Genomic DNA, 220,121 nt, shown 5'->3' with positions numbered 1-220,121 from the left:
TTCTTACATAGAGATCTGCCTGCTCCTGGTTCTGAGTTGACACACCGGCATCACAAGCAGGAGTCCCAATTTGGCCTCACCTCCTCTTCCCTAGTTCTAAAGAACAAACTTCTTTCCAAAGTTTTAGGACCTCCTCTTCCAACTGCTGTTTCTTTTGCAAGGGTCACTCACACTTGAGTATGAATTAGTCTCTTTCCAGAAGGAGTCTTCATTGGAAGGGGTTGGGGTACAGCTGCATTGGGGTGGGGCATTAGTGACCGACACCCAGAGTGGAGGGCAGGAGCTGAGAGCTCCCATTCCTCCTGCTGTCTCCCTCAGACCAGGAGAGAGGAACCGGCTGAGGGGTGCCACGGTCCCGCACCTGCTGAACAAGAGGCCGCGCCCGCAGTGCCTTGGCTGACACTCTCTCCTCTCATTTGTCCAAAGGTTTAGGAACTGTGTAGCAAAGCTGGAAACAGCTCATCCTTAGACGCCGTAAAGCTTTCAGACAAGATGTTGGCCAACTGGATGCCACCTCGTAGCCTCCATGCTCTTCCTAGGCGTCTCTCCCCAGATTTTCCCACGGGTGGCTCTCAGATGTCTCCTCCCCAGAGGGGCCTTCCCTCAGGGGAAAACACCTCTGCTTTATTCTCAGGTCTGTCTTTCTCCTAGAGGGCAAGCCCTCTGTGCCCCCTGGTTCCAGAGTTCCCCCCACCCGCGCGGTCTCACTTCGCAAAGCGCTCCCGCCCCGCGCCTTCTTGGCCCCGCTGCCTTCCGAACCCCTAACCCGGACGCCCCCCGCAGTGCGGCCGCCCTGGCTGCCCCCTGGTGGCGAAAGCGCGTCACTGCTCCACGACTGGCACAAACACCAGACACGGCCTCCACGGCCTCCTTCCGCTTTATTAGAAAGGACCTGACAGAGCACCGCCCACCGAGGGGCGGGGCCAGAAGGTGGGCGGGCCCCCGAGGCCGGCTGAGGGCGGGGCCTAGTGGGAGAGGCCAGTCTGGGGTCTGCAGTTAGGAACCTAAGTGTGGTGCGTATTCCGGGGCCGGGGGCGTGGTCGGACAATCGCATGGGGGCGTGGCCTGGGCGTGGCCGGTCGGGGGCGGGGCTCCGGGACTACGGAACGCCGTTGGTGCCCAGGTCCGTGAGGTTTCCTCGCCGGTTCTGCTCGTCCTCAAAGGCCTTGAACAGTGAGTTGAAGTTGCCGGCGCCGAAACCCTGCAGGGGGAGAGGAGAGGTGAGCTGTGGGCCCCGAAAGCCTCCCGGGCCACCCCTCGGGCCTCGCTGGGGACAGGCCGTGCCTGGTGGTTGTGGCGCTGGATGACTTCCAGAAAGAGCGTGGGCCGGTCCTGGACGGGCTTGGTGAAGATCTGCAGGAGGTAGCCTTTCTCGTCGTAGTCCACCAGGATTTTCAGCTCCTAGAAGGAGGTAGGGGGTTCAGCCTGGGGAGGCTGTGCCCTTCTAGCCTGACATGGGGGGAAGAGGGACCTTGGCATATCCATAGGGGCTCCTGCACCCCAAAGCTAAGAAAAGACTCCTTTCTCCTGCAGCTCCAGACACCTTCGCATATATCCCCCAGTTGTCCAGTTACCACCCACCCGCCACCTTCTGTGTCTGTTATGGTTTGAACATGTCTCCCAAAAGTCACCTTCAGGTGGTAACCCGTGTCCTGCAAATGGGGCCTTATTTGGAGGCAGGGTCTGAAGATGGGATTAGTTAAGACGGGACCAAACAGAATTAGGTTGGGCCCAAATTCAATACGACTGGTGTCCTTATAAGAGGGGAGAATTCGACACAGACAGACAGGCGGGGGGAAGACCTAGTGACCACTGAGGCAGAGTTTGGAATGATGCTGCCACCCGCCAAGGGATGCCAAGGAAGAAGGCAGGAGGAGGCCAGGAGCGGCTCTCCCCTGCAGGTTTTGGGGGAGCCTGACGCTGCCGTCGGGATTTCAGACCTCTGGCCTCGAAGACTGTGAGACCCTGACGTTCTGTGGTGTGAAGCCACCTTGCTGCAGCAGTCCTCGGAGGACATGAAGCACGGTCTAAACCACCACCAGCATCCCTGGGCCTCCCGGGGCTTCCTCCCAGGCCCCCCTGCTCTCCCCCTGCCTCCCCCAATCCATCCTCCCCACAGAAGGCAGAGGGAGCTTTTAAAATCAGATCACTTCTCTCTCCTGTTTAAAACCCTACAAGGAAAATTAGAACCCTTGCGCACTGCTGGCAGGAATGTCAAATGGTGCAGCCTCTTTGGAAAGCAGTCTGGCAATTCCTCAAAATGTTACACATGGAGTTACCGTGGGACCCGGCAATTCCACTCCTGGGTATGCACCCAAGAGAAACGACAACATGTGTCCATGCAAAAACTTGTACGCAGAGTTCGGAGCAGCACTATTCATAATGGCCAAAAAGAGGAAACAACCCTATTGTCCACCACCTGATGAATGGAGAAATAAAATGTGGCATATACAGTGGAATATTATTCAGCCATCAAAAGGAATAAAGTTCTGATACATAAACAACATGGATGAAGCTTGAAAACATGACACTGAGTGAAAGAAGCCAGACAGAAGGGCTACATATTGTATGATTCCATTAGTATGAAATATCCAGCATAGGCAAATTCATAGAGACAGCAAATAATCAGTGGTTGCAGGGACTGGGGTAACTGGAGGGATTGAGGGTGATGCCTAAGGGGTGTGGGATTTCTTTCTGGGATAATAAAGCTGTTCTAAAATCATTGTGTGAAGAATGCATAACTCGAGAAGCATACGAAAAGCCACCAAACTGTACACTTTCAATGGGTGAATTGTATAGTATGTGAATTATATCTCAATGAAGTTGTTAAAAACATTTATCTCAATAAAGAAGCCAGTGGCTTCTGGTCACAGAAGAACAAAATCCAAACTCCTAAATAGTCTACAGGAGGACTCGGCCCCTGCCTACCTCGTTGACCTTGGTGACTCCTCGGACACTGCCCTTCACCCCCTGTGTCTTTCTCTCTGTTCTTCAGACTTTCTAAGCGTGTTCCTGCCTCAGGACTTTGCACCTGCTGTTCCCTCTGCCAGGCACACACTTCCTTCACATGGCCAGCTCCTTGCCACCCACAGTTCACCGGAATAGAGCTCACTACCACCAGCTCACTACCACCAGCGCCGTGTGACGCAGCTCCCGGACACACTCATGCTCCTGGTGCCAACTCTCCCAGGTGGCTTGTGTGTGTTATTTATTGTGGGTCTTCTGTGTGCCCCCCGCCCAGGGCAGCAGGGACCTGGACTAGTTGTCCTGCTGTGTCCCAGTGCCTGAGGCAGGGTAGGGCTTAGACAGTATTTCCCAGGCAAGAGAGAGCTCAGGGCTCTTCTCCCATCTGAGCGCTCCCTGGTACCCTGCACTGGGCCTCACCTCCAGCACGTCAATGTTCTCCTTCACCCGGATCTTGGCCGTCTTGAGCTTCTCGCGCAGTTGTTTGTAGTATGTGGACGGCACAGCCAGGAACTCCAAGCCTCTCTCTCTCAAGTGGCGGATCTGTCCCGGAGCCAGGTTGAGGTCAGTCTCCTCCCCGCTCCCTGCTCGACACCTCTAGCCCTAGTGCTGAGCCAGGAGGAGGCGCAGCAGGGGGCAGGCCTATCCCAGTTCCCCCCACCCACCACAGAGAGGGATGCGTAGGCTCTGGGAGCCCCGTCAGGAGAACAGGAATCACCATCCTCTATAGAACACTCACTACGTGCCTGCTTCAAGCACTTCCTGTGCATTGCCTCATTATGTCCAGGCAGTAATGTTTTGAGGCATCTGGACTAAGATTATCCCCATTTTGTAGCTGGGGAAACCGAGGCACAGAGGGATGCAGGATTCATTCTCAACAGAGCAACCAAATGGTCTTGTTAAAATATAAGTCAAATCATGCCACTCTTCAGGTTACCCCACAGCGGCTTCATGTCTCAGAATAAAATTCAGAGTTTGTACTCTGACCCTCACCATCTTCCCCAGCCCCCACCCCCTGGCCTTTCTCCTTGCTTGTTCTGTTGCAGCCACACTGACCACCTTGCTGTTCCTTGAGCCTTCCGGGCACATTACCATCTCAGAGCTGGGCCCTGCATGTGCCTTCTGCCTGGGACACTCTTTCCCCAGATTTCCGCATGCTTCTCTCCTTCCCCTTCCTCAACCATAAAGACAAGCCTTTGCTTTCTTGAATGTCTCCTTCCCATTAAGACCTTCCCTTGCCACCCTATTTACACTTGTAATGCCCTCCACGTTCATTTATTCTCCTCCAGAGCACCCACCACCGCCTGCTGTATTACACATCTCACTTCTTGGCTTCTCTTCTCCATAAGTGAGAAACAACTGTCTTGTTTGCTGATGTATCCCTAGTGCCTAAAACAGTGTCTGGCACACAGCAGGTGCTCAGAAAGCACATCTCATGAATGAAGTTGCCAAGGTCACACAGTGAATTCTTGGGAAAGCTGAGATTTGAATGGGACGATACGCATCTCGTGTCCACTCATCATACTGTGCATGGGGGCTAACAGGACTCAGCCTCCCCAAAGGGCCATTTATTTAGGCTGAAAGGACCTAATAGATCTTATGATCTAATATCCTCATTTTCTGAAACTGAACTGAAGCCCCCAGAGAGGGGGTGAGTTCCCCGAGATGCACAGCAAGTCACCAGCAGGACCAGGATTAGAATCAGGGCTTCCAGATTCTCTGACACCTGCTACCTATAAAGCTAAGAGTGTTCTGCACAGGGACCGAAGCCTCGAGGGTGGGGAGGGGGTGGGCTCTGCCTGAGTTTCAGGGATCCATAAGGGAGTCCTGTCAACCCTCTAGGCCAGAAGGAGGGGCCCCGGACTGCCCCTGCCCTTGCCCCCCTCCCTCTCCACTTTGCAGAGCCTGAGCTGAACAGGGGAGGCCAGTTAGGAGCAGGCGTGGGCTCTAACCGTGGTGGTGATGTCTTGGGTCTTCAGAGCGATGTGCTGCACCCCGGCGCCCCCGTTGTAGTCCACATATTCCTGGGGCAGGGAAACAAGGAAACCACGGCCGTTTGCCACCATCACCCACAGCCCTGCCCCTGCAAGAAGCCCCCAAGCTGCTTCCCTGCCTTCTGGTTGCCTGGCCAGGCCCCACCTGGATCTGGGACTTCTTCCTGCCCTGCGCGGGCTCGTTGATGGGCATCTTGATGGTCTCCTCGTAGTTGGCCACCACGATGGAACGCAGAGAGCTGTACTCTGTGTGCACCTGCGTGTCGTCCACGGACCAGAATCGGTGGAACTGGAGATTCTTCACGTACCTGTGGAGTGGCCAGAAGGAGGCATCCGCTCCGAGCGCCAGCCTGGGCCCGTCTGCTCACCCCCATTTCCACCCTTCAGAATCCATTGCCGAGCAGGCTCCAGAAAGGAAACACCTCTCACACCCTAGATCTCACAGACTTCTACCTTCAGTGTGACAATTTCCTTCAAGTGGAAGAAAAGCATCTTGTTGTAACAAAACGTGGAGTATGGCAATTCTCCACTAGATGGAAGAAAAATGCCTCTAAAAGGGCCACTGTTTCCAGTTTGCACAAGGGCGTGGTTTGGGTAGTGACGTCTTCCTCCAGGCCCCCATTGTCTGGGCCACGCTGCTGCCCCGTTTGCCCAGGTGCCTCAAGGAGGGGACCAAGGTGTCACTTTGGACCTTAAATCCTCCAGTTTCCGTGGTAACATTTTTGGAGTGAATAAACAGTGACCTCAGGCCAGCCCCTTTACCACCCTGTCCTCTATTTTCCACTTTGGTGTCCGGTGACAAGAACTGGGGAGGGGGCTGGTCCCCGGTGAGGGCCGGGCCCTTTGGGGAGGAGAGGGTGGGCCAGGGGCTGACCAGTCAGAGACGGGCACCATTTCCTGGTCAGGCTGGTTTCCCACGATGTGATCGATGACCTCGAGGCTGCAGCTGGGCCTGGAGGAGGAGAGGGGGTGACGGTGTGAGATGTCTCCCCCCAGGTGCCCCCTTCCTACTGACCCCTCTACACTAACAAAATAGCTCATTTATGTAGCACTTTCTGTGAACTCATTTAACCCTCACCACAGTCCAACAAGGATATACTCTTTTACCCCCATTAAAACAGGGGTGTAGAGAAATTCAGTGACTTCCCCAGGGTTAGTGGCTGTGCAGTGACAGAGCTGGGATTTGACCCCAGGCAGTCTGGTTCCAGAGTGCATGCTCTTAGCTTCTGTGCCACCTCTCCAAGCCTCACTTGGGACTCAGTGGAGCTCCCCAGATGCCACATCAGAAAAACCCAGCCTGCCTCTGGGACAGGGGCTTTGCTTTCCATCCCATCGGGGCCAGCAACCCCACCCCTGTCCTTACGACCACTCACAGCTTGGCAAGGAGGGGGTCCTTGATTGCGGGAGCCTCAAATCCAGGCAAGAAGCGGCCCGTGTAGCCCATCTTCTCCACCAGCGTGTGTGTGGTATCCCCGTACTGTGGTGGAAAACAGAGCCCAGCTAGGCTTCTGGGCTCCCATCCCCTGGGGCCAGGCCCCACGTCACCAGAGCCACCGTGGCCCTGGCTTCCAACCCGGGTGGGGCCCTACCTCAGCGTGCAATCAAGGGTAAGTCCCCTGCCCTTTCTGAATCGATCTGCGATCTGTCATTTGTTGGGGGTTTCTTTGACGGGCTGGCAGCTCGATGAGGACAGAGCTTTTGTGTGCCTGGCCCAGACCAGGTGCTCAATAAAAATGTGTCGACTAAATGAAATTTGAACAAGGGCTTTGGCTCAAATTATACCGAACGGCTCTTTCAACCATTTTAACAAACTGTAATTGTATTTAATCTTCAGGACCTGCGATGGTCTTTGCATGACAATAACACAGGTGCTAAAAAGAATTCATATTTGCGGAGTGTCTACGACAGTGCTCTTGTGACTTTTATCCCATTTAATCCTTACAACAACCTATGAGGGGTTAGAGATGAAGAAACCGAGGCACAGACAGGTTAAGTGGCACGTCACAGGTCACGCAGGCAGGCCAACTTGGGTCCTCGCTCATGTAAACAGAGTCACAGAGAGGTGAAGCCATTTCTCCAAAGTCACACAGCCTGAGGGTTGCAGCTTTCCCAGACGCCATTTGTTTAGGTCTCCTTTTTTTTCAAAGCCCCTGTCGGAAGCTTATGCCCGGTGCTAACACCCCCCACTCACCTGGGGGCAAAGCATTACAAGTGGGTGGATGCTGGGGGGTTCGCATGGAGTGAATTGGGGGCAGGGGCAATCCTGGCAGCTGGGGGTGCACTGACAGCAGGAGGACAGGGGCCCCCCAACGTTAACTCACCGTCTGCAGCACGGCAAACTTCACTTTCCCAAACTTATCTTGCTCCACCCAGGACTCCCGCACGATTTTGGCGCCCCGTTCCCGGGCTTTCTGCAGAGGACATGGGCCCGGGGGAGGTAGTAAGGGCTCCGCTGGTTTCTCCAGTCCCAGCCAACTTCAGCTGTCACCTCCCAACACCCGTGCCTTGTGCCCATTTGGCAATTAGGGAAACCGAGGCCCAGGATCAGGGTTGGGGCTAGGGGAGACAAACCAGGTGGGGGTGGGTGTCTGCCCTCTCCACTAACTTACTCTGTGGCCCTTCCCCCACTCCAGTCCTCAGTTTCCCCATCTGTAAAAAGGGTGCTTGAATACTAGTAACACAAGCTGACATTTACAGAGCACTCACTAGGTGGCAGGCCCTGCACTCAGTGCTTTACATGCATCATTCATGTATTTATTCTGCAAAGCCTGACTTCTTGCTTGAGGGACACTCTTCTAGTGTCACCTTCTTTAATCCTTAGCAATATTACATGGAAGGTGCTTTTATCAATATCATCTTATAGATGAGGTGGTTGAGGCACAGAGAAGTTGAGTCACTTGCCCAAAGTCACACAGCCAAGAAGAGTCAGACCTGGGCACCTGGCTCTGACTCCACGCTCGGAACATCTATTCCCAAGCACAGAGCTGGGTTCTCAGCTGGGCTCAATCAATGTTAATTAGGCTCTCATCTCACCTTTACAACAGCTCAGCGAGGTAGGTGCCATAGCTATCCCCATTTTGCAGATGTAGAAACTGAGGCTCAGAAAGAGGACCCACCGCCGGCATGGGCAGAGCATCACTGGTACCCAGGTACGTGCCCCAGAAGTGCCCCTCTAGCCCTGGCTGCCAGCTCGCCCCTAAATAGAAGTCCCGAGGTGGCCGCTGGGCAGGCTCACCTGCACGATGTAGTCACAATCCTCCACCTCGAAGGCGATGTCCTTCACTCCGTCACCGTGCTTCACCAGGTGGTCGCCCATTTCTGTGCCGGTGAGGGGGTGCGGGGCTGCAGTCGAGGCTCCTCACCCGCACTCCCAGCCCTCTGGGCTCAGGCCCCTCTTAGACTCCGTCCTTGGGGTCCCCGACCCCACCCACAACCCCATGTCTGCATTCCTCGCTCCCCACCCCCCACTCACCTTTGTTCCAGGGGTTAAGGGCTGAAGAGAAGACGAACACAATCTAGGTCACGGGGGAGGGGGAGAAGGTGGGTGTAGCTGGTGGCTTGGGGGAGCGTGGGGGAGCCCCTGGCCCCTCCTCCCCTCCCGCTGCTGAGACACCCCTGGTGGGGGCACAAGGACCAGTTACTCCTGCCCTCCTTGAGGCTGCTTGACCATAGATTCTAAGACCCTGTCCGCCATAGATCCCCCCATTGGTCCTGGGGTGGGGGCTTTCTCCTGCATCCGATGGCCCATGGGTGCTGGGATGAGCTGCCAGGTCAGGCCTCCCAGTGGGGAGAACTCAAGGACACTGCCCAGACTTCCGGTTCTAATGTCTTGGGCCTCTGCCAACCTTTCCTGAGCATCTGGACCGAGCCCTGAGGGAGAGCCCAGACCCGCAGGGAGATGGAGAGAGAGAAGCACCTCCTGGGGGGCTCACCTTCCCTTGCTTGATCACGTGGCTGACCACCTCCCGGGACCCCGTCTCCAGGCCCTTGTAGGCGAATGGCTCGAAGCCCATCTTGTTGCAGTAGAAGGAGGCAGCCTGATTCACAGAGTTGCAGCCGGTTCATGAGGGTCCAGGGACCAGGCTGGGGGTCCCAGCAGAGAGCCCCCAGCCCCCCTCAGCCTGTCTGCCCTGTTATCTCAGGCGCCGAGACCCTCCTGGGACAAAGGGTCCTGGCGCATGCTGACCTCAGCTAAGCTTTCCACTGGGGTCCACGGCCCTGATTGTGCAACGAGGCTCCAAAGCACCCAGCCCTCCTGGGACAGTCCCGGGACTGGCCCTGACCCTCCCCTTCCAGGGGCCAATCACAGACCCTGCCCGAGGCCTGCCCTCTGCCCGCTCGACCCCCCGGCCCCGGCGTCTACCTGCTTGGCATTGCCAACCCAGAAGGTCACCGAGTGGAAGTGGAGGAACTGGCCTCTCTCGGGCTGAGGGAGAGAAGGGGTGAGGCTGCCGTCCTGAGAAGGGGATCTAGAAAAGGGCAGATGGGGAGGGATTCCCCACTCACCTCCCTTGTCCCAGCCCCAAGCCCAGAACTTTGTAGGAACCGGCCCCAGTGCAGCCCTGCTGAGGGCTCAGGAGAGGTTCCTCAGATGGAAATTGAGCTCCTGGGGGTTTGGGATCACGTAGGCCCCCTAGGAGGCCTGCTCAGGTTCCACAGAGGGAAACAGCCTAACACTGCAGCAAAAGGGATTTCAGTTAGACCTCAGGAAGGACTTCCAGGCAGGCTTGAGAGATTGGCAGGTATTTAAGGAGAGGTAAAGGGTTGTTAGGAGGGTGAGTGTGCGAGCACAGACATCGTCTACCCACTGTCAGTTTTGCTGCTGCTGTTCTTTGCCCTAGACCCTGACCCCCTTCCAGACCCAGGCCCCCACGCTTCCCCTTCTACTTACCTTCACTCCTTTGTTGCTGTAAGTCGTCTAAGGAGGAAATAAAAGGATGGTGAGACCTTGCTTCTGGAAGTTTCCCTGCAGATGGGGCCACCCAGGGCTGACTGCCATGGCCTCAGGTAGGGACTTACCATGACAGATCCTAGCTAAGCGTCCTGCTGGGAAGACAGAGACAAGAGGCCTGGGGAGTGTTGCACAAATGTATTTAATACAGAGCAGGCCCCGCCCCAGCCTCCTGGCCCTCCTGGGGGTGGAGAGCTGATCCTACCCCTGGTAGGTCACAGACTGGGAGTCTCTGATCCTGCCTCTGCTTCATTGGATGGAGGGGGTGGGGGTGCTGCCAGGCCAAGGGTGCAGGTGTGTGTGTGTGTGTGTGTGTGTGTGTGTGTGTGTGTGTGTGAATTGCCCAAGGCCACTGAAAAGGGGGGGCAGGGCCAAGACAAGAAGCCAAGAGCGGGTTCATTCCAGACCCCGAAGCCAGGACTGGATCTCGGGCCCGGAATCCAAAGCTCGGAAGCCAAGGCCAGCCTGAGTGCAGGGGTGGCTCCAGAAATTCCTACTTGGGGGGAGCTCAAGCGGGGATTGGGAACTGATGTTGAAGCCCCATTTGCACAGCAAGCATGCGGTTTCTGCTGGGTGAAAGGGCTGTGTCCTATGGTGGTTAGAGGCTTGGGTGTGGGGGTTTGTGTCCTGATCTGCCATGTACTGTGTGACTGGGGAGAGTCATCCACCATCTCTGAGCCTCAGCTTCCTCATCTGTAAAATGGGGGCAGTAGTAGTGTGGGGGGAGGGATAAATGGGATAAATGCAGTCCTTGGAAAAGGACCTAGCTCACAGTCCAGGGAGGAGTCCTCCCCTCTGTCTTCCTTGCCAGACCCTCCCAGGCCTCCTGGTTCCCGCTCAAGTTTCTCCCTCCTCCAGGAAGCCCTCTCAGAACTCTCCAGCCCCTAGGTCTGAGATTCAGCCAACCCCTGCCATGGATCAGCTTCACCCAGCAACCCCAGAACAGGGGCTTGAAGGCATGCACAGGAGAGCTGCAGAAATCTCCAGGCCATGCAGTTAGCAAGTGGCAGAGTAGAACTGGCTTGGGAACCAGGTTATCCTAACTCCAGAGCCCACACTCCTAATTGCTGTGTGACCCTCTATACAAATGGGATATATTGATATTCCCACCAGACAGATGGGGAAGCTGAGGCCCAGAGGAGTGAACACATGTCTCCAAGGCCAAGAGCTGGTGAGAACAGAGATCCTAAGTCCCTCCTCTTCCATTCCCAAGTTAGATCTCATCCCACCAGTCCAGACGCGTTTTCTCTTTTCTCTGTTTTTGGGGCAATTCTGGAGAGAGGCAAGGCATCCTACTTCTTTTTCCTGCCCTTCTTGGGACCACTCTCAGCCCCCTGGGTCTAAATTTCCAACTTTGAAAACTGGATGGAGGTAGTCCAGAGTGGAGCTCACTAGCCCAGAAGTTTCCACTGGGGAGAAGGGCTCAGTGCTGCCCTCCCGTCCCCCCGGGCCAGCAGGGACATCTGTCTCCTTGCATGCCGTGGTCACTCAACCCACCTCTCCCCACCACACACACACACTTCTGAGCCTGGCTTGGCTTGAGTGTCCTGAGTTTAGGGAATCAAGGGTGTAGTGTCATTAGCCCCAAGTACCAAAGGCCAGGTGGGCAGGTGTCCAGACCAACCAGCCAGGGGAGGTGTGTCTTGGTCCCTCCTACCCTCTGGACTTTGTTTCCAGAAGACTATGGGCAGAGCCTGGGGAGAGGAAGCCTGCAGGGCCTGGTCTCTGCCATTCCCACGTCCCTTCCCAGACTCTCTCACTCAGGCCAGACTGGGTCGGGTACCAGATCAGTGCCTGCTGAAGGTGGCTGTCTCTGCATCCCCACTCTTCCTTTCTGAGTTGTCACTTTGTGCCCAACCTGTGCTCGGAGCTGGGGTTTTGAGGCCTTGCTCTGAAGACCCATCCTGCACAGCGCCCTGGTGTGAAAAAAAGCCTTAGTGAGGCAGGCTGAGCTGCCCTCCTTAGGGGCCGGCCTGCAAGGTGGGCCCTGGGCCAGCAGCTGGGAATCGGGATTTCAGGAAGGTTCCCACCATTCCCAGAAATGACAAGAGTGGCTTACTGTCCCTCAAGTGTTTGCACAAAAATGCAGTTTCTGCCGAGCACCTGCTTTCCTTCTGGGACTCTGGAATTTGGGCATGTGCCAGGCAGAAAATCTGTGCCCACATGTCAATGAACAACCTTGGGTTTCGAGGCTAGGCGACATTTCGACACTTGTTGCTGGAGGATCAGTGTGCATTGTCTGTGCCTCCACTGAGAGAGGACCCTGGAAGCTTGCGTCTGGTTTCCCCCTGACTTCGCCCCATGCACCTTTTCCCTTTGCTGATTTTGCTGTGTGTCCTTTCGCTGTGATAAATCAGAGCCGAGGGTACAACTGCATGCCGAGTGCTGTGAGCTCTCCTGGAGAATCACCGAACCTGGCAGTGGTCTTGGGGATCCCTGAGACATGGGGGCCGCTGTGGGATTTACTCAGTCAACCCCGACTCACTGAAATAGGTCAAAAGCCTTGTTTGGGGAGTCTCCTAAGAGTGAAACAGTGGCTGAGCTGCTCTCTGGTATAAAATGATGGCTCTACTCCCAGGAGGATTGGCTCCCTGGGTCGCCTGGCTAACTGGGCTGTGCTGGCCCAAGTCTGGGGGGAAAAGCATAAAGCTGATGATACCTTTGGTTTTTGTTTTCTTTTCCAGGTGGGAGGAGAAAGGGTACAGATATTCCCAAAGATGAGCTTTGGTGGGCCAAAACTGACAAAAGTTTGCATTGCTCTCTCGTCCAAGGGGGAGGGAAAAAGTTAAATCAGTTCCTACGACTGCAACAAAGCTTTAGATAAACCAGAGTGGTGGAGGTGGGAAACACTTCAGCCAGCTGTTGCAGCAGCCCCCACCCCACACTCCACATTCCAACCCCAGAAGTGCCAAATTTATCTCTAGGGGTTTAAGTTCACAATGGAAAAAAAAAAAGAGGGGGCTTTTTAAAGAAATTTCTCTATATTTTATGTCTATTGCATCTGGAATCTGGATGAATGATGAAAATTATCATAAAATGTAATGTAAAATGTTACATGCTAGTAATTTCATAAATGCTAGAGGGATTGTCACAATTAGGGAAAGCTGCAAAACAAACAAACAAAAGCCCAAAGTATTAGTGGGACACAACTTTTTTGCCTTTTGCCATGGTGGGCAGCTTGAAATTGAAATTCTTTGTGTACAGAAAAACAGAGCAAGTCTCCATACGTGATAAACTTTATGATGGTTTATGCCCATTGGAGCCTCTGGGAAAAGAGAGACAACGTGGAAAAGAAAGGCAATCTCTAAATGGAGCTACACTTTTGAAGTTTCGAAAAGCAGCTTTTAGTTGCTAATGCGTGCTTCAGATGTCTGTCCCATAGAGGCCGATGATTTTGTGTTTGATGAGCTTATTTTTGAGTGGGTCTTTTGAAATGCTCAAAAACAACAAGACATAAAGCGCTTCAGAAAGCCTTGCTTGCCATTTGCATGTGGAAACCGTTGCCTGGCCCTGCAACCTCTTAACTTCACTGCTGCCAAAGAAAAGCCACTGGCTCTTTTGGAATCCCAAATTCCCCAGATCCTCATTGCCAGGGCCTGACTCAGCTGAAACCTAAATCTGTGTGCCACGAGCCCTTTCAGCCTCAACACGGGCTGCACCCGACTGAAGTGGTGTGAAATTGCACCTCTCAATCGACAGAACTCAGAGTCTGGGGTGTTGCAATTAGGACACCCCTCTGCGGGGCCATGCACCATGACGTCATCGTGGATGTTGGCAGGTACCGAATGGGTCTAGGTGTCCACGATGAAGAGCCTGTCCCCTGAGTGGACCACCTGCAACCGAGCTGCCGATTGGCAGTGATTCCTGCTAAAGTCACAGAATGGGTGAGGGACCCCTGCACCCCCCACTCCTGACAGGTCAGACTCTCCACTCTGTCTCAGATATGGCTCATGGCTGTTGTCTTGTGTTGAACTTTCCGGATTAATTGCAGTCCATGGGCTGATGGCCTGACTCTATTTCCCTCACCTTTCTCCTGGGATACACCGTAGAAAAGCACTTTGATTGTTAAATGTAGTTGTTCCCCAAAAGAGACTGAGATTTCCTAGGCGGCTCACAAGATCAGCGATGGGGATGAAAGAACCAAGAGTTATGTAAACGCATTTTTAGAGAATTTTAGAAAAATCAGGATTTCATCCTGACCAATTCCTGAACCTGATGCGTCCCTCTGCTTAATTGGTATAAAAATGTTTTTTTCTGAAAATGCTTTTGTCCCTCTTGTCCATAACCCTTCCACACCAAAGTCTGGGGGAGAATAGAGGATGATTGGAAAAAAAGAAAAAAAAAGTAAAGTTTTGATTACTGGATGGGACATGCCGATTTTTGTAACAACAGGGAAAAATTAAAACCCCAGTACCTGGGGAGGTGTGAGGGAGGCGAGGGCAGTGAAGCTCTTACCCTCCTCCCTGAAGGAAAACGCCCCTTGCTGCCTTCTCAGGCTGCTCCGAGAGCTCTGAACTCAGATTGCTGAGCCTGCATCCCAACTGACAGCGCTACGTGACAGCAGGGCATGGCTGTGGCTCTGCAGGACACCAGCCACCTGCGGGTGTAACACCTCCACCTCCACCCGAGGCGGATGGCCGGATGCCACCCACAGGCAAAACTACTGGGACCTGACTGCCTCAGTCAGTCCCTCTGAAGCCAAGGACTCAGCTGCATTTTTCAGAGCAGACTGGGAATCTTGGGGTGGGGGGAGGCCACCCTGGGGACCGTGCTAACCTGTCCCGCCTGGCCAGTGTGTGTCCTGCTTGGGGTGCAGCTGAGAATCTGTGTTTCCAGGGAGGGGGCCTCGTGTGCCCCCTGGGATTGTCCCCTGACCATCATGACAGTGCCGCAGCCCTCGAAGGCTTTCAGGTCAGCTTCACCTTCCAGCCATATCTAGGGGTCCTCCTTGGTGCCTCGGGCCGGGTCAAAAAAGACTCACACAGAAACTTAAGAGGAAGCCACCTCCCTGTCTGCGACAGTCCTTCATGGTTCACTGGACTTGTTTTAACTGGCTAAGACCAGAGCCTCTACAGGGCAAAACTGAGATCCAGATGTCACATTGGTCTTACTTCACCGATAATCACTTTTTTTTTTTCTTATGAGTGAGAAATTATCTTTTATTGTGTAAGCCATTGAGATTTGGCAGTTTACCTTTTAGAGCAGGTAGTGCTGCTAGAAGTAGTCAAATGGCTACAATCAATAAGAGTACCAAAAAAAAAAAAAAAAATGACAACTGCCACAAAGGGGACTCTGTCATTGTGGAATATATAGTACACAAGGAATTGAATATAAAGTATCATGTGTGCTTTGTGTCGGTAGTGGATTAGGTGCCAGTGACACAAAGATGGGTGAGACATGATGTCTGCTTTTGTTGTGGTTATAGGTGAAAAATGAGTGTCCATATGGTTCTCTCCAGATGAGCCCCTGTTCAATCCTTGTGGCTTGTGTATATCTCCAGCACAGAGCTGTGAACAAGGTGGGTGTCCCTAATTCCCATTACTGTCATTAGCAAATTGAATATTCTATTTCCTTTGCTTAGAGTCCAGGAAACTGGAACTTTGCTTTTGCAAATAACTTTTTTATTTTGCTGTAAAGACACCTTTAGTCGAGGGCAAAGGAGGTTGCCCCTGGCAGCTGTCCTGGATTTCAGAAGGGTTTCCCTCATTCTGGAACTGAAAAGAGGGGCCCCCTGTGCCTGAACTGGTTGCTCAAACAATGTGGTATATGTATGCTACACACTTGCTTTCCTTCTGGGAGTCTGGAATTTTAGCTCCAGTGAGGCAGAGCCTACACCTGACTGTCAAAGTGTTCCATGGCAGAAGCACAAAAGGTTAAAAAGTTTTGGCTCAAGATAAATACCCACGCGGATTCCCTTCCCTGTTTATAAGGATGCTCATTGCCAGGTGATTTATGGTGAAAATTGTCGTAAATGATTTAAATGCCCATTGACCAGAAAGATTGGTTAAATATAAGGAAACATTAAGCAACTATTCAAAAGAATGAATATTCTATACAGTGATAGGGAAAGATCTCTAAGAGTCATTTTAAGTTTAAAAAAAAAAAAGCAAGGCACAAAACAGCCCTTCAGACAAGCTACCATTGGCGTAAAAAATCACAGTTTACAGATGGTTTTAATTTTGTCCTTATCTGAGTTTTCAACAGTGCAAAGCATGCCACTGATTTCTCAACTACTTTTGGAGTTAAAAGAGAACCAACTTGTGAGGAACTGGGGAGAAATGCGGAGGTGTTGGACTTCCTCTCCTGGGTTATTGCTGATTTTCCTGCAAACATTGAGGACTGCCAATTCAATGGGTCAAGCCCTCGATCTGGGGGCCTTCCCCTGTGAGGCTAATTCCTGCAATGAAGAGGCGAAGCCCACTTATAATTGTGCCTAGGAGTTCCCCCCAGAGAGCCTCTTTGTTGTTCAGATGTGGCCCCCTCTCTCTCCAAGCCCACTTGGCAGGTGAACTCACAGCCCTCACCCCTATGTGGGACATGACACCCAAGGGTGTAAATCCCCCCGCCAACGCGGGAAACGACTCCTGGGGGTGAGCCTGGACCCAGCACTGTGGGACTGAGAGGATCTTCTTGACCAAAAGGGCGAAGAGAGATGAAGCAAAATAAGATTCCAGTGGCTGAGAGATTTCAAATGGAGTCGAGAGGTCACTCTGGAGGGTGTTCTTATGTGCTATATAGATATCACTTTTTAGTTTTTAGTGTGTTGGAATCGTCTTGAAGATGATTGTATAACTATGTAGCTTGCACAGTGTGACCGTGTGATTGTGAAAACCTTGTGGCTCACACTCCCTTTATCCAGTGTATGGACAGATGAGTGGGAAAATGGGGAGAAAAATTGGATGAAGAATAGGATGGGATGGAGGGGATGGAACGTTTTGGGTGCTCATTTTTTGCTTTTATTTTTATTTTGGAGTAAGGAAAAGGTTCAAAAATTGATTCTGGTGATGAATGCACAAATGTATGATGGTGCTGTGAATAATTGTACACTGTGGATGACTGTAGGGTGTGTGAATGTATCTCAAACCGTATTAAAAAATAGTAAATGAACAATGAGGGGAGGAGGGGAATGGGATGTTTGGGATATTCTTTTTTATTTTAATTTTTATTTTATTTTTTGGAGTAATGAAAATGTTCAAGGTTTGATTGTGGTGATGAATGCACAACTATATGACAATACTGTGAACAACTGATTATACACTTTGAATGATTGTATGTTACGTGAATATATCTCAATAAAATTGCATTAAAAAAAAGCCCAAGAAGCACTGCTAAAAAAAAAAATAAAATGGCATTTAAAAAAAAAGAGAGAACCAGTTTGGCCTTGCCATTTGGAATCTTCTTTTGAAATCGCCCCAGGTTTAGTGACTTAGGAGTTTGCTTCCTTCTCTGCATATCAAACTGTTCTTCCTGGATCATATATATGAATAACATATATATGAGCAAAACTTTGTCAATAGGATTGTAACATATGCTTCACACCAATGCAAAGTGTTAATCATAGGGTGGTGTTCCGGTTTGCTAATGCTGCCATTATGCAAAATACCAAAAATGGATTGGCTTTTATAAAGGGGGTTTGTTTGGTTACAAAGTTACAGTCTTATGGCCATGCGTATGTCCAAACAAGGCATCAACAATAGGGTACATTCACTGAAGGATGGTTGACAGCATCCGGCAAACCTCTGTTAGCTGGGAAGACTCGTCGCTGGCATCTGTTTGCTCCCAGGTTGCATTTCAAAATGGCATTCTCCAAAAATGTCAGTGTCAGCTTTCAACGGCTGTCTTCAAAATGTGTTTCTCAGCTGCAGCTAGCTCCTTCAGTCTGAGCTCTTATATAGGGCTCTAGTAAACTAATCAAGGCCCATGCTGAATGGGTGGGGCCACACCCCATGGAAATTAATCAGAGTCATCACCTACAGTTGGGTGGGGCACATCCCATGGAAACAACCTTATCCAAAGGTTCCAACCTAATCAACACTAATACCTCTGCCCCCACAAGATTGCATCAAGAACATGGCATTTTGGAGGCGATAATACATCCAAACCAGCACAGGTGGTATATGGGAATCTTGTATTTTATACATGATTGTTCTGTAAACCCACAACTTCTCCAATAAAGAAAAAAACTTGTCAATATGGCTTTTTCTGGAGTCATATTTATTGAGGTATAATTTATATAGAGTGAAATTCATTCTTCAGTGTAGAGTTCTGTGAGTTTGAAAATGTTAACAGTCATGTAACCACCAGTACAATCAAGATACGGAATAATTCCATTGTCCAAAAAGATCCCCCACCCTGCTGGGCCCCTTTGTGGTCAGCAGCCCCTCCCCTCCCCCCATCCCAGCCCTGGCGACCACCGATCTGTTTTCTGTTCCAATCATTTTGCCTTTTCCAGAATGTCATAGTCATATCAATGAACATGTACGTAGCCTTGGGTCTAACTTCTTTTGCTCAACACATTGCATTTGAGATTCATCTGTGTAGGTTTGTGCATCCAGACTTCATTATATTTTTCCTGAGCAATGGTTGTACCACAATTTGTTAACACCACTTATAATCAACCAATTCACCAATCAGAGAAGACAAACTCTTGGTTAATAGACAGAATCTAAAAGTAGAGGGTTAGAGAGCAGAAGTTGGGAGGCACATTTCATCTTACGAGGAGGAGGGTTCTATTCTGCTCTCTAAAGACGATGTGCCAAGAAACAGAAGTTTTGGGGTTTTTTTGAAAAGCGATAAAGAAAAGCAATCAAAACGTAACTAAAATATGTGGGATGGAATCAGGGAGTAGAAAGGGACAATGGTGGTGTGAAAAGCTCCGTCCTTCATAGGAGGATGTCCGCGAATTGTTAAATCTGGAAAACAAAACTGGAAAATCTCAAGTGGGCGCCACCTCTAAGAAGAGGAAGGAGGTGAGTGTGAGCGGGAAGGAGACCGTTCCTGATTCTTAAAGTCAAGTTAGAGGATAGCGAGTCACTGGAAGGATTACGATGGGGGCTTCTTGATTTGTGTGCTCCTTACACAAAGTGTGCTCATGTTACAAAAACTCTTTGAGATGCGTGGACATAGGATATGTGTACTTTCAATACTGAAGCTATATTTTGATAAAACAAATTATTCAGTTATTTTTATTGTGGCACAATACACGTAACAAAATTTACTACGCAATTTAGTACATTCTCAGGGTTGTGAAACCATGACCACTATCTAGTTCCAGAACTTCTCATCCCCTCAAAGGGAGACCCGGTACCCATTAAGCAGTCATTCCCCACCCCTCTCTCCCCCCAGCTCCTGACAACCACTAATCTGTGGTCTGTCTCTATAGATTTGCCTATTCTGGAAACTTCATATACATGGAATCATAGGCGACCTTTTGTGACTGCCTGCTTTCACTTAGCATTATGCTTTCAGACCTCATCCATGTTTTAGCATGTGTTTCATTTCTTTTTATGGCCAAATAAAATTCCACTGTATGGATAGACCACATTTTTGTTATCCTTTCTTCAGCTGACGGACATTTGGGTTGTTTCTACTTTTTAGCTATTATGAATAATGCTGCTATGAACATGCATGCACAAGTTTTTGCATGGATATAGATCTTCATTTCTTGTGAGTATATACCTAGGAGTGGAATTGCTGGGTTGTACGGTAATTCTATGTTTAACATTAATTAATGTTAAACTGCCAAAATGTTTTCCAAAGTGGCTGTACCATTTAACATTCCCACCAGCACTGTTTGACGGTTCCAATTTCTCCACATCCTTGCCAAAGCTTGTTGTTTATCTTCTTAATCTAGCCCTGCTAGTGGATGTGAAGTCGTATTTTGTAGTTTTAGCTTGCATTTCTCTTATGGCTGTTGATGTTGAGGAACTGCTAAACTTTTTTTCCACAGTGGCTGCACCATTTTATATATTCATCAACAATGTAAGTGGGTTCCTATTTCTCTACATCCTCTCCAGCATTTGTTATTTTCTGTTTGTGTGTGTGTGTGTGTGTGTGTGTGTGTGTATTTTAATACTAGCTATTCTAGTTGTTGTGAAATGGTACCCCATTGTCGTTTTGATTTGCATTTCCTAATAGCTACTGACGTTGAGCTTCATTCCATGTACTTTTTGGCCATTTGAATATCATCTTTGGCAAAATATCTATTCAGATCCTTTGCCCATTTGTCAATTAATTATTGTTTTGAGAGTTCATTATATATTTGAACACTGGGTCCCTATCAGATGCATGACTTGCCACTGTTTTCTCCCATCCTGTAGGTCGTTGTCTTTTCACTTTCTGATTATGTACTTTGCAGCACAAAACTTTTTACTTTTGGTGAAGCCCAGTGTATCTCTTTTTAATTTTTTTCACTCTTGCTTTTGGTGTGCTATCTAAGAAGTGAGGCTGATTATTTATTAGAGAAAATTCTTCAGCTGAAGGAGAATGATCTGCCTCCAAATGGTCACCTCTGGGGACAGAGCACTTTCTCAAAATTATAATGAGAGCTCCCCTTTCCTGGCCACATTGTTTGGTGCCGGGCACTGTGGCTTGCACTCTCTTGCTCTGCCCTTTACTTGTGAAAGCCTAACAACCCTGTGAGGTAAGTGCTGCCATCACACCCATTCTGCAGATTAGAAAAAGGAGGCTCACAGGCACAAAAAGAGAGATATTGTATGTTACCACTAATCTGAATTCTGTGAAAAATGTACAACGTTTTATACTGTAGAATGTAGGGGACCTAGAGATACCAATTAGTGGAGGGGGAATGATAATCTAATAAGAACAGATAAACTATGGAGGGTAATCTCAATGTTATGGGAATGCTCAGGAATGATTATGGTTTGTAAACTTTCTTGGATATAGGAAGATCATGTTGGAAGCAATAGAGTTATTTTAGGTTTTTTTTTTCTCTTATTCCTTTGTTTTCTTAGGGGTTGTTAATTTTCTTGGGGTATGGTAGGAACATGTTGGAAGCAATGTAGTTATTTTAGATTATTTGTTTTTCTTACTCCTCTGGACATGGTTTATTAATTTTCTTGGGGTATGGTAGGAACATATTGGAAGCAAAGTAGTTATTTTAGGTTATTTGTTTTCCTTAATCCATTGCTTTGTTTGAAATGTTGTGGGGTTTTTTTGGTTGTTGTTTGCCTGTTTGTTTTTAATTTTTTGATAAACAAAAGTTAAAAAATTGAAAAAAAATCAGTAGAAAAATGGGAGTAAAAACTAAATGACAAATAGGGTGGGATGGGGGGATGGTTCGGGTATTCTCTTTTCACTTTTATTTTTTATTCTTATTCTGATTCTTTCTGATGTAAGGAAAATGTTCAGAAATAGATTGTGGTGATGAACGCATAACTATATGATCATACTGTGAACAGTTGATTGTATACCATGGATGACTGTATGGTTTGTGAATATATATCAATAAAACTGAATTTAAAAAAAAAAAAAAAAAGAAAAAGGAGGCTCAGTGAGGTCCCCACAGCTAAGTGACGGCCTGAGACTGGAACCCAGGCCCGACTCTCTCCAAGTCAGGCTTTCACCGCGTTCCAGCCCTGCTGATGTTGCTCAGCTACTTTGGAAAATGCTTTGGGAATTATCTTCCCATCTGGTTTTCAGGCAGCAGGAGAAAATCAATCCCTGGCTTTACGATAAGTAGCTGGTCCCCGCCAGGGCCTCGGCTGGGAGGAAAGGCCAGGCTTGGCAGGGGCATCAGGTAGGGACAGGAGGGAGGCAGGAAAAGAGCAGGTCTCAGGGGGCACTAGAGACATTCTAGAGAGGACGGTAAGTGGGTGATGCTGGCTGCATCCCCTTCTAGCTGAGAGACCCCGGGCAAGACACTCCGCCTCGCTGAGAGCCTCACTCATCTGTAAAATGGGAACCACTTCACGGAGTTAACATCTGAGCTCATGTAGGTAGTGTGCTTTGTTTGAGGCCTGGCACATGGTAAGCGCTCCATTAGTGGTTGCTGATCATGTTTATTATTATAAGTAAGGTAGGTGATCTCAAATGTCAGGTTAGGGGGGGTCGGGCTTTATCTTTGAGGCAATGGGGAGCTATGGAAGGTTTTATAGCCGGGTTGCAACATGATCAGGACTTGAAGGGCCCCTGGCTCCAGGTTGGCATAGGGAAGAGAGCTGAGCAGCCCAGCTAACCACAGCTGCTGTGCTTGCACCCCATGTCCAGTGGCCTGTTTGTGTTTCCTGATTGTGTTTGTAGAATATAAAGAAACCAAGAGGCTTTTATTACATTGTAAAATTGGACCTAAAACCAGCCAAACAGTCCTGCATTCTGCTTCCTAGAATGTACTGCTACAATGAGACAGAGCTCACGAGGAATTGGGGGATTGAGCCCATGAATAGCCTCCCTCATCACCCTCCAGGCCCACAGCACCCCCAAGGGAGTTCCGGGAGAGCAGTGGGGAACCCAGGGAAGTGGGGCTGGAGGATTCCTGGCCGGAGTGCCAAGCTGGCACTGTTATCAGGGCTCGTGCCGTGGGGCGTGACCCTCGGGGTGGGGCTGGACTTTATCTCTTGAGGCACAGAGCCCACATGCCTGTGGGTCCAGAGAGGGGTGGTGTGGGATGCGGGAGCCCAGGTGACTGTGACCTCTTGGGCCATTCCCGGCCTGTCTCTGACCCTCAGAATCCCACACTGTACAATCAGGGGTGTGCTGGATCTGGCACGGTCTGAGGGACATCCTCTGTGCTGGGCACATGGGGGGCATCCAAGAATCCTGGATATATATCGTTTTGCTCCCCAGCCTCCGTTCCTCCTCTCTCTGGCAACAGCATCTCACTTTTCCTCTGGGAACCACCATGTCTCCCTCTTTGTCCATGTGGTTTGGGTGGGGCTCATGAACCAGGCCTCGCTACGGAGAATCCTTGCCTTTAGTTCAGGGACGGGTGTCCGGCCAGAGCTGGGCCAGTGTGGGTCTATGCTGGGACTTTCACTTGAGCTATTGAGAAAGAGGCAGCCTCTGAGCTCTGAGTGCTACTGACTCCACTGGGCGAAAACTGGTCTGAGCATGAAGCCAGCGTGGAAAAAGTTGACGGAAGGAAACAGGCAGATTCCTGATGTCCCAGCTCCTCATTCCAGGCCTGCTGCTGGATGAGCCAAATGTTTCCTTTTTCCACTTAAGCTAGTTTGAGTTGGGTTTCTGGCATTTACAACCACTAGTCCTCCTGACGAACACAAGGAGAATAAAAACAAGAATACCAACATCTCTGAGCACTTATTAGATACCAGACATTGGGAATCGTCTGTTGTTTAGATTTGCTGGCACAAAATGATAATATAAAGTCGATAGGCTTGCAGCCATTTGATTACTGTTTTAATTCTGTGCACCCCTGCTGTAGACTCAAATCTGTGCTGCTCACATTCCCCTTCGAGAAAGGGCTTTCTGCTCAGCTGCGGGGTGAGGGGTCAGCTGTCGGCTCTTATGGGGCCTGCCTTGGCTGCAGAGGCTTTGCCCAAGGTCATGGCCTTTCTAGGAAGCCCACCTTTGGTGACTGAGGGGACAGCTCTGATGGGCAATTCTCTCTCCAGAGCCACCGGTGGGATTGGCTGAGGCTTTCCCTGGCCCTTGCCGGTGTCCGACTTCTTCTCCCCAGTGTGGTGTCCCCCGGTCTCAGTTTCCGGGGCTGCTTTAACACACCCCACAAGTGGGGGGTGGGGGATTGAAACAACAGAAGGGTATGATCTCCCAGATTTGGAGGCCAGAATACAAGACCAAGGTGTCGGAGGGCCCTGTTTCCCCCAAGCCCGTGGGGAGACCCCCTCCTCCCCTCTCCCCATCTTCTGGTGGCTCCAGCAATCCCTGGGTGGCAGCTGCAGTGCTTCACCCTCAGCTGCTATCTTCCCTCCAGGGCCATGACTCTCCTCGTCTTGTAAAGACACCGGTCACATTAGGGCCCCAGTAATCCAGTCTGCCCTCGTTTAACCTGTCACACCCGCAAAGACCCTGTTTCCAGTTAAAGTCGTATACGTGGGTATCAGGGATTAGGACTTCAATATATCCTTTTTTTTTTTTTTTTAATATAACATAGATACATAGAAGTGATAAATTTCCAAGTGCATTTTTTTTTATACATTCACATTTTTTATTTATAAAAAAATTTACAGCACTTGTGGAAAGCCAGCAGGAGACAGCACACTCGCTCATTTCTTCCCAGCTTTGTTCAGCCCAGTGAGTTATCCACGCCCATTGTGCCAAGTGACACACTCACTCCGCGGTCCTGAAGGCACACCTGTCAGACTGGCTTTCCTCTTCTTTGCAAACAAAGCATTCTGATGAGACACTGATTACCCGTTTTTCAAGTCCTCAAACACTGAAAATGTTAAGACATCTGGATCTGCACCTCGGGTATATAATCAGGTTTTAATTTTCCCTTTTCATTTATTGTGAACACTGTAAAACAGGAGGCCACTTATTACTATTAATTAAAACTAAATGGATGATCTCAAAGTTTTAGAAGTCAGCCCAGAACCTATAACTTTTTCATCTAATTTTATTCTCTGTGTTTTAGGAGGTTAGCTATCCTACTGTATTTTTAAATGAAGCAAATAAATACAAATGTAAAAAAAGAATAAAAGTTTGAAAATCACAAGTAAGTCTTTTAGAAGAATGAAAATACAAAAGCCAACCTTTGCACACACACACCCCTACACACTTTTGAGGGAGTGAGAGGCAGGATGGAGGGAAGTCATGGAAAAAAACGATCAAAGAAAAAAAAGAAATAACATGTATCGTTCAGTGCAGTGCTTAAGCTAATTTTTCAACATTTTATAATCTGGTAAGGAATCTGTACTAAATATGGAGGTTAAGATGTTGCATTTTCCACAAAGGTTTCAAAACATTTTGGTGATTCAGGTTTTAGTGGAAGACTGTGCTGGAATATTGCCTCTGTTAATTTCTACTGAGAAGCTAATTCAACTCTCCACTCAGCTTTATTTCTAGGGAAAATCACTGTTGGTTATCTTCAACTCCTAAATGCAAGTGGCACTGCTCTGTGGCAGCTTGAATGCATACTGCCATTCCAGGGCTCTGGGGTGAGCCAGAAAGACACTGTTTCACAGGTGCATATTTACTATAACTTTAAGAGTAGCAATCCCATTTTCTGTACTACACTTAACAGTCACTCTTCAGCTCCATTAAATAAGACTTAACAGTCACTCTTTAGCTCCATTAAGTAAGACACAGCAAGGGGAAAGACATAGCTTGCAAATGGCTTTCAAGTTCAAGTTGAACTATATTATAATTATACCGTGCACAGAGGCAGCTTGTGGGCACTTTGTTAAAACAGCACAATGTTACCGACTTCTAGCAAGACTCTCAGTATAGCCTTGAGCACCAGCCTAAGATTAATGAGCCAAGAACCTCACTCACTTTCCTACAACTACAGTTAAGTCTTTCCAGAATAACAAAGGTACATGAGGTACAACCCATCACAGCTTCTTTATCATATCCACCTTGTGGGTAAAGAGGTTTCTCTTTTTAAAATTACAATTCTCTTAATTTTCAGAAGTTATTTAACATTTTCTATCACATTAAATTAGCAACATAAAACATTATGCTTTAACTCTAAAGTTCTACTCTGGTTCCCTCAGGTTTATATACATGTTTTCACTTCTAATCTGCAAGAAAAAAATTCCTATTTGATATTTGGTAACAAAGCATTAAAGAGATACTATACATGTGTGTCATATACATATATATGTATATACAAAATACACTTCAAAAAGAAGCCAACAACACTTCAGCAAAAGTCTAAGCTTGCATAGTTTAAAAAAAATTATGAATACAATTTTTGTTAAAATAGAAAATGGGGAAAAAAGTTATTGAATGGATGTGAAGAGAGGTCTTTTCCAAACTTTTATTTGTGCACATTCAATTGAAAAAGATAACTTTTACAGGTTCTTTGGTGCCCATATTCAGCATACAAAAATGTAAAAGACTATTCACAAATAAAACACATTAGCTCAAACCAGAAAAAAAAAATTAACAACAACAACAACAAAACAATTTAAGGTAGTGCACACTGTGACAGCTCTACTTAGAGGACATGAGAATTACTGCAGAAATAAATAGAATGTCCTTTTGTAAAAGCAGCAACGTCATGTCTTGTAAACTTCCTTTTTATATTACAGCAAGGTCTGAAATAAAACCCAAAGGGACTGGAGCGTAGCTGCAGCCGTGACTGAGTAAAAGAGTCCACCTCCTCCACTACTGTTGGTCCAGTTTCCTTTTGTTTTGAGTCCAATGTGCAGCACGTTTTAAAAGGTGCTCAGATAGGGATTCTAACCAATGAAGTGATCAATTATAAAATTTCTTTCCTGCTTTCAAACACAAACGGGTAAATCTGCTCCACAGCAGTAGCCACAGCCTTGACGTTGGGCCCTGTTACTGTGATACTTCCTGTTGAAAAAATCTGTAATGTAGCTCTTAGAGATTTTATTCTATAGCACACTGCAGGATGAAGTTCAGGTTCATAACTGGCATTAGGTCTATTATTCTTTGTGAATTCTGGCAAACGGAGTTCAAATGGCATGTTACAAACTGCCAAAACGTTAACAACTTTAAAATCTGTAAATATCACCTGAAAACCTAGTTTCTGTAGACTGCGTGCTAAACGTCTGGCACCAAATTTACCTTCTTCTTCACTTGTTGCTCCAGTGCAAATAATTTTTCCTGAGGACCAAATTGTAGCTGTAATTCTAGGTTTTCTAAGCTTCATTAATACTTTTCCAACATCACGCTTATAAATTACATTTGCTCCCTCCAAAGCAATCTTCCTTAAGTTCAAATGGCATCTTGTCCTAAAAACACAGACTACATTTGTAATCAGAATGTCCAATGCAACATCGCTGTCTGCATCCATTGGGGTAGTTTAAAAACTTAGCGTCCCACCACGAAGATCACATCCGTGGGAGGAGGGGGCGGCGGACGCGAAGGATCAGCTGGAGGACAAGGATGATGATGAGACGGACGCACTCCCCCGTCTCCATGGAACTCCCGCTCCGGCCCGTTGCTAGGAGCCCCCGGGGCTCGAGCTCCGTCTTGGGCGCTTTGTTGTTCCGGGTCCGGGCCCAAGTGCATTTTAACAAGTGGTTATAGAGCAAATTTCAAAGACTATCACGGATCACAGTTCCACAGTGTCAGTTATTTCCTTCTAGCTATTCTAATACCCTAGCAACTAAGAAAAAGAAAATTATATAAAGATTCAGAATACATAATCCTTTGTTAAATCCCATCTTGTCTGTTGCTTCCCCTTCCTCTAGTTTAATCACTTTCATGATCTTCAGGGATGTCTAGGCAGTGACCACCCTAACCTGTTCATATTGAAAAGGGGTGTCAACTTTATGAGCAAAGGGGACACATATAGTTGATGTTCTTGAAGAGGCTATTGCCTCTGGGTTTTGGGACTTAGGTCGCATAGGAGCTCTCTGAAGGATTTAAGTTTCTGATGAGTAAACTTAGTGAGTGAAACTTTTATAGATTCTCAGATAGGGATCCAGGTATTCTTTATGGTTTTCAGGACTACTGTTAACTTGGGCTTATCATATTGTGGTCATTTGGCGTGTCTAGGAGTTACCTTCAGGACAGCCTCTTGACTCTATTGGAAATCTCTTAGCCACTGAAACTTTATTTTGTTGCCTTTCTTTCCCCCCTTTTGGTCAAAAAGGCATTCTCAGTTCCTCGATGCCAGGGTCAGGCTTACTCCTGGAATCTGTGTCCCACATCACCAGGGAGACCCATTCACCTGGGGGGTCCTGTCCCACATCGGGGGGAGGGTGATGAATTTATTTGCAGAGTTCAGCTTAGAGAGAGAAAGTCCACATTTGAGCAACAAGAGGTTCTCTGGAGGTGATTCCTAGGCATAATTATAGGTGGGCTCAGCCTCCCCTTTACAACCATAAGTTTCACCCAAGCAAGCCTCAATATCGAGGGCTTGACTTACGAAGTAGGGGGTTCCTAAGTTACATAGCATATGTTTCGTCCATGATAATCCATCCATATCTCATTTTATCATCACTTGCTTGTACAATCATCATCACTCTCCATTTTAAACAATTCTCATGGCCCCAAAACACCCTATAGCTCTTTTCAGCCCTTAATTATTTGTCCCTAGAATTTGTGTGGTACTAGTATGGTATTCATATTAATTATAGTCCCTAGTATGCAATAGGTAGATTTTTCCCATGTACCCTTCTGCTGTCAACTCTCTGTACTAGTGTCATGCCTTAGAAGTATATCATGCAAGCACCTATCTATATTTGTGTTGCTGATCTATGGGAAAAATGACTTCAAATAACCCCTTTCCTTCCTTTTCTCAATCAGTACTGCTCTGATACTTATAATCCATTAACAAATAATCATCACCCTTATCCATTATCATACCTTTGAATTCATCCTCATTAATATAGCTGAACATATTAGATAATCATTCCCCCTCATCAGCTTCTGTCTATCACTAGGTCCCCAATATTCTACATTATGAGACATTGATGTTACATTGTTCAGGGAGTTCAGATTAGTGGTAGCATATGATCTCTCTCCTTTTGTGTCTGGCTTATTTCACTCAGCATTATGTCTTCCAGGTTCATCCATGTTGCCATATGTTTCAAGATCTTGTTCCTTCTTACTGCTGCATAGTATTCCATCATATGTATATACCACATTTTGTTTATCCACTCATCTGTTGAAAGACACTTGGATTGTTTCCATCTCCTGGCAACTGTGAACAATGCCGCTGTGAACATTGGTGTACAAATGTCTGTTCATGTCACTGCTTTCAGATCTTCTGAGTACATACCGAGAAGTGGAATTGCCAGGTCGTGGGGTAATTTGATATCTATTTTTCTGAGAAACCACCAAACTGTCTTCCACAGCGGCTGTACCATGATACATTCCCACCAGCAATGAATAAGTGTTTCAATTTCTCCACATCCTCTCCAGCATTTACTGTTTCCTGTTTGTTTGATGGCAGCCTTTCTTACCCGTGTAAGATGGTATCTCATTTTGGTTTTGATTTGCATTTCCCTAATAGCTAGAGAAGATTAACATTTATTCATGTATTTTTTATCCATTTGTATTTCCTCTTTGGAAAAATGCTTTTCATATCTTTCACCCATTTTAAAATTGGGTTGTTTGTACTATTGTTGTTGAGTTGTAGGATTTCTTTATATAAGCATGATAGATGGTTTCCAAATATTTTCTCCCATTGAGTTGGCTGCCTCTTCACCTTTTGGCAAATTCTTTTGAGGCACAGAAACTCTTGATTTTGAGGAGTTCCCATTTATCTATTTTTTTTTTTTCCTGTTGCTTGTGCTTTGGATGTAAGGTCTAAGAAGCGACCTCCTAATACTAGGTCTTGAAGATGTTTCCCTACATTATCTTCTAAGAAACTACTTCAATATATCTTTTTAATTAATTTATTTTAATTTCATAGTGATAAAATATATAACAGAATTTGCCATTTTCACCATTTTATGGTACAGAATTCAGTGGCGTTAATTCCATCCAACGTATTGCGCTACCATCACCACCATCCATTCCCAATTTTGTTTTCTCACCCCAAACAGAAACTGTACCTGGTAATCGATAACCCTCCATCCCACCTTCTCACTGACCCCTGGAAACCTGTATTCTGCGTTCTGTCCCTATGAATTTGCCTATTCTAGTTATTTCTGATATGTGCAATCCCACAATATTTGTCCTTTTGTGTCTGGCTTCTTTTACTTGGCATCACATTTTCAAGGTTCATCCGTGGCGTAGCAGGTATGAGCACTTCATTCCTTTTGGTGGCTGATGATTTTCCATGGTGTGGATGGAGCACATTTTGCTTATCTGTTCCTCTGTTGGCTGGGGCTGGGGCAGCTTCCGCCTCTTAGCAGCTCTGAGTAGTGCTGCCATGTTCTTAGGGCCAGTGGTCAGAGGGGCAAGTAGCTGCTTGAATCACCATTTTCTCTTCTTCTGGGTCTACACCTAGAAGTAGGATTCTTCTGAAATTCTGTAAACATCTCTTTCCAATGCAAAATAATGAACACCCAAAAACCACTTGTACCACTTGTATGGAAGTATTGTGTCCCCCAAAACACCATTATCTTTTTTTTTTATTAAATTCAGTTTTATTGAAATACATTCACACACCATACAATCATCCATGATATACAATCCACTGTCCACAGTATGATAACATAGTTATGTGTTCATCACCACAATCTCTCTCTGAACATTTTCCTTACATCAGAAAGAACCAGAACAAGAATAAAAAATGAAAGTGAAAAAAGAACACCCAAATCATCCCCCCATCCCACCCCATTTGTCCTTTAGTTTTTATCCCCATTCCTCCACTCATCCATACACTAGATAAAGGGGGTGTGATCCACAAGGTCTTCACAATCACACTGTCACCCCTTGTAATCTACATTATTATATAATTGTCTTCAGGAGTCCAGACTGCTGGGTTGGAGTTCGGTAGTTTCAGGTATTTACTTCTAGCTATTCCAATACATTAAAGCCTAAGAGGTGTTATCTATATAGTGCATAAGAATGTCCATCAGAGTGACCTCTCGACTCCGTTTGGAATCTCTCAGCCACTGAAACCATTTCATCTCATTTTGCATCCCCCTTTTGGTCAAGAAGATACTCTCAGTCCCATGATGCTGGATCCACATTCATCCCCGGGAGTCATACTCTGCGTTGCCAGGGAGATTTACACCCCTGGGAGTCGGGTCCCACGTAGAGGGGAGGGCAGCAAGTTCACCTATCGAGATGGCTCAGTTAGAGAGAGAGAGGGCCACATCTGAACAACAAAGAGGTACTCAGGGGGAGACTCTTAGGCACCATTACATACAACTTTAGACTCTCCTTTGTGGTAATGAGCTTCATAAGGGCAAGTCCCATGCTCGAGGGCTCAGCACATCAAACCGCCAGTCCCAATGTTTGTGACAACATCAACACCAGTCCAGGTGAGGATGTCCAACACATCCGCACCTTCCCCCAGATCCTCGGGGCTGGGGAGGGGGAGGCTGTAAATATATTTTTTATTATCTGCCCAAATTACTCTAGGATGTGTCACTATTTCACTCCAGCCTATACTAACCTACCGTATCTCACTTCCTATTCAAAGTTCCATGCACTTGTGGTGTTTGAACAAATCGACTGTAGAGTTGTACCGTTTAGAAAATTTAGATCCTGTACCAAATAGATATCTATTCCCTTGGTCTCATATGAAAGTTGAAGTTTTAAAACACAATCAGTTTCAACCTTTATCCTTTGGCCTGGCTTGCCCTGGTCTTAACCAGACATGCGTCATTCATATCACTAATTGAAGTCTGGGCTCTTTTTCAGCTTTTTTTTTTTTTTGACAGTGGCTGTATGCACTAATACTGACGTTCGTATCTGCCGAGCTCTAGCTCTGAGATTCAGGTGTCTCAGAGATATGCATTGTTCCAGAGACCAATCAGGTATACGCTAGGGGATCAGCATCTCAAAGTTTAGAGATAGGCCTTACAATTCAGGGATAGAGTTAACTGCTGTAAGAGCTTACAATCTAGGGACTATTACATTTATTGTGTCCACGTTAGGCTATGTTCTAAGATTCAATTCTGAGTTTACACATTGTAGTTAGTCCATATTGGTGAGGCATCATCCCTCTCACCATGTTTTCTCCAACACTTTTACTCCTATATATATATTTTCCTACAATTTTATAGAGTTATATTCACATACCATACATTTATCCACAGTGTACAATCAGTTGTTCATGGTATCATCATAAAGTTGTACATTTATCACCACAATCAGCACTTGAACATACTGATTACTACAAGAAAAATTGCTTTTTTTTTTTTTTTAGCAATAAGAAAAAATGATAAAAAGAAAAATCACATGTCATACAATACAATATACTACTAAGGTCAGCAAATAACACCGCTACCAAGAATCCCATATTACTCCCCTATATCCCCCTCTCGTATACATTTAGCATTGGCATATTGCCTTTGTTACATTTAATGGAGGTATATTACAACGCTACTGTTGACCATAGACTCCAGTTTGCTTTGATTATGTTTTTTCCTGAATACCATCCCTTTTTCAAATTTCTACATGGTTGACATTCATTCGCTTTCCCACATGCAAAAACATTTTTATATTTGTATATTTAGTAACAGTCATTGGCCACTCCAGTTTTTGCCACGTTATACAGTCCCAGTCTTTATCCTCTATCTTTACCTCTGGTGTCATACATTCTCCTATCCCACCTCTTTCAGCTTTACTCACAGACATCTTTGTTCAGTGTACTTACAATACCGTGCCACCATCACACAGTATTATGCTATCTGTTTCTGGATCTATGCAATCAATCCTAAACATTCTGTAGTCCTTCAGCATCAAATGGCTGATCTCTGCCCTCTTTCTATCTCCTGGTCGCCTGTGTTGTCAGCTTTTAACTCCCAAAGTTTGTTCATTAATGTCTGTTCATATTAGTGAGACCATACAGAATCTGTCCTTTTGTTTCTGGCTAACTTCACTCAACATAATGTCCTCAAGGTTCATCCACATTATTACATGATCCATGTCTTTGTTCTGTCTTACAGCTGCATAATATTCCATCATGTGTATATACCACAGTTAAAACACCATTATCTTTGATGCAATCTTGTGTGGGTAGACGTATTAGTGTTGATTAGATTGTAATTCTTTGAGTGTTTCCATGGAGATGCAACCCACCCAACTGTAGGTGGTAACTCTGATTGGATAGTTTCCATGGAGTTGTGGCCCTGCCCATTCAGCATGGGCCTTGATTGGTTCACTGGAGCCCTATATAAGCTCAGACAGAAGAAGCAAGCTTGCTACAGCCAAGAGGGACACTTCAAAGAATGCACAGGAGCTGAGAGAGGAGTTGCAGATAAGAGAAAGTCTGAAGACGGCCGTTGAAAGCAGACTCTTGCTCCGGAGAAGCTAAGGGAGGACAAAACTCCCCAAGAGTAACTAAGAGCAACATTTTGGAGAAAGCCATTTTGAAACCAGAACTCTGGAGTAGATGCCAGCCACGTGCTTTCCCAGCTAACAAAGGTTTTCCAGATGCCATTGGCCATCCTTCAGTGAAGGTACCAGATTGTTGATGCCTTACCTTGGACACTTTATGGCCTTAAGACTGTAATGGTGTAACCAAATGAACCCCAATTCTATAAAAGCCAATCCATTTCTGGTGTTTTGCACTCCAGCAGCGTTAGCAAACCAGAACACCACTCCTGCAGTAAAATTGTCTCAACTGCTAAGGAACAGCCTTATGGCCTATTTGTTTGTGACCTCAGAAAAAACCAGGGAACTAGAAACCCCCAACTTCGCTTTCCTCTGAAACTCATCCAAGACAACCCTGCCTGCTCCTGCATCTGAGAGCACATTTTCAGTCTTTTAAAAAAAACATCTCTTTATGAAGATGGAGGAATTGTTTTAAGTATTTAAGGTGCTTCCTTTTTAAAAAGACTACCTAAAGTATAAACAGTCAGAACCCAAACGTAATTTACTTTTTTATTATTTACACTTTTATTGCAGGAACATAAATAGAACCCCAAATTCCCGACTTTAACCATTTTCATGTGTTCGATTCAGTATCAACATACCTTTTTGAGGGACACAATTAAACCATGACACCCCCGTCCCTCACGCATGTGGGTCCCTGAAAGCATCTTGTACCCCAAGAGTCTCAGCCTTGGCCTTTGCCTTTGCCTCTGGAGAATCCTGCAGGGACAGTTTTGTTACCTGTAGCTGGGGTGGACAGTGCCCCTCGCCACACACACCCCTTGGGGTGCTGCTGCCAGGCCCTGCGCCTCTTCTGTATGCCCCTAGTTTTACATATGAGGACTCAGGAAGATCAAGACTTACCCAGATACATTGTCCACTGTGGCTAGAAAATGCTGGACCCAGAACTTGGCTTCAGAGTCCTCATTTGTATCACTATGTCTGCCACCATCAAACAGAACCGGCCCCTGCTTTTGAGCGTCTTTGGGGGAACATGTGTGAAGACTGTGACTCGAGCCCTCTGCGTTACTTTCTTACGTCCAGAATGGGGGACAGCAGCCGTTTTCTGTGAAGAGCCAGATGGTGAAGATTTCAGGCTTTGTGGCTCATCGTCCAGCTTCTGCCACAACTACTCACCTCTGCTGCTGCAGCACAAAAAGCAACCACAGACAATATGTAAATGACTTGGCATAGCTGTTTTCCAATAAAACTTTATTTATAAAAACTGGCAGAGAAACCCTTGTACTTTGCCAGTCGTAACGTAAAATGTTGCAACTGCTGTGGAAAATGGTTTGACATTTCCTCAAAATGTTAAACATAGACTGCCGATCCATTACTGGCAATTCCAGTCCTGCGTGTGTACCCAAAAGAATGAAAAACAGAGATCAAGACAGACACACAGGCATGTTCACAGCAGTATTATTCACAAAGGTAAAAGGTGGACAAAACCCAAATGGCCATCAAATTGTGGTCTCTCCAAAAAACAGAATATTATTCGGTCATAAAGAAGGATCATAGAGCTCATGCACGCTGCAACATGGAAGAAACTAGAAAACATTATGCTCAATGAAAGAAGCCAGGCATAAAGGGACAAATGCTGCATGATTTCACTTGTATGAAATATTAGAAATAGCAAGTTCATCGAAACAGAAAGTAGATGAGAAGTTACCAGGGGAGGGGGCAGGGAGAAGAGGGAGTTGTTACTTGGAAGGGTTAGAGCATTTGCAAATTTCGGAAATTTTAAAATAAAATTAATTTGAAAGAAAGAAAAATGGTAAAAAAAAACAAACAAACAAAGGGTGGCCCAGATTTGGTCCGAAGGCTATAGTTTGCCTAACCTTGCCCTAGACAATCAACAAACGAATAAATCCACCTTAGTTTCTACCATATGCTGGTGGCTGTGGTTTCGTTACTCCCACTATGGAAATGTCAATTTCCCGGTGTGAGGTCACTGACCTTGCAGCTGGAAAGAGCATGTGTAGGAACACATCCTACAGATACCATAACCCCAGGAGCACAGAGAATACGACAGCATAGTGAGATGATTAGGGAGCACTAAGATTTGAGCATTTGTTACCTTTGTTTTTAATAAAATTTATTTATTTATAAGTTTATATTATTTGATTTTAAATATAATTTAATTTTAAGTAATGTCGGCGTTTTAAGACTGTTTTGCAAAATTTCTGCAGAGTCAACGTTCAGCTCCACTGAGCCATTGGGAGTGACTCAGCTGGGGTTGCCGCAGGGTGGGGGGGTGGGAGGTGCCCCGGGACTGGTCAACGGCCAGGGAGGCTGAGCCCCTGACATGACACAGGGGCCCTGGGCACTTCAAAGGGTCTTTCTCTTTCCGCTCGGGCCAAGCTGCCATCACGTCAGTGGCTCCATCGCTTGCGTCAGCCAAGGGCAAAGTTGCTCAAGACCCATCATTGATCCCTTTCCGGCAGAATCCCGGTCCTTGCCACTCGGCCTCCACTCCTGGGGACGTGTGACCCCCTTCCATTGGGAATGCTGACCCTCATTCCTGGCAAGGGTGACAGGGGAGTCAGCTTCAGCCTCCGAATTGCTGAATCGATGTCAACACATCCCTTAACCCCTCCGAACCTCCTTCTCCCATTTCTGAATATTAGGGAGCTCCGTTAAAGAAAAAAAGGAAAAAGAAAAGGAAACCCAATGACAATCCATCTATAAGCAACTATCGTGAATATCACGAATGATTTGCATGTGTCTGCCCAGACTATCTTATGAAAATGTATGAACATATATAGATATGATTGTTTTCTATAACTTAATTATTTTTTACTTAATGATATACTTTAAAAACATTATTTTCATGGTAATAAATACCCATATTTACATACATATATTAATATATGTATATGTACGTGTGTGTTTCATTGAAAGGTTGTGCTGTAATTAATTTAACCAAACCCCTAGAACTGAATATTTAAGTCGTTGCAAAAAAATTTTTTATGTGCCCATTTGCCATTAACATATCTCTTTTTTAGCCAAAATCTTGCCTTTAAAAAACAGCAGCTGCAGTGATCTCACTTGGTTGTGCAGTTACATGCTTTTTGACAATGATTTTCTGTATTAAGTTACTCTGAATTCATATTAATCAATATCCTATTTTTCAAATTGCCTTCTCCCCTGCCCCACACTCTCTGCCCAGGTACTAAATGTTACAGAACTCGTGTGTACCCCACCCCTTTCTCCATTCTCATGCAATCGTATGCAAGCATACCATATATACACATACATGGGGAGTTGACTTTGTTGTATAAAAATATGATCATAGACTGTGGTTCTCTGCATGTTAACTTTTCCAAATGTTTAAATATTTACAATGGTGCTGGATATTCTGTTTGCTGCTCCAAATTGCTTCCTTCTCAGCCTTGCCTTGTGCCCCAGGCCTCACTGCCCTCTGCCAATTAGTGGCTCTGGCAGGATAGTTGAGGGGGGTGGTCTATTTCCTTTGGTCAAGCAAGCACTGGCCTGATTGTTACTGTGAGGACATTTCATGGGCTTAAATCATCAGTAAGTTGATTGCATCTATGGCTGATTGCATCTACAATCAACTGAGGAGTTTGCCTTCAACAATGAGAGAAGTCTTATCCAATCAGTTGAAGGCTTTAAAAGAAGTGATGATTTTTGCAGCCAGAAGGGAGACTTTCCATCTCCACTTCAGCCAGCCAGCTTCTCCTGAGGAATTCATGGAAAACCTTCATCAGAATTCCCAGCTTGCAGCCTGCCCTGAGGAATTTGGACATCCCCTCCCCAGTTGCATGAAATGATTCTTGTAAAAATCTCGTATTTACAGATCTCTCCTGTTGCTTCTGTTGCCCTAGGGAACCCTGACTAATACAGACCCTGAACTGATTCAGCCACTAATTTAAAATCTTAAAAATTCTGGGTGAGTCAACCCACACAGTCTGTCACCAGTTAGAACCTCAGAGCTCAGCCCCTGGTCTTTGGGTGCTGGAACAGAAGGCAAGAGAAGGGCAGTGACTCCCCAATTAGTCTGACTCCTAGGCCAGGTCTGAGGCAAAATATGGGAAGTTTGGTGAATCTTTAGGCATGGCAATATTAATTATGACTGGGCCAAATCTTGCTGGGGTAGCTTTAGCTCCTTGGCTCAGTTTTGCACTTCCTGAGTTCTTGGCTTCTCTCTCATTCTGAAATGAAGATGAGCAATGAATGTATATTTGCAAGAGGCAAGCTTAAGTTCTAGATCTTGGCAGGTTCCTTAAATGAGCTTTGTCGGGCTGTCTATGGTCACTGTAGGCAATGAGCCACAGTAACTGAAATAGGGAAGGGGTGAAGATGGTTTTCTCAGGTGTCCTGTTAGATTCCTCTATTAAACCCTCAAACCCTTGAAGACAACAAGGCTCATTCATGTCGGACAGTCCTCAGTGTGGGAGACAGACAGGTAAGCATGCATTTACAATACCAAGTGAAAAGAGCAGAAAACAGCCCTGCCTTGGGGCAAGTGGGAGAACTGTTCCCAGAGGAGGTCATGTTTGAGCTGCATCTTAAAGAGATGCTAGAATGAACGTGGCCTGAAATGGTGTTCTGGAGAACTAAGACCCAGTGCTAAGAGAGACTGAGCAATAAATGTGAAAGTGCTGGAAGTTCAGTGTGGCTGGAACATCAGGTGCGTATGTGTTTGTGTGTGGGTGATGGGGTTGGGGTAAGTCAAAAGGCAAGCATCAGAGGGGTCTTGAAAGCCAAGAAAAGGGAGTGGGAAAGCCATGGAAAGCTTTAAGCAGCAAAGACATAACCTCACTCCTTGGAAAGTTTATTCTGGCTGCGGTATGGGAAGTGGATTAAAGGGGGCAAGTTTAGAAGCCGAGACAGGTTTGGAGGCTGCTGCAATCAGACAAAGATGGGATTGGCTGGGACAAGAGTAGAGGTAGAGGTGATGGGTGGATTTGAGAGCTATGATGGCAGCAGAAGGGACAGGACCTAGGTTTATTATAATAGTGACAACCATATTGACAAGCAGTGATTTAAACAATAGCTCTGGTTTCAGACTGCATGGGTAGGAATCTTCTCCTCTACCCTTTTTATTTTGGAAAATTTAAAACCTCAGCAAATGAACATCCCTATACCCTTGTGATGGTTTGAAGCTGGAGGTACCCCAGAAAAGATCATGTTCTTTTAATCCATTCCAGTGGGTGTAGCTCTATTGTGGGTGGGAACTTTTGATTACGTTATTTCAATTGAGATGTGAACCACCTCATTCAAGGTGGGTCTTAATCCTCTTACTAGAGTCTTTTATAAGAGGATAAAAGATGAAGGACACACAAACGCTCAGAGAGGAAGCCACTGAAGCCAGAAACTGGACGCAACTAAACCTGGGAGAGAAGGGAGAGACCAGCAGGTGTCACCATGTGCCTTTTCATCTGACAGAGGAGTCCCAGATCTCCAGTAGCGTTTCCTCAGGAAGAAGGTGTTGTCCTGATAATGCCTTGATTTGGACATTTTTCACGGCCTCAATTGTAAACTTGTAAGGTAATAAATCCCCATTGTAAAAGCCGAACCATTTCTGGTACATTGCATTTCCTCAGCTTTAGCAAACCAAAACAAACCTTAATCCAGATTTACTAATCATTACATTTTGTCCATATGTATATATATATATGTGTATTTTTCTAAACAACTTGCAAGTTAGTTGCAAGTTGATGCTGCCCTCCCCCAATACTTCAGCATTGATATCTTCGGAATAAAAAGATTCTTTTACATAATCAAAATACTACTATTTTACTGAGGAAATTTAATATAAATAGAATACCATAATCTAATATAAAGTCTATTTTCAAATTTCACCAATTGTCCCAATAATGTCCCTTCAATCTGCTGTTGTTTTTAAATCCAGCATCAAAGATCATGAATTGCATTCAATTGTTGTTTCCCTTTCTTTTCTTTCTTTTTTTTAAGTCAATGTTCGAAATGTTAGTTTGTTCAATAAAGACCAAATGAACAAAATAAAAGAAGCCTAATGTAATTGGTTCTACTTTTTCCTGTTAAAAGATTATTTTTTTAACTTTTTATTTGAAAGTCATTTTAAACTTAGTTACAAAAATAGTATCAAGAATGTACATATATGTTTCACTCAGCATCACCAATTACTTAGATTTTGCCACATTTACTTTATCATTCTCTCTCTACAAATATATTTTCATATATTTCTCCGAACCATTTGAGAATAAGGTACCCCTTTTGCCCCTAAATACTTCAGAGTGTATTTTCTGAGGTCATTCTCTTCCATAAGCAAAGGACAAGGATGAAAATCAAGAAATGTAACATTGATACTATACTATCCATATTCAAATATCCCCAATTTTCCCAAGAGTGTCCTTTATAGCTTGTTTTTTTACTTGAGGGAGTGGTACTAGGATCCAGACAAGGATCATGCATTGCATTTAGTTGTGGCGAATCTAGTCTCAGTTAATCTGGGCAATTTCCAAGCCTCTTTGTGTTTGCATGTGCAGGCACGCACATGTGCATGTGTGTGTGTTTCACAACATTGACCTTTTCAGGGTTCAGGCCAGTTGTTTTGCAGAATGTCTCTCAATTTTGATTTGTCCGTCTCTTTTCCCATGATTAGTTTCAGAGTAAACATGTTTGGCAAGAAAGCTTCATAGGTCATGTTGTGTACTTGTCAGTGCAAAATATTAGGGGGCATGTGACATCAGTTTGTCTCCTTACTAGCGACGTTAAGTTTGCATTGGTTAAGCTGGGTTGAAATTTTGGCTTCACGTTTTACTAGTTCAGTAAGTTGATTAATGAGACATTTTTCTCATCTGTCAAATGGGGTAATATTAGTTTCATGAGGTTGAATTAATCAATATATCTAGAACACTTTCTGTCACACTATGAGTGTTCAATAAAAAATTATTACTATCATCATCAATAATATTTTTACCAACATTTATAGAAGTTTTAATATATGAGAGGTGCCCTGTCCAGTCCTCCACAGTCATTTTCTCATTAATTCTTCATCCCTCCAGCGTCTAGGATAGTGCATGGCAAATAGGAAGCAGAATGACAGCTCTAAGAGATGGATTGCTGTAAACCTCGCACCATTTTACAGATGAGAAAACTGAGGCTCAGAAGAGTGATGTAATTTACCTAAGGTCATGAAGATTTCAGTAAGTGGTAAGAGTCAGGATTTGAACCCAGGTTTGCAGGGTTAACCATAAGGAACCTCAATGTCTTTCGTAAACTATCAAGGCTGTGTACATGTGAATAACCGAATTGGAAAGCCTCGCATTGTTCTCTGGTACATATATACAGTAGGCGCTCAACAAATGTGGGTTGAACGAACAGGAAAGAAAATCAGTAAGCTGGGGACAGATCTTCATGCCGAGGTAGGGTTGAGCGCTGCAGCGAGACCTGGAATCCATTCCTCGGGAATCCCCTCCCCTCCCCGGCTCGCCGGCGGTGCAGAGGCATCCCTGGATCACGTGATCCAGCGGGGTGTGGCTTTCCGTGGCTCCGCCCCACCGCGAGACCCCCGCTGTTTGCCCAGCCTCGCGTTCCAGGACGGCTGATGTATTTTGGCCCACGGGCGGAGCCGTAGCTACAGTCTCCTCGGGCGTCCGTAGCCCCTAAGCGACGTGTTTGGCGCTGGGGCCCAGGTCCGAGATGTCAGAGAAGGAGGGTAAGGGGAGCCGAGACTCCCCGCCGGCCGGCGTGGTGACAGTTAGCGACGTCCAGGAGCTGATGCGGCGCAAGGACGAGATCGAGGCCCAGATCAAAGCTAATTATGACGTGCTGGAGAGTGTGAGTGTGGGCCCGGGGCTCCCTGCCCGACGTGTGTGCCTTCCCAAGACCTTCTGGCTGGGTCCCCCAAACCCGGGGACCTGGGAGGCAGGGGGCCTCCGCTTGGGCTCTCCGGTGTAGCTCTCTCCCTCCTTGGGAGGGCCAAGGCGCCGGAAGTGAGGTTTCTGTCGGCAGCAGGGCGTACAGGCAACGTTACAAATGTTAGCAATTAGTATTACTATTATATAGCCAGTGTCTGTTGAGCCTTTACTACATGCTAGGCGCTGTTTTAAGTGCTTTACGTCTGTGAGCTCATTTAATGCCGGCAGCAACCGTTTGAATTGGGTACTACTATTTTCCCCATTTTACGGTTGAGAACATTAGCTAATGAGGAGCAGAGGCAGGACTGTAATCACCACCACCACCAGTCCTTGTTGAACGTTTACCAGGGATCATGTGCTTTGCTCACAGTTTATGTCAGGGCTTCTTATACATAGGGTGCATACGAATAACTTGGGGAGTCTTATTAAAATGCAGATTCGGATTCAGTAATTCTGGGTTGGATGCCCGCATCTGCATTTCTAGCAACCTCCCAAGTGATGCCCATGCTGCTGGTTTGAGGATTGCACTTTGAGTAGAAAGATTTTATATATCCTGTACTCACTTGATAGGTAAGGCTCATTATCCTTAAAGAGTGGAGGAAACAGGCTCAGAGTGGGGCGAACGCTTGCCCAGGGTCATGCCACTAGGATATGGCAGCAATGGGGCTGGTTCCAGGGAGTGTCTGGCTTCAAAGTGGATACAGTTTTTCCTGTGTTACCTCGTGTAAACCCACAAATCAATTTGTAGAGAGAGATTAAATTAACAGTATCCTATACAGGTATAATGGAATGCGTTTTAGGTGATGGGAGTAGGATAAAATACCATTTGGAGGCTTGAGTATCATTTTATTGGATGCTCACTATATGCCTGGTTGTTGTTTGTGTTATATTTTGAAATCCTGTCAATTACTCTGTGAAATTCATATGTTCCCCTGAAGTTCAGAAAGGGAGAAGCTACTTGTGTAAAGTGACAAAGTGGGATTTGGTCCTGATTAATCTGAAACTTGCGCTTGCAAGCAGTATACCAGTAATTTCTCAAACTTGAATTTTTCTACCATCAACAGGATGGTGTGTTCATATTCCTCCTATGCTGTTATTCCCTTGATTTGTTTCTTTAGTAGACCCACTTTTTAATTTAAATAAATTTATTTTAAAAGGAAACTATATCTGTATAGTGTATGGAAAACCAGAATCTCTTAAATATACAGTAAAAATGCACTCAAGGCAATGCAAAATGTTAGTTGCTTCTAGCTAGCTACCGTAACTTGCTGAAGGCTTTAAGACTTAAGCCCTGTTCTCTGTTTATTTAAAAGGAAATGGAGAGCTAAAGCACTCTTAGAAGAAAATATAGGAGTAAATCTTCCCATTGTTGGGCTAGTCAAAACCTGCTTGGATATACACCAAAAGCACAAGCTACACAAGAAAAAAATAGATAAATTGGACTTAATCAAAATCAAAAACTTCTGTGCATCAGAAGATACTATCAAAGTGAAAAGACAACCTGCACAAAGGGAGAAAATATTTGGAAATCATATATCTGATAGGAGACTTGTATCCAGATTATATATAGAACTCTTACAACTCAACAATAAAAAGACAAAGCAATTTAGAAATTGACAAAAGATCTGAATAGACATTTCTCCAAAGAAGATATACAAATGGCTAATAAGCACATGAAAAGATGTTCAGCATCATTAGCCATTAGGATATGCCAAAAAAAAAACAAAACAAAACAGATTTTTGGGTAGATGATAATAGTTTGGAACTAGATGAAGTAGCTGTATACAAAATTGTGAACGTACCAAATGTCACTGAATTGTACACTTTAAAATGGTTAATTTTATTTTATGTGAATTTTACCTCAATTAAAAAACACACACACTAGATGCCACTATTTCACAGTCATTAAGAAGGCTAAAATTAAAAAGACAGACAGTAACAATTGTTGAAGTTGTGGAGAAATTGAAAACATCATGCATTGCTGGTGGGGTTGTAAAATGGTGCAGCCTCTTTGGAAAACAGCTGCTTTGGCAGTTCCCAAAGTGTAAGTTCTCATATGACCCAGTAATTCCACTCCTAGGGATATATCCAAGAGAAATGAAGACATACATACATCCACATAAAAACTTACATACAAATGTTCATAGCAGCATTATTCAGAATAGCCCCAAAGTGGAAGCAACTCAAATGCCCATCAATTAATGAATGGTTAAACAAAATGTGATCTGTTCATACAATGGAATATTATTCAGCTGTAAAAAGGAATGAAGTACTGATTCATCTGATACGTGGTACAACATGAATGAAGCTTGGAAACACTACACTAAGTGAAAAAAACCAGTCACAGAAGACCACAGATTGTATGATTACATTTATATGAAATGTCCAGTATAGGCAAATCCATAGAGACAGAAAGTAAATTAGTGGTTGCCAGGGGCCGGTGTTGGGCAGTGACTGCTGGTGGTACAGGGTTTCTTTTTGGGGTGATAAGAAAGTTCTGAAATGATGGTGGAGATGGTTGCACATCTCTAAAACCATTGACTTATACATATTAAATGGGTCAGTTGCATAGTTTGTGAATTATATCTCAATAAAGCTGTTTAAAAAAAAGAAGGTAAGAAATGGAGGGGGCGGGAGATAGCAAGTCATCTGGAGGTGTTGTACAGACCACCACCACATTGAGATTTTCTCCTTGACTATCAAAGGGTTAAACAGACTTGGAAAGGGAATAAGCTTTTTAGCTTCAGGAGTATTTAATGCCCTGCGTGTGAGCCACCAGTGGTGTGGGTGCCACAGTTTGGGAAACAGTGTTTTAACTGATCTTAGTCTTTGTGGGAAGGCAGGAGGCAGATACAGATGTATAAGCCATGGCACATTTCTGCAGTATCTGTAGCATCCCGTGTTAAGGGATTACGTGGGACCGCTCTCGCCACAACCGGAAACAGTAGGTGCTACCCAGAGGCTTCCAGAGAGAAAGGGAGAGAAGTGAATGGAATCTCTCCTCCCAGTGCCCGTGCCCGCTGGACAGCTAGTCTCTGCACCACCGACTGATACTAAGAGCAGCTGTTTATTACTTAACTCCCTGCATGCCTGGCACTGTGCTAAGCCCTCGACATAGGCCAGCTCTTTAATTCTCCCAACAAGTAGGGAGAGGTGAGTCCTAACCATTTTACAGTTGAGGAGGCCCAAGCTTAGAGAGGTGAAGATGGCAGCCAAGGACGCAGCTTGTCCATGGCAGAACTGAGGTCCACATCAGAGTCTCACGGACAGCAGGTCCCCTGTGCTACACCACAGGACACAGTTTATTGCTTTTGCACATTATGTTCTGATTTATCTAGGAAAATGATAAAACAAATGAATTGTTCTGGGCAGATCATACATTGGTCAAAATTCAAAATCTGTGAAAGGATATAAAATTAAAGTTCTCCTTCCTTGCCTCCCCTGACCCCAGCTCCCAATTCCTCTCCCTAGAAGCGATCGGCGATATCAGGACCTCCTTCCAGAGATGGAAAGTCCGTCTGAAAGCCCCTATAGATCTCTTTATTGTCAGGAAAACTAGAGCTTGTCACAGCTGCATGCTCCCTGGGGTTTTTACTCCCCTCTGACTTCCGAGGCCACCAGTCAGGTGTCTGTTGCTGTCATGGGCAGGAGGGTTTGGAGGAGTTGAGAAAGAGGCTGGCCTTGGGGGTGATGCTCAAAGGAGCCTTTGGTTTTATCTGCACTGTTCTAACTTCAAAAGGGGAGAATGTATTCATGTATTACTTGCATTATTAAAAATTAATTAGAACACAGCACTCACCTCCGAGGGTAGCTGTGAGGTGACGTGGGTGAATCCGGTCCTTGGAAGTTACCAATTTATAGTAGGAACTGTCACTGTCATCATTATTATCATTGCAAAGGAAAAGGGTCTCTGGAAAGGGATCTTGAGGAGTTTCTGTCTGAGAAATCTTGTTAATCATGTTCCTTCCCTTCAGCAAAAAGGAGTTGGGATGAACGAGCCCCTGGTGGACTGCGAGGGCTACCCCCGGGCAGACGTGGACCTGTACCAAGTCCGCACGGCGAGGCACAACATCGTCTGTGAGTGACCCATGAGGGTGAATCCCTCCTCGTCGGGCTCTGCGCTGCTCCCTTCTGCCTCCTCCAGAGGAGCTCGTCACACCTGCCGGGGGACTGAGACCTCAGGGATGGGTTGGGCTCTAGGGCTCTGTTGTTAAGGTTTCACTTTTCATTTTCATTTTGAAGAATTTTACTTCATTGTGGAAATTTTATTGACATAACAACAGAAACCGGAGTCACATAATGTTTGCAAACCTAATCAGGTCAATTATGTGTTTATTAGGAATTCTGTTCCTCTGTTAATCACAGTGACCTTACTAAGGTGACTTAAGCCTGGGAGTGTTTCGTCTCTCAGTAAAAGACATATGTGGGTGGGCATCGCGGGGCTGGTGGTCAGATACCCAGGCTCCTCCCCCTGCCCTCCTTAGGGCCTCCTTCTCCAGGGTCTCCGTGTCCATGCTGTGGGCGGGAGGGAGGGGAAGAAGGAAGATAGGACGGGCACAGGGTCCTATGCCAGCAAGCCTCCCCCTTTACAGATCTTTCCTGCAAGGCCCCCTGTCCCAGCCCCAACAGTTTCTGCTTCCACTTCAGGCCCTTCTACAAGAAAGACTGGGGCATGTCGTCCATGATGGACATGTTGCTATTCTAAATAAAATTAATTGTTTTTATTAGCTTAGTTTTTTTTTTTTTTAGAGAAGTTGTGTGTTTACGGAAAAATCATGCATAAAATACAGAATTCCCCTATACCACCCTATTAGTAACCCCTCACATTAGTGTTACATTAATTGTTTTTATTTTATTTTTAATCAGGGAAGAAGGGGAGAGTAGAGGTTGGGTGGTGTTTCAGTTTCCTATTGCTGCTGTAACAAGTTACCCCAAACGTAGCGACTTAATTCAGATTTATTGTTGTACAGTTCTGGAAGTCAGAAGTCTTAAATGGGCTTTATGGAGCTAAAATCAAGATGTGGGCAGGGCTAGTTCCTTCTGGAGGCCCTAGGGGAGAATCCCTTCCCTTGCCTCTGACAGCTTCTTTGAGGCTGCCCGCAGGCCTTTGCTCCTGGCCCCTCCCTCCACCCACAGGGCCAGCATTTGTGTAGTCTGGCTCTGGTTCTGGTTCTGGCATCATAACTCTTTCTCTCTCCATCCTGCCTCCCTCTTTCACCTATAAAGACCCTCATGTTCGGGCCCACCCAGATAATCCAGGTTGATCTCCCCATGTCAAGATCCTTAATCATATCTGTGAAGTCTGTTGTGCCACGTAACGCAACACATTCACGGGTTCTGGGGATTAGGACACGGGCATCCTTGGTCGGGGGTGGGGGCATTACTCTGCCAACCACAGGTGGGAGCCAGCAGGCCCCACCACAAAGTCCAGTTAGAAGGAAATTTATTGTCCACATGTTTCACTTAACAGTTTCAGTTTTGTCTGTTTGAACCTTGACACCTTCTGCGGTGTGTTTTGGTGTAAGGCCATGCTTCTCAAACTGGGATGCAAGGAACCCTAGGGATGGAGTTTAAGACCAGAGGCTCCTCAAAACACCATCTGATCAGAGCTTCACTTTTCCTTGAAGATTTGGGGAAAACAAGCCTGTCATTTTTTAATTAAAACAAATTGGAAGGTCGGTATTAGTGCATATAGCAACTGTTTAAAAAAAAGCTGAAAAAGAGCCCAGACTTCAATTAGTGATATGAATGAAGCAGATCTGGTTAAGACTAGGGCAAACCAGGCCAAAGGGTAAAGGTCAAACTGACTGTGTTTTAAAACTTCAGCTTCCACGTGAGACCAAGGGAAGAGATGTGTATTTGGTGCAGGATCTATATTTTCTGAACAGTATTACTCTACAGTTGGTTTGTTCAAACACCACGGTTACATGGAGCTTTGAATAGGACGTAAGATACGGTGGGTTGGTATAGGTTAGAATGAAATAGTGACACATCCCAAAGTAATTTGAGCAGAGAATAAAAAATACATTTACAGCCCCCCCCACCCCCAGGAGCTGGGGGAAGGTGCAGGAGTGTTGGACTTCCTCACCTGGACTGGTGTTGATGTTGTCACAAACATTGGGACTGGCAGTTTGATGTGCCGAGCCCTCTATCGTGGTACTTGTCCTTGTGGGGATCATTACTGCAAAGGAGAGTCTAAACTTGCATATAATTGTGCCTAAGAGTCTCCCCCTGAGTACCTCTTTGTTGCTCAGATGTGGCCCTCTCTCTCTGTAACTGAGCCACCTTGGCAGGTGAACTCACTGCCCTCCCTGCTATGTGGGACCTGATTCCCAGGGGTGTAAATCTCCCTGGCAACACAGGATATGACTCCCAGGGATGAATCTGCACCCGGCATTGTGGGATTGAGAATATCTTCTTGACCAAAAGGGGGATGCAGAATGAGACGAAATACTTTCAGTGGCTGAGAGATTTCAAATGGAGTCGAGAGGTCACTCTGGTGGACATTCTTATGCACTATATAGATAACACCTCTTAGGTTTTAATGTATTGGAATAGCTAGAAGTAAATACTTGAAACTACCAAACTCCAACCCAGTAGTCGGGACTCCTGAAGACGATTGTATAATAATGTAGATTACAAGGGGTGACAGTGTGAGTGTGAAGGCCTTGTGGATCACACTCCCGTTGTCTAGTGTGTGGATGAATGGGTAGAAAAGTGGGGACAAAAACTAAATGACAAATAGGGTGGGATGAGGGGGATGGTTTGGGTGTTCTTTTTTTTACTTTTATTTTTTATTCTTATTCTGATTTCTTTCTGATGTAAGGAAAATGTTCAGAAATAGATTGTGGTGATGAATGCATAACTATATGATCGTACTGTGAGCATTTGGTTGTATACCATGGATAATTGTATGCTATGTGAATATATTTCAATAAAACTGAATTAAAAAAAAAAAAACAAATTGGAAGATACAGAGTATGAAAAAAAACATTTTAAGATGATCAGACTTAAGAGAAATTTGGGGTTTTTGGCTATACCCTGGACTTCCCAGGGATGTAACCACTTGTTTGTGCAATTAGGAGGAGTCTGGGGGGAATTTGAGAAATGCTGGGCTACAGTGGTGGGAGGAGGATACCGACTTGTTTTTCTACAAACAGCTAACCTGATATTCCAGCACCATTTATTAAATAGTCCATTCTTTCCCCATTGATTTGAAATACTGTCAGTACTACATATTAAATTGTTACACTTGCTTAGGTCTGTCTGGGCTTTGTACACTGGGTGCTAATGACTATTACTTGTAAGAATCTGAAAAACTATTCTCATCAGTTTATTTTATTTTTTTTTAAATACACTTTAATTTTTAGACCAGTGAAGTCTTCCGTCCCATTGTGTATTTACTTAGGCCTAGGGGCTTTTCTCACATCTGCTCCTGCTGTGCTCCAGTGCAAGTTCCATAATTCCTGAGAACCTCACCTTAACTCAGAAATGAAGGGGGTGTAGCAGCATAGGGGTGATGCACCTGGAAAGTCTGAAAGCCTGTGGCCCACTGGTACCGGACATGGATTGGCTGCCAGTCGTGTTTTCCCTAGAGCTTTCTTTTGGACCTCCTCAAAGGGAATTGTGTCAGTAGCCCATCAGATGAAGGTGTGGCATTTAGAGGAGTAGAAAAAGTTGTTTTTAGGTTTATAAAAATGTTATTGTTGAGTTACAAAATGCCAGCTGATAGTGGCTCACAGCATTTTGAATTAGTTGTCAATATTGAAAACTAAGAGGGTTTCACCCACAAATACTCCTGATTTCCAGCTTTTCCTGAAAAATCAAAGGTCTTTGCCTTCCCAAACCCCAGTGGTGGCAAGAGCCCAGAAGCAGGTGTCTCCGTTACCTAACTCCCCATTATGTCTCCCAGATGGAATGCCACCAGCCATTTATTATTGGGTTTATGCATCATTTTTTTCTTCTAGAAGAACAGAAAGAAAGTGAAATATTTCTTACACCCAGCCAGCTTTACTCATTTGCGTGACCACCACACTTGCCCCAGTGGGCGCTGGAATTTGTAGCCCTGGGTTCAGCTAGATGGTGCCTTCTGCTCACCTTTCAGGCCTCGGCTGAAGCAGCGCTTCTTTGGGAAGGCTTCCCTAATCTCCTAGGCCAGCAAGGGCTGGTCCCCTTGCTGTGAGGCCCTCACCGCAGTCATTTTACGCTGCTATAACTGCTGGTTCTATATCTCCTTTCCTTGCTAAACTGTAAGCTTCATGAGGATGGGTATTCTGTCTTGATCATACATTGGTTCTCTGCATCTTGTCCAATGTTTGTCTTGGAATAAGTGCTCGGTGACTTTTCAGGGAGTAAATGGGGGAGCCTGTGTTCTCAGAGGACATTTCTTGGCCCCTGATTCGGTGGTTCTTGCCCTAGGCTTGCAGAATGATCACAAGGCTGTGATGAAGCAAGTGGAGGAGGCCTTGCACCAGCTGCACGCTCGGGACAAGGAGAAGCAGGCCCGGGACATGGCCGAGGCCCACAAGGAGGCCCTGAGCCGCGGGCTGGGCCAGGGCCTCAGCCCTCCTCAGGCTTTCGCCAAAGTGAACAGCATCAGCGCTGGCTCCCCTGCCAGCATCGCGGTAAGCCAGGGCCGAGCAGACCCCGTCTCCATCCAGAGGGCTCTGTGGCTCTTGCAGCTTTGGGGCAGGGGACGAACAAAAGGCAGGTCCACTCTCCCCATATGGGTTGGGGAGCAGCTGTCAATTCATTGCCTCATTCAACACAGTCAGGCCTGCTGTGTGCCCAGTTCTGTGCCAGGGGCCTGGGCTTCTTGAGGGGTGAGCCCCTACTGCCCACTAAACTGGTGGATGAGGGACCTGTTCACGGTGACTGCTGGGACACAAGGTAGAAGGTGATAAACGTCCAAAGAGAAGGAAGGAGGATCTCTTGGGGCTCAGCTTAGCTTAGCATGACGAATAGAACTACCAGCAATAATTGCTGTCTGTTATTGAGCCCTCCTTTACACCAGGTGTCCTGCTTAACCTATTACATATTTTACCTGGTGTATTTGATTTTTTAACAGCTTTATTGAAATGTAATTCATGTACCATGCAGTTCACCCATTTAGAGTGTGCAATTCAAATGGCTTTTAGTATATACTCACAGAGTTTTCTCTACATCCATAATCACAGTCAATTTTAGAACATTTTCATTACCCCAAAAAGAAACCCTGCCCCCTCCTTAGCCATTACCCCCCAAGTCCCCCCACCCCCACCCTAAAACACTGATCTGCTTTCTGTCTCTGGATTTGTCTGTTCTGGACATGTCATATAAATGGAATCATACAGTATGTGTTTTAGGACTGGCTGCTTTCTGTGAGCATAGTTTTCAGGGTTTATCCAGGCTGTAGCTTGTGTCAGCACTTCAGTCCTTCATGGCTGAATAACATTCCGTTGTATGGATATGCCACATTTTGTTTCTCCATTAATCAGTTGGGGGACGCTGGGCTGTTCCCACTTTCTGGCCGTCATGGATAATGCTGTTGGGAACTCTCGTGCACAGGTTTTTGTGTTTATGTGTATTTAATATGTAATCCCACAGCCACACTTTGGGATAGGTACTAATCTTTATCCCATGTCACCCGTCAGGAAAAGCTTCAAGGACGTGAGGTAACTTATGTTAGGATACACAGGTCGTAAGTTGTGGCTCTGGGTCTAGGTCCTGCCAGTCCTCTTTAGTCACCATGTGGCCTTAAGTTACACACCAGCTCCGTTATATTCACGATGGACATTTGTGGAAGGGAAGAATGAAGGGTGATCTGCGTTCTTAGGATCTGGGACCAAAAGGGTTTCTCTAGTCCTGGGTCAGCCTTGTGCCTCTGGGTGCCTGTTTGGGGACTTCTGGGGTGAATGTTTGTCTTGTCTAAATTTTGACACTTAGGCAAAATAGGCCCAGATGGGCCTGCGCTTGCTCTGCTGTGGTTGAGGCTGAAATGGGGCCACAGAGCACTGGTGGTTCTTTCTGTGGGATCTTAGCCTAGCCTGGAAGTCACACAACCCAGGAGAGCTTTTCCACTGAGGGGCTGCTGGCCTCAGGGAGAGCCACGTTGGCCTCTGCCCCTGGAGCACAGACCAGCTTGCTGCTGCTTGACCCTGAACCTGGGTCAGGGCCCCAGAGAGCCGCATTTGGCCTCTGCCCATGTTCCTCAAGGACTCGGTGACTGCTAGCTAGCAGACATTTGGCCGGGTCTGGCCACCTGCTACTGCATGTTCCCTAGAAAGAGGAAGTGGCCCAGGTTCCTGCTGCCCCTTCCCACGTGAGGGCTCCAAATCCCTGACCTCTTGGCTCTGTGTCTGCCATTCTTCCCTGAAGAAAGACGCTTATTACCTTGAGGTTACATGGTATATGGAAAGGCAAAGGACACCAGAAGCACATTTGACTTCTAGCCTGATTTTTCATTTTCTCTCCTTTCTTTAGGGTCTGCAAGTGGATGACGAGATTGTGGAGTTTGGCTCTGTAAACACCCAAAACTTCCAGTCGCTGCAAAACATTGGCAGTGTGGTACAGCACAGCGAGGGGGTGAGTTGGGGGTTACATGGCATCTGGTCAATAACCCCGGAGTTGCTGGGGCCAGAAACATTGCCTGGGCCTTTGACTGCTGCCCTGTGCTGCTTCTGCTCAGGCACGGTCCCTGCCCAGGGCCTTTGCACTTCCTGCTCCTTCTGCCTATGATGCTCTCCCTCCCGCACCACCCTCGTCTCAGCTCTCTTCCCTCCCTCATCTTGACACGGAGGACACCTTCCCAGAGACGCCTTTCCCAGCCACCCTATCTGAAATATCCCTCTCCTACTTCCTGCCTTCCTCTTCTGCTTTCTTTAACAGTCATCCTGTGTGTCTTGTCCCACTAGAATCTGACCTTTCTGGTACCAGGAATTCTTGTCTGTTTCATCACTGCTGTGTTCGCAGCCCCATCACGGTCTGTCTTGTAGGTTTTTGGGGAATATTTCAGGGAATTACTACAGCCCCCATGTACTGAGGGCTTCTTGTGCTCCAGGCAGCTCTTTTGGTACATGGTCTCATTGAGATCAGAATTGTTTTTCTTTCCATTTTACAACCAGAAGGGGTAAGTAACTACTTAATGTCACAACTAATAAGTGTCAGAGAGGAGATTTGAACCCAGGCTGTGTGTCTCCAAAATCTACTCTCAGTCAAGAAGTTCCACTACGTTTCTCAGGCAGCCTGCTATTGATTTTACTGAGCTCCTACTATGTGCCAGGTCCTTTGTCAGAAACTGTGGTCGCAGTGCAGAACAAGACAGATGTGGCCCCTGTCTTTGTGGAGCTTGTGTTTTTTCCCCCTTAAAAATTATATAGCTATAGACATATATATTCAATTTAAATATTTTTAGCAAACTCAAAATCATACTAGAGATACTGTTTTCTTTTAACTCTATAAAACTGTAGCAGTGACATGTAAATACTGTCTTAAAAAAATAAGCAATGTAGATAAAAATGCATATGGAATCAGCAGGGGGAATTTCCATTTGCTCTTTAAGTTCACACCTCTTCCTGGTGTGAATCCTGGACATTTTTTGTGCCTTTACCTGTACATGAATATTATATGAAGACTTTGTAAAAAAGGTAAATGGGGCCATCTGTACCTTATATTTTGCAACTTCTTTATTTTATTACTTCATTTCAAAGTTACTTCATTCTTTTTAACAGCTGCATGATATTCAGTAATATGGATGCATCCTTATTTCTTTTTTAATGTTTCTTTTTAAATTATACAAATAATTTCTAATAAATTCATGTAAAAGATGCAATTAATTCAGATAAAGTAAAAATCCCGAGATGAGTTCAATTTAAATCCCTTCCCCATTTTTTTTCCTTGATTTTTTTTCTCTGCCATTAGATACAAATAATGTATGTTTAGAAATGTATAGTTTTATTTTGTGCTCCTTGCTGTTTTCTGCAAAGATCATATAAACTATTTTGCTACCTTGCTTTTTCCATTTAATGATGTTTCTGGGAGACCTTTTATTTTGGCACATACCTCTCGCTGTTTTACTGCTGCATAGAACCTCATTGAATGGATGGATGAGGTCACTGCCTTCTCAGTGGATGTTGAGGCCATGTCATTAGTGTATACTTGTGCATAACTGCACATGTGGGTGCTTCTAGGTAGTTACTAAAAAGTAGAATTGCAGGCTCTTAAGCATATGTATTAGCATGCATTATACATTTAGCATTTTAATAGGGAACTTGAAAAGGCTTCCTCATTTATACTCTAGCAGTATGTGAGTGTATCACAGTATGTGAGTTGTCATTAGCTCTCTGAATTATTGATCTTTAAAAATTTTTGCCAAAATGGCATTTTATTTTAATTTATATTTTCCCAAATACTTGTGAGGTTGAGTTATCTTTTTTTAATACGTTCATTAAAATTCATATTTTATTTCTGTGATTCACCTCTCTCTATTTTTTCCCAGCTTTTCTATTGGGTTGTCCCTTTTTAAAATTGATTTATAGGGATTTCTTAGATATTCTGGACGTTAAACCTTTGCTTTTTAAATAGTTTGCAAATGTATTCTCCCAGTTAGTTCCTTGTTTTTAACTTTGCTTATGGTGACTGATAGCATGAAAAAAATTTTTTAGACTACTGAATTTTTATTTTATTGACTTTATTAATGTTCCAGGGTGCTTCCCCTGCCCAAACCATGTGTTCTTTTTTTTTTTTTTATTATCTACATTTTATTGAGATATATTCACATACCACGTAGTCATACAAAACAAATCGTACATTCAATTGTTCACAGTACCATTACATAGTTCTACATTCATCACCTAAATCAATCCCTGACACCTTCATTAGCACACACACAAAAATAACAAGAATAATAATTAGAGTGAAAAAGAGCAATTGAAGTAAAAAAGAACACTGGGTACCTTTGTCTGTCTGTTTGTTTCCTTCCCCTATTTTTCTACTCATCCATCCATAAACTAGACAAAGTGGAGTGTGGTCCTTATGATTTTCCCAATCCCATTGTCACCCCTCATAAGCTACATTTTTATACAATTGTCTTCGAGATTCATGGGTTCTGGATTGTAGTTTGATAGTTTCAGGTATCCACCACCAGCTACCCCAATTCTTTAGAACCTAAAAAGGGTTGTCTAAAGTGTGCATAAGAGTGCCCACCAGAGTGACCTCTCGGCTCCTTTTAGAATCTCTCTGCTACTGAAGCTTATTTCATTTCCTTTCACATCCCCCTTTTGGTCAAGAAGACGTTCTCCGTCCCACGATGCCAGGTCTACATTCCTCCCCGGGAGTCATATTCCACATTGCCAGGGAGATTCACTCCCCTGGGTGTCTGATCCCACGTAGAGGGGAGGGCAGTGATTTCACCTTTCAAGTTTGCTTAGGTAGAGAGAGAGGGCCACATCTGAGCAACAAAGAGGCATTCGGGAGGAGGCTCTTAGGCACACTTATAGGGAGGCCTAGCCTCTCCTTTGCAGCAACCGTCTTCCCAAGGGTAAAACCTATGGTAGAGGGCTCAACCCATCAAACCACCAGTCCCCTATGTCTGTGGTCATGTCAGCAACCATGGAGGTGGGGTAGGCGAATACCCCTGCATTCTCCAAAGACTCCTCAAGGGGGCAATACATATTTTTTTCCTTGTTTTTTTTTTTTTTTTCTTTTTTAAATCAACTGTATGAAAAAAAAGAAATAAAAAAAAAAAAAACAAAAAAAACAACATACAATAAAAGAACATTTCAAAGAGACCATAACAAGGGAATAAGAAAAAGACAACTAACCTAAGATAACTGCTTTACTTCCAACCTGTTCCTACTTTACCCCAAGAAAGTTACCTAATATAGCAACATTTCTGTGAACTTGCTCCTACTATATCCATCAGAAATTAACAGACCATAGTCATTCCTGGGCATCCCCAGAACGTTAAATAGCATATCTGTTCTTCTTGGATTACTGTTCCCCCATCCTTAATTGCTCTCTATTGCTAGTTCCCCTACATTCTACATTAGAAACCATTCGTTTTACATTTTTCAAAGTTCACATTAGTGGTAGCATATAATATTTCTCTTTTTGTGCCTGGCTTATTTCACTCAGCATTATGTCTTCAAGGTTCATCCATGTTGTCATATGTTTCACGAGGTCGTTCCTTCTTACTGCCGTGTAATATTCCATTGTGTGTATATACCACATTTTATTTATCCACTCATCTGTTGAAGGACATTTGGGTTGTTTCCATCTCTTGGCAATTGTGAATAATGCTGCTATGAACATTGGCATGCAGATATCTGTTCGTGTCACTGCTTTCCAATCTTCCAGGTATATACCGAGAAGTGCAATCGCTGGATCGAATGGTAACTCTATTTCTAGTTTTCTAAGGAACTGCCAGACTGACTTCCAGAGTGGCTGAACCATTATACAGTCCCACCAACAATGAATAAGAGTTCCAATTTCTCCACATCCCCTGCAGCATTTGTAGTTTCCTGTTTGTTTAATGTCAGCCATTCTAATCGGTGTGAGATGGTATCTCATTGTGGTCTTAATTTGCATCTTTCTAATAGCTAGTGAAGCAGAACATTTTTTCATGTGTTTCTTGGCCATTTGTATTTCCTTTTCAGAGAACTGTCTTTTCATATCTTTTGCCCATTTTATAATTGGGCCGACTGTACTATTGTCATTGAGTTGTAGGATTTCTTTATATATGCAAGATATCAGTCTTTTGTCAGATACATGGTTTCCAAAAATTTTTTCCCATTGAGTTGGCTGCCTCTTTACCTTTTTGAGAAATTCCTTTGAGGTGCAGAAACTTCTAAGCTTGAGGAGTTCCCATTTATCTATTTTTTCTTTTGTTGCTTGTGCTTTGGGTGTAAAGTCTAGGAAGTGGCCGCCTAATACAAGGTCTTGAAGATGTTTTCCTACATTATCTTCTAGGAGTTTTATGGTACTTTCTTTTTTTTTTTTTTTTTCTTCCCAGATCTGCTGCTTTCTTTTATTTATTTATTTTTTTTAATCATCATTTTATTGAGATATATTCACATACCACGCAGTCATACAAAACAAATTGTACTTTCGATTGTTTACAGTACCATTACATAGTTGTACATTCATCACCTAAATCAATCCCTGACACCTTCATTAGCACACACACAAAAATAACAAGAATAGTAATTAGAGTGAAAAAGAGCAATTGAAGTAAAAAAGAACACTGGGTACCTTTGTCTGTTTGTTTCCTTCCCCTACTTTTCTACACATCCATCCATAAACTAGACAAAGTGGAGTTTGGTCCTTATGGCTTTCCCAATCCCATTGTCACCCCTCATAAGCTACATTTTTATACAACTGTCTTCGAGATTCATGGGTTCTGGGTTGTAGTTTGATAGTTTCAGGTATCCACCACCAGCTACCCCAATTCTTTAGAACCTAAAAAGGGTTGTCTAAAGTGTGCGTAAGAGTGCCCACCAGAGTGATCTCTCGGCTCGTTTTGGAATCTCTCTGCCACTGAAGCTTATTTCATTTCCTTTCACATCCCCCTTTTGGTCAAGAAGACGTTCTCCGTCCCACGATGCCAGGTCTACATTCCTCCCCGGGAGTCATATTCCACGTTGCCAGGGAGATTCACTCCCCTGGGTGTCTGATCCCACGTAGGGGGGAGGGCAGTGATTTCACCTTTCAAGTTGGCTTAGCCAGAGAGAGAGGGCCACATCTGAGCAACAAAGAGGCATTCAGGAGGAGACTCTTAGGCACAAATATAGGGAGGCCTAGCCTCTCCTTTGCAGCAACCGTCTTCCCAAGGGTAAAACTTATGGTAGAGGGCTCAACCCATCAAACCACCAGTCCCCTATGTCTGTGGTCATGTTAGCAACCATGGAGGTGGGGTAGGCGAATACCCCTGCATTCTCCACAGGCTCCTCAAGGGGGCACTACATCTTTTTTTTTTTTCCTTGTTTTTCTTTTTTTTTTTTTTTTTTTTAACTTTCCCTTCTTTTTTAAATCAACTGTATGAAAAAAAAAGTTAAAAAGAAAACAAACATACAATAAAAGAACATTTCAAAGAGACCATAACAAGGGGGTAAGAAAAAGACAACTAACCTAAGATAACTGCTTAACTTCCAACATGTTCCTACTTTACCCCAAGAAAGTTACATAATATAGCAACATTTCTGTGAACTTGTTCCTACTATATCCATCAGAAATTAACAGACCATAGTCATTTCTGGGCATCCCCAGAACGTTAAATAGCTTATCTGTTCTTCTTGGATTATTGTTCCCCCTTATGGTACTTTCTTTTATATTGAGATCTTTCATCCATTTTGAGTTAATTTTTGTGTAGGGTGTGAGGTAGGGGTCCTCTTTCATTCTTTTGGATATAGATATCCAACTCTCCCAGCCCCATTTGTTGAATAGACCATTATGACCCAGTTCAGTGACTTTGGGGGCCTTATCAAAGATCAGTTGGCCATAGATCTGAGGGTCTGTCTCTGAATTCTCAATTAGATTCCATTGATCTATATGTCTTATCTTTGTGCTAGTACCATGCTGTTTTGACAACTGTGGTTTTATAATAAGCTTCAAAGTCAGGGAGTGTAAGTCCTCCCACTTCGTTTTTCTTTTTTAGAGTGTCTTCAGCAATTCGAGGCATCTTCCCTTTCCAAATAAATTTGATAACTAGCTTTTCCAAGTCTGCAAAGTAGGTTGTTGGAATTTGGATTGGGATTGCATTGAATCTGTAGATGAGTTTGGGTAGAATTGACATCTTAATGACATTTAGCCTTCCTAACCATGAACATGGAATATTTTTCCATCTTTTAAGGTCCCCTTCTATTTCTTTTAGTAGAGTTGTATAGTTTTCTTTGTATAGGTCTTTTACATCTTTGGTTAAGTTTATTCCTAGGTACTTGATTTTTTTAGTTGCTATTGAAAATGGTATCTTTCTCTTGAGTGTCTCTTCAGTTTGTTCATTTCTAGCATATAGAAACATTACTGACTTATGTGCATTAATCTTGTATCCCGCTACTTTGCTAAATTTGTTTATGAGCTCTAGTAGCTGTATCGTCGATTTCTCAGGGTTTTCCAGATATAAGATCATATCATCTGCAAACAATGACAGTTTCACTTCTTCTTTTCCAATTTGGATGCCTTTTATTTCTTTGTCTTGCTGGATTGCCCTGGCTAGCACTTCCAGCACAATGTTGAATAACAGTGGTGACAGTGGGCATCCTTGTCTTGTTCCTGATCTTAGAGGGAAGGCTTTCAGCCTCTCACCATTGAGTACTATGCTGGCTGTGGGTTTTTCATATAAGCTCTTTATCATATTGAGGAAGTTTCCTTCAATTCCTACCTTTTGAAGTGTTTTTATCAAAAACGGATGTTGGATTTTGTCAAATGCTTTTTCAGCATCTATTGAGATGATCATTTGATTTTTCCCTTTCGAATTGTTAATGTGTTGTAATACATTGATTGATTTTCTTATGTTGAACCATCCTTGCATGCCTGGAATGAACCCCACTTGGTCATGGTGTATGATTTTTTTAATGTGTCTTTGGATTCGATTTGCAAGTATTTTGTTGAGGATTTTTGCATCTATATTCATTAGGGAGATTGGCCGGTAGTTTTCCTTTTTTGTAGCATCTTTGCCTGGTTTTGGTATTAGATTGATGTTAGCTTCATAAAATGAGTTAGGTAGTGTTCCATTTTCTTCAATGTTTTGAAAGAGTTTGAGTAAGATTGGTGTCAGTTCTTTCTGGAAAGTTTGGTAGAATTCCCCTGTGAAGCCATCTGGCCCTGGGCATTTATTTGTGGGAAGATTTTTGATGACTGATTGGATCTCTTTGCTTGTGATGGGTTGGTTGAGGTCTTCTGTTTCTTCTCTGGTCAGTCTAGGTTGTTCATATGTTTCCAGGAAATTGTCCATTTCCTCTACATTATCCAGTTTTTTGCCATACAGTTGTTCATAGTATCCTCTTATAATTTTTTTAATTTCTTCAGGATCTGCAGTTATGTCACCTTTTTCATTCATTATTTTGTTTATATGGGTCTTCTCTTTTTTTGATTTTGTCAGTCTCGCTAGGGGCTTGTCAATCTTGTTGATCTTCTCAAAGAACCAACTTTTGGTGATATTTATCCTCTCTATTGTTTTTTTGTTCTCTATGTCATTTATTTCTGCTTTAATCCTTGTTATCTCTTTTCTTCTACTTGGTTTAGGATTGGTTTGCTGTTCATTTTCTAGCTTCTTCAGTTGATCCATTAGTTCTTTGATTTTGGCTCTTTCTTCCTTTTTAATACATGCGTTTAGTGCTATGAATTTCCCCCTCAGCACTGCTTTTGCTGCATCCCATAGGTTTTGGTATGTTGTGTTCTCATTTTCATTCGTCTCTATATATTTAGCAATTTCTCTTGCTATTTCTTCTTTAACCCAGTGATTGTTTAGGAGTGTGTTGTTTAACCTCCAGGTATTTGTGAATTTTCTAAGTCTCTGATGGTTATTGACTTCTAATTGTATTCCATTGTGGTCAGAGAATGTGCTTTGAATAATTTCAATCTTTTTAAATTTACTGAGGTTTGTTTTATGACCCAGCATATGATCTATTCTGGAGAAAGTTCCATGAGCACTAGAAAAGTATGTGTATCCTGGTGATTTGGGATGTAGTGTTCTGTATATGTCTGTTAAATCTAATTCATTTATCAGATTGTTTAGGTTTTCAGTTTCCTTATTGGTCCTCTGTCTGGTTGATCTATCTATAGGAGAGAGTGATGTGTTGAAGTCTCCCACAATTATTGTGGAAACATCAATTGCTTCCTTTAGTTTTGCCAGTGTTTCTCTCATGTATTTTGTGGCACCTTGATTGGGTGCATAGACATTTATGATTGTTATTTCTTCTTGTTGAATTGCCCCTTTTATTAGTATGTAGTGGCCTTCTTTGTCTCTCAAAACATCCCTGCATTTAAAGTCTATTTTATCTGAGATTAATATTGCTACACCTGCTTTCTTTTGGCTGTAGCTTGCATGAAATATTTTTTTCCATCCTTTCACTTTCAATTTCTTTGTGCCCCTGTGTCTAAGATGAGTCTCTTGTATGCAACATATTGATGGTTCATTTTTTTTGATCCATTCTGCGAATCTATATCTTTTAATTGGGGAGTTTAATCCATTTACATTCAACGTTATAACCGTGAAGGCATTTCTTGAATCAGCCATCTTATCCTTTGGTTTATGTTTGTCATATATATTTTTCCCCTCTCTCTATTAATATCCTTTATTGTACCCGTACTGAATCTCTTTAGTACTGAACCTTTCTCCAAGTCTCTCTGTCCTTTCTTTGTTTCTCTGTCTGTAGGGCTCCCTTTAGTATCTCCAGCAGGGCAGGTCTCTTGTTAGCAGATTCTCTCAGCATTTGTTTGTCTGTGAAAAATTTAAGCTCTCCCTCAAATTTGAAGGAGAGCTTTGCTGGATAAAGTATTCTTGGTTGGAAATTTTTCTCACTCAGAATTTTAAATATATCGTGCCACTGCCTTCTTGCCTCCATGGTGGCTGCTGAGTAGTCACTACTTAGTCTTATGCTGTTTCCTTTGTATGTGGTGAATTGCTTTTCTCTTGCTGCTCCCAGAACTTGCCCCTTCTCTTCCGGGTTTGACAGTGTGATCAGAATATGTCTCGGAGTGGGTTTATTTGGATTTATTCTATTTGGAGTTCGCGGAGCATTTATGATTTGTGTATTTATGTTGTTTAGAAGATTTGGGAAGTTTTCCCCAACAGTTTCTTTGAATACTCTTCCTGGACCTTCACCCTTTTCTTCCCCTTCTGGAACACCAATGAGTCTTATATTAGGATGTTTTATATTATCTATCATATCCCTGAGGTCCGTTTCGATTTTTTCTCAATTTTTTTCCCCATTCTTTCTTTTATGCTTTCATTTTCCATTCTGTCATCTTCCAGGTCACTGATTCGTTGTTCAACTTCTTCTAGTCTTGTACTATGAGTGTCCAGAATCTTTTTAATTTGGTCAACAGTTTCTTTAGTTTCCATAAGATCATCTATTTTTTTATTTAGTCTCGCAGTGTCTTCTTTATGCTCTTCTAGGGTCTTCTTGATATCCTTTGTATTCCATACTGTGGTCTCATTGTTCATCTTTAGTTCTTTGAGTAGCTGCTCTCGGTGCTGTGTCTCTTCTGATCTTTTGATTTGGGTGCTTGGGCTTGGGTTATCCATATCGTCTGGTTTTTTCATATGCTTTATAATTTTCTGTTGTTTTTGGCCTCTTGGCATTTGCTGAACTTGATAGGGTTCTTTTAGGATGTGTAGACCAATTGAAGTCCTTATCTCTAATTTATCAGATCTACAGCTTTGTGGAGTACACTTTCTCTAACTAACCAGCAGGTGGCGTCCACGAGCCACCTGTTCTCCACAAGCCAGTTCTCCCCTGCTTAGCCTTTGTGGTGAGTAGGGGAGTGAGTCTTGTGGGGTCCAATTGGTGTACCAAGCTTGTGTGTGTAGTTGGTGTTGCCCGCCCTGTATATGGGGCATGTGTCTGGGCAGTCAGGGAGGAGGGGTGGCTCTAACAATCAAATCTCTCTGGTGATCCTGGAGTTTTAAAGCTGCTGCAATAGTCTAATCCTTCAGTTCAGTCCTGCCACAGTTTGTCTCTGCCACTGACCCACAAGTCCTTGGTATTGGCGTATGGCTCCTGCGACTTGCAAGTGGGTCCCTCTTCCAGGCCGTGCACCCCCTGGTCCTCTGTTGAGGGATGACTGTGCTATGTCACAGGTGAGTGCCATCCCCCCAGGGCGGTTCTGGGCTCCTGGGCTGTGTAGGGAGGCTCCCAGTCTGCTGAAATGATGGCTGAATGGGGCTTTGTTAATTCACACTGCTCCACCTTCCCAACTCTGGGACAATCAGCTGAGGTTGCAGGGAAGGCTAATGTCCACGCCCAGTTTTGTGGAGTGTGCCTGTTATTTGAAGCACTTCCGTCACACTGGGTTGTGTGGGGCAGCTCCGGGCTATGGGGCTGGCGATGGGCAGGAGTGTTTCCTGTCCACCAGGATGATGGCTGTGAGCAGACACCCCCCTTTTCTTGGGAAGTTGTGGTGTTTAGTGAAATTTCTCAGCCACTGGATTATTGCCTTTTGTCTCAGAGCTCTCTTAGTTCTGCTCTTGTCTTGACCTGCCCAAATTGCAATTCTTTGAAGCTTTCTGTATTGGGCTTCTTAGAGTAATTGTTTTAGAAAAAGAAAAAAGGATTAAAAAAAAAAAAAATGGCCCTCCTCACAGATCTAATGGGTTATTGAAATGCTAAGAGAGAAAGCAATTAGGGCCATTAAGGAAAGTTCCACAGGGCAGAGAGATCAGCTTTTCTTTGGGATTTGCATATGAGCCTCAGGGCCTGAGCTCTGCCCTTCCCCTTTCTATGTTCACCAGAACTCCAAAAATCCTCCGCTTTTATTTTGGAGTTTTTCGTGTTGTTTTTTTTCTATGCCTGTCTCCTCTCTGCTGGGCTGGCTGCTCTCAGATTCTCTGGTGTCTGGTCTCAGTCTATCTATGGTTGGAGTTTGGATCAGTAGAATGAGTTTCCGATAAGGGCTGCCACTGCAGTTCTCCCTTCTCCTTCCCGGAGCTGACAGCCCCTCCTCCCACGGGACTGAGCCTGGCAGGGAGGGGCGCGGGTCCCCTGGCTGCAAAAACTTACAGATTTCACTGATCTCAGCAGTTCCACGTTTTCATGAGTGTTGTATGAAGTATGCCCAAAGTCAGATTGCTCTGTGGTGTCCAGTCCACGCAGTTCCTGGCTTTCTACCTACTTTCTTGGAGGAGTAACTAAAACATACAGCTCACCAGTCCGCCATCTAGCCCCGCCTCCCATGTGTTCTTTTTCAAATATTTTTTGTGATAACATATACATAAAACATTTCCCATTTTAAGTACTTTCAAGTATTCCCCCCACCCAGTGTTGATTACATTCTCAATGTTGCGCTACCATCACCACCATCCATTACCCCAAACAGAAACTGTGTATTCATTAAGCATTAATTCCCCATTCTCCACCCTGACTTTTGCCCCAGGACCCTGTAATCTTTCTGTGTCTGTGAATTTGCATATTATACTTATTTTCATATATGTGACATCATACAATATTTGTCTTTGTGTCTGGCTTATTTATTCAACATGATATCTTCAGAGTTCATTATGTTGTTGTGTGTATCAACATTTCTTTTTATAGCTGAGTAATATTCCATTGTGTGTATATAACCCATTTGTTTATCCATTCATCGGTTGATGGACACTTGGGTTGCTTCCATCTTTTGGCAATTGTGAATAATGCTGCAATGAACATCAGAGTTGAAACGCCTGTTGAAGTCCCTGCTTTCAATTATTTTGGGTGTATACCTAGTAGTGGGATTGCCGGGTCATATGGTAATTCTATACATAACTTTCTGATAATTTAAAATAAAGAAATATGGTACAAGGCACAATAGTAGAGTACTATACAAACAGTACTATATTAGAATTTGCTCCATGTACATTTTGACAGTTTTAGTCTCTTAAAATAAGAAGCAAGGCCCATATGGACAAATACTGTAATTTCACTTATGTGAAATATCTAGAAATAAATTTGCAGAGACAGAAAGTAGATTAGACATTACCGAGGGAAGGGAAAAGAGGGAGTTGTTGCTTGGTGGGTATAGAGTGTTCGTAAATTTGGAAATTTAAAAAAGAAAATCTTAAGAATGTATTCACATATATAAAAAATAAAAGTTGAACTTAAAAATCTTCTGCAGGTCTTCCGGTGCCAGGCATACTGTGCCATTGAGTAACACTTCCCCATAAGCATTTCTGTTCATTTCTCTGTCATGTAACCCCAACAAACATTTTTTGGCAAAGATCCATGCATTTCAGAGGAAACAGGTGGCTCAAAGTTTAAAGAAATAATTTTGGTAAAGTTTTTGGTTCCCAAATGAAATCTTCAGTTTAATCAACAGTTCTCAGTTTGTCTTGGGTTCGGTCACCTCCCCCTTGGTTCAGCTGCTCATCCGTGTGTCACTTGGCAGAAGGCTGGCATCGCCCGTCCGTGCCAGGCCATGGATCTGCACGGACACTGCCATCAAGTCTCTACTTTACATTTTGATTTTGTCAAAATTTATCCAATTTTTGCTTTTGCATTTCAAGTTTGCTTATAGAAGTTCTTCTAGTACTTCTATTGTTTTTTTTTTTTTGTTTTTCTTTAATCCATCTGGAATTAATTTTTTTCCCAAATGGATTGTAATTGTCTGAATGCCATTTATTGATGAATTACTTTACCCCTTTACCAACTCATTTATCCTACCATCTCTGTTACATATAAGATTTCCATATTTGGGATTCTTTATTCTGTTCCCTTGGTCTGTTTGTTCTGAGCCTTGCCGGGGTTCCCTGGTACAAATCCATTTGTTCCTTGTCAGCTTCCCCCCAACACCTTGCCATAAAGCATGCATTAGTTGTCTATTGGCGAATTAAAAAGTCACCCCCACACTTAAAACAATGAACATTGGTTATCTCACGGATTTTTAGGTCAGACATCTGGGCGCAGCTTTGCTGGGTTCTGGTTCGAGGTCTCCCGTGAGGCTGCAGCCTGGGGCGGACCTGACTGGGGCCAAAACTCGACTTCCAGTTGGCTCACTCATGGGCCTGTGGAAAGGGGGCCTCTGTTTCTCACACGCACGTGAGCCTCCACAGCAGCTCAGGGTGTCCCCACAATGCAGCGGCTGCCCCCTGCAGAGGGACCAGCCCCAGAGAGAGTGAGAAGCCCAGGGTCGTTTCTCACCCAGTCTCCAGAGCCACACACTCACTCCTGTTTTAGTCTAGCTGCTAAAGCAAGGCCCTCAGTGCCGCCCCCACTCAGAGGCAGGGGAGGCTGGCTCCAGCTCTTTCATGGAGGACCAGCAAAGAATTTGTGGACATACTTTAAAAGCACAGATTTCTGTTTTTTTCTGCTCAGTTACTGCCTGCCCCATTTCTGTCAGCTTGTATATTTTGTTGCCATCTCTCATCTTTGTCATCTCCTTTTATTTGTCTTTGTCTTTATAATTTTTTTATCCTTTTGCTGTCTGTCCTCTGTTTAGTGAGGTATCTGGAGCTGGTGCACCAAGAGGTAGGTTCATCCTGTCATGCTTGTGCACGTGTCTTGAGGTTTCATTCCTTTGGGTTTTTTCTTCAGCTTTCTTCTGCTTTCCGCTTTACGTGTGTCCCTGTGCACCGTGATGCACATACTTTTTAACTTTGCAGTTCTGAGCTCATTGCCGTTGGTTCCTTTGTAAATGTGTTTGCCTGTCTGCCTTATTTCCTTCCTTCCTTTCTTTTTTTTCCCTCCCCTCCCTCAGCAGAATTTTACCACGCACCTGGTAAGAACAGAATCAAAGGGCTTGTAATGAAAAGTCTCCCTCTCTCCAAGCCCATTTCCTCCATTTCCTCTCCTACAGAGGCAGCCTCTTTCCAGCTTGTGTGTCCTTCCTGGGATGTTCTGTTCATACATTAGCACATGGAGCTACGGATTGTTTTATTAGGTGTCATGTACCCACCACAAAATTCACCCTTTTCAGCATACAGTCCTTTGAGTCTTGACAAACGTCTAGTCATGTATCTGCCACCACAGTCAGGATGGAGAACAGTGCCCACTGCCCAGGAACGGCACCCCGAGACCGTTTGTGGTGACTCCTCCCCCAGCTCCACCCCAGCAGCCACTGATCTGGGTTCCATCCCTATTGCTTTGACTTTTCCAGAATGTCATCCACATGGAATCATAACACTGTGTAGCCTTTTGAGTCTGGCTTCTTTCACTTAGCATAAAACATCTGAACTGCTTGCCTGCGGCTGCATACACCCATAGTTAGTCCTTCCCATTGCTGGGTAGTACAAGTTGCTTATCCATTCACCAAGGAGGGGCACTGTGGTGTTTCCAGTTTTCGTTGATTACTGATAATACCTTCTGGCTTATGAATCTGCCTTTTCTAATTAATTATATTCTTAGCCTCTTTATTGGTTTGTAAATTCTTCTTTTCCAAAGTAAGTTTTCAACATTTTTTAGCAATAGAATCTTTTCTTCAGATGAACTTTTTTGGGTAAGTCTAGTATATCAAACAGGTAAAAGCTGAGCTGCTGGGGGAGGCTGGAGGGGGTGGGAGTCGGGTGTGTGTTTGGAGGCCAAAGTCTGGCCTGAGTTCATCGTCATCCGGTCGGGGGCCCAGGACCCTCCTGGGACCAGAGCACAGCTTGAGAAAAAAGAGCTGGGTTATCACTGTCTTTTCTGTGATTTTTTTTTTTTTAAAGCCAGCATTTGGTTATGAGACATTTAGTTAGTTTCCAATTTTACGGAAACTTGGAAATTAACACTGTTGAAGATAACTCTCTATTTCTTATATTTTTAAAAGGAAAATGAAATCTCAAAAATTTTTATTAGCATTTTTTATTATAAAATCAAGGTATACTTTGAACCCTGCCTTGATCAAGATGGAGGTTGAAGGTTCTCTCCGCCCACAGAATTGTTGAACAACCAGCCAGAACTGGCAGAAATATCTTTCTCAAAGCTCCAGAAAACAGTTGAAGGATTGCAGTAGCAGGGTGAGCGCCACATCCAGAAGCAGGCTGTTTGAAAGCGGTAGGATCTCATGACACCCAGGCCGGCCTCAGCCCATCCCCTCACTGGCTCAGTGTGGAGCTGACCTGCGCTCGGGGTGTGGGTCCACGGTGCGGGTCCTGGAGGGAGGAGAGTAAACCCTGTGCACGTTCTGGGAGCAGGTGTGTCTGGCCCAGTCTCTCTGGTGACAGCCTGAGGGACTGAACCAGGATACTTGTCATAGGTTCCGTATCCCAGAATTTGCCCTGCATGTAGAAAGCAGCTCACAGAGCTCTCCTGCAGAGCAGTGTTGGACTGCCTGGGGCAAAGGGCTGCTGGCTGTAGGACATGCAGTGCAGTGCCTGTGATGATGAGGAAACTGTTTCCTAAGGAAGAGGGGATGTTTGTTTCTGTGTAAATGGGGGAATTCCCAAGGCCACATGCACATGCCCAAGAAAACACATATGCACAGAAAGCATCAGGGAGGCCCCTACGCTTTGGCTTAAAGCTGTTCTGTAAACCCAGCATATAAGCTCTGAAGGAGAGTACTTGGCACTGGGCAATCTGCAAAGACTGGGAAAGGTGTTTTCTTTCTTTGTCTCTCTCTCTCTCCCTCTCTCTCTCTTTCTCCTTCCCCCTCCCTCTCCCCACTTATTCTTCTTTCCTCTCCTTTCTTTTCCTTCCCTTCCCTTCCTTTTTTTTTTTTGTTAGTTCCTGGCATCCAACAAAGACTATTAAAACACTACCTGGATACAGGCTTTAGGAACAGATGCCTCAGAGTCTAAATTCCAGTGATAATATGTTAAATCAAAATGTCCAGGTTTCAGCAAAAGAAAATAAAACATACAAAGAAACAGGAATTGATGGCTCAGACAAAGGAGAAAATTAAAGCATTAGAAACCATCAACAAAGAAGGACATACCTGGGAAAGACTTTAAAAAAAAGGTCCTAAATATGCTGAAAGAACTAAAGGAAAACATAAGAGAGAACTAAAGGAAATCAGAAAAATGATAGATGATCACAAAGAGAATATCAATACAGAGGTGAAAATTATGAAAAGGAACCAAACAGAGCTGAAGACCACAGTGACAGAAATTAAAAATTCCTTGGAGGGGTTCAAGAGCAGACTGAAGCTGGCAGAAGAAAGAATCAGTGAACGAAGACAATGGAAATCACACAGTTTGAGGAGCAGAAAGAAGAAAGAAGGAAGAAAAGGGAAGAGAGCCTGAGGAACCTGTGGGACGCCATCAAGCATACAATATACGCATTGTGGAAGTCTCAGAAAGAAAAAAACAGAAAGGGGCCAAGAGAATATTCAAGGAAATAATGGCTGAAAACATCCCAAATTTAATGAAAGACATAATGCTCAACAAACTCCAAACAGGATGAACCCAGATAGACCCACAATGCAGCATATAATCAGACTTTGAAATGCCAGAAATAAAAAGAATTCTGAAAGCCACAAGAGAGAAGCAAAATATCACGTACAAGGGAGCCCAATATGATTAAGTGTGATTTCTCATCAGAAACCATGGAGGAAAGAAGGCATTGGGATGACATATTTAAAGTGCTGAAAGCAAAAAATCGGCAGCAAAGAAAACTATCTGGCAAAACTGGCTTTCAGACAATGAGAGAGACATTAAGACATTCCCAGATAAACAAAAGCTGAGGGAGTTTGATGCTAAAGAGAGTTCTGCTGGTTGGAATAGAAAGGACAGTAGACAATACATTAAAGCCATATGAAGAAATAAAGATCTCTGGTAAGGGTAATGACATGAGTAAATATAAATGCCAGTACTATTGTACTTTTGGTTTGTTACTCTAGTTTTTACTTCCTTCGAGATCTAAAAGGTAAAGGTGTAATGATAAAGCAGTGGTTCTGGACTCAATGCATAAACACGAAGTTTCTGATAAAAATTACAGAAAGGTAGGGGGACAGAGAGAAGTATAGTTTGTGTATACTACTGAAACTCAGTTGCTATTAAAGCAAATAGTTATTGATATAAGAAGTTAAATACAAAGAAAATACTGAAGAATATGGAAGCTCATTGAGACAGAAAGGTTATAGTCTGTGAGGGGCATTGTGTGTATATACCACATTTTGTTTATCCATGCATCTGTTGATGGATACTTGAATTGTGTATTAGGGTTCTCTAGAGAAAAAGAACCAATAGGAGATATCTGTAAATATTATATGAGATTTTATAAAAGTGTCTGACGCAACTGTTGGGGATGTATAAGTCCACATTCCATAGTGCAGGCTGCAAGCCGGCAACTCTGATGACTTCTCCCAGGAGAAGCTGGCTGGCTGAAATAGAGATGAGAATTCTCTCTTTTTGACAAAGTCCTTTGAGGTACACAAGCTTTTGCTTTTGAGGAGTTCCCATTTATTTATTTTTTTCTTTCATTGCTTGTGCTTTGGGTGTAAGGTCTAAGAAGCGACCTCCTAATTCTAGGTCTTGAAGATGTTTCCCAACACTGTCTTTTAGGAGTTTTATGGTGCTGTCTCTTATATTGAGGTCTTTGATCCACTTTGAGTTAATTTTTGTGTAGGGTGTGAGGTAGGGGGTCCTCTTTCATTCTTTTGAATATGGCTATCAAGTTTTCCCAGCTCTATTTGTTGAAGAGACTGTTCTGCCCCAATTCAGTGGATTTGGGGGTTGCATCAAGAATCAGTTGACCATAGATCTGGGGGTCTATTTTCAATCTCTCGATTCAATTCCATTGATGAATATTTCTATCTCTGTGCCAGTACCATGCTGTTTTGACCACTGTGGCTTTATGGTAGTCTTTAAAGTCAGAAAGTGTAAGTCCTCCCACTTTGTTCTTCTTTTGTAAAATGTTTTTGGCAATTTGATGCTCATTTCCCTTCCAAATAAAGTTGATAACTAGCTTTTCCAAGTCTGCAAAGTCGGTTGTTGTAATTTTGATTAGAATTGCATTGAAATTGTCAATCAGTTTGGATAGAATTGACATCTTAACTATGTTTAGCCTTCCTATTCATGAACACAGAATATCTTTCCACTCATTTGGGTTTTCTTTGATTTCCTTCAGTAAAGTTTTGTAATTTTCTGTGTAGAGGTCTTTTTCATCCCTGGTTAAGTTTGTTCCCAAGTACTTCATTTTTTTCAATTGCCATTGTGAATGGAATTTTTTCTTGAGTAGAGGTCTCTTCAGTTAGGTCATTTTCTAGTGTATAGGAACATTACTGACTTCTGCTTATTATTCTTGTCTCTTGTCACTTTGCTGCATTTTTAAAATACTGCCTTTGTTATATTAAAGGAAGCATAATACAAAGTTTCTGTTAATTATAGTCTGTAGTTTGCATTGATTGTATTTTCCCTCCAATCCCACCCTATTTTTAACACCTTGCAATGTTGACATTCATTTGTTCCACCTCATGTAAAAACATATTTGTGCCTTTTATTACAATCATCGAGCACCCTAGGTTTCACTGAGTTATACAGTCCCAGTTTTTATCTTTTCTCTTTCGTTCTGGCATCCCACATGCTCCTAACCTTCCTCTTTCAACCATGCTCACAGTCATCTTTGTTCAGTGTACTTACATTGTTGTGCTACTATCTCCCAAAATTGTTTTCAAAACCTGTCACTCCTGTCTTTTCCTTTCTGTCTGCAGTGCTTCCTTTAGTGTTTCCCGTAGAGCAGGTTATCTTGTTCACAAACTCTGTCATTGTCTGTTTGTCAGAGAATATTTTAAGCTCTCCCTCATATTTGAAGGACAATTTTGCTGGATATAGGATTCTTGATTGGTGGTTTTTCTCTTTCAGTATCTTAAATATATCACCCCATGGTTGCTTCCATGGTTTTTATTGAGAAATCCACACATAGTCTTATCAAGCTTCCTTTGTATGTGATGGATCGCTTTTCTCTTGCTGCTTTCAGGATTCTCTCTTTATCTTTTACATTTGATAATCTGATTATTAAGTGTCTTGGTTTAGGCCTATTCAGATCTATTCTGTTTAGGGTACGCTGCGCTTCTTGGATCCTTAATTTTATGTCTTTCATAAGAGATGGGAAATTTTCATTGATTATTTCCTCTATTATTGCATCTGCCCCTTTTCACTTCTCTTCTTCTTCTGGGACACCAATGACACATACAATCTTGCATTTTGTTTTGTCCTTAAGTTCCTGGGGACTTTGCTCATATTTTTCCATTCTTTTCTCTATCTGTCCTTTTGTGTGTAGGCTTTCAGGTGCCTTGTTCTCCAGTTCCTGAGTGTTTTCTTCTGCCTCTTGAGATCTGCTGTTGTCTGTTTCCATTGTGTCTTTCATCTGTTGTGTTGTGCCTTTCATTTCCATAGATTCTGCCAGTTGTTTTTGGAACTTTTGATTTCTACCTTATGTATGCCCAGTGTTTTCATTATATACTTCATCTCTTTTGACATATCTTCCCTAAACTTTTTGAATTGATTTAGTATTAGTTGCTTAAATTCCTGTATCTCAGTTGAAGTGTAAGCTTGTTCCTTTGACTTGGCCATAACTTTGTTTTTCTTAGTGTAGGTTGTAGTTTTCTGTTGTCTAGGCATCTGGTTTCTTTGGTTACCCCAATCAGATTTTCCTAGACCAGATCGGGCTCAGGTCTTGGAAGGAGGGAATAGTATCCTGTTTCACTGAGCATGTCTTAGAAGATTGGTACACCCTGTGAGGCCTCAAGTCACTGTGCTTTTTCACCCAGCAGGTAGCGCCTGTCAGCCTGTAGCTCCAGACTGGTGTAAAGAAGTGTGCCCCATGGCTGTTCCCCCCCCCCCGCCGGCTCTTGGGTCTGGTTCTGAATGGAAGGCGGGTAGTAGAGCTGGGCCCCACCTCTTTCCTCTTTCCTCTTAGGGAGGATACCCTCCCCCCCGGAGAGGTCATTAGCATTTGAATAGATTCCCTGCCTATGTTATCTCCACCCTTGTCTGGGTCAGAGTGCTTGGAACTGAAAAGGGCTGAGGCTTTCTCCACTGAGCTGAAAAAAGGGACAGAAAACCCCCTTCAGGGCCACTCTGCAGCCACCCTCCGGCTCTCCAAGGTCAGTCATCACCAAAAGCCTCTGTCTGCTTGTTGAAGATTTGCAGCTTGTATTGAGCAGTCCACACTTGTTAATTAAAACCTCAGTTGGAGCTCAGCTGAGCTATATTCACTTGCTGGGAGAGTGCTGCTCTCTAGCACTGGGAGGCCTTGCAGTTCTGGCAATGGGGGGAGGGGCCTCCTGGCTTGGATCAGCAGTTTTTACTTAGACATTTTATGCTGCAATCTCAGGCATTCCTTCCAATTCAGGTTAGTGTATAATGAATGGACAGTCACTTTTGTCCCCCTCCCCCCGCAGTTTTTCTGGATTATTTACTAGTTGTTCCTGGTTGTTTGTTAGTTGTTCCAGGGGAACAAACTAGCTTCCACTCCTCTCTATGCCACCATCTTCTTCCCACTTTGCTGCATTTTTTAGCTTAAGTAGCTTTGTCGTAGATTTCTTAGGATTTTCCTACTCTAAGATTATATCCTCTGCAAATAATGACAGTTTTACTTCTTCCTTTTCAATTTGGATGCCTTTTATTTCTTTGTCTTGGCGAATTGCTCTGGCTAGAACTTCTAACACAATGTTGAATAAGAGTGGTGACAGTGGGCTTCCTTTTCTTGTTCCCAATCTTAGGGGGAAGGCTGAAAGCTTCTCAACACTCAACACTGTTGAGAACTGTGTTGGCTGTGGGTTTCTCATATATGCTTTTTATTATGCTGAAAAAGTTTCCTTCAATTCCTACTTTTTGAAGTGTTTTTTATCAAAAAGAGATACTGAATTTTGTTGAATGCTTTTCAGTTGCCATGGAGATAATCATTTGATTTTTCCCTTTCAATTTGTTAATGTGTTGTATGACATTAATTGATTTTCTTATATTGAACCACTTTGCATGCCAGGAATGAATCCCACTTGGTCGTAATATATAATTCTTTTAATGTGCCTTTGGATTCTATTTGCATGTATTTTGTTGAGAATTTTTGCATTTTTATTCATTAGGGAGATTGACTGTGGTCTTCCTTTCTTACAATATCTTTATCTGGTTTTGGTATTAGAGTGATATTAGCTTCATAAAACGAGTTAGGTAGTGTTATTTTTCTTCAATTTTTTGGAAAGAGTTTGAACAGGAATGGTGTCAGTTCTTTTTGGAAAGTTTCATGAAATTCCCCTGTGAAGCCATCTGGCCCTGGGCTTTTATTTTTAGGAAGCTTTTTGATGACTGATTGGATCTCTTGTGATTGGTTTGTTGAGGTCTTCTATTTCTTCTCAGGTCTGTCTAGGTTGTTCATGTGTTTCCAGGAAATTGTCCATTTCCTCTAAGTTGTCTAATTTATTTGTGTACAGTTATTCATAGTATCTTATTATGATTTTTTAAATTTCTTTGGGATCTATAATAATGACCCCACTCTCATTTCATATGGGTCTTCTCTCTTTTTGACTTTGTCAGTCTAGCTAAATGTTTGTCGATCTTGTTAATCATCTTAAAGAAGCAACTTTTGGTTTTATTTATTTTCTCAATTTTTTTTTTTGTTCTCTAGGTCATTTATTTATGCTTTAATCTTTGCTATTTCTTTTCTTCTACTTGCTCTAGAGTTAGTTTGCTGATCATTCTCTAGCTTCTTCAGTTGTTCAGTTAGGTCTTGAGTTTTAGCTCATTCTTCCTTTTTGATGTATGCATTTAGGGCTATATATTTCCCTCTCAGCATCGCCTTCACTGTATCCCATAGGTTCTGATATGTTGTTTTCTCATTTTCATTCATCTCTAGATATTTACTGATTTCTCTTGCAATTTCTTCTTTGACCCACTGGTTGTTTAGGAGTGTGTTGTTTAACCTCCATATATTTGTGAAAGATCTGGTTCTTTATTGGTACTGATTTCTAGTTGCATTCCATTATGGTCAGAGAATGTGCTTTGAATAATTTCAGTCTTTTAAAATTTATTAAGACTTGTTTTGTACCCTAGCTTATGACCTCTCCTGGAGAATGTTCCATGAGTGCTAGAGAACAATGCCTATCCTAGTAATTTGGGATGTAACAATCTGTATATGTCTGTTAAGTCCAATTCATTTCTCACATTGGTTAGGTTCTCAATTTCCTTATTGGTCCTCTGTCTGGTGTTCTATCTATAGAAGAGAGTAGTGTATCAAAGTCTCCCACTATTATTGTAGAAATCTCTATTGCTCCTTTCAGTTTAGTCGATGTTTGTTTGATGTACTTTGGAGCTCCTTGATTGGGTGCATAAACATGTTATTTCTTCTTGGTGAATTTTCCCTTTTATTAATATATAGTCTCCTTCTTTGTCTTTTATGACATCTTTGCATTTAAAATCTATTTTGCCTGATTTTAGTATAGCTACCTCTGCTTTCTTTTGGTTGCAGCTTGTGTTGAATATTTTTTTCCATCCTTTCACTTTCAGTCTCTTGGTGTTACAGGGTCTAAGATGAGTCTCTTGTTAACAGCATATCAATGAGTCTTACTCTTTAATCCTTTCTGCCAGTCTGTATCTTTTAATTGGGAAGTTTAATCCATTTACATTCAAAGTTATTACTTTGAAGGCAGTTCTTGAACCAGCCATTTAATCCTTTGGTTTTTAGTTGACATGTCTATTTTTCCCCTTCTCTCTTTTTTTTCCTTTAAGTTACCTTTCCTAATACTCTTCATTTCTGTGCCCTTCTCCAGACCTCTCTCTCCTTTCTTTTTTTCTCAACCGATAGAGCTCCATTTAGTATTTCTTGGAGGGAAGGTCTCTTGCTAACAAATTCTCTCAGCATTTGTTTGTCTGTAAAAATTTTAAATTCTCCCTCAATTTTGAAGGGGAGCTTTGCTGAATAAAGAATTCTTGGCTGGAAATTTTTCTCCTTCAGAATCTTAAATATGTCATACCACTGCCTTCTTGCCTCCATGGTGCCTGCTGAGTAAACAGTCTTATGTGATTTCCCTTGTATGTAGTGACTTGCTTCTCTCTTACTGCTTTCAGGACTTTCTCCTCCTCTTCAGCATTTGCCAATATGATTAATATATGTCTATGAGTGTGTCTATTTGGATTTATTCTATTTGGTGTTCGTTGGGCTTCTTTGCTCTGCATATTTATGTTGTTTATAAGGGTTGGGAAGTTTTCCCCAACCATGTCCTCAAATACTCTTCCTAGCCCTTTCCTCTTATCTTCTCCTTCTGGGACATTAGTGTGAGTATTACATTTGTTGTCCTTTGTTTCCCTGTGATCCATTTCAAATTTTTTTATTTTTTTTCACCATTTGTTCTTTTGTGAGTTCACATTCAGTTGCCATGTCCTTTAATTCACTGATTCATTCTTCTGCATCTTCAAATCTGCTGTTCTGTGTCTCTAGTATATTTTTAATTTGATCTATGGTATCTCTAATTTCCATTAGATGTGCTATTATTTTACTCTTTCAAATTCTTCTTTATGCTCTTCTGAAGTCTTCTTGAAGTCTTTAACATCTTTAGCCAACCCATTGATATTGTTTTGGAGATTTGTATATACTTCTTTGATGAATTGCTCCAGATTCTGTGTGTCCTCTGGCTTTTTATTTTGGTTTTTTGGCTTGTCCATATCTACTTGGGTCTTAATGTGTTTTATGATTTTCTGTTGGCTTCGGGGTATTTGCTTTTCTTGATAAGGTTATTTTGGGATATGCAGGATTATTTGAACATTTATCTGTAATTTGGCAGAGCTACATCTTGCTGGAGTGCACTTTCTGTGGCTTCCTAGCAGTTGGTGCTCCTGAGCTGCCTCTCACCCTTAAGCCACCTTTCCCCCAACTTCGCCTTTGTGCTGTGCGGGGTCCAAACCAGGTGGAAATCTAAACAGTGCACCAGTTCTCTGTGTGCACTGGGGTCTGCCAGTCCTATGGGTGGTAGTGGGGGGTTTGGGCCTTGTGCAGGGAGTCTGCTCCAGGGCATAGTGGGTCCAGCAGTTCCTGGGCCTCCGAGTGGACCACTCTAGGGCTTTGGGGGTTATGTGTCTCACCCTCCAGCTCAGATGCACCGCAGTCCCTGTCCACTGTGTGCCCATGAGCCTCTGGGATTGGGGAGGGGCTCCTGGCCCTTCTGTGCAGTGCCCTTGCCTCTCCCCATCTCTTGCCTGTGCACACCGTGGGCTTCCATGGAGGAAAAGTAAATGCTGTCACCACAGGTCTGCTTAATCCCGAGTTCCTCATGATAGCTCCTGGCTGCGGGGCTGTGAAGGGTTATCTCCCCAGCCAATTGCTGAGATGGGTACGTGGGGTGTGGAAAGCTGCTCCCTCCCATGCTTGGCATCTGGCTCCAGCTGCCAGTCCCCAGCTGCAGTCCCAGCTGAACCCACTCACCCCATCCTTTCAGGCGCAGTCTCTCTGCCTTTCCGTCCAAGTCCCCACTATGGGTTCTACAGGTCCCTGTCTGGCCGGTCACATCCTTGTACTGCTGTTCTGGGGTGCTTTCTGCCCTTTATCTAGTTTCAGTATTGCATTGAATTTGTATTGACATCTTGAAAATGTTTAAGTTTTCCAATCCATGAAAACGGAATGTCCTTCCATTTATTTAGGTTGTCTTTAATTAGAGTGTTTTGTAATTTTCAGTGTACAAGTCTTTCATTTCCTTGGTTAAATTTATTCCTAGATATTTTATTCTTTTAGATGCTTTTGTAAACAGAATTGTTTTCTTAATTTCATTTTCAGATTGTTTATTACACTGGTGTATAGAAATCCATTTCACTTATGTGTGTTTATCTTGTATCCCGCTACTTTGCTGAATTTGTTTATTAGTTCTGGTAGCTTTCTTGTGGTTAATTTGGGATTTTTCTACACATAGGATCATTTCATCTCTGAATAGGGATAATTTCACTTTTCTCTTTCAATTTTGATGCTTTTTATTTCTTTCTCTTGGCTGATTGCTCTGGCTAGAACTTCCAGTACAATGTTGAATGAAAGTGGTGACAGCAGGCATCTTTGTCTTGTGCATATATGTTTTGTTTTGTTTTTTTAAATTCAGTTTTATTGAAATACATTTGCACACCATACAATCATCCATGGTATACAATCCACTGTCCACAGTATGATAACATAGTTATGCGTTCATCACCACAATCTATCTCTGAACATTTTCCTTACATCAGAAAGAACCAGAACAAGAATAAAAAATAAAAGTGAAAAAAGAACACCCAAATCATCCCCCCATCCCACCCCATTTGTCCTTTAGTTTTTATCCCCATTTTTCTACTCATCCATACACTAGATAAAGGGGTTGTGACCCACAAGGTCTTCAGAATCACACTGTCACCCCTTGTAATCTACATTATTATATAATTGTCTTCAGGAGTCCAGACTGCTGGGTTGGAGTTTGGTCGTTTCAGGTATTTACTTCTAGCTATTCCAATACATTAAAACCTAAGAGGTGTTATCTATATAGTGTGTAAGAATGTCCACCAGAGTGGCCTCTCGACTCCATTTGGAATCTCTCAGCCACTGAAACTATTTCGTCTCATTTTGCATCCCCCTTTTGGTCGTGCGTATATGTTTTTAATTGTTATATCTTCTTGCTAGATTGAACCTTTTATCAATATATATAATATTGTTCTTTGTCTCTTGTAATCTTTTTTGACATAAAGTCTATTTTGTTTGACAATAATATAGCCACTCTGGTTCTCTTTTGATTACTGTTTGTATGGAATATCTTTTTTTACCTTTTTACTTTCAGCCTCTTTGTGTCTTTGTACCTAAAGTGAGTCTTATAGGCGGCATATGGATGGATCATGCTTTTTCATCCAATCTGCCAGTCTCTGCTTTGTAATAGAGGGGATTAATCCATTGACATTTAAGGTAATGATTGAGATGGCAGGATTTACTTCTGTTATTCAGCCATTTTTTTTTTACTGTATGTCTTGTATGTTTTTTATTCTTCATTTATATCATTACTACTTTTTTGTTTGCTTGTAGTTGCTTTTTTGTAGTGTACTGTTTTGCTTCTCTTCTTTCCTTTTCTCAATATTATTTAGTTATTTTTTTAGTGGTTACCTTTGTAGTTACCATTAATATTTTAAAGTACTAACAGCCCAGTTCAACCAGGACCAACCTAGTTTCAGCAGTATGCAACTGTCTATTCTTATATATCTCCAGCCCTCCACTTTATATTATTGTGTCTCAGGTAAGTCTATTACATGCCTGCTAACTATCATAGATTTTAAATATTTTTTTACACATTTGCTTGTTAAGTCGTAAAGGTGGAAAAAGCAGTACCAAACCAAAAGTACAATAATATAGGATTTTATGTTTACCCATCTAGTTACCTTTACTAATATTCTTTATGTCTTTTTATGGCTTCAACTTACTGTCTAGCATCCTTTTATTTCAACCTGAAGAATTCCTTTTAGTATTTTTCATAGGGCAGGTCTTCTAATAAAGAACTCTTTCAGCTTTTATCTGTAAATGTCTTAATTTCTCCTTCAGTTTTGAAGGATAATTTTGCCAGATATAGAATTCTTGGTTGACAGGTTTTTTCTTTAAGTACTTAAATATGTCATCCCACTGTCTTCTGGCCTCCATGGTTTCTGATGAGAGACTCGCTGTTAATCTAACTGGCCATCCCTTGTATGTGACAAATCACATTTCTCTTCTTGCTTTTAAAATCTTCTCTTTAGCCTCAGATTTTGACAGTTTTGCAATGATGTGTCTTGGTGTGGCTCTCTTAGATTCTATCTGGCTTCTGCTCCTATTCCTTCATTATTTTTTTTCCTGCTCCTCACACCAAATAATTTCAATTGTCTTGTGTCCAGTTTTGCTGATCCTTTCTATGTCTGTTCACACCTGCCATTAAACCCATCTAGTGAGTTTTTCGTTTTAATTACTGTACTTTGCAGTTCCAAAATTTGTTTGCTTCCTTTTAAAAAAAAAAAAAAAACTTCCTGTCTCTTTATTTTGTTTTCCTAATTTCCTTTTTCTTTGTATTTGGATTCTTTTAGCTCATTGAACATATTTAAGACAGTTGATTTAAAGGTTTTTACTAATAGTTCCAGTGTAGGAACACTTTCAGGAATGATTTCTGGCAAATTATTTTTTCCTATGAATGGGCCGTAGTTTCCTATTTCTTTGTGTGTTTTGTGATTTTTTTTCTTGAGAAATGGACAGTCTGAGTGTTGTGTTATAACCCTGGAAGTCTACTTCTCCTCATTCTCTGGGCTTGCTAGGTTTTTTATGTTGTTGCCATTCTTGAGAGCTGGAACTGTCAATTTGTGACTTTTCCAAGCTATTTCTGCTCCCAAATGGAGAATGGAAAGAGAAAAGGGGGAGAAAAATGTAGTCTCTTTAAGACTCCAGTGATCTGAAGTGGTTGATCAAAAGCAGTGATCAGTAATCAGACCAGACTTTCCCCGATTTTGGAGGACTGGATCCTTATTTCCCACCCTGGCACCAACATGCTGCCGTAGGAGCCTGGGCTGCAGTATCTCTGCTGCCTGCTATATGGTGAGAGGATGATGGCTGGTTGCTGCTGCACTGAAGGTGAAATTCATTGAGATTTACCACAGTTTACCGGCTTCCTCCACCAGCTTTTCCTTGGATGCTGCACAGTGTTCCTCTGTACTCCAGAGTTCCAAATTACATAATTCGTACAGTTCCTGCAAGCTCGGTTGTTGTCTTGGTGGAGGAACTGATTCCTGAAGTTTTCTACTCCACTATCTTCCCACAATCCTCCCTTTTATAGTTTTGGGGACATGCATTTCGATGGTGTCCTCCAGGAAGATGGTACCAATTTGCAGCATCACTGGCCCCTCCAAGAGCAGTGCATTCCCCACTCTGGTGTCAACCTGGGATTCTACTTAAAACAAAAATCGTTACCAACTGGATGAGTGAAAAGGTTATGTCAGCATTTTAGCTGGAAGTTCCCTGAGTGCTAATGAGTTTGAACATAAAATGAGATTTATTTTCCTTGCAGAAGCCACTGAATGTGACAGTGATCCGAAGAGGGGAGAGACACCAGCTTAGGCTTGTCCCATCACGCTGGACAGGAAAAGGACTGCTGGGGTAAAGTATCTGTTTCCTTTCGTTCACCCCCTATTGTCAGCTGAGTGTTTTTTGGCTGTGAAGCTGGTGGGGTGGATGGGGTGTTGGGGAATAATGGGAATCCCCAGAATACCAGTGGAAACTCTGAATAAATATTTGTGGTATGAATGAGGCAGGTGCAGAGGTGGAGGGAGCCCTGGTCTCTCTCCCAGGAGCCCCTCTGGCTCTTTCAGTAACTGGCCATTTGCTTTAAAAGAATTGAAGAATGTAGGTGAAAAGCTCAGGGCTCACCTGAATAGAGCCATCAAACTCAAGCTTTTCTTTTTTTTTCCTTTCTTTCTTCCAGCTGTAACATTATTCCTTTGCAAAGATGATTGTCCTTGGGGAACAGTGACAGAAAAGCATCTTTCCATGCCCTGGACTTGGGTCTAGTGGGGATTTCCTCGTTCTCTCTCCTTGAAGCTGAAGGATCTGGAAAAGGCTGGAAACCTGAACTTTTATGTGGTTGGAAGGGCTGGGGCTTACCCATGTAATCTGTCTGGATTAAGGCATTGTTAAAAATTTGATTTGTACTTAGCATGTTTTACAAATTGGGCCATGGCCCTAAATGGGAATCCTCTTGATTGTGGGAGAGCGGGTGGGGGTTAATCCTGAAGGTGCTTATATGACTTTATTCTTTTAGGACTTTTTTTTTTTTTAATTTTAAAATAAGTACAGTTTTACGGTGTGCTGAAATGACTATGGTATCACCCCAACTGAACTTCTTTTGAACCTCTCAATTCAGGGCTCAGATGGGGTCTGAATGTCCTGAGACAAAGTTGGGCAAAATAAACTGGCAAGTGCTCATACCAGACACTTATGCTGCACTGCTTTCTTTGAATTGAGGCATTGCTGCTCTGCTACAGAAATTGCTAACTAGTTCTGTGCATCTTCAGCAGCCAGGCTTCTGAGGCCATAATTGTTCCTTGTGGAGAACAGGAAAACCTGGGGGTTCCCCAGGTGGTGGTGGTGATACCGACTTGGTATGGGCTTACTCTCATCTAATCCACCAGAGGGCAGCAGCTCCCTTACCTTCTGAAATTATTTTACCGTCACTCCCCACCCCCAACTGCAAATTAGCTTCTAATTTGACTTTTTATAATTGAACCTCCTGGCCATGTCCTCAGATCACCACTATTTTGTAAACTGCCAAGTTGTGGTAGACATCGCTGGTGGGAACCGTGTTTGCAGATCTGACCTCTTGAAATGCTTGATTCTTCTTCGTTTTATTTTTTTTCTCTTATGGTAAAATGGGTTTCATTGATTCCTAGTTGTTTTCTTAGTTTCTTCCTCTCTTCATGGTATCATGGTGTTTATTTCCATAGTTCTTACAGAACATGGTCTGCTTTGGAAGAGATCTTGCACATTCTGCTGAGGAATCTTATGTTCCTTGGGGTTGGATTTGTCTCTTCTAGGTAGATAACAAAGCTTGCGCTGATAGGATTCAAGGATTGGGGTGTGCTTCCAGCCATGGGTTCTCATGCTCAACTTAGAAGTCCTCCAAACTGTGCATTCCAGCCAGACACTTGTATTCCCCTCTTGTAGCCACAGATGTGCCATATTTACCAAGGTTTGCTGTTTGAATTGTGTTCTAATTCCACATCTTCCAATATCTTTCCATAAGCCCCAGACTATAATAAACAGAGCTTGCACCATCCTGCTTTTATCTGTTTTTTCTTCAGGCATCTGCAGGTTTTCAGCACTAGGGCATGGGGGTTGGATGGGGAGAGTCATTCACACTCTCCTGAAATGATGGCCACCAAGAGTCTCCTGTCTCAGGCTGTTGGCTGCTGTCCTGCTGCCCTCCCTCTACAAATCAGGATGGCTGCATGTTGGGGTCTCTTCTGTGAGATTCTAGCTGGGAGTCACTTGGACGTGGAATGACACTAATAGATTTAACCAGAGTGATTTTGCGGAAACGCTTTGGGAAAGGAACAGCAAAATATATTACTTATATAATATTTAATCCCAGCTGGCTAAAAGTCTCTGCACAACACTAGTGCCCCTGAGACGCTGTGGGGAAGACAGAAATGTGTGCTGTCTCTGGGAGACCTGGAAATTGTCCGTTTTAGTTTGCTTTTGGCAGAGAATTTATCAAACAGTTCATACCTCTTTACTTTTGTCAAGTCTTTAGAAAATCACAATTGCCAGTGTTGGCCGCTGCACCCTCCCAGGGGCTGGCACCCTGGGAAAGGGTGGGGGCGGTGTGAGGGGAGCGAGGGAGCGCTAAATTGGGCGGCGCCCCTCCCCCGGGACCCGCAGGGGGCGTGCGGACCCCGCTCCCGGGCGCTTCTTGGGCACGTGAGCCACCGTCCAGACCTCTCGCTTTACGGCCCGTCGCCCACGGCGGCCGCGGTTACCGTGGGGACGGGGCTTCGGTGGTAACTGTAACTAGGAAGCCTGCGGAGACGGCGGCCGCAGCGACAGGTCCAGGAGGTGGCCCGGGGTCCGTGCGGCGTCTACCGAGGACCGGTGTGAGCGCGCTCTGTAAGTGCAGGGCGGAGGCCGCGAGGCCCAGGCGGGGGACCCCGGCATGGCGGGGCCTGTGTCTCACGGGGCGGTGTTCACCTTTCCCGGGCCGGGGGGGGTGGGGCCTGGGGCGACCCCGGGGACACCACAGACCCACACACCTGCCGCCTCTCACCTCAACTCCCTGCTACCTGGGGCGACCCCGGGGACACCACAGACCCACACACCTGCCGCCCCTCACCTCAACTCCCTGCTGCCCGATGGGCCTCGAACCCGTTCGCATCAGGACTCACTGTGGGTGGTCACTGCCTAGACACCCCTAAGGATCGAGAAAGTGATTTAACGAGAGGAAGGGCTAGCAACAGGTAAGATGGGATTTAACAAAGCATTACAAATACTGAAACTTTGTATAAATATATATATATATATTCTTTAGATGCTAGGGGATTAGAATAGCTAGAAGGAAATAACTGAAATGGTGGAACCATAACCTATAACATTCTTTGAAATTTGCTCTTCAGCTATTCGTTGAATTGTGCTTTGAAAGTTAGCACCTTTCTGTATATATGTATATATGTTATATTTCACAATGAGGAAATAACTGAAACTGTGGAACTGTAGCCCATAACATTTTTTGAAATTATCTGTATAACTGTTTGTTGAGCTGTATTTCCAAAGTTAACACCTTTCTGTATATATGTTACATTTTACAATAATGGAAGTAACTGAAATTGTGGAACTGTAACCCATAGCATTCTTTGAAATTTGCTCTCTAACTACTTGTTGGATCATATTTTGAAAGTTATTGCTGTTACACACATATATATGTTAAAGTTCACGATAAAAAAAATACAATGAAAAAGAAAAGAAAAGAGGCCCTGTGGTAAGAGCCTAGACTTGAAATCATTGTAGTGATTTTCCAGATGGGAGACTTGAGTATCCGATCTGCTTCGTACTAAGCTGTGTGATCTTGAATAGGTCACTTCAGCCTTGCAAGCTTCAAACTTTTAAGTTTGTTGTAAGGAATAAATAAGAGAGACTATATTAGGAGGCTTTTAAACTGTTAATTTCTCTGCAAATCAAGGTTACTTTTATCCCCATAGCAACAATCACTATCATTTCTTGAGTACTGTGTCCTGGAGCTGTGTTGAGCATTTACACGGGTTACCCAATCTTGACAACAATCCTGTGATTGGGAATTATTTTTATTTTGACCATAAACAAAATTAGACTCTGAGAAGTAAGTGACTTGCCGAAGGTCACAGAGGTTATTCCCAGAAAGATGAGAGGCTCTGGGACCAATATTTTTAAGGATTGGGACAGGCTTGCTCAAGAGTATGACATACATTTTTAATCCTATGGAAAAGAACCTGAGCTGGTATTGCACATTTCATTGATAGGTTAGTGTACCAGGATATAAAATTGGGAATCAGAGGAACTTTCTGATTATTATGGTCAAAATTTCTCTAGAGGAAACTCTGCAGAGGACAATGTCAGATGCAGAAGAAAACCCACTAGAAAAAACAGAAAAAGATGGAGGAACAGAAATGGAAGAAGAAGAGGAAGAAGAAGAAGAATATAATCCAGATTATCTAAAGGAAGAAGATATGCAGCAGGAATTAGAAGAAGACACATTAGCAGGGAAAGAGTCTCAGGAGGAGGAGGATGCAGAAGAAACGGAGGAACAGGCTCCAGCAGCCGAGGAGGAGGAGGATGCAGGAGAAGAAATGGAGGAAGAAGTTCTAGCAGCCGAGGAGGAGGAGGATGCAGGAGCGCAGGAAGAAACCAGAGTGGGAAGACTTTTGTTAACTGATTCCCTGTTAGCCATGTCAGGAACTTTCCCAGTAAGTAGTACTTATCATTCATTCATTCAAAACCATTAATTGAATGCTTAATATATGCCAGGCTATGGAGATACAAAACCAAATAAGACATAGTCCATTTTTTCAAGGAACTCTAGGGTAAATGGACGTACAAACCGAACATTATCAAACAATATGCTAAGTGCAGTGATTGAGAGATCACAAGAGATAAGGAAGGGCTACCTAACCCAGCTTGGAGGGTGATCCAGGAAAGCTTCTTAGAGGAGGTATGTTCCAGAACTGAATTTTTTTTTTTTTTAGGAGAACTGACATTTAAAGAGTTGGTAAGGGTTAGCCAAAGTGTGTTTGTCTTAGAACAGAGTCAGAGGTAATAGTAATGAAGACTTCCTGCAGCCTGTCCCTGCACAAGACCTCAGCCCTTGCCCAAGGATAAATAGCTCCCTGTGACTAGTCAGCCTTTTTAAGACCACCAGTGCTGCTTAGAAGAGTGATTTTACTGTTGTGTGTCTGCTAATAGGCTGAGACTAAACCTACCATACCCAAGATTCATTTTTTTTTTTAAAGTACATAACATCCCAGGCTCCTTTTAAAAACAATTCTTAATTCCAAGGTGAGGCTAACAGACTAAGGCTGGTTAATTAAGAATAGAAAAGAAAAAGAAAATAGATGAGGGTGGGGAGGGGTGTAGCAGCTTGACCTGTATTTGGAATCACAATCTCCCTTTATTTCTCTTTGATTCAAAGCATTCATTACAACCAGAGGCTTCCAAGTTTTCAAGAGGCCTGAGTTTACAATCTGAATTTCTTAATTTGGATCAAAACGGTCTTGACAAACAACAGAGTAGTTCCCCTGAAAAGCAGCCCTCAGGTGAGCTTGAGGGGACAACCGGCCAGAAGCCGGAAGATGAACCAGGACAAGAGAGAACACGGGAACCAGGAAAGGGAGAATGGAGAAAAAAAAGGAGTGTGTCATACTCCAAATCAGAAGAAGAAAAAGGATTCCAGCCCAAAGCGGAGATCCAAAAGGAGTCACTGGTATCCACCACCACAGAAGACAGTTTGTTTCAGAAGGATGACAGTGACAGTGTGTACCCCTTGGTAAGCATAGCATGCCCCCTTCCCCCAGTGAAATAGAGGAATTGTAGGCATGTGAAAAAAAAAGATATTTTAAAACTAGTGATAGACTTGTGTCTCTTAAGCGTTCTGGCTGGACATGTGTGACAAAACATGAATGTGAACGCTGCATCTGGGTTCAGTAGTTTTGCTCAGCAGGCAGGAAATTCCAGGCATAGTTTATCAGTTGCATAGGGTGCTGTTTTGTGTGGGAGATTCAAAATCTCTTTCTCCTTCCTTCCCTCCCCTCACATCCTCACCCTTCCTCTCTTCCCTCTTTCCCTCCCTCTCCCCGCCCCTCCCTTTCTCTTCCTTTCCCCTCTTCTCCCTTCCCCTCCCTCCCCTTTCCTCTCTCTCTGTTTCTGGCATGGTAGTACTCTTTCATTTCACCAATTCCTCCCCTTTTCCTTACCTCTTCTGCCTTAACTCGTTTGATACCTTTACAACCTTCCCAATACCATTTGAAGCCATTGATGGATCAGAAAGTGAAAGGTCTGGCAAAAGTGAAAGCTGCTGTCGAAAAGCACGAGACAGTTTCTAAAGGAATCTGCCTTCGCTGCTGCTGCTGCAGATATTCCAGGGAGGCACCATCTGTGAGGAATAAAAATATCATTTACCAAGAGAAAGGAGGGTTGTTTTTCCCCCCTTCTTCTTCCATCTGCTACTTCTTGAAAATTGTTTCCCAGAATTCATCTCCTTTCTTTTCTTCTTTCCTGATAGATTGATGCCTTTGGAAGATTTGGACGCAGTCGAGTGTATATAAAGTACTTAACATAGTTCCTAACGCATAGTAAGCACTTGATAAATGTTAACAACTATATGATGATGATGATTGGGGAAAGATGGCCTGGTGGGAAAATCAGACAACTAAAAGCCTTTCTGTAGATTTGGCTTCAATCGAGCAGTGGAGTTAAACGTTCCCTCCAACCGCTCAGTCTGAAAGAACAAATAATTGAGTTTTAGAACCCATGAAGATTTTTGTCTTGTTGAGGCAGCTAACCAGGATCAGGAAACATCATTAAGGAGAACAAAGCCTTTGTGTCAGGACCGCAGCTACCTGGACTGGACGTGAGCCACTCTCCAAGTCTGGGTCTCCTGTTGGCCTTGGGCTCCCTGCAGTACCAAAACTTTTCTAGACCATCTCCCTTTGCAAATGTGTTTAGCTCTTGGGTGCACCTTCTTTCTTCTTTCATTTTCCTTCCCTTTCCTGCCTGTCCTTTTCTTTTTCCTTTATTGCTTTTTATTAAGTACATGCTCTTTGTAGAATGTTCAGCCAACACATACCTGTTTGAAGGCAAAGATCCCCTCATGCACACATGCTCCCACCCCAATCCCATTTCGCCGAGGTAACTTCTGTTACAGTTTGGTATAACTGTGTATCTTTTCAGATCTTTTTCTCTGCATGTACAGGCATATTATCTGTTCATGCACACGTGCACATTTAGTGTTTGTTTTTTTAACCAGTGAGATCAGTACATATAGATCTACTTTTTTTTTTAAAAAAAAAAACTTATCTGTTCTGTCGATGGCCATTTACTTTGCTTCCCATTTCTTGCTGTCACAAAAGGTGCGGTAGTGGGTGGCTTCTCCATCTCTCTTTGTGCCTGCAGCATCGTCCTTTTCCTTTGGGTTCCCGGCCTGTCTCCAGTGTTCATGGTAAATATGTACAACCATGGATCCCATCTCCAGCCAGGAAACATGGAAATCACACGTTTGTGTGAAGAAATCTTAAATATAGTGAAATCCAGTTTTGACAATAAAGCTTTGTTTTCCAGATCACAATGCTTTAGAAAAGATTGATGTAAGAGGTGCCTATTCCATGATTATTTGCCATGAATGTCAAAACTGGTGCAAAACATGCTGATTAATATTAGGTGATTTCAATAATTGTGAATGCTGCCTGAGTAAGGAAATCCTGTTACTACTGAGTGAAGTCAGCTTAGTGTTGACTTTGGGAAGATCTCTTTTAGCTGGAATATGGCTAGGAATGTTTTCTTTACATTACTAATTTGTTAAGTGGCAAAATAAATTTCTAGAATGAGTAAAATGCCTTTAAGAATTAGCAAGTGTACAAAAGAACAGTCTCATTTGAAGAGATTGGCTTATAAGAAACAGCCAAATGTTAAATAATTCTGTTCCTAGAAGTTGTAGCTTGAGACAATTGTGACTCCATAATTCTACCACTCATACCCACACAATGAGAGATCTAAATATAAATATGTATTTTAGAGAATGAGCAGATGGAAAGAGAGGATGGGGCACAAAGAGGGTAGGAGAGAGAAATTGGTCACATTGCCTGGTACATCTTTCTCAAGGAAAAATAAATCTCTTTAACCTTATAAGTATTAGTTGTTCAAAGAGAAGAAAGGAAATTGCCAGATTTTGTTTCTATACCCCAATATAATTCACTGATTTTTACTAACTGATCACTAGTCACTTCAAACCACTCGAACACATTCAATTAATTGACCATAGTTAATTTTGTAAAAGACGTTGAGCACAAAAATACTACATAACTAAACTACTGTTGAAGTAAAAGCAATAGTCAGAGGAATAGAACTTATAATTTTTTGTTTCTTGAACTTTTAGTTTGGGTTTATTCTTGTAAATATGGAATTTTAGATTCTAGGGAAACTTTGTCTCCTTATCCTTTATCCTTCCAGGAAGAATGATGTAAAGAACCAATTTTGCAGGCTGAATAATTGCCCTTCTTATAAAGTTGCTTAGTGACTTTATTGTAACTTGTCCATTCTACTCATTTTCATGAAGTAAATCAAATTTCACAGCATTAAGTGCTCACTCTTTGTGTGGAACTGAGCTAGGTGTGGGTTTTGGGTGTGGGAGAATAGAAAGTTGTTTCTATTTGCCATTGAAGTCTTTTCTTTTCTTTTTAGATTGAGATACAATCCCAAAACCATTAAAGTCACCCTTTTAAAAGGTACAGTTCAGTGGTTTTTAGAATATTCACAAGGTTGTGCAACCATGGCCTCTAGCTAATTCCAGAACATTTTCATCACCCCAAAAAGAAACCCTGTACCTGCTAGCAGTCACCCCCCACTTCGCCCTCACCCCAGGTTTATTGAGATATAATTCACATACCATGTAGCTCACCTGTTTGAAGTGCAGTTTCCATGGCTCCTAGTATGTTCAGAGTTGTGCATCCATCATCACAGTCACTTTTAGAATGTTTTCATTATCCCCAAAAGAATCCCCACCCCCTTAGCCAATACTCCATAGTCCCTCCCTCCACGCCCCCTGCCCCAACTCCTGGCAACCATAACCTGCTTTCTGTCTCTGTAGATTGGCCTATCCTGGATCTCTTATATAAAAGTCATACAATATGTGGCCTTTCATGTCTCGCTTCTTTCACTCAACATATTTTCAAGGGTTATCCATGTGTAGCACACTGTTGAGGACTTTCTCAACGTAATTTCCCTTCCCTGGATTGTGGATATCAAATCCTTCTCCTCCGGGGGCTTTGGTCCTTAGAGCCTGCCATCTTAGCTCTAGGCTCAGCACACTTGAGTGTTTTGCTGGTCTTACCCTTTGTCTTCCAGTCCATGACTTGGTCATTTGGATGGAACAGTTCTCTTCCTGTTTTCTATCTTCGAGATGAAGCACAGAGAGTTCTGCTGTACATCTGTGCACACACGGCGGTCATCTACGACGTTTTCAAGAATGACCAGCGCCACCTTCAGGTATGCAGGGTTTTCTCACCAAGTGAAGGGGAGTGTTTCAACTTGCCCGTCTTTAGAAACAGATATTATTGTTCATTGTCTCTCATCTCATCAGAATCGATGTGCAAACAACCGCTGATATTCATTTTATTGATGTAAACAATTAAAACATCCATGTTTTCCACATTTCTGTAAAAATGTGGACAGAATTTTCCTATTACAGATCACGTTATCGCCACAGAACTATGGTGTAGCACAAAGGAAGGCTAATTAGCAGGGCTTTAGGCCTCATTAACACTTAGGCTCCTTACATTGTCAAAGGGCTATGATCCTCATAATATGCTGAGAAATGGGTGTTAATATCCCCATTTAACACAAGAGGAAACTGAGGCTCAGGCATTTAAGTGACTTACCCAGGCTTTCACTAGTAAGTGATGAAACCAGGTCTTGGATCCAGGTCTCCTGACATAAAATTATTAAGTAGGTAGAGGTATCCTCCTGTCCCCTCCCTCCCTCCCTTCAGCAACTTGTCTTGCTTTCATCCCCGTCTCCCAGCAGTCCCTGTATGCCAGCCCTTACCACACCACACTGCTTCCCGTGTTGCTGACATTTTGTACCCATTTCATTCTCATCATTTGCCTAGCAAAATGTCATATTTTCTTAGCATCTAACTTTCTACTAGTTAACCTGGTGAACAGTTCCATGCCACCCTTTCAATTGAAATGCAGTTTAATAGGGACCTTCTGCAGTCGATGGCCTTGATCAAAAGTGTCACAAAATATTTTTTACCAAGAGCTTAGTCAACATTCAGCATTGTGCCAGGAATCTGAAACATGTGGATGCAACTTAAGGAATTTGCTTCCTAGAAGAGCAGTCCAGCGTAATACATGTGAAAAAATCAGCAAGTAGCTCCTCTTGAAACTTCACTGAATGTACGGCACTGAGCGCCATGGTCCAAGCAGAGGGAGGAGGGAAAGTTTGTTGTAGGCCAGTTCCAGCTCTCAGAAGGAGCAGAATGGGCGGAGGTGCTGAGCTGGAGGTGCCAGCAGGCCAGTAGGGGGAGGCCAGCCTCCCCAGAGTGAGATGGCTGGGACTGGCTTGGTCTTTCATTCATTCATCCATTCATCATCCTAACCACTGTGTCTTGGATGATGAGCATATGGTCAGAAACAAGACAGATCTAGTCCCTTTCCTTGCGGAGCTTACCATCTAGTTGGGAAAATAGGCATTAAACAAGTGAACACGTAGATACATTATTATAAATTGCAGTAAGTGCTTGAAAGGAAGTTTACATTGCTGTAAGAGAGAAAAATCAAGGGTGAGAGGAGACTTACTCTGGGTTGGGTGGGCAGGGAATGTAAAGGGCTGTTTATGCTGAGACCTGAAGGATGAGAATGAGCTGAGCAGGGGCAGTATGGGGAAAGAACATTCCAAACCCAGGGGGCTCCGAGTGGCCAGAAAGCACTTGGAGCTTTGTGGACCTCTGTGTGTGAGGCCCAGAAAGGAGACCAGAGGGCTGGGCAGAGCGGGTGAGGGGGCTGAGGGAAGAGAGGTAACCGGCCATCTCCTCGCAGAAAGTGGTAGGGTTTCGTTTGTGTTTCCAGAAGGCTCCTCTTTTGTGTTGGGAAAGAGTTGGGGGAAGAGGAAAATAAAGGTAGAGACCAGTGCAGAGGCTTTTGCTTCAAAACTGGTCAGTGGCCTGATGTAAACAGTCTTTTAAGGAGATGAGGCCAGCAGGAGGTTCATGTGGGGCGAGGGTGTGGGATGGGGGTGGGGGCAGTTCAGACATTTATTCTCAACCAGGTTCAGGACTTGGGTGCATGGTTAGACCCCTCAGGAGCTTCTGTTCCTTTGGGGAGTGTAACTTGTCCTTCTGGTGTTTTGAGGGAGGAAACGTTTGAAAACCAGAGGCTAGGAGATGGGAAACTCCAGGGAAGGCTGGTGGGCATAGAATTTTCAACCAGGCAAGCCTAGAAAGGGAGCTCAGGTTTCTCTGGCAGTGGGAGGAAGAGGGGTACAATACAGCCTTTTCTGCTGGTGCCCTATGTATCAAAGCATTTCTGTCCATTTGTGTAGGGCCATCCTAATGTTATCTCCTGCCTTTGCATCAGTGAAGACAGACGGTGGATCGCCACTGCCGACAAAGGGCCGAACTGCCTGATAATTATATGGGACTCCTTCTCAGGGTAGGCTTTGTGTAGTCACTTTTTTTCTTCTTCTAATGTCTATAGAGGATCTGCTGCTGTGACTAAGCAAAGAACAAGTAATGCTGTCTGGGGATGCAGAAGCCGGTGACAAGAGGTGGGGCGGGGGTGGGATTGCTGGAGAAGCCTGAATGTCCTATTGTCTCAAGACCTGATGGAGTGACATTACCTTGGTACATTTCCCATTCATGGTTCTTGGCTTTTTAAGCCCAGAAACTTAGTTTATACATCTGTGTCTCAGAATATACTGGGCGCAGGGAGGCTGACTCACACTAACCCAGCTCACAAAAGCTCAAAGCATAAACCAAATGCCAAATCTCTCATTTACAATGAAAACAGAAGTTTCTCAAGGACCAGATTTTCTATCACTGGCCAGGGCGCCTCCTTCTGGGCAGTACTCGTTGGTCACCACCAAGCTTCTCCCCGCCAGCTCTCCAGTCGGATTTCCTGCTGCACGTCCTCCCTTCTGCTAATGCACTTTCTCCTGGGCTGCATCAGTCCATTTACCCTGCCAGAGTTTTGGACGTGCTGCTGATGAGAGCCTTTCTCCACTTCCAACAACTCTCCTCTGATTGTAACATTTAAAAATTTTTATTACCAGATTTTAATTTTTTAAGAACAGTTTTAAATAGAGAAAGATTGAGACAGTAATACAGAGGGTTTCCATATACCCCATACCCAGTTTCCCCTTTTATTAACATCTTATACGAGTATGGTGCATTTGTTACAATTAATGAACCCATATTGATAATTATTAACTAAAGTGTCTAGTTTATTCAGATTTCCCCTAATGTCCTTTTTCTGTTCCAGGCTCCTGTCTAGGATCCCACATTACGTTAAGTTGTCGTATCACCTTTGGCAACTCTTGGCTGGGACAGTTTTTCAGACTTTCCTTGTTTTTTATGACCTTGAGAGTTTTGAAGAGGACTGGTCAGTGATTTTGTAGGAGGCCCCTCGATTGGAATTTTTCCAGTATTTTTCTCATGACAAGACCATCCTAGTCTTTTTTTTAAAAAGCAGTTTTATTGAGATAAATCACATATCATACAATCCGTCTAAAGTGTACAGTGTCTTCTAGTATGTTCACAGAGTCACGCATTCGTTACGACAATCAATTCTAGAACATTTTCACCCATAGGAGGATCCGCCATGTTACACAGCCCCATGTTTCATCCTCTGGCTTTCCTTCTGGGGGCATACTCCATCCTAAACTTTCCCCTTCAAGCACAGCAGCACCCACATATCATTGTGTTAATTATATTCACTGTAATGTGCTCCCATGACCCCTAGCATCGTAGTCTTTTCACATACCCCGAAGTCTGAGAATGAGTCTCGGTGGCCTTCCTAATGGGCAGCTGACATGCCCAGGTCCAGGGAGCCAGTTCCTGCCCCTCCTGATGTCTGCCTGTGCGACTCCCAGGGGGTGGGGGTGGGGGTGGGGTTCTGGGCTTCAAGGTTGTCAACTTTATTGCCTTCTTCCTCTGTCATAAAATTCAACTCTTAGGACCCCCTTTCTGCTAGCAGAGGGCAGGGGGTGGAGCGGTTTCTGTGGGCCCGAGCAGGGCTGCTCAGTCCAGGGCACTGTCCCAGGAGGGCCCTGAAGTACAGAGGTGAGAGGAAGCAGGCAGGGACTTTTAGAGTAACTCGCCATTGCATCGACATTTTTATTTGATAGAAGTATTGGTCTATGGAAGTCCATGTACTTTCTGCTCGGTTTTTCTGTAAATCTAAATCTGCTCAGTCTTTTTTTTTGTACATCTAAAGCTTTTTTTTTTTTTTTTTAAATTTCTATTACAGAAAAAGTTGGTCTGAAATTAAATTAAAAACTTTAAACATTTTAATTAGAAATGTAAAATTAAAATGTAAAATAAATTATGAAGGGAAAATTTTGTATTAAATTTAAAATGAAAATGAAAAAATTGAATTCAATTTGAGAAGCTCTGGGCTAGAAGATGCACAGGTAGCTGGGGGTATTGTGAAGCTGAGCACGTCACTGTGGGTAACATCTCTGAAGATCCAAAGAAGGAGGCAGGCTTATTTGTGGAGGATATTTGGGAATGGGGCTAGGAATTTGAAATATGGAACATGGCTTGGTGTCATCCATGGAAATGCAGTGGGGAACTGTGCCATTTTGGATCGATTATGTTTCCCACAAAAAGCCATGTTCTTTAATGCAGTCTTGTGGGGGCAGATTTATTAGTCTGTTGACTAGGGTGGAAATGTTTGATTAAATTATTTCCATGGAGATGTGGACCTCACCCATTCAGGGTGGGTCTTAATTAAATCACTGGATTCCTATAAGAGAGCTCACAGACAGAAAGAACTCAGAAGAGCTGAGAGCGACTTTTTGAGAAATGCTTGGGAGCTGACAGAGACGCTCAGAGATGCTTGTAGTTGTGGACAGAAGGATGTTTGGAGATGCTAAGCTAATGACGCACAAGAGCTGAGAGAGGAGCTGGAACACAACCTGGGGCCAGCAGATGCCCGCCATGTACCTTCCTCGCTGACAGGTGTTCTGGATGCCATCGGTCTTCAGTGAAGCCAATACATTTCTGGTATTTTGCATAACGGCAGCATTAGCAAACCGGAAGAGGAACCAACCAAAGTGAAATGCAGGTGACCATTGAGAAAGCTGAACAGGGACTTGAACATGCAGCAGTCAGCCAGCACAGTGGTGACGCTTGGTCCAGCATTGCTGAGCAGAGCAGGCCCCATGATAGAGAGGGTGGACCGAGAGGGTCACCCAGGGAAGTAGAACTGGAAGGGGTGGAGGTGGGTGCCTGGGGAGTCCAGAGTGAGTTGCAGATGGGCAGGGAGCAAGTGTGCAGGCCCTGCTGTCCCCTGGGCTTCCTTCCCAGCTCTTCCATTTGCTACCTGTGTAACCTGGAGGCTCAGAGAAGATGAGTGACTTTCCGTTTGCAGAAAGAGAGGATAACACCACCCACTTCAAAGGATTGCTGTGAAGGTCCAAAGGCAGGGAACCTGGCCCACAGTAGATGCTCACAGGTGGGTTCTTTCTTTCTGAGTTCTGGGTCCAGAGAGCCGTGCTAGATTCTTTGACAAGAGTGTAGGGCCCCAACGGGGATCCTTGTACACCAGTGTTCACAGCAGCACTATTCATAGTAGCAAGACGTGGAAGCAAACCAAGTGTCCTCCAACAGATGAATGGATCAACAAAATGTGGTCTATCCAGACAATGAATGTTATTCAGCCCTAGAAATAAATGATCCGATGCATGGATGAATCCTGAAAACATGTTAAGTGAAATAAAGCCAGACACAAAAGGATACATATCATATGATTCTACTTACATGAAATATCTAGAATAGTAAAATTTGCAGAGACCAAAAGATTAGAGGAACTGGGTTTGAGGGGAATGGGGGAGTTACTGTTCAAATGGGGACAAAGTTTCTGTTTGGAGTGATGAAAAAGGTTTGGTGGTGATGGCACAGCATTGTACATGTAACTAATGCTGCTGAATTGTACTCTTAAAACTGGTTAAAATTGCAAATATTATGTTATATATATGTTATCATAATACAATTTTTTTAAAAAGTGTAAGGCCCTGGTTGGGTGTGGGGGTCAAGGAGGCAAGCCAATGCAGATGGACAAGAAGTTTAGGGGGCAGTTATCTTTAACATTCTGGGGTGGAGGGACACAGGATTGTTCTGCCCCAAGACCCATGACCTCCATTCCTCCACGTCACCCAGTCCTGGACCTAATCTTGCTTGCCCTCTCATGGCATTTGGTGCTATTCATTTCCCTTGGCTTCTCTGATACCACATCCCCCCATCTCGATGGTTCCTTCCTGGTCTCTTCTCAGGCTCACCTTCCTCTGGCCATTCCTTAAATGTGGCCCAAGGTGATGAAGAAGCTGTTAATGCTGCTACCCAGCTAGGCAGGGGCAGATCCAGAATTTGAAACCACCCTGTCTTAATATTTCCTTAGTACCCCAGACTCTCTCAGTGTTTCCCTTTTACCGATGAGGAAGCTGTTGGAGAACCTTCCACCTGAGGCCCCATGGGCACCTCCCACCAACACATCCCAAAGTCCTGTTGCGTCCATCTCTCAAATACCTCCCAGATCCAGCCCCACTGAATCCAGCCGCTTCATCTCGTGCCTGGGCTGTTGCAGCAACTCTTAACCAATCTGCCTCCTTGCAGTTTCATCCTTCAGTTCATCCTCCCCTCCAGGACACTGATTTTTTTAAAAAAAAAAAACATTTAAAATAAATTTTAATCAACATGCAATACATGAAAAAATGTATTTTGAAAAACTAAAGTCTCCTCTGGCTGCCACCTCCAACCCTAATCCTCTTCCTAGACATAATCGCGGTTTGATGTGTTGCCTTCCAGAACATTCTCTGTTGTTTTACAGGCACACATATGGACACGTAGAAATACATAATATCATTGCATGGTTTTTTTCACCACAACATTTTTAGTGTGCTTTTTCCCCAACACACATCGGATTGTGTTGCTCCCCTGCCTTGAAGTCCTTCAGAGGCTTTTTGGTGCCAAATCAGCACATGGTCCAGGGAACATTTCCCCAGCTTTCATGCCTCGCCGTCATCTATAAGTGTCAAATGCTTTCAGCTGTAAGTAACAGGACATCCAACTTAAACCGTGAAGGAAATGTAGCAGCAGGCAGTCTGCAGGGACGGAGGTGGGTTTTCAGGGATGTTTCTTTACTCAGGGCTTTCCTGACAGCTCCCCACCCCTGGCAGAGCCGGCCCTTTTACAGACAGCGCATGTCACATGGCCTGTTCTTGTTTATAACGCTGTCTCCTCGACTAGCCTGGGAGAAGCCTGAGGGAAGGGAATTTTCTTTTTTTTAATTATGAAGTAGCACATATGTAATGAGTTTTATGATATGCCAAAGGATACTTTGGGATCCAGAAAATATTATTCTGAAGCTTTTTGGTTTTACAATTAATAGTCACATTACTAAAGTGACTAATTAAAAAACATAGTTCTTTTTTAAACTTTTTTATTCAACTCACAAATCTTACTCTCTTTATAAATCTAGCGAATTTTTGCAGTCGCTTTTAAGGGGGCTTTGATGAGTATTTGGCCCTGTTTATAAATTTGGTTATTAACTCCTTTTAAGCATTTTAAACTACATTTAGAAATTTAATGCATACAGTTTCATTTTTAAATTCTTTAGATGTCTGATTAGCAAATCCTGCATAAGTGCTTTAAGTAATTCCCATAAATCTAATAATCGAGACGTAAGTACGGCAAATCGTAAGTTTCTCTTGTGTTCTAAAATTGTTTATAAACTCAGTGCAATTTCAATTTAAAATCACAAGTCTACATCAACTACATATTTTAAATTAAAATCATAAATCTAATCTGTTAGACACTCTGATAAGTCAAATCCTCATTTCTGGAAAATGAACAAATTCCCTATCACAGATATATTAATAGTATGGGCCTGACTTACTTTCTCTTCTCTATATTTAATTCTAAATATGCCCAGGAGTAAGATACATTTTCCCACTAGGGATATCATTATGTCAACATCAGCAACTTGGGGATTGCCTTCCCAAGTGAATTTTGGGGGCTGTTTCTCAGTTGGGTGAAATTTCTTTTTTTTTTTTTTTTTTTTATTAAATTTAGTTTTATTGAAATACATTCACACACCATACAATCATCCATGATATACAATCCACTGTCCACAGTATGATAACATAGTTATGTGTTCATCACCACAATCTATCTCTGAACATTTTCCTTACATCAGAAAGAACCAGAACAAGAATAAAAAATAAAAGTGAAAAAAGAACACCCAAATCATCCCCCCATCCCACCCCATTTGTCCTTTAATTTTTATCCCCATTCCTCCACTCATCCATACACTAGATAAAGGGGGTGTGATCCACAAGGTCTTCACAATCACACTGTCACCCCTTGTAATCTACATTATTATATAATTGTCTTCAGGAGTCCAGACTGCTGGGTTGGAGTTTGGTAGTTTCAGGTATTTACTTCTAGCTATTCCAATACATTAAAGCCTAAGAGGTGTTATCTATATAGTGCATAAGAATGTCCACCAGAGTGACCTCTCGACTCCATTTGGAATCTCTCAGCCACTGAAACTATTTCGTCTCATTTTGCATCCCCCTTTTGGTCAAGAAGGTACTCTCAGTCCCACAATGCCGGGTCCACATTCATCCCCGGGAGTCATTCAGTTGGGTGAAATTTCTTAAATGACAGAGAATCAGAAAAGCCTTCAGCTGGGAAATAGAGTTGGCTCCAGGCAGTTGGGACCCTGATGTGACCGCCGAGACCTGTTTATAGTTGGTGTAACAAGGACTGTATAATGAAAAAAAAAAAAAATGGGTAGCCACATTGACCCCAGGCCTGATTTCGTTTTATGTCTGCCCACTCTTCTCTTATTCAGCCCTACCAAGGATACAACTTACTCCGATCGGTGCGTCCGTTCTTTCTTGCGTTTCTTTGGCTCTCTTAATTACCATCTACTTAAATTCTGCATGTGTCAAAGTTTTGTCTGATTCTTACAGTTTACAGTCTTGACAGTGACACAGTTCAGAAGCCAAAATGAAAGACTCTCCCACCCAAACCCCATCTCCGAAGTATTGTTTTCAGTTTGGAGTCTCCTCCTCCAGGCAGTTTTCTTTACATGTAAATACATACACTCACATACGTGTATACATGCAGAAATACATGCAGAGAATATGTCATACAGGGTGATGCTATGTATAGTGTTCTGCAATTTGGTTTTTTTTTTTTCCCCTCCCTCAAAGTTTTGGTCACTTTGCCAGATCTACCTGATTCTTTTTAAAGGCAGGATAGGTTTTCATTATATGGCTGTGGCATAATATATATATATATATATATTTAGCTCTTTCACTATTAAAGGACATTTGTGCTATTTCCAGATTCTTGCTATTAAAGCAGTGCTGCAATGAACATGAATTTACATTTATCTCTGTTTATTTTTGCTATTATTTCTCTAGGATAAAGTTGAAGTGGGATTGCTGGATCATAGGGGATGTGCATTTAATGTTTGATAGATGCAGCTAAATGGCTGTCCTAAAAGGCCATACTCATCTGCACTACTGCTTACGAAGAAGGGCGCCAGTGTTCCTGAGTATACCAGTATTTTTCATATTTGCACCCTGGTACAGAACCAGCACTCAAAAATAAATGAATGACAGATGGGAGCTCAGGAAGAGAGCAAACAGCAAATTTATGCTGACCTGAGTTGTAATGTTTCTGGAAGTTTTGAGCTGAGCTCCCACTTGCCCTGGGCCCCTCTGGAAAACAAGGTAAAACTCAGCAAATGTTCCCACCTCCTTCTGTTTTGCAGGATTCCTGTGCACACAATATTTGATAGCTGCCCCAAAGATAGTGGCATCAGGGCAATAGCCATCACCCGTGATGCCAAGTATCTGGCCACCATCTCAGATGCTGAAGTCCAGGTAAGGGGCCCTCTGGAATCCATCATTATGGCCCCTGTGGCCTACTCATGGTACTTGCCTTACTTAACTTTTGCAGAGTTAAGCAAAGTTACAGTAGTATCACAAGAAGAGAAAGTTACTTCCACGGCCTTCAGAAAGCCTCTCATTTCCTTCTCTCTGCTATTCCTTGGCAGCAAGTTTGCATCTGGAAGTGGACTTTAGCTGTGGAGACGCCCGCGTGCACCCTGGACCTTAACAAAGAGTATGGTTTCCAGGTAAGTTCACTTCAAGCCTGTAGAGACCAACCTAAAGCCAAGTTGGAATCCACTTCTTGTTTCAGTGGAGTTTTGTTATGGTGCAGGAGACCTTTTTGAAAATGCTTTTGCATCCACAATCTCGTTTTATTTTTGATAATAATAGCTAATATTTTTCTGCACTTACTCTGTGACAGGTTCTGCTAAATTCTTTATGTACATTATCTAACACACATGGAAACGTTAGGAAGGAGAGATCACTACATAGTAATATCTGAACTGTGAGTTATTGAATAAATTGTCTAAGGTCACCCAGCTAGCAGCCTCTCTGATCCTAGAAGCATGTGCTTAACTGCTTCTAACCTTCTAATAACTTGTGAGGTACATAGGGAAACTGTTATTTATCATTCTCAGTTTACATGAGGTGACTTGCCACAGATACCCAGAAACCTTGCGCTAAGTCTCTTGATTTCCATGCTACCACTCTGCTGTTCTGCATTTCACATTTGTCCTTGCATACGTCAAATGTGCCTGGCATCTGTAGCTTGCAGGAGTTAGAGCCCAAACAGAGGTGGCTCCCAGTGACCAGATCTCAGCCAGGCACATATCATTATGCCCATCTTCTCTCCTCCTCCCTGCAACATTCCCCCACCCCTTGAAAATATTTCCTTACGCCTTAAAGCTGCACTGTCTAATAGAGTGGCCCCTGGCCACCTGCAGCTATTTACATTTAAATTGATTAAAATTAAATGAAGTTTCAGATTCAGTTCCTCAGTTGCATCACCCACATTTCAAGAACTCTGTAGCCACAGATTACAGAACATTTCCAGCATTGTGGAAATTTCTGTTGGATAGTGATGCAAGAGCACCATTCCGGAGGAACTCCACTGTCGGCCTGTGCCCAAGCGGGCTGAAAGTGGCAGGAGAAAACCACCCAGCTGAGCTGATTCATTTTTCTAATATTTAGTCGTAGATTTCAAGTGGGCTCAAATGAGCTCTCAGCACTGCCTGGCTCTTCCAGTAAACTGTCTTTTTCATTTCTAGACAACAGTTTCTCATCTTCCCTTCACACCTCCCACACACCGTCCTCTCACTCTCGGCTGATGACCTCTCTCTTGTTCCATTGAGAAAATGGAAGCCATCACATACAAACACCCACCCCGTCCCACTCTCCCAAGACTACAGCTACTTTCAACCTCACCACCTTCTCTTTCTCTCCACCTGCTACAAAGGGCCCATGCGCTGGGTCCCATCTTCAGTCCCATCCTCAGAGCCCTCCCTGCAGCTGTCTCCCTCCCGCCACTGGATCACGTGGCTTTAGTGTCGCCTCTGTTTAAAGGGCTCCCTTTAACCGCATGTCTCCTTCCAGCTGCTGTTCCTGGTTCCTCTTTTTCCCTTTGTATTTTTTTAAATACAGTTTTATTGAATTATACTCACACACTGTATAATCCAACCAAAGTCTGTTCTTCTTTATAGTAAAACTTCTCAGAAGAGCTGTCTACACTTGCTTTTTCTGCTCCTCATCTCTCATTTACTTTTTTTTGTAAGAAATATTTCTCCATATTTTTATTGTGAAATAATGCATGTTTACCTTTTTTATTGTGAAATACAACATGTATTCAGAAGGGTGATAACTTTCAAAGTACGATTTAACAAGTAGTTATATAGGAAATTTCAAAGAATGTTATGGGTTACAGTACCACAGTTTCAGTTATTTCCTTACTGTGAAATATAACATACATACAGAAAGGTGATAACTTTCAAAGTGTAATTTAATGAGTAGCTATAGAGCAAATTTCAAAGAATGAGTTACATTCCCACCATTTCAGTTATTTCCTTCTAGCTATTCCAATACCCTAGATCTAAAAAACAATTTAAAAAAACATTTCTATTAAGATTCAGTATTCATAATCCTTTGTTAAATCCTGTCTTGTCTGTTGCTGCTCCTTCCTCTTGTTTAATCACTTTCTTGATCTTCAGGGATATCTAGGCATTGACCACCCTTACTTATTCATGTTGAAAAGGGGTGTCGACATTACGGGAAAGGGGGACACATCTGGTTGACGTTCTTGAAGAGGCTATTGCCTCTGGGTTTGGGGATTTAGCTGGCATAGGAGCACTCTGAAGGATTTAGGTTTCTGAAGAATAAACTTAGTGAATGAAACTTTTATAGAATCTCAAATAGAGACCAGGGTATTCTTTAGGGTTTTCAGGACTACTGTTGATTTGGGCTTGTCCTACTGTGCCATTTTGCATATCTAGCTGAAGCTTGCATAAGAGTAACCTCCAGGAAAGCCTCCTGACTCTATTTGAAATCTCTTAGCCACTGAAACCTTATTTTGTTGTCTTTCTTTTCCCCCTCTTGGTCGAGAAGACATTCTCAATCCCTCAATGTTGCAGCCAGTTTCATTCCTGGAATCTGTGTCCCACATTGCCAGGTAGACTCACTCCCCTGGGAGTCATGTACCACGTACGGGGGAGGGTGGTGCATTTTTTTTGCAGAGTTGGCCTTAGAGACAGAAAGCCTACATCTGAGCAACACAAGAGGTTCTCTGGAGGTGACTCCTAGGCATAATTATAGGTGGGCTTAGCCTCCCCTTTACAGCCCTAAGTTTTACAAGAGCAAGCCTCGAGATCAAGGGCTTGACTTATTAACTAGGGGGCTCCTAATTTCACAGCATATATTCTGTCCAAGGCAAACAATCAGTGTCTCACATTATCTTCACTTACTTGTACAGTCATCACTCTCAATTTTCAACAATTATCATAACCCAACACATCCCAAAGTTCTTATCAACCCCTAATTATTCATCCCTAGTATTTGTGTGGTACTAGTAAAGTATTCCTATTAAATATATTTCCTAGTATGCAATAGGTAGTTTTTCCCATATATTACTCTGTTGTTAACTCTTTGTACCACTGTCATATCATAGAAGAATATCAGGTAAGCACTGATCTGTGCTAATCTGTGGGATACATGCTTTTAAATAACCACTTTCCATCATGTTCACCTTCAGTGAGTCACTGATACTAATAAACCCATTAAGGAACAGTCATCACCCCTGTCCATTCCCATGCTTCTAAGTTCACCCTCAGTACATGTCTACATATTAGGTTATCATTCCCCCTTCACTAGCTTCTGTCTATCTCTAGGTTCCCTATATTCTACATTATAAAACACTGATTTTACATTGTTCAGGGAGTTCACATTAGTGGTAAAATACGATAGCTCTCCTTTTGTGTCTGGCTTATTTCACTCAACATTATGTCTGAAAGGTTCATCTATGTTGCCATATGTTTCAAGACTTCATTCCTTCTACCTGCTGCATAATATTCCATCATATGTATATACCACATTTTGTTTATTCACTCATCATTTGACGAAATTGCCAGATTGTAGGGTAATTCAATATCTAGTTTTCTGAGGAACTGCCAAACTGTCTTCCACAGCAGCTGTGCCATTACGCATTCCCACCAGCAATGAATAAGAGTTTTAGTTTTTCCACATCATATCATCTGCAAATAATGACAGCTTTACTTCTTCCTTTCCAATATGGACGCCTTTTATTTCTTCGTTTTGCCAGATTGCTCTGACTAGAACTTCTAGCACTATGTTGAATAATAGTGCTGATAATGGGCATCCTTGTCTTGTTCTCAATCTTAGGGGGAAGGCTTTCAGTTTCTAACCATTGAGTACTATGCTGGTCATGGGTTTTTTATATATGCCCTTTATCATGTTGAGGAAGTTTCCTTCATTTCATACCTATTGAAGTGATTTTAGCAAAAAAGGAAGCTGAATTTTGTCGAATGCATTTTCAGCATCTATTGAGATGATCATTTGATTTTTCCCTTTTGATTTGTTAATGTGTTATATTACATTGATTGATTTTCTTATGTTGAACCACCCTTGCATGCCAAGAATGGACCTCCTTGGTCATGGTGTATAATTCTTTTAATGGGCCTTCAGATTCGATTTGCAAGTATTTTGTTGAGAATTTTTGCATTGGTATTCATTATGGAGATTGACCTGTAGTTTTCCTTTCTTGTAGTATCTTTTTCTGGTTTTGGTATTAGAGTGATACTAGCTTCATAAAAGGTAGTGCTCCTTTTTCTTCAAATTTTTGAAAAGGGTTTGAGCAGGAATGGTGACAACTCTTTTTGGAAAGTTTGGTAAAATTGTTCTGTGAAGTCATCTGGCTCTGGGCTTTTATTTGTAGGAGGATTTTTGATGACTGATTGGGTCTTTTTACTTGTGATTGGTTTGTTAAGGTCTTCTATTTCTTCTTGAGTCAATCTAGGTTATTCATGTGTTTCCAGGAAATTGTTCATTTCCTCTAAGTTGTCCAAATTGTTGGAGTATAATTGTTCTTAGTATCCTCTCATTTTTTTTTTAATTAGTTCGGGATCTATAGTAATGACCCCACTCTCATTTCTGATTTTGGGTCTTCTCTGTTTTTGAATTTGTCAGTCTAGCTAAAGGTTTGTCAATCTGGTTGATTTTCTCAAAGAACCAACTTTTGGTTTTATTTATTCTCTCTGTATTGTTGTTTTGTTCTCCTGATCATGTATTTCTGCTTTAATCTTTGTTATTGCTTTTCTTCTACTTGCTTTAGGGTTAGTTTGCTCATCATTCTCTAGCTTCTTCAGTTGTTCAGTTAAGTCTTTAGTTTTAGTGCTTTCTTCCTTTTTAACATATTCATTTAGAGCTATAAATTTCCCTCTCAGCACCATCTTTGTTGCATCCCATAGGTTTTGATATGTTGTGTTCTCATTTTCATTTGTCTCTAGATATTTACCGATTTGTCTTGCAATTTCTTCTTTGATCCACTGGTTATTTAGGAGTGTATTGTTTAACTTCCATATATTTGTGAAAGATCTGGTTCTTTGGTGGTTATCGACTTCTAGTTGCATTCTATTATGGTCAGAGAATGGGCTTTGAATAATTTCAATCTTTTTAAATTTATTAAGACTTGTTTTGTGCCCCAGCTTATGATCTCTCCTGGAGAATGTTCCATGGGTGCTAGAGAAGAATGGTATCCTGGTAATTTGTTGTGTAACAATCTATATGTGTCTTAATAAAATCTAATTCATTTATCATATTGTTTAGGTTCTCAGTTTCTTTATTGGTCTCCTATCCAGTTGTTCTATCTATAGAAGAGAGTGGTGTATTGAAGTTTCCCACTATTACAGAAATGTTTATTGCTCTCTTCACTTTAGCCAATGTTTGTCTCATGTACTTTGGAGCTCCTTGATTGGGTGCATAAACATTTGTGATTGTTATTTCTTCTTGATGAATTGTCCCTTTTATTAATATATAGTCTCCTTCTTTGTCTCTTATGACATCTTTGCATTTAAAGTCTATTTTGTCTGACATTAATATAACTACACCTGTTTTCTTTTGGTTGTAGCTTGTGTGGCATATTTTCTTCCATCCTTTCACTTTCAGTCCTTGGTATCACTGGTTCTAAGATGAGTCTCTTGTAAACAGCATATCCATGGGTCATTCTGCCACTGTGTATCTTTTAATTGGGAAGTTTTATCCAGTCACATTCAAAGTTATTACTGTGAAGGCGGTTCTTGGACCAACTGTTTTATCCTTTGGTTTTTAGTTGTCAGATCTGTTTTTTCCCTCTCGCTCTTTTCCTTTACATTAGCCTTACTAATACTCTTCAGTTCTGTGCCCTTCTCCAGACCTCTCTCTCCTTTCTTTTTTTCTCAACCAATAGAGCTCCATTTAGTATTTCTTGAAGGGCAGGTCTCTTGCTGACAAATTCTCTCAGCATTTGTTTGTCTGTAAAAATTTTTAATTCTCCTCAATTTTGAAGGAGAGCTTTGCTGAATAAAGAATTTTAGGCTGGCAATTTTTCTCCTTCGGAATCTTAAGTATGTCATACCACTGCCTTCTCGCCTCCATGGTGCCCACTGAATACTCAGTACTTCATCTTATGTGGTTTCCCTTGTATGTGGTGAATTGCTTCTCTCCTTCTGCTTTCAGGACTTTCTCCTTCTCTTCAGCATTTGACAATCTGATCAGACTATGTCTTGGAGTAGGTTTATTTGGGTTTATTCTCTTTGGAGTTTGTTGGGCATCTATGATTTGCCTATTTATGGTGTTTATAAGGTGTTCTGGTTTGCTAATGCTGCCATTATGCAAAATACCAGAAACGGATTGGCTTTTATAAAGGGGATTTATTGGGTTACAAATTTACAGTTCTAAGGTCATAAAAGTGTCCCAACTAAGGCATCAACAAGAAAATACCTTCACTGAAGAATAGTTGTTGGCGTTCAGAACATCCCTGTCAACTGGGAAGACATGTGACTGGCATCTGCTGGTCCTTTGCTCCCAAGTTGTGTTTTAAATGGCTTTCTCCAAAATGTCTCTGGGCTTCTGTCTTCACTCATCTCTCTCAGCTCCTGTGCGTCCTTGCTTCTTTCTCCCGGGGCATTTCTCTTTAAGCATCTGGGGTCCTTTCTTAGCTTCTCCAGGGCAAACTCTGAACTTCATCTCTTAGCTTAGCATCTCCAAACATACTTCTTTTTGTATCTTCAAGTATCTCCAAGTATCAATGTCTGTGTCAGCTTTTAAGCTCTCTTAAGTATTCCAGTGAACTAATCAAGACCCACCCTGAATAGGCAGGGTCTCACCTCTGTTAAAATAATTTAATCAAAGGTCTCATGCACAGTTGGGTGAGTCACATCTCCATGGAAACACTCAATCAAAAGTGTAATAAGTTTGCCCTCACAAGATTGCATTAAAGTATATGGATTTTCAGGGGAACATAATATATCCAAACCAGCACATAGGGTTGGGCAGTTTTCCCCAGTATTTCGTCAAATACTCATCCTAGCTCTTTCTCTTCTCTTCTCCTTTTAGGACATCAATGATTCTTATATTTTTGCACTTCATGTTGTCTTTCATTTCCCTGAGATACATTTCAAATTTTTCCATTTTTTTCACCATTTGTTCTTTTGTGTTCACAATGTCCTCTAATTCACTTATTCCTTCTTCTGCTTCTTCAAATCTGCTCTTCTGTGTTTCTAGTACATTTTTAATTTGATCTACAGTATCTTTTGTTTCCATAAGATCTGCTTTTTTCCTTTTTTTAAAATTCCGTTTTATTGAGATATATACACATACTCTACAATCATCCATAGTGTGCAGTTGTTCACAGTACCATCATATAATTGTGTATTCATCACCAAAATTAATTTTTGAACATTTCGTTACTCCAAAAAAGGAAAAAAAGAATAAAAATACAATTAAAGAAGAATACTCAAAACATCCATTCCCTGCATCTATCCTATTATTCATTTAATTTTTGTTCCCATTTTTCTACTCATCTGTCCATACTCTGGATAGAAGAAGTATGAGCCAAAAGGTTTTCACAATTACACAGTCACACCATGTAAGCTACATAGTTATACAGTCATCTTCAAGAATCAAGGCTATTGGGTTACAGTTCAACAGTTTCAGGTATTTCCTTTTAGCTATTCTAATACACTAAAAACTAAAAAGGAATACCTATATAATGCATAAGAATAACCTCCAGAACATTCTCTCAACTCCATTTGAAATGTCTCAGCCGCTGAAATGTTTTTTTATTTCATTTCTCTTCCGCTTTTTGGTCAAGAAGACTTTCTCAATCCCATGATGCTGGGTCCAGGCTCATCCCCAGGAGTCTTGTCCCATGTTGCTAGGGAGATTTACACCCCTTGAAGTCATGTCCCACATAGTGGGGAGATCAGTGAGTTTACCTGTTGTGTGGGCTTAGAGATAGAGAGGCCACATCTGGGTAACAAAATTAGTTCTCTGGGGGAGACTCTTAGGCACAATTATAAGCAGGCTTAGTCTCTCCTTTGCAGTAACAAGCTTCATAAGGGCAAGCCCCAAGACAGAGGGTTCGGCCTTCTAAATTGGTAGCCCCCAATGCTTGTTTAATCTTTCCACATTTTTTCTCTGTCCCTCGTGGGGGCTTTGCCAATACATTTTTATTCTCTGCCCAAATTACTTTGGGATATATCAGGGTTCCACACTAACCTGTTCAGACCAACAAGATCTGCCTATTTTTAAAATTTACTCTTTCATAGTCTTCTTTTTGCTCTTCTAAACTCTTCTTGATGTCTTTTATATCTTTAGCCTACCCATCAAAGTTGTTTTGGAGATTTGTATATACTTCTCTGATTAATTGCTCCAAATTCTTTTGTCTTCCCTGGCTTTTTAACTTGGTTGTTTAGCTTGTTCATACCTACTTGGGTTTTCTTGTGCTTTCTGATTATATGTTGGCTTCAGGGCATTTATTTATCTTGATAAGGTTATTTTGGGATATGCAGGATTATTTGAGCATGTATCTATAATTTGGCAGCACTACAGCTTGCTGGAGTACACTTCCCATCTTCCCAGCAAATGGCACTCTTGAGCTACCTCTTATCCTCAAGCTAGCTTTCCCCCAACTTGCCTGTGCATCGTGCAGGGTCCAGACTAGATGGAAATCCAATCAGCACGCCTGTTCTCCGTGTGCACTGGGGACTGCCAGCCCTGTGGTTGGGGGGTAGACTCTGTGCAGTTCAGCAGGGGATTCACTCGAGGGCACAGTGAATCTGGTGGTTCCCAGGCCTCCGAGTGGACCTGTCTTGAACTGTGATGCTGTACTTATCACCCTCCAGCTCAAATGTGCCGCAGTCGCTGTCCGCTGTTCATCCGCAAGCCTCTGGGGTTGGCGAGGGGCTCCTGACACTTTGTGCAGCGCCCTTGCCTCCTACACCTCTTCCCCTGCACACTGCAGGCTTCTGTGGAGGAAGAGTAAATGCTGTCACTACAATCCGCTGCATCCCGAGTTCCCTCCAGCCATATGGTGAAGGGTTATCTCCCCAGCCAGCTGCTGAAATGGGTGCACGGGGCGTGGATAGCCGATCCCTCCCCTGCTTGGTCGCCGGCTCCAGCCACCAGCCCCTGGTGGCGGTAGTGGTAAAATAAATTCACCTCATCCTTTCAGATGCAGCTTCTCCACTTTTTCATCCAAGTCCCCACTGTGTTGTAGAGGTCCCTCCCTAACCGGTTGCATGCTGGAGCCACTGTTCTGGGCACCTTCTTTCCTTCCTCTAGTTTCTTCCATGGAGGAGAAGCTCGGTCTGCCTCTCCTATTCTGTGTCTTCCCGGAAGTTGCAAGTGTACATTTTAAAGAAGGAAACTAAATTGATCAAACCAGACCATGAAATAGAACATTACCAAATCTTGGAAGTCCTCTTTGTGTCCCTCCCCAATCTCACCCGTCTTTTCCTCCCTAAAGTTAGCCACTTTCCCAAATTTTGTGCTTTTGCTTTGTTGCACGCTTTTCTCCCCTGATGGGTATATCCCTCAATACAGTCTGGTTTAGTTTTGCCTGTTTTTGACCTTTGAATATCTGGCATCATACTGATGCTTCATGTGTTTTGCATTGTTTCTGAGATTTCATCTATTTTGATTCTTGAGCTGTGATTCATTTATTTTCTCTGCCTTGTAGTTTTCAGTTGTTTGAGTATAACCTGGCTTATTTATCCATCCTACTGTTGATGGACATTTTGGTCCTTTTTGCCTCTCTTCCACCCTCCCCCTTGCCTCCACCCCAACATGACTCGACTGAAAGTGCTTCTCCTGTCACTAGTGTTCCCAAACCAAATGAGCATTGCTAAATCCTCTTTTAGTGTACTTCCCAACAGCAGGTGCACACTCCCCAGTGGGCTTACAAGACACAGTTCTCACCGTCTCACATTCCTTTTTGGGTTCCTCCTCTTTCATATGCCCACCTTCTAAATATTGGTGTTTACCAGGATTTGGTTCCGGGAACTGTTCTTCCTTTTCTTCTTTTTCCTCCTCCTCCTCAGTTGTCTTCCTCTTTTTCCTATTCTTGTTATACTTTCTTCTCTGGTGTTCTAATCCATTCTCAGACTTGAAGCACGATTTACTTCTAGGATATATGCTGAGTCCTTCCTCTCCCTCCCATTTCCTCTGCCGCCATCTTCCCCGTCTCATCTCGGCCTGCATGCATTGACATCTTCCCAGTTGGCCTCTCTGCTTTCACTCTTGCCCCATCCCTCAGCAGTCCTCCCACGGCAGACAGAGGGATATTTAAAAAATATGTATTTTGGATTGTTATTCCCTCATTTATAACCTTTCAGTGGCTCCCTGTTATGCTTAAAACAAAATCAAAACTTCTCATTATAGCCTCCAAGGCATAATCTGCTTCCTCCATCCATCTCAACATCTATCCCCCTGGTTATTCATGAGGCATTATAGATTAGTTTGCATTTTCTAGAATTTTATATAAATGGACTTTTTTTTTTTTCAGAAGGGACCCGGGTTCTTTCACTCAGCTTAATTATTTTGAGATTCATCCATCTTAATTGCATGTATCAGTAGTTTATTTATCTATTTTTTTTATTGCTGAGTAGTAGTAGATTGAATGGATGTCACAATTTGTTTATTCACCTGTTGATGGACATTTGGGTTGTTCCCTGTTTTGGGCTATTACAAATAAAGCTGCTATGAACATTCATATACAAGTCTTTGTATGGACATATGCTTGCACTTCTTTTGGCTAATTGTCTTTATTTTTGAAGAATATTTTCCTTAGGTGTAGAATTCTGGGTTGGTAGTTATTTTCTTTCAGCACTTTGAAGGTATAATTTCTTTGTCTTCTGCCTTTCATCGTGTCTGTAGGGAAGACAACTATTAGTCTTATTGTTCCCTCTTGAAAATCTTATGGTTTTTTTTTTTTTTTTTTTTTCATTTTTTGGCTGCTTGTAATATTTTCTTTTGGTTTCCATCAGTTTTTCATTGATGGGTCTGTGTGTATATGTTTATGTTGTTGATTTAAAGAAAATTTTTCCTCTAGAGTTTCTTGAATCTGTGATGTCATGTCTTTCCTCAGTTTTGGAAAATTCTCAGCTATTTTCTCTTTCCTCTCCTTCTGGGATTCCAGTTACATATAAGTTAGACCTTTTCATCTTGACTCATAGATCTTTTTTGCTCTTTTCTATATCCTTTAGTCTGTCTGTGCTTTACTCTGGATATTTTCTACTAATTTACCTTCCTTCTCTACTGGCTAGTTATTTCTTTGGCTATATCTAGTTTTCTGTTAACCAATCTGCTGAGTTTTTTAAATTATCTTTCAGACTTAGAATTTCCAATTGATTTTTTAAAAATAGAATTATCTGCTGAAATTCTCCATCTTGTCCTCTGTTTTCTTGCACATATTTGTCAGTTATTTTCAAGCCTGTGTCTGATAAGTCCAGTATCTGGATCTCTGTGGATCCCTTTCTGTCTATTGTTTTCACCCCTTGCTTTCAGTCATTCAGATGTGTCTCCTTCATATGCCTTGTTATTTTTCATTGAATGCCCAATATTGTGTTTAAAACACATGGAGATAATTTGAGGCTCAGGAGGATAACTTCCTCCAAAGAAGCCTTACTTTTGCTTCTGACAGGCATTTGCCTGGGGGCAGATCATCTTAATCTGATCAAAGATGCAAAGATGGAGCTGATTGGAGGCCGGTTTTCCATTTTTATGAGGTCTGGTCCCTGCACCTGCTTTTGTCACTTCCCTGCCTCCTCCAGGTTTCTGTGTTATCCTGACACTGGTGGTTTCCATTACTGCTGGGAAGCAGGGAATAGATGTGGAGACGGAGTAGCAACAGCAGGAATGCAGGTCAGGACGCTTTCATCCCACGTGTCTCTCAGTGCTGCCTCCCACAGCCCTTCCTCTCCGCCGCTTCCCTTCCGCACACCGATGAATCTCCTCAGGGATTGCTCACTTTTTGTTGTTGTTTAGTTTCTGAGTTTCCTGTTTCCCGTGCTTCTGTAGTTTCTGCAGGGCTGATTTTTGGGAGGGCAGCCAGCAGCCCAGGCTAGTTCACCGGCTTGGCAGGAACCAGAATCCCCTCTCAATGTTTCGCATTTACTCCCAGATCCCTTATGGCCTGGTAAAATTTAGAAATGTGGTCACAGTCGTCTTAGTCCAGAAGGAAAGAGAATTAAGGTTATTGGTAAATTCTGCTTTACTTTTGCTTGTTCCAGTTTATAGGTGATGAGTTATAACAAAGACTAGAAAGGGAAGACATTCAGGCCCTTTACTTTTGACAATCAGTGTTTAAATTATATTCCTATTGCTTACCAAATGCCATATCCCTTCTGTTTTATATTCCCTCTCAGTTATTTATTTTAATTAAACATGTTATTTAATTTTAACATTCAACTTAACTGACAGATACAGAAAATTAATTATAATGTATTACATTTCCATACTTTGTATTTCAGAACTACCTTAGCTTTAATCCAGCAAATAATAGAGAATTGGTGAGCAATAGTAAAACACAGGCAATATATTATTCATGGGTAAGTAGAAATGTTTTCATTTGTTTTAAATGTAGGTACAAGTACATGCTCATTCTTTTGAGTACAAAGGTTTTGGTAATATAGCAATATAATGTATATTTTACTTAGGCAGCAATGACTATATTAAAATGTATTAAATTTAATTAAAATATTTCTCTTAGTTCCATTTAGAAATTAGCATTTTAAATCAGAAGCAGATATTTAAATTTCATTTAATGTTTTTTTAAGTAATGAAGCAAATATTTATTTCAATGTATTATCAGGTTTAAGTCCAAAATCTAAAATCTTGGACTTTGTTCCCTTTGAGAAAGGAATTCACAGATAAGGGATAGGTATACTGGCTCGGGGCAAAATCATACAATTAAAAAAACATTGAATCACTGGTTTTTAGTGATATTCATTCCTTCAAGTATTTATTAGAGTAAAGCTTTATTAACATAGAATTCAAATTTGCATCAAATACCATTAAAGTCACAATCTTTGTGGCATATTTTAATGTATTTGCTTTTCTTTCAGAATGTTTCTAGATGTTCTCAGAGGCAGCAGGTTCTCTTACCTGTAGAAATTGCAAAGCTCTGACCCTGTTTAAGATGCGTTTGTTTTGATTTTGATATGTAGTTCCTCTTTTGGAAACCAAGTCTTTTTTTAGTAGTTATTATTTTTTCTGTACTTTTCAGCAGGAAGAGAGAAATATACTTGCTCACAGTGCTCCACTTTTAACAGAAAAAGTGAGTATGTCTGTTGCATTTATATACATCACATTTTGTAGAGAATAAATATATGCAGACAAGCTTGGTTACTCTGAGGTCCTCTTTGTATGTGTTCATATCAAACCACTGGGAAATAATCTGAAATTTTCTGTTTGTGTCCTTTATCCATGTTGAATTATCAGTTGAAAATAATGGAAGTATTGTTAAAAATAAAATGTTATGGAGGAAAAAAAGGTCCTATCAAGAGAAAATCTTATAATGAAGCAATAGCTTTTCTAATGTATGTGTACACACTGACAACAGAATCAGAGTTAATTTGGAGTGATGTAACTAGAGTAATTGAATATGAGTGCGTCCCTTACAAAACTGCTCAGTTTCAGAATATTGAAAAATGATACTGGATACTTCAATGTTTCAGTCAGTAGTGGCGGAATGCTAACTTCCATCTTTCCCGGCTGTCCGCTGCTGTGGCACAAACCACATTTCCTAAGTCAACTAAAGGTTCCATTGTCCTTGACCACATATGCCGTCATATAAACCTCGTGGAGAGAGATTATTTTGGGCTGCATTACTGTGTTAGAAGCCATCAGAAGGTAAACACCTATGATGACTGATAAATGATGTATGAGTGATAATGTAAGTCCTGCTCACAAAGAAACAAAGGCTTCAAGCTGGATTACTACAAGGTGAAACTTGTACTATCTGAAGCATCTTCAGGCATCTGGTGGAGGAATAGAGGGCAAAGATCACAAAGCAGAAAGGTCTTCTGGGGTATCCCTTTGATTAACAAAGAGCACCATCAACATCATAGCCGCTGGAGGACTGATGACAACATATGAAGAATGCCTGGAGAAAACCTGGGAAAAACAGTGACTGAAGGCCTCTCAGGAATCTTGAAGGGGACTGGAAGGGAGTGCTGGAGGCATCCTCATAGGGACCTGTAGCACTGAAGCTCTCCAGTGAACATAGGTATACTTCATTTTATTGTGCTTCACCTTATTGCACTTCACAGATAGTGCATTTCTGAAAGATTGAAGGTTTGTGGCAGTACCTAGGTTGGTACTGGCTGGATCCTGCAAAAACCCTTGCCGAACACAAAGAACTGATCAACACTGGACCTCTGTGTACTTTGTATTTTGGTATTAAATTCTATGCAGAAGATCCATGTGAACTTCAAGAAGGGATAAACAGATATCAGTTGTTCTTGCAGGTGAAGCACGATGTCCTTCAGGGCCAGCTGCCCTGTCTTGTCAACACTGCTGCTCAGCTGGGAGCCTACACCATCCCGTCTGAACTTGGAGATTATGACCCCCACAAGCACACTACAGGATATGTTTCAGGAAACCGGTTTGTTCCTGATCAGAAGGAAGAACTTGAAGAAGCCAGAGAATGGATTCATAAAACTCTAATGGGCCAGGCTCCTTCTGAAGCTGAGCTGAGTTACTTGAGTGCTGCCATATCCCTGGAGATATATGGTGTTGACCTCCATTCCCTCTATGGAGGAAACAAGTCAGAGTATTGTTGAGGATTAACTCCAGTTGGTGGTATTGTCTACAAAAATAAAAAGCAAGTGGGGAAGTATTTCTGGCCTCAGATTACAAAGGTTCACTTCAAGGAGACCCAAACTGAACTCAGAGTACTGGGAAAAGATTGCAACGAAACCTCATTCTTTTTGAAGCTTATAGTAAAACTGCTTGCAAACATCTCTGGAAATGTAGTGTAGAACATCATACATTTTTTAGACTGCCAGAAAATGAATCTTGTTCATTGCCAAGAAAACTCAGCAAGTTTGGGTCCATGAGTTATAAGCACTGGTACAGCGGCAGGACAGCTTTGCAAATGAGCTGAGACTTTTCTGTTCAACTTCCCAGGTCAGATGAGAATGTGGCAAGACATTGAAGCAAGCCTCATCCCAAGAGAATAGCACAAACCCGGCTAGCTGCATCAGACAGCATAAATCGGGTAACTGCAAACCTGGAAAATGGAGAAAATGAAAGAACAACTAAAAATATTGCTCCTTCACCAGTAAAAAGCTTTAAGAAAGCAAAGAATGAAAACAGCCCTGATTTGCAAAAAAGCAAATCCCCTGCATCATCTCCCAGTGATAGGACTAACTAACCAAAGTTTCCCTACGCCTCGGCGAAATCCTTCCTGTGGAAGTGACAATGACTCTGTACAGCCAAGGAGGAGAAGGAAAGCCCGTAACAGTGGTGAGGACTCAGATCTAAAGCCAAGGAGGAGGTCACGTTCATGCTGTAACACAACCAGTGGTAGTAAATCAGAAAACTCCAGTAGAGAACACCGGAAAAGAGAAACAGGAGAAGCCCCGATATCCAAGCCAAAGACGAGTTATGGAAGCATATTCGAAAGGAACTGTGGATCCATCTGGATTGTCAAAAGAACAATTAAAAGAGATTCCCAGAATTGAAATAGAGACTCAAGGTGACCCAGTCTGCATCAGGCATTCGCATTCGCCACGAAGTTTCCACCAGTGTCTCTGGTTCCAGTGTTCAGATGGAGAATGATCAGCTCTCTCAGAAGTGAATTCAAAAACAGATCTTGTACCTCCTCTTCTGGTGACCCGGTCTTCAGATGCTCAGGGTTCTGGGGGCTCTACAATTCATCAGAGAAGAAATGGGTCTAAAGATAGCCTGACAAGAAAACTCTCAGACAACTACAAGCAGTCTGACTGCAAAACACTCGGCAAAAACAATAAAAACTGTCCAAGCTGCTTCACGCCTCAAGATAGAGAATTGGGAGAAGGTGGGGCAAGATGGCGGAGTGGTGAGGAGCAGAATCTCGTCTCTCCCCTAGAGCAGCTGGCAATTACCCAAGAACTATATGAAACAGTGTTTTCGGGGTCTCCAATAACCAGTTGCACATTGGACGCAAGTTTGGACTTGGAGGAAAAGCTGAGATCGCAGCGAACATTGTAAGTTCCCCGGACCAGGGGTCTGGTGCCCCTCCCCACCCAGACCTCACAGACTGTCTTGCTGCCGGCTCCCTGAAAGGGGGGAAAAAAAACACCAAAAAACAGCAATCTGCTGAGGGCAAGAAGGGAGGCTCAACCCAGCCTCAACTGCAGAATTAATCAACAAATTAATTAACTAACTTTGGGAACTGGGGTGCTAAAGAAGGGCTGGGCTCCAAGAAGTGGGAGCACTTAAAAGCGGGCACCCAAATGGGCAAAGGATATGAAAAGACAGTTCTCTGAAGAGGAAATACAAATGGCCAAGAAACACATGAAAAAATGTTCAGCTTCACTAGCTATTAGAGAGATGCAAATTAAGACCACAATGAGATACCATCTAACACCGGTTAGAATGGCTGCCATTAAACAAACAGGAAACTACAAATGCTGGAGGGGATGTGGAGAAATTGGAACTCTTATTCACTGTTGGTGGGACTGTATAATGGTTCAGCCACTCTGGAAGTCATTCTGGCAGTTCCTTAGAAAACTAGATATAGAGTTACCATTCGATCCAGTGATTGCACTTCTCAGTATATACCCGGAAGGTCGGAAAGCAGTGACACGAACAGATATCTGCACGCCCATGTTCATAGCAGCATTATTCACAATTGCCAAGAGATGGAAACAACCCAAATGTCCTTCAACAGATGAGTGGATAAATAAAATGTGGTATATACACACAATGGAATACTACACGGCAGTAAGAAGGAACGACCTCGTGAAACATATGACAACATGGATGAACCTTGAAGACATAATGCTGAGCGAAATAAGCCAGGCACAAAAAGAGAAATATTATATGCTACCACTAATGTGAACTTTGAAAAATGTAAAACAAATGGTTTATAATGTAGAATGTAGGGGAACTAGCAATAGAGAGCAATTAAGGAAGGGGGAACAGTAATCCAAGAAGAACAGATAAGCTATTTAACGTTCTGGGGATGCCCAGGAATGACTATGGTCTGTTAATTTCTGATGGATATAGTAGGAACAAGTTCACAGAAATGTTGCTATATTAGGTAACTTTCTTGGGGTAAAGTAGGAACATGTTGGAAGTTAAGCAGTTATCTTAGGTTAGTTGTCTTTTTCTTACTCCCTTGTTATGGTCTCTTTGAAATGTTCTTTTATTGTATGTTTGTTTTCTTTTTAACTTTTTTTTCATACAGTTGATTTAAAAAAGAAGCGAAAGTTAAAAAAAAAAAAAAAGAAAAACAAGGAAAAAAAAGATGTAGTGCCCCCTTGAGGAGCCTGTGGAGAATGCAGGGGTATTGGCCTACCCCACCTCGATGGTTGCTAACATGACCACAGATATAGGGGACTGGTGGTTTGATGGGTTGAGCCCTCTACCATAGGTTTTACCCTTGGGAAGACGGTTGCTGCAAAGGAGAGGCTAGGCCTCCCTATAATTGTGCCTAAGAGCCTCCTCCCCGAATGCCTCTTTGTTGCTCAGATGTGGCCCTCTCTCTCTTGCTAAGCCAACTTGAAAGGTGAAATCACTGCCCTCCCCCCTACGTGGGATCAGACACCCAGGGGAGTGAATCTCCCTGGCAACGTGGAATATGACTCCCAGGGAGGAATGTAGACCCGGCATCGTGGGACGGAGAACATCTTCTTGACCAAAAGGGGGATGTGAAAGGAAATGAAATAAGCTTCAGTAGCAGAGAGATTCCAAAAGGAGCCGAGAGGTCACTCTGGTGGGCACTCTTACGCACACTTTAGACAACACTTTTTAGGTTCTAAAGAATTGGGGTAGCTGGTGGTGGATACCTGAAACTATCAAACTACAACCCAGAACCCATGAATCTTGAAGACAATTGTATAAAAATGTAGCTTATGAGGGGTGACAATGGGATTGGGAAAGCCATAAGGACCACACTCCACTTTGTCTAGTTTATGGATGGATGAGTAGAAAAATAGGGGAAGGAAACAGACAGACAGACAAAGGTACCCAGTGTTCTTTTTTACTTCAATTGCTCTTTTTCACGTTAATTATTATTATTATTATTTTTGTGTGTGTGCTAATGAAGGTGTCAGGGATTGATTTAGGTGATGAATGTACAACTATGTAATGGTGCTGTGAACAATCGAAAGTGCGATTTGTTTTTGTATGACTGCGTGGTATGTGAATATATCTCAATAAAATGAAGATAAAAAAAAAAAAAAAAAAAGCGGGCACCCATTCCCAGACTCCAAAAAAGCCATTTTTTTCTCCCCCTACATTTTGTCCCTTCTGGCTTCTCACTGATCCCTTATCTTTTTGCATTTCAATAGCCCCTGGCAGGGGTGGAACTGAAGCAGTTGGAAAGTAATTATCAGACAATAGCCCAAAGCATATCTTTAAAAGCTCTGTTCTGACACTGACAAAACTTCCAGGCTGGGGAAAGACTTTTAAAAGAGACTCTTTTTTTTTTTTTTATCCTTTTTCTTGATTTCTTTTCTACTTTTTTTTTTTTTTTAATCTAAAAGTAATATATGTGGTTATTTTCTATCAGAAAGCCCAGGTTGGGGGACTGGGCTGGGCTTGGGGGAGACAGAGTACCCACAGTGTCATTGAATTCCGTATTCACTGGTAAAGGCCTCCACCCCCGTCTTTAATTGGCATCTCAGGCTGACCAAGGAATCTACCTGGAGAGGCCCCAAAGAGGAGAGAGGAGAAGGGAATAGTGCCTCTGAGAGACAACTGGAGTTCTGAGGATTGGAAGAGTGGAGGGAGGTCCAGCTCAACTGGCAGTCCTCCTTCTGGGAATTCAGACCCCAGGGGCTGGAATTCAGATTCTGGCTTCAGTCAGCCACGCCTCTGACAGGATCAGAGTCACCAGGAGAACTAAAGGCTCCATACCTCCTTACACTGGTGGGGGAGCTGCGGGCTGGCCAGCGCCACCTGCTGGACAGGAGAGGAAAAGCACCAATTCTAAAGGCCTCATAGGAGGGTCTCATTTTCAGGAAAACTCCATACTCTCCCAATGAGACCTGGGCCTCACTAGACTGGGAAAATCTGACTAGGGTCAATCATATCTGAGGAGACCCACTCACAAAAAGGTTACATACAGGCAGAGCAAGAAACAGAAAAAACAAGAGGGGAAAAATTCTGATCAACTAAATAGAACCTAAGTTAGAGGTCTAGAATAAGTTGAACTGAATAACAGAGGCCAGAGAACAAAGCCAACCAACAAGAAAACCACTAGGTAAAAGACAGAAAACAAGCTCCAAAATAAACTAATCAAGAAAATCAGATGCCTAGACAACTTAAGATAATGAGCCATACCAGGAAACATGAAAACATGGACCAGCCAAAGGAACAAACTAATAGCTCAGCTGAGACACAGGAGTGGAGGCAACTAATGCTAAATAAATTTGATGAAATGAAGGAAGATATAGCAAAAGAGCTGAAGGATATAAAGAAGACACTGGCTGACCATAAAGAAGAATTCATAAACTTAAAAAAACAAATGGCAGAACTCATGGGAATGAAGGCCACAATGGAGGAGATGAAAAACACAATGGAGGGACACAACAGTAGATTTGAACAGGCAGAAAAAAGGATCAGTGAACTGGAAGACAGATCATTCGAATTCATACACACGAACAGTTGGTGAAAAAAATGGAAAAATATGAGCAGGGTCTTAGGGAACTGAGTGACAACATGAAACGTACAAATATACGTGTTATGGGTATCCCAGAAGGAGAAGAGAGGGGAAAAGGGGCAGAAAGAGTAATAGAAGACATATTCACTGAAAATTTCCCAACTCTTATAAAAGACAGAAAACTAGAGATTCAAGAAGTACAATGTACCCCAAATAGAGTAGATCCCAATAGACCTACTCCAAGACACTTACTGGTCAGATTGTCCAATGTCAAAGACAAAGAGAGGATTCTGAAAGCAGCAAGAGAAAAGCAATCCATCACATACAAGGGAAGGTCAATAAGACTATGTACAGATTTCTCTGCAGAAACCATGGAGGCAAGAAGACAGTGGCATGATATATTTAAGATACTGAAAGAGAAAAACTGCCAACCAAGAATTCTATATCCAGCAAAACTTTCCTTCAAAAATGAGGGAGAGAAGGTGTCAGGGATTGATTTAGGTGATGAATGTACAACTATGTAATGGTACTGTAAACAATCGAAAGTACAATTTGTTTTGTATGACTGCGTGGTATGTGAATATATCTCAATAAAATGATGATTAAAAAAAAAAAATGAGGGAGAGATTAAAACATTTTCAGACAAACAGACACTGAGAGAGTTTGTGAATAAGAGACCGGCACTACAAGAAATACTAAAGGGAGTGCTACAGGCTGATAGGAAAAGACAGGAGAGAGAGAGTTGGAGAAGAGTGCACAAATGAAGATTATCAGGAAAGGTAAAAGGAGAGGAAAAAATAAGATATGACATATAAATTCCAAAAAACAAAATGGTAGTAGAAAATACTGCCCTTACAGTAATAACACTAAATGTAAATGGATTAAACTCCCCAATAAAAAGACACAGACTGGCAGAATGGATTAAAAAACAGGACCTATCTATATGCTGTCTACAAGAAACTCACTTTAGACACAAGGACAAACATAGACTGAAAGTGAAAGGTTGGAAAAAGATATTTCATGCAAACAACAACCAGAAAAAAGCGGGAGTAGCTATATTAATATCAGACAAGTTAGACTTTAAAAGTGAAACAATTAAAAGAGACAAAGAAGGACACTATATATTAATAAAAGGGTCAATTCATCAAGAAAACATAACAGTCATAAATATTTATGCACCAAACCAGAATGCCCCAAAATTCATGAGGCAAACACTGTGATCACTGAAAGGAGAAATAGATACCTCTACAATAATAGTTGGAGACTTCAATACACCACTCTCATCAATGGATAGAACATCTAGACAGAGGATCACTAAAGAAACAGAGATGTTGAATTGTATGATAAACGAACTAGACTTGACAGACATTTATAGAACACTACATCCAACAACAGCAGGATACACTTTTTTCTCAAGTGCTCATGGAACATTCTCTAGGATAGACCACATGTTGGGTCACAAAGCAAGTCTCAACAAATTTAAAAATATTGATATTATACAAAACACTTTCTCAGACCACAATGGAATGAAGCTGGAAATAAATAAAAGGCAGAAGGTCATAAAATTCAGAAACATATGGAGGCTAAACAACACCCTCTTAGAAAACCACTGGGTAAAGGAAGAAATTACAAGAGAAATTAGTAAATACCTCGAGGCAAATGACAATGAAAACGCGACTTATCAAAACTTATGGGATGCAGCAAAGGCGGTGCTGAGAGGGAAATTTATTGCCCTAAATGCCTATATTAAAAGAGAAGAGAGAGCAAAAATTGAAGAGTTAACTGCTCACCTGGAGGAATTAGAGAAAGAACAGTAAACTAACCCCAAAGCAAGCAGAAGGGAAGAAATAACAAAGATTAGAGCAGAAATAAATGCAATTGAGAACAGGAAAACAATAGAGAGAATCAACAAAACCAGAAGTTGGTTCTTTGAGAAAATCAATAAAATCGATGGACCACTGGCTAGGCTAACAAAAAAAAAAGAGAGAGCAGATGCAAATAAATGCAATCAGAAATGGGAAAGGAAATATAACTACCAACCCTGCAGAAATTAAGGAGATAATGAGAAGATACTATGAGCAACTATATGCTAATAAACTAGACAACTTAGATGAAATGGACAACTTCCTAGAAAAGCATAAACAACCAACATTAACTCAAGAAGAAATAGATGACCTCAACAAACCAATCACAAGTAAAGAGATTGAGTCAGTCATCGAAAAGCTCCCAAAAAGGAAAAGCCCAGGACCAGATGGTTTCACATGTGAATTCTACCAAGCATTCAAGAACGAATTAGTACCAATCCTGCTCAATCTCTTCAAAAAAATTGAAGAAGAGGGAAAGCTACCTAACTCTTTCTATGAAGCCATCATCACCCTAATACCAAAACCAGGCAAAGATACTACAAAAAAAGAAAATTATAGACCAATTTCTTTAATGAATATAGATGCAAAAATCCTCAACAAAATACTCGCAAATCGAATCCAGCAGCACATTAAAAGAATTATACACCACGACCAGGTGGGATTTATTCCAGGTATGCAAGGCTGGTTCAACACAAGAAAATCAATTAATGTAATACACCACATCAATAAATCAAAGCAGAAGAACCACATGATCATCTCGATTGATGCAGAAAAGGCATTTGACAAAATTCAACATCCTTTCCTGATGAAAACACTTCAAAGGATAGGAATAGAAGGGAACTTTTTCAATATGATAAAGGCAATATATGAAAAACCCGCAGCTAACATCACACTCAATGGGGAGAGACTGAAAGCTTTTCCTCTAAGATCAGGAACAAGACAGGGATGCCCACTATCACCGTTGTTATTCAACATTGTGCTGGAAGTTCTAGCTAGAGTAATTAGGCAAGAAAAAGAAATAAAAGGCATCCAAATTGGAGAGGAAGAAGTAAAACTTTCACTATTTGCAGATGACATGATTCTATATGTAGGAAATCCAGAAAAATCTACAGCAAAGCTACTAGAACTAGTCAATGAATACAGCAAAGTAGCAGGCTACAAGATCAACACGCAGAAATCTGTAGTGTTCTTATACACAAGTAATGTGCAACAAGAGGAGGAAATCAAGAAAAAAATCCCATTTGCAATAGCAACCAAAAGAATCAAGTATTTAGGAATAAACCTAACCAAGGACACAAAAGACCTTTACATAGAAAACTATAAGAAACTGCTAAAAGAAATTGAACAAGACCTGAAAAAATGGAAGAACATACCATGTTCATGGATTGGAAGACTGAATATAGTTAAGATGGCAGTTTTACCTAAACTGATTTACAGATTCAATGCAATACCGATTCAAATCCCAACAACTTACTTCACAGAAATAGAAAAACCAATAACTAAATTTATTTGGAAGGATGAGGTGCCCCGAATAGCCAAAAATGTCTTGAGAAAGAGGAAAGAAGTGGGAGGTCTCACACTACCTGACTTTGAAGCATATTACAAAGCTACAGTGCTGAAAACAGCATGGTACTGGCATAAGGACAGATATACTGATCAATGGAATCGAATTGAGTGTTCAGAAGTAGACCCTTACATCTATGGACAACTGATCTTTGATAAGGCAGTGAAGCCGAAGCAACTGGGAAAGAGCAGCCTGTTCAATAAATGGTTTTTGGAGAACTGGATATCCATTTGCAAAAGAATGAAAGAGGATGTCCATCTCACACCTTATACCAAAATTAACTCAAAGTGGATCAAAGACCTAAACATTAGCACCAAGACCATAAAACTCTTAGAAGAAAATGTAGGGCAATATCTTAAAGATCTTGTGAAAGGAGATGGTTTCTTAGACCTCACACCCAAGGCACGAGCAACCAAAGAACAAATAGACAAATTGGATCTCCTCAAAATTAAACACTTTTGTACATCAAAGGACTTTGTCAGAAAAGTAAAAAGGCAACCTACACAATGGGAGATGATATTTGGAAACCACATATCAGATAAGGGTTTAATATCCCGAATATATAAAGGAATCCTGCATCTCAATAACAGAAAGACAAACAATCCAATTAAAAAATGGGCAAAAGACATGAACAGACATTTTTCTGAAGAGGAAATACAAATGGCTCAAAAGCATATGAAAAAATGCTCAACTTCACTGGCTATTAAGGAAATGCAAATCAAAACCACAATGAGATATCATCTCACACCTACCAGAATGGCCATTATCCAAAAAACAGAAAATGACAAGTGCTGGAGAGGATGTGGAGAAAGAGGCACACTTATTCATTGTTGGTGGGAATGTAGAATGGTGCAACCACTCTGGAAGACAGTATGGAGGTTCCTCAGGAATCTAAATATAGATTTGCCATATGACCCAGCTATTCCATTGCTGGGTATATACTCAGAGGAACTGAAACTTAAGATGTAAACAGACATTTGTAAACCAATGTTTATTGCAGCATTATTCACAATTGCCAAGAGATGGAAACAGCCCAAATGTCCGTCAAAGGACGAGTGGATAAACAAACTGTGGTATATACACATGATGGAATATTATGCAGCTGTAAGACAGAACAAAGACATGGATCATGTAATAATGTGGATGAACCTTGAGGACATTATGTTGAGTGAAGTTAGCCAGAAACAAAAGGACAGATTCTGTATGGTCTCACTAATATGAACAGACATTAATGAACAAACTTTGGGAGTTAAAAGCTGACAACACAGGCGACCAGGAGATAGAAAGAGGGCAGAGATCAGCCATTTGATGCTGAAGGACTACAGAATGTTTAGGATTGATTGCATAGATCCAGAAACAGATAGCATAATACTGTGTGATGGTGGCACGGTATTGTAAGTACACTGAACAAAGATGTCTGTGAGTAAAGCTGAAAGAGGTGGGATAGGAGAATGTATGACACCAGAGGTAAAGATAGAGGATAAAGACTGGGACTGTATAACGTGGCAAAAACTGGAGTGGCCAATGACTGTTACTAAATATACAAATATAAAAATGTTTTTGCATGTGGGAAAGCGAATGAATGTCAACCATGTAGAAATTTGAAAAAGGGATGGTATTCAGGAAAAAACATAATCAAAGCAAACTGGAGTCTATGGTCAACAGTAGCGTTGTAATACACCTCCATTAAATGTAACAAAGGCAATATGCCAATGCTAAATGTATACAAGAGGGGGATATAGGGGAGTAATATGGGATTCTTGGTAGCGGTGTTATTTGCTGACCTTAGTAGTATATTGTATTGTATGACATGTGATTTTTCTTTTTATCATTTTTTCTTATTGCTAAAAAAAAAAAAAAGCAATTTTTCTTGTAGTAATCAGTATGTTCAAGTGCTGATTGTGGTGATAAATGTACAACTTTATGATGATATCATGAACAACTGATTGTACACTGTGGATAAATGTATGGTATGTGAATATAACTCTATAAAATTGTAGGAAAATATATATATAGGAGTAAAAGTGTTGGAGAAAACATGGTGAGAGGCATGATGCCTCACCAATATGGACTAACTACAATGTGTAAACTCAGAATTGAATCTTAGAACATAGCCTAACATGGACACAATAATTGTAATAGTCCCTAGATTGTAAGCTCTTACAGCAGTTGACTATATCGCTGAATTGTGGGGCCTATCTCTAAACTTTGAGATGCTGATCCCCTAGCGTATGGCCTGATTGGTCTCTGGAACAATGCATATCTCTAAGACACCTGAAACTCAGAGCTAGAGCTCGGCAGATACGAACGTCAGTATTAGTGCATACAGCCACTGTCAAAAAAAAAAAAAAAAGCTGAAAAAGAGCCCAAACTTCAATTAGTAATATGAATGAAGCAGGTCTGGTTAAGACCAGGGCAAGCCAGGCTAAAGGATAAAGGTTGAAACTGATTGTGTTTTAAAACTTCAACTTTCATATGGGACCAAGGGAATAGATATCTATTTGGTACAGGATCTAAATTTTCTAAACGGTACAACTCTACAGTCGATTTGTTCAGACACCACAATCGCATGGAACTTTGAATAGGAAGTGAGATACGGTAGGTTAGTATAGGCTGGAGTGAAATAGTGACACATCCTAGAGTAATTTGGGCAGATAATAAAAAACATATTTACAGCCTCCCCCTCCCCAGCCCCGAGGATCTGGGGGAAGGTGTGGATGTGTTGGACATCCTCACCTGGACTGGTGTTGATGTTGTCACAAACATTGTGACTGGCGGTTTGATGTGCTGAGCCCTCAAGCATGGGACTTGCCCTTATGAAGCTCATTACCACAAAGGACAGTCTAAAGTTGTATGTAATGGTGCCTAAGAGTCTCCCCCTGAGTACCTCTTTGTTGCTCAGATGTGGCCCTCTCTCTCTCTAACTGAGCCATCTCGACAGGTGAACTCGCTGCCCTCCCCCCTACGTGGGACCCGACTCCCAGGGGTGTAAATCTCCCTGGCAACACAGAGTATGACTCCCGGGGATGAATGTGGACCCGGCATCGTGGGACTGAGAGTATCTTCTTGACCAAAAGGGGGATTCAAAATGAGACGAAATAGTTTCAGTGGCTGAGAGATTCCAAATGGAGTCGAGAGGTCACTCTGGTGGACATTCTTATGCACTATATAGATAACACCTCTTAGGCTTTAATGTATTGGAACAGCTAGAAGTAAATACCTGAAACTACCAAACTCCAACCCAGCAGTCTGGACTCCTGAAGACAATTATATAATAATGTAGATTACAAGGGGTGACAGTGTGATTGTGAAGACCTTGTGGATCACACCCCCTTTATCTAGTGTATGGATGAGTGGAGGAATGGGGATAAAAACTAAAGGACAAATGGGGTGGGATGGGGGGATGATTTGGGTGTTTTTTTTCACTTTTAATTTTTATTCTTGTTCTGGTTCTTTCTGATGTAAGGAAAATGTTCAGAGATAGATTGTGGTGATGAACGCATAACTATGTTATCATACTGTGGACAGTGGATTGTGTATCATGGATGATTGTATGGTGTGTGAATGTATTTCAATAAAACTGAATTTAATAAAAAAAAAAAAAAAAAAAGAATTGACCCCAGTGAAGAAGGCTTTGGAATGGGGGAGGGAAGGACGTGTGTGCCACTTGGAAACTGTGAATTGTATAGCCTCACCTATCCTGGACCTGCGAGTGTTCCCCAGCACAAGAAAATGGAGTCTATTGTTTAAAGGTTCAAAACTACTGCTTACTGGTGCTGCAGGGCCTTTTTATTTTGGTAACTGGAAGGTTAGTAGTCCTGAAAAAATTCATTCACTTGATGCCACATTTCCAAAGTTTAACTGGATAATAACAATTCAACTTCAGTGTCTTGTTTCCATTACAACCAAGACCACTGATCAAAGTCGTGGAATCCTGAACTGCAGCTGCCTCCGTGCAATACCAAGTGGCAGGGAAGCTCTTCCCAACTCCAGGTAGATTTCAGCCTTCCCCAGGTATATGAGGACTGGGACATCACTTTCAGATTGGATATTCTCATTCATGTAAATAGATTGAATATTCTTATTCATGTAAATATTAAGTTCTATTAAAACTTAAAAAAAAAAAAGTCAGTAGGAAAGTGGTAAAACAGCTGTTGGAAAAAACATTTTATTTTGTCTGCTTACCTCAAGCTATTGCATTTGAGGTGGAACTTAAGTTGTCTCCAGCAGCATTTTCAGCCTCTGATGCTGGTGTAATCTTCCCTTGGTGGCACCTTAGGATTTTTCTGCTTTCTTTCCTCACTCTTGGTATGATTTATAGATATTTCTTGTTTAGGAGGGCAGGCCAAAAAAAAAAAAAAGATTAGAAAGGTGAACTCAAGGAAAGTCTGCAAACTTTGTTTTTAAAAAAACAGCCATTTGAATGATTAAGGATGCTTTTTATTGAAACAGTGTTGCTCTTAGAAAGAACTTGTTCTTGCTTGACTGTTTGTTATTTTACTGATCTCCTGTGTTCTAGTCAGAAGACGCCAACCCTCAGGTCTTCTCGGCATAATTAGAGAATTGGGCAGCAGCTTTTCTGTGTCATGCCACAGATTTCATACTTATTCACTCGATAAACATTCACTGCAGGGCTCCAAGTCACAGCTCTGGATTCTTTTTATAGCTCATCTCTAAGACTGCCTAAGAAAGACGACCTGTTGCTCCATTTTTTTGTACCACAAATTTAATAAAGAGTCTTTATTCAGGAGCATTTCTATGTACTTAAATAATTTCTATGTACTTAAATAATTTCCACATACTTTATGATCAAAAGGAGATTGGGAGAATTATTCAAGGATATTTGACACCACAGCATGCTTTGACTCACAACAGACATTTATTTCTTTATCAGTCTCTGAAATCTCAAAAAAGAGAAGTTGACCAGGTATAAACAGTGATTAATCATCTTTTTACTTGCTTTAAGCAAACACTTTAATTGAACACAGTACATAACCCTTCGCTTGCTCTTAGCAAAACCGTTCGAGGTTCAGAACAGCCTGGAAGAATGGCAGTCTGCTGGGGGGGAGGTTTTTCAGTGATTGCTGTTTCCACTTTATCTTTTTCCTACTATATTTCAGGGAAATGTTATAGTGTTGGGTTGATAAATGCTTTGTTTTCTATTTATTACCAGCAGTAACTCATAACCCGTCTCTTGAAATGCAGACATTCAACAAGCTCGTGGGAAAATTTAGTCAGTCTGTCTTTCACCTGAATTTAACACAAGTCCTCTCGGCAACAATGGAAGGGAAGCTGGTTGTCTGGGACATACACCGTCCACCGCCATCTGCCTCCTCCCCTTTGGGATTTCCCTATATCAAACCTTGTAAACTGGTTCATTTGCAGAAAGAGAGCATCACTGTGCTCACAACAGTTGATAGGTAATTAACTTAATTAAAAAGTAGCTATGGATGATTATTAAAATCAATACTGGATGTATGCACCTATTTTACATATGCATAGAATATTTCTGGGGAGAGTCAAAGTCAACTGGGGACCTTGGTTGCCTCTGAAGAGTGAAACTGAGAGCGGGATCAAGTGGGAGTGGACTCACTTTTTTTATAGTCCCAATTATTCTGTTTGGACTTTTTTAAAAAATCATAGCTGTGTGCTGCTTTTAAAAAATCCTTTTGTGATGGGGAAACAAAAAGTAACCAATTAGACTTATTTTGTATCCTAAAGTTTACATATTTTAAATTTAAAAAATTAATTTGAACTGCTATATCGTTTTTTTTTTCTGGTTGCAAAATAATGTTTACCCATTAAGGCCAGAATACAGCCAAAGTTTGTAAAGGTCACTAACTGATTTCTGGACGCTGTGGGGGCTCATAAATGATTCTTAAAAGCCTCAGTCTCACGTTCCAGCTGCATACCGGTGTTGCTGAGTGACCTTGGGCAAGGGACTTACCTGAGTCTCCATCTTTGCATCTATTAAATGTGCGTAATAATATTATCCACTTCAGAGTGAGTTTATGACGATTCAATGAAAGAATGCCTGTAAAACTCACAGCTGGCTGCCTGGCCCAGAGAAAGCTTTACGTAAATAGCAGCCATATGAGTGTGCTGGGGATATTCCCAAAAATGATGGAGGGAATTGCCTAAGGAAGAGGACCCTGCCCATGCCCTTGGAGTCGCAATGCCACCTATTTTCAAAAAGCCCTTCTGCTTTCAGTTTCCTTTCTTTTAATGCAGGGAAACAGTGAGGCCTCAGTATGGTTTTGCAAAGAGAAATGCAAATTGTCACCTTCACTCAGTGTTGCGGAAAAAACAGAAGTAGAATTGCAATTGACAATGCGATCAAGCTTTAGTTAGTTGGGGGTTAGGACCCAGTGAAGACCAGGTTTTGGCCCCCCTCTCCCCATGTTAAATAAAACCCAGCTAGGACCACGAAACCCAGGGGCAAGGTCTCTGAACACACTTGACCTGCTTTGCCGCTGCTGTCCAGCAGAGGGCAGTGAAAGATGTTCTAGCCAATTAACTCGGCTCAACTGCCTGTCTTATTCATCAGAAACCTCATTTACTCACTCTGCATATTTAAGAGAGAATTCAGCCCCCACCTCCACCCCATGATTAGAATGATGTCAGAGTCTTCAAAAACAAGCCCATTTGGGATGGATCCCAAGACTGGAAATAAAAGCCATTCTGTCACGCTTTGGCTGTGATGAGGACAGGGTTTTACGAGCGCTCTAACAGCAGCGGTGCCTTCCTCTGAAGCGGCTTGTATCCCATTGCCAGCCTGTGTGATTTCGGAAGGCTGGCAGTTGTCACACTCTCCGTTGTCATCAACATGGTGGAGAATGTAAATCATTGCCCACCACCATTGTGTGTGGTTGATCTTGGCTTTAGCTGCACTTGGATTCATTGCCTGGTTCAGCCCCATGGCCCTGATACAGTAATCAGATATTGGGATATACTTATACTAGAAGGTTTTTCCTTGTTTATCTGAAATTCAAACTTAACTGGGCACCTGTATTTTTGTTTGCAAAATCTGGCAACTCTAGGCCTTAAGCAAATTTCTTAACCTCTCTGAGCCTTAGTTTCCTAGATGTAAAGTGGGGATAAAAGTAAAATGAGCTTCATCAGGTTGTAGTAAATGAAGTTTTACCAGGCACAGAGTCAAGCTGTTGAATAGACAGTAGTTGCTGTGACTGCTATTTAATAAACTGAGATTATTCTTCATTTCAGCTATATTGTCACCGGTGACATTAGGGGCAACATAAAGTTCTACGATCACACCCTGTCCATTGTCAACTGGTATAGCCAGTTCAAACTGAGCACCATAAGATGCCTGTCCTTTTCAAAGACCCCACCAGCTCCTCCTACAGAAAAATCTGACTTTCCTCCAGACTGTACTTTAAAAGGTGAATCATTTATTGTAAGGTAAGTTGGTAATGAATCTGGCCATTTGAATGACTAGGAATGACTAGCAGTTACTGATGCCTTCTTTAAGTTTGCATGCAATGAAATGTTCATTTTGTTAGTGGGATATGAAATAGGGAAGGAACTGGCCTTCCTAAGCAATCCTTTATCTGGTTTGCAGATTGATCTCCCCTGGCTATTTAATCATTTTTAAAAATTAGTTAAACATTATTTGGATATTAAGACTCTTTAGTAATTTAGAGCTTGGAAATGTTTATCCAAACTGAGCTCTAATTTCTGTTGTCTGGAGTCCCTCACCGTAGGTTGGTCTCTTTTTCCTAACCTGAGCATGTCCTAGCCATTGCAGTTAAAGGCATTTGATAATTAATAGCCATAACATTTCAAGACTGGATTGTCTGTGAGTCTGCTTAATTGTCCTTGCAATATTTACAGGCACATCTGTATGTGTGCACCAAACTCCATATTTGCATACACAAATGAATATTTGCATGTGCAGATTAGCTAATTGTACAACTGACTGTCCATCTGCATACTTAATGACTTAATTTATATGTAGAAATGTGGGCTTTTTCACTTGCAAATGCAGGCTGTTGGGTATTGGTGGTATATTTTTGGAGATGCTGGGTTAATAATGTCACTAAATTATAGACGACAGGGGCGTTTCATGTGCAATTAGAAGTGGAGAAGCTGGCGTGCCCCATTCCCTGCAAACACTGATATGGTTTGCTCTTGGCAAACAGGAATTTTATCATTGGGACATCTGACGCAACGGTGTACCACTTAACAACAGATGGGACCAAACTCGAGAAGTTATTTGTAGAGCCCAAAGGTGCCATTTGTGCCATCGCCTGCCACCCATACCAGCCCTTCATTGCTATCGGGAGTCTCTGCGGGTTGATCAAAGTGTGGAATTATGAAAAGAAAAGCTACCTTTTCAGCAGGGTCTTTGAGAAGGGGCTCGGAGTCCAGTGCCTGACCTACAACCCTGAAGGTATTTTCACGTGCTCAGCCCCTCACAGGCTCCAGATGGAAACACGCCCCAGTGGGCTGTGCCCTTGGTTGTCAGTTCCAGCAAGGTTTTCCTGACCCCCTCCCTGCACCTGGCTGGATGAGGCACTCTCTCCTTCTGGATCCTACTCTGCTCTTAGTGCTAGCAGAGCACTCACCCCAGGGTCTCCTGCTTTTCAGGCGATTTCTCTGTGTAGTTACCCTGCCTGTGCTGTTCCTTGCTGTCTCCTCAGTGTCTAGAACAGAGCCTGCACCGAGTCAGTATTTCTTAAATGAATGAAGTCCTTTTCAATCATTGTTCTCTGGATTGTGATTTCAGGAGTCCTTCTTGGAGTTGGCTTCACAGAGGGAACAGTTTACATTCTCGATGCAATGTCCTTAGAAAACGGAAGCCCACAGCCTTTCAAATATTCCAGAACCAATGTGATTCATATAAGTTTCTCCCATGACTCCCAGTATATGGCAACTGCTGTAAGCATTTCACGAGTGTGGTCCCATGGCTCAGTGACCTTATTTAAAACTGGAAGAGACCGGGGGCCAGGGGGAAATGGGGAGTGACTGCTGATGGGTACAGGGTTTCTTTCTGGGGTGATGAAAATGTCCTAAAATTGATTGTAGTGATGATTGTACAACTCTGAGTAGATTAGAAAACATTGAATTTTACACTTTAAATGGGTGAATAGTGTGGTACGTGAATTATGTCTTAATATAGCTGTTATGAAAAGAGAGAGAGAAAGAGAAGTAAGGGGAGAGGGGGGAAAGCTGTTGCCTGAAAACAAGACCAGGGCCTCAGAACATCCAGACTTGGATTCTGCTACCCTGACAGCTCATTTTGGTTTGTTCGTTTTTTGGAACCCTATCTATGCATCTGTTCTTTCATCTTTCCCTTTGATTTTTCACTAGATGGACATTCTAATTTATCTTAAAGCAAAGTCCTTCCACTGGTATTTTGGATTCTGTTCCTTCCCTCTGGAAATAGTGCTCTTAATCTCAGTAAAGATTTTCTTAGACCTAAACCTCTTCCTCTCTACCAGTTCTCTGGGTCTGCAACATACTTCTTTTTCCTTTAAGCTGGGGGCAAAAGCAACCATCTTCACTAAACCCACTGTCGCTTCTTACTCTGCCCTATGTCCATTGGGGCTCTGCATCTCTTCTGGCTTGTGGCATGATGCCTTTAAAGACCAAAAGCTGTCCCTCACACTTCTGCCTGACATTGCTTACCGCTATGAGTCCCAACATCCTTTTGCCCTGTTCCACTATTAGCCATCTTACATTTTTTATTTTACGTAGCTGGGGAAAGAGAAGGGACGAAAACGGCAAAAAGATTCAGGCACTTGATTTTCCACAGAGAATAAGGTGGGGACTAGGAAAGGCAAGTAAGACCATGTTGTCAGAGAAATACTTTCTCCCCACACTACCTGTGTGTTTTGGTTTGCTAAAGCTGCCAGAATGTAATATACCAGAAGTGGATTGGCTTTTACAATGGGGATTTATTAACTTGCAAATTTACAGCTCTAAGGCCATGAAAATGTCCAAATTAAGGCATCAACAGGACTGATAGCAAGGCACATGGCTGGTGTCGGCTGGTCCTTCGCTCCCAGGTTCCCTTGCTTTCAGCTTCTGATTCCAGTGGATTTCTCTTTAAACATCTGTGGTTCTTGAACATCTGTTAACATCTCCAGGGCCTTTCTCTCTCTAAGCTCTCTCCAAATGGCTCTGCGTTTTATTTTCTCATAAAGGACTCCAAAAAAGGATTAAGAATCACCTTGAATGGGCAGGGTCACCTCTCTACTGAAACAACCTAGTCGAAAGGTCCCACCCACAACAGGTCTGCCCCCACAGAGAAAGATTCAAAGAACATGGCATTTTCTGGGGTACATAACTGCTCCAAACTACCATACTGTGTAAGCTATCTACTTTTAACCTTAATTTTCTCATCTGTAAATGGGCATTATTTTACTGCTTGCTGCAATAGACTAAGCTTTTTATATTTATAAATAAAATATCCTAAAAGCAAAATTAGTTGAAAAACATCATGATGATTCTTAAGTTACAAAATTTTATTAGGAGTAACGTCTGCTCTTTGCTCATATTCAGGATGTAAGTTTCACTGTGGCAGTTTACAAGGTGATGGTTAAAAATGGACAAAGGGTCTGGGAATATTTAGCAAGACTTCGTTCTCATCACAAAAGCATCCAGAATCTCCTGTTTGGGGTTCATCTGGACAGCAATGAAACTAGGCTGCTGAGCCTTGGAAAAGACAGACTTTTGGTAAGATGTTTGTTTTTTATTTATCTGGTCCCTGGGACTGTGTTTTCTCATTCTTGCCATCTGGCAAAGTACCTGGCACACAGTACCTGTGTTTGTTGGAGAAAATGAATGTAGAATGAAATAGTGTACACCTCTCAAAGTCGGCATTTTCCCTTAACATGGTGGCACAGGGACCAATGTCCTGAGTAAGGAGGCTTCTGGGAAATAGCAACTAGGAAGGCAAGGGGAGGTGATGCCCACCCCACAGCATGGAAAACTCAGCAACCCCTTCCTCTCAGTTGCATTTGGAAAGCCAAAAACTTTCTTTATGTCTTGGGGTTGGGGCCAGGCTACCACCTAAATGTAAAAACTAATAGACAACGTGAGATAAGAGGGAAAGGTAGGGACGGTAGTTAACAGGAGATTACAGAATAAAGCCAAAAAGATTCAAAATCAATCATTCAATCAATATCTATCTGTCCACCTGCCTAGTAGTCCATCCATCCATACATCTGTCCATCTATCCATCCATCCATCCTGTTCTAGCCATCAAAACATCTGTGGTCAAATTCAGCAGCCTGCTAGTTTGTGATAGTCAAGCTGAGATTTAGATATGAATTAGTTGGTACCTTAAAAGAGTTCTTAAGAGAGTGGTTAAGTGAAGTAGTATAGCAGAACTGTAAGAGTGCAGGCTTAGGAGTCAGTTGGGCCTAAATCTGAATTCTTACTCAACCACTGCTTAGCCGGAGGACTTGGACAAGTTACTGAACCTCTCTAAACATATGTTTTTCTCATCTGTAAAATGGACCTAACAATAGTTTTTTGTATTAACAATACTACTTTGCAGTGGAGTTGTGAGTATTAAAGGGCATGATATTTTTAGAGCACTTAGCTCAGCATCTTGTGAGCACTCCACAGATGGTAGAGTAAGTGCAAGGGTCCAAGTAAGGCTTCTCTTAGGAGACCTGGAGATTAGTACGAGGGAGAGTTTGTTGGCTGATAATTATAAAGACCATCACCCAAGATTTGAGGCTCCTAAGCTGAGCTTTTCATTTTGCTTTGTCCTCATATGCATCCATCTGGGTTCCTCTGCAGATAGAGTATGATCTTCCCAAGAGCTACAAAGACCACCTGGAAGTCCTGGACATTCACCAAACAGACCAGGGCTGCTACCCCACCTGTATGGTCTGGTACCCGCCACTCACCAGGGAACTGTTCCTGCTCATTTGCAACAGTGGCTACAAAATGAAACTTTTTAATTCTATCACAAAAATGTGCAGGTAAGCCCAGGAGTTTCCTTCCAGTGTCATGTGTCAGTTTCTCAAAGTCCCAACTTAAGCCCCTGAGAACAGCCTGGCCATTATTGTTCTTTTCTTCATTTTGCAGAGGAGGAAACTGAGGCACAGTTAATATAAGTAATTCTCACCCAAGGTCACATGACCAGGAGGTGCTAGAGGCAAGATTCTAACCCAGAGCCCTTGCTCCTAACCCCTGCACTGCACTGGGATAAAGTACCCAGAGCTCAGCAGCTGGCACTTCTTAAGTGCCTGGGAATAAATGAAAAATGGACCCCAGAGCCTTGGAAAAGATGCTGATGCTCCATAAAAACTCCTATTACTCTCTCATGGCTAAGAACAGATATTTTCACGCATATACTAACAATTGCTTGATTTTTCTTAACTCTTGGCTCACGAAGGAGTTTATTTTATTATTTTTTTAATAATTTCAAACTTACAGGACATTTGCAAAAACTATACAAAACCCATACAGAAAACTCCAACATACTCCTCACCCAGATACCCAGATCCACCAATTTTAACATTTTACTACATTTGCTGTATCTATTTCCTAAACATTTGAGAGTAGATTGTATACATCACGCTCCTTGAACACTTAATACTTCCACATATATTTCCTACGAACAAGGACATTCACTTATGTAACCAACTTATATACAGTTATAAAGTTAAAAAAAAATTAAGGTTGATAACAAAGCTTACAATCTGTATTCCAGTTTTTTCGTATTTCCCAGTAATGTCCTTTTGGCTATTTTCTACTCAATTGTTAGACCCAGTCTAAGATTATGTATTGCATTTAATTGTCATTTTCTCTTTAGTCTCCCTCTCTTATTTGTAATTGGGAAAAAGTATATACAACAAAAACCTTCCCATCTCTACCCCTCCGAAGCATACAGTTCAGTGGGACCAGTCACATGCACAATGTTGTACCCCCCCCCACTACCATCCTTACCAGAACTTTCTCAACGCCCCAAACAGAAACCCTATACCCATTATGCAGTAACTCCCCGTAGCTCCTCCCTGCTCCTGGTAACCTGTACTCTGCTTTCTGTCTCTATGAATTTGCATATTCTGGTTATTTCGTGTAAATGGAATCATCTGTCCCTTTGTGCCTGACTTATTTCACTCAACATGATGTCTTCAAGGTTCATTCATGTTGTAGCATGTATCAGAACTTTGTTCATTTTTATGGCTGAATAATAATCCATGGTACACATAGACTACATTTTGTTTATCCATTCATCTGCTGATGGACATTTGGGCTGCTTCCACCTTTTGGCTATTGTTAGTAATGCTGTGCTGAACATTGGTGTACAAATATCTGTTTGGGTATAAATCTGGAAGTGGGTTGCTGGGTCATATGGTAGATCTGTGTTTAACTTTTCGAGGAATTGCCAAACTCTTTTCCACAGCAGCTGCACCATTTTACATTTCCACCTACAATGTCCTGAGGTTCCTGTTTCTCCACATCCTTGTCAGCATTTTTTATTTTCTGTTGTTTTATTAATAGCCATTCTAGTTGATATGAAGTAGTATCTCATTGTGGTTTTGATTTTCATTTCCCTAATGGCTAATGATATTCAGTATCTTTTCTTGTGTGTATTGACTATTTTTATATATTCTTTGGAGAAATGTCCCTTCAAGTCCTTGGCCTATTTTTTAATTGGGTTGTTTGCCTTTTTGTTGTTGAGTTGTAGTTCTTTATATATTCTGGATAGTGAATCCTTACCAGCTGTAGGTTTCCAAGTATCTTCTATTCTGTTTGTTATATTGTCACTTTCTTGATAATAAACTTTAACTTGCAAAAGTTTTAAATTTCAAAGAAGTCCATATTATCTATTTCATCTTTTGTTGCTCGTACTTTTGGTGTAAAGTCTAAGAATCTGTTGCCTAATACAAGGTCCTGAAGCCATCCCCTGTGTTTTCTTCTAAGAGTTTTATAGTATTAGCTCTTATATTTAGATTGTTGATTCATTTTGAGTTATTTTTTTATATGGTGTGAGGTGGGGGTCCACTTTAATTCTTTTACATATGGATTCCCAGTTTTCCCAGCAGCATTTGTTGAAGAGACTATTCTTTCCCCATTGAGTGGACTTGGCACCCTTGTTGAGAATCAGTTGGCCATAAATGATGTGAGGGTTTATTTCTGAACTCTCAATTAAATTCCATTGGTCTGTATGACTGCCCTAGGCTAGCTTCAAAGGAGTTTTTAGATTAACTGTTGGCATTCATCTGTTCATTGAGTAAGTATTTATTGAGCTCTCTTAGACCCAGGTGCTGTTCTAGGTTCTGCAGACAGGAATGAAAACAGAACAATCTTTCCGTCATCGTGGAGTTTATATTCTAGTGGGGGAGGGATAATACAAGAAAAAGATAAACAAGTAGCTAGTTAGTAGGTTCATGATAATTGGTGCTATGCCAAAAACAGAAAGGTGGGGGGCAGGATAGAAAGATGTGGAGTCCTGGACCATAATGCTGTTTTACAGAGAAGGGTCTGGGGACCTCAGAGAGGACAGAGCACCTGAATAGAGATTGAAGGAAGTCGGGGTCAAGCTGTGCAGTGGAGGAAAAAGCCTCCCACAGAGGATAAGAGCCAAGGACCCAGGGGAGAGCTGTGGGAGGGCAGGAGCAGTGGGAAGGCTGGCATGGCCGGATCGGCCCGTGGGGGCATCATCTGGCACCTGCAGTGTGTGGAGACTCCCCCCCCTTTTTTTTTTTTTTTGGCCTAAGATGGGGCATGATTGGAGGGTTTTGGGCAGAAGGTGCCCCGTTCTGATGTATATTTAAGATGCTGCCTGGCTTCGGCAGGGAGACCAGCCACAGGGGAGCGTGGGCAGAAGGAGGCTCGGGGGGTGTCGTGAGAGAAGGTGGCGGCCTGGGCCAGCGGGCAGCAGGGAAGGGGCTCAGGTTCTCGGGTAGATTTTGCAGGCAAAGCCAGCAGGATCTGCTGAGAGAGTGAAAGTGAGGCATGGGAGAAGGAGTGGCCTTTCTCACACCCTTCAACATTTCTGGCCTGAGCCACCAGCAGGTTGGAATTGACCTCTACTGAGATGAGGAAGACGGGGAGGAAGAGATTTGAGAGGGAGAGAGCAGTAAAGAGTCCGAGTTTGGAGGTGTGACGGTGGGGATGCCTACCCACCATCCAAGGGGAAATACATACATTTTGTTCTTGAGTGTAGAGCTCCGGAGAGAGGCTGGACTGGAGCTCCAAATTCAAGGTCAAGAGCATAGGGGTGGTTTAAAGCCTTGAGATAGAGATTCGCAGAGGGTAGACAGAGAAGAGTCAAAGGGCCAAGCCCAGGGCACCCGAAGGTCAGCCTTTCGGGACAGTAGCCCCCCGTTCCAAGATCTTTTGCCTCTATGACTGGTGCCTCGGGCTGCTGGGCCTGTGGCTCCCCCACTTTGCTCCTTATGATAAATACTGATTGTTGAGCAGCAACCCTGCACCAAACACCCTACACCCAACATCCCATTTAAATTCCAACAAACTTGCAAAGTATTGTCCCACCAAGATTCAGTGAGACTCTGTAATTTGCCCAGGGTCTAGCAGCTGGTCTGGCGGGGCAGGATTTGAACCCAGCTCTGTGTGATTCTGTAGTCTGTGGGACACTTCTGGGCTCTGATGCAGCCTTGGCTTTGGGGTCCTACCTCTTCAACCCTGGAGGTGAGCATCTTTCTGCCTGGGGTTTGAAAATTATTAGAAAGAGCAGAAGCACTGAGGGAGGAGACCCAGGAAGTGAGAATGCTTCAGTGACTCCACCTGGAGAAGGAAGTTGGCAAACTGGCCCATGATCAAGGAAGAAAATTTTTTTGAAATGCATCTTGAATAAAATAGGGCTTCAAAATGCCAGGATCACCTGGGATCTTTTTTTCTCTCTTTCTTTAAACGGTTCTTTTCCAGGAGGGCACAGGAGAAAATGACTATTGTCACATAACAGAGACAGGAGAGAAATCCAGCACAAGTTTGTTTTCTAAACTATTAAAACATTGGGAAGGAGAAGTTTGAAAGAAATATGTAAAAAAGAGTGCTAAGAAGATTTCGGAATCTTTGTACATCATCTTTAATGGGCACAAACTTGTTGAACAAACAACATCCCACAGATATATGCCCAGTCGTGAAAAAAGCTGACTTTGCTGAGCCAGGTGGGTTAGGGACGATGAGTGCCTGAGATCCAAGCTCCCTCTTCCAGCTATTAGGGAGGAAAAAGAGGCAGAAGGGGCACAGGGCCACACAGTGAAGAGTGTCTGTCCATTGAAGATCATTCGAAATTAGCATAAAGCAGCTTTTAAGTTGTGGGAATAATAAAGCCACATAACCTAAGCTTAATTGGGAAGGAATTGCCTTTTCATGATAAATCCAAAATAATTTTTAAAATGCATTTAAAAATACTAAAAAGAACGTGAAAAGGCAGTTCACAGAAAGAGTCCAATAAACCCATAAGCAGATACTGAAGATGCAAATTAAAACAAGGTACCGTTTTTCAGACATCAGATTAGCAGAGATAAAAATGACTGATGGCCCCATGTTCGCCGGGGTAGAGGGAAGCAGGCAGTCGCATGCACCTCTGCTGGGGGTGTAAATCGGTGCAACCTTTGGAGAGAACATTTGTCACCCTCAGTTAAGTTTTATTGTATCTTCTGACTTCTAGGAATGTAGCCCACAGAAGTATGCCAAGACGTAAGTAAAAGGATGTCTTGTTAGAAAAATTTTTTTTTAAATGGCAACAATCCAAATGTCCATTAACAGGGGATTAGTTAAATGATGATTTGTCTGTACTCCAGATCGCTGTGCTGCTTTTATGAAAGGAAAACAAAAAAAAAAGAAAAAGCATGAGAGAGCTCTCTGGGTAGTAACATGGAAATACGTCCAAGCTATAATATTAGATAAAGCAAGTTGCCTGATAAACACAAATAGTGTGATTCCACTTTCATGTGAAATATTATGATATGTTAGAATGTATATAAAGGAATTTCTTGAGTCGTATACACCAAACTATTATCAGTGGTTATTTGGGGTAGGGAAGTTACAGCAATGTGGAGTTGTAGGTAGATTTTCTATTTTATATATGTATAATTGTTTGGAAAATGTCACAATTTTTTTTGCAATCAGAAGAAAAAGTTATTAATTTTATAAAATTTTTAGATATGTTTTAAAAAATACTAGATAACAGTGACATAGTTCCTACTATGTGCCAGAAACTGTTCTAAGGCCTTGATATATGTTGACTCATTTATTGCTCACCACAATCTTATGGGGCAAATGCTGTCATTATCCCTATAGCATCCCTGTTTTATAGATAAGTAACCTGAGGCCCAGAGAAGTTAAGTAACTTGCCTATACACACACGCACACACACACAATTTTTTTTGCCTTATGCTTTCTTTTAAAATTGATGTATAATTCACATGCCATAAAATTCAGTGATTTTTTGTATACTCACAAAGTTCTGTAGCCGTCATCACTATCTAAATCCAGAACATTTTCACTGACCCAAAAGAAACCCTGTACACATTAGCAGTGATTCCCTGTACCATCCTGTCCCCCAGCCCTTGGCAACTACTAATGTACTTTCTGTCTCATTGGAGTTGTCTATTCTGGATATTTGATAGATCTGCGTGTTGTCATACAATATGTGGTCTTTTATAACTGGTTTCTTTCACTGAGAATAATGGTCATTCAGGTTGTAGCAAGCATGAACATTTCATTCCTTTTTAGAGCTGAATAGTATTCCACTGTAGGGGTAGATCACATTTTGTTTATCCATTCATCCATGGGTGGACACTTGGGTTGTTCTCACTTTTTGGTTGTTATGAATAATGTTGCTGTGAACATTCATGTACAAGGTTTTGTGTGGACATGTGTTTTCATTTCTTTTGTGTGCGTACCTGGGAGTGGAATTGCTGGGTCATGTTTAATTTTTTGGCACCAGACTTTTCCAAAGTGGCTTTTAGAATCCCACCAAAAGTGTGTGAGGGTTCTGATTTCTCCACAACTTGCCCATAGTTTTCAAGGGTCAGAGCTGGGATTCAAATCAGAGCCTGTCCTCTGAGCTGTGTTCTACCCTGCTTCCATATACTCAGTGACATTTGGAAAAGGTTGTAAGCATTTTCTACTTGAATGATTTGACAAGGGCGACTTGAAATTCACTGGTGCATTGTCTCCCTGTTTGGTCACTTTGGTATTGTTGACATTTCATCCAGTTCTACAGGCACACGAACCTGACCATGCATGTCCCCGCTTCACACCTCTCGCTGGCATCCAGTAAAACGGCAGCAACTGTCTACCTTCATAATCGGAGCCCAGTCACCTCCTCACTTTCACCTCCCTCCACTCTCCCACCGCTTTCCCTCTTACATTTTGTCTTTCTGCAGTTTTAAACATTGCATTTCATAGCCCATACCTTTGCACCCCATATTCCTGCTGCCTGTTTTTCCTGTTACCTCCGTGTTCTTCTCTACACGTGTGATTCATCATTCAAATCTCAACTCACATGTCACCTGACGATACCTGAAAGCTCATCACTCCTTCCTTAGCGCAATCTCTGTACCTTGGATTTGCTTGTATTATCACGCTTCCCACCTCATCTTGTTTTCGTGTCCGTTGTCCCTGCTAGACTATGCACTCCTCAGTGGCCTTCTAGAACTATGTCTTATTCTGTACCGAGTACCTAACACAATGTCTGGTGCTCCATTGTTTAATGGAATTTGCTCTGTTTATTCAGTACCCATATGGTGAGCGCCTACTGTCCCCACCAGACACTGGCTTGATGGATACAGGGAGAAAACACATCCAAACTCAAGAAGTTTACAGTATAATGAGATGAAATAGTTGCTGGGCTTACACAGGGTCAGAGCCAGGTTTTGTGGGATCTGAATCATGCTCGATTTTGTGCTCCCTCTTTAAGGAAAAGGATACGTAATTAAGAATAAAAATCGGCTAGGGCCCCTCCCAGGGCCTTAGAAGGTGCACATATGAATGAAGTGTCCTGAAGTTTAAATTTTGCTAGCTTCAGGGAAAATCCAGCTCTGGGATTAAAGTTAATGTCCAGGAAACTCACCTGAGGTCACATATCTAATTGTTGTAATAGAGACTGAATTAAAGAGGTCGGACTGTTGTGGGGATACAGTCCAGTTACAATTTGATTCACAGATAGTTTTTTGGAGATGTGTCTGTTGCAGGTCCACCTGTAAGGCCAGATGTCTGGAACTACAGTTGGCATCTCCTTCTCATCTCTTCACCCACCTTTGGGGACTGGGTGTTTTCTTTCATCCTGCCAATGCGTGTCACTTCCTAGCAGCTTTTTTCTAGTCCCTTGTTCATGTACAAATTCTTGAGGCATAATGTTCCCTTCACTCAGCTGTCAAGGATGGAAGTCAGAACCACGCCTGTTAAAAGCATTCTTCACAATCAGAGTTTCCCTGGAACATTTGATGTTTGGAGCTGGTGCCGCTTATTTATGGCAGCTGTTAGCAGCAGTAGAAAGAGAGGCTCTTATACTCCTGCTGACAAGGCAGGACATCCAGAATTAAAAATGTGTAAGAGTGCCATGATCAAAAAGTCACAAAGCCTACATTTCAGATTTGTGGAATTAATGATTTGTCTTTTTTACTATGCAGAAAGACACTTCTTGGACCAACATATGGTTCTCCCATTGAACAGATACAAATCCTCCCAGTGAAAACCGCTAGTGAACTGCAGAAACGCTACTTGGTGTTTATGAACAAAGACAAGGTATCCAGCCCTTTTGCTCATTACCTCTGTTAGACGGGTCCAAGTATTTCAAGCGCCAGGCAGGCTCATGTTTTATTAGACTCAAGGATGCTTGGTTTCCTATCCCAGCCCACTGCTTCCACCCAGTCAACAGTGATGCCAAAAATTGCCGTATATTAGTGAGAATGCCTCTTTGGAGACATTTCTGAGCGAAGTTACATGTTTTCTGTACCCCAGATGAAGACACAAGGCCCAAAGGATTTTTCATTTCAGATTCATTTACATGGAAAAATTTTATAAAGACATGCACATTTGTCATGCTTAGTTGTACATTTAATGAATAATCTACATAGGATAGCAGTAAAATCATAAAAAATCAGACTTACTCTGGAAAACCCTGGACATCTGACCATGAAGACATGGAGGAAAACCTCCTCCACGTACCTGCTGAACCTGTGCGGAGGGAGCCCTTCCTTGCTGGAAAACGTGGTGTCTCTCTCTCCTAAGCAGCATTAAACGTGGCTTTCACACACCAGAATGGTTTCAGACATACAGGTCCCTCCAGGAAACAGATCTGGAGGTGACACATGAGGATGCCTGGCATAGCTTGGGGCCCAGTTATCTGAGTCAGAATATCCAATTACATGTTTCTTTCTAGGTTGGACTTCAGATCTTACCAGTTGATGGCAACCCACATAAGACCACTTCTGTTGTTTGCCACCCAGACGGGGGCGCTGGAATAACCGTTTCCTATGATGGGTGCTGTATCTTCACAGCAGGGGGAGCTGATCGCTCGGTAGTGCAGTGGAAAGTTAACTTAAGGTACGTGATGGGGCAAGAAACGTGGCTCCATAAATTAGGGATCAAGTATAGACCTCATCTTTTCATTCAGCAACAGTGACAGGTTTTTTGTGGGTTTTTTAGTAGACAGGTTTTAACACCTACTCTGTTCCAGGCCCAAAGATACAGAAGAACCGACGTGCAGCAGGCTTCAGGCTGCTCACACATGGGTGAGGGAGACAGTGAAATGCGCAACGATGATGGAATGGGACGTTATGATAGTGGGATGCTCTTGGGGCTTTGGGAGATCCACGGAGGCACATCTCACAAGTTGGGGTAGAGTGGGGGAGGGCGGGCGGGAGGGTGTGTGTAAGGGAAGACTTCTAAAGAGCAGGCCTCATCACCATATTCATATATCATCTATGCTATTTTTTATCCTATATTTTTCCTAATTGACTCACTTGTATATATTTTTTACTTATATTTATTTTAAAAGAAAGCCTTACAATATTTTGGAAAATATTGGTTTAATGAGCTTGTTACATATTTTAAAACACATGAAAGTAAACACATAACCAGTAACATAAAAAAAGTCCATCTGTGGCTAGTACCACTGAAAACTATCTTACACCTTCAGGAAGTTTCAAAGTCTTGAAAGATCTTAGGAATTTGCCAGATCAAGAAGAAAGGAAAATAGCCTCATTCCAGATGTGAATAAGCACAGTTGAGCATCGTGTTCAGAATTGCAAATTGGCTAAATTGAGACGCAGGTTATGTTTCCATCACAGTAAATTTATTGCCGTGGTGAGTGAGTCCTGTAACAGATTTTTGCTAAGATCATGAGTAAAAATTGGATGTAACAAGACTTTTCAATATTAGAAACATTGAAGTATAATACTTCATGTTAGATCATATGCCAAAATAGGAATTTACTCTTTCTAGAGCCCTGAAGTAAATAATTTGAAGAAATTAGGTTTCAAGAATTCTAGGTGGGAATTTTTTTTATGCAGTTTCATTGAGATATATTCACTTACCATACAATCATCCAAAGTGTACAACAGTTGTTTATAGTATCATCATATAATTGGCATTCATCTCCACAATCAATTTTTGAGCATTTTCATTACTCCAAAAAATAAAAGTAAAAATAAGAACAAAAATAAAAGTAAAAATGGGCACCCAAAATATCCCTTTCCCCTCCTCCCCCTTATTATTCATTTACTTTCTGTCCCCATTTTTCTATTTATTTGTCCATACACTGGGTAAAGTGAGCGTGAGTCATAAGGTTTTCACAATCACACAGTCACACCATATAAGCTATATAGTTAGATGATCATCTTCAAGAATCAAGGATACTGGGTTGCAGTTCAGCATTTTCAGATACTTCCTTTTGGCTGTTCTAATAAACTAAAAGATAAAAAGAGATATCTTTATAATGCATAAGAGTAACTTTCAGAATGATCTCTCTATTCCATTTGAAATCTCTCAGCCATTGAAACTTTATGTTGTTTCATTTCTCTTCTCCCTTTTGGTCCAGAAGGCTTTCTCAATCCTATGTTACCGGGTTCAGGCTCAATCCCGAGAGTCATGGCCCATGTTGTCAGAGAGATTTACACCCCTGGGAGTCATGTCCCACGTAGTGGGGAGGGCAGTGAGTTTTCCTACAGAGAAAGGCCTTATCTGAGCAACAAAAGAGGTTCTCTGGGGTAACTCTCAGGGAGAATTTTAAGTAAGCTTAGCCTCTCCTTTGAAGTAACAAGCTTCATAAGGGCAAGCCCCAAGATCGAGGGCTCAGCCTACTAAATTGGTAGTTCCAAGTGCTTGTGAGAATATCAGGAATTCCCCAGGTGGGGAAGTTTAATATCTCCATATTTTTCCTCAGTCCCTTAAGGGGACTTTGCAAATACTTTTATTCTCTGCCCAGATTACGCTGGGATGTATCAGGGCTTCACACCAACCTGTACAAACCAACCAGATATCACTCCTTTTTCAAGGTTCCATGTAATTATGGTGTTTGAGTGAACTGACCATACAAGTTAAATTATATAGTGTGCTACAGAAAATATAGATTTTTCACCCAGTGTCTCTTCCTTTGGTCCCACACAGAAGCTGAAGTTTTAAAAGACACTTAATATCATCCTCTACCCTTTAGTCTGATCTACCCTGGTCTCAACCAAGTCCATTTCATTTGTATCACCAACTGAAGTCTGATCTCTTTTTCAGCCTCTTTAATGTTTGCTGTATAGGGTAATGCTGACATTCATAGCTGCTGAACTCTGGCTCTGAGTCTAGGTGTCACACAGATACCCAAAGTTACAGGGACCGAACAGGTTACACAAAGAGCTCAGCATCTCAGAATTTAGAATAACCGTTACAACTCATGAATAGGTGAGACTGCTGTAAGAGCTTACAATTTAGGAACCTTTACATAAGCCTTCCCCTAATAACCCATGCTCCCAGATTCAATTCTCAGAGTTTGCACATTATTGTTAGTGAGGCGTTATAATGTTTGTCTTTTCATTGCTGGCTTATTTCACTCAACCTCCTCAAGGTCCATTCACCTAGTTGCATACCTCACAACTTCATTCCTTCTTGCCGCCGCTCAGTATTCCATTGTATGAGTACACCACAGTTCACTATTCCTTTTATCAGTTGATGTACCCTTAGGCCACCTCCATCCTTTGCATATTGTGAATACTGCCACCACAAACACCAGTGTGCAGGTGTCCACTCATATGCCCACTCTCAGTTTCTCCATGTATACAACCAATAACAGGGTTGCAGGACCATATGGCAACCCCATACTTAGCTTCCTGTGGAACCACCACACTGCCCTCCAGATGGGCTTCACCATTCTACTTCCTAGGTGGAGAATTTTTGAGGTGTACATCAGTATGTCCATATACCAGTGGAGATGAAAAGAAACCCAACTAAAAGAATTGTGACAGGGCTAACAGTTGTAGATTCCTTTTAAAAGGGCTCTCTTGAAGATAACTCTTATCTCAAGCTTCAGAGGAACTAAGGTGACTTTGAAGAGCAGTGGAATGAATGAAACTCAACATGTGGAATTCCTTAAATAAAAATTTATTGACTTTAAATAATATTGCCTCATGTTGCATGTAATAAAACTATCTACACTGTAGAAAATCGGGATGTATTTTTGACTTGAAGTTTCTTTACTGTCTTCTGTGGAGGAAATAAAAATCAAATTTAGCAGCTTCAAAAGAAGAAGGAGAAGGAGAAGGAGAAGGAGAAGGAAGGAAAGAAAACCTAGACAGAAGAAACAACTCGTGCAGAAGAAACAACTCGTGCCCAGGGCACAAGGCATGGAATCACTTGGTGCTACTTTGGGAAACAGCAAGCAGCTTGAAGATCTGGTAGAGAAAGAATGGTCTTAAAATCTCTTCCTGTGAGCTCTGAGTGGCCTTTGAAGAACTGCTTAATCAGATTGGCTTTTCAGGAAAATCACTCAGATGTGTGGAGAATGGATTTGTAGGGGCCAAAGAGGCGGCAAGGGGACCCATGGTAGTAGCGGAGAGGGGTGGCAGAAGCTGGATGAAGGTGGCAGCAGTGGGTGCGGAGGGGAGAGGAGACAGCACATCCTCAGAAGTGAGATGGACAGAACTTGGTTACCACTGGGAGATCTTGAGTTCTCTTACAACTTCAGAAATTGCTGACAGATTGAACTACTCGGCCAGACTCAGTGGGCAACACGGCTTTCCCCTCTCAGCTCTCCCTCTCCGTGTCATCGTGATTTATGATCACATTCCTCCTACAAATATTTATTGAACCACTCCCGGGGGGCAGGCCCCCCACTGAGTTCTCCTGCCATGGACGGGTGTCAACATCAAGCAGCTGCCACCACATCCCTAAGTTTACTTAATGCCAGGGGCTCTTGGGACATCCGTTCAAATTGATCTGCAGACAAAAAGGTTAATATTCTGTCTCATAGACCTTGCGGTACTTGCAGTTAAGGCGGTGACTTCACCTTAGTTCACCCTTGCCCCCCCAAATTCTTTCTCACCCTGTCTTCTCCATAGTCACACAAGTAGAAAGATTTAGCCCGAATTTCTGAAGTGTATATTACTGAAATAGTATAAGTATTATTTCAAATGCATGTTTTCAGTTTATTCTTCTCACCCCAACTCTCCTCAGGTGAGAATCTCTGCTTGAGCCTAGCCTGGAAAATTCTGTAGTTGGACACAGAACAGATACGGACTTTGAGATCAAATAGACATGAACTTGAATCTGACCCCAATCTTTAGCAGTGGCAGTGGGGATAGGGCAGGTTTCTCAACATCTCTGGTCTTTAGATTCCTTGTCTGTGAAATGGACTTTTACAGGATGGACTTTCATACAGACTTTTATAGGATCCTTATAAAGATCAGGTAGGTTCATATGTAGAACACCAGCACAGAGCTAGATACTCAGCAAGTTAATCATTTCCTTTCTTCTCTTCTTCCTTCTAAAGGCATTTGCTTATGAGCTCAGGATCTTTATTACTAGAAGAGCTCTCCTCTTCTACCCAAATTCACCTGAGCTGGTCAGAGTGAGCTGCTGTGGGGCAGGGTCCACCGCCAGCGGCCAGTTCCTGTCACATCATCTCTCCCTTTCTCCACCTCTGCCTGTCCGATGGCCTCTGTGTTGACAGTTGCACATTAGGGGCATGTAGAACAGCGAAGGGCACCTTACTTCCTCAAAGAACCAACTTAATTCCTAGTCACCAATAAAAGTGTACCCCAAACCGTCTGCCAAGCGCACGTCTTTCTATGGCAGCCATCGAAGCTTCTCTTAACCAAAATAGTCAGTTAAATCTGCTGTGGAACCACCGCGGTTTCAGATTACAGTTGCAGCTCTGACTGGACCCTCTGCCCTCACTGGAGCGGAACGAGCAGATTTGGGGAATTTGGGAATTTAGAAGCTGGAGATGAGCCCTCCTTTTGAAGAGCACTTCCCAGTCGTGTCCTCAGAATGAGACTGCTTGATTCTTCGAGATCTTGCCTGTTACCTGGGACCGTGGGACAAGAGAGACCTGGTAGATCTTTTCCGTTATTTGTTCTCTTCAGTCATCTTGGGATCTGGAGTGGTAGAGATTAAAAAGAAAAAAAAAAAAAAAAATGGTGCCAGCTTTCCAATAGCTTTCCTGTGTCTGGCCAGAGTCCAGGCTTTGGGGAATTTCAATTTAATTTGTTGTGGGGACAGAGGATCATTATAAACTCATTAGCACTTCATTGCTGCTTCTGGTGTCTTAATATGTTCACTACTTCACTAATGGGAAGAAATGTAAAAACCCTAACAAATAAACAAAATTCCCTACTAGATTTGCTGATGGCAAATTGTAGGATGAAGAAAAAAAGAGGTTAAATCCCCTCATGTTCCAGCTATTTTAAGCCTGAAATGCCATCAGTGCAGCATGTTGAGCCACCTCCCTGGGAGACCCCCTTCCTTTCCCCACACTTTACTCCACATGCTCTCTCCCTTCTCCCCATCTTTGCTAGCACGCCACCTTTTCCCTCCTTGTCTGGCATTTGTTTTTAAAATCTCCCATTACTTATTTATGCTTGACCTATTTATGCTCGACCTCACTCCCACCTGTAGTCCTGCTGCCCTGCTCAGAGAAGAGTGAAGAGAGCTGGATTCAAATCCAACTTCGTGCTAGCTGTGTGACTGCAGACAAGTCACTCAGCCTCTTTGAGTCTGTTTCTCCGGCTGTATTCACATGTATTCAAAGGGTTGTTTTGTTGGTGATGATTACTACCATTAATACTAGTCTCCTCCTCCTCCTCCTCCTCCTTCTCCAGGGAGATTTCCAGAACACTCACTATGCCACAGTCATGGTGTTCCCTGCTTTTCCAGCTTTACCTCATTTCACTGAAGTAACATATATATTGCCGGGCACATAGTAGGCTTTCAGTCAACGTTACTTTCCTTTTGTGCCCCAGTGACCTCTTTTTTTAATTACAAGTATTAGAAACCCAATGTAGGTAAAAAGCGGAATTTTTTGAGAAAGTCACTGGGATCTCATGTAACTATGTTGCAGGAAGAGGGGAGCAGAAGCACATGCAGGGGCCCTCAGTGTTTGTGCCCTGCTGGGTTCTGCTCTGCACTCTGTGCTCAGCGGGCTCTGCTCAGGGCTCTTCTGGGCTCTGCTCTGGACTCTGCTGGGCTCTGCTGTAGGCTCTGCTTTGCTCGCTGTTGTGGGCTCTTCTGTGTCTGTTGTGCTCTGCTGGGCTCTGCTCTGGGCTCTGTCCTGGGCTCTTCTCTGTCTGCTGGGCTCTGTTGTGCTCTGCTGTGCTTCGCTCTGGACTCTGTTTTGGTCTCTCTTGTCTGCTGGGCTCTGTTGGGCTCCGCTCTGGGCTCTGCTGTGTCTTCTGGGCACTGCTTGGATGTGCTGGGCTCTGTTCTGGGCTGTGCTGGGCTCTGCTAATGGGCTGTGCTGGGCTCTGCTATGGGGTCTGCTACAGAACGTTGTCCTGAGCTGGGGAGCCCTGAGTATTGGGTTGGTTCCAGAGAATGAGGAGCTCTTGTGAGTCTTTCCCTCAGGGTTCCTGGTCATGATGGGCTCTTTTGTATCACTTCTGGCCTTCGCCTGTTCCTGCTCCAGGACTACATGGCTAAAGGTGGGCTCACCACCCATGGAGCTCCTCAGGGTTGGGCCTGGGCCTGGCCTGGAGGCCACAGACAGGCAGACCTCCCAGCCAGACCTCTGCTCCATAGCCTGATATCAGAGCCAAGAAGCCAGGGAAGAGGGGCCTATGGGAGGGAGACCTCCAGCCTCTCTGGATGCCCAGGCCCACCCAGAGAACACACCAGGGTCCTGCAGCTCCTGACCCAGCCCAGTAGGAGGACCAAGGACAGTCTTGTGACTAACTCTTTATAAGGGGGTGTAGGTCCATACTAATACTTATATTTCAGTGGGAATGATAATCACGACCACTTTTCACCAAGCCTTTTCTTCTGGCCAGGTATTGCGCTATGTGCTTTGTATGTGTGATCTGATTTCACCCTCACAACCATCCTGTGAGGTTGGTACTATTGTTATCCTCATTGTACAGGTTACGAAACTGCTTGGAAGGGGTAAAATGACCTACCCAAGTGATGGAATAAGTGGTGATGGGATTGAAATCCAGTTCTTTCTGATTCTATCCCACACTTCCACAAACACTCTTTACAGAGGAAAAATAAGGACATCATGCAAATCTTTGATGTGCATTACCATATAAATTTAATTCTCAAAATAATCCCATGAGGCAGGTTCCAGAATTATCCCCATTTTACGGATGAGGAAACCGAGGCTCAGGGAGTTTAAGTTACTTGCCCACAATCGTACAGCTTGCAAGTGTCAGAGCCTAGGCTCCAACACACGTCTGTTGACTCCAGATTCTGAACGCTTAATCGCTTACCCACTATGGTCTTCTCCTAAAATGTGTGTTAATACCCAGATCAAGAGGCTAATCGCCTGATCAACAGAAATCCATTTAGTGGATTATTATAATGATTTCACATTATTACTATCTTGCCTGAGGCAAAGTCATTCTCCTACATCAGTAGGTTTTCTCACCATTGAAATGGCCTATTTTTGGAAAAACCTGACCCTATGTTAGAGAGCAGAGTGTTATTTTTATCTGACTGGCATGGGTCCCTGTGGTCTCCCGAGTTTTTATGGAAGCAGTTAGTATTGGCAGGCCACCTGCACAAGACCCCGTTCTTTTGGCAGTGGTCAGAGGCAGATCTAAAGTAACAGGCAGAGCTGCTCTCCTTGGGAGAGTTGTGGTTTCAGAACACAGGAGCCCCCCGCCTGCCAGCCTTCCCTCCCCTAGGAGAGACGCGGTCCCCAAAGATTACAGATTGCCAAGCGCCTGGCCTGATGTCAGTGAGAGAATATCACCGTCATTAAAGCGGTGCCCTGTCCCACTAGGTTCCATACTGCAAATTCAGTTTTCCATTTTCAGCTTCACTTTGGAGGGATTTTTCTTAACAAGTTTGCAGAGACCCCAACTGTATCTCCCCTGTAACCCCTTCAGCGGACCGCGGCGTGGGGGCCAGCGACCCTCTGCACCACGTTCTCGCCTGAGCGCTTCCTAACAGTGATGTTTGTGTTCCCATTGCAGCGCGCTGGAGGCAGCCGTTTCTCTTGGGGGCGAAGATTTGACCCCATTCTATGGTCTGGTGACTGGTGGCAGGGAAGGAAAATTCTACAGGGTAATTGTCCTCTGAGTAAACACTTCCTGGTAACAGCTAGTTAAGTTGTTAAAAGAGATGGGCCCGGAGTTCACCCTCTTCTTTTTACCAGAGCCTTTTCCCCACTGAGCTCCAAATGTGCTTTCTGACAAATGCCCTTGAAGTCTTAGTGGATGCCTCAGACTGCAGCCAGACGGTGTGTTGTGTTTCTGTCTTGTCTTCACGCAGGAGCTGGAAGACTATTTTTACTATTCTCAGCTCCGCAGTCAAGGTATTGATACGATGGAGAGTAGAGCGGTGTCGCAACACATCTGCCTGTCAGAGCTTCCTTTTGTCATGAGAGCAATTGGCTTTTACCCATCCGAAGAGAAGGTAAGTGGAAAGAAAACAAGAACAGTGGCGGGATGTGTTAGTTATTAAAAATGACCTCTGGGAACAATAATTGTGGGTCAGAATGAAGATTGAACATCATCCTTACATAAATACATGAGAAAGAAGGTTCTGGACAGCATAGACGTACTCCTGAGGAACAGACTTGTCCAGGTACATGCTATTCCTAAAAGACGAATTCCTTACAAAGTGTGATGTTGGTAGGAGCCTGGAGGTTAAGCGCCTGGGTTTTGGACTCAGACCAGGGTTCCAGTCCGAGCCCTGCCCTCACTGGGCGAGACCAGCCTTGCGGGATTCAAGGAGGCAATGCCTGAGAAGCACTTGGCACAGCACCAGGCTCGTAGTAAGAGCTCAGGAAATGGTCATATCGTCGTCATTGTTGTTATTATTTTCACTGTATAGTTACTGTTAATGTAGTATGTGTTAATGGGGCACCTCTGGGTGGTGGATGTTCCTTTTGGGCCATGGAGCTTGGAAGGTGCTGTCTCACTCCTTGTGTGGGTGTCACACCCCCCACCAGGAGCACCAAACAGGGACAAGAAGCCCTCCAGGAAAAATGCTCACCATATAAACAGTTGTTTAAAATGGGATTTATTGGTTTTCCTTTCTGACCTTAAAATGTAATACATTCTCATTGGAAAAGATATACAAAGGTCAAGAACAAAATAATTATTTAGGATTCCACCAACCAGAATGAGCAGTTGTTAATATTTTCCTGGATTTTTAATATATGCTTATACACATATACACACATATATATACATAGATGTATATATAATTTATAAAAACTAATTGGGACCATATTGAATATGTGTTTTTATCCTATATTTTCACTTACTAGTATACCATAAGCATTTTCCATTTTAGAAAAAATCTCTGAAAATATGATTTTAAAGGATATATCTGAATTCTCTAGCTTTTTCTGATTTAGAAAATAGAATTATAAAGGAGAAAATAAAAACTACTCAGAATCACTGTTAACATCTTGGTAGATTTCTTCTTATTGTTTTATATGGATATATTTATATTTTAAACAAAGAATTAGTATGAGTACATACACACTAACAGCCTCAGCAACTTGTTTTGTGAGCATGATAGTAAAAAAATCCTTGAGAACATGCAAACTTTATTTAACCAAGCCCCAGTTTTTGGGCACTTAGGTTGTCTGAAGTATTTGGTTGTCAGAGACACATCTGTGATGAACATTTCTGGGCATGGTTTTTGCATATTTCTCTGGTGATTTTCGTAGGTCACATTTCTGGAAGTAGAATTACTGGGTCAGAGAACATGAACTGTAAAGCCCTGTTGCCAAACCGCTCCCCCAAAATGTAGCGATTTATCTGCCTGCCAGCAAGCATACACAACCACTGAAACCCAACTAAGACTCCACGTTCTCATTACATGATTGAGAACATTTTAAGGTTATAAGCTGTGGTCTCCAGTCCTTTCTCTTGACTTTAACTGCCTACCCAGAATCACCTGTTTTTGTATACTCCAGGCAGGACGAGAAGGAGACTTATTCTCCAAATGGCATCTGGAGAAATGAGCTATCAGACTCTGACAAAGCCAGACTGAGTCTTAAATGAGTACCTTTGAAAACACCAGGTATTCTTTTAAGCTCCTCAGAAGGTCTTTTGAACAATGTGCATTTTTTAAAAAGTACATAGCCAGAAACATCAGCCACTAATGAAAAAGTTTGTGCAGCCCACATGAAAGAGTGCAGTTTTCCAAAGCATGTTCCTGAGAACATTGGTTCCCAAACTGTCAAGCTGCATCAGAATTCCCAGGAGCACTTGTTTAAAAAATCAGATTCCTGGGCCTCATCTTTGATCTAGCTGATCAGAATCTCCAATAAGGGGCCTGGGAGTCTGCATTTTTTTCTCTCCCAGGGATGTTCTGATATGCAGCCTGGTTGTAAACCCCTGGCCTAGAACACTGGCTCTTTGAGGAAGGAGGGAATCAATAAACCTAAACATTAGGATTATTAGCTGGGAATCTTTTGGTTGCAAGGTACAGAAACCCAAACAAAACTGGTTGGTTGAAAATGGCATTCTTTGGTTCACAGAACTCCACGTCCAGAGATGGAAATAATGTCCAGTGTAACCTAACAGTGTCCACTTTCCTCTATGCTGTCTTGTTCTCATTCACACACACACAGACAGACACACACACACACACACACACACACACACACAAATAATGTCCAGTGTAACCTAACAGTGTCCACTTTCCTTTATGCTGTCTTGTTCTCATTCACACACACACAGAGACACACACACACACACACAGACACACACACACAGACACACACACACACACACACACACACCTGCTGCCTGCATTCAGCCAGGTACAGCCCCAGAGGCAGGGGCCTGCCTCCTTCCCCAGAGCAACAGCTGCTATCTGGGGAGGGCCGGCCTGCCCCTCCCCTCCTGGTCACTGGGCACTGTGCTTGTGGCTTGTGCTGCTCAGGCTGGCGGGGCCCGGACACACACACACACCCCCCCCGGAGTGGGAGGCGGGTCAGCCCACCTTAACCACCAGGATTCTGTGTGGGAAGGAGTGGTTTCCAAAAGAAAGCCTGCATTGTCCAAAAAGAGAAAAAAGGCCCACTGCTCAAGCTGTGAGAGGTTCCTTGACATTAGGAATCTCGAAGTGAGTTTATGATATGCAGTGTGGCAATCCCCACACTTGATTGATTATGGAAATCTTTTCCTCATGAACTCACTTTAGGAATGCTGCCTTAGACATCTTACTCAGTTTCCCCTTCCACCACATGTTGCCTAACTGACCACCTGCCAGTTAGATGAGGCCTCTCCAGACTCAGTTTCCTCATTTTTAAAATGGGGACAATAATAGTGCCTACCTCCTGGGATTATTGTGACAATGAAATGAGATTATCTGTTTAGTATAGTACATGGCACATGGTAGATGTTTGCAAACTGTCACCCAGCACTGTCTTCATCATCAGCATGATGGATTATAAAAGCTCTGGATGTAGGATTATAAAAGGCCTTTATATGAATGCTTCTCTGACCTCATGGGGCTTTGTTCACAATACCCTTTCTAAAACTTTTTAAGAATTATTTTCTTGACTTGACTGGTAAAGACACTTTAAATAAATGGCTGAGAGTCATTAGTCACACTGATGGCAGGATTCTCATTCAGGATCCTTAATTTTAAAACCTGGGGTCACAAAAATGCACCTTTCCCTGAAGTCCTGCTTTGTTAAAACGGGAATTCTGAGTGCTTAGCCCCTGCGACCATCACCTCCTGCCATATAAAGTACTAAAGAGAGGCAGAGGGCGGAGAGTAACTAGTCTTTTTCTGCTCCCTATAAAGGTGGGAAAGTCGAATCATTGAAGGCATACACATTTATCATATAATTGGCAAGAAATAATAAAGCTTAACTTATCAAAGTCTTGCTGATGAAAAAAAGGTATCAAGGTAAAATGTTAGTCTGCAGCAAATGTTATAAAGTAGCATTGACAATTATTTATAAGCATAAATACAAAAAGAAACAGAAGTGGTGGTTCTTAGGTTTTCCTTGACGGTTACATACTTCACCACCACTACCCATTGCGGGGGTTTCGGTGCCTCGTCAACATTTTTATAAATCACTCAGGCTCCAGGGCTTTCAGTCCATTTAACAAAATCATTTTAATCTTTTGAGACGTCTTCTGAACGCCTCGTAATCCAGAATTGCATCAGTGCACGAACCTTGTTAGTCGATGAGTCAGTTATATCTGAAGCTGCACAGGGAGAATTTTCTGATCCTTTGTTTTCATGTCAGATTTATAGCTATTTCAATACAAATGTTTCTAGGCCTTTGAAACTTTCAAAGCGAGGCTCTGCTATGGTTAGTGAAATATTTCCTATTTAAGAAGTAGCTGTTTCTTCTCTGTCCCTAGAAGTTGTATGAAGAAGTATGCCCAGCTAATACAGTATTTTAACACTTGGTTACATAAAATACTCAGGCAGAGATTCAAACCAGCCCCCCAAAGACTATGTATTATTTATATTTTTCTTACGTCACTATAACTGCTTTGGGAATTTGAATCTAGTCAGTGTAGTAAGTTGAAGCCAAATTTCGCAAGAATATAACTCTCCCCAGAGAATTCCTCACAGCCGCCACCTTTTGCAGAACGCTGCACTCAGAGGCAGACACAGCCGGCATAGTGGGGCCAGCCCAGGATGACCTTCTCGGGGTGTTTTGCTCACCAATCTACATTTTTTAATGAAAACTTTGCAGTGTTTATAATGGTACAGAAGAAGCCTTAACTTAGGTTTCACATTTTCTGGAGCTGATTTCGCCTACAACAAGGCTCGTCTTCTGTCGCTACAAATTCCAATGAAAATTCCAAAGAAAGACTTCCTTGGGAACATTGGAATATCATGTCCATGCTGGGGCAGGGTCGTGTGTAGTGTGTATTCCCTAGACAACTGAGTTTACGTTTCTATTTAGCTCGCTGAGTGTTTTCAAATCTTGACAGGTTTTGCAGTGAATTGACAGCATGGCGACCATTCAGTCCTATAAATTTAAGGCTACTGCTGGCAGAGTGTGTGCCCAGCACGTGCCTACATTAGTGGATACTCAGCAAATGGTTGAATGACTGAGTGAATGATGCTAATGAGTCTTATTTGACTGCGGAGACAATGAGGAAACATAGAATGCCTGACACCATTATTTGATTTCAGAGTTATCAGCAGTAACCCTAAAATGTGTTTAGAGAGAAATAAACAGTTAACTTTTTGCATATCTTTTCACCCAGCAAATCTCCTTTTACGAGTGCATCCTACAGAAAAACTCACAGAAGTATTTGTACATATGGAAGGGACGATTATTGAAGCATAATTTTTAATAGTGAAAAATTAAAGCAATCGTAATGTCTATTGTTAGGAGACGGGATAAATAAAACCACACATTTAGACTTAGTCGGCATTCAAAGATATCAACCTGTGTTTACTGACTTAGAAAGAATGTGCAGGATTTGTAGTTAAAGGAAAAAAGGCAAGTTGCAAAACAGTATTAAAGTATTATTTCATTTCTTTGATAACTATATAGATACATATAGTTATATACAGATGTTTGTATATGTCTAACCAAACTCAGAAAGAACCTGTTCCAAAGTCTTAATGACATTGACTTCTAGGGGATAGGATTTGTGAGAACTTTCTACTTTCTACTTTTTCCACACAACCCAGATGTCAGCCAGGGTTTCCTGTAGCAGCTGGAACCCTGGAACCCGTCCCTGGGCCATGGCCAGTGGGAGTTTCATGCTCCCCTGGGCTTCTGAGCTCCCCGTTCAAGCGTGTAAGAACTCTGTCCACCACACATCCCTCTTGACCCAAAACTCAACCCTTCTTCACTGTCCAGGAAAACATAAAGCCCACTCATCCAAGACAGGACTAGATGTTCTGGAAAATCTGGGCATTACCCGATAGAGTCAGACATGACCACATTTCACAGCAGTCTACTTGAAACTGCTTCTTAGACATTCTTCCCAGTCTGGATCACCACCCACTGCTGGCCTTCACCTCACACAGCACTCAGCCTTCTGCTACCCCTGGGCTCCTCCCTCTGCTTCCTGGAGTACCCCAGAAATGCCATATCCTTCTCCTGTTGGCGATAGCAGTTCAGCTCTTCTTACCTTCTCTTTCCATATTTGCAATATAAGACCATCTAGGGGATCTAAAAATGAAAGAACTTTGCATTTTAGTGGCATCCACCCTCCTTAGAGGACTGTTGTGTTTATAAATAAAGGTGGGGAGGGACTCATGCATACATTTCTGTAGTATTTAATTTTTCTTAACTACAATCACAGAGCATGTGCTGCTTTTGAATTAACAAAATCCAGAAAGATAAACAAATAATCCTCCCAAAGCTCTGTTGGCTAATTTTCATGGCTAAAGTATAACCCCACCTGGGATGGAGGGCTTGTACCCAGGGGTCCAGCCTCTGTCATGAGGAGGAGAAATTCAAGCCAAGGATATAAGAAGACCTGTGGGAGTTTGGAAATTTACTCTTTGAAAAGAGGCCCTGAGTATGTTGGGACTTACCCTGAAATGTAAATATCAAGAGGTATTTCCATCCTGAATGTCAGAGAAGCAACCCACTGGTCTCTGGAAGGACAGCCTAGTCAACCAAGGAAGGCCTTGGGTAGGGCCTCTAAGCCAGGGAGCAGTAAGCTTCCCTGCAAATAAATTAGGGTAAGACAAACGTATTTCTGTTTTTCACACTTAGAGCATTTAAAGAAATAAATGCTTGAACACCATGCAGCCGTTAAACAAGAATGTGAATACAACATCAACAACAAATCGCTCTTCTGTATTGAGCTCTCACTATGTGCCAAGTACTGTGCTAAATCCATTGTGTCACTTTGTCCTCACAACAGCACAATGAATGCTTTTAGCCTCTCCATTTTGTAAATGGGGAAGGTGAGGCTTAGCAAGATGAAGCTCGCATAAAGTCATCAGCTACCCAGGGCAGAGCCGGGGTGTGAACCCAAGCTGGCTGGGTCCATGCCCCATGTTCTGTCTCTAGGTGTACACATTGGTACAAATGCAGAAGGAAACTCTGAAAGTCTAAACATCAAACCCTGTTTATGGCTGAGGGATGGGAAAATTACAGGGCATTTTAGATTTCTTCTTTATATCTCCATTGTTTGAAGGTTTTACAACAAGCATGTATAAATTTTTATTGTTTGTATAGTTATAGAAAGGTGGATGTAATGTTCTTAGAACTGAAACTTCATTTATCACTTGTCTTTGCCTTAGCTTTGCTTGTGTACTATTTCTATTCTCTTTTTTTAAAACAACTTTACCAAGATATAATTCACATACCACACAGTTCACCCATTTAAATTGTACAGTTCACAGATATGTGAACCATCATCTCTGTCTAAAGAACATTTACATCACCCCAAAAAGAAACTGCCTACCTGTTAGCATCACTCCCCACTCCCTTCTGCTTCCAGCCCCTGGTGACCACAATCTCCTTTCTATCTCTATGGATTTGCCTATTCTGGACATTTCATAGAAATGCATTCTTACTGTTTGTGGCTTCTGTATCTAGCTTCTTTCCCTTAACATCACATTCCCAAGGTTCATCCATGTTGTAGCATGTATCAGCAATTCATTCCTTTGATGACTGAATAATATTCCATTGTATGGATATGCCACATTTTGTTTATCCATTCATGCATTGATGGACATTTGAGTTGTTTCTACGTTTTGACTATTGTGAATAATGCTGCTGTGAACACTTGGGTGCAAGTTTTTGTGTGTACATGTTTTCACTTCTCTTGGGTATTTACCTAGGAGTGGAATTGCTGGTATGGTAACTCTATGCTTAACTTTTGAGGAACTGCCAGCCTATTTTCCATCCATATTATTTCTTGACTTGAACAAGGATTTATTTGGTGCTTCTAAATGCAGTCACCAGGGAAGATCAGAACTTCAAAGAGCTGTGAACTGTTAACTAACAAATCCTCAAATGTGGATTTGGGCAAAGTGAAGGACTTGTCATTCAGAGAAGACTGCCTTTTCAAGACCTTAAAAAAGACTTCTGGTCAACCATTATGGCGGCATAAGATACTCCAGGGAGTTGTTCCCCTATAGAATCACAGAATCTTTGAGCAACTAGCAAAAACTGGCAGAGCCGTCTCCCTAAAAACTCTGGAAAACAGTTATAGTGTTGCATTAACTGGGCAAGTGCTGAATAAAGAAAAGGCAGCTTTGAAAATGATAGAAGTTAATGGCACCATTGCTGGTCTCGCCCCCACCCCTCCCCAGAGCATTGTGGAGCCAGCTGGTGCTCCCATTGTGGGTCCCTGGCCCTGTTCCAGAGTTACCCTTAGGCATACACCCAGGTGTCTGTGTGTCAGTGCCAGTCTAGCAGGTGGCAACCTGAAAGACTGAACCAGGACACTCCTCTCTGGCTTGCTGTCCCAGAACTTGCCCTGCAGGCAGAAGCAGCTTGCAGACAGTGTAAGAAATAAGGAAGTCAGTGCAGCTTAGGGCAGAGGATTATGGGCTTTAAGGCATAAAATAGAGAACTTGGGAAAGAGGGAAAGTGTATTTCATAGGTTGTAGAAGGGACATTCAGATTCATGTAAATGAGGGAATTCCTGAGGTGATGAGTTGAGCACAAGCCCAGGACAAGGCACAGGCTCAGGAAAAACAAGAGGGCCCTGCACTTCACTTCTGCCTTGGGCTGATCTTCTTGATGGGAGAACTAAACTCTGAAGGAGAGGATCATCCAACACAGAAACATTTGGGAAGACTGTGAGAGGTGGGTTTTTTTGCTCTGTTTTTTTGTTAGCTCCTGGCCCTTAAGGAAATCACTGTCATGTCATTATCTGGATACACACTTAAGGAACAGACAGTTCAGGGACTAAATACCAGAGTTAATAAATTAGAATGTTAAAATATACAGTGTGTATCAAAAGATTACCAGACAAACAAAGAAAAAGGAAATGACAGTCTATCCAAAGGAACAAAATAAAAATTCAGAAACCATCAATGAAGAAACCCGGACTTTGGACATACTGGACAAAAACTTTTAAAAAAAGATCTTCAGCATGCTAAAGGAGATAAAGGAAAACATGAAGGAAAAACAAAAGGATATCAGAAAATTGTGAATTAACAATATGAGAATTTCAAGAAAGAGATAGAAATTTTAACAAGGAACCAAACAGAAATACTGGAGTTGAAGACCACAATAACAGAAATGAAAAATTCTAGAGTTTCACCAGCAGATGGAAGCCAGCAGAAGAAAAAAATCACTGGATAAGAAGACAAGACAATTGGAGTGATTCAGACAGTGGAATAGAAAGAGAAAAGAATGGAAAAAAAACGTGAACAGATCCTAAGAGACCTGTGGATGCCATCAAGCATACCAACATAAGCATTATCGGAGTCCTGGAAAGAGAAGAGAGAACAGAGAAGAAGAAATACTCAAAGAAATAATGGCATGAAACTTCCCACATTTAATGAAAGACATGAATACACACTTTCAAGAAACTCAGTGACCCCCAAACAGGATAATCTCAAAGAGAACAATGCTTAGACACATAGTAGTTGTGCTAGTTTGAAGCTGTTATGTACCCCAGAATATACCATGTTCTTTTATTCCATCCATGTGGGTGCGCATTAAAGGAATTATACACCATGATCAAGTGGGATTTATCCTAGGTATGTAATATATCACATTAATAGAATGAAGTAAGAAAAACACAGTCATTTCACTTGATGCAAAAAAGGCATTTGACAAAATCCAGCACCCTTTCTTTATTTAAAAAAAAAAAAACACATAGAAAAACATGTATAGAAGAAACTTCCTCAACATCATGAAGGGCATATGTGACAAACCCACAGCTATCATCATAATCAATGGTGAAAGACTGAAAGCTTTACATCTTAGATTGGGAACAAGTCAAGGATGCCCTGTTACTGTAGTTCTTTACCTGTTTTCTGGAGCTCTGAGAAAGATATTTCTGTCATTCTTGCTGGTTGTTAAAGCTGCTATTGGAGTTGGAGCCCTGAAGTATCTCCTGTGGTCAGTTTAGTTTTCCAAGGCTGCCAAGTTCAGTCAATGGGAAATGAATGGTCTCTTCAACTACTCATGCTGGAACAACTGGGTATCCATATGCAAAAGAATGAAGGTGGACCCTGTCACACACCATATACAAAAATTTACTCAAAATGAATCAAACACCTAAATATAAGAACCAAACTGTAAAACTCCTAGAGGAAAACATAGGGAAGCATTTTGAGGACTTTGTGTTAGGCAGCGTTTCTTAGACTTGACACCAAAGCATGAGCAACAAAAGAAAAAAAAATAGATAAGGGACCTCATCAAAATTAGAAACCTTGTGCATCAAAGGGTTTGATCATGAAAGTGAAAAGACAACCTACAGAATGAGAGAAAATATTTGGAAACCATACATCCTGATAAGCGTTTACTATCTAGACTATATGAAGAAATCTTATATCTCGACGACAAACACCCACCCAATTTAAAAATGGTCAAAAAACTTGATAGATATTTCTCCAAAGAAGATATAGCACTGGCCAGTAAACACATGAAAAGATGCTCAACATCATTAGCCATTAGGGAAATGCAAATTGAAACCACAATGAGATACCTTTCATACCCACTAGAAAGGCTGTTATTCAAAAAAGGGACAGGAACAAGTGTTGGCAGGATTGGAAGAATAGGAGCCCTCTTTCATTGCTGATGGGAATGTACAATGATGCAGCCACTGTGTAAAACATTTTGTCGGTTCTTCAGAAAGTTAAGTATAGAATTACCACATAACCTAGCAACCCCACTTTTAGGAATAAACCCACAAGAATTAAAAGCAGAGATTTGAACAGATGTTTACAAATGATATTCATAGCAGCAGCATTCACAGTTGCCAAAAGATGGCAGCAACCCTAGTGTCCACCAGCACATGAATGGATAAACGAGATGTGGTCTATACCTATCATGACATATTATTCAGCCAAAAAAAAAAAAAAAAAAAATGAGTGAAGCTCTGATAAATGCAACATGGATGAACCTTGAAAACATCACATTGTATGAAATAAGCCAGACAGAAAAGGACAAGTATTGTATGATCTTACTGTTATGAAACAGAGTAAGCAAATTCAGAGTCAGAAACTAGAATACAGGTTACCAGGGGCCATGGTAGGGGTTAGGAATGGGGAGTCAATGCTTAATTGGTACAGAGTTTTTGTTTGGGGTGATGAAAAAGTTTTGGTAATAGATGGTGGTGATAGTAGCACGACATTGTGAAAGTAATAAAGAGTACTGAATTATATATTTGAATGTGGTTAAAAGGGGAAATTTTAGTTTGTATATATGGTATTAGGATAAACGTTTAAAAAAAACCTTAGGACTGTACAACACATACAATAAGCTCTAATGTAAACTATGAAGTATAGTTAATAGTATAATTATAATATGGTTTCATCCGTTGTAACAAAGGTACCACACTAATTCAAAGTGTTAGTAATAGGGAAAACTGTGTGTTAGGGGAGGTATAAGGGAACTCTATTTTCTGCATTATTTTTCTGTAAACCTACAAAGTCTCTTCAGGGAAAAAAAATCTTTAAAAACATTACGTGGCTGGGGAAGAGTCCCTGGCAGTGTTTAAGGCATGGGCTCGAGGGGCTGGGTGGAAATCCCCATATGGGTCCCTCTGAACGGGCGTCTTTGAGACAGAATGTAGTTTCTGAGTCACCTGCCACAACTGCAGGGGGAGCACACCGTGGCCGAGCGTACAGGCCAGCCTTCCCCTGTGGCCGTGTCCAGCAGGCAGAGTCTGACCATGGCGGTCCCATTCCTGGAGGAAGAGGCGGTCGCTACCCAGGTACAGTCCCCGGAGGAGGCACAAGGCAGCGGTGAGTCACGGAGAGGCCGTAATAGCAGAGAGCACACAGGTGTCTCCAGCTGCAACCCAGCGTGAAGCTGTGCAGGCCCGAGACTTCCTGCTCAGCCCCAGGTCCGCGCAGAAACCCTGGAATGGCCAAGAAGGAGAGGGTGTGAGGCGAGGATGATGAGCTTCAAAAGAAGACTGCCCACTTGTTCAGAACATTCTAGAAAGTAGTATGTGGGGGGAGGTGGGAGTGGGGGGGAGGCAGAGAGTCCTCCCGGCCCGTTAGTCTATGAGAATGTTACAAAAGAAAACCAAACCACATCAGGAGTCTTTTTATAAAAAAAGCTAGAAATGGCCTCATTTAAATGTATCATGTTCCTCTCCATTTAATAGAGAGGTTATAAAACTTAATTATAAAACATAATTCTAAGGCCATCTGTGGCTTCCTGAGGCTCACAGCAGGGATCACACACTGTGAGGCCTGCAGGGGTCAAAGAAGGCAGCAAAGTGAAATTATCACGACCGAGGGGACTGGCCCTCCGAGAGCAGCCCACCCTCACTTCAGGGGCCTGGGCAGCAGCGGCACGGAGGCCCAGATGCCGAATGTCTACCTTAAAGTTAGACAAAAGCTGCAAGCTGTTAGATCAGTGTCCTGCCTTGACAGTACCTTCAGCACAGGCTGGCAGACTGGGTCAAACGTAGAATTCTCGGGCTCCTTGGAGTTTCCCACATGGGGAGAGCCAGCCTGCCCTCTCCCTGCTTCCCTTCCTTCCCGTCTCCATCCCAGACCACACGCACGTTGCACCCACCAGGTGGACAGTTCTTCAGGCCCTCCAGGCAGCCACCCCTGGCCACCCTGCAGGCCCGTGCGTGGGAACACTACGTGCAGATCACCCTGAGGAGGACAGCCTTGGGAAGAAGTCCACTCAGGCCCCAGAAGTGGACTCGGGTTTATGCAGGAGGGAATTCTGAAGGTCAGCATTCCCAAGACTGTGTGGTCTAGAGTCGGACGGAATCTTGGGCTCCAGGGGGCTCCTCCCCTTGGCCCTGCCTGGATAGAGTAGCCAGAGAGACCCTGTGAAGTCCTGGGCCCCGAGCAGGCACCCTTCCTGCCTGGGTGGGAGGGTACCCCTGCCAGAGAACACATCTCCTCTCTTTTGGATAAAAAGGACAATTTTCTCTAAGCTCCAGCCAACTCTGTCTTTGTGGAAATGTCAGTCCATCTTTACCAGACTCGATTTTTCAAGAGAAGTCTGAAGTCCAGATTTTACAACATCTCCTAATTTTATAACACCATATGAACCCAACAAAGCCCTTATGCAGATTTCATCCACGGACCATTGGCTTGCACCCTCTGAGCTGCAGACAAAGACCAGGCCCCAGCCTAGCAGCTGAGGCCCCAGTGCCTTGACCAAGCCCTACCCTTCCATGACGTCTCAACATAAATGCAGCGTCTGACTGGCAGAATCACTGAACCCAAAGAGTCCCCACCCTAATTCTCAGAACTTTCAGATGTGATGAAGGATTTGGGGGTGGGGGGTTTCCTGGGTTATCCAGGCAGGCCCTGTGTAATCACAGGAGGCCTTATATGAGGGAGACCGGAGGCCAGAATCCAAGGAAGGCAATGTGATGGCAGAAGCTGAGCTCAAAGAGATGTGATTGCTGGCTTTGAAGATGGAGGAAGGGGCCACAAGCCAAGGAATGTGGGCAGCTTCTAGAAACTGGTAAAGGCCAGGGAATGGATTCTCTCCTAGAGCCTCCAGAAGGAACCAGCCCTACACACACCTCGATTTTAGCCCAGCGCAACCCGTTTCGGAGTTCAGACCTCCGCTACTGTAAAATAACAAATTCATGTTGTTCTAAGCCACTAAGTTTGTGGCAGTTTGTTACATACTGCAGAGGCACTTTGGGGATGGTTCTGTCTGCAGCCCCCTCACACTTGCCGAGGCTGTTTCCCAGCCCAGAGTGCCTTCCCCTCACCTCCTACTGATCAGACCCTTCCCAGTTCCATGCTGCACCCCGTGGCCCACAGCTCACTGGCTCGCCCCGGAGCACAGAAGCCCCTCCAGTCTTTGATATTGCTCCTCCCGCGCTCCCACGGAAGCTGGCTGGTATCCAGCCCTGGCTCTTGTTAAAATCCCTGGAGGGCACTTTAAGAAGTGCAGATGCCTGACTCCACCCCAGACCATTTGAACCTAAGGGTGTGTGCCGATTTGTATATTTATGTCCCCCAGAAAAAGCCATATTCTTTAATTCATTCTTGTGGGGGCAGATGTATTAGGGTGGATTGGGTTGACACCTATTGGTTCAGTGTCCATGGAGATGTGACCCACTCAGCTATAGGTGATGACTCTGATTGGATAATTTCCATGGAGGTGTGGCCCCGCCCATTTAGCATGGGCCTTGTTTTGTTTGCTGGGGCACTATATAAGCTCAGACAGAAGGAGCTCATAGCTAGCTGGAGCTGAGACAGACATTTTAAAGACAGCCATTGGAAGCTGATGCAGACATTTTGGAGAACACCATTTTGAAAAGCAACCTTGGAGCAAGCAGACGCCAGCCACATGCCTTTCCAGCTAAAAGAGGTTTTCTGGATGCCAATGGCCTTTCTCCAGTGAAGGTACCCTTTGTTGATGGACACTTTATGGCCTTAAGACTGTAACTGTGTAACCAAATAAACCCCCTTATAAAAGCCAATCATTTCTGGTGTTTTGCATTCCGGCAGCATTAGCAAACTAGAACAGGGTGGATTCTGGGCATCGGTAGATTTTGAAAGCCCTGTTTGTTTCTCCCGGAGAGGACAACCGGGGCTAAGACCCATGTATGGAGCCTTTCAGTTAGCTCATACCCTTTGTGCCAGTGGTTTGTCTCTTGAGTATGTTTCACAGGTCCCAGACCAGTCAAAACCCGGCACTCAATAGGCGCCTAATAAATATTTGCTGTACACCAGAGAACAGGGCTGCTGTAGTAATATTTAAGTGACTTGCCTTTCATTTGCCTAGCACTAAACCAAATGCTCAGTAAATACTGGTAAATTGAACTAAATTAACTAGGGAACTAGGTGATTACTCTAAATAAGCCTTCTGTGAAATTGAAGAGAAGTTCTTCCATGACCTCACTGTTGCCCACGTTGTTTGTTTATTGATTCATTCATTCATTCACTCATTCATTCATACAATGAACATTTTCTGAGTCCCTAAAATGTGCCAGGCACTGTACTAAGCTGTTTAGGGAATAGAAGTGAAAGCTATAGCTACAGCTTAATAGGGGAGACAAATGTGAGCACAAAGAATTGTGGCATGAACCACAGCTATAAATCCTGTCGTTACAGAAAATCACAAGCTGGGTTCCAATTCTTTCGGCATAGGCATCGCCCCTGTGAGCCGCTGTAGTCTCAGAACAGCGGTTCTCAAAGTGTGGCCCCCAGCCTAGCAGCAGCTGCCTCACCTGGGGACCTGTCAGAAATGCACGTCCCCGGTCCCTATCCCAGACGCACAAATCAGAATCTCTGGGGGTGGGGCCAGGGATCTGTGTTTTAAGAAGCCCTCCAGGTGATTTTGACACACGATGAAGTTTGATAAAGCCATGATTCTCAACCCTGGCTGCACATTCAAATCACCTGGGAGCATTAAAAAGATAGGAATTTTTAATATTTCACCCCAGACCAATTAAATCAAGATCTCCCTGGGAATATGACCTGGGCTTCAGAATTTTTAAAGGTCCCCAGTGAACTGAATGTGCTTGCAGGGTGGAGAACCCCTGCCAGTACGGGAATGCCAATAAAAGGCCCGGAAGCCGCTGGAGCCCTGGGCGGTGAGCTGGGCCTCCTTCTCTCCCAGGCCGCCTTCACACCGTGGCATCCTGGACACTCTCGGCGAGCCCTTTCTGTCTCCGGGGATCCTCTCCCAAGCATGAACTTTGTTCAAATATGCAGCAGAACCTGCCTTTCCAACCAACACTTGGAAAGTAGACTCGGGAAAGAAATGTCAGTGATGCTGAAAGCTGCCAACTTGGTACTTGTTGAGCGGGGATTCTTGATCAGTCATTTGGGAAAAAGGAGTAAGAGGTGAATCACCCCGAGTAGTTTGTGCCAGAAATGTTCACTAAGATCTTTGGAATGTACTGGGTATGAGTAACTCGAGCATTTCTCAATTCCTTTTTGTCACCTTTGATTTAGTCTCCTGTTTCTGAGTCTTACATTTATAATTTATATCATATAAATTATATTGATATAACCAAGGGAAATTTGCATCATAGTTATGAGTGTTATAATTAGCAATAATATAGAAATTAGAATAATCACAGAAATAGTTACTGCCTTTTGGGTGCTTACTGTGTGTTGGACATTACGTTAAACACTTAACACGCATTGTCGCATGTAAGTTTCATAACCTTCCACTGTATATGTATTATGCCATTTTCAAGAGGGGAAAACTGAGGGTAAGAAAGGTTACGGTCACACAGATAGCAAATGGCAGAGCCAGGGTTTCAGCCTAGGTCTAACACTGAAGAGCACAGTCTTCACTGGCTAATGGTTAATAGTAGTACATGTGGATAGTAATATTACAATTACATCACACAACATTTAAATAATGTACTACCAGGAAGTTACGTATACATCATACATGTTACTTATACGTGTTATTTATACATTAGCATGCAGTCGCGTACAATATATAAACTCAATAGCTGCTATAAATGAAACAAAATTACAATTTAAAGCTACTACTATAGTATCATTTACATTCCATTTGTGTCAGTGACGATGTTATTTCAAAAGGCTATTCCTTGAATGTTGCATTCAGACTTTGTGCCTTCTTTGAAAATACTGGGTTAGTACTATGTTAAAGGAAAAAGCAGGATACAAAACTGCATGTGCATGTGATACCAATTTTGCAAAAATACACATATATATTTTATATGCCTGGAAAAAATGGAAAGAAGGTGCACCAAAACCTTCACAGAAGTTATGATTGCATGGAGGGATTGCAAGAAATTTTAATCTTCTTCTTGATACTCGAGGCTAGACCAAGACATGAAGGTGCCCTGGGAAGGCTGATAATTGGCACTGCTTCAAACTGGTGCTCTTTGAATTTTTGTTCTATACTTATTAAGTGGGACAGGGAGAAATTGGTTACCTATTGATAAGTATTGTCTAAAAATGTAGATTTACTTCCTGATTTACTTTCACAGACCAAAATAGAGTTCTTGTTCTGGAAGAAAAAAAGTTATTTCCATCTTTTCTATGGCTCTTATTGTCTCTCTTTGTAAAATTCCAAACCCAGCAATTTATTGGGAGACATTTTAAAGAATTGTTGGAATGTAGATAACTAAAATAAATTTCTCATTCCTAGCCCTTTGCCAGGCATAATCTGGATTTCCGAATTCTAGCTGACTGCAACACACACGGAACCAAAATACCTCATAGAGGCAGGCTGATGGCAGCGAGCAGTGTTTTTTCAAATTTGTATTATTTTTCTCTTTTCCTTGCATTTTGCCACTTCCATAAGGACTCCCACGTGGAGAGTTCTGCTAACTCGCACCACATTTCCATTCGAATCGGTGTGTGTTGGCTCCCTTGACAGACAGCCCTCCAAGGAGGTCTCCGCTGGCCTGCCCTTTATCGGGCTCTCTTTAATCTTTGCTATTCCTAGGAAATTGGAAAATACACAAAAGGATGACTTTCCAAATCAGGAAGGAAATTTTTTTAATTATTATTTTTTTAAGATGCAAGGAGCGAGCATCTAAAAATCTTGTGGGCCCTGGGTTCCCTGGGTGATGGTGGCAGGAGCACAATCAGCTGGGGCTTCTGTTAGTGGCTGGGAAGGAAGCCCTTATCAACTTGGTATGTAGGAGACTTGAGTTACAGCTTTTGTCTCTGAGGATGAGGTACCTGATCTAACAGTGAGGCAGTCTGTTGCAGCTTTAGGCTATTTTAAAGTTCTTGGAATCAGATGGCCAACATCTTACATAGATGGGGTCAGAAATCATCACATTTTCTTTTTGCTTCATACAGATGCATGAATCTAAGCAACAAAAGTCTGAAAATGAAGAGAAATAAAAATTAAATGAGAACAGGTCATAATTGTATGGGTGACCCTGTAACTTGAGAACTGGAGCAATAAGCGACTGGGTTTAAAATGATTTATCTCCTTTTAAAAGTATCTTTAAAGCAAAAGTAAATAAGATAAAGGCTAGAGAGCCATAAACCTGTAATAAACTATATAAAAACCATGGAGGAGGGATAAATGGGAAAATCAGAAAGTGATTACGTGGGGAGGTAGTGAGCAGCCTAGGAAAGGAGCACAGGGTGGATGCAGTTTTTGGTGATTTTCTTCTTTGGTTGATGGATGGCTTTTTTAAAAATAACTTTATGGAGATCTAATGCACATGTCATGTATTTCACTCATTCAAAGTGTATAATTCAGTGTATTTTAGCATATTCACAAAGTTGTGCAACCATCACCACAAACAATTTTAGAATATTTTTATTATCCAAAAAGAAACCCTCTACCTGTTAGCAGTCATTCCCCATTTCCCCCCAACTTCCCCTCCCCTGCCCCTGGCAGCCACTAAACTACTTTCTTTCTCTATGGATTTGCCTGTTCTGGACATTTCATATAAAGGGAATCATACAATATGTGGCCTTTTGTGACTGGCTTCTTTCACTTAGTGTAGTGTTTCCAAGGTTCACCCATGTTGTAGTGTGTATTGGTACTTCACCCTTTTTTACAGCTGAATAGTATTCCATTATATGGACAGCTGATGAACATCTGGGTTGTTTTCCCTTGGTAGCATTGTGAATAATGCTGCTGTGACTATTGGTGTGCACATCTTTGTGAGGACATATGTTTTCACTCTTTAGGAGTAGAATTACTGAATCATATGGTAAATCCATGTTTAACCTTTGAGGGACTACCAGACCATATTCCATGGTGGCTACACCATTCTACATTCCCACCAGCTATCTGTGAGGGTTGCAATTTCTCCACATTCTCATCAACAACTGTTATTTTACTTTTTAAAAAGTTATTACTATTATTGCCATCCTAATGGGAATGAGTAGTATCTCGTTGTGGTTTTGGCTTACATTTCCCTAGTGGCTAATGATGTTGGGCATCTTTTCTTGTGCTTATTGACTATTTACATATCTGCTCTGGAGACATATCTATCCAGATGCTTTGCTCATTTTTTAATTGGGTCATTTGTCTTTTTATTATTGATAATAAATGTAAGTGTTCTATACAAGTCCCTTATCAGATATATGATTTGCAAGTGTTTTTCTCATTCTGTGGTTTGTCCTTTGCACAAAACTTTTTAATTTTGATAAGGTCTTATTTATCTATTTTTTTCTTTCTTCATTTGTGTTTTTGTTGTATGTAAGAAGGCTCTGCCTAACCAAAGGTCACCAAGATTTACTCCTGTGTTTTCTTGTTACAGTTTTATAGTTTCAATACTTACATTTAGATCTATGTTGCATTTGTGGTAATTTTTGTGTACAGTGTAAGGAACGGGCCCGTCTTTGTTCTTTTACATGAGGATATCCAGATGTCCCTGCATCAGTTGGAGAAAAGACTATTCTTTCCCTCTTGAATTGCTTGGTGCCCTTGTTGAAAATCAATTGACTCTGAATGTGAGGATTTATTTCTGGACTCTCAATTTTATTCTGTTGAACTCTATGTCTACTCTTATGCCCCAACCACACTGTCTTTATTACTGTAGCTTTTTAGTAAGTTTTGAAATCAGGAATTGTGAGCCCTCCAACTTTGTTCTTCATTTGCAAGATTGTATTGGCTATTCTTGGCACCTTGCATTTCCATTTGAGTTTTAGGATCAGCTTATAAATTTATGCAAAAAAGCCATCTGGGATTTGATAAGGATTATTTTAAGTCTGTAGGATTCCTTAGGATTTTCTGTCCACAAGATTATGTCATCTACAAAATAGAGATAGTTTTACTTCTTCCTTTCCAATCTGAATGCTTTTTATTTCTTTTTCATGCCTATTCAGATTTTCCTTTTCTTCTAGAGTCAGTTTTGGTTACTTGTATCATTTTAGGAATTTTTTCATTTCATCTAAGTTACATAATTTGCTGACATGCACTTGTTCACAGTATTCCCTTTTTTATTTCTTTAAGTTGGAGTAATGTCCCCTTCTGCATTCCTAATGTTAGTACTTTGAGTCTTCTCTCTTTTTTTGTTGGTCAATCTAGCCACGGATTTGTCGATTTGCTGATCTTTTCAATGGATGATGGCTTCTTGAGTGTTCATTTTTTAATCATGCTGCATAAGCTACATATATGTCACAAATAATCTGTTGTATGTACAGAACATTGCAGAATAAAATAGAAAAGAAAGCAATGAAGAAGGAACCATGATTCATTGTCTCAAGATACTTACCAGGGCTATAGGGCCTGTAGTTGAATTTCCCAGTGAATTATTTGCTTATTCAGAAAAACTAATTTCCAACTTCTTGAGGAATTTGTCTTTAAAATGAAACTAATATCTGCTTCACAAGGCACAAAGTAGTCGATACACTAAGAGATCCTCAGGTGAAAGTTGATAAAATGAGACAGTGTTCAGGCCAGTTCTCATAGGATTGACACGTTGGACGCATTCTTGGCTAATAGGGAGCATCTGCCTGTTACTGTCTAATTTTTAGCAGTGTATCCAAGTGCCTTTTCTATCTACCATGGCCTTTTATTTTTTTTTTAACCTCTTCCCTAGATTGAAGATATGTTTAATGAAGTCAAGTTTGGTGAGTATGTGGAGACTGGAAAGATCGTTGACAAAATCAACTTACCAGATTTCCTCAAAATTTACATCAACCACAGGCCACCTTTTGGTAACACCATGAGTGGCATCCAGCACAGCTTTGACGTTCTTGGTTTTACCAATTCAGAAGGAAAAAAGGTTATCCGAAGAGAGGACTTCCTGCAACTGCTTCAAACTAAAGGTAAGTACATAAATACCGATACGTCCTAACATCTGTAGGCGATTACCTCTGGAGGGGACGGAGTTTGGAGAGACAGGTATCCCGGGATCTCTGTCTGTTATGAAAGAAGAATTATTTGACTGGTTTCGAGCAAGCATGGACACTGATCTGCAAATCAGAAGAATGTGATTTATGTTCTTACTTCCTGAAACTCTGCAAGCCTCAGTGTCCTCACCTGTAAAATGGGAATAAAAATGCCAACCCATTGATCTCTCAGGGCTATTATAAGATTGGGACATGTTTGTGAAATAAAACCAGCCAAGTAAATGTTTATTTGTTTGTATGTTTACCTAATATTTCCCTTACTTTACATAAGGAAGTTGGTAGATTTCTCTCTGGGTGACATATTCATCATACTCAAGCTGGATGGTGTTTCTGATGTGAAGGAATTTGAAAAAAAGCTTAGCCCAGTGTTTATCAGCAAGTCTGCCTTATTTCTCTCTACAAGCCCTGACATATTTTCTCTGATTGGAGAACCACTCTTAACACAATATGAGGAGGGTTTTGTGACAGTAACATGGGACTCTAGATTGTTTTTGTGTCTAAAGAAAAGGCAGTAGTGAAATAATTCTCTTTAGGACTTTGGAAATAATACTAAGCTCTTACCATATACTTAGCCCCAAGAGTTCAGCAGCTTTTTTTTTTTTTTTTTTTTCTTTAACTTCATGCTACCCAGGCGAGCACATGACCCAGGAGGAGATGTCCGATTGCTTTGCCACACTGTTTGGCTTGAATCCGGAAGGGTGGAAATCTGAGCCTGCAACCTCCTCTTTCAAAGGTACTGTGGTTAGCTTTGTCTGGGCATGTAGCCACGGTTCACTCATTTGTTGTAGACTTAAGTGCATTTATTTCTCTTGACTGGTGCAAACCGCTCCCCTTAATACCATGCACACAACAAAGTGAGTCTGTTGGGTATCCAGTATGAATAAGTTATGAAAAGAACAAGTGAGTGTCTGAGAGATGAAAGCCTGTGTTCCCATGCGCTATTCATCCTTTGCATCTCCCGGACTTGTTTGTCCCTTTTATCCCCTGACCTGTTCATCTTTCTGGGTTAGGTGGGTGAATAGGGGTCCCTAGTAGAGGATACAGTTTGGAAGACTTTTCAGAAGAAGAGAGATGTCGGGAGAGATCTGAACGAGGAGAGGGCAACAGCTGGGGAGGCTGCACAAGGTCCACTTCAACTTTGATGCATTCAAAGATCCTCCTCCTCTCCTTCCTGCTCTAGCCGGAGGGTTTCCCCACCTTCTTTAATCCACTGGAGGGAGAAAAATGGACCTGAAGTTGGAGTTGTGAGTTTAAGCTCAGGAGAAGCTAATCCAAATAGCTCGTCTGGCCTCTTTGGCCTGAAATCTCTCCACGGACAAGCCAAAGGAGGCTGCCCAGTGAACCGGGGGGTATTCAGAGCACCCCCATCACTGAGCCTGGAGTGGGAAGCAGAGATCCCTCACCACACTTCCTTCTCCCTCTCCTTCTGCTACCTTTTTCCAATGTCAAATTAAACCGAGTTCTTAAACTCTGATCACTCTAGACTCTAGTATCTAATGGGTCATTTTCAACCTGTAGGCTCCCCCATCCCATTCCTTGGTGTACTTCAGATCTCAGAATGTAACTTTCCCAATTGTCACGTATTTTATGTTCCCTGGTATCCAGAAAGAGTAAAATCACTGATACAAGGTAGTCAAAGCTTTCCAATGAGGTTTACAGAGATTTGGTTAACAGTGCTTACTGCCATAAAGGAGGGATTTTTAACCAATTTCCACTCAAGGGTTTTCAAGGAATTAAAGCCAAATCTTAGCACAAAGCACCTTTCATTTTATTTAGTATTATTTCTTTGTTTCCTTTAGGAAATCCTTGTGCATTGGAAACCTAACCACTGTGAAGGCATTTGTTTTTCTTTTCTTGTTTGGCTAGGTGCAGAAATTTGCCTTGAAGAAGAACTTCCCAATGAAATCACTGCAGAAATATTCACAACCGAAATTCTTGGCTTAACCATTTCAGAAGATTCCGGACAAGATCATATGGTCAGCGGAGTGTAAGGAATGTTTGAAGCACAAAGGACTTTGTGTTTTTGTTGCTTTTTTTTTTCCTAAGAGGCACTGCTTTTCCTGTGTTTTCCTCCCCCTCCCCAACTCTAATCTTTAGAACTTTTAGACATTAAAAGCAAATTTCTGTTAAACCATGGAATCCACAAAGTTGGACATTCCACTGTTTCTGAAATAGAGAAGTGGGTGGAGGCAAGAAAAGCACTGGCAGCTGGATGAAAATGGCTGCTGGATCCGCAGGCCTCTCGTCCTGCCCCTCTCAGGCGGTGCTGCCTGGAGGAGGGGTGAACAGGACGCCACAGGGTGGTGGGGTCTCCGTCAGCGTGTGGCCCCATTCCCTTCCCCTGGGGTGCTCCCTGAACCCTTGGCCCGAAGTGGCCCAACATGAATCACCCTGTTGTCAGGCTGGGCCGGGGGCACTGGGTGTTCTCATCAGGAAACCCCCCACGCAGTTGTGTGTGGCCGTTGTGCAAGCATCACTGGCCATGCTAAATCTGGCAGCAACTGCAGAAGAGGCTCCACAAAGCACCCATGGGCCCCAGGCGTCTGCACCTGCAACAGAAACCACGCCACGCCCGACTGAAGCACGTGCCCCCCTCCCACGCCACAGCACAAACCAACGTGGGTGATTTGCTGCCTCACGCTCCACTGGGCTCCAAAACATGTGGTGGGCAAAAACAGAGGCCCGTTCATCGGCTCCGGGAACCTTTAGGGGACATCACTAACCAAGTTCACAGCAGTACTTTGACCTTGAAAACAGAGTCCTGTCTTAGTATGAGCAGATGAAAGTTATGGCCTGAATTTTGGAGTTTTGTCCTCAGGTACAAGGCCTCATGCAGGCAGATGTGCCCGGTAGACTTCTCCACATGTGCTCAACCCAACCCCCACTCCCACCCCCAAACCAAGTTCTTCCCCAGAGAAGCCAGCATCAGAGATAACGTTTGATCCACCTGAAGCCACTTTCTTCCAAGGGGCAGAGATGTGTGTAAGAGAAGCAGCAGCCACCTCCTCCACTCCACTGCATGCTGTCCAGCTGGGAATGTGGCCTGGTGAGTGTCTTTGGAACACCCTGGAACACAGGACAGAAATTTCTCCCCCAACTCCATCCATGCCAGTGTGATCTCAGGACAGAAAGCATTGGCCAGGGGTCCTCAGGCGTGTCGGATCATGTCACCAGGGCTTCCTAACCTAGTTTCCAGTTTGTTCTTTTTTAAAAACACAGAAAGAAAAGGAAAACTAGCTTTGTGAATCAATTTTGCTGCTAAGGGCTTAGGAGACATATTACTAAGCCAGATAAAAAGTTCCTGGGGACATTTTAGGGAACAGGAAACTCTCAAATGACTTGTTGTCTCTAGAAATAGCTCAGAATTGGAGGCAGTCTGGACACCAACCACGGGTATCTCGCATTAAGTCTGGCACACTCTGATTTTGTTCTTATCTATTACACATTTGGAATAATTTCCTTGAACACAGAACTGACCAGGAACCCTTGGACCCACCATGGCTGGGTCAGTGAGCTAGGAGATGGTCAAGCCAAGGTCAAGAAGCTCTCTCTTGTGCTGAGCCAGTTTCTGCTTCTCTCTGCAAGCAGAGTTGTGTGTCTGTATGTGTGTGTGTCTGTGTGAGTGTGGGGGGGGGTGGGGAGGGGGTGGGGGGTTGTTCCGATTATAGACATCCATCCAAGAAGGCCAAAATAGCAATGGCTAGCAGGACGGGATCATCCATGTTCCCGCACCACTCCCAGCCCAGCCAGGGGGCTCCTTCTCACCTCGGGGACCCCTTTCTTCAGGTCTTTCCGTTTTAATGTCTCTCAACTTGTTTGACAAAGGTGGAGAGCAGCGAATGTGCACCTTTCTGCCCCAGGAGGGCCCCTTCACCTGCCATCCTGGGCCGCCCTGCCTGCAGGTGACACACAGGGAAGGGAGAGGCAGGACATCATGCCCCAGGCCTGCAAAGAAGGCAGGGAGTGGCCTTCCTGCACGGCCTGTCAGTGAGCAGAGAACCCAGGCTCTCCAACAGCGGGATGACAAAGCAGCAACAACAGAAAGCTGGAGGGATGGGCGGGGGGCAGGACAGGAGAATAGACCGGAGACATAATCAGTGGGCTTGGACATCAAGACTTAGGGACAAAATACCAAACACCTAAAAAGCACATTGTGAAGTTCCTTTGAAAAAAGATTACTATTTCAGAAGGGCCTCTGGCTGGCTGACCTAATACAGCCAGGTTGTTGCTTCTAGAGTGATCTTCCAGGGACCAGCAAGAGCCCACCCCACCCTTCCCAGACCCCCAGGCCTTTCCTTGCATGGTGAGGGTGAGGGTCTTGTTTTCAGAGCACCTGCTCTGGAAGCAGACCTACATGGGTGTCTGCCGTTTAACAGCCGCCTGTGTGACCTTGGATGTGGCTAATCTCTTAAACCTCAGTTTCTTCCTGGAACTTTTCTTGGGTGGTTGTGAGGATTAAAAGAGATAGTGCAAATAAAGCGTTCCTGGCATTGGGTAGCACTCAGAACGGGATAGCAGCTAGTATTATTACAGGCAGAAACTATGCCTGGGAACTGGGAAGACATTTGAGAGAACTGACTGCTCCAGTCTCAGAGCTTTAGTATGGTTAACATTTGCTCAAACAGGGGTCTATCCTAGTTTTGACGATGGGCCCTCAATAAATATTTGTTGAATGATTGAATGAATGAACTTGAAGTTCAATGCTCTTTTTTTTTTCTTCCTAATATTATTAGAGAAGTTGTGCTTTACAGAACACTGTGTTGTGTAGTTCCATGGATTTTTTTTTTTAATTTTATTCTATTATCATATACACATACACACGATCTAACATTCCCCTTTTTAATCACATTCACACATATATTTCAGTGCTGTTCAATGCTCTTGTAATAGTTACTTAGCTTTTGCAAAAAAAGTGAACACCAGGGTCTCACAGGGTCTCACCCTCTACCTCAAGGGTCAGCACAGCTTTTCCATGAAGAGCCAGATAGTAAATATTTTAGGCTTTGCAGGCCATACAGCCCCTTCGCCACTATTCACCTTTGCCGTTGTTGCTCAGAAGCAGCCCTAGACATCCATTAAAGAATGAGTGTAGCTGTGTTCCAATCAAACTTTCTTTGTGGACACTGAAATTTGGATTCCATGATCATTTTCACATCTTGTGAAGTGGTGCTCTTCTTTTGAATATTTTCCCACCTTTTAAAAATGGAAAAACAACAACAATAACAACAACCGTCCTGGCGTGTGGCCGTACAAAACCAGATGGCAGGCTGGGACAGACCTACAGGCTCTAGTTTGCCGAACCTGCCTGGAACCTCATGGGCATGGTCACTCAATCCCAACGGATTTTTACAAATAAAGTGAGTCTGCACAAAGTACCCGACTAGTACTCTTCAAAGAGGTCAAGCTCACGACAAACAAGGAAAGGCCGAGCAACTCTCAGAGATTGGAGGAGATGAAGGACACGTGACAAGTGAATGCAGTCCTGGACTGGATCCTGGAACAGGAAAAGGACATTAGTGGAAGAAAAGCAAAAAACAAAAAAGGTTAAATCCGAATAAAGTCTGTAGCCTGGTTAATAGTCACCCAATGTTAATGTCTTAGTTTTGATAAGGGTACCACACTTATGTGAGGTGTAGGGGAGGCTGGGTGAGGGGAGCGGGGAACATCCTGTACTGTCTTTGCAACTCTTCTAATAATGCTTCTAAAATTATTTCAAAATAAAACATTTCTAAAAACTGGTATCCGTGCCGCCCCTCTGACTTGCTTGCACCCTTAACTGTTTCCACAATATTCCCTCTGCCTCTCAGTCCTCGAGCCAACTCTCCGGAAGCTGGTTGGTGCCCACAGCTCCTGGGTCATCTCACTTCCTGTCTGACCTGCGCACACTCCGGCCCCCGCTGTGTTCCAAGGTAATGCAGAGCAAAGGGGGCTTTTAAAAAGGTCTGTGTCCTCCAACTATAGCTGCCTTCGGCCACTGGTGTTTTCAGCTGGAGTGTGTTCGGAAGGGATTTGGTCAGCCATTTCCTTCCAGGCAGCTCTTTCAAAATTGACTGTAATAAATAGATGCAGGGCACTGGGAATCAACAGCTAGCGGCCACCCTACTCAGATGTCATTTAATCACCCTCTGCAAGCTTAGCTTGAAGGAATATTAAAAAAACAAAATCACACCAAAAAAAAACAAAACAGTGATGCAACACTCTTCGATGGCAGTGCCATACTGAGTGCTGGGAATGGCTCCGTAGGACAGTTGACAGCTGTTAGCTTGTGCTAACTTAGCTTGTGCTTTCCTGAGCTACGCCAATGCCTAAAGCTGGCCTCTCGCCTTGAGTCGGTATCCATGGGTATTTATCAATGCCCTAAGGAGAGGTGTCAGGCCCAGGAAGCTCTTCTAGTCATCGTCTACCGCTGGCATCGCTGCCTGTCCTGATGGTTTGAGAACACTAGTGGCACGGCCAGCAGTGCGGTGGGACAGTTCAGTACCGAAAGCAACTGAGCTTTCTGCCCCTGCCCCCTGGGGACTCTTTTTTTTTTTTTTTTTTTTTTAATTTCATTTCAAACTTTTTTTTTTTTTTTATTAAATCCAGTTTTATTGAAATACATTCACACACCATACAATCATCCATGATATACAATCCACTGTCCACAGTATGACAACATAGTTACGCGTCCATCACCACAATCCATCTCTGAACATTTTTCTTACATCAGAAAGAACCAGAACAAGAATAAAAAATAAAAGTGAAAAAAGAACACCCAAACCATCCCCCCATCCCACCCCATTTGTCCTTTAGTTTTTATCCCCATTCCTCCACTCATCCATACACTAGCTAAAGGGGGTGTGATCCACAAGGTCTTCACAATCACACTGTCACCCCCTGTAATCTACATTATTATATAATTGTCTTCAGGAGTCCAGACTGCTGGGTTGGAGTTTGGTAGTTTCAGGTATTTACTTCTAGCTGTTCCAATACATTAAAGCCTAAGAGGTGTTATCTATATAGTGCGTAAGAATGTCCACCAGAGTGACCTCTCGACTCCATTTGGAATCTCTCAGCCACTGAAACTATTTCGTCTCATTTTGAATCCCCCTTTTGGTCAAGAAGATACTCTCAGTCCCACGATGCCGGGTCCACATTCATCCCCGGGAGTCATACTCTGTGTTGCCAGGGAGATTTACACCCCTGGGAGTCGGGTCCCACGTAGGGGGGAGGGCAGCGAGTTCACCTGTAGAGATGGCTCAGTTAGAGAGAGAGAGGGCCACATCTGAGCAACAAAGAGGTACTCAGGGGGAGGCTCTTAGGCACCATTACATGCAAGTTTAGACTCTCCTTTGTGGTAATGAGCTTCATAAGGGCAAGTCCCATGCTGGAGGGCTCAGCACATCAAACCGCCAGTCCCAATGTTTGTGACAACATCAACACCAGTCCAGGTGAGGATGTCCAACACATCCGCACCTTCCCCCCTGGGGACTCTTGCTTTGTTTAGTGGAAGTCACAAAACACAGCAAGGCAGAAATGGTGTTTCTTTTTTGTATATCTTATTCTTTGAAGCCAGTGGGGGCTTTTCTCCCTTTGGCTGGGGTGGGGGTGGGGTTGTTGGGGAAGTTTAATGCAACGAGTCCCTGCTCCTTGTGAACGATTAAAACACTGCAGAAGTGTGTGGTATAAAGTGTGAACCCCCACCCCACCCCCCAGCCCACCGCCGCTCAAAGCAGCGGGGCGGGGCTCCGCTGGACCAAGGCTCTGAAACCAGGAGAACTGGTCCGGTGCACCACCCCCAGGACTGGGCAGGCACCCCAGGGGAAGAGAAGAGGCAGGGTGGGGCAGACTGAACCGAGAGCACCTGAGCACCCAAGGGGATGGCCACCTCCATCTTCTCCTCTGTGAGCTTATTTCTCCATGTACAGTTGGAGAGAGGGGGCCTTCTCGGTTTCGAACCACAGACTCATTGGCCCACACCGTGGAAGTTTATTGTCTTGTGGTTCTGGAGGCTGAAGTCTGGAATAGGTTAGTTGCAGGGCCATGCTCCCTCCCGCAGGGGAGACACCATTCCACGCCCCTCCTCTGCCTTCTGGGGGCAGCTGGCTACCCCCAGTGGTCCTGGGTTTGTGGTGGCCTAACTCCATCTCTGCCCCTGCCACATGGCCACCCTTCCCTGTCTCTCTCTCTCTTACAGACTGCATCCAAACTTCCTCTGATTATAAGGACACCAATCAGATGGGATTCAAGCCCAGCCAAATCCATTTTGGTCTCATCTGAACTAATAACCCTGCAAAGATCCTGTTTACAGCTTCACATTCACCTGAGCAGGGCTTAGGACTTGAACTTATCTTTTGGGAGATACAAGTCAATCCATAACAACAGCATTCCTTCATCCATTCAGGGATTGAACAAATAGTTAACTATGCATGAGGCACTGGTAGGCCTGCGCAGGCAGCGGGGAGCAAGACAGGGGTGGCCCTTTTCTTTTGGGGGCTCCTGTTAACCACACATTAATCTCTGTGCAAGTTGAGCTCAAAGCCATACAGGAAAAGCTAGGAATCTCTGAGAACAGCAAGACAGGAGTGTGTTCTAGATTGGGGGTCAGGGAGGGTCTCGCCAATAAGACATTTAAGTTGAAGCATGAGGAGCTAGCCTTGCAGAGAGGGGGAAAGTGTGCACCAAAGCCAGGGGCTGCAGGAGAGCCAGGTGCATCCAGTGAGCCAAGCTGTGTGCCATCAGACCATAAGGAGGGCTGCAGGGGTCTAGAATCATCTCCAGCCTTCCTTCAGCGCTACCATCGTATAATTCTTCCCCCATAAGTCAGAATAGGAATACTTAATGGGGAAATAGGCCAAGTTTCCAGACAGTTGCGCTGGTTTGAAGCTGGTAGGTACCCCAGAAAAGACATGTCCTTTTAATCCACTCCTGTAGGTGCAGATCTGTTGTGGGTAAGAACTTTCATTTAGGTTGTTTCAATTGAGATGTGACCCACCCCATTCAAGGTGGGTCTTAGTCCTTTAACTGGAGTCCTTTATGAGAGGATAAAGGGTAGAAAAAGCTGAGAGAGGGATTACTGGGAGAAAAGCCCCCGAGATGCTAACAGATGACCCACAGAAGCTCAGAGAGGAGGCCACTGGAACCAGGAGCTGAAGGCAACAATACCTGAGACTGAAGAACCAGCAGACACCAGCCACGTGCCACATTCCCGAGAGAGGAAACCTGGATGCCATCGGCCTTTCTTCAGAGAAGGTACCATCATCCTGCTGATGCCTTAATTGAGACATTTTCATGGCCTTAGAACTGTAAATTTGTAACAAGTTCCCATTGTAAAAGCCAACCCATTTCTGGTATATTGCATTCCGGCAGCTTTAGCAAACCAAAACAACAGTCATCCAGAGATCCCTGGAAAGACCACAATGGGTCAGATGTGGCTGGCCCCGAAGCCGATGTGTTCTTTCACATGACACTAGCCAACAGTAAAGAGCTCAGGGGGCTCCAACCCCAGAAATCTTAAGCCCTTGAGTCAGCATCTTTTCATCTTTCTAAGTTTTCCAGGGATTTGTATATATTTTTAAAAATGTAATCAACCACTTCATTTTCACTGTGATCTTATTGTCCCTTCCCGCACAATCATATTTAAATGTGTACCCAGCCACGTCGTTAGTGACTGCCAGAGAGCAGCTTGGTATACAGTAAAGTGTCAATAAATATTGGCCACTTACCCCTTCCTCGAAGTCCTGTTGGCCACCTCCACTTTCTATTCTTCAAGGAGAAGTGACACAATGGCAGTGGCCTGTGGCCTACAGCTGCTCTATCCAATAGTGACCTCATCGTCAACTACAAGTGCCAGGCAGGTTGGAAGCCCTGAGACACAAGGCAGCACGAGGCACAGCTCTAGTCCTGGAGAAGGCAGCTGCCTGGAGGGACACAGACACAGTAATTACAGTATCGTGGGACGGGCTGGACAGGCAGGTGGGTGGGAGGGAAGAGGAGGTTTGGCAAGGCAGAGCGGAAATGGCATAAACGAGGAAAGACATTCCAGGCAGAGGGACCAGTATGTCCGAGGGCGGGAGAAAGCGGGAGACATTTGAGGATGTTCCAGCCGATCCAAAGGGTGCCTGGGGGACAGTGGGAGGAAAGCAGCCTGGAGAAGGCAGCAGCCACCACAGATGTCCTTGGGTGCTCCACCCAGGAGCTTAAACTTGATGCTCACAGGAAGATGAAGAGATGCGAGGGAATTTGCTTGATAGAGGCATAGGACGACATGAAGGACAAGAGGGGTTGGCTGGGGAAGGGAAAACAGTGAGAGACGAGTACAATCGCCTGGGGGAGAAGTGAAGAAGAGCAGCAGGAGAAGAGACGTTTGGGAAACATAAATAAGACCAAGGAGCCGCTTGGACATGGCACCAATCTGGATATCTGGTTTGCCACATTAGAAATCAGCGCTGTTTTAGCTCAAGTGGAAAGGGACTTTATTTGGAGACTTGTCAGGTAACTCACAGAATCAACAAAGAGCCTGGAGAAGCGAGCTCTGACAATGAGCAGGAACCAAAGAAAGGACACCAATGGCCCCGTTCTCACCGGGCGCCCAGTGCCTCCCATAGTCCAGCACTGCCCATGCTTCTGCTGAGTCGCTTCTCCAGGGCCCCTCCACTGCATAGTGCGATACCACTTCACCCTCACTGGGATGGCTAAAATGAAAAAGACAGACAATAACAAGGGTTAACAAGCATGTGGAGAAATTGGAACCTGCAGGCATTGCTGGCGGGAATGTAAAATGCTGTGGCTGCAACCCAGAGATTCCACCCCTAGATATGCACCCAAGAGAACTTAAAACATACGTCACCACCACCCCCAAGAAAAAAAACACAAAACGTGCATACATATGTTCCTAGCAGCATTATTCATAATAGCCAAGAGTGGAATTGACCCCGGAGTCCATGGAATGATGAATGTTATTTGGCCCTAAGAAGGAACGAAGCACTGATACCTGGTCCCACATGGATGAACCTTGAAAACACAATGCTGAGTCAAAGAAGCCAGGCACAAAAGACCACATATTGTATTGCCCCTTTATAAGAAATATCCAGAAAAGGCAAAGTTATAGAAACAGAAAGTAGATTCGTGTTCACCTGGGACTGGGGGTTGGGAAAATGGTGAGTGACTGCTAATGGGTATGGGGTTTCTTTTTCAGGTGATGAAAGTGTCCTAAAATTGATTATGATGATGGTTGCACATGTCTGTGAATGTACTAAAAATACATGGACTGTATATTTGTAATGGGGGAATTTTATGGCATATGAATTATGTCTCAATAAAGCTGTTCTGATTATTTTTTAATCAGCTGGCTGGACCATCCACCAACTGGCTAAGGGTGGGACTCAGGCCCAGGCCCTAACTGCCTAGGTGGAGAGAGACCCTTCTGTAGTGGGGGGCTGCCTCCCCCACAAAAGCTCACCCCCAAATAGGAAGGGTTTTCAGATGCTGGAGAGCCAAAATGACTGTACTTGAGAAGAGTGGAGGAGAGGAGATCCGGGCAGGCTTCTAGATTCCTGAACCAGGCCTTCACAGAGCCTGTGGGTGGAGAGATTCTAATATTGCTCCAAGTTGTTGGGTCACGACCAGGTAGTCTGTGTTCAATGACTCAGTGTGAGAAGAGCGTCTGGATTACACTGTCTCACCTTTGAACACATTAGTCTTTCAAAGCACTTTATATCTATCATCTCTTTATTTTTATGTGAACCCAAGTGGCCCCACTTTTAGCCAAGCCAATGGCTGCGTGGATGGATATGCAAATTGCCAATCCATTAGTATTCGAGCTGATGACAATTTTTACAGTGGTGGTCACAGGCTAGGAAAAGCATGTGCAGAGAGGCAGATCATGGTGTTTGGTTTATCAAAACCAAACCAAAAATATCCCAAGGCCTCGCCATCCCATCTAAAACTCACCCTAAGGAGACAGCATGGAGTGGTGAAGCCTAGTGAACTCCATCAGCAGAGCTGGCTTCTGGCTACCACTCTGCAAACTGGCTGGGCCCTGCTGGGTTTTAGCTTCCCTTTCTGTAAAAGCAAGAATGTGGCCTCAGTGATCTGTGCCTGTTGCATCTGATTTGAGCATTCCCTTGGAAGTTTTCCCCCTTTGCTAGGCCTTGCTCATTACCTGCTCCCCAAACACAAGGCACCTCTGTTTACAAGACGATAAGCCGCTGCTGTTGCAAGTTGCTAGGTGAGGACCAGCGCTGCAGAGAAGTACCGGAGCTGGGACCATGTTTTCCTCACAATTAACGCTTCTCTGTTCCCGAGATGGGAACCTCCTCCTCCCGGCGGTGGCCGACTAGCCTCCGTCCTGGAGGAATATTTACCAGCGGGAGCAGATTAAGAGTAGAATTTAACAACCCAAGACAGGAATAGTTTGATTTCAGGCTCTAGCATGTGTCATAACCATGCCAGAGATCATAAAGTTCCTTTTTTAGGAAACACTTTCCGGTACATAGAGCTTCTTATGTGGTGGACACGGTTCCAAGTGCTTGACAAAAACTAACGTGTTTAATCCTTATAACAACCTATGAGCTAGGTGTTACGATTATCATTCCCATTTTACAGAGGAGGCACAGAGCGGAGAAGACCTTTGGCACAAGCCATGACTAAATAACTCACTTCTGTAATCCAAGAACCACTCACTCTTTTAATATGTCTAGGATAATAACCAATATGCATAGAGATCCGGACTTCCAGTTTCTGGTAACGAGTTATTCAGACTAACTGTCAAGCTGAAAGCAACTAAAAATGCTAGAAATGGTAATTTTTTTTTTTTAACACTTCAGCAGTCATTTTTAATCTTTGTTTTTTTGTTTATTTGTTTTGGTCGGGGGATATCTGGCATTTTTTTTTAATTAAATTCAGTTTTATTGAGATATATTCACATACAGTCATCAATGGTGTGCAGTCACCTGTTCACAGTACCATCATATAGTTATACATTCATCACCGCAGTCTATTTTTGAACATTTTTCTTACACCAGAAAGAATAAGAATAAAAAATAAAAAAGAACACCCAAATCATCCCCTCCATCCCATCCTATTTTTCATTTAGTTTTGTCCCCATTTTTCTACTCATCCATCCACACACTAGATAAATGGAGTGTGATCCACAAAGTTTTCACAATCACAGTGTCGCCCCTTGTAAGCTACATTGTTATAAAATCATCTTCAACATTCAAGGTTACTATGTTGGAGTTTAATAGTTTCAGGTATTTACTTCTAGCTATTCCAATACATTAATCCTAAAAAGGGTTATCTATATAGTGCATAAGAATGTCCAAGCAGAGTGACCTCTCAACTCCATTTGAAATCTCTTAGCCACTGAAACTTTATTTCGTTTCATAGAAATAGTACTTTTAAAACATCTTAAAACCCACAAGTTGCTGACAAGATAGTAAGGCATTATCAGGCCAAAACTGAAAGCCAAAAGAACTCTAAAAGATAATCCAGCGAGGAAGCCCCTCTTACCCAGCAGTTATTTGCCAAACCTAGCATATTTAAACTTTAATTTGAATGACCTCATGGGGTCAGGGAACCAGAAGTCAAAGTTCAAGGCCCACACTCTGTGGGAGATCCACCCCATAATAACTTGGGACCCCACTGGGCTCTATCAGTGGTATATGGGCAAAGATTTAATAACCAGCTCTGGATGGGGGAGGGGAAGGAGGGCCTGATTTATAGCATTTGCCAATTTCCATTGTGTAATTACTCTTAACGTGGCTGATTTCAAGCTATCAACATCATGTCACTGAACACAGGTTGGGAAGTACAGAACTGCAAGCCAGCTGCAGCACATCATGGACTCTGCCCTCAGGGTACAATAAGCAAACCTGTCTTACACAATCATGCAGCTTCACCTGGGTGGTCCAAGGAACCACAAGGTGATCCTGTACTAGCAGTCCTCTTAGGAGCCTGGCAGAAGCAAATGCACATCAGCTCTAGAGGAAGGTAATTTCATCCTGGGCCTCAGATTACACCTATAAACAATTTTTAAACTACACTGTCCGGCCTAGTCAAAGAGAACCAAGCATACCACAAGGAAATACAATACCATGAGCAAGAACTAGCAGAAAGAGACCCACAGATACTTCAAGTATTAGAATTATCAGACACAGCCTCTGAAACAACTGTGCTTTGCTGAAAGAAACACAAGTTTTAAAATGCCTGCAGGGAACAGGAAACTATAAAAAGTGACATTCTAGATTTGTAAAGAACATTTGTCTGAAGCTTTACTGTTTAATTAGGGATCAAAAATGCAAATACCTTCAGGGACCAGGCAGGTAACACAAATGAGTGAAGCTGGTGAGTTGGAGAGTTTTGTCTGAAAGATCCAATGGCTCCTCAGCCTACTGTTGCCATGTGGCATTGGGTCCCAGTGTTGCCACATGTGCTATTTCTAGAGAAGCTGGAATTGGGATTTTTTTTTTATTGTGGTAACATGCACAACAGAAAATTGACCATTGAAACCTTTTTAAAGTCTACAATTCAGTGGCATTAAGTACATTCACCACGTTGTACAACCATCACCACCATCTCATTCCAGAATTTTACCATCCCCCAAAAGGAAAACCCGTACCCATTAAGCAGTCGCTCCCCTATCCAGCCCCTGGCAACCACTAATCTGGTTGCCTATTCTAGGTATTTCATATTAAGTGGAATCATATGATATACAGCCTTTTGTGACTGGCTTCTTTCTCTCAGCATGATGTTTTCAAGGTTCATCCCTGCTGTAGAACGGATAAGAACTTCATTCCTTTTTATGGCTGAATAATATCTATTGTGTAGATATACAACATTTCAGTTACCCATTCATCAGTTACTTGGGTTTTTGACACGCTATCATCCTATTTAAAATTCAAATATATATTTTTCAAGTTCTTTGTGGCCGAAGGTACACATTTGCTAGCCAGATCCTCAAGGCCAACAGGCATATATGACCTGGTGTTACACATTTTCCCATTTAAGTCTCTGATGATTCTCTGAGGTAAGTGTTCATATCTTCATTTTTCACACTAGGAACCTGAGTTTCAGAAAGGTAAAATGGAAAGCCTGGGAACAGGCCCGCAGTCTCCCACTCCAAACCTCAGGGGAAACTAGTACTAGGATGGGTGGGGTACGAGATCTAGATTATGGTTGTGACCTTGGACTAAACCTCTCTGGGACTCAGTTTCCCCACCTGTCAAATGACTGATGTTGGGCTAGTTTCTCTATAAGGCACTGGGGTTGCTAATGGCCTCCCTCTCACTTTTCCCGGCATACCTCAGGGCCCGACCTAGAGCTGGTCAAGTCTAACTAAACAGTTGCAGCTAAACGCACCTGGTTTATCCCGACTTATGTGGATTCCTCCACTGAGCTCAGTCCAGAGGTGGAATGAGGAGGAAACAACCCTCAAAAGCCTCATCACACCAGCCCAGTCTATTTTACCTGCCAGGGCGTTTGTGCAGGAGCAACACCTGGTCTGAGCTTGGTACTTAAATTAGGAGGGCAATTAGTGCCTTAAGTTTAAATTGTGGTTCTCCGACAGAAACCCCAGTAGGGGCCCCCCTCACCTTATTTACGGCGAGGGCAACTGGTCTCCAGGTGGAAGGGAAGGACCCCGTTAAAATGCTGGTAACAAGTGAGCTTTTCCTGCGCAGAAAGCTATCTCATAAGCAAGGTCGAATGTTCTTTGTGGTCCGCACCTACGACCCTGGTTTTCCAAAAGGGAGAGGCGTGGGGGAAATCAATGTTTTTAGCTCGTGAATTTAAACAGGGAAGAGGACCAGCAGCGACCCGGGTCCTCAAGTCTCTCCGCGAGCGGTTCGCTTCCCGAATCGCCGTCTTCAACTCGGAGAAGTCCAGAGCCCCACAGGAAACTTGCATTATTGCAACCGCTGCGACAAACCCGGGGCAGGGGACAGGCCGCCGAGCTGGCTCCCAAGGAACGCGCGCCCTCCCCGCCAGGACGCCCCGCCAGCAGCCTGCCCTCCCGGGGGAGCCCCACGGCACCCGAGGCCTCCGAGTAAGTATCCGCCCGCCCGCCTCCTCCCTCCACGTGCCTTGCGGGAGCCAGGAGCCGGGGGCCGCCCCTCGCTGCCTCCCGGGTAGGGGTAGGGGTGGGGGTCCCGGGCGCCTTCGTGGGCTGGGGGCAGAGCTTCCAGGGCGCGCGGCCGGAGACCGGGGCGCTGCCCCGCGGCGGACGCCCGGAGGCCGCACTGCTGGCGGCCACGGCGGCGGCGGCGCTGCTCCCCCTGCTCCGTGCAGCTGCCGCCCGGCGCTTGCGCACTGGGCCCCGGGCGCGCGGCGGCACCAGGCTTTGTGTGTGTGTGTGTGTATGTGTGCGTGCGTGAGTGTGTGTGTGTGTGTGTGTGTGTGTGTCTGTGTGAGTGAGCGAGCGAGCGAGAGTGTGGCCGCCGCGGAGCGCGAGCAGGACCGGCAGGCGCGCTCCCCCAGCCTCTCTCTCCCCGCCAGCACCATGTCGGGCAGGTCGGTTCGAGCCGAGACCAGGAGCCGGGCCAAAGATGATATCAAGAGGGTCATGGCGGCTATCGAGAAAGTGCGCAAATGGTAAGCGGAGGCGCCTCCGAGCTCGGGCGCCGCGGCTGCGGAAAGCCGGGAGACTGGCTCCAGCGGGCTGGCGGGGCGACGGCGGCGCTCCTGGCCCGCGCCCCGCTCCCCGGCCGCCCACCCGGCCGCGGCGCCCGGAGTTGGAGACGGCGGGCGGGCGGCGCGCGAGCCGGGTCACCTGCGCCAGGCGGGGGCCGCGGCCGCTGCCCAGGTGCGCTCGCGCCTGTCGCCCACCTGGCGCGGCGGCGGCAGCCTGGAGGCGACGGGGCGCCCCGGGCCGCGCGGTGGGGACGGCGGGCAGCCCCCCGCCGCGGCGCTCGGCTCCCGGGAGGGGAGACTCGGGGCCGGCCCCAGAAGCCATTTCGTTTTGTGCAAGTCACATGAAAGCGGCTTCCCGCGCGCCGGGGGCCGAGATGCCGGCGAGCGAGGAGCGCGAGCTCCATTGTGCAGGCACCGAGCGGGCCCGGGGCCGCCACCGTCTCCTCCCCGCGCGCCCCGGGCGGCGCAGCGCCGGCCCCCGCGCCCTCGTCCCCGCCGGGCCTCGCTGCCTCGCTCGGTCCTTCCTGCCTCCCTCCCCGGCTCGCTCGCTCGCTCCCCGCCTCCCAGGCCCCGCGCCCTGGAGTCTGCGGAGTTTGCAGAGCGCGAGCCGTTTAAATTTAGCGCTTTGGGCTGCCTGGAGCGAGGGCTCTGGGCGAGGAAGAAAGACGGGGGCGAGCGCCGGGAGGGAAAGCCGCCGGGCCCCGGGGCGCAGGGCCCCCGCCTCCCACCCGGCCCTGCCCGGCGCGGGGTCTCGGTCTCGGGCGAGGCACAGGGCGGCCCGAGCTCATGTTTTTTGGTCCCGAACTGGTCCTGGGCCGCGTCTGCCTTTCCCCAAACAGAAGCTCGTGTTTGTTTTGCGGAGGGAGCCGTTGTTTTTGTTCTCTGCTCTCTGCGCGGGGGGCCGGGGCTGTTTGGGCTTGGGCGGACGTGGTTTTCCAGCTCAAATTAGATCCCGTCTAGCGTGGCCTTGCAATTAACAGGATTTGAAGGTTTCCACGGAGTTGTCGGGGTTTGATTGGAAAACCGCCGGAGGGCCAGGCCCCAGGCTCCACCAAGATCGCCGCTTGGGTCTGACTTGTTGGAAAACTCCCGGCTCCCTGATTTCAACTTTTTTTTTCCCTGCCCTACGGCTTCACTGGGGTCCGGGAGGGAGAGGAACAGCTGCGACGTTGTCCCCGAGTGTCAGCGCCCGTGGGCTTGTCCTGATCCTCTGTTTAAAGCTTTGAAACCGGGCAGGCCCCGTGGCAGGGTATGTTTATGTTTGGGGGTGTAACTTCTTGGTAAGCCTCAGTCTCTAAAAACCACTGGGGGTCAATCTCTGGGTCCCACGGTGTCACAAGTTAGCTCTCCGTTTGGAGTCAAACCCAACAAAAAGAGGCAAGAGGAAAATCAATAAAGCCCACGTGCTCCAGGGCCTCCTATGGAAGGACCGGCTGTGGATGGCCGGATGCCCGGCAGTGGGCTGGGTTTGGCTCCAGTGGGACAAAGAATTTTCAGAACCGTGAGAAGGGGAGGCTTTTCAAAGTTAACATCCAAGTCTGGAGCTCCCCTGGCGTGCGGGTGCCCCATGCCCCAATGGAGCCATTTAAAAATGGCAGAAACAGCTGCAGGCCAACACACACACACATACACACACCCAGCCACTCCCTCTCCTGTGCAAGTCCCAGTAGAGAAGGCTGGAGTTGTCCCCTTGCCTCAGCCCCTGTGCAAGAACCGGGCTGTGGGCCCCGAGTCCCTTCTGTCATCTTCCTGGGTGTTAGGAAGGGGCCTGGGGCGAGCTGCCCCTCTCTGATCTCAGAGGCAGCGTGGGGCCTCCTGCCCTGGGTTGGAGCTTGGCTGAGGGCCCTGTACCCGGCCAGCTGTTCTGCAGAAAAAGCAGATGGAGAGGCGGGGGTTTCTGCGGGTGGGCCCCAGGGCCGCCTGGAAGCCTTTGATCCCGCTGAGCCCAGGGGCTGGAGGGGGTGAGGAATGGCCCCCTCCCTCCTGCCATCCCTGTGGCGTTGGTCGTCACATGCCATGTCTGCTTTAAGACCTCGGACCTTGGGACTGGTTGGTTGAGCTCCCAGTCTACTTCCTTGCTTTGACCTTGGACAAACCATGTATCATCTCTAAATGATTCACAGAAAGGGGGGTCCCCAGGCTGCTTGGCTTCCTCCTGGGGCTGTTAAGGACTGAATAAAGCTGTGTCTCCAAAAGCACCCATCCTGCCACATGGGCGCCCTCAAACGTTCGGAGGCAGCGGACTTTGCAGAAACTCGGCCTTGTGGACTTGCTCTATTTGTTGGCCCCCTCTGAAGTGTAAAAGGCTTTGGCTTTCTGTCTGGGGTTCAGCGGCCCCTGAGAAGCCATATCTCCCCTTCTCTGTGCCTTTAGGATGGGTCTCTAGTCGGCCTCCCTTTAGGCTGTTGATTAACTGCGTGCCTGTCAACCATGCATTTCACTGCTGGCTGGGCCTTTGGTTTCCCAGTTAGCAAATCAAAACACAGGCTGTCCAGTTAAATTTGAATTTCAGATAAACAATGAATTTTTTGTTTTGTTTTGTTTTTTTAGTATAAATATGTTTCATGCAACATTTGGGGCATACTTATACTAAAAGTTATTTGTTGTTTACCTGAAAGTCAGCTTTAACTGGGTGGAGGGAAGGTCAAGGTGTCTGGCATTGGATTTGGTCTCTAACTCTCGGGTGGGGTTTCTTCTCAGCCCAGTGACCCCCTGTACTATTACTTCCTTCTCCAGAAAAAGCCGGCAGCCTTGCCTCCCCATCTGTAGCTGCTGGCTCTTTCTCTGCTCCTTTCTGTCTGGTGCCTCAGCAAAAAACAGGCGGGTAGAGGATGAGGCAGCCAGAAGACGGTAGAGGGAAAAACAAAACAGCGGGCCCCCTTTGGGGAACCTGGGCTGGGGTTAGGAGGCGCAGTGTGGGTGGAAAAGAGGAGGGAGGAGTCATTGGGCAGGAAGCCGAAGCTTGAGCTTCAAAGTGGGGTCAGGCCGGGGACCCCGGGGCACTTGGTCTGAAGGTTGCCTCAGTGACTCTCGAGGGCAGAGAGAGTCTCGTCCCCTCCTTCAGTGACACAGTGATGGGGATATCTGCACTTGGGGCTTCCTTGAGCACCTGTGGGTGGGGGGTAGTGGTTCATAAGGGGTACCCTCCTGCCAGGCCCCAGGTCGCGCCTCCTGTGGCTACAAGGACTGGTCCATGGGATTGGTGAATCCCATGCCAAGGATTTAGAACTCCCTAAATCTGCAGGGCCCTGTTGGGGAGGGGGTGACCCATGAGGGTTTCCCTGGTTTACGCTTGGACTTCAACCCAGGAAGACGCTGGAGATCAGCCTTGTCCTGGAAAATTTGGGGTGGGCGCCTGCAGTTTATGTAGGAGCCTGTGCTGGGAGGCGCTTTGGGGGCCATATTCCCACAGCTGGGCGCTTTTGTCTGACTCAGGAGCCCAAGTCTGATGGGGAAGAGAGAGGTAACAGCAGAGCCTGGCTGGCTGCCAGGGACCAGCGAGGCCGGAGGGCACATAGGGCCTGTGGCTCCCCGGGGCCAATGGCTGGAGTTCTCCAGAGGAGCCAGGAGCCTGGGTTTTTACATGGAGTCTGATTTATTTTTAAGCTTGGCAGTTGATTAAAATTTTTGCAAAGTACCATGCAGACCAAACCCAGTGGGCCTATTGGCCACTTGATTGCCATCCTGGCTCCCGGGTGACGGGTGTAGCTTGATGCCCTGGCGTGGTCAGGGCTGGTGTGTGTTCTAGAGTGACAGGTCTGGAGGGGCAGTTGTGGGAAATCTCAGCTGCCCCCCTGAGCTCCTGTGGTGTTTGCCCAAGGCTGTGCCTGGCACCCAGGTGGGTTTTGTGCCCTGAGCTCGCTTGAGTGACCTGTGAAATCCTGGAGCTCTCGGTGACTCATAGCTGAGCTCCGTGGGGACCCTTCCTCCCCAGGGGCTGCTGGCCGGGCCTCTGCAGAAGGTCAGGTTTGTCATGTTTTTTTTTGCCTTGATGTTCACACCTGGAAATGCAGCTAACGAACAGTGTCTGGTGTCGGGGAAGACTGGGGCAGATGGGGTCGCCCGCTTGGGCAAAGGGACGCTTGAGAACCTGGCTGCGTTCAGCTCGTGACCCACTGTGGCCGGAAAGCTCTCTGGGAAGCAGTTTCAACTGAAAACCTTCATCCTGGCTCATGTGTGGCCTACAGAACCCAGATCTCCAGCACAGCTTCTGCCCTCAAAGGTGTCCTGTGTAATGCAAGTCCACCTACTTTTATGTATATATATAAATACATATATAACTAAATCTTATATATTATACATATATGTATAACTGAACCTTGGATTTGCTGACTTCCTGCGGCCCAGGCTGAGGAAGGTGGCTGAGGGCTTGTGTGCGGGTGGTGTTGCCATTTGCACGGGCTTCTAGCAATTTGTGCTCCTTTGTCCAACTTCTAGTCACTGATGTGTTTAGAGTGGATTCGTAGCTTTCACCCCACACGGAGTGGTGGGGAGTGTGCTCCAGGATAAGACAGCCTGTGACTAAATCCTGGTTCTGCCACTTGCTAGCTGTGTGACCACAAACCAGTGGCTCAACCTCTCTGGGCCTCCCTTTTCTCCACCTGGAAGGTGGGGTGGCAGTTATGCCTCTCTCCTAGGCCTGCAGGAATCTCCAAGAAGGGCTTGTCAATAAATACTCGGTGCCCTTGGAGTGTGGCCGCCCTCCTGTTGCTTTCCTTGTCACCGAGGCAGTTTCGAGGGCCGTCTCTGTCCCTTCCAGGCACCCTTCCGATGATTCTGAGTGGAGGTGGAAAAAAGCTGGGATAGTGGGCTGCCATCCTGCCTCTCCCTGGGATGGGCGGAAATTCAGCTCTGTCTCCACTTCATCCTCTCTGCGGGTAGAAGAGGCTGCTTTCAAAAGCATTGTGGTGTCAGGGATCAGATACTGGCTCTGGGGATGACTTCACCTGCCTGTGCCTCAGTTTCTTTTCCTGTCAAACGGGAAAGTGACATTTCCTGCCATGCGAGATTGTGTATGCACTAGAGAGACAGTATATATGGTGCTTGCCATGTAGAAGGCACCGGAAGTCTTCCCCAGCAGAATAAAGCCAAGCCCCAGCTTCCTGCAGGAGGGTGTCCGAGCAAGCAGAGCGAGTTTTGGAGTGGAAGTGTCGGTTGTTTGGGTTAGCAGGTTTTGACTGTGCGTGAACACCCAGATCCCTCTGTGGTAAAGGGGTGCTGGGTGGGCTGGGGCGCGTCACGCTGGCACAAGAGGGGGTAGAGCCAAGGTGGAGTCTGGGCAAAGAGACCCGAGGAGGCGCCGGGCAGCTCTCGGACAGAGGGGCCCATGCCACGTCACCTCAGTTCCGGTGGAGCTCTTGTCCCTAAAATTGCTGAGGGCTCCTGCAGGTCTGCCACCTGTGCCAGGTGTGGGTCTGGCGCCAGCATCACATTTGGGATTGCTTGAACTGCGGGACTCAGTGACCACCTCCCTCCCCTGAGACGGCCGGGCCTTGCATGAGGAGTGTGGACTCGGTTCGAGTCCTGGCGCTGCCCATTGGTCCGGTGGGGCCTCTGGGCATCTCTCCTGCTCCCCGGGCCTCAGTCCCCTCATCTGCGGCGCACTGGTCCCCACTGTGGGTGAGACGGAGCCACTGGGGCGTTTGATGCAAGAAGTGACATGACCTGGCTTCTTGTCTGGGGCGTCCAGGAGGACCTGGCTGGGGAAGCTGATGGTGATGGTGGAGGAGGGGGCAGAAATGATCACTAATGAGCACTGGTCACCCCTTTTCCTTCGTCTGTAAACCTGCCCCCTGCAGCTGGGCGAGCCTGGGCTCCATCCCCCAGGTGCTCAGGAGGTTGGGAGGCAGCTGGGCAGATGGAGAAGGGGTGGTGCCTCCTGCCAGCCAGTCTGCCTTGTGCTCGCCACCTGCAAGGCCAGGCCACGCTTCCCTTTTGCAGCTCATCCCTGTCAGTCCCTGGGGACTGCCCTTTGGAGCGGGGGGGGGGTGCTGAGGCCACTGAGCATCCGGGACACCCCCGGCCTCTTGCACTCCCCCCAGCTGCCTCCAAATGGCGTTTGCCCAGAAGAGCCCACGTGGTCACTCCCACTCATCTGCTCCTGGAGCCTGACCTGGAGGGTGGGACGAGTCCCTGGGGTCCTTGGTGAGGCCCCTCACCCCCACAGCAGGTCCTCTCGGCCCCCCAGAGGGCTCAGCGGCCCCGTGGAGTCGGCAGTGGTGGGTGAAGGCAGGAGCCTGGCTCCCTCCCTCTGCAGTGTTGAGGGTCAGCGGTAGCAGCAGCCCCTCATCAAGCACTTCCCGCGAACCCGGCACCAAAGAACCGTTTGTCGTGTGTTGTCTCACATACTCCTCAGACAGCCCAGGGAGGAAGGTGACCATATTGTGGCTTAACAGATGTGGAAACTGAGGCCTGGGCACCCAGCTTGGGCAGAGCCTGAATTCAGACCCGCGCCTGTGCGCCTCAGAGCCCCCGCTCTTGACCACTGGGCCCAGCAGCCGCCCACGTCACAGCTGCCCCGAGAGCGTGGCCCATGTCCCCGCCCCCTAAGGGATCAGGAGGGACCTGCTCCAGAAGGTAACGGGCTCTTCCGTGTCTCCACAGGGAGAAGAAGTGGGTGACTGTGGGTGACACGTCCCTGCGAATCTACAAGTGGGTTCCCGTGACGGAGCCAAAGGTTGATGATGTGAGTACGTGGGTCCCCCAGGGTGGGGAGGGGTGCCACCACCCCCACAGGAACCCAGGGCTGAGGCCAGTTGGAAGCAGAAGTCACAGCTCAGGGCCTGCTTCACCCCACCCCCTTAGTCCAGCCCGAGCGTAGTCCCTGGGGGCAGTGTCCCCGCAGGTCATCTTCTCCAGGCTGAGAGCCCAGTGGAGATGTGCCCTGAATCCAGAGGTGCCCCCTCCCCAGGACCTGGGCACCGTGGTTTGGGGGTGGGATTGCTGCCCAGGCCTGAGAACCTTACAATCACCAAGCGCATGCTAAAAGCTGTAATGTTTATTCCTCATACTGAGTCCATGGAGTGGATCTTTATCCCCTCTGCACAAACAAGAAAAATGACTCAGAGAGGTGAGCTGCTTCCTTAGAGTCACACAGCTGGTGTCAGAGCGGAGCATCACGCTCCAGCTGGTCTGACCTCAGAATGCAGCTTTTTCTGCCCCTGCAGAGCCTTCTGGGGGCCGGAGCCTGGCAGTGGTGGGGAGAGGCTCCAGCTGGGTGCAGGGCCCTGATGGGGGGCTCCCGTGGGGAGGAGGAACCATCCCCACCACGACCACCAGAGGGCGCCCCCACGGCCGTGCACATCTCGGGGTGGGGGGGGATAGATGACCAGCAGCTGCCCCCCAGTGCAGCCAGCGAGGCACCCAGGCCTGGACCCCTGAAGACCCTGTGTCAGCCCCTCACATTACAGTCAGAACCAGAGCAGTCCCACCTCCAAGTTGTGGCCTGGCCCATTCCTTCTTCCTGGAGTGCCTTCTCAGCTCCCCAAACACAGGGCTTTCCTTCTTGACAGTGGCTCAGGCTAAGTCCACGTGTCTCGTGGCTCCTGGTGGATGGGGCGGCTGGGGGGTGTAGGGGTCTGGTCTCCCCCTAAAGACAGGGGTCGGGTCCCCTCCACCTTCTTTGGTTACCTGCCCAAGAATCTTGGATCTCCAAGCAGGATCAAGGCTCCCTTCTGGACTCTGATTAGATGCTTGTCCCTCAGTGAGTGGGTGGGTGGGGGCCGGGTATGTTGGTAGCCTCCCGCCCCCAGTTCCAGCCATGGCTTCTGGAGCCACCGTGGCTGCTCCACCCAAAAGCACCACCAACACGCTCCTCGAAGGCAGCGTCTGGCTCTTGCCCATCTCTGCCTTGCACATCACTAAGTGTGGTACAAACGCCGCGTGCATTTGAGAAGACGTGGTCCCTGCTCTCAAGGAATTCATAATCTCGTTGGGGAAAGATAATTATAGAAGAGCATGAAACAGCCAGCAGGGAGGTGCCAAACGGAAAGTGATTGGGGAGGACACGTGGTCCGGGGGCCGTCCCCGGGGCGGGGCTGCTGCGGGCGGGGTGGGGGCGCCGGGCTGGGGGTTTGGGTGCCCCCCCCAGCTCACCTGTGATGATGCACAGGTGGCCCCACCTCGCCAGGCCCCCCGGCTCCCTCCATTGTGTAATGGAGCAGTGATGTGTAGCTCCTGGGTTTCTGCAACCAAGCAGAGGCAATAGATCATGCAAGGAATTCTTACACGGTGCTGGCTGGCAGGCCGTGCTGGAGAAATGCTAATTCCCTCTTCTCTCCCAGCTCCTTCTTCACCCCTTCCCTCCAGCACCATACTTCCCAGGCCTGGCTGAGCCTCCTGTCCCCTGGGAATCTGGATAAAATGCAGATCCCTAGGTCCTACCCAGGACTGCTGAATGGGAATCTCTAGTTTGCTATAGCTAGGAATCTGCATTTTGCAGAGAGAGTGTTTCATTTTTTAAACACCAAATTAATACTTGGTGATGCTAATTTTTTTTAGAATTCTTTTAAACATTTTATTCTTTCAAATAGGTAAAACTGTGCAATTCAGATGTACTTAAAACTTTTTAAATTAAGATTTTCTGTTTAGAGTGATGGAAAAGTTTTGGTAACAGATAGTTGTGATGCTAAGTACAACTTTGTAAACATGACTAATGCCACTGAATTGTGTAAGGTGCTAGAAATGGGAAATGTGTGTGTGTTACTGCAAAAAAAAATTTTTAACCCTCGGGTATAGTTTTGGTAGAGGAAGAGCCCTGTAACTTTAATAGTTTATTAATTTATTAATAAACTCAATAAAATGGAAATTGGACTAAACTTTTCTCATGCAACACTGAATTATTTGAATGTGGCTGGTGAACTGTAAGGTGAACGATGGGGTGTAGCTAGTAGTACAGTTAGCACCACATTAATGCAGTGTATTAATAGGGGAGGAATATGGGAACTGTGTATTTTCTGCATGACTCATCTATAAACCTGTAACTTGTCTAATTTAAAAAAGAATGTAATTCACATACCATAAAATCACCTTCTGAAGAATGTACAGTTCAGTGGCATTTAGTATATTCACACTGTTGTGCAACCATTGCTACTGTCTAACTTAGAACATTTTCAACACCCCAAAAAGAAAACCCTTTGGTACTTAACTCTCTCTTCCGCCTTTCCCCAGCCCTGGCAACCACCAATCTACCTTCTGCCCCAGTGGAGCTGCCTTTTCTTCACATGTAGTTTCTTTACTTGTCTTCTCTTCAGTCTGCCCCCCATCCCTGTCCCCCTCTCCCCCAGCCACCCAGCTCCCTAATCTGGAGGCTGCCAGTGTTACCAGTTTTTTTCTGTTTATCCTTCAGAGAGAGTGTGGTGGGCAGGTGCGCACACACACACACACACACACCCTTTCCTTTGGCACTAACAGTGGCATTTTATACACATGTTCTGTACTTTTCTTTATACATCTTAGAAATATAGAATTATTACTAATTTTGTGGCTCTTTCTACATTAGCACACAAAGAGATGTGTTATTCTCTGCAACTGTTGCATTGCCTTACATTGCGTGAGTATACCCTGATTTATCTGAGGCTTTTACCAACGGACACACTGAAGGTTTCTGACATGATTCTGTTTCTATTGTAAAAGGGGGAACTGCACAGCAAAAGCAGAGGGTTCCCTTTCCCCCTCCTCAGAATTTCCCTCCTTAGCTGACCACACTTCTAGAGGCACAGCCCGGGAGCCTGGTGACGGTGGAGGTGGGAGAGCTGTGTTCCCCATCGCTACCGTGGCATCAGTGTGTACCTGCTCCAGGCAAACGGGCAACCAGGTGGCCTCCCCAGGCGTCCTCCCTGGAGAAGGAGAGCCTCCAGCCAGCGGGCTCGGGTGTCTGCTGGGGCCTGCCCTGTGGATCGAGGCAGATGTATTTACTGAGGGACCTGAGCCGAGCCGGCCACCCGGCCCCGGGATCCTCTTCTCTGCGGGCTCTCTGATTCCCAAGTGACTGAGGCCCGAATCCTGATGTAACGTGTGCAGACGCAGGCACCGGAAAGCTCTCCAGGGACTGGGGGTGATCAAAGAGGAACCCAGAGAATAAAGCATTCACGCTGCGCCCCTGGGGTCTTGCTCGCACATGTGCACGCCTGGGCTGGTGGCTTGATTGTTCTCCATTTTCCCCTCCAGAAAAATAAGAACAAGAAAAAGGGCAAAGACGAGAAGTGCGGCTCGGAGGTGACTACTCCAGAGAACAGCTCCTCCCCGGGAATGATGGACATGCACGGTGAGCTCCCACGGCCGCGGCAAGGCTCTCGCTTATGCTTTTGTTTCACTAGCACATTTGTTCACATTCCAGGGAAAGGACGGGAGGGCCGGGCAGGACCAGGAGGCCTCTCTGCCGAGGAGAAGGCCCAGCAAGGAGGGGGAGTTTCTTTCCCTGGTGTAGCCAGCCAAGGAAGCAATCCATGTCTAGAAAGAGATGTAAAAGAAGATGCTCTCCCCACCTGGTGGCAAAAACCTCACGGGGGCACTTCTGTGTCAGGCCCAAGTGCCCAGGATGTTTTGTTTGGGGATATGTTTGTCTCCATCCTAGGCCTTGCATTTTGTGTAAGCAACTGCATTCTCCATTTCCCTCTTTGCTTTGGCTGCTGAGAAGCTCGAAACCCTGTTTCTGGCCTCGTGTCGATTGCTGTCATCCTTGGGGCCTGCCTGCCTAACTTTCTCTGCTGTAAACGGTGTTGTGAACGGTGTTGCACAGGTGAGATCGAGGCGGAGGTGTGCGTCAGCTAGTCTGCTGTTGTTTTGGCATTGCTGCTGTTCGTTTCTTTTCTTACTCCGGAGAGGAAAGGAACAAGTCGTAGGGGCACACCTCCCTGAGACAGTCACCAGCAGCATGCCCGTGAGACCCGCAGCCGGCTCAAGACAATATCCCCAGTCCCTAGAAGCCCCCATCATGTCACCTCCGTTTCGTCCCCACATTCCAAGGAAATCCACCCTCTGGCTTCAAACCTCAGAGCTTCAAGCCTGAAAACGTAAACACTGAGTTAGTTGCTGCTGCCTGTAAGCCAGGAAACCTGGCGTTTCGTTATCCTTTGAGGTGTCAGATCTGGCTGCCCGGGGAGGCTCCTCCTCTGACGGCAGTGGTTTGCTTTGGGAAGGCACGAGCTGCTCCTCATTTGTCACCTGCCTGCCTCGTGGCAGGAGAGTTTACAACATTTGCTTTTTCTTCTCTTGATCCAATATCAGTCTCTTTGTAGTTTTAACCGTTCCAAACCTTTCCTATAAGGTGGTATCACAGGATAAGTAAATAAGTAGGAATATTGGCTTGCTTGAGTTTCTAGACAGGCTCCGTCTGGTTCCAGGAAAGGAAGACCAGTGAGGTTCCCTGTTTGCTCAAACGGCCTGGTCTGAAAGACGGCCGAAGCCTCGAGCACAGGGAGTGTTGCTTATCACTAAAGTGGCTGCAGAAAATCACACTGGAGTTTTGCCAATAGTTAGCTATGTCAGGAAAGCCTCCTGCTAGTCCTAAAATTGTCGTTGGGATTCATTTCGTCTTCAGAAATGTTTCCGTTGGCGTCCCTTAGCATTCCTACCCCTCTCGGGACTGAGGGGTCCCCGCTCCTGGCTCGGGACTTTGGTTTGAGGACAGAGCTGCAAGGCAAGGCCTCGAGAGCCGAGGTCCAGATCAAGTGCAGGCGTGAGACCCACCCACTTCAAATCCTGGCCGTCCAGGGTCTCGTACTGGCTCTTGGGTTAGTTATTTACCCCCAGCCTGCTTTTACTTACATTTTTAAATCCATAGAAAGGCGATAATAATGGCTACTTCATAAGGCCTGCGTGAGTGTTAAAGATCGTACCTTAAAGGAGACTCGGGAGGTCAGTAGCCGACATACACGAACCAGTTACAACCTGCCAGTCGTCATGCTAAGCACATTTCATGCATTGTCTCGTTTAATCCTAAAAATGAGCTCCATTTTACAGATGGGCAAACCAAGGCTCAGAGAGGTGAAGTAAGTGTCCTCAGGTTGGGAGGTTAGTAATCAGCAGGGCTGGCTTCGAGGGCCTTCGTTTGCAGGGTTGAGGATTGTGGCTGCTCACCCAGACGAAGTCTCCAGGGAGGTACAGCTGCTGCTTGGGGCAGGGCCCCTCGCCCAGAAGCCAGGCTCACTGCATATTGCCCCTGAGAGCCGTGGGCCTGGCTGGGCCATCCTGGAGGCTTTGGGTAGGAGGGTGAGCGCTTGGTGGGGTGTGGGGGGGTATGTTTTTCATCTAGGTTGGCCCGAGTATGAGGTGCATACTGTTTCGGTTACCAGGCTAGGCTTGGGCAGTTAAAACTTGGTAAATGGACGACACTCGTGGTTATTTTACAAACCTCTTGTTGGAACCCACAGGCCAGCCTCTCTCTCTCCCTCCTTGACGTAGGGAGGTTTAGATTTTCTTGAAAGGTCAATCAAGAGGACACATCTGTCTCTCTCTTTTTTTAATTCCAGAATTCTTAAGCGGCTCTTTTGGCAGGTTGGGGTGGAGGAAGGGGTCAGGGTTCGGCAGGTCAGCCTGGGTGAGGGCTCCACTTCACCGAGCCTCGGTTTGCCCCTCTGTAAGGTGAGCGTGGTAACGGCACCTTCCCAGCAGAGGGCTGAAGATTAGATGGGGAGCTCCATTCCAGGCTCACGCTGGGTGCCCAGAACGTGCTGGCTTCCCACCTGCTCACTCTCCCATCTTTACCAAAATGACTCTGGTCCCAGGGACAGCGTGACCCAGAAAGGCAGCGTTGGAGCGTGCTGTTATTTTTGAAATCGCCGCTTGGGCCTCTGCAGCTTAAAGCGACTCTGCTCTCAGGGAGGGCCGGGGGGCAGGGGGACAGGTGCTCCGGCCGTCTCACTCCACCATCCTGAGCACTGAGGCCTTCGCCCAGTTAACACGTTCCCCTCCCCTTCCCCCCATTTTCTCTAGTTTTATTCTTGTATTTTTAAAGAAAATCAATAGACTATTTTTAGAGCAGTTTTAGATTTACAAAAAAATCGAGCAGAACAAAGAATTCCTACACCCCACAGTTTCCTTTTTTTTAATTATGAAAAATTTCAAATGCCTAGAATAGTACAGTCATATCATGAACCCCCATATACTTGCTAACAAAGTTTTAACAAACATCATGCCACACTTGCTTCATCTGTTTTTTAAACATCTTAAGTTTTTAAATTGAAATAATGAAATGCACAGCTCTTGAATGTAGAGTTCAGAGAATTCTGACAAATGTATACAATCCGTGCTAATGTATCTTAAAGTTTCACGCATCCTGGTTTGAGTCTGCAACTACACACCTCGGGGGCGTCACTAAAAATGACTTTTTCTATATGCCCCTGTGCCATTATCATACCAACAAAATTAGCACTAATTCCTTAACGTCTTTCAACATCCAGACTGTATTCGAATTCCCCAGTTGTCCCCAAACGTCTCTTACCACTGGCCTGAACAACGGGCTCTGAACCTGGTCCGTCTGTCCTGTTCAGTCGTTATTTATCTGTAGTTTCCCTCAGTCTTCGGTTCCCCTCCCTCCCTGTCCCTCTGTTTTTAATGATGCTGACGTAGTGAAGGGACCTGACTGAGTGAGCTGGAGCATGTCCCACCTTCTGGATTTGTCCACTTCCTGGATGATGATTAACTTGTTCCTCTCCCCTCTTATATCTTATGAAACAGAAGTCGGTCAAGAGCTTGATGAGATTTGGGTGAAGAGCTTTTTTTTTTAATACAGTTTTATTGAGATATATTCACACACCCTACAGTCATCCACAGTGTACAGTCAGTCATTCGCAGTACTATCAAATAGTTGTGCATTCATCACCAGAGTCAACTTCAGAACATTTTTCTTACTCCAAAAATAGATAGATATATAGATAGGTAGATAAATGTAAAAAGGAGCACCCAAAACATTCCATCCCTCCCATCCCACCTTATTTTTCATTTGGTTTTTGTCCCCATTTTTCTACTCATCCATCCATACACTGGATAAAGGGAGTGTGAGCCACGAGTTTTTCACAATCACACAGTCACATCATTTAAGTTACATAGTTATGCAGTCATCTTCAAGAATCAATAATACTGGGTTGCAGTTCAGCAGTTTCAAGTATTTCCTTCTAGCTATTCCAATACACTAAAAAGTAAAAAAGGTTATCTGTATAGCACATAGTAACCTCTTGACTCCATTTGAAATCTCTCAGCAACTGAAACTTCATTTCGTTTCATTTTGCTTCCCCCTTTTGGTCATGAAGATGTTCTCAATCCCATGATGCTGTGTCCAGGCTTATCCCCAGGAGTCTTGTCCCAAGTTGCCAGGAAGATTTTACCCCTGGGAGTCATGTCCCACATAGTGGGGAGGTCAGTGAGTTTACCTGTTGTGTGGGCTTAGAGAGGGAGACCACATCTGAGAAACAAAAGAGGAGACTCTTAGGCACAATTGTAAGTAGGCTCAGCCTCTCCTTTGCAGCAAAAAGCTTCACAAGGGCAAGCCCCAGGATCGAGGGCTCATCCTACCAAACTGTCAGTCCTCACCGTTTGCAAGAATATCAGTAATAACCCAGGTGGGGATGTCCAACACTTCTGCATTTCTCCCCGGTTCCCCAGGGGTCCCTGCAAATATATCTGCATTCTCTGCCCAAATTACTTTGGGATGTATCAGAATTCGGGTGAAAGGCTTTTGGCAATACTGCCTTGCAGGCAGAGCTGCATTCCTTGGGTTACTTCCCAGCCAGGTGCACGTGGAGTGTGGTTTCCGCTTCCAGAATTAGACCTCGAGTGTCCTTGGCAGTCACCCTCCCCAGCTGGCTGCCCCTGATCCCAGGACCCTCCTGCATGACTGCGCTGTGCTCCCTGGCGAGCCCCCGGGGGAGGCCAGGCCCAGTGCCCGGGGTCCTCTGCCTCACAGGACATGCACGCTGGCCCTGGGTGCAGTTCAGCTCAGATGTTTCGAGGGGAGGAGGTATCCTGTGAGGCTCCAGCTGCTGAGCGAGGGGAAGCTGAGCCCCCCAACCTGCCTCCCCTCGGCAGCTGGTGGGATCTCACCCTCTGCTTCTGTCCCCCCAACACAGATGACAACAGCAACCAGAGCTCCATCGCGGATGCCTCCCCCATCAAACAGGAGAACAGCAGCAACTCGAGCCCTGCCCCGGAGCCCACCTCAGCCGCGCCCACCGAGGCCAAGGCCGATGATGTCCAGGCCGATGGGAAGGACCACCCCGGGGCTGAAGGTGGGTGCCCTGCAGGGCTGGGGCTCAGGGCGGCACCCTCCACCCGGACCTTGGGTGTGGCCAGCCCCTGCCTCACACTGGCCCAGGAGGCAGCAGTGGAAGAAAGAAAACCTCTGGAGCCTGCGTGTTCACTGGGGGAGCAGGGCAGTTAAAAAGCCACATAATCTAGGACTGAGATGATGAGTGTTCTGGGGACTCATGAAGTAGAACCAGGGCATGGGGAGATTGCAGTTTTAAATAGTGAGGTCCGGGAAGGCCCCACTGAGAAAGCAATGCTGGAGCCAGTGAGTCTGACGCTGGGCGAGGGGGCAGGAGTGTGCTCACAGTGGTCGGAGCAGAGTGAGCGGGGGCGGTGTGGGGTGGGGTGGAGGGGCATGAAGAATAGGATGAGGTCGGGGGAAGGGGCCTCATGAGGCCACTGGGTTTTGACACCAAGGGAGACGGAGCCACTGGGGTTTTGGGGGGCACTCCAGTTGCTCTGGGCGAGAACAGACGATGGGGTCCAGGGTGGGAACAGAGGCGGGGTAAGGAGTGGTGTGATGGGGGGGGCAGGGGTGTTTTTTTTTGAGATCTCTAGATCCTTTTAATTGAAAAATTCCAAGTATACAGAAAAGTTTATTTGGATCCAACAATTGTTTATATATATATATTTATTTATTTATTTTTGTTCCATCTGTAAATATTTTGTTCTGGAACCCTTTGAAGGTAACTTGTAGACATTGTGACATTTCACCTCTATATACCTCAGCATGCTTTCTTAAAAGAAGAGTGTTCTCTTACATAATCCGAAATTCCATAATCGTATACCTAAGTTACCTGAGCGGTCATTCCCTACTGTCTTAACGTCAGAGTGTATCTGGAAGGCAGAGGTGAGGGTCCTCACTGGTGGATTGAATGTGGGAAGAGAGAGGGTGGGTTTGTGGCGACTCGAGTCCCCGACCCAGGGAAGGCGCTGCGACTGTCCATGATGGGAGGGCCGTGGGGAGGCTGGAGCTGGGGTTGAGGGCCGGTGGGGCTGTGGGCTTGGCGTGCCGAGGTGCAGCTTACAAAGTTGGGGGGCAGCTGGCTGGGAGCCGGGGTTCCTGGTGCTGGAAGGGGTTGCGCCTCGGGGGCAGCCAGCGTTGCTCAGGGAGGAGGGCCGTCCTGGGTGCGTCCCATCCCCTCCCCTTCTGCACACTTGACCCACGGCCCACCCCACAGACTCGCAGACAAGCAGCAGGGACTGAGCATTATGTCCACGGAAGCCACAGCACTTGGGTGTGGCCACAGAACATTGGCTCTCAGCCTGCCTGCATTTCGTAAAAATTTGAATTTGACGTCCAGATTTAAAAATTGAGCAATTGCACTTAAAATAAGATAGATTTCCAGCTTCCCTTGCACAAATCAGAAGAGCTGGCGGTGCCGGGCCTGCTTTCCCGTGGGGCAGCAGCTTCCCGGCTCTCCCACTCCTCACAGTCCCTCTTGTCTCCCTGTCACTGAGGCCAAAGGGCCAGTGACACAAGCACAGTTAATTTTCTTTATAAATCTATTACAATAGGAAAAACAAGAAATTTCTTGAACTGTTTCCCTATCAAAGGTAGAGGAGTAAAAGGCTGGGAAGGCTGTGTTTTCTAACGACAACAGGGAGAGTACAAATTTCTTTGAAGAAGAAAATGTTACTTTAGCTTTTCTCTGCACAGCTTACCTTTGTCCAAATTCACTGGTCCACTTGACGCATTTATGGAGCCTCCGTAGCCCCTGAGGGGACATTTGAGTCTGTGATCCCTGCTGCCATGGACGCTAAGGAAAGGGAGCCTGGGGCCTCAGAGCCGGCTTCCCAGAGGAGGTGCTCTCTGACCTGGGCTAGAAGGAAAGGGGTACGGGCCCCCCAGGGAGAAGGGACCAAGGTTGGGGCAGCATGACTCAAAGGAGCTATTCAGAGTTTGGGGCCACCAGACCATGGAGCCCGAATTAAGGAGAGCAGGGAACAAAGGCTGGGATGGGGAAATCTGGCAGGCGGCAGGGACTTGCGACCTTCCTGAAGCCGTGGGGGGTCCCTGGAGAGCCGAGCTCTCAGCGCTCAGGTGTGCGGTCCCGCAGGGTCAGTGACGGCAGGTGCTTTCCCAGGTGGCGAGATTGACCTTTCCCAAGGGGGTGGCCGTTTCCGAGAGCTTTCACCAGTCCAGCAGCGTTCTGGTCTTGGCAGCCCCTTGGGAAGGTGAGGTCACAGCTGCCCGGTTCCTTCTGCGGCCAGCGTCCCCTCAGGTGTGTGCAGGTGTGCGGCCCAGACCCTGGGCTGGGAGAAGCTGTGCAAAGCCAAGGGGACCCACCTGCCTGCAGGGCCGCCGGGCACCCCTCTCAGGCCCTCGGGGTGGGGCCCCTTCCAAGCTGGGTGAGGAAGGTGTGGCGGCAGGTGATGACACCTGGGGGGACTGACAATTCAGACATTACCCCAGATGCAGTGAAGTGTGTGCCCCCCGCCTCCACCAGTTTCCTGCTCCCCCACCTCTTGGGGAACACCCCTGTGGTGTCTATTCTTTGGCTTTCCAGAGATAGTCAACACCCCAGGAAACAAGGGTGGTAATACCCCCTTTTTAAAACCATCCCAATGTCGCAGTTATCACAGGCTGCTCTGCATTAGGTTGTCATCCTCTTTGCCAGCTGCTTACCTTCAGTCCTGTGAACCAATTGTGATTAATTTAAATAGTTAACACCTCTCTGTGGTGCTCATCTGGGTTGTTACTGGTCTTTTTTGCATGCACAGACCTGGGGGAAAGCCCGTGCACACCCATCTCTTTGCATCTTTGCACGGGTATAGGTATATCTGGAGGACAAATTCCTGGAGGTGGAGCTGCGTAGGCAAAGGATGGGTGTGTTTAAATGTCCCTCGGTTCCTGCTGAGTGTCCTCCGGGGAGGGTGCAGGTGGAGTGACCGTCCCTTGGCACAGCACTGTGGACAGGTCAGGCCAGGCCGTTCTTGCTGTGGTGCCATCCTGTGTGTTGTGGGGTTTGGCAGCCTCCCCGAACTCCAGCCACTGGCTGCCAGCAGCAGCCCTTCCGACCATCAGCTATCCCCAGACACTGCTGGATGTCCCCTGGGGGTACAGTTGCTGCCCATCGAGAGCCCCTGCCCGAGTGGCCTCGATACAGTTTCTGTCTGTGGTCCTTGCCTTGCCCCTGTGCTCCCCAGTTCAGGCTGCCCAGTCCCCCTCCTGGTCAGGGGGCTCTGCAGTGGAAGGCAGGGGGGTGGAGAGGTTGGGACCAGGGCCTGGGGGTTTGGACGGGGGGCGCTGGGCTCCCCCTGGCACCCGGGCAGGTTAGTGGCCTCCACATCAGGCTGCTGCTGGTGAGGCAGGAGAGTGAGCCGAGTGCCCGGCCATGGTGGGTAGGGGGTGGGCTGCAGGGATTCGGAGGGTCCTGAGGGCTGAGGCTGCACAAGACCTGGTGTGGGCCGCCCCTACCAGCCATGGCCTTGCCTCGTGCACACCCTGGTTTCTTTCTGGCCAGGGCCTCGTTCCTCCCGTGTTTGGGATAGTGGTCTCCCCTGCCAGGACGAGCTCAGCCGCGGGAGTTACATGGGGGTTAGTGCCACTGTGGCTGCCACATTTTGATCCTCCACTTCCACCAGCCTTGCAGGCCCAAGTGGGTGCCACCCCGGGCCCGTGGTCCCGCCTGCTTGCCCAGCCTCCTCCGGCAGCAAGCCAGGCCCTCCTGCCCTCCTCTGGGGGCTGCCCGAGCTCCCCACAGAACGGGAGGAGGGGGCAGGTTCTCCTACCTTCTCAGGTGGGTGCCCGCTGCCTGCCCGAGACGGGCCGGGGCGCTCGGCCGCCAGCTGTTTGACCTTGCCTTGAACTTGTTTACTGCTGAGTGAGTTCAGGGAATGACTTAATGTCCGAGCTCCCTGGGCTAAATTTAGGCCCCGGGAAAGTAATTTTTCCTGGGTGCATTCCAGCACCACTGCGCTGGGAGAAACCGGCTGCTCTGCTGAGCCCGGGAACACTCTGCCACCTCCGAGGCCGGTTCCCACCGGGTGCTCGGGCCGGAAGGGCGTTGGCCGGGATTTCTGGGCGGTCAGCCCCTTTGCGGGTACACCTGAGGGCCCCCCCCACCTCTCCACGTGGCAGAGCCCACTGCAGGCCAAAAAAGGGACAGAGAAGCCACAGATGGGCCAAGGTTTCTGGAAGGTCAATTAAAATTTTAAATGCTTATTTTAAAGCAAACACGTACACTATGAAATAGAATATAACATTGAGCTGATTGTAAAAGATAATATTGAGACTGTGGCGATTTCAGGCTGATGGGAGTCTGGGGCCTTGCCCAGTGGTCCCTGGGGTGGCTCTGCTTTGGGTACTTTCCATCTGATTCTGTTTCACTCCCACAGCCACTGGGAGGTGAGCGCCAGCGACACGAGCGGCAGGCGGCGTTCGAACCCACGCCCGTCTCCACACCCTGTGGTCCCCCCGTCCACCTGGCTGTGGGCCTGGTGAGGACGGCAGCCCCGGGCTGCAGGTGGGGGCGGCCTCTAACCCCCATGTAGCTCCCGCGGCTGAGCTCATCTTTTCAGCCTCAGAAGCCCTGGAAGGGAATCTCTATTGCTTGCGTGTCCTTTAGTAGTATTGTTTAGTAGTTGTTGAGGCATTGGGTCCGGCCGGGGGCAGGGCCCCGGGCTGGAGTTCTGCTGTCCTTGTGTGGGCTCCGGCTTTGTACACAATAAGCTGCAAGTGAAACCACCAGAACCTTCTCTTCCACCAAGGCTGTATGTACCACCTTAGAGCTTGCACTTCCTCCTTCTAAAGAAACTAGGGAAGGAGGAGACCAAGTCATGAGAAATAACTGGCAGTAAAGGATCTGTGGAATAAGTGATTGTCAACAGAATGTCAAGCAGCTAGCTTGTATGCTCTAGTATTTAGAGAATTTTTAAAGACCAGGAGTTTCTTCCAAAATACTGTATGATCCCCCTTTGGAGAAAGGGGGGAATTAAATGCATGCATCCAGAAACATGGAAATACATCCTCTAGAATGTTGGCAGGATTGGTATCTGTGGGTAGCATAAGATTATAGGTCATTTTAATTTTATTTTTCTGTCTTTTCTGTTTCCTGCATGGACCAGTCATTGCTCTAATAATCAGAAAAAGACAGATTAAGAGAAATGCTTATAAAGGGCCGGTTGCCCCTGACGTTCTCCTTGAACTTAGGCTTTTTAAAGGAACAGGGCAGGGCGGGAGAGGGAGCCTATAGTCGTGGCTGTCGGGCGCTCCGGGCCCACCAGGGGGCGCTGTGCACACACAGCCAGGAGGCTGCAGCCTCCTTCCCCGTCTTAGGTGCTCACCAGGTGCTTGGCAGGTGTGCAGCAGGTGTACAGGAGGATTGGAAGCCCCAGGGCCAGTGGGGGCCTGGCTGCTCAAAAGGGCTTCCCCAAAACCTAAATAAGAGGCTTCCCAAGCCCTTCATCCCACTGCAGTCCTGAAAGACTGCTGGCCACAAAACTCCCAGGTTGCAGGTGTTTTTAGCTCTTGGCCCGTCTGGTTCCGCAGCTCACGTTCTGAAGTCAGCCTCTGTCTTTCTTTTCCCTCAGACGCTTCTGACGAGCAGAATTCACAGTCTTCGATGGAAAACTCGAACAGTTCCGAGAAAGTAGAAAGGCCGTCGTCTGGAGACGTGGGTCTAGCCACAGAGACGTCGTCAATCTCTCAGGTACCTCGAGCAAGGCCTCAGAGGGGCAGCCAGACCGGCCGGGAGCCCGTTGGGGTGTCGGGGGTACGTTGAAAGGTGTTCTGTTATTTTTTTTTTTTTTTTTACTGTTTTTGTCATGTGTGTTTGGGGCAGGATCTTCAGAACTTAATTTGGACCTTTCATTTGTTTGTTGAGCATGGGGCTGCCATGGTGGACAGGACAGGCTTCTTTTATCCCAGTCTCAGCCTTGTCCCTTTGTTTATCCAAGATCACGAAAAGCACTGCCTGGGCTCCGGGGCCCACAGTCTCTTCCTTTGGAGCCAGGAAGATAAGTCTTCAGAACCCCCAAATCCTGCCTCCTCCACTGGACTTCTCCAGCAGACTGCCCTTCCCTTGCTCAGTGCCTTTCTGAGTCCCAGCCACTAGACAGGAGCTCGTGTGACTCACGGCACAGAAGCAGGTGGCCCGGGGGTTAGGAGCAAACCTCCCAAAGGCCAGTGTGGGTCCGAATCCCAGCTGCGTCGCTCTCCACTGGGCAGTTAGCGCCTCTGAGTCTTAGTTTATCCAGCTGCAAAACTGCAGTCACTGTCTTGGAGCCAGAAATATTAGACGAGAGAATATAGACCCAGAGAGAGCTGGCGTCCCCCACCATGGTGACTGTTAGGATTTTTATTGTAAACTGTCTGTGCTAATCTAGGAGTGGTGAATGTTCAGAGGTATCAAAACTTAACTGCTAAGGCTCTCCTCTTCACTGAGTATTTTCCTGTTCCTCAGAGAAACTGGCGACAAATAATAACAGAAAGAAGGGAGGAGGGTGGGGCTGACTCAGACTTTGGGTGTCGCGGGTCTGCACTTTGTGGACCTTGCAGCAGGCCTTCCCCAAAGGGGCCGGGCCTCTCAGTTCAAAACCTTCATCCCCTTGGATGGAAAACTTGAACAGTTTGACTTCCAGGAGCTCATCCCATGGGAACTTTTCAAAGACACAGGGCAGTGTTGATTGAAGATTTGCTGGCTGCGGTAGAAAATGGACCACAACCTAAGTTTGTGGAAAGGGGGCTGGTTAAATGAATGTGGTTCGTAGATAAAACAGATGAGCGTACAGCTCTTAGAAGGAAATACTCATTTGCAGTGCAAAAGGAAAATAGGTTGCAGAGCAGAAGGTAGAGCAAGAGCCCATTTGGTTAAAAATAATTAAAATCAAAGCCTTATAGAAGGTTTATAAAACCAAGATGTCATCTGGGTCTCCTGACCTCTGGAGCTCAGGAGCGATCAGCTTGAAACTTTGATCCACACCCTGGAGGAAGCTCGTGCTCTCTGCTGACATCTGGAAAGCCTGGGTGTCCTACCTTCTAGCACAGTCTCATGCACATGCCCGGGGACACATGGGCCTCAGTGGCTCCTCCAGAGCTTTAAGGTTTGTGAGCAAGAGGGAGGATGCATTGCATAAAGCCAGTGGCTTAACTGAAGGTCAGGTATTCCTGTAAAATAATAAAAATGTCCTCCTGTCCCGTCCCCCATCCCACCCCTCCGCCAGATGTCCCTGGCTCTTCTCCCCGCCGGGTCTGACCTGTGTCTCTTCTCCTCCGCCGCTGCCTTATCCCCTCTCTCTGCCTGCCTGCGTCTGGATGCTGGTGCACAGTAGTTCAGCTACGGGCTCTGCTCCCAGGCTCGTGGGTTGTGGAGGCCCCTCCCCCAGCCAAGGGCTCCCAGAGCCAAAAGCCCACTGGAACCGAGCAGGAGCCCTCCTTGGGCAGTGCGGGGGCCCACTTGTGTCTCATCCACATCGAGCCTGTAGCTTGTATCGCTTCCATAAGGATGGAAGAAGAAAGAAGGAAGTGGGGTTCCCGCCCCCCTGCACTTCCTGCTCGCAGGCTCAGCCCAGAGACCCTGTATCCTTTCCCAGTTTAAGGCACCAGCCTCCACCAGGGCCCAGTGTCCTTTCTTGGATATCACTGTGTGCTAGGCACGATGCCAGATGCTGGATACAGGTGAGCGGACAGCTGTGGTCCCTCCCTGCTCTCTCAGGGCCCCCATGGGGCTGGGGAGCCGGGGCCAGCTGGCATCCAGGCAAACGCAGATGGTGCCAAGGCTGTGGTAGGAGAAGTACCCTAACGGACCTGGAGAGTGACGTAAAGGAGAGTGCCGGGATTGGGGGTTCTCCTGGGTCCCTTTTGCTGTTGCTTGGGAATCTGGAGGAGGAGAAGGTTGAGCTGGGAAGGCAGGGTTTCTGGGCAGAGGGACCTCGAGACGGGCAAACAGAAAGGGAGGCTGGGACAGCTGGAGTGCGGCAGCCAAGGGAAAGAACAGACAAGACGTACAAAGATGGGCCTCATTGGCCACAGTAAGACACTTGGATTTTGTTCTCAAGTCGGTGGGAGAGGATTGGGAGGATTTATGGTTTCTGTATGACTTATGTTTTAAAGCGGTCACTTTAGCTGTGCTGAGTGATCTCGGTGGGGCCCAAGAGGCACCGAGAGGCCGTTGAGGAGGCCAAAGATAGTGGCCGTGGGTGGAGGAGAGAAGTGGGAGGGCTCCAGGTTACCTTGGGGATGGAGCTGGTGGGGTTTGCCCATCAGTGGTGGTGATGCCATCGTCAGGCATGGGGAAGACAGGGCAGCGGTGTGTGTGCCCATCAGCTGTGCGGAGTGAAGCTGAGCCCAGTGATTGGTTGATTTTGAGATGCCCAAGATAATCAACTGGGGCTGTCAAGGGGGAAGTGGATGAGGAGTGAGAGTTTAACCTTTTTCTGGGTCGTGGGACTTTTTGGGAACTTGGTGACACCTACAGACCCCTTCCCCAGAATAACGAACACTTGTTAGTGACTGCCGGGTGCCCCCGTGCTGGCTCCTGGGCTGGGCCCCGGGGAAGCAGAGGCCAATGTGGCAGACTTGGGGTTGCCTGCGGGGGACGGCATTCGGGCTCCAAGAAGCGGACCCTACACGAGAAGTTGCCCTGCTGGTCACACATCGGAAGATTGACAATAGCCAGACCTGATCCCTCTGCTGGGGTGGGGAAGAGGGAGAGCTGGAGGCAAAGGGAGTAGCCTGGGTGCTGGGAGAGGGTGCCTTGAGGGGTTGGGACTGGGTAACTCAGGCTCCGGAGACCCGGGTGGGAGTTTGAATCCCAATTCCTGCAATGCCCTGTTCCTCTCTGTGCCGACAGCCTCACATGGGGTCTCAACTGCACTCCCAGCCTATTAAACCCTATTCGTCTTTTCTTTTTCCCTTCAGGATTTCGAAGGAGTGCCGCCCTCTAAAAAGATGAAACTGGAGGCTTCGCAACAAAACTCCGAGGAGATGTAGACACTAAGTTAAAACCCCGGATCCGTGTTTGCGGAAGGTACATTCTGCAGGTTTAATTCTAGAACAACCTGGCCCGAGCAGTGCCTCTCGGGTGCGGACAGAACTGCTAACTTTACGAGTTTACCAAGTGCAAATCCAAGAAGAACTAGAGCAACGTAACTTCTCAGACACTGAAGAACTTTCTGCTGTGAAGCAAAACACTCGGACTTGGACGTCCCGGTCCCGGGCGGGCGGCGTTGGCAGCTCAGGAGGGTCTGCACACTGTCTCAGAAGCCAAGGTCCCGTTTCTGTTGCTGCTGTATTTTTTTTTTTTTTTTTTTTTTTTAATTTCCACTTCTCTATTTAACGATATAAGCTATCGGAAGGTGGTACTGATCAGGAATCCGCGTTTCGTCGGGGCTTTTCGCTGTTCACCGATTCCGTCATTCCGTCCGCTTTCTTTTTTTGTGCCTTGTGCTCTTGAGGTGACCTCCGGCATGTTTCCCTGGTTGTTTTGCATCTCCCTTTGCGAAGTGCCCTCTTGGTTTTGTTCGGGGGGCAGCAGCCCCCCCCCCCGGCATCTCTCTCCTCCCTGCCCCAGGACTTCCGACGGAGCAGAGCAGACAGAGAGGAGAGGGGGCGTCTCGGGCTGGGGAAGAGCAGGAACTCCTTGGCCTGCCTGGGTCTGGGGGTGGGGCTCGGCCAGGGCCCAAGGTGCCCTGGGTGTCAGGGAGCCGTCCTCAAGGGCTGGCCTCGGTTCAGGCCAGGCACTCGATATGCCCTCACCTCCCCAGGGCATGGACAGCCAGGGTCTCCCAAGTCCAGAGCCTCCCGGGTCTTCATGCGCAGCCCTGAGACTCTTTCCGGCTCCCCCACCCTCCACCCCGGCCATCACCGCCACCTCCGTCACCCCCTTCTCTCAGACCTCCGAAGATGCAACGGCTCCTGTGACTAACCGTGAAATGGCCTCCTTCCAAGGATGCGGGGCTGGGGAGACGTTAGGGGGTCCGCGGCAGGAGTCGCTGGTGCTGAACTTTCATAGGACGTTGCTTGGATTTCAAATCCGAAGTGACCTGCTGCACTCTGCCTCCCGAACCCCAGCCCTTCCCCTGGAGGAGCCAAGGCGGCAGGTGGCGGAGAGCGACTTGCATTTGCTTCATGTTTCTGACCCTCAGAGCAAGCGAATGGATGGGGTCTCATTCCCGGGAGTTGCTGGGACCCCTTCCTGGAGCTGGCCTCGGCGGACGGGCGGTGAAGGCTGCAAACCAGGCGCCAAGGGACTGGGAAGATTTGCACACATTCTGGAAAGGAGTGCAGTGTCCCCACCCCCCCGTCCCTGCCGGCGTTGGCACAGCTTCTCCCGCTGGCACGGAGCTGCCCTGGGTGAGCTGCCCGGCTGCGGTTCTGAGGCCTGGTTCGCTCTAAATGAATATCCGGCCTCCTCGGACCTCCTTCCTTTTCTGAAGCATTCTTTACTGCACTGGAGTTCTAACTCCCTTTCAGTTGTGTGTCATCGGGAGGGGAGGGGTTGCGGGTTTTATTGTGTGTTTTGGGGATTTTTGTTTCTTGTGTTTTTTGTTTTTTGGCTAAAAGGTGCATTATTCAGGTTCCACCTTGCACGCGTGGCTCTTTCTCCTGACCACCGTGGGAAGTGTCTGCCAGATTCCATTTTCTAAGAGTTTCTGAGGGTAAGGCTCTTTTTTTCTTTTTTTTTTTTTTTAAAAAGGAGCCTAAATATTTCCTGCACTTCAAGAAGAATCAAAATGTTCCTGAATTTCAAATACCTCATGCAAAATGTCTCCCGAAATAAGGGAAAGAAAAACAAACTTTGAAAATCTTAATGTTGAAATGCCGAAAGGTTTCTGTCTTAAACAAAAAAATCCTTGTACTTATAAATTTCTCCCCCTCAGGCAGTCAGTTCTGTGGAGAAGTGTGTCCCGCGCCTCGACGCGGACAAACACCACCCAGACGCGTTCCCTCTCGACGCATCTCCAGGCGGCTTTACCTCCAGATCCTGTAGCACTAGAGTAACTTTTCTTTGCAGCAGAACTCCGTTTTGACGAGAGCTGAATTTGGATATTTATTTCCTTTTCTTTTTGGGAAACCAGAGGTTGCAACCTAGAGAGCCGAAGGAGAATCCGACACACATGTCCACAGAAAGAGAACATCCCAAGGGTCGCCTGGCAGTGGCCTCTGTGGACAGGCAAGGGGAGTTGACACGGTTGAGGACAGTGCCGCCACCCACGGTACTGAGGCCGTCACTGGTTTTTTTCTCTGAAGTGCCTGAAGGTAGGACCAGGCCAGCAGTCAGGCCCCACTGGCCCCTGCCCTGACCACACCAGGCAAAGCGTCCGCGGCCCTGCACTCGGTGCTGGCTGGGAAGGCCGTCCACGCGGAACCATGAGGCCGCAAAATCCCACACGTGCTTCCTTCTCCGACACAGTACCCTCTTGGAGCCACTGGACCCCACGCTGCTCCCCTTGCCCCGTCCCCACCGGCGGGGGACCCCAGCCAAGGCCTTCCACGGACACCAGGCCCCACGGCCTAAAGGGCTCCTGGGGCAAAAGCCCTCCCCACGCATCTGACACTGGGGAAGCTGAGGCGTCTGTGTTCCACAATACACTGGCATTTCTGCCCGTGACACGGATGGCAATCAGTCGGTTCACAGAGGGTGGTAAGGCCCGTTATTGAGCGGTGTAATGGTCTGGAATGTTCTTCGTCACTAAGGACCTGGTAGAGGTATAAAGACCTTTTTTCACCTTTACCAATTTTTTTTTTTCTCTTACGATTTTTTTTTTTGGTGTGTTGTACAGCAGTATAATTTTTCACTTATTTATTCCATCAGTAGATATGGTTTGTACAATGTACAATGGTTCCATTTCAGAAAATAAAAAAATCAAATAATGAATACTAGGTGGTTTTGTAGCATTGTGATAAAGAGGAGCAAGGTGGTCCCTCCCCAGCCACTCAGGCCTCTGCCGCTTGATGTGGCCCTGGCTGACTCTACAGGAGGAGTTGGGGAAGCTTCTTCCTGTGTTTATGTGTATTTTCTCTGATCTACCATAAGCCCCTCGCATGCAGGGCCTGCTGCCTTTTCTATAATGACAGCCGTCAGCCCCTCGGTGGGCACTGGTGCTCGTCTGGGGCAGGCTGTCCCTTGCCTGCATCCCACAGCCGGGCAGAGCTTGTTTGAAAGCCAGCCTGGGACCCTGGCTGAGGATGCCAGTCTTTTGCCTCCAGCCTTCGGGAGGCCACAGCCCTGACCCTTGGCAGGGGCGCTGGAGCCAGCTGGCCGGTGGTTTGCCACTTTTCCTGGACTTGACTCAACTCCGTATCAAGTGAATTGTGATCAGGCCTGAACTAGAATCTCCCCAGGCCCTCCCAGCTCTCCAGGCCCTCCTCCCTCTCAGCTCGGGCTCCCTCCCCCAAATTGACGTTTTTCTTTGTCCAGTCCCGGCAGGAGTTGCCTTAAGGGGCCTGGGCTGAGTCTCCGGACTGTGACCGACCTGGAGGCAAACGTTCTCTCCCTTGTTTTGTCTGACTCCCTCCTCCCCACCCCTTTCCTTTTAAACATGTCCCAGTGTTTTTACCAGAATTGGTTGCTCAGCTAAATAAACCCCTGATATGGAAAGTTCAGCTTAACCAAACACAAATCATAGCAGCCTTGTTTGCGTAACCAAAAAGGCTTGAGCTGGCATGCTCTCGCGCTCTCCTTCCCTCCCCTCCCCATCTGTTCCCCACGTCTCCTCGGGGGGTGCACCCCTTCCTTCCACAGGTTACCCTCACCCCTACCCCCACCACTGTCTGTCTCAACCTCTCTGTCTCTCCGTTTCTCTGTCTCTCTCGCACTCCCTGTCTCTGTGGATCTGACTTCCTTTTCCTCGTGCACAAAAGGTGGAAGTTTGAGCTCCACGGGCATGTATCGTGCACCATCTGTGTACTGGGCCTTTGAGCAGCAGTGACCCCCAAATTAGACCCTTTCTCTCTAGGCAGGTAAGTGAGCCTGCACCCTAGGAGATGCCCAGCACGGTGTGGAGTTGGAGGAGAGGTGAGTTTTGATGGCAGGGGTCAGGGACGCTCCTAGGATGGTGGAGAAACCCCAGGCACAGGGCTAAGGGGTGTGTTTGGCATGTTTTTCCGTATCGACACTAAGGAGTGGCTGGAGGTTTCCGAGCCAGGGCTTTGCTGGACTGGGGTGGGTTTGCAGAAGTTTGGTCTGTGCTCATGGATTGGAAAAGGCCAGATTGGAGGTGGGGAAGGAGTCAGGGAAGGCTCAGGTCCACGCCAACCAGTGCCGTGGAGGTCTGGGATTGTGGCCAAGGAGGGTTTGCAGACCCCAAAGGCCAAATCTAGCTACCCTGCCCTGCTCACCAGGGTGGCAAATGGACTAGCTGCTCAGTCAAGCAGGCCCATGGGGGCGTGGGGTCTCAGAGGAAGGCCCAGTAGCAGCTCCTTTTTCCAGGCTCTGCTTCTCCACCATTCTCCCTCCACAGGCTTTTAGGGGAAAGGCCTCCGGGAGGCTGGGCCCAGGATATGGGGCCAGGCCTGGGGGTTCTGTCTGCCCGTGGGATACCCCTGGGACACTGGGTGACTTGGAGGTCACTGGCTTTCTCACTCCAGACCTTGGCAGAAATCGCAAGCTGCTTTGCACCAAAGTACCTTAAAAGACTTTCTTCTGCTCTTTTCTCCCTCAGTGAAAAGCTCATTTGACCTCACAACCCTGAGATGGCAGTTCAGAGCAGGGGCCAGCCTCCCCCTTACACAGATGGGGAAGCTGAGGCCCGTGCAGACTGACGCAGGGTTCTGCAGGGATTCAGTGAAGGCAGTTTTGGAACCCAGCCTGTCTTCCACTGGACCGGGGGATTGAGCCCGCCACCTGTTTTAGAAAAGAAAGGTTTTCAAGGAACGCGGTCATGCCCGTTCGTTTACGCATTGCCCGTGGCTGCTTTCCTGCTACAGCAGCGGAGACTGTGGTGCACGGAGCCGAAAGTATTTACCATCTAACCCTTCATAGAAAAAGTTTGCCAACCTCTGCAAACAGAGACCTCATTTCTCTGTAGAAATGCTGTGTAGTACAGATCATCATCGTTGTAATAATTACCTCCCACGTGCCAGGCATCAAGCAAGACTTTTCTGAACTTCTTATTGCCAGGTGAGGGTACAGCTCAACCAGGTGTCACACACTGAACACACCTGCATAACCAGCACCCAGACCAAGACATGGGACATGACCAACCCCCAGAAGTTCCCTTTGGATCCCCTTCCAGTCACTAACCCTGTAAGTGACCACTACCTCTGATGTCTGTCTGCACAGAATAGTTTTGCCCGTTTTACTTTATGTTCCCAGAATCACACAGTGCATGCCTTTTCCTGGCTGGCTTCTTGCGCACGACATGGCTATGGTGTGATCGATCGAGCTCGTTGAGTATTGTAGTTCATTTGTCCTTGTTACTGGAGACTTTCATGAGGTGAATATGCCTTGATGTACTTGCTGTTCTCCTGCTGCTGGCGTTTGGGGGGTTTCCAGCTTGGAGGAGTAAAGACCACTTGGCCTCCACTATCTCATTTCACCCTGGCTCCAACCCCGAGAGGAGGGATGGATTTGTAGCCTCATTTTAAAGATGTGAAAACAGGCTCAGAGACAGTGGCTCCTGCAAGGCCACCACAGGAAAGCAGAGTCCTCTGGGAAGCTGAGTGTTCCCGTTTGCTAAGTTGTCTTATGCAAAATACCAGAAATGAATTGGCTTTTATAAAGGGGTCCTATTTGTTTACAAATTTACAGTTCTGTAGCCGTAGAAGTGTCCAGACCAAGGCGTAAACATGAGTATACCTTCACTGGAGAAAGGTCATTGGCATCCGGAAAACCTCTGTTAACTGGGAAGGCGCGTGGCTGGCATCTGCTTGCTCCCAGGTTGCATTTCAAAACGGCGTTCTCCAAAATGTTTCTGGGCTTAGCTTCTCAGGGCAAACTCTGGGCTAGTATCTCCAAGGTGTCAGCAAAAGTCTGCTTTCAACGGCTGGCTCCAAAATGTCTCTCTGAGCTGCAGCGATGAGCTCCTACTGTCTGATCTCTGATATGGCTCCAGTGATTTAATTAAGACCCATGCTGAATGGGCGGGGCCACACCTCCATGGAAACAATCTAATCAAAGGTATTACCCACAGTTGTGTGAGTCACAGCTCCATGGAAACAAATTAATCCAAATATTCCAACCTAATCAACACTAATACGTCAGCCCCCACAAGATTTCACTAAAAAACATGGCATTTTGGGGGATGTGATACATCCAAACTGGCAGAGGATGTTTTCTGTTTGGCCCTCTGGCTTCCCTCTTAGGTTCTGCTTGAGATTCTACCCTGACTACACACTCTACGATTCCATTTGCATGAAATATCTAGAAAAGGCAAAACTAAGGAGACAGAAAGCAGATCACTGGTTGCCTGGGACTGGGAGCAGGAATCCATTACAAAACGACACGAGGAAATGTTTTTGAGTGATGTAACTATTCTAGGACTGAATTATGCAGATGGGTTTTAATGTTTAATGTATAGACATTAAAACTCATCAAGTTGTCCCCTTAAAATGGGTGAATTTTATGGCATAGAAATTATACCTCCATAAAGCCGCTAAAAAATTCCAAACTCACACCTATTTTTTCACCCCACCCCCATGCCTCAGTTTCCCTGTCTATAAACAGGGGTACCTGTCCCTGCCCACCTCACAGGGTTGTGTGGGGACCAACGAGACGTGGCCATGTGCAGACCGACAGGGCTGCTCAGCTCCAGACCCCCCTGGCTCCCCCCACTATTCGATGCTTCCCACCAGTCCGGCCTCTCGGGCCAAGGCATCGGGGGTCTCCTGGCCAGAGCCGCCATCTGAAGCAATCAGGATCCTGTTTGGCTTTGCCGTGTCCGACCTGTTGCCCGGCAGGGGCAGGAGAGCCACGCGCGGCGGATGTCCTGGCCCTGAACTGCTTCTCCGAGTAGTCCCCAGAGGTGGCCACTGCCTTTCAGCTTCTGTACTTGTTTATTTTCAAAGGGACGGTGCCAGCCCCATGGCCACCCCAGCCCTTTCAGGGTTTGCTTTATTCAGGAGATTTCAGGAAGAGAGAGAGGAGGTAAAGCAATCTGAAACAAATCTTTCTGCCAGCAAGGAACTGCAACAGGCCCCAGCTGTGAGGTTTGAGGGATATGTGTGACTGGGGGCTCAATTACAAAGTGGGGCAGGATGTCCCCTTTCTCCTCCCCAGCCCCCAAAACACTGGGAGGAAGGATAACAACATTAATAATAATTTCAAATATTCAACAAATGACACTGGGAGAGTTGGGCAGCCATATGCAAAAAACAAGCCTCAAACCATGCTTTGCACCCCATAGCAAGAAAATTCGCTCAGATGGATCAGACTCTAAAAATTCTAAAAGAAAACACAGGAGAAAATCTTTGTGACCTTGGGTGGGGCAAAGATTCTTAGGTATGGCATTAAAGCAATACTCATCAAAGAAAAATTTGATAAATCGGACTTTCTCAAAATTAGAAACTTGTGTCTGCTGAAGACACTAAGGGAATGAAAAGACAAGTCACACGCTGGCAGACAATATTTGCAAAACAAGTATCTGATAAAGGACTTCTACCCAGAATATATAAAGAACTCTCAAAACTCAATAACAAGAAAACACACAACCCAATTTAATAAAGGAGGAGGGGAATATTTGCATAGACACTTTATCAAAGGATATATTCTAATGGCAAATAAACACTTGAAAAATGCCGAACCTCATCAGGCATTCAAAAAACGCACATTAAAACCACTGTGATATCCCACTACATTCATTAGAAGGTCTAAAAAGACTGCCCATACCAAGTGCTGGCAAGAAGGTGGAGCGACTGGAATTCTCATACGTAGCTGGAGGGATTGTAAAATGGTACAGCCACTTTGAAAAATAGTTTGGCAGATTCTTATGAAGTTAAACATAAACTTACCAGCAAATCTCACTCTTAGTATTTGCCCAAGAGAAATTTAAATGTACAAGGACATACATGTGAATGGTTAATCACCAAAAACTGGAAACAATTGAAATGTCATTCAACCAGTGAATGGATAAACTGTGGTACATTCATATAATGAAATAGTACCCAGCAATAAAAAGAAATGAATAGTGGATGCACACAACACAGAAGAATCTCAGATGCATTACTCTAAATGAAAGAAGCCAGACTCACAAGGCTATTTAGTAAACAATTCCATTTTTGTGACATTCTGGAAAAGGCAAAACATTAGGGACAAGAAGCAGATGACTGGTTGCCATGGATTGGGGGGTGAGGGGAGGAGCTGACTGAGGGGAGATGAGGGAATTGAGGGTGAGGATGTTGGAACTGTTCCT

The 220,121-nt window shown here is 44.7% G+C and overlaps 5 protein-coding genes, 1 long non-coding RNA gene, 1 other non-coding gene and 1 pseudogene across 10 annotated transcripts; 5 read left to right on the top strand and 3 right to left on the bottom strand.

Annotated features, from left to right (window-relative positions):
- Positions 1-859: 859 nt before the first annotated feature.
- On the bottom strand, positions 860-10,045 carry HPD (4-hydroxyphenylpyruvate dioxygenase). The gene is made up of 14 exons (XM_037817200.1): positions 9,978-10,045; positions 9,850-9,876; positions 9,322-9,384; positions 8,891-8,995; positions 8,431-8,473; positions 8,194-8,276; positions 7,280-7,369; positions 6,332-6,435; positions 5,833-5,910; positions 5,104-5,266; positions 4,917-4,988; positions 3,385-3,507; positions 1,285-1,401; positions 860-1,201 (listed from the first exon to the last, which is right to left on the bottom strand). The coding sequence occupies exons 1-14, from the start codon at positions 9,978-9,980 to the stop codon at positions 1,100-1,102; spliced, it is 1,173 nt and encodes a 390-aa protein (XP_037673128.1). The 5' UTR covers positions 9,981-10,045; the 3' UTR covers positions 860-1,099.
- A 16,086-nt stretch (positions 10,046-26,131) lies between these two features.
- On the bottom strand, positions 26,132-26,886 carry LOC119519396 (TATA box-binding protein-like 1). The gene has a single exon (XM_037817002.1). The coding sequence runs from the start codon at positions 26,828-26,830 to the stop codon at positions 26,270-26,272; it is 561 nt and encodes a 186-aa protein (XP_037672930.1). The 5' UTR covers positions 26,831-26,886; the 3' UTR covers positions 26,132-26,269.
- Positions 26,887-40,503: 13,617 nt separating this feature from the next.
- On the top strand, positions 40,504-81,146 carry PSMD9 (proteasome 26S subunit, non-ATPase 9). The gene is made up of 6 exons (XM_037816930.1): positions 40,504-40,767; positions 44,822-44,924; positions 49,266-49,471; positions 51,309-51,410; positions 79,383-79,471; positions 79,797-81,146. The coding sequence occupies exons 1-6, from the start codon at positions 40,630-40,632 to the stop codon at positions 79,822-79,824; spliced, it is 666 nt and encodes a 221-aa protein (XP_037672858.1). The 5' UTR covers positions 40,504-40,629; the 3' UTR covers positions 79,825-81,146.
- Positions 81,147-81,811: 665 nt separating this feature from the next.
- On the top strand, positions 81,812-173,043 carry CFAP251 (cilia and flagella associated protein 251). 3 transcript variants are annotated; one of them, XM_037816927.1, is made up of 22 exons: positions 81,816-81,976; positions 83,429-83,802; positions 84,525-84,878; positions 88,451-88,591; positions 90,647-90,756; positions 98,110-98,221; positions 98,395-98,475; positions 110,746-110,823; positions 111,501-111,551; positions 126,723-126,937; positions 128,742-128,936; positions 129,677-129,927; positions 130,264-130,415; positions 132,042-132,215; positions 133,290-133,474; positions 141,110-141,224; positions 141,862-142,025; positions 150,095-150,185; positions 150,393-150,536; positions 170,663-170,891; positions 171,607-171,708; positions 172,842-173,043. In XM_037816927.1, exons 2-22 carry the CDS (start codon positions 83,449-83,451, stop codon positions 172,964-172,966), a joined length of 3,423 nt encoding a protein of 1,140 aa, XP_037672855.1. In that variant the 5' UTR covers positions 81,816-81,976; positions 83,429-83,448; the 3' UTR covers positions 172,967-173,043. The 3 variants fall into 3 exon arrangements, with proteins under 3 accessions (XP_037672857.1, XP_037672855.1, XP_037672856.1); XM_037816928.1 differs by lacking the exon at positions 81,816-81,976 and adding an exon at positions 82,278-82,323; XM_037816929.1 differs by lacking the exons at positions 150,095-150,185; positions 171,607-171,708; positions 172,842-173,043 and having other exon boundaries at positions 81,812-81,976; positions 170,663-170,792.
- LOC119519356 lies at positions 112,479-114,363 on the top strand (annotated as a pseudogene).
- LOC119519674 lies at positions 142,679-142,809 on the top strand. Its single transcript, XR_005214075.1, has one exon. It is a non-coding gene; the product is annotated as a small nucleolar RNA SNORA1 (small nucleolar RNA).
- A 5,274-nt stretch (positions 173,044-178,317) lies between the features above and the next one.
- On the bottom strand, positions 178,318-186,976 carry LOC119519552. The gene is made up of 4 exons (XR_005214045.1): positions 186,548-186,976; positions 181,539-181,648; positions 180,680-180,874; positions 178,318-180,227 (listed from the first exon to the last, which is right to left on the bottom strand). It is a non-coding gene; the product is annotated as an uncharacterized LOC119519552 (long non-coding RNA).
- A 352-nt stretch (positions 186,977-187,328) lies between these two features.
- On the top strand, positions 187,329-212,054 carry BCL7A (BAF chromatin remodeling complex subunit BCL7A). 2 transcript variants are annotated; one of them, XM_037817247.1, is made up of 6 exons: positions 187,329-187,544; positions 194,187-194,268; positions 197,751-197,847; positions 202,649-202,807; positions 208,362-208,543; positions 211,690-212,054. In XM_037817247.1, exons 1-6 carry the CDS (start codon positions 187,453-187,455, stop codon positions 211,759-211,761), a joined length of 684 nt encoding a protein of 227 aa, XP_037673175.1. In that variant the 5' UTR covers positions 187,329-187,452; the 3' UTR covers positions 211,762-212,054. The 2 variants fall into 2 exon arrangements, with proteins under 2 accessions (XP_037673175.1, XP_037673176.1); XM_037817248.1 differs by having other exon boundaries at positions 208,362-208,480; positions 211,690-212,053.
- Positions 212,055-220,121: the final 8,067 nt, after the last annotated feature.

The sequence above is a fragment of the Choloepus didactylus genome, chromosome 23, assembly GCF_015220235.1.
Source record: "Choloepus didactylus isolate mChoDid1 chromosome 23, mChoDid1.pri, whole genome shotgun sequence".
In the NCBI taxonomy this organism is placed as follows: Eukaryota; Metazoa; Chordata; class Mammalia; order Pilosa; family Megalonychidae; genus Choloepus; species Choloepus didactylus.
This window is presented reverse-complemented; position numbering and strand designations above follow the sequence as displayed.

Bases quoted from the DNA above. Each gene is read 5' to 3' on its own strand.
- HPD (XM_037817200.1), bottom strand. The intron at 8,996-9,321 runs GTAGACGCCGGG...TCTGTGAATCAG, and splicing joins GGGTTGGCAATGCCAAGCAG to GCTGCCTCCTTCTACTGCAA. The intron at 1,202-1,284 runs GCACGGCCTGTC...CTCCCCCTGCAG, and splicing joins TCCAGCGCCACAACCACCAG to GGTTTCGGCGCCGGCAACTT.
- LOC119519396 (XM_037817002.1), bottom strand. From the start codon at position 26,830: ATGGATGCAGACAGCGATGTTGCATTGGACATTCTGATTACAAATGTA.
- PSMD9 (XM_037816930.1), top strand. From the start codon at position 40,630: ATGTCAGAGAAGGAGGGTAAGGGGAGCCGAGACTCCCCGCCGGCCGGC. The intron at 40,768-44,821 runs GTGAGTGTGGGC...CCTTCCCTTCAG, and splicing joins ATTATGACGTGCTGGAGAGT to CAAAAAGGAGTTGGGATGAA. The intron at 51,411-79,382 runs GTGAGTTGGGGG...TTTTCCTTGCAG, and splicing joins TGGTACAGCACAGCGAGGGG to AAGCCACTGAATGTGACAGT.
- CFAP251 (XM_037816927.1), top strand. From the start codon at position 83,449: ATGTCAGATGCAGAAGAAAACCCACTAGAAAAAACAGAAAAAGATGGA. The intron at 84,879-88,450 runs GTAAGCATAGCA...TTTGTCTTCCAG, and splicing joins GTGACAGTGTGTACCCCTTG to TCCATGACTTGGTCATTTGG. The intron at 88,592-90,646 runs GTATGCAGGGTT...CCATTTGTGTAG, and splicing joins ATGACCAGCGCCACCTTCAG to GGCCATCCTAATGTTATCTC.
- BCL7A (XM_037817247.1), top strand. From the start codon at position 187,453: ATGTCGGGCAGGTCGGTTCGAGCCGAGACCAGGAGCCGGGCCAAAGAT. The intron at 187,545-194,186 runs GTAAGCGGAGGC...GTGTCTCCACAG, and splicing joins ATCGAGAAAGTGCGCAAATG to GGAGAAGAAGTGGGTGACTG. The intron at 202,808-208,361 runs GTGGGTGCCCTG...CTTTTCCCTCAG, and splicing joins GGACCACCCCGGGGCTGAAG to ACGCTTCTGACGAGCAGAAT.